General features: G+C 48.6%; 7 protein-coding genes and 1 long non-coding RNA gene across 10 annotated transcripts in view; 5 read left to right on the forward strand and 3 right to left on the reverse strand.

Moving 5' to 3' along the window:
- Positions 1-49579: 49579 nt before the first annotated feature.
- LOC119382376 (uncharacterized) lies at positions 49580-114907 on the forward strand. Its single transcript, XM_037650069.2, has 10 exons — positions 49580-49742; positions 49965-50022; positions 50096-50155; positions 53884-54019; positions 54260-55032; positions 61319-61520; positions 79714-79788; positions 98725-98895; positions 114516-114706; positions 114757-114907. Exons 1-10 carry the CDS (start codon positions 49721-49723, stop codon positions 114896-114898), a joined length of 1830 nt encoding a protein of 609 aa, XP_037505997.1. The 5' UTR covers positions 49580-49720; the 3' UTR covers positions 114899-114907.
- LOC119382377 (dnaJ homolog subfamily C member 30, mitochondrial) lies at positions 114890-115574 on the reverse strand. The gene has a single exon (XM_037650071.2). The coding sequence runs from the start codon at positions 115478-115480 to the stop codon at positions 114911-114913; it is 570 nt and encodes a 189-aa protein (XP_037505999.1). The 5' UTR covers positions 115481-115574; the 3' UTR covers positions 114890-114910.
- Positions 115575-123852: 8278 nt separating this feature from the next.
- Positions 123853-125273, forward strand: LOC119382378 (tRNA-specific adenosine deaminase 2). The gene has a single exon (XM_037650072.2). It carries the CDS (start codon positions 123905-123907, stop codon positions 124598-124600), a length of 696 nt encoding a protein of 231 aa, XP_037506000.1. The 5' UTR covers positions 123853-123904; the 3' UTR covers positions 124601-125273.
- Positions 125274-145859: 20586 nt separating this feature from the next.
- LOC119382380 (methylmalonic aciduria type A protein, mitochondrial) lies at positions 145860-191265 on the reverse strand. 2 transcript variants are annotated; one of them, XM_037650074.2, is made up of 5 exons: positions 190891-191265; positions 190707-190829; positions 184919-185089; positions 146365-146600; positions 145860-146312 (listed from the first exon to the last, which is right to left on the reverse strand). In XM_037650074.2, the coding sequence occupies exons 1-5, from the start codon at positions 191153-191155 to the stop codon at positions 146022-146024; spliced, it is 1086 nt and encodes a 361-aa protein (XP_037506002.1). In that variant the 5' UTR covers positions 191156-191265; the 3' UTR covers positions 145860-146021. The 2 variants fall into 2 exon arrangements, with proteins under 2 accessions (XP_037506002.1, XP_037506003.1); XM_037650075.2 differs by lacking the exon at positions 184919-185089.
- Positions 170275-171188, forward strand: LOC119382382 (uncharacterized). The gene is made up of 3 exons (XR_005181516.2): positions 170275-170324; positions 170548-170771; positions 170985-171188. It is a non-coding gene; the product is annotated as an uncharacterized LOC119382382 (long non-coding RNA).
- An 8893-nt stretch (positions 191266-200158) lies between the features above and the next one.
- Positions 200159-203587, forward strand: LOC125757054 (zinc finger protein 205-like). The gene is made up of 3 exons (XM_049412137.1): positions 200159-200281; positions 202792-203533; positions 203577-203587. The coding sequence occupies exons 1-3, from the start codon at positions 200159-200161 to the stop codon at positions 203585-203587; spliced, it is 876 nt and encodes a 291-aa protein (XP_049268094.1).
- LOC119382379 (TBC domain-containing protein kinase-like protein) lies at positions 203478-273497 on the reverse strand. 2 transcript variants are annotated; one of them, XM_037650073.2, is made up of 24 exons: positions 273220-273494; positions 273091-273157; positions 272917-273031; positions 272795-272868; positions 272633-272735; positions 241936-242005; positions 241819-241874; positions 241473-241534; positions 241301-241419; positions 237743-237872; positions 237502-237601; positions 237406-237452; positions 236002-236089; positions 235806-235940; positions 228070-228132; positions 227833-228010; positions 227689-227772; positions 227551-227636; positions 227460-227496; positions 227229-227390; positions 213228-213340; positions 210314-210444; positions 203927-204047; positions 203478-203864 (listed from the first exon to the last, which is right to left on the reverse strand). In XM_037650073.2, exons 1-24 carry the CDS (start codon positions 273410-273412, stop codon positions 203652-203654), a joined length of 2547 nt encoding a protein of 848 aa, XP_037506001.1. In that variant the 5' UTR covers positions 273413-273494; the 3' UTR covers positions 203478-203651. The 2 variants fall into 2 exon arrangements, with proteins under 2 accessions (XP_037506001.1, XP_049268147.1); XM_049412190.1 differs by lacking the exons at positions 227229-227390; positions 227460-227496; positions 227551-227636; positions 227689-227772 and having other exon boundaries at positions 273220-273497.
- A 9378-nt stretch (positions 273498-282875) lies between these two features.
- The window catches only part of LOC119382383 (sorting nexin-25), a gene marked incomplete at its 3' end in the record, with an annotated part of 51066 nt that continues 45583 nt past the window's right edge, over positions 282876-288358 (forward strand). The window contains 5 exon segments of the mRNA XM_037650076.2: positions 282876-283147; positions 283203-283403; positions 283471-283649; positions 287336-287467; positions 288217-288358. The exon segment at positions 288217-288358 is cut by the window's right edge and continues 28 nt beyond it. Coding sequence (XP_037506004.1) covers positions 283127-283147; positions 283203-283403; positions 283471-283649; positions 287336-287467; positions 288217-288358 — 675 coding nt within the window.

Genomic DNA, 288358 nt, shown 5'->3' on the forward strand with positions numbered 1-288358 from the left:
CTGAAGCCCGTTTCGATTGGCGGCGCCGCCGTATACACCAGAACACGCCTGTCTCGCACCCAGGCTGCTGGCGAGCCGAGCGGATACTCTCGCACCCAGACGACGGGCTGACGGGGCTGCCAAGGCGCGCGCGGGCTGCACCAAGTAAACAGGGCAAGCTGCAGTTCTGAGGCTTTAAAGTGTGAAAAAGTACCCGTTGACGCCGCTTCAGCGTATAAGAGCTCGTCTGGGCACTACTGCGTCGTCTTTGGATGCCAAAAGAAGCAGCGCAACAAGTGGATATTAGCGTTGTCTGCGACGATTACGACGTGCCACGGAAATAGTGCCGGTGCGGTGTTTTCAGCTTCGCCGCGAGTGGATAACTGTGATTCAAGCAAAAAAAACTAGGAGCCGAGTGAAAATGCGCGAGTAAGTACACTAACTGCGTGCATTCTGCAGTGTGATGCCCACCTATTTCATTTTACGAACCTAATTTGCGTGACACGCAGCTGGGTTGAAGGCAGGCGCGAGCTTTGTGTGGGGGTGCACTTCATACCTTTGAGAGTTTCCTTTGACGAAAATCTAGTGCAAGGTAGTGCTTTCAAGCACAAGCAATCAGCATGCTTTGCCACTTTCAAGCGTAGTATTAAGCTTTAGTGCTTTTGATGGCATCCACGCCTTCGAGATTTTCGTCTTCAAAAGGTAATAATGGCACGGTGCTCCTCAACAGCTGGCCAGAATTTCGTGCTTTCATTTCAGTGTTTGATGTCCCCAAATTTATTTGGACACGAAGCATCCAGCTGCACATAATACATATATTGGCACGTAAGTAAACAGTACTCGCGCCAGTGTCCTTTACGTCGCCGGCGTAGCTAACCGGCTTAACTAAGAGTAGCACAGTTTCGCTTGTAAAGCACGTCGTTACAAGAATAAAATCGCTCAGGTAGCTTCCAAAAAGGATCGCTGAACGATACTGCAGGTTATACTCTCTGATAGCACGCTTTTGTGAGCAAGACGCATTATTGTAAGAGCGCTCGTGGAACAAAAATTACGTTCCGCGAAACTACCCGTAAACGCGTACTCTAATTATTACGCGATGCATGCTGAAATGATGACACAAAACTTTGTGCACAACTTGTAATATGGGGCAGCAAAACATCGTTTCACTCTTTCGCGAGCTGCATTGCAATTACGATTCACGCGTACTACAGCGAGAACGTTTTTTTACAAATGTAACAGCGTACGTATCTGACGAGGTTGCTTCCGCAGCCCACTCAGCACGTACTGTATACATTGTGGACTTGCATGAGCAAGATGTTCTTGATGTTCCAATAAAATCAGCGAAAATATCCAGACTAGAAAAGACTCGAACACGCTCTCCGACGGGCTGAGTTTCGGGAGTTTCACGTTTGCTCTGTGTATCGTCTGCTGGCGTGGCAGCCCGCGCATGTTGTTTCGTAGCGTGTGCAATAGATGGCGCGACGCGCGATGCAAATATGGCGATGCGCATGGAATTCGCTGTGTTCTGGTCTATACGCCTTGTGCACCGCCTATAGAGGCGCCACTGATAGCCACCTAGCGGGCGCCGCCGACAGTACGTGCGGGAAGCCGAGCAGACGACAGCGCTTTGCACAGCTTTGCTGTGAGGAGATGAATGAAGTTCGCGGCTGCTATTTCCCCTTCGTGCGGGTGCCAGACAACTAATTCTGCACTGGCAGCTGCAGGAAAGGCGCTGGCCTCTACGAAAGTGGACTTGTGCACGATGTTTGTCACGAACGAGCGCTTAACTAAGCGCACGTCGCCGATTTCGAACGACGGCATGAAAGCCTGGCGCCGACGGTTCGTGCGCGACAGAGCGCGCGCATCGAAAAAACAAGTATAAATAGGCACCGGGAGCGCGCCCGCGCGCCTCTTACCGTCTCCGCAGAAGACGCCACCGACAAAGCCAACGAACGCGAAAGATCGGGATATTCGAGATCAGCAAAGCCGAGCCAGCGGCGCCGTCTGATTCCGCAGACGAATCGGTGAGAGGATCTCGCCCTCTCCCTAGCTTTCGCTGTGCTACGCACAGACGAATCATACGCACCTTCCCGAACCCAGGCACGAGCCGATACAGGCAATGCAAGCGCAGCAAGCGCGCGGGGGCCCAGTCAATCAGTGAGGAGTAGTCGGCGAAGAAGTTATGTCGTTCTAGTGATAGCATCGTTCGCTCGACCGCAGAAGACGTGTTGTTTGATGATCTAGTGCTGTGAGTTAAGTATCAAGAGATGACAGTGACAAGTTTTGAAGAGGGTCGCCGAGCAGACATGTGATGACCGACTGCGGAGGAGAACGAACGTCCGCGTGGAGTGAATCGTCATGCCGGTGAATATCAAAGGTGCGTCGCGCAGACCAGCGTAACAAGATCCAGCTATGAGGTGCAGTTCGTGGTGAACATCCGCTTTCTTTTGTTTACAAAGGTGACGTGTCAATCACTTCTTGTTCTTTCTGAAGTCAACCATTGCTGCATTTCTGTTTCTGTAAATAATAAATATAGAACATAGCTTGTAATAGCGCGGTACATGTACCGCGCTAGTACAAGCTAAGTTCATGGATGACCAACTCGCCCGAACTACAACACTTCTGAAATATAGAACGTTTGAGCGAAGTGCCCTGCACGGCGGTCGAACCGAACCAACGCATGCTCAGGCTGATAACTTTGGTCGTCTACCAGTGTCAACATGATCGAGTTCATCCAGCGAGCACCGATATGACAGAACGAAAGCATTAGAACAAGAAGCGACGTGTTAACCCGCACAATGACGAAGCGGCTCGTCTTTGCCAACGAACAGCGGCGATCCATTGCTTCCGTCGCTCTTGCTCAGGAGGCCTTGCGGTGAGTGAAACCGTGTTCCGGGCGCGTTTTGGTAGGTGTTTGAGCACTCCACTCCACAGCAATTGTTATTCGACATCCCTTGAAGTTGCGGCCACCACACACACGACGAACGTTGCTTATTTCACTACGGAAACGTGAACAACGCGGAAACACACGTACAACGACGTAGGAAACCACGGCGGCCGTCTGCTTGCTTTCCCGAGAGCAATGATTGAGTTCGCCGCCTATGGCGCTTCCGTCGGCGCGCACTAGGCGTTACCAGGCCCCGGAAAGTCTCAAGTTCCAGCGATCGCCGCAGAGGGCGAAAAAATCAACCGCGGCGAGTTCCATCGTTATGCGCGGAGAGTGGAGCTACTGACTCCTCTTTTAGCGGTCGGATAAGTTAGTTCGCATTTTCCGTGTTAGGGGCGCTCAACGCGGCCAAAAAATTTATTTCAGAATGTATCAGAAGATTGTTGAAAGCTTAGTTACCGTGTCATTTTGCATATAGCTAGTAGGGACCAGTTTTTATGTTACTTCTAGAGTTAATACAAGAGCTTGATTGTTTGAGGACAAGTATTGAGATTACATTGACGCTCGAAAAGCAGCAGCCCATTGGTATCGATTGCGCTTCGGCCGGTTATTTCATTCAAATTGTACCGCGGTCGTTTGCTTTGATCGGCGTTACGCAGCTCCGTTTTAAATCAGTTTTGATATAGCAATGCGAGTTTGTGCGCCAAATTTTACATGCCGCTGCCACAAAGCGAACGTGTCTAAAGCCTGTGAATCACGTCAGCTGCGGCGCTTCACCGGCTGCCAGCGTGAAAATTCAATGCCATCACGGAGCTCGGAGACTACCTACGAAAACGGAATAACCATGCACGATGTGGGTGTGCGCACCGGTGAGTGAAAATGCACTGCTTTGCATTTGAACATAGCTTTTTTTTGCATGCGCTGCGGTTTTTGTCATTTCAAAAGGTTTTACGACTCGTCCAGCTGATCGGATGCACCGCTTGTGGATTACAATGACATTTTCTAAGATTATTTACTTCGCTCTCACTTTTGCAGAAAATATCTTTACTGCTAAACTTTGTAACACAGATCGCAGCATAAGTTTTACCTATTTCTGCACAAATTAGTCTTCTGAGATAAATGCTCATAAGTCCAATGCATGGTAGAGCCAAGTGAACTTATAGTATGTATATGCATTTATACATTTTCGTAAGTTTACAATCATACATATTACATTTGCACATACCATGTAGTTTATAGAGTTGGGAAATTAACTAACTTAGTATCCTCTAATTGAGGCTTGGTCAGACACGGTCCACTGAAGGTCGCCACTAAAACAAATTCACAAACAAAGCAATGTTATGTGCACACTATTTTTCTCATGCAGTGCTCTCATATACATTCTTCTCAGACATGAATCGCAATCCACTCACGCTTCTACCATAGTAATCATTATTTTTTCCTCTTCCAACCCAACCACAGCCTCCAAGAAACTGCTCATATCAGCACATGCTCGGATGCTTTATCTCTGAACCTACCTCAAGTCAGCAGAGGATTTTCCACTACTGAAAGTAAATTCGTCGTCCCAAATCCTCACAAGGTATGGTTGTGGACACTTTACTTATTGAACCAATTTTTTTTCTTTCATCATTTCTTTCTTGCTTTCTCTCATGACTCAATTTTTTTTTCTTCTCAGAAAACTGGACAAAAGAGTGATCATTGGTTTCCAAGCTACCCACACCAAGTCGTAAGAAGCTCAAGAGTCGCCCATCCACCACCAAAGTTTACCAGGCGGACAAATGCAAGCCTTATACTCAAAAGCAGTGATAGTGTACGGTATGTTGAAGCAGTACAAAATTGGGTCCACAAATTATTGCTTCTTGCTTCATTAATTATTCAGTTTAGAGGAAATGTGCTGGCTTCAAATTTCTTGGATAGTGCATGTGATGGGGTGCACATACTGTACTCTAATCTACGTGTGAAACTTTGCACAGAGTATCACATGTAACTTGGTAGCAAGTGGGCCAGTAGTAGTGCATATTTAGCAGCACTTGTTTTTCCCAGTGAATATAGTTTGCTGCAATTGTGAAGGCTGTTGCAAAGCAATGGCAGGGAAAGCTACAGTAGTGCTGAAAAGAGTTATGTGTACCGATTGCTTGTAGGGAGGGACATTGTGAAGGTTCTAAAATAGAAAACTGTGTGCAAACACTCGTGCCTTCATTAAACAAGGCATTTCGTGTAGTGGTCACCTGGAGAATAGTTTCCGGGTCGCTACTCTGGAATAAATAACGTTTGATCATGGGAGTAGGAGAATAGAAGCATGTGCATAAGGACATTTTGGGCAGTGTTATGTGAAACAGGCTGTTGAATTTGTAAAGCATTGAACATTTAGTCTTTAGTTTTATTCAGTGAACTTCGCCAATACATTAATGGGATGATATGTAAACAGACACATCCAGAAAGAGGGTACAGCACCGTTGCATTTGTGCAAGCAATTTGTTTTGTATGTGAAGTGGAACCACAGACAAGTAGCAATAATATTTGTTCTAGATAACAGACCTGACACATGACACGGAGTTTTTAAAAGTATGTTTATTTTAACAGAAAAATAAATGAGTGCACTCAATAGATACAATCAGAGTTCAATAGAGTTGGCCAGTGTTTGTGCATGTTAAAGATTTGAATGTGTAATAACTGCTATTTCTTTGATATTGGCGTGAGCTATATATCCAAAAAAGGCTAGTTTTGTGTTCATGCTTGTGATGCGCTGCAGGTAGACACGGACCAGAAAAAATGAGAACAACCCAGGGTGATGCGCAACACCTTGTGCTGTTCTCGTTTTTTCTGGTCCGTGTCTACCTGCAGCGCATCACAAGCATGAAGACGTGCCATCTAGCCCCTATTGCCGCCTTATTAGTTTTGTGTGACACCCGTGTTAAGAGTGAGGCAGACAATTAGGAGGTAGTGAAGAATGAAAATGTAAATTCAGCTTCTGCAATCGTCCATCGTTTAAGCAGTGTCTTTCACGACTATGCACCATTGGCACCAGAAAAAATGGACTAATTTATTTATTTTTCAGTGCGAAACATAGCAATTAAACAAAAAAGCTAATTATATACATTTGACAGAAATGATTACTCACTGCCTATTTTCCCAACATTGCTACTATTACTTCCAGCACCTCCTAGCTGTATAGTATACTACTGTTCCAAATGTCTCTATTGTGCGCGCACACATCATGTGCAGTCTATTGTCGGTGCTGTCCACTGGTACATCATTCTTTTTTATTTATAAATGAGTGCTTTCAGGAACACGCGCAGGCATCCGCTATCACATACGTCAGTTGATAAACAGTGGGCGAGCAAGGGTAGCTCACTTCTCGAAACTTGTCTTCCGTGACAACCTTTACAGGAATGTTCACTTGCTGAAATGTTGGATTCAGGCTAAGGCTTTCCTTATTCGCCAACAGTTACTCAACTGAAGTGTTTGTCACTGCAACCTCTTTTGAAACATGAACCAAGTTTCCTTTTCAACGTGATACCGTAAATGGTGTTTTCCCAGAACACACGAGCTTAGCTGAACTGAAAGTTGAGCTAAATGGTTGGAATTCATCGTAAAAAGATTGCGCGCCAACAGTTACTCAACTGAAGTGTTTGTCACTGCAACCTCTTTTGAAACATGAACCAAGTTTCCTTTTCAACGTGATACCGTAAATGGTGTTTTCCCAGAACACACGAGCTTAGCTGAACTGAAAGTTGAGCTAAATGGTTGGAATTCATCGTAAAAAGATTGGCGCGCAGGCACGAACACAAGGATATTGAGCACAATAACGAGAACACGTTATGTACAGGAATAGCTAGCACAACAGTGTGGTTTCACTTTTTTTTTTCAGCGCCGAGTGGCTCTCGCCAATGTGTTGTCAAAATAGTACGTCGGGCTGAAGCTAATCTTACTGACACTGCATCTTTGGCGAGCTTTGATGCTGTTTGTTTATTACCGCTCAAATCGTCAAACGCGCATGTGTAAGTGAGAAAGAGGATGGGCAGCACTGTACGCAAGTACTGTGCAAGGGTCGCCCATCGTAAATAGTATCGTCTGACGCTTCGTTCTGCGTACTATAAGAGGTATGCTGAACGAGCCAAGAGACATAGAGTTGCTCAGTTTCAGCTGGCAATTTTATTAAGCAGATGGATATTTCTGTTTCTTGCATGTATTGTTCAACTCTGTAACTGACAGTGCTGCTTGTTTACATGTATACTGCTGCATTCACGATTGCCAATAAACAATGTAAGCTTACTTGCTTGGCGTGTTTTCTGCCAGTTGAGGCCGTTCGGTCACCTGGCGACGTAACGAAAATATATGTAGTAACGATAGGCTGCCGCGCGCGCGAATACAACCCCCGGACAGCAGTGAATAAACGCCCAGAACCAGCGGGCGCGCACCGCGACCGCCCGCACCCGCCAGCAATGCGGCAGCCATATTGCCCCGGCGCAATGATGATGATAGTTTTCGCAGCGCCATCTCTTGGTCGGATACTTTAGTTCACAACGCCACCGCTACCCTTATTTCCGTTGCACTGTCAAAGGTACAGTTTCCCTTCTGTAAATGGTAGTATAAGTGTTCTGTGGCGTTGTTCAGGGACTCCGGAACCGGGGGGGGCAGTGGGGGCCATCGCCCCCACAGGTTCAAAACCAGTGGGGGCATGCCCCCACACTCAAAGCTGCTCCTCCCCCCTCTCGCCTTTTTTTCTCCTGGTACCAACCGTGTGGCTAGAGACCCCTTTTGACTAGCTAGTGTGCTCTCTTCCTTCAACAAACGAAACAAAATCTTCTGGAAGCCTGTGAATCTGACACTCTATTTGTCGGTGATTTTTCTACGTAAAAAGCACCGCCTGTTTTCGTCTGGTTCAACGTATCTTCTGTCCTGAAGTGGTTCTCGAGGAGGTAAAGGCCGGTACTCTATTCTGCAGCTCTTGCAGGAGCACGTCTAAGCGCCACGACTCTAGGAATATGCCTCTCGTTCTCTCCGTTTTTCCTTGCTCCTAGCCAAGCCTATTAAAAGCAATCGATGATAAGAGGTCGGTGTAAACCCACGTGAGCACGATTTTAACCATGAACCTATCCAGAAACCTTTTTCTGGGGGCTCTTGCCTCCCTTTATCGCTGTTCTTTCGCGTGTTTGTATGCGCGCGCGTACAATACACATACAAAATGCAATAATTTTGGGGCGGTGGTAGTGGGGGCGGGGAGGGGGGGGGGAGGTTGAATTCCTTTAAACCTCCTTCTGCCTTCGCCATTGAAGTTGTCGCTTGAAATGTTCGTTTTCTTCCTGTTCGGCCCATACCACCTTCGCTCCTCCACACATAATGACCGCAGGGAAAATCAGATAGGCAAAAGCGCGGCCCACGGTCTTGTCACTGAAGGGTGTGTAAGGTCCGGCGTGTCGAGAACGGGGGGGATAGTTGTGTCTTTCCCCAAAAGGCGGCTTCCAAGAAGCCAGCCTCGGAGTCGAGGCTCGAAGCGCAGCGACGCTCGGTTCGAGTGTAGGAAGCCTGGGGACAAAAGAACACTTGCCAGCTGCCCATACCGTTCGAACAAAAAGACGCGCCCTATTGACCTTCGGTTTAACGACCAACGCAGCGGCCCGCAGCCCCGCGGGGGGTCCGCGAAGCGGTGCGAAGGAAGCCAAGACTGTGACACCGTAAATCTCGCATAAGATCCGTGAACGCCTGTCGACAGAGACGAGATGTCGCCGAGTACGGTGCACGTGGCCCAGTAAATCTCGCAAAGTGTCTATTAAAAGCCTGTCAACGGATACGAGAGGTTTCCAAGGAGGGATGGCATGGCTCCGCTAGTTAACCGGCCGCACAGTGTATGAACACGATCAGGGTAGTTGAACGACGCCACCATCGTGTATGTTTTTTTGAGTGCACTTCTGAGAATGTTGTTTGCCGGACGTCTTCCACGTCTCTCTCTCAGGCAGGAGGCTCAAAAGGCTTCAGAGAGAGAGGGTGGAGGCCTCCGGCAGACCAATTTACAGTCGACCCAATAAGCGGTCTGAGTGATTTTGATTTGCCGTGGGGAAAACTGGGAGGAGCAATGATGGTGTTAAAACCTGGCTCCCGGCTCCTCACGAGGGTTCTTGTCGCAGGAGCAGTGCTATGCACTTGTCGGCTCTGCCGAATGATGTTGCGAAAGTTCCGATGTATATAGCTGCCATGTAACCTTGTATATACCCTGTATATAAATATCGTGTTGTTTTGCTGTAAGAAAAGGAGTCGTCTCCGTTCTTGAGAGATAGCGAGCAACTACGACGAGGCTAGGCAGCTACGGCCAACCTTCCACTCCCTTCTGCAACTGACAGCGGCTACGCAGCTGAGAGAGCTCTGCTCTGGAATCAAGAGGGAGTGGGGAGAAGGTGTGGGAATTTACTGGCGCAGTCGAGACAGGATCGAGACAACGACGACCAGGAACGCTCTGCGTACCGAGGAGTTCGTCGTGCTGCGAGGAGACGCAATTGAGGAGGCGGCCAAGGCGTCAAAGCGGCGGCTGGAAACATCGAGCGATCAGGCCACCGAGCCGAAGAGGCAGCGGCCCGGCAGCTGTCGACCCAAGTCAACGGTCCGGCGACTCCCCAAGCGGCATCGGGCGACGGCGAGGGCCTGACGGCGGGCAAGGCGAGGCAGCAGCAAGCAGCAGCGTCTCAAGCGGTGAGTCCTCTAGTGTTCTTACACCTCTGGGGTACCGCTGCCTTTCTTGAGTCGTTGTGAGTGTTATGGACACGAGGTTTGCCCACTTGAACCCGGACAGGCGAGCGCTAGGCATGAGTCGCGAGTCGGGAGACGAGAGCGGCGCGTCAAACCCGGAAGAGGGTAGTGCGCAGGAGAGCCAGAGAGAGGACCGTTTCGGAAATCTTACGCCAGAACGCAGACTGCAGGAGTTGCGGTTTGAGATGGAGAGACTGTCGCAGATGATGAGCGGGAGCTCTCGGGGGAGCGAACCTGCGGTCGGCAGGCGGGATCCGTGTAGCGAACTGAGGCGCTATTCTAAGGTACTCACCGGGGTGTTACCCAAATTTCCGACAGAAGCTGAGGCACCGGTGTGGTTCGAGTCCGTGGAGAGTGCCCTAGAAGCGTACGAGGTACCGGGGGAGTTTTGGGGACGATTGGTTTTTCCGTTGGTAGCGGAGAGGGTCCCATTTTTGTCCACGCGGCTTAGCCCAACAGAGCATAAGGATTACCAGGTAATCAAGCAAACGGTGCTCGACGAACTCAAGCTCTCGGCAGGAGAGTACCTCAAAAGATTTTCGGGGTCAGGAAAGCGTGCGAACGAAGGGTGGAGACCTTTTGCAACACGTCTAGAGAGCTACCTCCACTTTTACCTTGACGCAAGGGGGGTGTCGACGTTCGAGGGCCTGGTGAAACTTTTGGTTGCCGACCAATTAAAGAAGAATTTGTCGGAGGAGGCCGCGCGGTATGTGACGCTCCAAGAAGGGAGAAAGTGGATGAGTGCCCCAGAGATGGCCGCGTTGCTAAGAACGTTCGAAGAGGCGCAGGGGGCGAACAGCGCGGCTAGACAGACGAAGCTAAAGGCGGCGGAATCGCAAAGCGCGAGCAGTGCTAGACCAGATAACGAGAAAACGAAGGGCCGTAGCGCTGGAAAAAGCCTAGGCACGGAAGGAAAGCCCAAGCCCAGGGCTTGCTACAGTTGCGGCAGTACGGGGCACCAAAAGTGGAATTGCCCGCGGCGTCCGAAACAGCCGACCGAAGGGGTCCCAGGCGGTAAAGGTGACAGCTTAGCTGCGCGCGTTTCAATGGAAGGGCCCGTGGCCACGCACAGTGAGTTAATTCCGGTGTCGCTAGGCTGCAGGGACAAACATATAGAAGCGGTGTTGGACACGGGGGCGGAAATTACAGTGGTCCGTGAGAGCGTGATCCCGCCAGATATGGTGCAGCCGCATGGAACGGTCAACCTAACCTCAGCGTTCGGGGAAAAGGTGCAGGCCAAGCTCGCAGTTATACCGCTGACTATGTCGCGCGAGTGCGGGGTTTTTTCCGACGTTAGGGAGCCGGTTCCAGTGCTGTGCGCATTAACTGATCGTCTGACGGCACGAACGGATTGCCTGCTTTCCGAAGAAGCATGGAAGTTGCTGAGCAAGGAGGGCGCCTTTGAAGGGGTAGTGGTAGGTAATTCAGTAGTAGGAGGCGCGCAGCTAGAGCTCGAACACGAACCTCTGAACGCCGTGGTTGTGCAGCAGCAGGACGAGGTGAACACTCGTGCGCAGTCAGTAGAGCGACACGCGACAGAGGAGACGTTGATCAGCGAGGTAGCTGTAACGGGCCTCGATGAGGGGGATCAGCAGGGTAGCACCGCGTCGCCTGACGGAGCCCTAACTGACAGCATGAAGGAGAAGTCCGCGTCCGAAGAATTCCGCGAGAAACAGCGGGGGGACCCAACCTTGCAGGAAGCGTGGGGAAGAGCGGCGACGGGAAAGGGCGGCATGCTGGTAATCGACGGGTTACTTTATCACCGGGATAAGATGTTAGGACAGACGGTAACCCAGCTGGTACTCCCCGAATGCCGCAGAGCGGAGGTTTTGCAGCTAGCGCACGAGTCGTGCTGGGCAGGGCATTTGGGTTGCCGTAAAACAAGCTGTAGGATCAAGTACAGTTTTTATTGGCCGGGCGTAGAAAACGACGTACGGCAGCACTGCAACAGCTGTCACGGTTGCCAGACAAGATCAGACTTGCGTCGCGCGGATGGCATCCCGATAGAGCCTCTGACGAGACCCAGATATCCTTTTCAGCAGGTTAACGTGGACGTTATAGGGCCGCTAGAGCCAGTGTCGGGCCGAGGACACAAGTACTGCTTGTGCGTCATCGACTTGTGCACGCGCTGGCCCGAAGTGGTGTGTTTACGTTCGTTGAGCGCTAGAGCGACCTGCGATGCCTTACTAGAAATATTCAGCAGGACGGGCATACCAGAGGTTATAGCGTCGGACTGCGGCACAAATTTCACGGCGGCACTGACGAGAGAGTTTTTGGCGAAGCTAGGTTGCTCCCCCCGATTTTCCACGCCGGGACACCCAGAAAGCAACGGGGCGGTCGAACGCTGGAACAAGACCTTTAAGAACATGTTATACCACGTAATAGAGAAGGAGGGTAGGAATTGGGATCAGTTTGTGCCCTTCTTGCTTTGGGGGTATAGGGAAGTTCCGCACGACACGACCGGAGTAGCACCCTTCGAGATGCTCTATGGAAGGCAACCGACCGGCCCATTAAGTATACTTAGGAAGGCTTGGACGGGGGAAACTGCAGTGCCGGGGGAGTTAGGAGCGTCGCCAGCAGCGTATATGGAGGAGTTGCGGGGGCGGCTGAGGCGCGCGGCAGAAGTCGCGGAGTTGATCGGCGCGAAATCGCAAAACGCCTACGCCGCGCAATTCAACAAAAGAGCGAAGGCAAAGAAGTTCGAGGTAGGCGAGTTGGTGCTGGTCTTCGACGACCAACGACCAGGAAAAATGTTTCCGAAATGGGAAGGGCCGGGCAGCATAGCCGAGAGACACCGCGAGCATTCATATTTCGTGCAGATGCCGGCAGGTAACCGAAAACTAGTGCACGCGAGTAAGCTGCGCCCGTATCACTCGAGGGTGATGTCGGTAGGAGTGATGTTCGAGGAGGACGGTGCTTTCGGTGAGGTGGAGTGCGCCCCGCGGCCGGCGGCCACGCATGTCGCAGAAGTTTTTCCGTCGCAAGATATGGTCACCCATTTAGGAGAACGGGAGCGCAAGTTAATCTGCGGAGTTTTCAAGAGGCACGGAGGGAGGTTTGGCGGGCGACCGACTGTAGCGTCAGTAAGACCACACGAGATTGTGTTGCAAGACGGGTTCGTCCGCAGGAGTCCGCATCCGTACAGGGTACCCAAGAGCTTACAACCGGAAGTGGGGAGGCAGGTAGACGAGCTTCTCGACTTGGGGTTGATCTTTCCGTGCGAAAGCCCTTACGCCCATCCGCTAGTGTGCGTCCCGAAGAAAGACGGCAGCGTACGACTCTGTGTCGATTTTCGGGCGTTGAATGCGGGGACAGTAGCGGACGCATACCCCATGGCCCTTCAGCAAGAGCTCATTATGAGCGTAGGGAAGGCGAAATACATAACGCTGCTCGATCTGAGGAGGGGTTATTGGCAGGTACCACTTGAGCCTTCTTCGCGTTTACTGACAGCATTTGCATGCCATCGCGGACAGTTCGCCTGGACGGTAATGCCCTTCGGGCTCAAAAACGCTGCCCAAACGTTCCAGAGAGCAATGAACGAGCTGCTAAGGCCGCACAGCGAGTACTGCTGTGCGTACCTGGACGATATAGCCGTTTTTAGCGAGACGCTCGAGGAGCACGTGGAACACCTTGGGCGGGTATTTGAAACCCTAGAGCGGGTTAACCTGAGTGTCAAGATGGACAAGTGCCAGGTAGCTCGTCCGTCGATACGATATTTAGGGCATGTGGTAGGCTCCGGACGTCACGCACCTGACCCCGAGAAGCTGGCGGCGATAGAAGGATTAAAGGCACCGAAGACTAAAACAGAACTTCGTAGTGTACTGGGCCTGTGTGGCTACTACCGAAGCTATGTGAAAGATTACGCGGAGGTAGCGAGGCCCCTCACCGAGCTAACGGGGAAGCGAATTCCGAACCGGATTCCGTGGTCCGCGGAAGCTGATGGGGCGTTTCGGCGGCTTAAGACCGCACTGTGTGAAGCAGCAGCACTGTCGACCCCGGATCCTGGAAAGCCGTATTGGCTGTTTACCGACGCGTCTGCGGTCGCTGCTGGAGCCTGCCTGTCGCAACGCGCGGAAGATGGCACCGAGACACCGATCGCATTTGCGAGCCACAAGTTCTCTCCAACGCAAACCCGTTGGTCGACTATTGAGCGAGAAGCTTTTGCAGTCATCTGGGGTCTGGGAAAGTTTGATTTCTGGCTCTTCGGTGCACAAATTACCGTGGTATCAGACCACAACCCGCTAGCGTTTCTCACGCAAAGCACTCTGCCGGGGGCTAAGCTCACCCGTTGGGCCTTGGCGCTGCAACGGTATCATGTAGTAGTGCAGCACCGGAAGGGCGTCGAGCACGGCAACGCCGACGCACTTTCGAGAGTGCCTAACGAGTGCTGGGAAGTAGGCAGCGGTGCTCGGGGGTTGAGACACCGGAGGACTAGGCACGTGGTGGACACTCGTGTAATGAGTAGTGACGTGCGGGAACACTTGAGACATTTGATGAGCACTATGTGTTGAAGTGTGTGTGTTTCAGTGGAAGTGTATTTTATTTTTATGTTTTTGGTGATTTCCCAAGCATTCGCAAGTTCTTTTGTTTTGATTTGCTTGTGTTTCTTTTGATTTACTTGTGTATTCAGTGACCGGGTTATTTTTGGTTTGTTTGTTTCGTGAGGATGGCGTCCGTTCAGCACTGCTTAGGGGGAGCAGCCGAGGAAATGCTGTGTGTCTCGCGGAAACGCCTCCGGCGTTCAGAGAACCGCGAAGTGCGGCCGCGGGCTCGGGTGACGTGTTAGCGCCGTCCCTTTTTTTTTGTGTTATTCACGTAGCTACATTGGAGCGCGTACGTGAATCTTAGGAAGGGCGTGTAAGGTCCGGCGTGTCGAGAACGGGGGGGATAGTTGTGTCTTTCCCCAAAAGGCGGCTTCCAAGAAGCCAGCCTCGGAGTCGAGGCTCGAAGCGCAGCGACGCTCGGTTCGAGTGTAGGAAGCGCGGGGACAAAAGAACACTTGCCAGCTGCCCATACCGTTCGAACAAAAAGACGCGCCCTATTGACCTTCGGTTTAACGACCAACGCAGCGGCCCGCAGCCCCGCGGGGGGTCCGCGAAGCGGTGCGAAGGAAGCCAAGACTGTGACACCGTAAATCTCGCATAGGATCCGTGATCGCCTGTCGCCACGAGACGAGATGTCGCCGAGTACGGTGCACGTGGCACAGATAAATCTCGCAAAGTGTCTGTTAAAAGCCTGTCAACGGGTGCGAGAGGTTTCCGAGGAGGGATGGCATGGCTCCGCTAGTTAACCGGCCGCACAGTGTATGAACACGGTCAGGGTAGTTGAACGACGCCACCATCGTGTATGTTTTTTTGAGTGCACTTCTGAGAATGTTGTTTGCCGGACGTCTTCCACGTCTCTCTCTCAGGCAGGTGGCTCAAAAGGCTTCAGAGAGAGAGGGTGGAGGCCTCCGGCAGACCAATTTACAGTCGACCCAATAAGCGGTCTGAGTGATTTTGATTTGCCGTGGGGAAAACTGGGAGGAGCGGTGATGGTGTTAAAACCTGGCTCCCGGCTCCTCACGAGGGTTCTTGTCGCAGGAGCAGTGCTATGCACTTGTCGGCTCTGCCGAATGATGTTGCGAAAGTTCCGATGTATATAGCTGCCATGTAACCTTGTATATACCCTGTATATAAATATCGTGTTGTTTTGCTGTAAGAAAAGGAGTCGTCTCCGTTCTTGAGAGATAGCGAGCAACTACGACGAGGCTAGGCAGCTACGGCCAACCTTCCACTCCCTTCTGCAACTGACAGCGGCTACGCAGCTGAGAGAGCTCTGCTCTGGAATCAAGAGGGAGTGGGGAGAAGGTGTGGAAATTTACTGGGTGTGATTGACCACATCGGACCCAAGCCGTGAGCACCACCGCCGCCATCAACCCCTGCAGCGCTCCGGCCATGGAGTGCGAACCACCGCCCCGGACCGGAGTGCAAAAGCAGCCACGCGAGGTGAGATGAGCCTTTATCATTCCCTCGACGTGCGCTTGCTATTTTGTTGTTGTTTCCCCCAGTAGTGCGGAACACTCCGCCTCTGAGGTGTTAACTTGATGTGCTTGCTATCTCTTGTTGCAATTGGCATCTGAGGTGAATAAACACCTTCAGTTGAAAGACTTGTCTCTGTCCCCACTGGTCTGAAACCCGCCGCGGTCGCAACTCACGCGAACCGCGGGATAGCTAGGGGGTCACAGCTCTGACTGTTAGGGCTGCTGCGTAGCACTAGTAGCGAGTAACTACACTCCTCTAGTGCGCGGTGTGATCCAAACGAGGGACAGGTTCGCACGCGCGGCTTGTGTTCATGCTTGTGGCACGTAGGGGCGTAGCCATAAACTTTTTTCTGGGGGTCTGACCTCTCTTTATCTATGTTCTTGCGTGTGTTTGTATGGGTGCGCGTATACAGACACATACAAATTGTAATAATTTCGGGGTGGTGAGGGGTTGAACATCTCAAACCTCCTACTAGCTTTGCCACTGAACTCATCGCTTGAAATGTTCGTTTTCTTCCCGTTCGAACCATCACACCTTGATTCTTCCGCACATAATGACTGCAGGGAAAATCGGAAAAGGCAATCGCGGCCCACCGTTTTGTTGCTGAAAGTTTGCGATCTAGAAGCTCAGGCGTGTCAGCCTCCAAGAACACGGCGGGCTTTAAAGGGCAGATGCCGGGGCAAACTGACGATTTGAAAAAAAATTATAGGCTTTCCTTCTTTCTTGCATTTTTTTTTCTAACCAGTAACTCGTTCACAGACTGCTTTTTTCTATCAAAGTACGTTCCCCCCTCCTCAATTTTCTCTGTGGATCTGTACCCAACGCCGTGTTCCCAGATCAGTGTGAGTAGGATGGGCGATGATTATATGACGTTCCTGAAGCAATTTTTGAAAAGACTTCGAGGCCTGGGGAGGGTCGCTAGTGTGGGCGTCTTCACTGGAAGGTGGAGTTGTCACTTGTGAACTCACTGTTGCTCACCAAATTAACATTTGCGTTTTTAGTTCGCAGACAAAGTTGTCTTCTCGGAAGTGCTTGCTGCAAACACGTGCGCGGGACTTCGGTTCATTGCCCTTTCTAAACTTTATGAGCCATGCGTCGTGATGTTCGTTATCCTTGAGTTAAAACCATAAATGTGAAATTACACTCGGCTCCGTTGCATGCGTGGTGCATTATTTGTGGCGCACAGCACCAGAGCACCATGCCGCCGAAAACATTGGTCACGCTTTCCAAGCTCCTGTTATTTCTAAATGTCAGTGCACATTAACTGGTTGTGAAATGAGGCTGATTGAAGTGGGAAACCTAAAAAAAAAACGCGCTCGGGCCGCCGGCTTCCTGTCATCAGAGCAAGGTTCCGTGAAGCAAGATGGCATCACGTGATCCAACTTAGCACGTCACAACGAATCCAGTACCTGTGTCTCCAGTGGCGGGCCTCGTGTACAATGACACTAAAGACATGCAGAAAGTAGAACTGTAGTGGCAAATTATCTTATTACGATCACATTCATGCCATTCTTACTGTGAACTGAGCTTTAACAAGTGAGAAAATATCGAAAAACTTAAGGATATGTACTAACGCCCCTCCATGTTTCTCGTTGTGATCACAAACGCAGTCCGGTTGGGATTTGACGAGAGCTATTCCTCGTCATATCCTCTTCGTTCGTTTTTATTTTGCTTCTGCCGGTGAGCGCGGTGGTGATAACAGCAGCCAAGGTGTAGATTTTACCGCAGTGATGTTGACGTCGTTTGTACGAGCGAGCTTCGCAGCGATTCTGCGTCGGATTTCACACACGTGTGCGGCCGCTTTCCCGCAGAGAACTATGGTGCCTCGATGGTTTTGATCACATGCAGTGCTGGGCAGTATCGAAGATACATGTATCTTAGATACTATCTTAGATACTCTTAGGGTATCTTGTATGTGTATCGCGATACGTCTCGCAAAACAAGTATCTGCATCTGTATTTCCGATACATTCGATAATGTATCGTGTATCTTAACATACAAGATACTGGTATCGCAACACAACCTTGCGAAACAATAATCGCTGGCCAAACTCCGCTCATCAAGCTGGTACTGGCGCCTCTAAGCCATCTGAATAAAACTAAGGGCAGTGATGAAATATCTTTCCGCCAGTGCCCTCCAGTGAGGGCAGAAGATGAGGTCTGCACGTCCCTCTGGGTGGAGCAGAGTCACGTGGTAGCACTCGCGCAGTCTCGACAGAAACAAGCGCGCGGACGTCTAGCCCAGCCCACGTACCTTTTGTTTTCTCGATTTTTTTTTTAGTTGCGCCAATGCCAGGACACTTGCGCTTTACCACTGTCCTGCGCCGCGTACTACAATGCGTGTGGCGTCTATCGCGCAAATTGTGATGTAGCTATAGTACGGTCTAGGGACCGTAGCTGTAGTGTCGTTATTGAAGGTTCTCTTGCGTCATGCCTCGTAACGAAATTTGAATCGCGCAAGGATGGGGTTGCTTTGCGTCTCGTGGCCTTTACCTATCAGCGATTTGAAGGATCTCGTGTATGTAAGTTTGACTTACATGCAATGGATTAACTTATATGCAAATAAGATTCTAACTACTTTAGCACCACTGATACTAATGCTAGATATAATAGAGCAAGCGTTTACCTAACGGGAGATATCTTGGCCTACAGTACTTTTTCTTCCTGCTAACTTTATTCAAAGAATTTATGAAATCATAATTTGAATGTTAGCACAAGTGCTTTCTTAGCTGTCCTTTTGGATCCCATACATTACCTAGGTCACTGCTGTATTTTACGGTCTGGTCACTGCAGTATGTCTTTTGTGACCGGCTACCAAAATAAGATCTCTGCTTTATTAGCGGCGAAGCACCTTAGGGTCTCGGCGTGTCGGCGTGCATCGTCGTGTCCTGTCATGACGGTCAATTTGCTTGAGAGCAACAGAAGGTGCCACCGCCTCAGCGCTTGCCGTGTGGCGAGAGAGAGCGAACGGCGCACGTTGACTATGAAAATGCTCTTTCTGCGATGAACGCTGAACTACCAGCTCGCAAGGAACGAGAACGCGCCCTCGCCCGCGAGAGACAACGCCGACGAAGGCAGCGTCTGCTAGCGAGTTTGAAAAACCCGACTTCACCCGCTGCACAACCATTCACCGGCCACAGCGTATATATAGCCACTGGATCTTGACCTGCAATGTAGTGCCGGTGGGAGATTTCTCTTGTGCGTAGTTGAACAAGAAAGATTCGAAGCATGCACGTTAACTAAGAGCGTAGTGCGCGTCTCTGTGCCTAATCTCCCTTCTTGTCTCTCATTGCCCAATAGCAGTGATTTTGTTGTGGGAAACACCGACGCACACTGCATGCTTCGCCCCTCCCCAAATTTTTTTCTTTTGACTGTCTTCATTATTTCTACTAATGTTTACACGTTTACACATTGCCAAGGCAATTTTGAAAACAAATATATAATTATGTGGACGCGCCTTGAGTATACACTATATTCTGCTTACCGCTTAGTAAAGCACCGCTTAGGAACTATAAGCGGCAATAGCGCGAATAGCGGCGGTATCCCGCGACGCTTTGTGCAACTATACAATACGTCTGAGACGTTTCTGGGTTGTTCTCTCGTTGAAGGAAAATTGTTAAACGATTGCGCTTTAATGAGTATATCAACAAAGAATCCTTTACGCCAGCAGATAAGTGGAATATGAAAATTCATCGCAGTTTTACGTTCTCTACGCATACACCAGGGATCTCAAACTCACCTTATAGCCAGCGGGCCGCAGTCACCAAATGCACTCCCGCAAGAGCAATAGAGTGAAGAAGGTTGAAGGGGGGGGGGGGGGGGAGAAGAGGCTTGAACATGACAGCTAACGTTGTCATTTGAGAGGAAGCCTTTCCTATATGTCATACATAGGTCATTTCTGAAGGATTGGAGAAACATGGATACCGTTCTACAGAATGACTGAAACCTGGACGCGGATTCTGAAATATTGCGTTTTTGTTTAAAATAATAATATCTGGGGTTTAACGTCCCAAAACCACGATATGACTACGAGGTACGCTGTAGTGGAGGGCTCCGGAAATTTGGACAATCTGGTATTATTTAACGTGCGCTGACATCGCACATTACACGGGCCTCAAGCATTTAGCCTCCATCGAAATGCAACCGCTGCGGCCGGCATCTAACCGAGTTTTTCTTTCACGGTTATGTTTCAAGACATGGTGACCACATGTCCTCCCGAAAAGTATGCTTGAGACCAGTCATGCCAATGTAGATAATCTACATACTTATTAAGAAAATGAAAACAAATGGGACGAAGACGATCATGTGTGCTGGCCGGGCCGCGTGCTTGAGACCCCTGGTATACACGATGCGTAAAAAAAAATCGCTGCCAGCGTTGTTGCTGCTGTACACCTGTCCGGTAATCCGGTATTGCGCAAACGGCCTTTTACAGGCAAGGTAAAAGTCCACATCGGTATTTGCGCCGTTGTGCGAAGGCTTCTTATTGATGTTCTTGTGTTAGACGGCAACTCGTTAGCTGGTCGGCAAGCTGAGCAGCGACTCCCCTCAGTTGCAAAAATTACAAACAAGAAGCGCTGTCAGCGAAGTGTATAAAGAGCTGTCCTGTTAAGAAGAAAAAAGAAACTCCAATAAGTTGTTTCGGACAGAAACTAACGTACTTTGAGCAAGGAGGGCAAAGTTTTGAGATACAGACATTTCATTCATTTTTCTTTTTCTCTTTAATTTTTTTTTAATTTTCTTTTTTCCCCGAACTATTAAGGAATGGAACCTGATACCTTTTCATCATCTGGACTCACCTGAATAAATTGATAATTACATTCTCACTATTTCCTAAACAAGATCTTCATTTTAGAGCTGTTTGTTTGTTTGCCATCTTTCGTTTCAGATTTTCAATTGTGCCTTGTACGTATATTTCTTATGTTGCACCTTGCCCCCCTTGCTTAGGCCGCATGACCTAGAGTATGATGTAAATAAATCAATGAAACAAAAATTTGGTGACAGTTAAGAATTTTTCAAGCAGACATTTTCGTGCATAGGCATTTGTTGCTACATTATGTGGACTTATAAAAACAGATCTGCGAATGTATCGAAGTATCTTAAGATACATTTGCAAAGTATCGTATCGGATACAATTATTGCGGCAGTATCTGTATCTGTATATCTTGTATCGTATCGCGATACATTTTCAAAGTATCTTTGCCCGGCCCTGATCACATGGTACATTTCTCCTCACTGGCACCCTCTCTCCTGCTCTTCGGATGCGTGCCGCATTCCACTGCATGGCTCCTCTCTCCACTGCATGGCGCCTCTGCTCGAGTTCTCCAAGAGGCAATTCGTCATAAATAAAAACGCAAAATGAAATACGCGTGTACACAAGCAGTATTTGGCAATTGGACGCCTCGCATGCCGTCGACGAAAACGAGGCTTCGCTTTCCGTCTGTTGGAGCCAGGCTTCGTACGCAGAAAGAGCTGCCGCCACCGCGACGGAGGATCATTGCAGACTCACTGAAATGCAATCCTGCTTCCACTGCGAGATCTTCCCTGCGATGTTCAAAGTCTGCAACCACATCCATAGCGGCAATCACGAAAGCCGCTGCCATGCAGCGGCCGTTTATTCACGTGGTGACGTATCATTGCGCCTTAACTCGCTGAGAGCAACAAGATTCGTGAAGACATTTATTTCTTCAGCGCCGAGTCTGGGGCGAAAGAAATTGAGTAAAAGATGTTCGGCCTTTGCTTGCAAATATCACCACGAATGAGTCATCTTTTCACACCCAACTGAAACTGCACGCATTTTTCAGTACCCCTGTTCATTCCAGCTGAACTTCATATTTGCCGTTAGTGTTCGTTTTTCCCTAACTGGCTGTGCATATCACACGCCCAAGCAGGTAGAGAATGATCAAGAACATCGACCTCACTGTCGGCTTCAAAAAGGTGGTAAGCTACAACCAGACTTCCTTTTCTGCTTATACAGATCTAGATTTCGCGTTTGATGTTCCGCGTAAACGTGTTATTGTCGCTACATAAGATGGTATCAGCGTCATCTGGTCGATATAGACTTTGGGTGAGGCAAAAAACAAGAAATAGGCTGTGAGCGACCTAGATCGGCAGTGTCTATTCTCCCAGCAGCCGATAAATCTGAAAATATTTCACCTGGCAGTCGCGTCATATTGGTAATCGGAAACCGCGTATATATATATATATATATATATATATATATATATATATATATATATATATATATATATATATATATATATCACACATACACACGATGCAACATTCAACCCACGGACGTCGCCCCCACACGTCATGTATACTTCCGGAGCCCCTGGCGTTGTTGGTTCGACGACGGAGGCGAGGCAACGCGCCACAACGGCGCCGGGGTGGCGTGCCGCCAGCCGCCTCTTCTGTTTTCATTTCTGTCTCCTCGTCTATTGGTATGCGTTGCGTGTTGGTTGCGCGGGTTGTGTGTCTGTTCATGCGCGTCTTCGGTGGTGTTGGTGTTGACGCCGGCTCCGTGCACGCGGTGACGCTTGGAGGAGGGAATATTCCTGGAGCTGCGGACAGGAACAACGGGCGCCAGTTAACGGTGAGTGTACTGCTTTCGTAGGTACTAATTATACAGCTTTAGCTGGGCGTCTGCAGCAGCTCTGCGGAAGTTATCTGCCAGCCATTTCCAACAGCAGCCTGTGTCCGCAGGGCTGTTGCGGATGCCCTGTCAGTTAACGAGTTGCCACCGCCATGCGCGTTGCTGTGCAAGCTCCCTTATAGTGAGCGGTGCAAACAATTATCAAGGGTCATTTTTTGCTGATCGCACATTGTGTCTGCGCTACTGAATGTGCAAGATGACGTTTTGAGATGCACTTTAGTCTACTTCATAATAACATTTCCATCGACCTTGAGTGTGAAACGTGCTTTGGCGCGTGGGAACGTGAAAAAAAAATGCCTGTGTACAGAACGCTCAGACGCACTATATATAATGGTTTTTGTTGGCTTAAAGACGGTAGTCTGAGGTGCAGATATAGTACGGTGCTTCCAGGACGTACGTGGTAGTCATTCAAGTTGGACACGCCTCACGGGTAAAGTGAAAAAGCTCTAGACTTTCGACGGCGCGCGTTGGTGCGGCCGCGGCCGTGCACTCTTCCCTCGTTTCTGTTTGCTGTTTTCGTGATTTGCATACACTGCGATGACGTTGGGCGTTATTACAGAATCGAGTGAGTGTGCGTGATTGTGGGAGCTATGTGCGGTAATTCTAGCATATGACATGTCTGATCTCGACGTCAAAAAACTTGGTTCCTGACCATGCCTGTTTGCATTTGTTGTTTTGTTGTTAGCCTTTATTATGTCTGTGTGAACCACTTATTGTGTAGGTTTTGCAAACCTTTACTGCAATTTCATTTCCTCATCATAATATCACGTTCTTATTTTCAGATGCCGTTTTTCATGGTGCTCACGCTGAACAGGAGCGACAACCTAGCAAGCCACAAGTCTGATGTCTCCAGCCGTCACCACTTCTTGATTTATTGTAAATCATAAAAATAAATATGGAAACATGATGCCAATTTCTGCTGTTTATTTAGTACCATATGACACCGTGCGCATCACAGTCACACATTTTAGTTGGCTATACTCATACAAGCATGTAAATGAGGAATACCTTAACTTCTTAATTGGAAATCACTGACCATCTTTTCGCGCTTTCTATATAACTTTGCTAGAAAATATGTGTTGTTTTGACGAGGTTTATTAAAATAATGCTAAAATTGAACTATTCTTTTTTTTTTGCAGTCGCTGGGCAGAACGGCAAGTATTATTGCACTTGCTTAAAATCAGGGCTGGGCAGAGATACTCAGAAAAGTATTCCGGAATACAGATATCGAAATACATGAATTGGAAGCCTAAAATACAGATACTGAGATACATTTGCATTTAACGTAACGGGATATTTCGGAGATACTTTTGCAATAAGACGAAAAAAGTATTCCGGAATACAGTTACAGCGATACAGATACTGGAATACTTTTTTTTTACTTCAAGGATGCTCATACTACGCAAAGACACTTATTAGTGCAGCATGATGTTGTAATTAAAGTTACAGCACATCGAAACGTTCAGTTAATTTATTTATTTATTACAGTACCCTCAGCGCCATTAAGACATTGCAGGGGAGGGGGCGGGCAAAGTACATAATTAGTAATAATGACGTTATCACAAGTATCAATTTCAATAAAATACACTATTTCACAGCAACAGTAACAACGATTGGACAGCGAAATCGACATACTTGGCGAACAAACTAAGATATACTAGAAATAGCACACTTTAAGCAAATCACTCGAATCACTAATGAATCTCTTCTAGTTCACTAATGAACCTCAGAATTAAGAAAAAGCACACATTTATTTTGAAGATCTGCTTTGCTAAGAAGGTTGCTGTGTAGGCTTCTCAAATAGGCCGTCTTCTAACAGCGTCGGTTCAGCCTTAGCACAAGACTGACGTAAGAAAAAAAGTGTGTCAACCGCTGAAGGCGAGCACACATTCGTGTTATAGTGAATAAATACCGCCTTCATAGCCGGATTGCCTTGCAGCGTGGCGATATCTCTTCTCGGGTCATCTAGATACCGAAACACTTCCGCCCTCACTTGGGTTGTTCTGACTGTTCAGAATCCGAAGTCGGTCCCCATCTTCGGAATCCTCAGCCGTCTGACCCTGTCGGCATCAATGAAGCTGTCACCACCACCGACGCTACCAGCACCCATTTTAGAAAGCCGCAGCAGGTGAAGTCGGCTCCGGCGGTGGGAGAGCCTGCTACCACAAAAGACCGTTTCACACATGTCATCAATTAGGAACGCACCCTGACATTGGAGAGGTGGCTGAAAGCGCGTCAAAGATAGCCATCTTCTAGTCACTTCCGCCGCGACTACGGGAACTGCTTTTGGAAGTGTCGCCGCTTTGAGAAGTGAACGCCCGCGAAGCATTGCAAAGCCTGTTCCAAGGCGGTATCCGCGCGGGAGGTCGCGAAGTAATGGCTTGCCACCCGAAAAAAATTAGGCGTGCTGCACTGACCTTGAGAGACAGCGACGTTCGTCGGCAGAGGCCGACAACACTGCCACCGCGATTCTGCCGTCTGCGGCGTCGCGCGCTTTACCACATGTACCATTCTGTGCTTGAGGGGAAACCATCGCCGCCCTATCTGTCGGCGACCGACGGCGCGCCTTTGCTTGTCTTGGCACAGAAAAGAAAAAAAACGACATTCCCCCATTGCAAACACGCCTAAACTCATTTCCGACACAAAAAAACAATGTAACGAGATACCCGTGTCCTGCATAGTATCGCGATACAGGCGATACATCGTAAATGTATTTCACTACAGAGATACAAATACAATTTTCAAATGTATCTCGATACAGAAATAGATACTCAAAAGTATCTCTGAAATACTATCGCGATACTCTTGTATCGCGATACTGCCCAGCCCTGCTTAAAATGAATACTCCACTATTTTCAACAGTAGTCGCGCAAAGTAGAGCAAGGGTCAAAGGAGTAGCTTAAAATACTTGTGGAGTCGCTCGACGCTTCGGTGTGGCTCACTTGACCCCCGTAGGAGTGTTACCGGCAAGAGTCGTCTGACTCCCTATAAGTGGTAACGTGATCCTTCGGATGAGAGTCTTTCCACTCTTCCTAGAGGGTCAGGGGACTCTCCTAGAGCGAGCCGACCCTGACCCACCAAGAGAGTCACCGTGACTATTTAAAGAGAGTCCTATACGTGGCAAGTCAGAACTCTCCGAAAAGAGTCACGCATACTCCTTTTTTTCTTAGAGTGCAGGACCTCAAATCAGACTGTTCGTGGATGATTGTGTGATCTTTCGTCAAATTACCTGTTCTAATGATCAACAGAATTTGAACTTAAGTCTTAATAACATGGTATGGCACTTAACGCACAAAAAACTGTTTATCTTTGTGTAACACGTTCAAAAACACCTCTTCATTTTACTTATAACCTCGGCTCATCATCACTACAACAGGTTAATAACTACAAATATCTAGGCGTAACAATAACTAATGACCTATCTTGGAACTTACACATAAACAACGTATGTTCTGCTGCCTTCCGTAAGCTGTGTTACCTAAAAAAACTTAGAAATTCTTCTAACATAAAAATACTTAGTCACTTTACGTACATAAGACCAAAACCAGAATACTCTTGTGTTGTATGGGACCCCTTTACTAAATGTAACATTAAAAAAGATGGTTGTTTGATCCCTCCGTCATAGGAATCGGTATAACACGAAAGTGAAACGTGTCGTCACAGAAGTAGTTTATTGTTTATAGTGCATTGGTACATGAGAGCTTGTGCAATGTCGACTGTCGTTTGGCAGATATAGCACCGCTTGATGTGGACGCATCGCACTCGCGTTGACGCCCAGTGGCACATCTCCGTACCGAAGACAAACGCCCACGATCATGATTTAACCCTTGCGGTAGCTGAAGTTCTTAACATATACGTGGACTCCGCATATGGTGAATCCCGCGCAAAGATGGCATCAACAAGCACATAATAAACACTAATGCTCGATATGCACTCCTTCAAAGCGTCGTGAAATGCGAAGAGAAACGCTACGCGCGTCGTGTCTTTCCTCTAGCCTGAGCGTTACTTCTCACAGGGCGAGCAGGGAACGCGGTGCGACAGCCAAGCGAGCGTCGGAGAGCTACTTGTCGATGTGGATGTATGCTATGAGCGAGGCTTGCGCTAAAACCGCCACCTCACGGTGTAATAAAACGTTGAGAATATGAAACTTGTATTGGAAACGCGCCGAATGGGACAGTCGTTGCAACGGCACGTTTTTTTTGTTTGTTTGTTTGTTTTCGAGCATGGTGGCACAGATGTCACCGCCCCGTTCACTGTGAGAGGCAAGTGTGAAAGATAAAAGGCGCGTTCATGTCGCCTCCGTAATGTGTTTGGCGGTAGCTCAGTGGGCTAAACGCCCGCCAGCCATGGTAGCGGACCGAGATGTCATGGGTTCGATTCCCGTCAACGGAACTTTTCTTATAGATTTTTTTCTTTGCCATCTGATGGCATTTATTTTGCTGACGTACTTCCGTGACGGAAATACGTCATGAAAGTCTTGGTGGACCCCGGCATAAAACACTTTCGTGTTAAAAACTGGAAGCAGTACAAAGAAAAGCTGTTAGGTTTGCTTATTCTAAGTTTAAAATTACGGACTCGCCGACTGAACTCATGACTGCTAACATCGAAACACTTGAATTACGGCGAAAAAGGAACCGCCTTAACTTTCTGTAACTTGACCCCAGAAAACCACTGACTAGAATATGAGGCATTGTCCGCAGCCTAAAAACCCCGCCGACCCAACTGCATCCGTTCCGTTCGGTTGCTCTATCCTGTGACAGCAGCGAGTTGGAAATAGCGGAGGCCTTCTGCTCTAAGATCACTGCAGTAGTGGCGCTAGCAAGTACGCCTCGTGCAGCAAAAGAGGCTTCAACGACGCCGACCACCACTGAAGCGGATGAACCTTTTTCGATCGCGGAGCTGCTTGGGGCTTTGGCACTGGTGAACAAGGCGTCATCTCCTGGACCTGACTGCATTAGCTACGTCGAGTTAACGCATTTAGGCGACAAGGCGAAGATGCGCCTTCTTGCCATATTCAATGCCAGCTGGGAGAGTGGGCGTCTTGAACCTTGCTGGAAACGAGCTCGTGTCATCCCTGTTCTCAAGCCTGGCAAGTCTCCAACGGACCTTAACTCCTATCGTCCCATTGCACTTCTCAGTTGCGTGGGAAAGCTGATGGAGAAGATGGTATTGATGCGCTTGGACTGGTTGCTCATGAAGATGAATGCATACCCTCTACAAATGTCAGGTTTTAGAAAGGGACGCAGCAGCATCGACAATGTGATTAGCCTTATCAACTGCGTAAAAGTCAACAAAGCTAGAGGCAGCATCACTATCGGCGTATTCCTCGACATCAAGGGAGCGTTCGATAACGTGACTCACGAGTCTATCCTATACGCCCTGAAGTCTGTTGGAGTCGGCGGTCGTATGTACCGCTGGATCTGTGACTACCTCACCGATCGGTCAGTCTACATGTCCACGAAAGAAGGTGACACAACCCCGCACACAGTGCAACGAGGAGTTCCACAGGGTGGTGTTCTAAGTCCGACCCTATTCAACATCGCCCTCATCGGATTGGAGAAACGCATCCCTGCATCGGTTGAAATCTCTCTATATGCAGATGACATCTGTATATGGAGCAGCGGTCGCAACAGACGTGTCCTACGAGCAAGGTTACAGAAAGCTCTCAATTCAATCGAGAAATTCTTACTCGCACGAGGTCTAACGATGTCACCAGAAAAATGTGCCGCCGTTGCTTTCACTAGGCGTGATGTCTCGCGCTATATGTTAAAGGTAGCAGATTCTCCCATTCGATATGTGCCAAGTCATAAGTTTCTGGGAGTGACAATCGACAGGCTAATGACGTGGACGCCCCACGTTCGAGTATTAAAGGAAAAAATTGGGTCATACGCGAGCATCTTCCGCTTGTTATCAAGCAACGCCGGGGGCTGCTCCGTAAACGCCCTGCTGCGAATGTACACAGCTCTCTGCGAAGGTCTTCTGCGATACAGCCTTCCTGCGCTACATGGAATTTCCCAAACCAACATACAAGCACTCACTGGAGCTCAAGCAAAAGCCCTGAGGGTGTGCCTTGGCCTACCAAAAAATACATCAACTATCGGAACCCTTGCCGAAAGCAGACGCCTATCAGCTCCAGTGCTCCTACAGCAGGAGTTTCTTCGTGTCCACTTGCGCTATGCCACCAGAGTGCCAGGTCATCCGCTTGCTTCAGACAGCGGTCCTGTGGTACGGAGCTTACTCCCGCTGCATTATCAAAGCGCGTCAATGCCTGCGGAGCCATCGTGGAAAATTCCTTCGTGGTCAATAGTCACTTTCGTGCCTGGGTTCAGTAACAAGAGGCGCACACCCGGACCAGCACTAACATATTTCACTCTGCAGCACATGGAAAACAGCTACAAGGCTCACCGTCATATTTACACTGACGGCTCTGTCACGCCTACGTCATCTGCCATTGGGGTATGGATTCCGTCTGCCAATGTTACCATTTGTGCCACTCTCAGTCACCGTACTTCATCTACAGCCACCGAACTGGCCGCACTACGGGCTGCTTTTAATTTCATCGTAGACCAGACAGCCGAGTCTTGGGTCATCTTCACCGACTCAAGATCGGCGCTACAGTCTCTGAAGTCCCCAAGCACGCAGGAGCAGCTCGTAATGGACATAAAACGCCTATGCAATAAAGCCTGCGAATTGAATCACCGCATTGTTCTACAGTGGATACCTGCCCACTGCGGAATACAAGGCAACGTCCAGGCTGATGACGCTGCCAAAGCTGGACATGACGCTTCGAGAGAAATGGTTGAAATACCTTTCTCGAAAAAAGACGCGGCGACACTTGTATCGGCACATGCATGGCGCTTCCAGCGATCCCTCTGGACAGATGCCAGTCACCAGTATGGGCCTCTTTACAAATTGATCCATCGTGTGCCTTCGATATGCCGCGAGACCTCAACAGACAAGAGGAAACATGCTTGCACCGCATCAGACTTAACGTCGCCTACACTCATTACTTCAAGAACAAAATCAAGCTGTCGGACTCACCGTTGTGCGTTCAATGTAACGTCCTAGAAGACCTTAAACACGTTCTCTGCGAATGCAGGCGATACGCAACAGAAAGACTTTCTCTGAAGGCGGCTTTGCACCTTCAACAGGACTCGTGCTTAGAACTGCAGCACATTCTGGGCCCATGGCAAAACAGCACCTGTGCGTTACGCGCAACGAAAGCGCTGCTGACTTTCTTGCGGGCCACAAGCCTGACCGAAACTTTGTAAACAGTGTAGTCTATGTATGTATGCGTGGTTATCAGTGTATATATCATAATCATCACCCTGGAGCACCTGGAGTAGCATGTCAGGCGAATAGCCAGGCAAACATCTCCAGCTTTTCATTAAAACATTTCTCTCTCTCTTGTTAATCATAAGTGAGCCCTTGACCCGCGTGCATATGCATCTACACACCATCATCACGCCCATTCTTTAAACCCGTATTTTGCTAAAACCAACGCGTTTCAGTTTTTCTTTTTTCCGCGTACTGTATCAGAGTGGAACAGTCTAACTGATCTTAGCCAATTTTCTGTTGGTTGCTTAGAGCTATAATATGCACTGTTCATTTGTGTTATGTATCCATTTATAGTAATACAGTAAAACCTCTGTGATACGATCACGGCTCGTACGAAATTCGGGGTTATACGAATTTTTCTGTGGTCCCGGCCAAGGCCCATTGGCCTGCACTGTATTGGAGTACGGTTGTCGCGTACCGATTTGCACCCCGTCACGTTGATACGAACGTATGCTAGCGCACAGGTACGAACAGGCGCTGCCCGCGCTGTCGCTAAAGACGCGGCAGTCACGCGCGGGCGCGGACATGCGCGCTGCGCGACCATCATCGGTGCGTCGTTGCCTCCGAGATAGTGCGCGCGAATCTTGGAGGCCTTTATACGCCTTCGCGTTTATATTACAGATTACATTGATGTCGCGCCTTTTTTTAAAGACGATAGTCTTTCCTGGGGAGACGCGAGGATGGCGCCGTGCAGGTCGGACGCGCTCCGATCGGCTCCCGTGTTTTCTTATTTTCTTGGTGCTTTGTGAGACCGTGCTCAACCGAAACTGTGTAGCGTCGGACTTCTAAGACCATCGGGACTTAGTACACACAGGACTCGCACCAGTGAGTTTTCAAGTTTATAAGTGACTTTCGTGCCGACCACGCCGGGTGTGCAGCTAGACGCCGCCGTCTCCGCGGCGAACAGGCATCGCGTCTCTGAGAGAAAAGAACTTTTTCTCGCCACATTACGAGATGGAATGCGACGGAGCGGAGACCCCGGTGGACGCTGAGGAGATTGACAGGGATTCCGGGTGGATTACGGTGACTAGAAGACGATCGGAAGCGAAAAAAATCACAGCATATCCACGGAGTGAATGATGATGAGTGGGCGAAGCTGCGGAGGTTCATCGGTAAACCGTGAATCTTCCGTGAATTCTGCCCAGTACATCATCACCGACGTGAGATCGGGCGCGTTTATACTAAAGGTTTCATGAGTTATGACGATTTGCAGCTCACTTTAACTTTACATGTACGCTGTGAATTTTCATTGTTTAGAAAACCATTGCTTTAGAAAAATCTGGCGTCTTTCGTTAAGCAGCTGGCGTCTTTTCGTTTTGCTTTAGAAACATCTGGCGTTCTTTCGTTCTGCTTTTACAAAACATCTGGCGTCTTTCGTTGGTTTATTTCATCAATCAACGGCGTTTTGAACAAAATTTTTATTGTTTAATCACGCACAGGAGAAATCTCACCAGGCACCACCTTGGAGGTAAACAATGGCTGCTAATGGGAATGAGAGACAGAAGAAGTCGGCTTTTAGCTAACACTTACACTTCTACTTCTACTAACGTTTCCTACTGGAACATGCCAATGGCTGCTAATGGGGAATGAGAGACAGATGAATTCGGCTTTTAGTTAACGCGCACGCTGCGAATTTTTTATTGTTCAACAACGCACAGGAAAAATCTCCCACCGGCACCACCTTGGAGGTCAAAGCGTAAGACTTGTTACGGACTACGACTACTACTACTACCTACTACTACGACGACGACGACTACGAGGGACGAACGGGTGCCGCCTTAAGGAGCTTCGCCCCTAAAAAGCTGGCGGAGCTTTTGGCGCCAAAACGCCGGTGTCTCAGACCAACGCTGAAGAGCACACGCCCGGCCATCGCGGCTTCGGGAATGTCAAGAAAAATATTATAAGGGGCAGCAAGATGCCACCGCTGCCACGAGAAGAAACTAAGGTCGTTGTGAGGCCGAGAGGCGGTCTATGTATCAGCAAGGTTGGCCCGTCTGTCGTGGCAGAGGCCATATGGGGGGCGGCTGGGCTCGATCCGGACGGGAGAAATATGGACACGATGTGCCCTAATCCACTGCAAAATATCATGGTCGTCAGTACTCCGAGCACTGAGAATGTCAAGCGCTACGTTAACGTTGAAGTGGCCGGTCAGGACCACGAAGTCAGTGCATACGTGGCTGCTCCACATGCCACCTGCAAAGGAGTCATCCGCAGGATCCCGCTTAGCGACGGCCCAGAGGTCATCGACCGCAAGATTGTTAACGCAAAAAATCCGCTGGCCCTCGGAGCGAAGAGAATCAAAAGTACTGGCGTGATCATAGTGCTGTTCGACGGGTACAAGGTTCCCAATTATGTTTCCTACGGCGGTATCCTCCTCAAGTGCACATTATACAGGAAGCAAGTCGACGTCTGCTATGCCTGCGGCCGACTCGGACACCGCTCTGACGTGTGCCCGACGCCAGACGCTTCTGTCTGCAGGGCTTGCAGACAAGCTATCCAGCAAGAAGAGGATCACGTTTGTGAGCCGATATGTAGTTTGTGTGGCGGCAAACACCTCACTGCATCCAGGGAATGCAAACACCGATATCTGACACCATATGTCGTCAGGCGCAGGCGAGCCCTGAGCGCCCGCGCAACTCGGGAGAGCTCCCTATCCTTCGATATGGACGCCTTCCTCGAGCTCAACGACTGTGATCAACAGGACCAGCCCGGATCATCGGCACCTGGAGGCCGATCTAGATCGCGGAGGAGATCCAAAACCAGAGGCGGCAGTGCGAGCCGCTCTACCTCCAGGACGCGTCAAGGGTCCCGTTCGAGATCAGGGGCCCGCTCCATGTCCAAGAGACGGTCTGAATCCCAGGGCGGCACCGGACCACATTCCAGCTCCCGGGCCCGTTCTGAGTCTTCCAAGCCTGCCCAGGGAAGGACTGACGCAGCAGGACCAGGCACGGACCCGTCGCCCAAGGCCGACTACGGGTACACCCAGGGGCTCCAGCTGTCCCGACCAGTCCACGCCAACGAGCACCAGGGCAGGAGAAAGTCAAGCCTAACCTGGGCAGACAAGGAACTCCTACCGACAGAAGACGCCGGGATTACCACCTGGGCAGACAAAGTCAAGGGACAAACAAAGGTGGGAGAGAGCGGGGCAACCGCATTGACTCACGTTTCTGATGGAAGTGACGCCAAGCTAGATTGGTTAATTACAGCCTTTAAGAATTTGCAAGTGGAAGTCACATCGATTAAGAAAAAAAAAGATGACTGGTCTGAACAGATAGAGAAAAAGCAAAATAACGTCGAAGCACCGGTCGCGAAGCCGGTCAGTCAGGAAGACGCGTCGGGAGAGTTAGACAATTCCCCCCCGGCAAAAAAGAGGGCGACTAGTGACCTTAATCAAATGATGTTTGAGGCCATACAACAAATGCAGTTACAAATGCAACAAATGCAAGAGCAAATGCAACAGTTCCAGCAAGCTTTCCAAGAGCAAACGAAAAATAGTTTCAAGGTAGAAAAACTGTGGAAGTGGTGCAGTAACGCCGAGAAAAGATTTAAGAAAATAGAAGGAGCATAAGAGGAAGACAAAGACATTTTAATTTCGGACTCGGAAGAGTCGAGAACGGGGCACGAATCCTCGAGAGGAGCAGTGCTAAAGAGAACGCTAACCGGAGTCAGTAAGGCCAACCCGTTGGACAATCATGGCTAACACACAAAGGTTCGAAGTGTGGCAATGGAATTGTCGCAGCATCGATCCTCAATAAAAAGGATACGCTACAACAATTGTTAAGGACGATCGGGGACAAACCAAAAGTCATTATGCTGCAGGAAACCCTAACGAAGAAAATAAACTTTACCGGGTACAAAACGGTGGGTAAAATAGAAGACAATGGCGGCAGGGGAGTCGTAACCCTCGTAGACAAAAAGCTACCGTTCGTAGAACTCGATTTAAAATTGGGAACAAATAAGATTGAGTACGTTTTGACCGAGATCGTACTCAAGAGACAGAGTGGTAAGGCACATAGCATTTTCTGCCTTAACGTTTACAGCAGTCCAAAAAACAAAAAACAGAGCTTTAGAGCGATTTTCAATAAAACGCTAAAACTAGCGAGCACTTCCCCACTCGTCATCGGTGGGGACTTTAACGCGGCACACCACACGTGGGGATATACGTGGTATATGAAGAAGGGCGAAGACCTGTGGAACCTAGCGGTAGACTTGGGGTTATGCTGATTACAGATCCGGCATACCCCACGCGCTGCGGAACGTCCTCTTGCCGAGACACCACGCCCGATCTGACCTTCGTACACAATGCCACAGAGGCTACGTGGGAACACTCGAGCATGGACCTGGGTAGCGACCATTACATCGTACGGATAGGAATAGGTGCCCCGAGGGAGAAGACGAGAGTCTTCAAGTACACCGATTGGGACCTTTTCAGAAAGATCAGAGCGGAAAGGACGGATCACGACGAGATGGACGCGAGATCTTACAAGAGTTGGATTGACCAACTCGGACAAGATCTCAAGAAAGCCACGAAGGAGATCACAGCGAACGAGGAAATAGAAAGCATGGACAGTAAACTAGCACACATGATAGAAGCCAAGCAATCCATCCTCAAAAGATGGAAAACGCAGAGGCTTAACAGAAGGCTAAGAAAGAAGATAGCGGAACTAAACATACAAATCGAAGAACACTCTAAAGCACTAGCAAGACAGCAGTGGGACGAGGTATGTAACATTGCAGAAGGTAAGATCAAACGCGGAGGTAGCTGGAATCTGTTGAGGCATCTGTTAAAAGATGGCGATACCAAATCCGGCAAACGCACGATGATCAGTAAATTGGTACACCAAGAAAGCAAAGATAAACCGCAGGATGAAATCATGAAACGATTGGCAGAAAAGTATTTGCCACTGGCACAAGACGGTGAAAGAGATGACGAAATAGAATACAAGGGGGAACTGTGCGAGGAAATGGACAAAGAATTTACAAAGGGAGACGTGAGGTCGGCTTTACACGACCTCTACAGTAAGTCAGCAGCAGGGCCAGACGGCATAACAAATAAACTTCTCAAGAACTTGACGAGGAATCCCTTAATTTCCTGACAGATCATTTCAACGAACTGTGGAAGGAAGGGAAATACGCGGACGAGTGGAGGAAGGCCTCCACGGTTCTAATACCCAAACCGGGTAAACCGCTGGGGCTCGACAACCTCCGTCCCATCTCCCTTACCTCGTGTCTAGGCAAAACGATGGAACACATGATTCTCAACAGACTCACGAGGCACTTGGAACAAAGCGACAAGTTGCCTTACAATATGATAGGATTCCGTCCTGGGTTGTCAACCCAGGATGCCATGCTTTTAATCAAGCATCAGGTCCTGCAGGTCAGCCCAAAGCACACGAGAGTGATCTTGGGGCTGGACGTCGAGAAAGCCTTTGATAGGGTGGCGCACAAAGCTATACTCGAAGCCTTGTCAGATATGGGACTCGGAGAAAGGCTCTTTAATGTGGTCAAATCCTTCCTGGGAGACAGAAAAGCCAGCCTCAAGCTGGGAGAACTGAGGTCGAAAGACGAACACCAACCGGGGAACAGAGGCACTCCGCAAGGAGCAGTGCTGTCTCCAGTGCTTTTCAATCTGGCCATGACCAGAGTTGCTAAGGAACTAGAAAGGATTGAGGGGGTGGGTTTCGCGATATACGCGGACGACGTAACCATCTGGAGTGCTCAAGGGAGCATGGGAGAAATCGAGACGAAAATGCAGGAATGCGTTCGAGTGGTCGAGGACACCCTAAGCGGAATGGGCTTGAGGTGTTCGGCTGCGAAGTCGGAGTTACTAATCCTAAAGCGAGGTAGGGGTAGAAGACCCAAAGGGTACGACCCCGATAACGAACCCAAGATAACACTAACATGCCAAGACGGATCCGAAATAAGGCAAGTCGAGGAACTCAAAATACTGGGCTATTACATTGACGACAAGGGTTGTAACTCTACTACCATACGGAAAATCTCGGAGAAAACGGCACAGGTCGTGAGACTTTTAAAGCGAATTACCAACAGACACAGAGGCATAGGAGAGGACAGCGCGCTACGGCTGGTCCATGCCTTCGCCCTTTGCCACTTTAGATATGTGGGAGGTCTAGTAAACTGGACGGTCACGGACCGCAACAAGTTAAACGCTTTACTCAGAAAGCTAACGAAGTCCACCCTCGGGTTGCCCATTTGCACGCCGAACAAGAAACTAGCAGATCTAGGAGTCCATAACACCATGGAGGAGATTGCGGAGGCACAACAGGTAACGCAACTCGCTAGATTAAACAAGACGCGCGCGGGTAGGAAAATACTCGCTGCAATAGGACTAGACCCGAATAGAATGCGTGAGCCGGAGGAGGTCGAGGTGGAGCTTAATTGCGAGCAGAGAGATGCGATCAGAACCACCCCTCTCCCAAGGAACATGCATCCCGTACATAACGTAAACAGGAGAAAGGCGAGGGCGCAAGCCCTTCTTAAAGAAATTGAGAGCGTGGGTACACAGGCGGCGATTGTTGACGCGGCATGGGTCAGAGGTAGAAAAGCATACACGGCAGTAGTCGTAGACGTTAGAGGAGAGGTGCGGGACGCGATAACCGTACTCAGTAAGCAATCGTTTGTCGCAGAACAGGCCGCGATAGCCCTGGCGGTCAGGAGTAACAAATGGACCCACGTATACAGCGACTCAAAAACGGCGGTGAAAAGCTTTGAGAAAGGCCTAGTAGCCAAATGCGTAAGAAAGATCTTAGGAGAAGGAGAAATCCCAGAAACAGCCATCAGATGGTTTCCTGCGCATATGGGACAACTGGACGAAACCCGAGTGAACCTCAACGAGGTCGCCAACGATCGGGCACGAGGACTGACATGCCGTGCCGGTCAAACTCGAGGTGACGTCTATGACCATTCGGGGGACACAAAAGATTCACTGCTGTCGTACAACGAAATTACAAAGCACTACTACATGGAGCGTAGGCATTTTCCGTTGCCACACCTAAAATTAAATAGACCACAGGCGGTCAGTCTGCGGTTACTGCAGACGGGTACCTACCCGACACCGTACAACGTAAATAAAATTTATCCGGAGCTGGAATTAAGGACAGTGTGCGATGCATGTAATGGCGTCATGGCAATCAGACACGTGATGGCGGGATGCCCCGCCTCTCTCGTCGATCCCGACCGCGAATGGGAGAAGTGGATGCGGCTTATCAAGAGCGACGAACTTGACGATCAATTAAGGGCTGTCCAGAAGGCCCACGACGCCGCCACCCGTCTCGGACTAGTCGTGCCGACGTGGATGCGGCCCGCCGCCTCGGCCTAAAAAACCGAGCTTCAGGACTGTTTATAATAAAGTTATTCAATCAATCTTTCCTGGGGAACTTAAACGCAGAAATTTTAGTCTGTCTTTCTGTTTGTCGGCACGTCACTCGATTCAGCCACCCGGCAAAGGTTGAACCACTTGCTTACCGCCCACCCATCTTGAACTGGTGCGGCTGTTCCTACTTGTGAACGTTGTCGATCAAAAAGTAAATATTACGCATATTTGAGGCGCAACATCATTAGGTAAGTATTAGGTGGTGTGTTCCTTTAATAGAAAATACATAAGTACGCAATTTTAAAGACGCTAGTTTCTTAAGCTGCGCTGAAAATGCGACTGCGCTGAAACTTGTCTTCCTCCGTGCCCTCTGCACAAGCTCATGTTGTGTTTCGGTTTCGGTTCAGTATTGCATTGTACGAATGACAGGGGGCGCCGCTCTGGCATTCATTTTTTATCCAGGTGACGTGTATACTCTGTTCCAGAAGTTCCGTGCAGCACTGTGGAAGCTACAGGCCTTCTCAACCAATCAGGAGGGCGAGCACATCTAAGTGTGTCCTTCCGCGCCATGTCGTCTGCTAGCGGCGAGCGCTGCAGCGAAAGCGGCAAGAGCGTCTCGGGACACTGTTCAACTGCGCAGTGAGATGAGCTGTAATTAGGCACTTTTAACTGGGCATTTACGATCCGCTCCGGCCAGACCGGTGAATGCACATGAACGCGTAGAAGGATCTGTAGTGCGCGTGACTCAATTAACACACAAACACGTTGAAAGGACTGCAGTGCTCGTGCGCAGACGATCGTGCGACCGGCGGAACGTAGAACGCATCTTTCGCTCCGCTCGTGAAGCCAACTGACCGGAGCGTGAAGGTGCGTCCACTTGGTTTTGCCGTCATTTTGCAGCCAAGCTCACGACTAGCGCGTCTCGGCAAGACGCGCTAGTCGAAAACACGAAATACATGCAGCACCTTGTACTCTCTCGAGACGCTACATCTGGGAAGGGCTGAGCGTAAGCGACGCTCAGCTAAAAGAGCCTATTGTGAAAGCGGTTAAATATTCTCCTCGGCACCGTAAAAGCGCGCGTCTTCGAGATACTTGCACGATATCGCACAGGTGAACCAGGCGCCGCCATTTTGACTAAGGAGTGACCAAATCTGCCACCGCGGACTAATCACAACCCAAGACTGGGTCCTCCGCGGCGCTGTGGACGCTCGGGCTGTGCGGACTACTCATAAAAGTTTAGACAGTGTCGTACCATTCCTTCGTACTTTATAAGTAAAAACATAACGCATACGAGCCACAACAGTGTTATTTCTCTCGTCATTTGCATGTTATAACACGTACAAGCAAGAACTCTTTCTTCAGTATCATGGAGCCACAAAAATTGTTTTATACAGAAAATGCGACAAAATCGTCATACAAATCACAGCTACAACACGCAGAGAAGCCTTCAAGTAAAAATCCTCCGACGAGACCGCTTGCAAAAGTCATGAGGACAAACAACGGGCTACGTATATGGGGCACTACATCTCGCTTCGCAACAACCTGCGCTCGAGGGTCGTGTAGCCTTGGCTCTGCTGCACGGAACTTCTGGAACAGAGTATAAATAAGAGTTTGTGGAGAGTACTCGTTGAGTGCGGACGTTTCTTCTCCTTCAGCGCATCGCGCCAAACCGCGTGTTCGGGCTGTCCGGCGTCCCCGCCGGTCGCGTTGGTCACCGCCGGTTTTCTTTGCAAACTATCATGCTATACAGTACCGCGTGCGACCCAAACATTGCTGACATGTCGTGGAAGTACGAACACATGGCATGCCAGCAGTGATAATGCGGTAAAATTAAATCTGTTCAAACAAACCCCCACTGCATTATCATGCGAGGACGGAAATGGTTTGACAACAGCATCATGGGTGGCCGCGAATGAGACCAGGACTCATGTATACTCGGCGACAACTTTTCTTGGCACCACTGTGGAAGCTACAGAGCCAAAGTGCCTGCATGCGCGCGCGCCAGGAAATAGTACCTATATTTATTTTCTAATTCGAAAAGTTACCGAATCGAATAAATAAAGATTTCTTCAATATAAAAATAGAACGAGTATGGGAAGCCATTCGTGAAAAAATGTTACTGCAAACTTCAAGTTTGTTTCGGTCTTTATTTTTTGGACAGCACCACGTTTTCCTCACGCCTGCACCACATTTTCCTCACGCCTGCTCTCAGAGTCTCAGGAAACATGGCGTCCGCGATGCCGCCTGAACCGTTGGCCTGAACCGTGTGCGGCCGCATACTCGCCGTTTCGTTCTCCGAAGAAGCTGTACTCTAAATGTGACAGAAAGTGGCTACCAAACCAGACCACGCAAGTTATCTGCAATGTCATCGCTGGAGTAAGGCGCCGTCAGCGTGACTTGTCTGCAAATGCAGTGTGCCGGACTGTCGCCGAGCTCACCGGAGTGAGTGAGCGAACAGTTAAGCGTATCAAGGCTGATGCTCTGCGGGCCCCACTTGCCTCCCCGAAGCGCAAGAAATTCAATTTCTCGGGCCAAATTGAGAAGCGCATCACCGGCAAGACGCGGCTGCTGCGCTATTACACGTTTGCGTTGGCAGCATTGCGGCGCAAAGTGCACAGCTACTTTATGCGCAATGAAATACCTACGGCCGAGAAACTATACGCTCTGTGAAGGTGTGTGACCAGCGAAGCTTGATAAAATAATCTGCGTCAGTCTCTTTTTAATTAAGCGTGAGCTCTCTTTAAATCTAAACCCAATTCAGCGGCATCATGGTACTTGCATTCCGTATTTATTCGAATGCAATGCGAGCTTTTTCTCCAAATTTTTGCTACTAAAGTCGCCCCTCGCGTTACAATCGTGATCGCGTTACAATCGAGCAAACGCCTATTCAGGTTACGGTGTGCGCTTGGTGGCGTTCATCATATTCCCATGTGTCTTATTTTGTTGTCTTCGGGCTTCACCCGCAAAGACTGTTTGGAATGCTCCGCGCAGACCGCGATGCGATGCTCCAGAAGCGCCACGATTGTTTTAGATCTTTCTGTTAAGATTGCGCGCGGTACGCGAATAGTCAGAGATTACGTGGCCACCAGCGATGACACTGGAACATTCGATAGAACATGTATAAAAGCCGACACGCTTTACGACTTGTCAGAATTATTGACGGACGACGCTCTGACTGACTCGTTTCCCGCCCACAAGTTTGGCCAAATAAAGAGTTTAATCTTCGACACACCCACTGCTGCCTTCGTCAACGTAACAACCCTGTGACAATATACAGTACAGTAGGTAGATGCATCTACGTGTTCCGATTCTGCATGTAGACGTGGTGCCAAACGCTCTAGCAATGCGAGCAAGCGAAACCGAAACTGGAACTGAAATCGGCTGCAAGATGCCGAACTACTTGCGTAGTAACACAAATGTGCGGATGCCCCGCCTCCGTAGCCTTCGCTCCAATGCCAAGATAAGTTGTCGCCGAGTATAGTACGGCCGGCCAAAGACTATCGTCTTTCGACGACATTTGCAGCGAAGCACCCCAAGCAACCACGGATATCCGCTCAGTATCCATGCAAGAGCCCAACGTCCAGTGCCAGTGTGGGACATTCATTGGATGTACATTAGAGATACCATAGTGGATATCCATTTTTGGAGTTGTGACGTACAGACAAGTTATAATCGATTATGGATCTTCAAAGGATATTCATGTATGACTTTGTGAAGGAGTCCACAAATGAACGTGTATTCACTACATAAGCTGAAACAGCAGCTTTCTAACACGTGGCAATGAGCATCGTCACAGGTCATAAGCAGAAAATTATTTAGGAACCCCGATTATACGACATTGAAGGGTTCACGCAAAATCGTCGTATAATAAGGGCGTCGTATAATCGAAAAACTAAGAATATAGACAGTGGCAATCAGCCTTGGCCAGAAAAGGGGAACAGACCACCTGAATAAGCCCACGACGACCCTGTGCTTTTCCAAGGAAGGTAGATTAAATTATTTTTGAAAATGGCAGCGAACGGCAGCATTACTTAGTTGAAAGAGGTATGAGCGAATCGTAATCCTCAATTAAAAAAATTGAATCGAGTGCGCATCTTTCTCCCTATAAATCGAGTTCGAAAGTTGCCTGTGCGTGAAAACGAGACCGCGTTGGCAACAGCCTCCCGTCAGGGGATTCAGACACAGTGTCATCGCCATCATATAATGGCGACAGAGCACGGTTAGCACGGTAACGGTTTGCGTGAATCTCCGTGGCGTAGAATGCTTTCGTGCTGGACTGAGCTGTGTGCATCGTATTTGTGCCCCTGTGAAGTGCAACTAGTGATGTCTCGCTGTTACTATGAACGTTCACGTCAAGCGAAAGTTATTTTGCACGGTGAAAATAGCTGCGTCGCGTCCTTCTGCGTGCTCAAGACCTGTGACTGCGAGTGCCGCAAACAAGGGCAGACCAGCTGTACGTCGACCAGGAAAAGTTTCCACGGACCGAAAACGTGAAAATATATCTGGATCTCAATGACCGGTCAGCTGAAGCTACTCAGTGTGGAGAGAGCTTGTCTAGGTAACGACCCTGGATACGCACGCAACCGAGGCGTATCCAGAAGCTATCTTAAAAACCAGCAAAACTGGATTGCAGAAGCGCATGAACTGCCAGGAGAATAAATTTACTGTCTCACTCTCTACTTTTGTAATTGTCAACGTAGGGGAACGAGAGTTCTTATTGTGCACTCGCAAATACTTGGTCAGCGTTCAGATACGAGTAAAAAAGGTGATTTTCTTTCTCGGACGGAATCAGAAAGTCGTCGTAAGATGCGGGATTTTAATACGTTATATCTATGGGGATTTTGCCGGGACCAAACCGATTCGTCGTGAAATGCGGGTCGTCGCAAATCCGGGGGACGCATAATCGAGAATCCACTACTAGGTTTAGAACCCAGAAACATCATTGAGGTACCACGTACAATAAAATATTTTCATGTATACCCCTTACTAATCGAAATATAATATTGACTTGTTCGCTTGATTGTTCTATTATACTGTTACGTGAATGACGACTCGGTAGACTGTAGTCCGTAGACTATTTACACGATATATTTACAGTAGCGGTTGCAACGCTGACCGGTTCAGCTCAGAGCCCGAGCGGTGAGAGATCTTCCTTCTCTTCGTCCGGCGCACACGCGCATGGTTCGAGGGGCTGGCAATATGCATGTAGCAATATGACCTAATTGCCAGTAAACAGTTTAGTTGTGTAACTGCGCAAATGGCAGCCCAAATGACTGAAATAAGAACTAGTATATGCATCTTCTGCTGGCCTTCTACTTCATTTAAAAACCCTGCACAACATTACTGAAGACCTATGAAAATGTCACTGCCTTGCGTTTACGCGCAATGCCTGTGCATTGTTTTGTATTGTATTTGCATTGTTTGTTTTGTATTTTATTTATCTTTAAAATATATATATATAATTTACTTGCATCAATTGCATTCCTTGGTGAGTCGCTCTGGGCCCGCACCCGTAAGGTTGAAATCACGACAGGTTGAAACTGTGCAATTTAAAGCTAAGTTATGCATGCAATTTCATTTCTAGCATCTTCACTTGGTGTCGTATTGGTGTAAATTCAACTTTAACCCTCATATCAGAGGCAATATTACTTTAGGCAGCTGCATTTGTAGCAACATAACGCACCTAACTCGAGCAATTGTGCGTACCAGTCGTTATTCTGACGCAGACACTTGGGCTAGTTGGTGATAACTTGGGCATCTGAAGAAATGTAAAGGAGTGCTCGAGTATGGAACAGACACGTAGACGCCCTTCCTGTGTACGTGTCTCTTCCTTATTTGAGTGTTGTTGTTTCAATCTGTGAGCACTGTACATTCAGGCACAACATACGTATAAGGGCCACGACAGGATCCCGTTCTGGATATCCTGTGAATCTGCAAAAATGTTTTTTTCAACATCTGTCGGACCTCCGACTGAGCTCCAGCGGAGATTTACGGATCTCCACTGGATATCCATTACATCCGAAACGGATATATACTGGATTCCTGAGGGATATCTGTGGTTGCTTGGGACGCAGATACGCGGCCAATTTTTTTTTCTCGACGTGTTGACGCGTGCTCCTGTGCTCGAGGCAGCAGCGTCTTTGCACTGTGTTAACACGTACCTGACACGTCGATGCAAGCCATGTCCCCACAGTCAGACGTTCTATGAAACAAGACAAACTTGGGCTGCGGGTCAGTCATGAAGTCCCATGAAACGTGGACGAAGACCCCAAGAGTCGAAGCGGACGGTCTTGGCGAAGGAGCTTGGCCTCTATCTATCGTGTGCAAAGCGCTTCTTAAGTCACTTTCGCCGCAGTACTCTGGTATCATGCAGAAAAGCGTAGAAAGATTAGGAAGGGGCTACTAGCGGTCACAGGGCACAACACATCTGGTTCATTAATAACACACGCGCGCATGCACCGTATATTTACGAGTACGAGTGTGATCGTTGACGTCTAAAACTTTACTGGGAATTATTCATAGCTGTTCGTGACGTCGCTGCGACCCTGAGAAACACTAAATCAAAACGTATACTAACTTCTTTTGTTGCATACTAATTTTCCATGTTTTCTGGTGATACAAATTTCGAATGATACGAATATTTTTGGTAACCCCGCGAGATTCATATCACCGAGGTTTTACTGTATTTTTGCCATGTTATCTTTTATGCGTTCTGTTAGGAGGTGTTTGATTCCATTTCTCGTGATATATATTCTTATGTTATCACGTGTGTTTTTGTTTATGTCCTGCCTCTTGTACCTGTCCTGCCTGGACCAGTTCTTGGTCTGAATTTATTCAATAAATAAATAAATAAATAAATTTATCAGTCAGGTTACTGCACATAAACACATGATGACTGGGAGCTGGAATCGCCTCTCTAGAAAGCCAGAAAAAGGGAAGACTATCTGGCTCTTTAAATGACAGGGTTTTTTTTGAACGAGACAAGTGTGACGCGGAGAGATTAACGGGAAATCCGGTTTGCTACCCTGCACTGGGGAGGCAGGAAAGCACACAGGGGTGTCACAATCGTTCAACGAGAAACTTGGTTGCTTTCTGGCGTGAATCTTCCCGGCATTCCAAGATTGACTGCTGGTCGTCGAGGCGTGCAAACACTTCTGAGAGGGACTGCCTCTGAGAGCTGCACTGAGGGCACTGACATAAAATATGTTCAGTGGTTTCGTCATTGCCGCAGTGCTCACATGCAGCACTGTCTCTCATTCCGATGCGCCAAGCAAAGACGTTCGTAAAGGACACCCCAAGCCACATGCGGCACAGATGCGAACGAGATGAAAATTCAGAAGCTTCCGTAAAAAAAAAACATGATTCATCTTTCTGTCATAGGAATCGGTATAACACGATAGTAAAACGGGTCCCTACAGAAGTAGTGGAATGCGGTACATTGATATAAGAAAGCTTGCGCAATGTCTATTGGTGTTTGGCAGCTATAGCACCGTTTAAGGTGGATGCACCCACGTTGACTCGCGGTGGCACGTCTCCATCCCGACGGTGTAGTTAACGGTGAGAGCGGAGAAAGCGGTGTGACAGCCAGAAGAGCGTCGCTAATTGGACGCAGAACTTGGGCAAAAGTCGCCATCCCACGGCATGTTAAACAGTCAACAGAATACCACGGCCGGACGAGCGGGAAATGCAACGCGCGTCGTGTCTCCCCTCTAGCCCGGCCGCGATTTTGTAGCGTTGGCTACACTTGCCTAGCCGGAGCCGATTTCGCGTGGAGCGTCATGAGCCGTGCTGCGCATGCGCGAGGATCAGTGATGTCACACAGCTGAGTCACCGGAGCTGGCATCTCACGCGCTCACCGACACCGCCGCGCGCGCCTCGCCGCTGCTGGTCTGCGCGCTCGGGTGGAGTGGCGTCGTAGGCGCGGTAGAGAGGCTGCGCCGGCGCGCGCGCAGACTCCGCCACCGCCGCACGCGGCTCGCCGCTGCTGGTCTGCGCCGTATTCGAGAAGAGTGACGTCGTAGCCATACACACAGTGGCGCCGGCGCGCGTGCAGCTGTTCGCCTTCGCTGTGCAGTCGCCGTCTGACGCTGCGCTGGGGCCGCTTGATAGCGCCTCTGACTGGCGTTTGCAGGTGGGTAACGCCATGGAGAAGGAGAGCGCAAATGCTGCTCGACGGCGCAGAAGAGCCGAGAAGCTTATCTCATCGGATCCCGAAGTATTTGCCTGGCAATTAGCGGTTCAGCGTACGAAGAATGAACAGAAGAAGGCCAATAATCCCAGACAATCTGGAAAGCTAAGAATAATCAGCTGAACCTTTGCGAACGCTACGTATATCCTGGCATAGCCGAGCTAAGCCACGGCAATCTTTTCTCACGCGTATTTACAGCCAGGCGAGGCAGGCGCATCCGGTGCCTGCAAAGGCCGGTCGCGACAGTGTCACGAATTGGCCGAACAGAACAACCGTTTCTTTTAGATGCGAAGCAGCTTTTGCTCGGGGCTGTGTCCGTCCTTCCATTGGCGACCGTCCGCTCGGGAACCATGTGTGCTGGCACGCGCTAGCGCGTTCGGGCCTGTGTAAGGGGCTGGGTAAGACGCTGCTGTGGTCTCTCCCCCTTAGAACCATGTGTTCTGGCACACGCTTGCGCGTTCGGGCCTGTGTAAGGGGCTGGGTAAGACGCTGTAGCCTCTTCCCCTTACACCACGGGCGTAGCCAAGGGGGGGGGGGGGGTTCAACCCCCCCCCCGAAATTTTTCAGTTTTGCTTGCGTATATAGGCACGCACACATACAAACGCACGCACGAACATACATAAAGTATGGTTGAACCCCCCCGAAAAAAATTTCTGGCTACGCCCCTGCCTTACACTTTCTCAGCAATCACGTGATGGCGTCGGGGAACGAGATTCTGCAGACGCGCGATGAACCTGCGTGGCGTGCTCCAACAAGAGTTCGGGACGAGCAACAGCAACTACAGTGAATTCATGGTGTGCTCCACTTGCAAGGACGCGTTAACATCGGGCAAGGTGCCCGTGATGAACGGAACCATGCGCTGCTTCGCATCCCCGCATGGCTCCCTTTAGTGGGAGATGGTGTATTTTTTTTTTTATTTTTAAGCCGTTCTTAGTGTACAGAAAACCACGGCTTATTGTAATTAGCATGAAAGGTAACCCTCGGAATGAACATGTTAGTGAGCACACTTAATTTATTTTTTAATATTGACCAGTTTTCTTGTATTGTGCGAGTGTGAAGCACGGACTCGGAAATAAAGGCGGTCTTCAGGCATATTGTTGTCGCTGATGTGTACTTGAATGACAGCATGTCTGACTTTATGGTCGCTCATTTCTTCGCGAGCGTTGTTACGCATGGCAAAGTTTTGATAAGTAGTCAGCTCAGAGCTGACGGTTCATTATTGCACTTCGTAGATGTACTGATATTACCTTTTATTTTGGCGAGTATATGTGAACAGTCTTGTATGCAAGGCAATAAAGAAAGAAAAAAGACGGTGGCACAGTGGTTAGCCTGCCCGGCATCTTGTCGCGGACCGAGAGGTCGTGGGTTCGACTCCAGCTGACGGAACTTTTTTTTTTTCCTTGCCATATGTGATCATGTACATTTTTTCGACGTCATTTCTGTGATGGAAATACGTCACTGAACTCTCGGTGGAACCGGCATAAAACACTTTCGTGCTAAAAATGGGACATATTTCAAGGTCATTGTGGTACTATGCCACCTTCTGAGACTGCGATAAAACAATTTTTCTCGAGCTTACATAGACTTAGGTAAGATAGCAGCCACTTATCGTTGCAACGCTCATTGCGACAGCTGATGTGGGAGAAAAGTTTTTCTGCAGACGAAAAAGTGAGACGTATGTGTTCCGCACTAAGGGTTAACCGAAAGAATAAAAACCTACATGGTCCTGCATTCACCTAAAGCCATCTGGTGCGACTATTTTATTATCGTCCTCACCTGATGTCACGTGAGCAGCGGCACCGTTTGCCGATTCTGCGGCTGATGACTACGAATTACAGCTCAGCCCTTTGTAATGGGTGCTTTAAATTATCTCGCAATTCACATCATGTGACGCCTAGTGCGCTTCTGCTACGCGCATAAAAGGCACTCACAGACGCTTTTTCTCGACAGCGGTCAATTCCAAAAGCGCGTGGTTATTTTGTGAGCAGAATTTTTCCGTTTGAGAAGCCACTGAAAAAGAAGAGTTGAGCAACGCTGAGAAGCGCTCCTCGCAAACTGTTCATTGCACTCGGCTTTGACAGGGATCAGTGTTAACACTTTCAAATGCTGTTGAATATAAAAAGCTTTCCGAACGCGTCGTGTTCCTTCCTCGCGAGCCCTCGATCCTTTAGTGACAGGTGTGCCAATCTTTCTCGGCCAAACGAGCTCCAAATGGCTCCCACTCCCACTACGTGCGCACGTCCCTGCGTCGTGCCAGTGTTACCCCACCAGTCCAGCAAGCTCTCAAGAAGTATTCATCAATGAGGTCTACGCAAGTTCTGCACACACACCGTATTCTTTAGCTAAATTGCGACGTGCATGCAATCACTGCGGGCCGCGCAGACCACTTACTGTGTTCCGCATTCGATAAAGGGCGAATGGCGGCTTTGTAGTGCACAAATTATCGGGACACGCAGTTATTACTATTCGCGCAATATGCCTGATCAGAGTGGTTTACGGGGTCCGACAGTACCGACCGCCTCAGTACAAGCCTGAATAAGTGCAAACCCTGTGAAATATAGTTTGAATAACGTCCCGCTTAGCCCCACAGAGGAGGCCTCCCTCTCTTGCCATGAAGGACTTTTCATCCATCCATCTCCTCTTGTTCAACTCGTCGGCAGGTGCACGTCACTGCTCTTCCGGAGTAATTGTATTGTATAGTGAATAATCTCTTGTTCTAGTACACTAATGCTGCCTAGAGTGCCACATCGAGGCATACGCCAAGCTTTAAGGCCAAGCGTCTGATGATTTCGGCCCGACGAAGGCCCACTACTGTAGCCATTGAGGACAGTGCTTGTTTCGGCGTGCCCCCAAAGTGTGCGCACGGCTTTGAAGAAGCACACTGCTCATGACGAGGCCAACACGAAGCGCTCCGGCAGAGCGTCATCATATGTGAGAAAATGCAGGATTGACTTTTGAATTTTACTTCTTCGACGAAATATTCTCAAACTTGCTATGTTAAGACCGTGGGTCTTTTAAAACACAATGTAATATTTATTTACCAATAAAAAATTACGTAGGCCCCAAGAGACGCCTCCAACATCTATGACGTCACGGCCGTGTCGCCAGCTGTGTTTTCTTTATGTTCTCGCTTATCACGCGGCAAGAGTCACTAGTACGACAACAATCGTTTTTCTCCTCATTAAGTCACAACACAAGCAGTAAAGAAAATTAACAAAGCCAGTTCGAAATAAGGACAATCAGTTTTGCAGAAGATGGTTGTAGCACAACGCTACAAATATTTGTCTGCTTCCCTAAAAGGGCTCGTCGTCACAACGCAGTTCCTCAGGACCTGAATAAAGTTCTCTGTCCAGGGGCGTAGCCAAGGGCCCCCCCCCCTCCCCGCGCGAAATTTTTCAGTTTTGCTTGTGTGTATATATATATATATATATATATATATATATATATATATATATATATATATATATATATATATATATATATATATACACGCACACATACAAACGCACGCACGAACATACATGAAGTATGGTTGACCCTCCGAAAAAAATTTCTGGCTACGGCCCCTGTCTGTATACGGATTTCTGAGAGTAAAGCTGCTCCGGGCTCTCTCGCAAGAAATCGCTGCGGTGGCGGAATCCGTTCCATTGCCGACCCACAAGTTACCGGTGTACTTACTGGTCAGACTGCAAGTCTAGTGGCGGCGACCTGAAAATTTAGGTTATGTGGACTGAGCAAAAATGCGTCCTCGTGCGGCTTAGCGCCAGTTCACGCGCTATGTGGACAAGTGGCGTTGCCAGGAGATCTGGCGCCCCCCGAAAAACATTTCTGCCCCTGGTGTGGCGTAATTATAAGCCTTGTCGTGGGTCTCTCGGCGGGCTCCCCGGATGAGTACAATGTTCACACCCACCTTTAGAGTGCTGCCGTTGCCAGATACCGCAAACCTGGAGACAGTCGTCTCGTGGTCCATGCCTGTTTGTTTCGACGGGGCGCTGTAGCAGACGTAGACGCTCCTCTCATGGGCAAAATCTGGGTCCAGCACGAAGCTCAACAGTCCGCGCTCGTCCGCTGGCGCATTCGAGGTTGCCACCTGACTCGTTATGTTCAAGAAAACGTGCACGCTCTCTGGAGCCCCGAGTGGCACTTGCAAGATGACGCCCCTGTGCTCCCCGACAAGCACGAACCGGCCGGGCAGGGGGACAATGCCTATGGGATGTCTGAGACCCCGCAATATTCCCTCGACACTGTAGCATGCTTCTGAGCTGCGCACGTCGAGGAGTAGTGCCAGGGCGCACACGAATCGCACTACGTGCCTCATCTCGATCCTTTCGCGGTTGCAAGAAGCGGGCTTTTGCGGAGAGCTCTTCGTCTGCTCGCATTCCCCCGCGAACAACCAGCCAATCGCGGCGTCGGAAGGCGTAGCCAATCAAAGCCTCTCGTCGCCGTGACGCGTTTTAAAACGAGAAAAGGCGGCTGCGCTAGGCCGTGCGTTTGCCGAGCACGCCGAGGGCGCTTGCTTGTATTGTTTGCCGGCTTAGTCCGCTTGCTGATTATTGACCAGCACTTTGTTTGCGGCCATGAAACGAAAAGCTCCACCAGGTGAGTCTCGTCATCAAAGGCATCTCAGCAGCCGCCTCGGCCGGATGCGACGTTGTGTTTCGCGATTACTTGTTATGACCATTCCCGAAGTGACTAAGGATACACGCTTTGATGCGGTATCGTTGTCCTATGAATCCGCATGTAAACAAAACAAAAATTCCGAATGCTTGATGCAACGATAACAGTCAAACATGCACGATGATGGTTCCCTTTCATCTCCAGAATCCTCACACAGACCTCTGTCGGCGTGGGAGCGCCGGCGGGTGTACTCACAACAGCTGTAGGTATCAGCTACTTGCTTGCATAGTTTGTGTACTAGACTATGTTCTATTGACGTAACGTTGTCTTAACAGGCGAGAAAAAACTCTGCTTCGTACTCCGGAACTTTCCCGCGCAAACGGAACCCTTACACGGTAAGCCGGTTGGATCTACCTTCCGCCTCGTGATGTGTCGTCTTCAAATAATCCGATTCTACGATGGCGCTGCAGCACACAACCAGTCGCTACGCCGGGGCGCTCTTGTGGTGGTCTTCGTGAATTAGCGTAGGAGGAAATGAGTGTATGACAAACACGAATATGACGTGAATACATAACGTGGGATATGCCTGTCGCGTACGTCATAAAGTCATTCCCCTCAGTCCCGTGTGGCGCATACCACGGCCCGTTCCTTACATCAACCCTGGAACAGCTAGACGAGATATTGTAAATGTTAACGCGATAGCGTGAAAGAGTCCGTGTCACAGAAAATCCGGCGTTTTCGGCGAACCGGAAATCCCGCTGGACGCAAAGGCATTCTGCGTGGCAGTCAAGTATTCTACCACAGAGCCAAACTAGTGCTTGAAACTGCTTGAGAAAAAGGTCTTGTCATGGCGACATCGTTTATGCTTGCAGTATTAGCTGTACATTTTGTAACGAGGTAATTAACATTACATATGTTCTCCTATGGCTCAACAAGCTCAAGTTAAAAAGTGTTGCTCGACCCAGGAGAATACACCACTACTTATATTATGCACATCATCGCATCGTACAATGGGCTACCCTTTAGGCGCCAGTGTAGCAGACGTGCCTGGTAAGCCCTCGATGCACCCACAACTACTCAATTTACAAAAAGATGTCTATCCTCCTCAAAGCAAGAAAATTGCGGCACAACCAGCTACTCGCTTACTGCTTCACATGAAATCGATTCCTACAATGTCTGAGTATTCTTTCTCATAGATTGCTGAGTGCATTGTCGCATGACACAAACAGACTGCTTTAACTTACATAGAGAAGAAATGTCTAAGCAGTTATCACTTGTGTAATACCACACATGCTGGATTAACAGGTGGCACTGCTTACCTGAGCATGCACAGTTCAATTATGTGTCTACCTTCATTTCCACCGCTTGAGTTGATGGTCGGTCGGCGTTTGTGTTCTCATCTCCTGTGTTTGCATTGCACACAATTATTGCTATGGCTTTGTAGGTTAGGAACAGTGCTACGAGGGCCATGTTAGCAAGCTAGATGAGTGCACACATGTGATTATAAAATGGCCACAGCTGATTGCCCTCAAAATATGAGTACACTTGCTGACCTAGCAGGCTGAAACAATCTTCCTGCGCACCCTGAAGATAAAAGTGGCGAAGCCACTCTTGCAAAAATATTCCTGTATGCTATCATTAAAACATGGCTTGCTTGCTGTTTCCCATAATGAATGAAGTAGGGGTGTGCGAATATTCGACTTTCGAATAGCTAGTATTCAATGTTTTGAATAGTTTGACAGGATGAATATCTAACATGTGACAGAAAGGCCAGTGGTGCAACTTGGCTGCAGTGGGATGGCTAACACTAACGTCGTTACAGTAGGCCTTTCGCTAAAACTTTCACCGACATCCTGGTTCAAAAGCGACCGCATGTTTATTTTAAAGGAGACTACATCATTCCTGCACATAAAAGAAACACGACAAAACTGTCAAGCCCTTCACAACTTCGCTTCCCAAATGGAGGCACGGAATTCTTGCGTAGTTCGGTCACGTATGCCGCAAGCACCGTAAAGGCTCCTGACTTTGGCCCGTGAAACCCTCGGTGATTGGCTTCACATGTGAAAATTTGTTCACGCTGTGCAGTCGCCACTGCCGCACCGCACCACTCATACAGAAATTCTCACCACTCCCATCATTCCGCCGCGCAGTCAAAACGCTCCTGTGGACGGGCGGCCAAAGATTTCTGGGCCTGAAGCACTCACAACAATTTAGCACAGCATTACGATTGTCAAATGAGCCGTATTATGCGACCATCAGGAAAAAAAAAAAACATTACCCCCCCTCTGTTAGCCGTAAGGAGGTTAGGAGTGCCGCTGCTGACTGGAATAGTGTCTATTCTGTCAACATGCCAGCACGCTCATAAAAGCTGAAAAAAAAAAAAAAAAAAACTCTCGAACCAGTGTGGTAATAAAGCAGTCACCATTATCCTATTTACATGTTTCGTGAATAAGATAGTTCCAGGTCCTGCTACCGTTTTCAACTGCAGAAAACATCATGACGAGAGAGCCTGGAGCCAGGTCATGTGGAACAGCTTGTTTCTGCATGACAATTTGTAGTCTCTTGGTAGTAGCAGTCACTCACCGCGTTATGTGCTCAAGGACATGAGCAGATTTCATTTCTTTGTTCTTTCTTTTATTTTCAATAAAGTATTTTGTATTTGAGATTCTATTCAATCTTTTTTACCACTGTTCGGCATTATTCGATTCATATTCAATTTGAGATGAAATTTCATTATTCTCACAGTCCCAGAATTAAGCACTGCTGTGTACACGAGCAGTCATTTGTACAGTCGTCAGCACGCTTAATGTGAACGATCCACAGCCTGGCCTGGACCAGCTTGTACTCACGCTAGCGCCGCAAAGTGTGGGTCGGTATGTTTGCAGCAGCTGCCGATAGCTGGATTTGTCAATAGTCAGTGCACTGTCCCCTCCAATCAGAGACGAGCCGACCAAGTCAAATCGAGCTGCGCTCCAGCCGCCGCAAACATACCGATCAACACTTCGTGGCGCTGGCATGAATACAAGCCGGTCCAGGCCTGGCAGCAGAGTGTTCGTATTAAAGGAATACCGACATGACTTTAACATTTTTTCAGATTGTCGCTCTAAATAAAGACACTGGTGTTGAGAATCCTCAAAAGGAGTATTGTGGTGCCTGGGAATGCATCAGATGTATTTTTATTACCGCCACCTTAAAAAAACACTTCGTTTCGATATCGAGGAGGCGGCTTCTCAGTGACGTGCCATCACAGTGTGATGTCACATGGGGACAGCAACTCGCGACGTACTAGTGACAGATATGGCATCTGCCTGTGGTGTATGTAAACAATGAGTGATTTATCGTCCAGTCACCCCGACAGTGATTTCTGCAATTTAGGCTGCATGCAGCACACAGAGATTGTGAACTCAGTGGAACTGTGTTGACTTGTTGGGATAATGTCCATTGCAGTGGGGCTGGCTTGCTGATTCTCAGCGACAAACTTTAAAGTCAAAGTAAAATATTTTATGGGTTGTCTGACTCCGGTGCATGAAGAATGTTAACACTGCATACCAAGGAAACAAGAAATGTCCGTTTTGCAAGGTCTGAAAATCATGTCAGTATCCTTGACAGCTGTACTTGTACAGTAACCTGTTCCATAGGCGTGCGCACAGGGGGGGGCGGCCGCCCCCCCAATCACCTAAGAGGGGGGGGCGCAAAATCTGCCTCGTACATTGACCCTTCTAGTCACACAAGGGGGGGGGGGTCCACAAACTCTGCCACGTACATTGACTTAGTAGGGTGGGGGGGGCGCTGCGATGAACCTTTGCCCCCCCTGATGGGGAACCCTGCGCATGCCTATGACCTGTTCCCACTGTGTTGTAGAAAGCTGGCTATAGTCACATACAACTTTAGAAGTCTGAGGCATTTCCTCCTGAAAGACACAAGCCTGCATCAATGGGCGCGCACTCCAGACTGACGTCATGAGCCTTAGGAGAACATGCATGAGCGCGACTATTTAGTTAGTCGGTTGCCTGGACTCTCCGAAGTTGTGCCAGACTATAGCTTTATAAGCTTCAACAAGACCATTTTTTAATGTCAGTGTTGGTCTGACTGTTTACTCTAATATTGGCTTTTTTTTTTTCAGTTCGAACAAAAGCAAGCCTCAAAAATCTTGTCACCCTGTGTTAGAAAGAAAATCGCCTAAGGCAGCACATTCTCTCACTGCAAGAAATGGCAGTCAGCGCACCAGTGTGCTGACCTCGTCTGTAATGAAACCAAAGGTGAAAAACAAAGGCTTTCACTTTCTGTGTTTTCAGCTAATGGACTAAGCTGGCTTAAAATTTGTATCACGACTTGCTTAATTAAGCTCGGGCACTATGCATGTTTTACTCGATATTTATGCTGTGAAGAAGTAGTTCAGGACAGCACTTGGATCTCTACTCTTCATTGAGTGATTCAAGTAATAAAAAGTGATCTTCGCAGGAGCATCTAGTGAGCTGTGTGAAATGGTGCTGTTTCAGGTGAAGACGGTGCAAACAAAGCCAGCTTCTGCAGTGCACAAGACACCGCCTAAGAAAGTCAAGGTACTTGCTTCCAAGCCTACAGCAGTCACCAAAATGCTTGGCACAAAGTACGCTGCTGCCAAGTTGCAACCACCGAAAATGAAGCAGGCTATCGGGGTTTCCCAAGCACAACACAAAGTTGAACCGGTCAAAACTGCTCAAACAAAAGTTGCAAAAACATCCCAGGTAGTTGAAGGTCAAAAACTTTCCCGCCCACAAGTGAAGGTTTGCGGACAGTCTTTGAAAAGACCCTGTGTTAAAACACCTCCTGGACCGCCGGAAAGCAGGCTCAAAAAGAGAGCTGCCTGTGGTGAGATGGCCAAAGCTGAAGGCAGGAGTAGTTCAACGCCATGTTCACTGGTGGTCGAGAAGGTTGCTGCTGCAAGTGAACTAGCGGACAGTTCAAGCGGGAGCACGCCTTACCACACTGCCCACAGTATCTGCCTCTCCTCGGACGACAGTGTTTCTCCGATTGGCAAAAGAAAGTGCACACCGCTTCACTCGTCTTCACCGGTGAAGAGTCCCGACCGAACACCTACCACGGAGCTCAATGACACATTCACGCTGGAAAGCCCAAAGAAACGGAGCTGCAAGAAGCCACCTTCGTCCTGCCTTCGCAAAGGGACGAGCACATCTTGTGTCAAGAAGTCTGTGTCCTTCACGATGCCAGCACGACGGAGCGGCACACCAAAAAGGTTACCTAAAACTCCCAGACGCAGCCGCACATTGCAGTAGGTAGTCTTGTTTTTGATGCATGGCTTTGTGTGCATTCATTTCGAGGGCTCCTCAACCACACTTCATATAAAAAGACATTCTGCAAACATCACGGCCAAATTTTGTGGTCATGCACAGCACGTAAAGTTTACAAGCGTGGCACACAGTTTCCACTTTCTCAGGCATCCATACCGTCCTCGTGCTCTTTGGTGGGCTGGTCCAGGCTGGCAGATGGCTGCTAGGATTGCGGGCGACATCATAAAGTGAGAACGGTGTTTGAATCGTTTCTGGCCACCCTGTGGAGCTTCCATTGCACTCATTGGAACAAAGCAGGAGGTTGCAGTGCTAGTACGCGACAGGCTCGGAACATTTTCTTGTCAATCAATACTGAGGTCATTCGATGATCAAAATAGTTCAGGACGCCTTTAATTAAAACCATGCTGTCTTCAAGCATCACTCCTCATATACAAAGAGTCAATAAATAACTAGTTTATACATTGAAAAAGAAAAGGTGTCAGTTGTGCACAAAGCAGATTTAATGCAGCTTTACGAGTGAAGGCAACAAAGTGCTGCCGATCCGAAGCAAGCTTCGGCTTTTTTTTTTTCTTTTTTTCTGTGGTGCTTCAATGCGAAGAAATGCACCATCTGTGGTGCATTGCAAAAAATGCTTTCGTGTCGTCTTTAGATCAAGTCTTTCAACCATTCATTGCACCACCTGACTAAAGAACAAAACTGTTGCATTTTTCAGTCATCAAACGATGACTTGAAATTTGCAACTCCTGGTCACATCCCCCGTTTTATGGCCCAGTTCAGAGAGGGCAGACTAACAGTAGAGAGATTGGAACGCTTCAATAGTAACAGTGTTGCAGTCAGGCCGCAGGCCCGCTTCAATTGTTCGTAGGGTGTGGGGGCCGTATACTTGACGATTTTGTTGACCCATTACTGGCTTCGTCCAAAACCATTTTTTTTCTGCCCCCCTGCAGTGGGAGAGAGTGTGTCCATCCGTCAGAGCAGTTTGGGTGTGCGTAACTCGTTTGTTGAAGGGTTCAAAGACAGGAGGACTATCATTGGGAGCATCCCCCAATGCCAGGAAGTCCCAGCAAGGCTGGATGTTTCCAGCATACTTTTGTGTGCCATTGCAACTACCTCTGGTGTTTTGAAAGCCTTGCTATAGTAAAGCTTTAACACGGTTTTGAAAGTCCTTGAATACTTTTCTAGATGGTCTATACCTGACCAATACCGGTAGTTCCTTGCTACACAACAGAGAAGCCCCATTTGACTAAGTCCTCCATTCTTGAGCTTGGAGGAGAGTAAGTGACATGTAGATAAACACACTGCATTAAACGGCCCCTCACCAGGTTTGACCATTTTGAGCTAACGAGCGCAATGCATACACTGGGCAATCACGATGACATCTGCCAAAATTTGCAACGCTACGTGCCACGAAAATGGGTCAAATTTCAAGGTGAACGCTGCTTGCCCTTCCTCTCACGGGCGCGCGCCCAGAGAATGAGGGGATGACGTACATGAGAAAATGGCCCTACATAGATGGTAGTGCTGCGACGTCGCTCCTCTACGTAGACGACTGCTCTGACGTCGCCAACAGTAGCACGTGATGCTGCGATAATTATTTGACGCGACGTGTGTAGTTTGTGTAATTTGTTGCTTGAATAGATTAATAAAACTTGAGAGAAATAACGAGACACACAAAGGGATGTGTGCGTCTTTTTTTTTTTTTTTCATGAATTGCAGCGAGATGCGGGGCTAATGTGCCTCCGTTTCCCATGCGTTCGTGTCCCCGCGGTCAGTTAATCGAGCAGACGCTAGCCCTGGAAACGAAAGTAATGTTCTGGCGCGTTCGAGCACTCATTGTGCTCATTTTTCTACCGCGTCCAAGTAAACGTTAATGCGGCACTGGTTCATGATACCGCCACTCTCGTGCCCGTACAAATTTTGCAACTTTCATGCCCGTCCCGCAGAAACAGGCAGTACACCACAGAGAACGCCGACATGACGCCCACGGCCGCTACATCGCTACATTAAAAAAAGGTAGCTGCCGTGCAATGCCGCTCGCGTGCTCGGGCTGGCTCGGGCACGTCATGCGCACGTGAACGAAGGCTACACGGGTCGAGTGGCAAGGGTTTGAAACTCGCCTCCTCGCGTCATGGTTTCGTGCCGCTACAAATTATTGTTGGGTGATTCCACGAGAGATCGAACATGCCTGTCCGGTCGCATTTTTTGTTTTGCCTGGGTTTTTTATATGTTGTGCGGGCACATTCAAAGTACACGGAACTGAAAATTTTATTTCCAAGAAACGCTCCCAGCGCGTCAAAAAAATATTTGAAGGTGGCGGCGCGTGCCTCCTGTTTTTGCTCACTGCGATGTTTTCGGATTTCATGGCCGAATTTAGCGCGAACTATAAATGATGAGTCGAAAATTTCTTTTGCTGGTTTTAATACGCATTACTGTGAATTACATCCATGCTTTTTTTATGCCGTCCTCAAAAAGAAGAAAATGTGAAAAAATGGCAAACACGGCCGAAATCAAAAAAGGGTCCTAAGTTTGAGGCGCCTTGGCGCCTTTACTATTTCAAACAGAAACTTGAAAACAGTGTCAACTATAGAAAAGAGCCTTTGCAACATATATACGGAAGATCATTTTCCTACGGGCAGCGCAAAAAAAGAAAAAAATAGTTAAAGAAGCGAGTTTTTTCAAAAAAGTACATTTTCAAAAAATAAAATAAAAAAAACTCCGGTCTCAATTTTGACGGCAATTTTTTATCGAAGAGCGCTTATGTCAATGAACACATGGTTTTAATATCATATGTCCTCATTTGCTTTGTTTACGATATATAGCTGGCCAAAGTGACCCTTGCTGTGGGTACTCACTTCAGTGCGACTGATGGTTGTTAATAGCTCGCATTGTGCGTAAATCGCAGTTTTAATTATCCTGCTGCAGCAAAACCTTGCTCTGGTGGCTTTTCGTCAAGAAAAATGTGTTCTCAGATTTTATTTGTGTCTAGCGTGTGCAAAAGTGGGCTGCTGCCGCCCCGTAAATGGCTAACGTGTAAACAGTTTGCAGCCTATAACCTCGCTTACAATCATCAGAGGAAGGATGGGCGCGCCTGTTCAAGATATCAACCGCTTCTTCTTCCTGAAGGAATGCCTGGTCTACCTCATCGCGGTTAGATGTAGACAGGTTTTCCTTGAGGAGCGTAAAGCAATGCAAGCAGACCTCGCAGGTGTCGCGAAGATCCTCAGCCTATGACAGTAGCTTCTGGAGGTAGGCAACAACAAAAAAGAGCAAAGAAAAAAATTTGCGCAACGAAAACGTTTTCCTCAGCAATCTTCTTTTTGTGAACGCGTAAATAATCGGCACAGAACAATCGGACGTAGCCATGGGCCGCGCGCATCGCGTGTAGTGAACAGCTAGACCTAGAGCAAGTCGAAACGTTTATACTGAACGGCGCCGCACAAATTATCTCACATCTGCGCAGCTGTCATGAATGCCTTTCCAGAACTGCTTACGGTTTAACATTTTATGACTAAGGGTGTCTAAGCGCTTTGGGCTGTAATATTTAATTTGTAGGCCGCACTCATTGTCAAAACTAAGGGTAATGCCCGTCTGGCGCCACCAATGACCTCTGCTGTCCTCGACGTGGGAAAGCCCTTTAGTAAAGTGGCAACAAAACATCATAAATTGGGCAGCTTCGGCCACTCATGGCTTAATCATGCCGCACCGCACGTTTTCTGGCTGCTGAAACGCTGAGGTAAAGGTCGAGATGATACAGGAAGACGTTATCTGCGACACCGAAAACGTGATAGCGGGAAGTGAAATAAACGGCTCGGAAATCATTGAGCTAACTTTTTTACAAATGTTGTTTAGGCACAGTGTGCGTCGAATGGGGAAGATGGTTAGAGCGTACAATGCATGTAATGGAAGGGAAGCAAGCAGGCAGTGAGAAAACAACTGCATAACAGCGCGCCTGCCGATTGTGGCACTTAGTTACAGAATAAGTTGGCCTTCGCTGCATACAGATGATTTATTCTGTGTGCAAGGAGAGTTTTGACAAAGTGACCTAAACCATGTGTTCGTGGTGACTCGCGTGCTTCTTATTAGCGAATACAGGAGGGGTAAGTTGAGGTTGTAAGCTGCAAACTGCGTACGCGTTCGGCCTTTAGAGAGCGGCAGCAGCCCACCCCGACACACGCTAGACGCAATTAAAGTTTGAGAATGCATTTTTCTTGACGACAAGACACCAGAGCAAGGTTTTACTGCTGGAAAATAATTAAAACTAGATTTAAGTGTAATGCAAGCTGATGGCAACTATCAATCGCACTGAAGTGAGCACACACAGCAAGGGTAATTTTGGCCCGTTAAATCTCGTAAACAAAGAAAATGAGGACATACATATTAACACGGTGTTTTCACTGACATAAGCGCTCTTCGACAAAAAAATGTCAAAATTGAGGCCTGAGTTCTTTTATTTTTTTTAAAAAAACTCGCTTCTTTAACTATTTTCTTCTTATTTCGAGTTGCCTGTAGGAAAACGATCTTCGGCATAAATGTTGCAAAGGCTCCTTGAAATACTTGGAAAAAAGCATGGATGTAATTCACAGTAATGCGTATTAAAACCAACAAAAAAATTTTCGACACATCGTTTATAGTTCGCGTTAAATTCGGCCGTGAAATCCCAAAACATTGCAGTGAACAAAAACAGGAGGTCTGCGCCGCCACCTTCAAATACGTTTTTGGCACGCTGGGAGCATTTCTTGGAAATAAAATTTTCAGTTCCGTGCACTTTGAATGTGCCCACGTAACATATAAAAAACCCAGGCAAAACAAAAATATCGACCGGACGGGCATGTTCGATCTCTCGTGGAATCACCTTTTAGAGGGCGGCAGCAGCCCACTTTCGCACACGGTAGAACCAAATAAAATCTGAGAACACATTTTTCTTGACGAAAAACCACCAGAGCAAGGTTTTGCTGCAGCAGAATAATTAAAACTGCGATTTACGCACAATGCAAGCTATTAACAACCATCAGTCGCACTGAAGTGAGTACCCACAGCAAGGGTCACTTTGGCCAGGTATATATCGTAAACAAAGCAAATGAGGACATATGATATTAAAACCGTGTGTTCATTGACATAAGCGCTCTTCGATAAAAAATTGCCGTCAAAATTGAGACCGGAGTTTTTTTTATTTTATTTTTTGAAAATGTACTTTTTTGAAAAAACTCGCTTCTTTAACTACTTTTTTCTTTTTTTTGCGCTGCCCGTAGGAAAATGATCTTCCGTATATATGTTGCAAAGGCTCTTTTCTATAGTTGTCACTGTTTTCAAGTTTCTGTTTGAAATAGTAAAGGCGCCAAGGCGCCTCAAACTTAGGACCCTTTTTTGATTTCGGCCGTGTTTGCCATTTTTTCACATTTTCTTCTTTTTGAGGACGGCATAAAAAAAGCATGGATGTAATTCACAGTAATGCGTATTAAAACCAGCAAAAGAAATTTTCGACTCATCATTTATAGTTCGCGCTAAATTCGGCCATGAAATCCGAAAACATCGCAGTGAGCAAAAACAGGAGGCACGCGCCGCCACCTTCAAATATTTTTTTGACGCGCTGGGAGCGTTTCTTGGAAATAAAATTTTCAGTTCCATGTACTTTGAATGTGCCCGCACAACATATAAAAAACCCAGGCAAAACAAAAAATGCGACCGGACAGGCATGTTCGATCTCTCGTGGAATCACCCTGTTTCTCTCAGCTCGTAATGAACCGATGTGAAAAATTCTTGCGGCACAATGCTCTTCATTTGGCACACCACAACTTCCAGCGTCTAACTAAAATTTGCTATGTGGCCTGGTGAGGGGCCCTTTAAGGAAGGCTGCTCACTTGGCATTATTATTATTATGTGCTTTGCATACACAAATACTGGAGGACACAGAGGAAAGAGGGCTGATAACCTAGAAGGGCCTGCCTACTCTTTCGGGAGCAGAGTAAGAGGAAAAGAAGCTGGGAAAGTAAGTAAAAACACGAGAAGAGAAATGTCTATAAAGGGGTCATAAATGTAAGCAGAGCTCGATGGGCCTGGTCCTGCATAGGGAAGCGCACCCTCGGAAAGAGGTCATGCTCTTAAATCCAAGGAATGTTCAAACAGAATGAATGCTCAGAAAGTTAATCAAAAGTCCACCTTTCATGTGGATCCAAATCTTGCTATCTGTTGTGCATGGCCTGAGACAACCAGAAATGCTCCCAGTATGGGTTGTGCCAGAGAATAAAAGGCCTGATCATTTGCTTTCAGGGAATCGCTGAAGGAATGGCTGAAAACCCGAGGCTACAGCCTGTCAGCTCTGCGGCAGTCCCATGGACACACTGTGCAGCATGAGCAAAGGTTTACGCCAGGCAAAGCCGTTCGAAGAACAGCCCTGAGGTCAGCAGAAAACCAGGCATTGGGAACGTCTCCTGTCCTGCAGAAGCCTTCGAGGCACTCCTTGCAGCAAATGGTGAATGCTTTTGCTTGCGTGAAGGAGCATAACCTTACCTTGGGTCATAGAGTTTTCTAATAATTTGCTAGAGGGACATCTGGCGCTAGTGTCTATGGGAGCTGCAATGCATGGCGCTTCAGCCAGCATGGGAATGACGGGTAGTTCATGGATTTGTCTAAGCTTCGTTCTTTCGGCTCCATGTCGCCTGCAGCCGCTTTGTCACAAGACGAAGTTCAGCAAATGTTTAGCAGTTCCACTTCACCACCTTGACCTTTTCAGGCTCACCAATTCAAATCTGCTCATGAAGTTCACAATAGTCCATTCCTTTTATCAGAAACAAATGCCAAAGCACAACAATAAACAAAGCCGCAAGAACAAAGATTAGGCAAATCTGTGTACTATCTATCATTTCCGTGGTAGCTGAACGATCACAGTGCCCTCTAGTAAATATTGCAGGAAGCTCTATGCCTTGGGTGACAGTATCATAAGATATACATAGTGCAGCTTAGATGAAAAAACACAGTGTGCTAAGAGGTGGGACACTGGTTGCTCATCCGTGGCTACAGACAACTATCTGAAAGCCCAACGTGCTTTGAGTTTGCATGTTAAGAATGCAAACCTTGTGTGGCTTTGTTGCTTACATCATCTAAGCAGCAAGGGTTATTGGACAAGCAACATGTCCTGTGCATGATGCAATTTGAAGCTACACTTGGAATGTGTCCCTGAAGTGGATGGCAGGTTGCATTCCTTCGTATAATCTTCATTGAGGTCTCAGTTTTGTTGGCAATACTGCAGCGCTCACTCTCCGTGATCTCAATCTCGAAAGAAGCCATTGTGGGATGCCGTGAAGAATGGAATTAATTACTAGCAAAACTGATCGAAACTACTAACAAGCTCACTTACTCCAAGAGGAAGTTTCCTTTAGATGCGAAGCAGCTTAAGGGTACTGACAAAAATTTTGGCCTCCCGTTGTTTTGCTGCAATGTGTTGCTGGGGGCCTGTTAGTCACAACACGGCACATCATTTTGCTGCAGCACGCGACAGATAATTAATTACAGGCTCCTCATTACCCACCAGTGTCAGTTTCGGTTTCAAAAACGACAAGCCTCCGGGTGCAACTATCACCACCTAGCGGGTGCAGCGCTCAATCACGTCAGCACACAGAACTGTGACGCACTTCCGCACGGTTCGCGAGCAGCCGCCGAGAAGTAGGCTGCTGGAGCAAACACTGTAAAAAAAAAACATGGTGGCTATGACATCATCATAACTTGCTGCAGCATTGTCACGTGACGGAAGCAGTGGATCCCCAGGGTCCCCTTTGAGAGTGTCAGTAGAGCGAGGATGTCGATCGCTCACGCAAACTTCAAAATTCATTTAAAATACCTTGCAAGCTAGTATATTCACTGTTGATATTTTGCAGATGACATACGCATGTTCACGGGAATCGATCCTGCAGGCTATCTCGGCCGCGAAATTTTGTGTCAGTGCCCCTTTAAGGCGGGGGCTTTGACCATCTACCCCTCCCGCGGTGTCCACACCCCTACTGCGCATGCGCGTCCCCTCCCCCTCTCTCTCTCTCGTATGCTCCCCCCCTCGTGCGCCTCATAGGTGGATAGCAAAAGGACGTCTTCCAGTTCGATGCCTAGCTCTTCGCTGTTTCAAGGTGTGTGCCGTTCAGTGTAATCGGGGAGAAAACGCGTACTTTCTGCGACGCGGTTGTTACCAGTTAACTTGCCTCCTCCCCGATTACACTGAACCGCACACAACTTGAAGCAGCAACGAGCTGTGCCTTGACGGTTCCTAGAACCAGAAGTGCTGTAGCAGACGACGCGCCGTTTTGCTATCCACCTATTCTCTCCTGCGCAAAGCCGCGATGAGTGCCAGCGTCAACGCTGCCGCCAGTGTCAGCGTTAAGGCCGAAACATATACAGCATTTTTGCCGGCGTTTTCTGATGTTGCGTCCCTCGCCGCCATCGCATCAACACCGCCAGAGAGGGCAGCAAACCATATGAGGAGCGTGCCAACGTCCGCTCAGCGTCGCACAGTGTGACCAGAGGGAATGAACCTGACACCTCGTTAAGCAGTGTACAGTTTCCGTCAATGGACCAACAAGATATATTCCTGATTATAGCTTTTATCTGTCATTTGCAGTTTTGTGGTGCAAAAAACGAGTCACAAGTGCCACCGAAAGGCCGCCTTGTAGCGCCAGCTATTGGCATTAAGAGAACCACAATCTTGTAATATATGGCCTCTGAGCTTGAAGTTGTCGCACATCTTTGAGGACACGTATTCGGCCAATACACTCATTCCTACTAAGCCTACCGATGAACTTGAGTACGGCTCTCGGAGAGTTCAAAGATATCACGAGCGCTGTGCTGTTGAAGCTTCTAGGGAACATGCTAAGTCAAATACAAGCATCAGTTGACAACTTAAGGGCCACACAGGGCACGGCAACGACTTACTAGATCCGAGGCTGGCGGCAGCCATTTTGGCAGTAGCGACGACGCCGTTACGTAGCGGAATTCGCTGCCAGCCGCACGTTGATTGGTTCTGCATCCATCGAAACTGCTCCCAGCGCCAACGCTGACGCCGGTGGTGTCTGGACCGTCCTGAGGTGGACGTTTTGGCCATCGTCACCTATAGAGGATTTTCCGCAGCTGGTTTGTTTAATCAAAACTAGATGGCGCTACCGCACTGTTGCCAGATGATGTAGTACTAATGGCCGACAATAAGCAAGATTTGCAGGGATTGATAGCCATTTGTGGTAATGAGGGAGCTAGGTTAAATTTGAAGTTCAGTCAAGGCCTGAACACACGTACTCGTTGCAGCGTGTTAGTGCGAGAACGCGCTGCAACGCGTACGTGTGTTCAGGTCTCACGCTGCAACAAGTACGTGTGTTCAGGCCTTAAGGAAAAAGCAGGCAGTCATGATTTTTAATGATAACCAAGGCAGTGAGCATAGGATGCAGGAGGTCACTGCTGGAAATGGTGGATAAATACAAATATCTTGGCGTATGGATAAGCAACGGGGCTGAGTATCTAAGGGAGCACGAAAGATACGTGGCGACTAAAGGTAACAGAAATGCAGCCGTAATGAAAAATAGGGCACTTTAAATTTACAATAGGTACGATGTTGTGAAAGGGATCTGGAAAGGGGCCACGGTTGTCTGACGTTGGGCAATGCAGTTTTGTGTATGAGATCAGAGGTTCAAGCAAGATTAGAAGTTAAGCAACGTGGCATAGGTAGGCTGGCTTTGGGAGCACACGGGAATACACCAAATCAGGGGGTACAAGGTGACAGGGGATGGACATCATTTGAGGGCAGGGAGGCTAGCAGCAAGATAAAATTTGAGGAGCGATTGAGAGAAATGGGGGAGGAGTGTTGGGCTAGGAAAGTTTTCAGCTACTTGTACATGAGGAATGTCGATACAAAATGGAGGAAGCGGACCAGAAAATTGACAAGTAAATACTTAGAAAACAGCAGGAGTCCGAACCAAAGGGAACTATCGGTTAAGAAGAAGGTGAAAGAAACAGAGAGGGACATGTGGAAAATAGGGATGAGTACAAAATCAGCACTGGAGACCTACCGAACTTTCAAGCAGGAAATTGCCAAGGAAAAGATTTACGATAATTCTCGGGGTAGTTCTCTGCTGTTTGAGGCCAGGACAGGATATTGCGGACCAAGACGTACCGAGCCAAATACAAAGGAATAGGCACGTTATGTAGTGCGTGTGGAGAGGAGGAGGAAACGGTTGAACACTTGATACTGGTCTTGATAGTGGCGTAGTATGTACCAAACAAATGCAAATGTCTCAACGTTATCATCTTTCAGGTGATTACATGTAGAACTATGCTTTGCTGCGCAAGCATGTAACTTGCTTACACCCTGCTGCAACCAGCTCGTGTGGTATGGCCACGCATAGAGTTTCCTAAATTAACTAGAGGGGACTCTGGCGCTGCGATCATTCAGCCACCATGGGAATGATGGGTAGTACACGGATTTGCCTAGTCTTCGTGCTTGCGGGCTTCGAACGCACTTGTGGCTTTGTTTATTGTTGTGGTTTGGTTTTCTTTCGGATAAAAGAATGGATCGTTATGAACTTCGGGACCAGATTTGAATTGGTGAGCCTAAAAGGGTTGAAATGGTGAAGTGGAACTGCTGACTTTTGCTGAACTTCGCTTTGCAACAAAGCGGATGCAGGCGACGCGGGGCCATACGGACCCAAAAGAACAAAGTTTAGACAAATCCGTGTACTACCCATCATTCCCATGCTGGCTGAAGTGCCATGCATTGCAGCTCCCATAGACACTAGCGCCAGAGTTCCCTCTAGTGAGTATTGTAAGCAACTCTATGCGGCCACGGCCGCTTCGCTGGCCCATTGCGTTGGCTGGGGAAAGGCCAGTTACGATCACGTGATCAAATATGTCAGCGCCCGTGCGCTGCTGCGAAAATCGTCTATAGCGTCGACACCGAGGAACGAAATGCCTCCAGAAACGCTGAATATAGTTCGGCCTTTAGCGCCAGCACAAGCGTGCCACGGGAGGCATTCACACCTCCACTGCGCATGTGCGTCCCCTCTCTCTCCTCTCCTACGCTCCCCTCGGCCCCTCTCGCGCGTCTCATTCTCTCCTGTGCAACGCCGCAATGAGTGCCAGCGTCAACGCCGCCACCAGTGTCAGTGTTAGCGCCAGCACAAGCACGCCACGGGAGGCGTCCACACCCCCACTGCGCATGCGCGTCGCCTCTCTCTCCCCTCCTACGCTCCCCCCTTCTCGCGCGCCTCATTCTATCCTGCGCAACGCCGCGATGAGTGTCAGCGTTAGCACAAGCACGCCACGGGAGGCGTCCACACCCCCACTGTGCATGCGCATCCCGTCCCCCTCTCCTATGCTTCCCCGTCTCGCGCGCCTGTCAACCGCGTTCCCCGCTCGCCCTGTGAGAATTAACGGCCAGGCTAGAGGGAAGACACGATGCGCGTAGCATTTCTCTTCGTGTTCCAGGGCGCTTTGAATGGATGGATGCAGCTTACGGTGCAGGACTTCGCCCCAGCTTAAGAACCTGGCGAGCCAGCTCTTAAAAAAAAATTACACCATCTCCCACTCAAGCGAACCATCTCCCCGCTGCTTCGCATCCACAAATGGTTCCCTTTAGCTTAGCGGGAGATGGTGTAATTCTTTTTTTCTTGGCAAAGGCATCCTGCAAGTTTTAAGGAACCCGAATGTAATAAACCTTATTCATCATGTCACCAATTAAAATGTTTTTGTATTAATAATGTTAACCCTACACTCACCATTAATATTAATACAATTAATTGATGACATGAATAATGAGGTTTATTACATTCCTTAAAACTTGCAGGGGGAGAAAGTAAGTGAGCTTGTTAGTTTCGATCACAGAGGAAACCAAAGCGGTACACAAGCAAAACATTAACAAAGTAATTCATGCTTATGGAGGTTCAGAACAACACTTTCTACGAGAGGTTATTCTGAAATATATCTCTCGGGCAAGGCCAGTTATGCACCCGGTATATGCAGGAGTAGTCAGCAATGAGCTGGACAAGGAAATTAGCGAAGCAGAAGTACACATGCCTTGCACATGCTTAATACTAAATCAGCTCCTGGTCCAGATGGATTCACAAATAAGACACTAAGGAGCCTAGATGATGAGTCTATAATGAAATTGACAGAATATATTAATGAATGCTGGAAAGCCGGCCAAGTACCACAGCAATGGAAAACGGCGCACGTCATGTTAATACCTAAGCCAGGCAAACGCTTACAGCTGGAGAATTTGAGACCCATATCTCTCACATCTTGTGTCGGAAAGCTGATGGCGCATGCTGTTTTAGCTAGACTAACCAGCTATCTTGAGGACAGGGAGCTGTTTCCCTTCACGATGCTCGGTTTCAGAAATAATCTTTCCACGTAGGATGCGATGCTCCAGCTTAAGCACCAAGTCATAGACAACCCAGGCAGATTCACTAGAGCCATCCTCGGCCTCAACTTAAAGAAGGCTTTTGACAACGTAACTCATACAAAAATGCTCAGCAGCCTTGAAGAGCTAGGATTAGGAAGGAGAACATGCAATTATACATTCATGACTTCCTAACGGGTAGAAAGGCACAGATCGCCTTGGGAGATCTCATCTTGCAAGAGATTGAGATTGGTAGCGCAGGCACACCACAGGGGTCAGTGACATTGCCGATGCTGTTTAACCTGGTATTAATTGGATTACCAGCCAAACTACAAGAAATTGTCTTAAAGGACCCCTGACACCAAAATTGAAACCTCGAGATGTTTGCGTTGTTTGACTTTCCTGTATATGGGGGCACATCAGACCAATTATTAGTGACGAACGTTGCTTTTAAGATATCTTAATTTGGTTTTAAAGTAAGTGTGAGTGCTCATTTGAGTTGGCTGCACCTCGCGACATCCTGGTGTGACGTAGATAGAGGCCCCGCTCCACGAGTAAAGCAAGTATTGTGGACATCACAGAAGATTTGCGGGTCGCACGTGCGAGGCCTATTGTTCCGCACCCCTCTCGCTTTGTTGTCGGCCTGCTCTCGGGGTACTTTTCGGGTACTTTTCGTGAGGGGAGACGCACTTAACAGGTTTAACACATACCGAGGCACCCACATACTTTTGAAAACCGCGCTTTCAACGTCACCATAGCTTGAGTTAACGTGGTCTTTGATGCTCCCCCGCATGGGGCGCTAGTTTCTTGTGGTTTTTAGGTGGGCGTTTTGAAGTGACACTAAAATGGTCACAATTAACCGCGCTATGATTAGTTATACGATACGCTAGAGCATTTACGATTTAACTTAGGGATTACCAGACACAAAGCTACAAATTATAGTAAAAAAGTCATCAACAAAAATTTTGCTGTCAGGGGTCCTTTAACCACACTTTATATATGCCGATGATGGAAGGCAGTGGTGGGCAAATAGAACAGACACTCCAAAGTGCGATTGAAGCAGTTGAACAATATCTACAGGGAATTGGACTCGGTGGAAAAATCAGAATTATTATTATACAGGCCGACACGCAGGGGCCATAAACCAAACAGCTACAGAGGGAAAGACAATCTCGAAATGGACATACAATTGAAGATCAATAAAATCACACTGTTAATTGAAGCAAAAGGGAACACTGGAGAAACAGTTAGGAAGCTGGAAGGGACAGTGTCTAAAGTTATGAGGTTGATCAAAAAGATAGCCAACATGCACAGTGGGATGAAGCAAGGCAACATGATCAGACTGGTACAGGCGTTCGTTATGAGTAGGATAGTGTATGTAGCACCCTACCTTAGATGGTACGCTGCAGAAAAGATAAAATTAGACTGCCTAATTAGGAAAATTTATAAACAAGACGTAGGACTACCAATCAGCACTAGTACCGACAAGCTCTTAGAATTAGGCCTGCCCAATACACTGGACGAGTTCATAGAGGCTCAGCGAATAGCGCAGTACGAATGCCTTTCTAAGGACCAAGACAGGAAGGCACATACGAGGAAGATTGGGTACCATACTTGACACAGAGCCAAAGTGGACATCCCGAATGATGTCAAGGATACGATAACTGTTCCCCCCTTACCAAAGAACATGCACCCTGTATATCACAAAGAGAGAAGAGAAAGCAGAGCATTAGACATACAAAAGAAATTTGGAAATACAGTAGACTCCCGTTAAGACGAACTCGAAGGGACTGCGGTCATCTGTTCGTCTTATCAGGAGTTCAGCTTATCAGAAGTGCTTCCAAAAAGAGAAATGCAAACATGCCAAGTGCATCCAAATATGTTACTTGAGAACACTGAATTGTGTAGACTTACAATGGGGGCAAAAAGACAAGAAAAAGCATTTATTTGGCTCAGCTTGATAAAAACTATGCCTTCAAGTAGAGTATTTACACGAATCTTATGAGTACCTGATTTCGCAGGTTCAGAACTAAAAATTCTCATGAAGATATTGCTACCACATTTTAATGATAAAACTGCAGCACGCTCCTACAGTGACGATTAAAAAAAAATAGAAAGACAAGCACAATTTTTCTTCAAAGAATGCAAAATTTATTGTCCTGGCAGTTCCTTTTCTTCTGTGAGCCTGTTTTGCTGGCTCTAAAATCACTTCTGGATACGCCTCAGTCGCGTGCTGTTGCCTTGACAAAGTCTGAGTTTAAGAAAGCCTGCAAGGTTTTCTTCGTGGTCCGGATATTTTCCCGTTTTCGACCCATAGTAACTTTTCCTGATCGACATGCAGCTGAAGATATCCCATCGCACTACTCACGGTCACAAGCCTCGCATTCACGAAAAAGACACGACGCAGCTATGTATGTGCAGTGGGCAAAATAGCCTTCCTTTGTCGTGCACTTCCATAATCAAAATGGCTCATCACAATTTGCACTTCACTGGGAACGGATACAACACGCACAGGTCCTACGCGAACCAACGCGAACTGACTGACCACAAAACGTGCTCGGCCGCCAATGTGTGATGGCGATGACAATGCACCTGACCCCTCTGACGGGAGTGCTAGCACCGCAAACGTGGTTTCGGTTTCGTACTCTATTCTAATGCGCAGGCAATATTTGTTCTTGTTGTCGCTATTTTTTTTTTTCACCTAAATAAAGTTTTTTATTTATCCCCTGGCGTTTGGCCCCAAGCTCTTGTGTTCTGTTCTACTTTGTACTCCAGCTGGGAAACCGAAGAACGGGGAGGTAGGGGGGAGGAGATACAAAAGGATGCATGGCCTGGCGGTCCCAGTTGTAAATCTACCTATTCTTTTTGTTGCTTTCTTTGCTGATAAAGCCGGCACCTCCCCCACCCACAGACTGGGGGTGAGGGCGATGCTGGTTTTATCCGCTGACCTTTCTTTTTTGTTTGTTTCGCACCCTCCCCGTAGCAATTTGCTTTGCTTCTTTGCTCCAGGATGCGCTTTTTTGTTTCTTTTTTGCTTTTTCTCAATCACCTGCATGCCCCACCAAGACTGCAATGTTCGTTTTTGCAGAATAGCTAGCGTTGTCGGTCACCGCGAAAGTTCGTCTTAAGCGGATTTCTTTTGCATTGAGTCTATGGGAAACCAAACAAACGGTCCCTTGTTGTTCGGCATAAGCGAGAATTCGTCTTAACCGAGTTCGTCTTAACAGGAATTCACTGCAGTAAAGATGCAATCTTTGTAGGCGCGGCTAGACATAAGCACAGGCACAGCTTTACAGCCGTTGTAATTTATCACGAAAAGAAGTGCATAACATGCATTACGGCAAGCACAGCAAAAATCGAGACTGCAGAGGAGATAACTATTGCGCTGGCCATATCACAGACAGAAGCGGATGTAGTAGTCGGTGACTCTCAGGCAGCCATACGAAATTTCGCACATGGCCAAATCTCCCCCGGAGCACTACGAATCCAGATGACAGGCAACAAAAGGCAAGGAAGAAATGTTTACTCACCCGCTCACAGGAGAAAGCAATAATAATAACACTGTTCACGACGTGGCTCGAGGGTTTATGGACCGAGTCACGGCCGATAGTACATCCGGCACCTCAGTGTCTCCCAAGAATGAGGATGGAGAGGAGATTTAATGACATCACACTACACTACAAATTGCAAAGGTGTGTTTTTCCACCACCTCACCAAAAGTTAAGCAAAAAGCAGTCTTTCGACTGGCGGCGATTACAGACGAGAACCTATTTGAACCCGGTGATCTCACACTACATTTACCCAGACTTATGCAAGACAGATAAATGCAAGAACTGTGGTTCTAGAGCCGCTCTGGAGCACATACTATGGGAATGTCGAGGGATAACGAACAGTGCTGGGGACGCAGCCTCTAGCAATTGCCTCCGCGTGCGCTTGGAGACTGTGTTGCACAGCTCTGCCCATGACTATCAGCTTTGGGCTGTCCAGCGGGCCGAGGGAGCCGCCAGGACTCCAGAACTCCTGGCCATCACCTAGGCGAGACCTTTTACCCATCCCACAAACTCGGGGGACCTTTCATTAAAGTTATTTATATGTATGTAATAATGTTAAAGTAATTATCGGAGCAATACAAGACACTTTTTTGGGTTGCTGTTAGTCCGCCGCGGTGGTATAGAGGTTACGGTGCTCGGCTGCTGACCCGAAGGTCACGGGTTCGATCCTGGCTACGGCAGTCGCATTTCGATGGAGGCGAAATGGTAGAGGCCCATGTACTTAGATTTAGGTGTACGTTAAAGAACACCAGATGGTCGAAATTTCCATAGCCCCCCACTACGGCGTCTCTCATAATCATATCGTGGGTTTGGGACGTAAAACCCCACATATTATATTATATTATTATGGGTTGCTGTTAACAAATTAGTATGGCTTCGAGCTGCATAGAAAAGATGTGCTTTTTTCTTTTTTTTTTCTCTCCCTCTCTCTTTTTTTATCATCTTAGCACCGTGGTGGCTGGACACCCTGTGTAAAACAATTTTATGGCTTCTTACAATATGTTGCTGTATGGTGTTTAGAGGACTAGTGCCTGTAGTGATTTATTAAATTGTCTTGTGATGTGCATCTTTATTACAGTGAAAGGTGACTACAGTAGAACCTCGTTGATACGTTTCCGAAAAAAACGCGGAAAATAATCGTACGATCCGGGAAAACGTACGATCCGAATCCAGTAAAAATTGAGGCTGACAAGCCCATATTGAGGTGCAAGGGCAAAAAACATTTATTTCTCAAAAAACATGGAGGGATTTTCAAACTCCTGGCATCTTGCTGGCCGCCATAGGTGAGCCAGCTAGTTCCGGTCCTGACCGAAAATAACGTCGTGGTCACGTGTATTGAAATCCCGAGACAACCTGGATATTGCAAAATCGAATCCTGGGACAACCAGCGTAAACGTAAAGAAACGCTACCACCGTGTCAGCAGACGAAACTTTGCGCCGCGTGAGCGTCGGTTCTTTCTGCATTGCCGCTTGGAAATATAGGGAAGACCCGCTCAAGTTTGGCCGCCGACGCCAGCGCTTGCCATTCCCCTGCCGGAAAAAGCGTGCATTAGTAGAGTGTTACGACCCTTCCGCTCCCTTTGGCTCCCACGCATTTGCGAAGCGCACGCTGCACATGAAACGCCCCTCATTCCGCGATGTCATCCCGACAGAGGAACTATTGCTGCGTCGTCAACTGTCACAATGGCCATGCAAACACGAAGGAGTCGGCTCCACCGGTGACATTCTACGGATTCCCAAACAGATGGCATGAAAAAAGCAGACGACAGGCATGGATGCGAAGCTCACGCTTGAGTGGGCACGACCTTGACAACTACGAAAAAAAAAAATCATTAGCCGTTGTTGCACGTCCATTGTTTTTTTTTTTTTTTTTTGGCAGATACAGTGAACTAGTTGCTACTGAGTGTGCAGGTACAGCCCGTACAACACGGTGCACTTTCGATAGTGAGCAAGATAAAATTCCTTCTAGAAAGACAGGGCGTGCAAACACCGACACAAGAAAGAAGTCAGGACACCACAAACGCCGTTTGTGGTGTGCTGACTTTTTCTTGTGTCCGTGTTTACACGCCCTGTCTTTTTAGAATGTTTACTTACCAACTAGCTCAGCACTCTGTTATTATAAAATGCCTTGACAGCAATTGGCTCATCCCCCACAGATTGCACACAAAAAAAGTTTTTCTGAAAGCTGGGGGCTCGTCATTTCCTTATTAATAATGCTATGTCACGATAGTACGCACGCTGTTCGTGAACTCGGAGTACCGGCTATGAGAACGGCGATAATGCAAGGAAGGACACGCGAGATAGATGTCAATTTTTGCTGCGGAAAAGAAAGAAGCCCGAAATAGACCATTTATTTTTGGAGTGTTGCGTACCGCACGATAACTCGAATGGTTGCTAGTAAATTAAGGTATCCCAACTAATAGCAGTCACAGCGCCAGGGCCGCTTAACCTAAAGCACGAGAAGCGGCCTTACCCATGCATCGAGTGCGTAGAGAGCATAGAGAGTGCGTAGTACACACAGCAAACCAAATAAAACATAGAGAGTGTGTAGTACACACAGCAAACCAAATAAAACATAGAGACTGCGTAGTACACACAGCAAACCAAATAAAACATAGAGAGTGCGTAGTACACACAGCAAACCAAATAAAACATAGACAGTGCGTAGTACACACAGCAAACCAAATAAAACATAGAGAGTGCGTAGTACACACAGCAAACCAAATAAAACATCGACAGTGCGTAGTACACACAGCAAACCAAATAAAACATAGACAGTGCGTAGTACACACAGCAAACCAAATAAAACATAGAGAGTGCGTAGTACACACAGCAAACCAAATAAAACATAGAGAGTGCGTAGTACACACAGCAAACCAAATAAAACATAGAGAGTGCGTAGTACACACAGCAAACCAAATAAAAAATCGACAGTGCGTAGTACACACAGCAAACCAAATAAAACATAGACAGTGCGTAGTACACACAGCAAACCAAATAAAACATAGAGAGTGCGTAGTACACACAGCAAACCAAATAAAACATAGAGAGTGCGTAGTACACACAGCAAACCAAATAAAACATAGAGAGTGCGTAGTACACACAGCAAACCAAATAAAACAGGTATATAATTATGAACGTACAGAACATTGTGCTAACTTCACGTCGTAAACAGTGTCGTCCTTCACTTGCGAAATGCATTTAGCTCTGACGAGGACGGCGTCGTCTGCTATCACTTGCTCCGCATCTGCTACGTGGTTGAGCAGATGCTCACCTTTCACCAAAATGCTGCCACGCGGACAGAAGCGTGCACATCCTAACCGCGCGCGACGCGAAATTCTCAAAAACACATGTAGAACGCTTTCAGCGTGCGAGCAAAGCAACGCGTTTTCAAGGCAGCTTGAAGGGGACAGCGCAGGGGTCAACACTCGAGTAACCAGTTTTCTCCCCACATTGACTGACAGCGCCAGGCACCGCAGCACCTCCCACGGTGTGGGTCTCCCCTATGGGGCTAGGTTTGCCGAAGGGCAGAAGTGATATTCTCGAGCATACGCATTTGGGATACGATCACGTACATTCGCAAGATCAAGCGTGACTCACCCCGTCCGTGAAGAAAACTGCCGCCCCTCTAAAGGCTTAACAAGCTCAGCTCTTCGCAGCGCACGTAACAATCGCGGTACAACACGATATGCGAAATCTCGCGAAAATAAGCGTCCCCGAAAGGGGCAGCTGCTCTCGGGTATTGCATACTACGTCGCACACTTGTGCTGATCAGTTTGCGTTCTGTCTTAACTTGAGACATGCGCTGGTATGCGCATGTCTCAAGACATGTGCCGCCACTTGTAATCGCACCATCTTGCACGGTGGAACAGGCTTGAAAAGATGACGCCCGGCGTAATGGCAACTAGAGTCACTGGAAAATCAGAGTACCGCAAAGGTAGGCTGCACGCGGGCAACATTGGGTGGCGGCGGCCATGTCCCTTCCAGACCGTCCGGCGCGTTGCTAGCATGTGTTGAGAAGTGACCGATCTTTTAGCCTCAGTGCCGTGTTACGCTCGGCAGAACGGCATTATGCGTGTGTGTGTTTCTTCAAGAGGATATTAGAAGTGATTTCGAGTCATCGACAGGTATGGATCGACTGCGCGGTTAGCGGTGTAACTAATGAAACGTACGGCGAATGTTGCCATGTGCTCGCGAACTCTCTTCATGGCTTCATCGGTCTCGTTTCGTGTCACCCCCGGGCGTGCTCGCTAGGTCCGGATCTGTAAACGTAGTTGGATTAGCGCAGTGACATCGTGCGAGATGCCATTTACTTCGACATTTCGTGAATCGTGACTGTTTTCGCTAGCTTTGCAGTCGGTGTTCAGGTTCACTGCACTCGAGAACGTTATCGAACATCGAGAACATTCAGCATTGTGTCCTTCGACTGATCGCTGACGCATACCTTACTTGCGCACCGTGCTTGCTGTTCAACTGGTTGACATGCGTAATAGAAGTGGTGTGTGTACGGTAACTGGAAGTTGTGCGCGACGTCTTGATTCGGAACGCCAGCAGCCGAACGCACGGGCGAATCGGCGTGCGGTAGGTAAGGTGCATCTTATCTTACGATATGTAGAAAATAGGCCATCAAAAATTATTGACATCACTACTTAATCGTTTCATTTCCTACTTCTTGTCTCCTTAATATTCCCAACGTTGCAATGAATTTGCAAATATTTTGGTGTGTTCTGACAAACAGTTCTTTTTTTTTGGCGTTGCCAGCGCGTAAACAGCTGGGGTTCGATTTCTGCACTGCTGCACTTTTTTTTTTCATAATGAACTCTTATTAAAACTTCCTCAGCACGGTGCTTTATGTTCTTTTGATCAGAAACAGCACATCCCAGAATTTTTAAAGCGCATGCTACTGCAACACAGTATGTATATAGACCTAGGGCTCGCATAAAATCGACTCCCTCAATGCGTGGGATCTGCTTTTTTTTTTTCTTGCTGTGACCATTTCTCCCCAAATATACAGTATTTTAAGGGTATGCTCGGTGCAATGCAGCATTAGCAGCATTTATTTGCAAGAAATGTAAAAATACGCTTGATAACATTGCCTTATACCAAGTTTATCAACAGAGTTCCACGCTTCTGTTTTGTGCAGTGCCAAAGATCATGCCACAATTGCCTTCAAGGTATACCAGTAAACAGTTATTATTTTAATAAATCTTCGATTTCGCTCTCGTGCGTGACACGCTTATAACTCTGATAGCATGCGTAATCTGTTCAACAGATCGAGATATAAACAGCCGAGCAAATAGAAAGGTATGTAGTTTTCAATATCGCTGGCCATAGCAAACCGAAAAGGTGAAGTATCCTGTCGCATAAGATCTTTTCCAGCAAAGTTAGTTCACTGTAGGAAGAAGTGTTATTCGAGGGGGGCGAATTCGTTCAGGGCAACTATGCAGCCACGTAGAACGGCGCTCTTTGACATTAATTTTTCCCACACGGCAAACGAGATTCCCAGAGTAGCGGGCCCGTGCCCCCCCCCTCGAAAAAAAAATGTCTGCTTACGCCCCTGTCTGCATGACGCGTTTAAAAAAGCGACGAAGTACTTCTGGGGACCGTGGTACTGCTAAATGTCCGGCCACGCTGTGCATTGAACGCGCCTGCACCCAAAGCGCTTGGAAGGGATATGGCGGCGAGAGGTCACGTGATGCGAGTAAGCCAATCGCGTTGGCGGCGGCGCGCGGAAAACAGATGCGATACTCTGAAATTTTTCCAGTGACTCTAATGGCAACCGAAGGTGAAGCCCCCAAGCGCCCGCACTGCGATCTGTCGAGTCCTCACAAAGATGGCGGCGAGCGCACATCGTCTCGTTTTGGCGTCTGATAACCAGAAACCTCCCAGATATCTTCCAGAACAAATCTTTTCTGGCAGCTTCTGACGACCCGCTAGTAGGCACAATTGCCCAGCCAGAGAAATACGAACGTCAACTGGAATAGCGCCGTGCGGAGCAACCCAAAAACGAATGCGCTCCGGGAGAAAAGTGTGGAGGAAATTATCGGCCATATTGACTAGGCACAATGGCGGCGTTGCTATGGTTACGGGTTGCGGCGTGTTGTGCAGCGGTGGCGATGCGGCGGCGGCATGTGCGTTTCCGCGGCAAGCCGTTTGAAGATTTTGACAGCCAGCGTCGCCGCCTGCCTTCGGGTCGGTGTGTCGTTAACAGAGAGCGGCGATCGAGCAATTCGTACAAGACGCGGAGGGGACAATTGAGCGAAGCAGAGAAAGCGCAGAGGGGGGAAGGCACTGCGGAGAAGCTGCCGTTGCCACGCGGCGGCTGTCTGCCACTTCGCGCTTCACAAGTACACGAGAGGGCCCTTTTTTGCACACCTGAATGAGAGTTTCTGAGTACAAAACGTATCATACGACCACAGTTTTTCGCGGTGCTGAACATGGCTGCCGAATAATCGTATTTTCTGGGAACGTATTAACCAGAACGTATTACAAACAGCTGTATTGGGCTATTTTTAATTTTCGCAATTTCGAGCGTAGGAGCCGGGAAATCGTACTAAGCGGGAACGTATCAACGAGGTTCTACTGTATTTATAGAACTCTGGTGAACCGAATCATCCCCTATAGGGGTATTCAGACGGGGGAGGAACGCTCGGGGGATACGGGGGGATTGCGTATCACGTGACCGCAACGTCACGGATTAGCGAGTGGGCGTGACCCCCCGCGCCTCCTCGGAGGAGACGGGGACGTTTTCCCCGAATGGACAAACGATCCCCCTGCGGTGGGGGATGTGGCGGAATTTCGGGCTCTTGTTTGGCCACATTGTTGCACTTGCTCCTGCAGAGAGCGGCAGTGGGTGTCCAGTCTGCAGCTGGATGGTCGTCTGCAGCTCGTCAAACGGGTGGTGCAAGCCACCAGAGTAGTCTAGTAACACTGGTCTCCCCCTCCGTTTGCCTCGTCCGTGTGAGTGGGGGGCATTTGTGGAGACTTCTCCTCGCGAGTTGACGTCACTAGGCTCCGCCTTTACCCCCCGAGCATTTCTCCCCCGTCTGAATACCCTTTATACTGAGCGTTTTTTTAGCACGGCAATGTTTTAATGTCATTGTATAGAAAAATTTATGGCTACATTGAACAAGGCTAGCTAGACAGATGGAACAATGAGCGGTGCGATATGCCCCAGGGAGCTTGTCATGGAAGAGGGCTATCCTGCACGCACTTGGGAGAGTGACTGGGGCAATTGGGAGGGCTGAGCAGGCAGAAACTCCAGTGATCCCGTATCGCATGCTCCGCTGCCTTCGCTAACGAAGGAACGTGGCTGTTCTCCGTGTGGCTGGCGATAATCGAACGTGGAGAAAGAAATCCAGACATAGTCGCTGCGTCCCAAGAAGTACGCTGAGTATGATATCAAAAAACAACGGCAGCATTAGGGCGAAAGCAGACTAGAGGCTTCCGGCACCCAGTGAGCACGCACAGGAAATGTTGAGTCACTGTTTACATTGATACTGTATTTTCTCGCCTACAACCCGTATCACGAACTCCGAACCATTGAAAACTAAAAAAAAAAAAACAATATCTGCTTATTGTCATAAGTTGCCTTCCTTGCATTATCATCAACCAGTGCCGCAAAGCCAACTTGCACACCGAAATTCGCATAAAAAATACTGTAAATTGTTTAAAAATTTTGGATTGAATTATGCGATGTATTGAACTTGTTCCCATTTCTTGGCGAATTCAATTTATGTGGGTTCGAATGTACCAATAAGTATACAGTAGAACCCCACTGATACGTTTTTGAAGGGACCATAGGAAATAAACGTAAAAGACTGGAAACGTAAGAGCCGAAAAACAGGAAAAACGACAAAATATTTAGTGGTACAGAATTTTATTTCAATGCTTACGAGCAGCACGAAAATTGGCGCGCTCAGCCACGATCTAGTCGATGGATAGAAATGCGGAGCTGGGGACGGCCTCATCCACAGAAATGTGATCAACGTACGGTATGTGATTTTTTTAACACCAACAGCTGTAGGTATGAAAGAACTAAGCACACGCAATCACGACCAGCGCGGCGAGTCCGACCGCGAACCGCGCGCACGACCATGCGAGCTCCAACCAGCTCAAACTCCTCCCATCCTCCGACAAATAACGATGATGATGAGTCTACGCCAACGTGATGGCAGAAGTGAATGCCAATCTCGAAGGCCTTGCTTTTGCAAGCAATTACGTCATAGACACCATGTTTGTGCAATACAAATCTCAAGGGCTATGCTTTTGTCAATAGTAAATGCCAATCTCGAAGGCCTTGCTTTCGCGAGCAATTACGTCATAGACGCCATCTTTGCAGTGCGAATCTCAAAGGCCATGCTTTTGTTTGCATCAATAGAAAGATCCTGTTGCTTGCGCCTCTCATGCGGCTAATATTACGGTCAAACCAAGGCAAGCTGCGTGAGAATGCATCATGGCCGCTCTCTTCGGTAGTCACTCGGTCGGCTCCGAGCGCACTTCGCGACATATCATGCGGGAACGGTCCGACAGTTACGACGTAACAGCGGGGTTCCCAATACATTGTATCCTATGAGAGCTATGCCGGGACCGGCGGAAAACGACGTAACAGCCGGGAAAACGCAGCAGTGAGGAACGTAACAGCGGGGTTCTACTGTATAAAGATCCAGCCTTAAAGGGGCCTACTTGCCATTGTTGTTTAACAAGTGGATACAGTGCTAACACACAGGACTGCCTTTCTCTTTCAGAGTGAAAGTAACAAGGCATCAAAACACACCAGCATCGCTGATCTTCTGGCAGATCTTCGGCAGTGTTTGAACAAGGTGAAGCAACAATTCTGACTGCAGCCGTTACATTGCGTTAGGCCAGTAAACTTAGGTCGTCTAACTGTGAGTAGAGCAACCACTATCAACTTTGAAATGGGGGGCACAGAAACGAGGACAAAAGAAAGGTACGACACCCCACAGAGCGCCTTCTCACAACTAACTTTATTAGAAAGAACATTCACTATTTAAACCTTCACCAAGTATCACGTGCTCATGCATCATTGATAGCCGAAAAGAGACGAAAACATGTGCTCCTGTAAAGATTAGAAACGGTTACAAAAACGATGATCACATGTACACTTTTTTTTTTACTATGTGATGAACCGATTGAGGAAAAAAATTTCATCGTCATGCAGTGCTATTGAAGGCATGCTTACACATAGACTGCCTTTTTTGTTAATCTTTACAGGAGCACATGTTTCCGTCTTTCGGCTATCAGTGAGGTAAGAGCACGTGATACGTGGTGAAGGTTTAAATAGTGAATGTTCTTTCTAATAAAGTTGGTTGTGAGAAGGCATTCTGTGGTGTGTCGTACCTTTCTTTCGTCCTTGTTTTTGCGCCGCCCGTTTCAAAGATGCATAACCAATTCCAACTTGCCCAGACAGCAATTCTTCTGAACCACTATCAATTCAACATATGTGACAGCGCGCCAAACTGGAAAGGACAAAGACAGAGTGTACAGGGGTGAGACAGCTGCGTATATTGCGCATTTGTGATACAATTCTGTTTTCCTGCGCCAAGCTGCTCCAAAAGCATGAAAATCGCAAAAATTGTGCCGAACTGCTCCAAAATAGCCTCGAAAGCCAGAATTTGGATGCCCACGTCAGCTTCGTTGGGAAAAAAGGCTGAGTTGACAACGTGATTTTCCAAGTTGCGCCTATAGCAGCGCCTGGGATACGAAGAAAACGAGACGTTCGCAGAACACGTAGACGCTCCCAACCGTGCTTCTATGTACACGTGAGCAGCCGGTTTTTGCTCTGCGGGGCGACACCTTGAGGCAGTTTCGGGCTCTGACGTGGTGTGTCGGGAGCATGTGCGACCTAGTAGTCAGAGCCCGAAACTGCCTCTAGGTGTTGCCCCGCAAAGCAAAAACCGGCCGCTCTACACAGACGTAGCCGCTGCTGTACCTTTCTAATGAGGGCATAGGTCGGCAAACTCACTCATGAGTCGACTCACTCAGACTCATATCGAGACGTGAGTCTGAGTCTGAGTGAGTCCGGGTGAGTGAAGCTGTTGTGAGTCTGAGTCCAAGTGAGTTCGGTTGGGAAAAATTTTGGTGAGCCTGAGCCTGGGTGAGTCCGGTTGAGGAAAATTTTGGTGAGTCTGTGTCCGAGTGAGCCATAAGGGCAAAATATCTTGCATGAGTGAGCCTGAGTGAGCTCCACATTTTTTGCCGACTTAGGGTCCTATCTACTCTACTTCAGCATTACTATCAGCCTTATGTCGGCTCATGTTTATACTCACGTGTAGTCCCACATACTTCAACGCGCTACCATTCATATGTCAGCTCAATAATTATTGATCAGAGGCGTGAGTTGAGGAGGGAGAGGGGGAGGAAGTGACTTGACCTCCCCCCGCAAGCTTTTTCACGGGAAGTTACTGATACAAATATCTCGTGTGAGTCATCTCTTTCAATAAAAATGTCCTTACTGAACTGCAAACTCAGATAACTCGTATTTGAAGGTACGGGATCAAAAGACGCTAAGTAGCGCACCGATTATGCGAGATATTAGCGTTAAAGGGCATTGACATTATGGTAGAAAAAGGCTAATTATAGGCGAACGGACTCATGAGTCGACTCACTCAGACTCACTCAGACTCAGATCGAGCCGTGAGTCTGAGTCTGAGTGAGTTCGAGTGAATTATGTTTTGGTGAGTCCGAGTGAGTCCGGTTGAGAAAAATTATAGTGAGTCTGAGTCCGAGTGAGTCCGGATGAGGAAAAGTTTGGTCAATCTGAGTCCGAGTGAGCCCTAAGGGTAAGATATGTTTCGTGAGTGAGTCTGAGTGAGCACCACATTATTTGCCGACCTATGAATGAGGGCTCCCATGATGCCGCCATAACTTCCTCTGGGTTGTCCTAAATATGCGGGTTGCCCCAAAAATGTTCTGCCATGCCCCGAGCGAGCTGCTGCTTCTCGCTAGGCTGTGTCTTCTAGCGCTATCAACTGATATGCGTAGTGGGAATGGCTGTAAGGTTCTTCGTTGTGCGTAGCATGTTCCTCCGGTCGCAATGGTTTTCGCGTCGACGCTGCTGCATGTGGTCACATACGCGCGCGTTTGCTGCGGGAGTGTTTGTACAGTTACGACACATACCGTGTGCGGGAGAGGCATCACCCTTGTTGCATCAACGCGGCGACAACTAGCTTCCTGCATGTGGCGCATCTCCGCGATGCTGTGGTGGTTTTTCATGCCGAAGCCGGCAGTCGACTGATGCGAAGCGCCTTTGTGTCGTTCCCCAATAAAACCATGCAGTACGCTTACAACGGCACTATGCTCGCAGTACCGTACGCGATAGTCAGTGCGAGATAGCTTTATGAGATAGTCAATGCGGCGAGGTATCTTGGCAGCCGTGCCGCGCTCTCGCAGGCGGTCCCGCACGAGGGGGCAGCGAACGGCGGTAGCGCGCCTTTGTTCTCGCCTGTTCAAAGCGTCCAGTGGGTTTGACGCTATGCCAACCATGCGGCCGAGCTGAACACGTTTATTGTGATGTCCTCCTTACAAACACTTACCTACAGGAAGCTCTGCGGAAGCTTGAAAAGCTAAATAAGTAGATCTACAATCAGTTTCACCGCAAGTGAAGCAATGAACGCGATAGCATCAAATTGTAATATTATACGAAGTAAGGCTGGCAGCTAACTAACACTTATGGATCCGACCTCACGTAACTACAAAACGCTGGTGTAAGAAAATATGGCTGCTCATAGGAGAGAAGCGTTGAGATCACAGCACTTAGAAGGGTATACGAGAAGGGATGCCAGCCGAGATAGCGCGCGCGCCAGCGATCCGATCCCGCCCTTAAAGGGACCGACAACTGCCCAGAACGTGAAATGAGATGACTCCACTGATGGAAAGATTGTCCGTCGCATTGACTCAAACCAACCCTGTTTTTTTCGTGCGAGATAGATTTATATTCTTATTTCTTATTAGAAGTCGCGAAAAGTGACCCGTGGCGCCTCGGCGGCAATAGCATGAATGGTTCGATGAACCCGGCCACGCGACCGTTGATTGCTGTTCGCGGTCAACAATATTTTTGTTAGTATTGAAATATTGTTCGTTTCCTTATGTTAAAAGGTATTACACCATAAAAATATACATATAGGCCTGCGTTAGTAGTATGCCTTAAAGTGGCGCTGCCTTCACATGACGTAATGATCCCATGCTCGTCAGTGCGTCTTGAGCAACTTTTCAGCGTGCTCATGCAACCGTGCACGCAGTTTCCAGGTCGCTAAGATTTTGGAGCGACATAGTTTTGCTACCTACACTTCGTCTCAGAAATGACGCGTGCTGCTACTCAGCGTGGCCGCGCATATGCGTATAGTGACGTTTTCGATGACTTGGCTTGGCCCGTGCATCGAGAGAGTAACGATGCCGGGACAAGCCACCCATGTACAGGCGCAGGCGACCGTGGACGCATGCGCACACAACGCGGTACAAATACAGGGAAGGTGTATAATGCCACGTCATCTCATTGTAACAGCTTGTTATTTTCAAAAATACTTGAAAAGCTATAAATAAAGGTGGTTAAGCATAGTTACAGGAACTCCTGCGAAAGCATAACAAGAGCTTTCACAAATCGCGAGAAGGGCTGGTGGCATTGCTATGAATTCTCAGCGTTGCTGGAGGAAAGGTGCGTCCATGTTTAGAGCCTTTCAGATCGAAAAATACTGCTTGTAAAATAAGTACGTGCTTTTGGGATTAACTACTGCAGCTACAAACACTGCGAAGGGCGAGCTTTCTGTCGCGCCGTAAAAAAATGAGTCGAGAAAAGGCAGTTGTCGGTCCCTTTAAAGTCAAAAGTGTACAGTTGCTGCTCGAGCGACCCCCCCCCCTTCCTCGCGTTCCTTCGTGCTCCTTCAAAACTGGCGGCGCGTTTCCTCTGTGCATGAGTAGCAACCAACGGCAGTCCTGGCATGCGGTGTTATGTTATTGCATGCGCCCTCCGTGCAACAGGGATCGGTCGGCTCTCTTCATCTCTGCCTCAGCCGTGTTCGTCCCCTTCGCTCGCGCTCTTTTACCCAGGGTAAAACATATGGTGCGCGGGGGACGTTATCGATTTGGACTTTATACAGAACATGACTGCAATGCCGACGGCAGAGACCTGTTCAGAATGTCCATATAATTGCTATTGCAATAAAAGCCAAAGCAGTGATCTTAAAAAGGCCTACTGCTATGTAACTGTAATTCTTGTGCAATCACATTCTTTTTGTTGTTGCTTTCTTTTTTTCAAATTTTTATCAAGTGAACCTAGTTTGCAAAACTTTTTTTTTTTTCAATTCATGCGTTTCTTACTCGGGCTAGATATGTCACGTAGTATTTAAAGAGGTAGTATAATTCACACCTGGCGATACTTTCTCCAAAGGCTGCTTCAGTGTTACGTCTGTCCTAGGCCAACTTAAATATGTACTTGTCCCCCCCCCCAAGTTGCTACAACTATGTTTTTCAAGCTCCTCAGATGACATAAAAAATTCCGCTAACTGCTCCAAATCAGGGTCCTTCTGCTCCAAAACTGAAATTTTGCTGCTCAAAAAACTGCTCCCTAATCAATTTCAGCCGTCTCACCCCTGAGTGTAAAAAACGCTCTTTACACTCTGTCTTCGTCATTTCCAGTTTTGCAGGCAGCCTGTTACATATGTCGCAATGAACCAACTAGTCCAGCAAGCAACCATTCTTCACTATCAATGGGACCATTGGCTCGAAATAACCGTCTATTGAGTCATTCTGAATAAAGGGGGCTGGACGGGAGTGCAGTAAATGATGGTCACATATGTAAGTACAGTCATCCATTCTGAGGGTGGACACCACTCGATGTGGCCATGCTGTGTAAATGCTTCCTCCAAGCACGCAGCCAACAACATTGGAGATATTGTATCTGCTTGTCCGACTCCTTTTTCATCCCAGTTTTATCGCTTTTTTTTTTTTCAGAAGTATGATACCTGTGGAGCCTATGTAGATGTCGGCTTAGGTATTGTTGTCCTTGTTGACTTAGCGCTTTTAAGACTGCAGATATCTCTACTGAGTCGAATGCCTTTTCATAGTCTATGAAGGCAAAATGAAGGGGTTTGTTGCATTCAGCAGCTTTCTCCATTACAGTAAAAGCTCGTTAATTCGGATTTCTAGGGACCGGAAAAAATGTCCGAATTAACCGAATGTCTGAATTATCGAATGGTCGAAATAAACACAATAAATGCAAGAGTTTTTTCAACATACCTTTACTTTACAAAGTAATCGCGGATGCGTGTCTGTTTTCGAGCAGAAATTCGCGCGGACACAATTTTTCTGAGCCCTTTAAGGTGCTCAGCAGCTCGCATGCTGTCTGCAGTGCCAAAAAATTCTTCAAGGACGACGCGGGCCTCCGCGACTTCCTTCACAGTGCGAGGGGGCCCGTGTGGCTGCTCCTCTTCAGGCTCTTCGTTCTCGGATTCGTTGCCATGCATCACTTCCTTGACGATTTGCTCATCAGTCAGACAGCCGGCAGTGGCAACGCCATCATCAATGCCGATATAATCCTCTAGTGTCACTGCATCAGGCATAACACTTCCGAAATCCTGCCCAACGTCGGCACCGTAGTCCGGCGACACTTCGGCATCGCTGGAGTCGGGTACAACAAAGCCACTGTGCCTGAAACAGTTGGCAATGGCGTGCGCAGGCGTGTTCTGCCACACATACGCAAGAATGCTAACTGCGCTCAGGAGACTCACGTCGTATTGTTCGCCGACGTCATGGCACAGGAGCAACTTCTTGTCGGCAGAGCCTATTTTTCAGGGCACGCAAAATTTCTACTTTGGTGGTGAAGTCCTTCGCCTCGTACTTAGGCCGCTTCGCCGGCGTTGCCATCGGCGGAGAGTGCGTTCACCAGGGTTACCAGATGGTGCGAGCCTCAAACCGCCAAATTGGACTCCGAGGTAGCCCAAACATAGCCCAATGCGAAAATTTGAAGTAGCCCAAAAATAGCCAAAATCAGCAAATGTATGCATGAATCCGTTGTATTGCATATTTTTTTTTATTCAATCCATAATGATTGAGCGATGGCTGCAGAATCTAGAAAAAAGCTTATTGCCACATTCCGGGTTGTCGCAAATTGTTGGGGTACTTGAAGAACGTCATTCCACTCTTGTCATAACACGCGAAATGTCAGACGGGCACCCTCCGATTGAATAAAAACTGTAAATGCACGCGTATTCAACAAAGCATTTCATAAGAAACACGGGTGCGCATTCTACTTAGAGGCACTTCCGCTGCTATCTTGGATTTTGGTCTGGGACTGAGCAAGAGGGCCCCCTCCACATATTTTATTATTTTTCACTGTGTGGTGGGGGGAAGGGGGGGGGGCTGCTTGCTCGGCATTTTACGGTAGTAGGAGCCAAGAAAGTCTAGAGAAAACGTGAGCCCTCAACACGGTTTCAAACTGACGACACGTGAAACCCTTTGTTGGGCTACGTCTCCAGGTGCAGGGATTCAGGGGCGTAACCAGAAAATTTTTTCGGGGAGGGGGGGGGGGGGGTTCAACCATACATTATGTATGTTCGTGCGTGTGTTTGTATGTGTGCATGTATATATATGCAAGGAAAATTGAAAAATTTCGGGGGGGGGGGGGTTTCACCCCCCCCCCCCCCCTGGCTACGCCCTTGCAGGGATTGTTCAACACACTGGAATGTTTTGATGGCATTAGCGGCATGCGCATGTAAGCCTTGGCGTTCTTTGTATAGAGCTTATTAACAGAGAGAACGATCACCACCTTTCTTGGCTTCTGCAGTGGAGTACAAAAGCTGACGTCGCGCCTCGGTACTGCATTTCTGGGGGGTCATGCATGTTAACAACAGCCCAAAGGGCCTTATGGCGGCGGCCAGGGGGCCTTCGATGTCAAGGTGCATTAGAGTTACTAGAGAGTTTTAGTGCTGGGGACCCCCAGACGCTCGCATACGCACGCTCCTGATTTCCTTTGTATTCTGCTGGGGGGTCTCCAGCAGCTGGAGGTACAAATGACCGCAAGAGCGTGTGTGCGTAAGCCATTTGGGGTCCCCGATACTAAAATTATCTACATTTTGTAGCTTTTTGGAATTCTTGCCTAGTCGATAGCAATGTAGCCCAAAAATAGCCACATAGCCAAAGAGAAAAATTCGACGCCAACTCGAACAAAAAGTAGCCCAATTTGGCTATTAATAGCCCAATCTGGTAACCCTGGCGTTCACACGAAAAGTCAGCACAAAAGCACCAGCAACAATCAAGCTAAAGGAGCCGTACTGAATCGTTCCTCGATAAAACGACGTTCAATGATGCAGCACACGAACGGGAACAAAGCACACGCGAAGAAAAGGCGTTCAACCAGTCTGGCAGTCTGAAGTCAAGCCAAGTCGACAATTGATGTCCATGACGATGCTGCGTTTGAGCTTCACTTCTGTTCCGAATTGTTCTTTTTTCGTTTTCGAGCCTCGCCAGCGGCCCGAAAGTCGCCGAATTATCCGATTTGCGGTCAAATCTGTCCGAAATAACGAGCGCCCAGTCTCATAGAGTGATGCGTATATTTACAGGGACCAGATGACGTGTCCGAATTAACCGATTTTCCGAATTAACGAGAGTCGAATTAACGAGCTTTTACTGTACCTGATTTACCACATGGATGTGATCCCTCGTAGAGTAGCCCTTCCTGAACTTGGCTTGTTCTTTAAGTTAGTTGAAGTCAAGTGTTTCTCTTATCCTGTTAGAAATTAACTTTGTAAATATTTTGTATATAATCACCAAAAGTAATCTGACTGGCTTATAGTTCTTAAAGGGACACTAAAGAGAAACAATGAATCGGTTTAGATTGATAAATTGTGCTCCGAGAACTCTAATGTCGTTAATTTCGCCATCATAGGTCTATTAAGGCGGCGGTCTCACTCCGGCGGCACGAACACGTCGTTTTTGTCACTTTTCCAGCCGACGCGGCGGCTGTTCTCCGTGCTTTATATAGTTGACTTGTATATCATTGAAAAGCCTGATCTTTGTACTTTTCAAATATATTTATTAAAAACAAGTCAACCATTAGTATTTGGGGATGGATAACCAAGAATAAGCGCAATTTACACGGTTTTGGCTGACTGTGCCTCAGCAGTGACCATTTTTTGAAAAATCTCCTACAGTTACAGCACTGTTCTTTGCGCAGCACTTTCAAGACATATTTACCTATTTCCTCAACGTAGCAAATTGATGCTGGACTTCTACTTTTTTGTTGCTTCGCTTTTGAAAACAGCCAAATTTAGTAACTTTCGCAGCAAATTGTCCAGTAACTATTCGCTATAGAAAGTTCATTTTCAGGGCGTATGTAGAAGACAAGGTTTTCCGCCTGAATGCTCAATTTCATCGATGTGCACGTGTTATTTTTTAAATTATATTCATCTAAATTGGGCGATATTCTCAATATAGGGACCTACCGTGGCCCATTTTCGTGGAAAGCTACTGAAGTTCCATGGCCGAATTTGCACGTAGAGAAACTAGAGTCCCCGATCTATTTCCTGGACCTAGCGTTTTTCAATAAAGCAAGCAGAAATGCGATACGAAGCTTGTAAACTGTCTTAATTTTTCATGCTGAAAACGTCAACAAAAGTGGAGTAATCTTCAAACTGCGCTGAAATCTCCGCATGCATAGCTTAAAATATAATAGTTACGGTCTCCTTATATAATTATACACACTAATCACACACAAATACTGCAGGAACACTGAGAAATCTGCATTATTCCTATCACTACAACGAAAATCTTCCTCTAGCGCCACCTAGACGGACAACACGAAAGCGCTGCATTGGAAAGCTCCCCGTCTCCCCGACTGTGGCGTTCGAAAACATTTTACTTCAGGGGAGAATGTCAACTTCAAACCATGCCCCAGCATCTGCAACTCTTCTCTTTTGTCTGCCTTTCTGACGGCTGCGCGGGAGAGCGTGAAAGCAAGTGTGAAGCATGGGCGTCAGCAGAATTTTGCCTTGGGGGGTGCAAACCCGTCTTGCATCGCGGCTGGGGGAGGGGGGGGGGGAGAGAGAGAGAGCTGGCATAGCTTGGGTGGGGGCAAGTGCCGGTGTGGCTGGAGGGGGGCAAATGCCGATTTTGCACAGAGAGTATGGGATGAGCGTCGTCAAGTGAAAAAAAAAGCCGTACTCTCGGAACGTCCCCCTCGTGTGCGTGCGTATGTCTGTGGCCCCACTCGGGCGACCACTAAAACCGAGGGGTGTGCAACGACAGACAAAAGAAAGCAGAAAAACGGGCAGTGCGCGTGTGCGATGCGAGGGAACTGAGTAGATCTGCGTGGGCGAAGTATGTTTTGAATAGCACCTCAGCTTTCCTTTTCTTTCCTTTTTTTTTTACAAAAAATGTCGTTTTCCAGAGGTGTGGTTTGCTGGGCTTGTTCATATGAATCCACAGCAATGAACATCATAACTACGAGATAAGGCACACATATATAGGAATGACACGACAACTGTTTTGTACTTGCTGCGTGTTCCTTTCTGCCACTGCTAACAAACTAAACACCGCACAGTTAAACTAACTAAATTAACAATTAAACACAATTAAGATGTATACCTCCGCTTCTACAAAATGTAGGCCACTCGAATTTCTTTGGTACCGGCTTCCTTTCCTTTATGCGTCGCAGCATTTACCCCGGGCAAAAGTGCGTGAGCGCGAAAGTAACCCATCCCGTTCAACTGCGCTTGCTGTGCTCTGTACTTGCTAGATTAGGCTACAAGCGGAAACTTGGCAGGATACGCTCGCTCTGATTCGCCGTGTATCATATACTTTGGCAAGTTATGCATCGGACTGTTTCGCTTCAGGACGTGGGTTCGATTTCCGCCTACGACAGGCGCATTTCCATGGCAACGAAATCCAGGAACACCCGCGTATATATTTCCGTGCACTCTAAGTGTTCAGGAGTGCCCCATAGCGGCGTTCCTCATAATTACATAAGGCTAGCTCCAAGGGGACGCGGGCGTTTGCGAACTCTTCACTCTGAGTCGGAACACCGTGCAACAAGGCGCTCGCGTGGTTACCCTGCCTCCGCCCCCGCTTCTATCACGCGCACCTTTAGACAGCCTGCGGTTACAGCCTAGGAACTGCGAGCTCACTTTACGTATTTCTCTGATTCATTGCTCTTGCTTTGAATGATTGTACTTTGGGGTGTGGAACGCGGTTTCTGTCAGCCCAGTATCGCAAACTTCACACCTAAATTTGTATACCTGTTTGCTCGAATCACAAATAAAGTTTATATAAAAAATTGGCCGCGTATCTGCGTGCTTCGCTGCAAATGTCGTGTAAAGACGATAGAAGAGGCGCTGCGTGAGATATGAACGCCATTTGGCAATACGTCGGGAAACGTGAATGCTGTGTTGCGGGCTGGTAGTCCCGGCGCAGCAGCAGGCAAGACCGGCGGGGACGCCAGCCAGCCCGAACACGCGGTTTGGCGCGAAGCGCCGAAGCAGAAGAAACGTCCGCACTCAACGAGTACTCTCCCCACACTCTTTTATATTCACGTCGCCTGGGTAAAGCAGGAATGCCAGAGCGGAACTGAGCTCGCTCGCTGGATTTCAAGCAAGACGGACGTGCCTGCCGCGATGTCCTGGATTACTCCTCGTACCTCTCGCTGACCGGCGCCCCGTGACGGACTCCTCGCCCGCTATGCCGTGCGCCGCTCATCGACGGGGCCGATGTTGTGCACCGTGCCTCTAGCTGTGTTTCGCGCACCCGTCCCTGCACTCCCGTGACCGTTTCCCTATCTTTCCTGTCCTCTTTTCTCTTCATTGGATGGATGTGCTCCTATCACTTTTCTCTCTATTTTCCCACTATTCTTTTATTCCCTCCTTACCCCCACCCCTACAAGGCACTACGCCGTGTCGCCTATAGGCAGACAGAAATTAGGTGCCTTTTTCCTTTCCTTAATAACCACAGAAGAAGAAGAAGAACTGAAACCGAAACACAACAATGAGCTCGCGCAGAGGGCACGGAGGAAGCCAAGTTTCGGCGCAGTCGCATTTTCAGCGCAGCTTAAGAAACTAGGGTCTCTAGAATTACGTATCTATGTATTTTCTATTAAAGGAACACACCACCTAATACTTACCTAGTGATGTTGCGCCTCAGATATGCGTAATGTTTGCTTTTTGATCAACCATGCAGACAAGTACGAACCTAGTGAGCCGTTCACGATGGCTGGCCCTTGTGCAAGGGGTTCAACTTTGGCCGAGTGGCTGAATCGAGGGACGTGCCGACAAACAGAAAGACAGACAGACAGAAAGACAGACCAAAATTTCTGCGTTGAAGTTCCCCAAGAAAGACTATCGTCTTTAAAAGCCTTAGTGGTAAGCTTCGGCCGTATTTGCGGTCACCCTGTGGCATGTGCGGGCACATATTCATTGGGATTTTCCGAATGGTCTACTCTACATCTCTTCTGGCACTTGGATTTGTATGTTTCGGCCCTAAATAGTAGGCCTCCTAAGTTTTTTTATTTCTTCAGTAAACCTCCTCAGGCAAGGTTTTACAAACGGCAGGTAGCATACATGCGTGATACGCTTGGGGTCCCGGTTCGTTCGCTGCTGTATATCCTTGTGCGCAGACCATATCGGTGACTACGCAGCAATTCTTGCTGTAGCGGGAATTTGCGTCCAATGCTGATGTGGTGAGCTGGAAACCCGAAGTATGACATCGTTCCACGCAACACAGCTTTGCCGTCGGAAGACAGTGGCATCCGATTGATAGCCTCCGGCCGGGAATCTTAGGCGCGTGCCTGTAGGCTTGTGTTGCTGCACTGGCGGCTGAAATCAACAGCTATTCCTCGATATCTGCGCAGTGCATGCTGTTGTGCTCGTGACACGCGATCGAACACCTCCTCTCTGTTTTCTTTGCTCAGCTCGTGCTTTATCTGCCGCCGCTTTCGCCTGAAGGAGAAACGTTAGGAGCTAACAACTCAACGTCTTTGGAAAGTCTGCCGTGCTGAGCACTTGCGATGTCTGAGGATAGCGGGTCGTAAACTCGTAGCGTGAGTCGTAAGGCTGACGAGCCAACGTAGCCGAACTGGGACTTGCGCCTAGTAGCCAGACAAGAAGAGAAGCGTTTTTGAAAACGATAAGTTTATAAAAAGTATAGTTGGTATCGTTGTGCATAAAACACGTTTACATGAAAGCGACAGATGCACATCGCGTTCATGTTAACAATGGCAATTCGCTAGGAAGGCGCCAGACAGGGATGGTTTTGCGAGTCCCGGTCGAATCACAGGCCGTAAATCACGAGGAGAGTAACGGTGGCCTCCCGTCGTGCGAACTCCGGGCGTGCCTCTTTCGCTATAAGGTATTCATATTAGCGCAAAGCAAAAAACAAACACTCGAGAAGGAATTGGGAGGGAGCAGACAGGTCAGGCGCTGAAACCTTTCTGCTTCCTCCCACTTCTCTCTGTAGTCTTTGTTTCTTTGTTCGCGCTAATATGTATCTCTTTGTATAGTGGTTCATGAAGGAGAAAAAGGTGGTAATTTTTGTCTCCCGTGCTTCAGACACGGCTAAGCGCATGTATCCCTCTGACATCAATGAACTCGGCCAGCAACAAGTCTTACTCGCTCGCTATAACCCGACACCACATGGCCGCTGCGGCGAAGAGAAGACGAGGGGTTCTGTAAACGGCGTCGCATCGCCTTTCCGAAACGCACTTGCAAAGCCGATGCGCTACTGTCGCATTCATGTAAACGGGATTATAACCGGCCAGCTGGGGCGACTCCATTCATTCAACAAGACGCCGACACGCCGTCTCCAAAAAATGGTCTCCACGTTGTCTGAGTGTGGCCCAGTTCATCTTCCCACGGTAGGGAAGTGTGCCTGCGTTGACAGTTTGCCGTAAACCGGCACGGCACGCACCTCGTTCACACGAATGCGACAACTGGCGCATCGCATCCATGTAAACGGGTGTAAGCGCTGGGAAGGCGCATTGCACAAATGCGCCAGGCAGGTGTGGATTTCGAGGGGTAAGTCGACTCATGGACCACCTTACACAATTGAAGGGGAACGCCGGCCCCTCCTCGAGTCGGCTTCGAGTGCACCTCTTCGATACTACACGACGGCTGCGGGGGCAGAAAGCGAGGACTTCTCGGGAGGGTTCATGCACTCCATGTAAACGGCGGCGCATTGCTCTAGGAAAGGTGATGTGCTACCGCTGCATTCTGTCGCATTCGTGTAAACGCAGCTGGAACGCGGCACTGTTTCCCACGGTAATGCAGTCTAATTGAGTTAGTGGGGGAGACAAGGGTTTCCCAAAAGTCTGTAGGCTAACCAATCCTTCCCTGGGAAGAAGGGGTGCACTATGCACGAGGCAACACCACCAAGACTGGTGTAGTCTAGACCCCACGAGTACAGGAGATGGGGCATAACATCCACTGTGCTAGCCTGAAGCTGAGAGGCAGCATGGGGGGGGGGGGATTGAGCGAGGATGAGAGCAGGTAATAAAATGTGTGCTGCAGCACGAAAGCCGACAGTCTGTGCTTAGTAACGGGAGATGCTAGAGAACGGAACGCATTTCATTCGCATCCTCTGGTGTCCACTGCTCGCGTAGAGTGCTTCTTTTGAGCTTCTCGAGTGTGCGCTGTGCACTCTTAGAAAAAAAGTTAGTAAATGGTTAGTAAATGCTTGCATTTACTAGTTTCGAGCGTATTTTACTACCATCGCGAAATCTGTTTACTAGCCAGCAGTTAGTAAAGGTCGTAAAGTGCTGCCTTCACTAACCAGAAAGTTTACTTGGTGTTTTTAACTGAGTAACTACTAGCCACCCACATTGCCAGATCTTTCGTAGATGCGCAGTGTACTTTGCCGTAATCGTGATGGTCTTTAGCAAAATTTAAACAATTTTTGTTTTATTGATTACCTTGGAATTAAAGTTTCATGCTACATGATGGCACGCATATAAGCAAATATAAGGGCACACGACAATGTGTAGAAAACATCAATTATTCTTCTAAATTCTATGATTGCCAACCATTACACGGTGTGCTATCCCAAAATAGGAGCATATAGTCTTCAAGCCGCTGCTAGAGTAGATATCAGCTACGTAAAAGTCTTGCTATTCTGTGTGTGCACTTGCGTGTGTTTTCTCATTCGTGATCAATTCATGCCTCTATGTATGTTGCTTTGTGTACCTACCACGGTAATTACACGAAGTAATTAGCGGCCATTCGTTAATGTACGAGGACAATGCCACTTCGTTTTTTAGTCCTTTAGGTACTTTTGTAATGGAATCATCTTTATATGGCAATGCACACGCACATATAAACAAAATAGGCGTAAGCCTCTAATTGAGTTGTTAGCGCGGTTACTAACAACTTAGTAATGGACTAGCCATTCGAGCTAGTACTATTCACTCACTAACTAGGTAGGAAGTTCCACTAGCCTGCATTTTACTACCTTCACTTACTAGAGGCTAGTGTATTTTGTGACAAGTAAACGGTTAGCATTTAGTCAGTGAATATGCCGACCTTTTTTTTCTAAGAGTTGTCGCAATCGGCGAGCCACCCTTTGCCTCGGGCGCCGGGACGGAATAAAGGCACCCGCCTCACTTTGCGGCGATAAGGAAGACGCCGGCTGTTTCTCATGCACCAGGAGGTGCATGGTTGCAATTGCTCGAAACAACACCATTGTCGCTGGTGCCGAAGCGGTAATGCGACACATGGCGCCTTTGTGCCCCAGGAAAGGCCGTGACGCCGAGTTCCCGCCGAAGACGGACCTCGGACGACCGCTCTGTGCGTCTCCGGCTGTTAGGCTGTCTACGCTTCGATCAGCGCCAGCTTGCTGTCAATTACTGACAATTTGGGTGAAACGACCACTCATCATGTTATTGTAACGAACTTTATTGAAAATCAAAATCCTATTGAAATAGCGTACGCGAATAGAGAAGTCGTTCCCCCGACAAGAGAATAACGCACCAGGACCATTCATGCCACGCATATATGTCGCGCAAGACGTAATTGCTTCAGCTCTGTCATAGAAATGGTTTGGCGGTTCGTCTGATGCTTTGCACACGGTAACATGATAAATAAATGCTGCATCAACCAAAAGATGAATTGATACTACTCTGCTGAAGTTTCAATTCAAATGAAATAAATGACGGTACGTATAGCAGGGAAAACTGTGCTGCTTAGGCAGTTGGCACGGGTTTGACACCGTGGGTCAGAGCGGCAGCGTTGTAGCACGCAATTGCCAAACTACCCGTCTTTCGAACATTCGGAAGCTTAGGTTACTCGGAAGCTTATGTTACACGGTGAAGGAAGAACACAGCTAGTCAAATAGAATTTGTCTTCTCCTACAGACGAACGAGAAGTTGTGTCGGGTATAATGAGGGGAGGAGGGGGGTGGAGGTGTTACACACAACCACTGGGCGCGTTTCTTCCATGGGGGAAGGAAGGAGTACATACGAGTTTGCTTACACCCCGTGTTGCAGGTCAGGGTAAAACTGAGCCGTGTTCCCAACAAGGGCCGCAGAAATAGCGTCACGACCCTCTACAGGGTATCACAAACGGCAGGGTTTTGACAACGGGACAGAGTTGAATGCTATCCTGGAGGCAGTCTCGTCTTTATTCTTTCTTTTTCTTCCTGTCAGACCACCATGTCTCACATACTTTTGGCGCAGAAAGATTGCTGTCAATTATACTGCGCATATTATATATATATATATATATGTAACACACGCAGAAACGACGCAGGGTTTCTAGGTTCGGTAAAAAATTCTCAGAAAAGTCAGACACGCGTGCGAAGCAATTTTATTTACGTTCCGCTCGGGGTCCGAGCTTTATCTGATGAAGCTTAGACCTCCAGTGAAACGTAAATAAAATTGCTTCGCACGCGCGTTTTTTTTTTTTCACTTTTCTATATATATGTGTATGTGTGTACGCGAACAGAACTTCCCTGAGCATTTGCAAATAATTCATAAACTGTGAATAGAAGCCCTCATGTCACCACAATTATTTGGAGAATAATTACTGCATAATTATAGCGTTCTCTCTACAAAATATTGCTGTCAATTCTTCTCGAGAGAAATAAAATCTTTAGTACATAGATCGATTGTGTCAGCGTGTGTAACGGCATATAGAGTGGTAGACGTAAGTGGCTGTTTACTTGAGGAAGTACATAGAAATGGAACAAAGAAAAAGGAGAGTTTATTATGATGACCGCTGTCTAGCTCAAGCAGATGACTGAGTAGTGACAATCAGTAAATGAGGTAGGAGTAAACGACAGCGACAGAGGGGATTATTTACATAAGTACACTGTACACGGAAGGATGTGATGTCTCATGGTTCGCTTGTGATGTGACCTCCGCGATAGAGTTTGTCACCCAAACCCGCATTTCGGCACTGTATGTCACGGAGAGCAGCTGGCCAGGCAGCCTACGTGAGCGGTTTGCAGTGCAATTGTTCCTCCCGTGAAAAGAACCGCACCGCTGGGGACAGGGACAAGTGAGCGAGGGTCATCACAGAAGGGGAGATAGAAAGAGGCGTCATTGAAGGGGAGAAAAAAAAAAAAGCAGCCCTTGCGGCAGCGGCGCGTAAATAGTTGTACTACCAGGAGAAAGAGGCACCTCTTTTCTAGACAGTGGCATGGGAGTACGAACGCTCCCTGGGCTGTGCTTTTTTTTTTGGTGGGGGGGGGGGGGGGGCGGGCGGGAGGGAAGTGGGGGCGTCAAGCACATTTGAAACTTTTCAAAAGAGCAGCGGCGCCCCTGAAAAGAATGGATTAGTTGGAGCAGGGACAGGCTCTTCGCTGTCGCGACGGCGGAGCGCGCATTTTCCTCTCTTTTTTTCCAAACGTGACTTGGTGGCGTCTTCTGGCGGCTCAGAATTAAACTACACTGCAGTGGTACCCCCACCTTAATAGAGGAGAAAATCAAGTTCGAAGTTTCATTTTTAACTTTCACGCCGAAATCTCCGCGCGTGACGTCATGGATTTCAAAGTGTATTTATCGCATTTTGGTGCCATTGGCTCAACAAAATTACCCCAAACTTGGTATGTTAAGTCTATGGCCCCCTCAGAGGACAATGTACTTCATTTCTACCGATTACGAACTACGTAGTCCCTAGTAGGCGGCGTCAAAAGATGCGACGTCAGGCGAATGGCGCGGAAACTTCAAGGTGGTGTTGCCACCTACATTTTGTTCTTGCGCGTTTTCTCACTTATTAAGCGTCTTCTCACAGTGAGCGTGGTGTTTTTGGTATCATGAAAGAGTACTTTACTAATATGAGAAAAATTGTTTTGCTCTTTAGTGTCCCCTTTCTAGTGTATTAGTGTAATGCCGGCATTTTTCCAGTTCACCGGAGCCGTTTTGAGGCACTGAGTGTGAAATGTACCTGGTTTCTTCCAAATAATATTGCGCATTACCTCGCGAGTAGTTACGTATGGAGCCTGCTCGTCGCTACTTCTGCAAGAGGGCGGATGATTTATTTATATAGTTGAGCGTAGAACTTCTTCTGTCACCATAGCCATGTCATTGAAGTTGATGATATTTCCATGCTTGTCCTTTAGAGCGTGCATTTTATTCGTTCCTTCCTTGTCTGATTGCTGCTGAAAGAATAATAGAAAGGTTAGTGCGGCAGCTGATGGGGTCATAACAAACTGAGCTTTCAAAACTGGACGATGGAATACCTTATGAAAAAAACAGCTCCACTACTGTGAAACCTGGGGAAGTGCATAGCACCCAGCGATTCCCGTTGTGGTTGTTATTGTTTTGTTGCTATTGCAATGTGGGTATTATGGTATCGTGGTGTTTTAATGTCATGCGCTGTGACGATGAGATGCTGTTATACTGTGGTTGTGTTGTTGTTGCGCACGGGAGAGGTTGTTTGGTTCTGGCGCCATTGATGTTGTGTGGCAGCTGCCTTCTCATGCACCGCAACTGGATTAGTGTGGCGCTTGCTTTACTTTGAGTTCAGGATTGGCTTGACTGCACTGATGAGCCGCAACGGTCTGAACTTTAACAATGCCGGGGTTCTCTCGCTGGGCCTTCGCTTTGGAGAGGCACTGGCTGTAGTTGCTTGGCTTATCGCACTTGTCGAGTGGCGGCTGCTCTTTGAGCCTGCACCTCGGGCCGTCCACACTGTCTTTCCAGGTGCGGTTGCCACATGGCGCACGTTGATTGGGCGCCAGTGGGAGGATCAATCATGCGCTTGACAAGGCACCCTCTCTTACGCGGCACGGGTTTCAGCCACATGTTTCCAAAGCATTTTTAGCAATTTGCAGTTAATTATTGCAATTATTTGTGGGTTATTTCCGTTAATTATGCTCTGATCTTGTTTCTTTTTATAACACGGTTTTGAGCATTGCTAGCCTTGTTTTAGGCCTGTATATTGATGCATATTGATGTTTTGGACGCGCTAGTGTTTTATACATTGTTAGTTTCATGGCTTAAGGAATGCGACTGAAGTTGCATCAGAGGTACCCTAGCATATGGTTAATGACGTAGTTAATTTGATATTTCCAGGTCAAGTCAGACGTTATATGAATCCCCAAGTGTTTGTAGGAAGCAACAGAATCTAGGCAAGTGTTATTTAAAAGGTAAAGTTAGCAGGAGGTGATGTACGTGAAACGCATGAAATTTTACATTTGTTAGTGTTCAGGTCTGGGCTAAATTCTGCACCAGCTAGCAATATTATTAACGTCCATCAGTTTGCAAAGAACTAGCGTCAAGGTTACTTGACTCTAGTTCTTGATTGTGCAACCCCTCTTTTCTGCAGCCAAATCCGCCAGAGGATGTAGAGACATTGCTCAACCAGCTTGAAGAGCATGTGCCCAGTGTGATGGATTACCCAGCCTACTGGATTTGCCGTTGTGTTTGCTACGAGAAAGCTGGGGACTCGGCCGAAGCTATAAAATCACTCTCCCTGGGACTGGACTTTGTTGCTACTGTAAGTTGTGCCATGCTCTTCTTTTATAGCGAAAGCTGTTATCAGATCACAACGGCAGTGGGGTAGTTGTCCACCACCAGTGTCCGTAACCACTATCGTGCAAAATAAGAAAAAATATCCAGGATGGAACGGGTTTCGAACCTGGGCCCTCTGCGCGGCAGCCCAGTATTCTACCACAGAGCCATGCCAGTGCTTGAAACTCCTTTGCAAAAAGAACCTTTACTGGCTTCATGTCGGGAAGGAACCACATTAGCATTAGCATTTCTAATATAGCGTGGTGGAAGAGTAAAATAACAACCAGGCGTCACACACAATAACAACCAAGCGTCACAGGTGTTGCACAATGCGAATTGCGCAACAGGTGGGTTGTTGAATGCTTCCAACCCATTACAAAGGGCTCTGCCATAATTCTTCGTCATCAGGCACAGCATCATCAAAGTGCACATAATGCCTTACAGGTGTTTATCGGGTAGCACGGTTCTCAGCAGAATGGCAAAAAATGGCATAGTGGCTGCTTTCCTACTTCACAGAAATTATGATGATGTATAGCGTAGTGGGTACCTCGCAAGTTACCGTAAAAACCGGAATATAGGTCGAATTTTTTTCAAAAAAACGCGATGAAAAGTCGACCCTTGTCTTATACACCGGTCATTGGCAGAAAAAAATGTGGAAGTCTCGCAACAATGGGTAGCTGAAGTCAGAAGCCTCCATTGCCATCGTGAGCATCAGCAGCGGCGGGCTGGTGGCACCGTTGGGCAACACCATTTTGCTTTTTCTTCTGTCAAGTGTGGCTGCTTCGGTTATCCGCTGTTCTTATTATTCTGTTTCCTTCAGAAATGAGTGGTAGCCGACGGCAGTTTACGATAGGCTTTAAGAAAAAAGTTATTGAGTATGCCGAAGCGCACGGCAACCTGGCGGCTCAACGGGAATTCCGTGCATCAGAGAAAAGCGTCCGATACTGGAGGAGCCAAAAGCACCTCATCACATCCTGCAGCACTGCAGTGCACCCCAAACTGGAAACGTTACTCGCCGAGTTCGTCCGGAAGCTGCATGCAAGGTCGCTACCCGTGACAGCGGAGTGCATCCGCGTGAAAGCTCTCGAGATACCGCGCGACTCTGGGTTCACGAAGGCGCAATTCAAGGGCTCGCCATCGTGCGTGCGCCGATTTATGAAGCGGAAGGGCTTTGCGCTGCGGCGGCGTACTTCCGTATGCCAAAAACTGCCCGAAGATTTCGATCACAAGCTGGTCGAGTATCAGCGCTTCGTCATACAGCTTCGTCGACAGCGTTGCTACATGATGGGACACATGGGCAACGCTGACGAAACTCCGATCTGGTTTGATATGCCCTCGAACACGACTGTGACCGCTAAAGGATCAAAGCAAGTGAAGCTCTTGACAACGGGCAACGAGCATTCGCGATTTACGCTGATGCTCACGTGCACAGCCAATGGAAAGAAGCTGGTCCCTTATATCATTTTCAAGAGAAAAGGGCTACCGAAAGAAGACTTTCCTCGGGATGTAATCGTGAGAGCGAATGAAAAAGGGTTCATGAATGAGTCCCTCATGCTCGAATGGATCCGGCTCGTGTGGAATCGGCGACCCTGTGCGCTTTTTCAGCGACCGAGCATGTTGGTCCTCGACTCATTTCAAGGCCACCTCACGGCCGATGTAAAGGGAGCCCTGTCTGATGGCAAGACGGATCTTGTCGTGATCCCTGGGAGACTAACATCAATCCTCCAGCCACTGGACCTAGTGCTCAACAAACCCTTTAAAGATCGCGTGCGCGAGCTTTACAATGAGTGGATGCTGGGCGACAATCCCAAGACCCCCGCTGGCCGCCTACGACGTCCACCTCTCGCAGCCGTTTGTGGCTGGGTGTCGTCAGCATGGAAATCTCTCCCGGAAGAGATGGTGCGCAAGTCTTTTCGCAAATGCTGCATCAGCAACGCATTGGATGGAACGGAGGACGATGCACTCTGGGACGTTACTAGTGACAAGCAGGCGTCGTCCTGTTCGGATGTGTCTGAGTGACAGCACTTTGTGGCCTTCTGGCGTTTAACTACATAAATAAAAAGAAATGTCACCGCAGTGCAGCTGGTTGTGCCGCGTATTTATCAAGGTAAGGGTGCGCCGCGATACTTTGCGATTTTTAAAAATTTCTTTTTTGGAGATTTTGGGGGGTCGACCTATATTCCGGTTTTTACGGTAGTTGCCAAGGAAACCCATAAGGTCCCCATGATCTATTTCCTCAGGGTCTCACTAACTTTCTTTCTCTCTCTCACGTTAACATATATTATATAGCATCGCAGGAGAGTGAAATAACGACTGGGCGTCACACAATCGGAATTACGTAGCTAGTGGGTCGACCTTCCAACTCATTACAACGGGTCCAGCTATAATTCATCTTCATCAGCCACCGCATCAACAAAGTGTACATAATGCCTTACAGATGTGTAGCGAGTACCTAGCTTCTCGGCAGAATGACGAATAATGGTGTAGTGGGTGCTTCCCAACTTCACAAAAATTATGATTTATGGCGTAGTGGGTACCTTGCAAGTGTACTTGTAGTAGTAGCCTCAAGAGATTTTACAATGGGCTCTAAAAATGCCGCTCTTCCAGCTTTTGCTGTGACTGTGCTGCGTTTTCCGCGCATGCCTGGCATTTTTAAGCACTCACGTTGCCAAACTTGCAAGTGACAGATAAACCATAGAGAGTTCGTATCAGAAGCAATAGTTGTGAGAATTGAAAGGACGGTTGTTTCTGCAAGATGAAAAAGACTACTCTATTCAAGTGCATTATTTTGCCAGGGTAGATACGCTGGCTAAAGCGATGAATTGAGCAGTTCCGTTACAGTGGAGGAATCTAGTGCTAAATGCTGAAAGGCCTAACAAAGGGTCTCCTGTGCACCATATCACAGATGGCACAAGAGATTACAATGTGACTGTGCAAGTGTCTCATAGTCTGCCGCGGTGGATCAGTGGTTACGGTGCTCAGCTGCTGACCCGAAAGTCGCGGGTGCGATCCTGGCCGCGGCTCTCGCATTTTGGTGGAGGCAAAATGGTTGAGGCCCTTGCACTGCGCGATGTCAGCGCACGTTAAAGAACATCGGAAATTTTCGGAGCCCTCCAGTACAGTGTGCCTCATAATTGCATCGTGGTTATTAAGTGTCACATAGGCTCATTAAATAATGTGTAGTTTCTTTTCTAAATCTATTGAAAATTAATATTTCTTTGGCACCTTATTAACAGTTGCAACTAGAATTTTCGTTTTCCCTAGTATGGGTTTCAGAGACTTGTGTACAAAAATAGTAAATGTAAATGTGATTAGACACAGGACTGTTTTGAGTGTGAAATTCATTGCAGCAAACGAAAATGGTGGACATGATTTGCCTTCAGCTAATCATACCTGCAAGATAACAACCATAGAGCAAGGCTCTCTTTTCAGGTAATATAGTTGGCGACAACTTACCTTGACAGTGGAGCGAAGGCTACGCAGGTGGGACTTGCGCACACTCGTGTTGCTCCGCAAGTAGTACGGCAGGCTTGCGTCTGATTTTGGTTTTGCTCGCTCGCATTGTTAACGCGTTTAGAAAGTTATACACACTAATAATGTGAATGGGAGAAACGTTTTGATTGTTCGGTCTACATTTTAGTGACACATTACGAGTATATTTTTCTTGGAGAACTAAACGGCGCGTTTGCGGCCACACACTGACCCACTACATCATGGACGCCATGTTTACTTTGGAAAAGGGGTGTGCTGTCTCAGAAATGGAAAGAAAAGGAAGGCATTCTTGCAAGGTGAACAACAACTGCATTGTACCTACGACTTCCTGCAACTGTCTCATAATAAATAAAGCAGCATGTATTTTAGCAAGGCAAATGAGAGAATTATCAGTAAACTTAAGTACTATTTTTGTGGCACGGTAGCCTCCACAGTGCTGTCAAGAAAAGTTGTCGCTGAGTGCAGTATAGTTCCTGACAGTAGTGGTTCCCCATACTCGAATATGGTGGTTTAATTTAGAGTGGACAAGTGCATAATAGATTTGCCATCTTAGTCACACAAGTACCAGGTCAGCTAGGTTACAGAGACAAGCAACACTTTTACTCTTTTTTTTTTTTTTATTGCGATGAAAGATTGCCCTTAGGCATCATTCTTTACGTGTATTATATATGTGCTGCAAGTCCTGTTGTGTATGAATTGAAACAGTGTCTTGTGGAATCTGTCATTATGTATGCAGCGACCACAGCTGGTCACGACACTGTAGCGAAGGCCAGCTTGCGGTTGAAGATGGGAGCGTTCCGATTGTAACCCTTGACATGTCCATATGAGGTGGTACTCATCTGACTCCATCACTGGGCATGGGCATGTACAGTAGAAGATCATTAATTCAGATTTGGCAGCGATGGCGTAGTGGTAGAGCATCAGCCTCGCATGCAAGAGGTCCGTGGTTCGAATCCCGGTGCCGGACAATTCCCAACCGGATTTTTTTAAAAATCCGCGTGATGATGGAATTGTGTAAAAAGGCCTGGGGTGCAGCCTCACTGGCGACCACAGCCAGCAATGCACTCCCTCACCAGAGCAGGATTGGCCACCCTGGTGTAGTACTTGGCCACTACCTCCCACATGAATACACCAATTAACCCTCGGCCCTCAGTCCCCAGCGGCTGCGAAGCAACTGACCAAGGTGGCGGTCAGACCTGCAAAGCAGCAGAGGGTGCTAAGAATCTCTGGGTCCGGACAGGCCGCCATTGGAATCTGAACTTGGCTACGTATAACGTTAAAGCTTTATCTAGTGAGGCGAGTCTAGCTGTACTATTCGAGGAATTAGAGGGTGTTAAATGGGATGTAATAGCGCTCAGTGAGGTTAGGAGGCCACAGGAGGCTTATACAGTGCTGAAGAACGGACACGTCCTATGCTATCGTGGCTTAGCTGACAGAAGAGAACTGGGGGTGGGGTTCCTTATTCATAAAAATATAGGTGGCAATTTAGAGGAATACTATAGCATTAATGAGAGGGTGATATGTACCGTAATTAGGTTTAATAAGCGATACAAGATGAAGGTGGTACAGGCCTACGCGCCTACATCCAGCCATGATGATCAACAGGTTGAACGCTTCTACGAAGACGTAGAATCAGCAATAAGTTAGGTAAAGACACAGTATACTGTACTGATGGGCGACTTTAATGCAAAGGTAGGCAAGAAGCAGGTTGAAGATGATGCAGTTGGGGAATATGGCATCAGCCCTAGAAACACCAGAGGGGAGTTACTAGTAGAGTTCGCAGAACGAAATAATTTACGGATCTTGAATACGTTCTGCAGAAAACGGGCTGCTCGTAAGTGGACGTGGAGGAGTCCTAATGGCGAAACTATAAATGAAATAGACTTCATAATGTGTGGCCACCCGGGCATTGTACAGGATGTGGAAGTAGTTAACAAGATCCGATGCAGTGACCATAGAATGGTAAGATCTAGAATTCGACTAGACTTGAAGAAGGAACGGCAGAAACTGATATGCAAGAAGCCGATTAATGAACTAGCTCTGAGAGGGAAAGTACAGGAATTCAGAGTTTCACTTCAGAATAGGTACGCGGCTTTAACCGAGGAAACCGACCTTAGCGTTGACGCAGTGAATGATAATCTGACTAGCATCATTAAGGAGTGTGCAGTGGAAGTCGGGGGTACAGTCGTTAGACAGGACACTGGTAAGCTATCCCAAGAGACAAAAAACCTCATTAAGAAACATCAAACCATGAAAGCCTCAAATGCAACAGACAAAATAGAGCTGGCGGAGCTTTCGAAGTTAATCAATAGGCGTAGAGTAGCCGACATAAGAAAGTATAATATAGAGAGAATTGAGCATGCTCTAAAGAACGGAAGAAGCCTCAAAGCTATGAAGACAAAACTGTGCATAGGCAAAAATAAGATGTATGCATTAAGGGACAAGTATGGCAAGGTCACAACCAATATGGATAGAATAGTTGAGGTAGCGGAAGAGTTCTACAGAGATCTGTACAGCAGCCGAGACAGTCAGGATGATAACGTAAGAAGCAGTAATAGCCCAGAGGAATCTGACATCCCACCAGTATTGACAGGAGAAGTAAAGAAAGCCCTAAAGGGAATGCAAAGAGGCAAAGCTGCTGGTGAGGATCAGGTATCATCAGACCTGTTGAAAGACGGTGCAGAGATTATGTTAGAGAAACTGGCCACCCTGTATACGAAGTGTCTCTCGACGGGGAGGATACCAGAATCTTGGAAGAATGCCAACATCATCTTGATCCATAAGAAAGTGGACGTCAAGGACCTGAAAAATTACAGGCCCATCAGCTTACTGTCCGTTGTCTACAAGCTATTCACAAAAGTAATTGCTAACAGAATTAATACGACATTAGAGTTTAATCAACCAAGGGACCAGGCAGGATTTCGTACAGGCTTCTCAACAATAGACCATATTCATACTATCAATCAGGTGATAGAGAAATGCGCGGAATACAACCAACCCCTATATTTGATTCGGTGGAGACATCAGCAGTCATGCAAGCACTGCGAAATCAGGGCATCGACGAAGCCTATATAAACATAATGGAAGAAATCTACAGCGCATCCACAGCCACTACAGTCCTCCATAAAGAAAGCGACAGAATCCCAATAAAGAAGGGCGTATGACAGGGAGACACGATCTCTCCAATGCTACTCACCGCGTGTTTACAGGAGGTTTCCAGGGCCCTAGATTGGGAAGAATTAGGGATAAGAGTTAATGGAGAGTATCTCAGTAACCTGCGATTTGCTGACGACATTGCATTGATGAGTAACGCGGGAGACGAATTACAGCTCATGATTACTGAACTGGATACGGAAAGTAGAAGAGTAGGTCTGAAAATTAATATGCATAAAACTAAAGTAATGTGGAACAATCTTGGCAGAGAACAGCGCTTTGCGATAGATGGCGAGACACTGGAAGTTGTAAAGGAGTACGTCTACTTAGGACAGGTAGTAACTGCGGAGCCGAACCATGAGAGTGAAATAACTAGAAGAATAAGGATGGGATGGGGCTCATTCGGCAAGCATTATGAAATCATGAATGGTAGTCTACCACTATCCCTCAAGAGGAAGGTATATAACAGCTGCATCTTACCGGTACTTACCTACGGAGCAGAAATCTGGAGACTTACAAAGAGGGTTCAACTTAACTTGAGGATGACGCAGCGAGCGATGGAAAGAAAAATGATAGGTGTAACCTTAAGAGACAGGAAGAGAGCAGAGTGGGTCAGGGAACAAACGGGGGTTAAGGATATCATAGTTGAAATCAAGAAGAAGAAATGGATATCGGCCGGGCACGTAGCACGTCGGCAGGATAACCGGTGGTCATTAAGGGTAACTGACTGGATTCCAAGAGATGGCAAACGCGTGAGGGGGAGACAGAAAATTAGGTGGGTAGATGAGATTAAGAAGTTTGCAGGTATAACGTGGCAGCAGAAAGCACAGGACCGGGTTGATTGGCGGAACATGGGAGAGGCCTTTGCCCTGCAGTGGGCGTAGACAGGCTGATGATGATGATGATGACACACAGATTTTGCATGCTGCCGCGGAACCAGTTTTCCACAGATATGCGTTTCCTCATTGGCCTTACCAAAATCTCCATTATTGAATGCCCACCATTTTCTCTATACTCTGGAAACTCATCGCTCTTATTGAGGAACTGCCGGTAATACGTAGAAAAGTGAGTTTTTAACCGAGCCCTTATGCTTATCGTGCACGCGGACAGGGCTGGGCAAAGATCCTTTGAAATTGTATTGCGATACGATACAAGATACTCGGGCAAGAAGTATTTGAGATACAGATACAAGATACTACCGCAATAATTGTATTCGATACGATACTTGCCAATTGTATCTTAAGATACTTTGATACATTCGCAAATTAGTTATTATATATCCATATTATGTAGCAGCAAACGCCAATGCACAAAAATGTCTGCTTGAAATCTATTAGCTGTGACCAATTTTGTTTCATTTGAATGAAATGTCTGTTAGTATCTTAAATGTTTTGGCTTTCTTGCTCAAAGTACATTAGTCCTATTCCGAAACAACTTACCGGGGTTTGTTTAAGCTGCTTAACAGGACATCTCTTTATACACTCCGCTGACAGTGGTTCTTGCTTGTCTTTTTGTAATTGATGGGAATTGCTGCTCAGCTTGCCAACCAGCTAGCGGGTGCCATCTAACCACAAGAACTCGAATAAGAAGCCTTCGCACGATGGTGCAAATACCGGCGTGGAGTTTTACCTTGTCCATAAACCACCACTACACGATACCTGATCACCGCACTGGTGTATAGCAGCAACAAAGCTGGAAGCGACATTTTTTTTACGAATAGTGTATACGTAAGGGACATAAAACTGCAATGGCTGTTCATATTCTGTGTATCTGCTGGTGTGAAGTGTTCGTTATCGATATGCTCACTAACAAGTAATCTTTGAACAATTTTTCTTAAACGAAAGAACATCTGCAACCCTGAAACATCGGGGGGGGCTAGCCCCCCTCCCCCCCAAAAAAATAAATAAAATACCAAAAATAAATAATAAAAATAGGTGTTTTCTCAAAAAGTTCCAAGGTTTTCAGCAAGTATAAATGTGTAAACAGTAGTAGAAATAACGCAGACATTTAAAAGCAACAACAAAGCAGAGAGCTTGTTTTGGCAGCACGTTACAAAAGACGTATTGCAGCGACCACACATCAAAACAATAAAAAGACTTAGGTAATGTATGAAATGCAAAAGAAGGACAGCTAAGAAAGCATTTTTGTTAGCAAGAAAATTATGATTTAAAAAGCTCTTTGAATATATAGACAGCAGAAAAAAAAGAAACGCTACACCGAGATATCTTTTGTTAGGTAAAGGCTTGTTCTATTAGATCGAGTATCGGTACCGGTGAAGCTATAGTTCTTCGAAGCTTATGCATATCAGTCGATGTCATCGCATGTAAGGCAAACTTACATCCACGAGGTCCTTCAAATCACTGGTGAGTGAAAGCCATGAGACGCAGGCAGCTTCGTTCTTGCATGCTTCAGATTTCGTAACGAAGCACCATGCAAGAGAATCTTCAATAATGACATGAAAGTGCCAAAAGAATTTGCGTAATAGACACTGCACTCATTTGGAGTATGCGACACAGGACCATGGCTAAGAGCAAGTGTCATGGAACTGACACAACTAAAAAGACAAAAGAATAATTGAGAAAACAAAATCTACGTGAGCTAGGCGTAGACTTTCGCGTGCTTGTTTGTGTCGAGACAGCGCGAGCACTGCCACGTGACCTTGCTCCACAGATAGGGATGCGCTGACCTCATCGCCTGCCCTCACTATAGAGGACTCTGTCAGTAAGTTAAAATTATGTCACTGCCCTTAGTTTTATTCAGGTGGCTTAGTGGCGCCAGTAATAATAATATCTATGGTTTAACATCCCAAAACCATGATATGATTATGAGAGATGCCGTAGTGGAGGGCTGTGGAAATTTCGACCACCTGGGGTTCTTTAACGTGCACCTTAAGTACACGGGCCTCAAACATTTTCGCCTCCATCGAAAATGCAGCCACCGCAGCCGAGCTTCGATTCCGCGACCTTCGGGTCAGCAGTCGAGCGCCATAACCACTAGACCACCATGGCGGGGCCGCCAGTACTAGCTTGAGAAGCGGACTTCAGCCAGCAATAATTGTTTCGCACGGTGGTGTTGCAATAGCAGTATCTTGAATCTTCAGATACAGGATACATTATTGAATGTATCGGAAATGTAGATAGAGATACTCGTTTTGCGAGGCGTATCGCGATACAGATACAAGATTCCCGAAGAGTATCCAAGATAGTACCTAAGATACATGTATCTTCGATACTGCCCAGCACTGCACGCGGACCATGTGGCTGTAGCGTTTTAGACACCGCGCGCTGTAAACGGGTTCTTCACGCATAATAATTTCTGGCGTTTTACGTGTCAAAACCACGAGGCATATTCCCGCAAATTAAGATTCACACATACAATAGTTAGATATTTCGCAAAATGAAGTGTTCTATGTCAATATCGTTGCATGAATGCACATCGGGCATGAAGGGCACGCTGCCGCTCGCGTGCATCATAGCGCTCTTCGCGCACCTCCATTGTGAAACAAGTCACTCTCAGCTAGCAAAACTCACACAGTGTTTCCCACCTGTGCACATCTTACAAGTCATGCTTGCAAGTGTGCCGAGTGTGGCCTCCCTATGTCCGCTAATCACACAATTCTGCGCAATGATGAATCTGGAGCGCCACTAGCGCGTGAGTTTCTTCATCTTCACAGACTACAGAAGTGTGGATGCGGCTTGCGGTGGCTTCGTCGATGCAAATTTGTTTCTCGAAATAATAAACTGTGTAAATTAGTGGGAAATAATCGGTACATGGTCGAGTCAGTTGGAGAACTCCTGCCAGCGGCAAATCCAAGTTGTGATAAAGGTCGGGGAAGAAGGGGGGTCTCTCCTCTCGGAAACTAGGACGGAATTACGTTTTGACCCCGGTCACTCGTAGAAACCGTATATGCTATGCTTGACTTGTCACTAATGCTTCACAACATCGCACATCTTGTGTGTTGCGGTGAAGCCTTTGTATGACATTATTGCGTGTAAACAGCCTAATTAATGGCTGCTCTCTGGCTGTTGGTCTTGTCTTCTTGTTTACGTTAGAGCTGCATTAATGTGCACTAAATAGTTGCAGACTTACTGCTATAATACTCCAAGTGACCCCAAAGTCCATTCTTTTTCAGCTCCAAAGCTGCTCCTAAACACAGTTACTTCTGCTACAAATCTGCTCCAAATAAGCTTTTTTCCTGCTCCAAAAATTGCTCCAAATGAGAAACTAGCTGGACGACCACTGATCGTGCTTGGCGCCTCCAAGGATCATCTGAATTAACCGGGTTGCAGCCAGATATGACAGAATTAACGAGTTTGACGCCATTAAACAACACATATGCTTGCTGGGACCAGAAAACATGTCCGAATATCCGATTTTCCAAATTAATGGGGGTCGAATTAACGAGCTTTTACTGCAGCACCCAATTCCCAGTTCCACATTGACATGACAACTGTTGTAAAAGCACGTTCACACCGAACGTGGAGCACGCAAGCGGGCAAGCAGATTTTCAAAGCGGAGAAGCAGCGAGGCCGCGCGGCTCTTCAGACCAACCACGTTGCCTTCTGCCCGCTCCGCCGCAGGAGCGGAGCAATCCACCAATCCACGGCGGACGTGTCGCCGTCTTGCGGCACTACACAATACTGCGCGGCGCTTCTCGGGCCCTGATTAGCTGCAGCCAAAGCGGCCAACTTTTCTGCGCAGAGAAAATCGGTCTGGGAGCGATCCGGGCAAGTGGCAGCGAGTTTTCCGCTTTTGCGGATAATCCGCGTCCGCTTTCCGCCTCTCCGCGTGCCGGATCCGCGCTCAGTGTGAACGTGCCTTAAGGATCCTGAAGCCTCCTAATATTTCAAATGACAAAAACGCAAGAATGACATGTCTGCACGTGTCATGAGACTGAGCTATTGCACTACTGTGTAACTTGGTGCACTGTAGCGCACAGCATCGGCATGTTGTGGCAGCGGTGGCTATGCAGTACCAGATGTGCTCGATTGCACGAATGTCTGACCGTGCTATGCAAGTACTTTCAAGTTTCATTCCCTTGTCCTGGTCCTGCAGCCGGATGTTGCAACTGCAGATTGCACCGCACTTGCATGCTCCCACAAGGACTGGGTGCCAGCAAGTTGCCCATGGCACTTGGTATGCCACTAAGAGTCCTTCAAAACTGTTGTGAGCTACAAGTGAGGTACTTTTACCTCCAGAAGTTGGGACTGAAGATAACACAATCTGCAGTCACTAAAAAACAAACTACTATGAACGACTTCTCTCAAGCCAACCTGAGCAATTTCTCGTAGATGTGTTCAAACACACACTGATGCTATTGAATTATGAAGTGGTCTATAGTCAGGCTCCTCAGCATTTTTAGAATTTTGGTTACAAGAGACATGTTGCCCGGTGTCACGAATTTCGGGTGGCCCGGTGCGGTAGACTCAGCAAGACTCGGGGTATAGCACTGCAAACTTTTATGAAACAAACAAAAAAAAAGGAAAACTTGGCACTCTAAAATATACAAATGTACAAAATACAGTCGCTACGAACTTCAGCCTCTCAACTCGGTACATAACTAAATCGTCCTACCCCTAGCCTGCTCCAGTCTTATAACAACTAACACGTCGGACCGGCCTTACTTGTCATTTCTGATGACTTGGTGCAAAGCCAAAGTCCCGTCTGGTGTCTACGTCGTCCGGTCATTTAACTTGACATGGTCCACGCCGTAGCACAATGCGCCAACCGTCGCTGCCTGTTCACAAGCAGGCACTCCGCTCTCCTGACGGCTAGGCTCGCTAGGCCTAACGTCGTTGTCGGCTCCTTCGCCAAGCATGGCGTTCCACCGCTGACGTGGCCCTTCGTTGATTGCCTTCGGTGGCTTGCTTCGGAAGAGGTCTTGCGCCGGGAACGTCCGTACTTGCGGGGCGCGGCCACTGCATCGCCGAGGTGCCTTGCTCGAACGTCGTCGATCTCGCCGGCCTCACCTCGGGATGCCCGTGTCACCGTCCGCAGACCCGAACGCCCGTCGCTGCCGTCGCCAGTGCGTCTGCTGGCGATGCGACCTTCCTCTGCCGAGCCCACGAAGACAATGCCAGCTCATTGCTCTTCGTCCTCCTCCATGGCTCGGTTCGCGTGCCTCGAGCTCTGTGGAATGTTCCAAGCACCTGCTCGTGCCGCTTCGAATGTCTTGAGGACTTCGTCGTCATCTTTTTGCCTCCGAGGGGCTCTTACTCATGACACCCGGACACCTTGAGTGTCTCTTGTAAGGTTTTACTATCAGCTTTATTTTGATAATTATCTTGCATCAGTTGCTGCTTCTTTGCCAACTATGGCATGACAAAAGTTTGGCAGTAGGAACTGTGCATGCACGACAGGCAAGGTGAGTACCCTCTTGAACCAGAAGAAAGTGGCATACAAGAAACTGCAAGGACACTGTCCCGAATATGTCGCAAGTAACGATGTTGCAGCTATGGTGTTGCAATGCAGTGTCTGTTCCATGCAACTTTTTCGGCATTAGCATCCGAGAGGTGGTACAAAAACCAACTGTAGTTATAGCTGAAACTCAGCATGCACTGACGAGATCGGGTATTTTGTAGACTTGGCTGTTTGTTGTGCTGTGGGACAATACACACATGGTAGTCAAAGCTACTGCAGCTAGTGCGCTCCCACCAGCAAACTGCAGAGGCCTTGGTTACGTGTATGCCCATTAGCAGTTCTGACCACAAGCTCTGGACCAAGCGCTTGCTTGTGGTTGCAAGTATGAATGGTGATCAAAAGTGCCACTGTGGCTGCTATTGTGTGTTTCATACTTAAGGTTTGTCCCTTGTCCTTCATGATGCGATTTGTAAAAATAAACTGCTTTTGATTTTATCAGTAGCATGCAAGTTGCTCTTGTGTAGTCAAATACAGAGGATAAAAAACAAAAGAGAAACATGTTTTGGGGGAAAGGCGAGTAGTGTACAAAAGGATTGAAGATTGGTTGTGTATTGGGCATACTATGCCATGGTCCCTCACTAGTCAAACTGGCTGAGGATCCAGATGTGTGCTTTACTACAGTATTTAATGTTGTTAAAAATGAAATGATTGCCATTATGTGCATAGAAGTTTGATTTGAATGTTCTTTAGCTATACTTATGGTGTTGCAATACCTCTGTTCGCTGGTGACCATATAAAACACGCAGGCAAACAAGGCAATGTGCAAGTTATTCCAGTAAACTGTAGAATCGATTACAAGATTAATGTGCATAAACACACTTAATAACATAAATTAAGGAGCTGTGTATGGCAGTTGCATTCCAGAATTCTTGAGGCCCACATACTACATGATGTCCGCGCACATTAAAAAACCCCAGGTGGTCAGCATTCAGCGAAGCCCTCCCCTATGGCGCTTTCATAGTCAGAGTCGCTTTGGGACGTTAAAGGGATACTGAATAAAATTTTCGCCGCCGAGATAAATGGCCCAATTGAAAGATTGGGTGCTGAAATTTGTTGAAACAACCTTCATTTCAGCCAGAGACTAGCAGAAAATAATGAATTTCATGCATTTTTCGCAAATAGACGCCGCGAACTAGAGAGGAAGTGACGCGAAACTCAGTGGATACTGACTCGCCACCGTGCTCGCTGCAGAATCGCTTACCAATCGACATCGCAAGCCGCCACCCGCTGTCGCACGTCTCTCTCAAAACATGTTTTCGCGGTCGGGAAGGTGTTCTCCGTGCGTGTGCTGAACCAGGAGCCAGGGGCGTAGCCAGAAATTTTTTTCCGGGGGGGGTTCAACCATACTTTATGTATGTTCGTGCGTGCGTTTGTATGTGCGCATGTATATATACGCAAGCAAAACTGAAAAATTTCGGGGGGGGGGGGGGGTCCCCCAACCCCCCCTGGCTACGCCCCTGCCAGCAGCCAACGACGCCGTTGCCGCGCTATCGGCCGTATATTTGTTTTCGCAAGCGGAGCTTGCGTCCGCGTCTACGAATTTGCCGTTTGTGTTGTGTGCTGCTAAGTAATGTGAATGGTGAAGCACCTGACACAACGCACAATGCCTCAACGCTGTTCTGCGTTAGTGTGTGCGAGAAGTAGCGTCGGGAGCGACAAGCCCTGTCATACCTTTCAGACAGAGCCGAAGCTTCGAAGGATATGGATTCGCCCTGCGCGCCCATCGCAGCCAACATGGGTGCCTTCAAAGCGCGACTTTTTGTGCTCCGAACACTTCGAGGATAGTGACTGTATAAATTGCTGGTCCCGGCTGCCGACCCACGTTGGGCTATGGCGGCTCATCTGGCTCGTCGTCCTCGCTGTCGCTTGACAAAGCAGAAGGGTCACATACATATGGTTGTATTTGGCGCATCCGTTTCGGAGGCCTGTCGAACTCGGGGTCGCAATCACCGCTCGCGGAACTACTGTCACTCACACCTTGCATCTTTGCGCACTCGCGACACGCTCGGTAGTTGTAGTGGATTTTGAGGAAGAAGCGTTATTTTGTCTCCCATGTGGGGAAAGGACAAGGCTAGCGCCACACCAGCCTCCCCGAGCCACCCTCGGTCCGTGAGAGGTGGAGAAAGGGAAGTGGCAGGGCAGGAGAGAGCGTGCCGGTTGCCCCCTCTTGCTGGAGCATTGACGTCACGGCCGTCGACAAGCGCACTGGCGTGCAGCCGCCGCGCTCTCACAATCCACTAAAGATACGGCCAACTGCTCGAAATTACGTGAAATAAATGCTGTTTATAGGAACAGTCGTGTCGTCCGAGTCGAATGTAAGTGCTTTCGTAGGTTTTTAGCTAAAACCTAACTGAAATTAAGGGAGCATATTCGGCCAAGCGGGCGACTGCCACATGGGAGGCTGCGACTCAATGAGGCCGTTTCTTACAGTGGAAGCCCAGGGGACATTACTTGTAGTGCACACAAAAGGAATTTCCGCTTTTGATTGCGTCTATATTCCAATTCGTTCTTGGCTGATCACTGTGTTGTTCATACCAACAGGGACGCAGTGAATTGACTGACGCCTTGGACAGCCTAATGAAGAAGTCGCCTGGAGCAACTCGCAGCTCGCCCGCAAGAAAGCACGAACACAAGCAGAACAGGAAGCCGAATCTCGAGCATGTGTCAACAGAAAACGTGTTTGCATCAACAATTATTGACTACAAGGTGTACGAGAAACCTGGCCTCAATCAGTAAGTAGCCAGTTCTTGTGCCGTAGTTGTGCTCACCGGACCCTTTGCAGGATCCACGGCAGACAGCGTACGAGTGTTGCAGTGATGACTCCCGTGAGAAGGTCGTCTCGACATTCCAAGCGCCGTTCCAGTCTCGTATCACCACCGCGCACCCTACTGTACAAACCAAACTCTGCACTTGGAGATGTGTAAGAAATAAAATGTTTATTTCCTCTCTTGAGGTGGCGAAGAAGGCGTGTCGTGCATTTTCTCCCACACGTGTACGCCGAACAGGGCAAGGGCGACAACGGCAAACAGTGCCACGGCCACACCCGCGTCTCCTTTCCCTCGCCTGATCTGCATCTCCTCCTCTCGCAACACGTCCTCGTACTTCTGCTTGCGCCACTGGTACGACTTCACGGCATCCCCGTAGTGCTGCCGGTAGAATTCGTCGAAGTTGTATATCTGCGAGCGGCCGCCCATTGGCGCGCGCCTCGTCGGCTTCCTCGCGTGAAGGCCCTGCAGCGGGGAAGAGGAGCCTCCCATAATCTTATCGTCGTAGTGCGCCCGCAGGGATTCGTTAGAGAGCGTGTCGTACGCAGTGGTGATCTCCTGGAAGCGCTCGCCACTACTGCCCTTGTTTTTGTCGGGGTGGTACCTCATCGAGAGCCTGTAATAGGCCGCCTTGATTTCGTTCGGCTTTGCGCTCGGACTAACCTCCAGCACGTCGTAATATGTCCTCTTTGCACTTGAAGAAGCGTAGCGCCTGCAGAGCACGGACGTTGCTGCCCGCATTCGGCCCTGCGCTAATTAAACTTCTAGAACACTAGCAGAGACTGTAGCGCTAATGTACGCAGGTCGAAAGCGTCCATTGATAAAGGCTATGACATGGCTACTGGCTGTATGGGGCCGTTTGAAGCTGTTTCATCTTGACCGGGTCGAAATAAGAAAACCATAGAGTAACGACTAGAGGAACAGCTGGGCCGGTAAAGCGATAACCACTAAAGCGCTGATATGCTGATATCTTGGCATAGAGTTGATATACTGACTCTAAAAAAATAGGCAGCGTTTGTGTAATGATGGTGATAGTACTTGCAGCGCTATTAGCGCTATCACGCTTCTCAGGGCGCTCTCGGCGCGCGACCGAGAGTTTGACAATATCCGTCAGTCATCCGCTGCGACGTTTGTAGCAGAAGTAGCAGAAGCATGGCAGAAGCTCTGTGCGAGCGCCGTCCGTGTTCTGCAATGTTCTGCAGTACGCTGCTTCACAACCTCAAGGACGCACGCTATGCACGAAGCATGCCGAAGAAATGGTACGCGAAGGCTTTAGCCATGCCATCGTTGCATCTTTCTGTCATAGAAGCCGACGACGACGGTAGCAGGGGTAGCAGCAGCAGCAGCTCCGACGACATCCGTAGCGTTTGCGAAGACAAGTTTGATGAACTGTTCGGCCACCCGAAAAGGATATCTATAAAGTCATTATGTTGGAAGCGCAGTCCCGACATTACCGAGAAGGAGGTAAGTAATGAAATGAAATAAATACCACGAAATGTAATGTTTTTTTTTTTTTTTTTTGCACTTTAGTTCCGCAGGAATTACCGCATAGAGTTTCCTACAATACTTACTAGAGGGAACTCTGGCGCTAGTGTCTATGGGAGCTGCAACGCATGACGCTTCAGCCAGCATGGGAATGATGGGTAGTACACAAATTTGTCTAAACTTCGTACTTTCGGCTCCGTTTGGCTCCGCGTCGGCTGCATCCGCTTTGTCGAAAAACAAAGTTCAGCAAAAGTCAGCAGTTTCACTTCGCCACTTTAACTTCTTTAGGCTCAGCAATTCAAATCTGGTCACGAAGTTCACAACGGTCTATTCTTTTATCCGAAACGAACGCCAAAACACAGCAATAAACAAAGCCACAAGTACGTTTGAAGCCGCAAGCACGAAGACTAGGCAAATTTGTGTACTACCCATCATTATAGTGCCTAGAATATACTTACTAGTGTGCCGACCGCCGAGGGTTTCCAATGGGAGACGCTGGCACCGACGGTGATGCCTTCCACTGGACGCCACCAGACGGCGACACTCTTAGGGACCATGCTAACGGGTCGCCCTTTTCGGAGGTGGGTCTCCCTTTCCGGAGGTGCATTGAGGTACGGGGGCGGAGTCACTTTTCTTTTTGTTGTTGTTCGTTTCCTGACGTCACTTCCGTTTTTTTCTTTTTTTGCGTGGAGCGGCTGTATGTGTTCTGAAGTCATCTTTTTTTTTTTTTTTTGCGCGGGTAGGAGGGACAGCACTGCAGAGCATGGACCCGACTAACCCGACAGCGCCGACAGGCTGACACGATGTTCTCTGCTGGCACGGGCACATTTGATCGCTGCATCAAGGTCGGCTGCATGGTTTAATCGCGATTTGGCTAACCTCAGAGCCAAACTCGATCCGTGTCGGCCCTGATTGCGATCAAGTGTCCGTACGACACCAGTATATGACACGGTGTGAAAGCAAGCTTGACGGCTCGCAGAAGTTCGAGCCATCGTGGTGACCGCTGTTATGACGGTGGATACGCAGGTCGTTGAAGGCGCACGTAATATTTCCAAGGTTATTGTCGTGATCGACTTGAACATAAGCCTCCTGTGTTCCCGAAGAATCTGACCTGGAAACTGGACTCGCTTGAGCGCTGGCCAGACGTCAGCTGAGTTCAATACCGAACTGTCACCGCATCCTGGATACGTTGGCTGTCGATCGCGATGAAAAGTGTCCGTGCGACACCGGTATTATGGCACGGTGTGAAAGCAAGCTCGACGGCACGCAGAAGTTCGAGCCATCGTGTGTCGGCTGTTTGACGGTGGCAGTGATACCTTTCTCTATGGTGATACAATGATACACGGTTTGTTGCTTTTGTTCCTGCAACATTGCTCGATTTATTATTCGTGCGCCTGCGACGCGCGAGTAAAGATTGGATACGACATACGGCCAGCCCACGGGCCACCAAGTAGCTGTTTGGTACTGGAACGACGGCCAACGTAATAATCCAGGATGCGGTCGACATTGGACGCGTCCTCATTAAAGTATTAACATATTTAGCGCGCATTAACTAATGCTCCACTCACCCAGCCAACTCGTTCAGCCGTTTTAATTCCAGAGTTCGTTACTGAACTCAGCCGACGTCTGGCCAGCGCTCAAGCGAGTCCAGTTTCCAGGTCAGATTCTTCGGGAACACAGGAGGCTTACGTTCAAGTCGATCACGACAATAACCTTGGAAATATTACGTGCGCCTTCAACGACCTGCGTATCCACCGTCATAACAGCGGTCACCACGATGGCTCGAACTTCTGCGAGCCGTCAAGCTTGCTTTCATATACCGGTGTCGTACGAACACTTTTGATCGCGATCAGGGCCGACACGGATCGAGTTTGGCTCTGAGGTTAGCCAAATCGCGATTAAAGGTCTCTGCACAGCGTTGTTCCTACCCGCGCAAAAAGAAAAAAAGACTTTTGAAAACATGCAGCCGCTCCTGGCCGCTCTACGCGAAAAAGAAAAAAAAAGAAACGGAAGTGACGTCAGGAAACGAACAACAACAAAAAGAAAAGTGACTCCGCCCCCGTACCTCAGTGCACCTCCGAAAAGGGAGACCCTCAGGCCGCCGTTTATTTCTGCGTGGTGTGGTGGGTGTTGGCAGAGACGGCACTACTGGTGTTGGTTTTGAGCGTGAACTGTGTGCGCGAGAACCGCCTCTGGCCGTGGTGTAACCGTGGGGACGTGGTCGCGTTGTGTAGAGTGTCGTAGAAAGTGATTCGTGTGCAAGTCGTTGCCGCTTTTGTTTCTGCGATGTCCCCGTGTTCAGTGGACCGCCGCCAAATCTATAAGCAACGATAACGAGCGTGAGATAAAGGCCATGTGTATGCGATTTGTGAATGTCTGTAATAGTAGTGGTTCTTGATGGAAAGGAAGAACGGAGTGTCTAGCGCGTTACGTCTAGACGTAACTATAGGAGCCGTTGCAGTTACGTCTGGACGTAAGAATAACAAATCTTAAAGTTACGTCCAGCGTGAGATCAGACGCACCGAACCGATCGGCTCTAGTGGCGCAGCGGGCTAGTACGTGTCGTGCTCGGATCTGCGAGGACGTTGGTTCGAACCTCGCTGTTGTCCTTCTCTCTCTTTTTTTATTAAGTGCTCCACGGGCGCCGTAATATTTTTTGTTTAAGGAAATCGCCTTGGTGGCAGCGGTGGACGCCCCAGCCCACGTCGCGCTCCGTCTCTTGCTGTAGTGACACCAGCCACTCGAGCAAAATAGTGGAGCGACGACGGCGCACCGCGAAGCGACAGCGTCCCAGTGACATGAGCCAACCACTGAGACTGGCAAGATAATTATTAAACTTAAGTGCGCATTGCGAATCACACGGTGGACGTAACTTTAGCAGCTGATTATGGCTCCCTGCGTCGTCTGCTAGCCACACCGTGTTCGCTAGTGTGCGAACGTCCTGCGCGCGTCCTCAGAGGGCAGCCTATTCCGTTGTGTTAGCACAGCATCAAATGCTTGTACGTATGTCTGCACGATATAAACAAGCATTTCAATTTCCAAGGCTTGTATGCAGACTAATAAGTGAGCAAGACACGCAAATTGGGCGAGTTGGTGAGGTTCCATGGTAAAAATATAAAGCAGCGCTTTTTTAAACACAAGACGAAGGAATGGAGGGACACATACGTCTCTTCTTTCCTTCGTCTTGTGTTTAAAAAAGCGCTGTTTTATATTTTTAATAAGTGAGTGCATGCACGTGTCGGTATGGAGGTGTGAATGCAGAATTTTTGAGACACAATTATTATATTATTTTATTTATTTAATACCCATAGCGCCCATACAGGCATTACGTACAGTGGGGGGGGGGGGGGGGTACAGAAGAAGAACAAGCATGAAAGTTGCAGGTGCAAATGAAAATGTAGATTATTCTACGCCGACACAAACGTACACAGCTGCGTCGAACACAGCTACATCAAAAATGTCGTATACATTCGGAAAACAATCTAAAATAAACAGAAAGCACAGTGATAATAGTTAATGGCAATGCGAACAGTAATTACAACAAAGCGCGGCAGTGGTAAATATATAGTACAGCACAAGATGCAAAGGAAGCACTAAAAGAAAACAACACAGTTTACAAATGGGATACAGTATAGATCATGGTGATTACCAGGCGTACGCATGATTTCTTTTAAGGCTCAGTGGTCAAAAGATTCAATCATTTTTGTTGCAGAAAAGAATGCGTCATTAGACGAAATTCCTACGATTGGGGAAGGAAGTCGATTCCACTGACTGATAGTTCTGGGAAAAAAAGAGTTGCTGAAGGACGATGTATTGCATTTATATTCTCTTATCTTAATTGTGTTCGTGATCTTTGCGTGCTGATGTGTAGTGAGGCCGGTTAATGTATACGTATACGTCACGGGGAATTCGGGTATGAAAATGATATATGCTGTGTAATAGCTTCAGTCGAAATGACGCTCTTCGCATGCTGCAGAGACTTCCATTTTAATATCGCCTTAGATTCCGTTGAACTAAACTGTCTGTCATACATGGGTATATTAAGCACATATCTTGCCGCCATGGACTGAACTTTTTCTAATCTTTCTTTGTTTGATGCTGTTGAAGGGTCCCACACGCAGCACGCGTATTCGAGCACTGATCTTACGTATGTTTTATATAATAACTACCGGGTTTGCTGTGGAAATGCACGTGTATTTCGTCGCAAAAATCCCAAACTCCGACAAGCTTTACCTACGGTATAATCCACATGCCGACTCCATGATAAAGAGGGGCAAAAGTAAACGCCTAGGTATTTGTATTCGCACACCATTTTTACCGGTGAGCAGTTTATTGTGTATTCGAATTAACCTGGACTTTTTTTTTTTCTGGTGAACCTCATGCACACCGTTTTCTTAAGCTTCAGTTTCATTTCCCATCGCTCACACCATGCGTGTATCGCACATAAGTCGTTTTGGATCACAGATCAGTCAGTTTCAGAGGTAATTTTGCGGTATAATATGCAGTCATCTGCGAATAGCCTAATATGATATTGTACGTTTTCGTTAATCTCATTGATATAAAGTAAGAAAAGAAGGGGTCCCAGTACTGATCCCTGAGGCACCCCTGACGTAACATCAGTTATTGCAGACTGTTCACCGTTTACAACTGCGCATTGTCGCCTCTCACGTAAATATTCAGCAACCCATGCAATAACTTGGGGATTAATGTCAAAGCTGGACAGTTTTTGCAGTAATAAGTAGTGCGAAACGGTGTCGAACGCCTTCTGAAAGTCGAGGAAAATACAATCAACCGAAGAGTTATCGTCCAGTGCTGCTGCTAAAACATGTGTGAACTCTACCAGTTGTGTGACGCACGATAGTTCATGTCTAAATCCGTGCTGGTTTGAGTTCAATAAAGAATTACTATCTATATGCTTAACAATGGCGGTATATAAAACGTGTTCAAGAATTTTGCAGCACACAGAAGTGAGTGAAATGGGGCGGTAGTTATTGATAACGTTGCGCGGGCCAGATTGAGCAACCGATGCCATTTTCCAGTCAGTCGGGAGAGAACTGTGTTTTAAGGACTTTTCGTAAATGACTGTTCGCAATCTCGTGAAGTGTTGGCGATTTAGAAATCCTTGTGATACCAAGCATGAACTATAGTCTGCAAAGGCCGGTTAGCAGTAAAAAAGACCTCAAGTCACGCACTTCTAGAGAGGTACACGGAATCATGCAAACAGAAAAGCAGAGTGCACAGAGTTCCACTTCGACTATAATTACACAGAAATACAGGTGTTTTTTTTTTTTTTTTGTAGCCGCTACAGCAAGAAGTATATTGGTTCAGTCGCACAACACCATTTATATTGTAGTATGGGCAGAACACAACCTAAGCACGTACAAATAAAGCAAGAAAAAAAAAAAACATCGAGCACAGTGGAAAACACGACTGTCGCCGAAGGCCAGTACCCCATTGATTGGCGGATTGCACTTCTCACACACGTAATAGGAACGTTAGGACGGCTTCGTGCATTGATGTGACAATGGAGGGCGTATATACCACCATTGGGCTGTAGTCAACGCGCTTTCTTGGATATGTGCAACACTTAATTGGATATGTGCCGCCGACCGCCCATCCATACTACACTGCTAACGCCGCGACGGTGAGCCCAATCTCGCAACAATGTGTTGCGAGTAGGCCAAGTAGGCTGCACCAACATAACAGGACGGAAGGAGGCTTTCTAAAGACGACATTTATGTGTACACACGCGGGGCAGCTGTACCGATTGTTATTGTATGGACGTAACCCTAGTGGACGTGTGATACATCAACACGGGCACGCAAACCGTACTTACATCAAGTTCGATGGAGACCTGCAGTTATTTCACTTTTATTTCACTAACCGTGATTGCCCCAAACTGAGGTTGACCGCCTCAACGAAGCTAAGGAAAAGGCAGCACCCGAGACGATGGCTGAAGGCAGCGTGGCTCCGGCGGAGGCCGAAATTAACGTCTTCCTAAAGTGCGTCAGCTGGTCTGTCTCGACAACAGAGCTGCTGATACGCGAAACAGTCCGGCAAAACAAACCACGCACGTCTCAATACATAAGTGATGCTGGTAAATCGGTGATACGACAGTGATACTGAATGTATGGCCGCTTAATTCAGCGAGCGGCCGTGCTGAACGTTACAGTTACAGTGGATAGGTGTAAACGTCTAACCTTTCACACCGACCGCAAGGTGACCACCCCTAACTTACGTCAAATATTCTCAGGGACAGTAGATTAAAAACAGCAAGGAGTTGTTTTAGTCTGCGCATAGGACGCGTAACCACGGAGGCAGAATTGCACCGTGGACCCCGTGGACAGTTACGTCTGGGCGTAACGATAGCGACGGCTACATTTACGTCTGGACGTAACCCTAGACGCACCGTTAAATAAAAGTGATGGTTCAAGTACACTTCGCCCAGATGACTTTCCAACTGTAAGCGATCGATCCACGCAAAGCACGCACTTACCACACATACATGTCCGCCACAGTACAAGCTGTGCGTCAGACAGACATTCACAAATCACGTAACTCATGGCCTTTATCTCATACTCGTACAGCTCGTTATCATATCTGATAGATTTGGCAATGGTCCACTGAACAGGGGGACATCGCAGGAACGAAAGCGGCAACGACTTGCTACGACTTCTACAACATACACAACGCGATCACGTCCCTACGGTCAGAGGTGGTTCTCGTTAATGCGCACAGTTCACGCTCAATATCAACACCAGTACAGTAGTGCGTAGTGCCGTGCCTCCCCTGCCAGCACCCACCACGCAAGCCACACAAACGGGCCACGCAGAGCACGCACTTACCACACATACACGTACGCCACAGTACAAGCTGTGCGTCAGACAGACACATTTCACAAATCACGTAACACATGGCCTTTATCTCATGCTCGAACCAGGGGCGTAGCCACGTTAGGGCACACCGGGCCCGTGCCCCCCCCGAAATTTTTTTTTGCAATAGCATACAGAGCAGAAAATGACACTCGACCACATCTGCCTGCTCTTCCCCACTACAGATCAAGAAGGTGCCCCCACCGAAAAAAATTTCTGCCTACGCCCCTGGCTCGAACAGCTCGTTATCATTGCTTATAGATTTAGCAGTGGTCCACTGAACCGGAGGACATCGCAACAAAAGCGGCAACGATTTGCTACGACTTCTACAACACACACAGTTCTCGTTAATGCACACAGTTCACGCTCAATATCAACATCAGTACAGTAGTGTGCCTCCTCTGCCAACACTCACCACGCAAGCGGCAAGCCACACAAACGGGCCTGAACGCTACTCTGCCGCCACCTACTTATACACTTCAAGCCAAGTCAAGCCGGTTTTAAGCGGCTATATGGGTGAACCGAACGCTTTGCCCACCTAACGTCTCCTTCCACCCGGTGGAAGGAGACACTGCCGTTAATTTTAGGAAACTCTATGAATTACCGACTGCCACGGGAGACCTGCTTTTACGTCTCGAATTACGTACTTCCGCTTTCGGTTTCTGCTCCAGGCTGTACGTTCGGCTCGGACAAGCTTTCTCCGTTTCCGATCTCGAGTGTCGTCGTAGAGTCAGACGTGGCCGTGGCGGCGCTGGCGGCGCCCAGTCGAATTACGGTAGTCGAATGTACTAAATGTCATATACTAAAAATGTTTAAATGTTACGCCGTAGCCGCCAACGTTGGTAGCCGCTACTACACTACCGCTAGATACAGTCTGCTGCTACAGTCCATAAAGAAACTCTCCAAAGGACACGGTGGTCAAAGGTACAGTTTCCGAATAATTACACTTGTGGCGCAATGGAACGCGTCTGACATCTGCGGTAATCGGCACAAAGTCGGTCCCATGGCTGCCACGAGCTTCGATCGCAGTGTGATGAGCGAGTGTTTCCGCCTGGCTGAAGAAGCACTGTCGTCGGGTGAAGTCCCTGTCGGCTGTGTTATGGTCTACGACGGCGAAGCCATCATTGCCCGTGACAGGAACCGCGTGAACGAGTCGAGAAACGCGTGTCGGCACGCCGAGATGGGCTGCATCGAGCAAGTGCTGGCCTGGTGCGCCGATCGTCGGCTGCACTGGAAACACGTGTTCCCTGCCACCTGTGTGTACGTCACGGTAGAGCCGTGCATCATGTGCGCTTCGGCCCTGAGCGTACTGGGTGTCTCGGGGATCGTGTTTGGCTGCGCCAACGAACGCTTCGGCGGAATGGGATCTGTCCTGAACTGCATCGACGGCACCACCACTCGTGTCGTGTCCGGTGTGTGGGCCGAGCGAGCTGTCGACTTGCTGAAAACTTTCTATGCAGGCGAAAACCCGAACGCTCCAAAAGTGCATGGAAAGAGTGTCTGACCTTTTTGATGGAGATCCGTTTGAAGGAAGCTCGAGATTTGTGCACTCACATGGTTCCCGTCGCCTGCGCGTTAAGAAGGCAGGTCTGTACCTGCCTGCCGGTCAAGTTGACATAGTCATTGACGCAAACACCCTTTTGTGAAAATGCCAATCAAACGCTCTTTAATGTGTGGGGGTGCTATATCACCCATGTAGGGGCGACTGCCGTAGCTTGGGCGCGGCCGCTGTGTTTGGAACGCACGTGCTTGGCGTAAGCGGAGACGTTCGTCCAAGGTCGGGGATGCGCTGGCTGTAACCAGAGTTTAGCGCGGTGGCGCCGGCATCGCCGCCGCGGAGAAACGGCATGTGGGTCTGGTGGGTCTTTTTTTGGGTGTGGCTGCGCGCGCGGATGGACGTCTCCTCGCGGTGGGTCCGGGGGACGGTACCGCGGCTCGCTTCCCTCGGGCCCTCGTGGTGAGTCGTGCATCTGCGGCGCCGCATTTGTACTGCATTATGTCGTCTTATGTTATGGTGTATTGTATGTCTTTTATTGTGCCTAAGTTTAGCATGTTACGTGTTACAAATTCGGCCCGCGAGCTCGCCATATATCCGTTTTTGTTGCCCGACCGCGTGAACTGTCTCCGTGTGTTCCGAGGGCGGGGGCGAGTTTTATCGCTCAGACCCCACAAATGTAAATTCATTTTTCTATTCATCAGCTGCATCAATGAACAAGGGCGTCCGCAGAATTTTTTTCCAGGGGGGGTGCCTCCATGGGGGGGGGGGGGGGGGGGGAGGAGTTCGCTACCGTGACTTGACCGGCAATGTCAGTCAATAATATGTAATAGCAAAGTTGGCTGGCGATCCTGAAGGCCGTTTCACACCGATATGCGGACCTTTTGTGTGCTAACGAACGTGTACAGCTTATTGCTACTGCATAGAAAGATATTATCCGAAATTCCAGGGGGGGGGGCAGCCGCCCCCCCTTGCACCCCCCTCCGGACGCCCATGTCAATGAACCAGTGCTGGTCCAACTGTGCCAATTTGCTATAATCCCATATCCCTGCACCTTGTTGCGCACATTCGAGTACAGCTTACTTTCTGTGGCAATGAAGGGAAAGCTACGGGGGCGGAGCGTCTGCACATGTACTGCTACGCGAAGTAGTCCGGTTTGGCGCGCGTCTCGTAACGCCGTGGAAAGTGATGGCTAGCGTTGCATTTCGACGCAAACGCTGCGTAGCGTCTAAGGTACGGGTAAAAGGCGCGACTTATCACCTTGTCGGTCGTCGCTCCATCCGGCGTGCCCCGCCGTCGCGTCTCCCGTATCATTCAATAGATGGCGCTGTCCCATAGAGATGCATGCAAACTGCAGTTGGGTGACGATATACTAGATGGCGCTGTCCTATAGAGATAAAAAAAATTTAAAAAAAGATAGAGAAGATCAGAAAAGGAAGAATAATCAAAGCGGCGTATCGCTTTTGTTTACTGCTGGGCGAAACCACTGAACATTTCACGATGTAACCATGATTGCTTCAGGAGCTTCGCCCAAGCTCTTCATCATTCACCCGTGGATATGCTGTAATTTTTTTCAAGCACGCAAAAGCGCAAAGTGACACGGTGTAAAGTAAAAGAAATACAAATATCTCGGTTGTGTGCGCTGCGTTCCGTCTCAAAAAAGCTACATGTAGAAAATGAAGGAGCGACGCAATTGTGGGACTACACTCATTAGCGGTAGGATACGTGCATTGTGGCTCTGTAGCTTTCCCTTCATTGCCGCAGAAAGTTGTCCCCGAGTATAGTCCACCTGTTTACACGGCATCGAACCGTTTATGGCCCAAAATATTCTTGGTTGCAACAAACACCACTAGATCTTTTCCATAATGCCGTCGACCCTCCACTCGCTCTATTCCAGTGATGCGTGTTTTGTCATTATATTCAGCCCAACCAACGTCTGCGCCGCCGCGTGTGTCTCCGTTGTTGAAAGTCAGAGTTTCATCAGAGAACTTTAGAGAACGGAAACTGTACCTTTGGCTGTAGTACGGAAATAAGGGTAGCGGCGGCCACGGCCACCTTGGATCGGGCCCCGATCCAGGTGGCCGTGCGGCAGCATACTGAACTGCAATAAAGCGAGGCGAGATGGCGCTGCAAGTACTATCGTCAGTAGTACGACCGTGAAGTACGACCGTGCGACCGTGCGACCGTCAGTAGTACGACCGTGAAGTACGACCGTGAATTTACATTTTTTGGTATAATAACATAGATTTAATCAATGTAGATAAGGCATTAGGACAACATGAAACAAGGAAGTTTTTTTTCTTCTTTCTTTTTTTTTCGCCTTCGAGCCTGGTGGCAGACATGTCACCGCCCCGTTTTAAAGGGGACGCTCATAGCATCCATCCATCCATCCATCATTAGACAAACGCATTTTTCCGGCTGGTTCGCCGCGCCCTGGTCGCACTACTGCACTTTTTGCTCCCTGTGGTATTTTGTTCTTTGTCGTTGCGAAATCGCAGTGCTTATTCCGTGGACCAGACCACAGGGTAAACTGCAGCTTTGTTCTGTGGACCAGAGCACAAAATAAAGTTTTATTTTATGGACCACACCCCACAGCAAATAGATGTGCTATGGACCGTGCGCACCAGACTTGGCTGTAGCCCAAACAGCCCACATCTCTTGACGACGGTTTTCTGTCACAAATTGCGGGGGTTTATTCTGTGGTCTGGTCCACGAATAGGCACTTCTCCCTCCTCCCTTGGCGGCAGCTTCTCTCGCGAATAGCAATATTTTCTCTTTGTTTTGTGGATCGATAATGAAGATTCCAATGTTTTGACATACGCGAGCGTCGATATCAGCCGCAGATAAAGTTGTTATTGTGAACGGAAGGAGCAAAACGAAGGCGTATAATGATAACAAATGACAGCGGTTCTAAAATTTCGTGGACCTAATCTGACGCGTGCGGAACACTGAAGTCACTTTCACCACAGTACGCTTGTGTCATGTGAAAAAGCGCACTAACATTTGCAGGGGACACTCGAATTTTGAGCAATCCTTCCAAATGGGCGCGGCCATAAATCACCCGAAAAAGAACGCTAACGCCACCGTGAAAAGAAAACAATAATAACAAATGACAGTGTGTATAACATTTTCTGGCCTTGATCCATCGAGTACGCAACGCTTAAGCCACTTTCGCCGCAGTACACCTGTGTCAAGCAAAAAAAAAAAAAAATGCGCTATAAGATTGGAGAGAACCTACTATAGGCCTAGTGCGCTGCAGCTTTGAACCGAACAGGCAGCGCCACCTGACGCCCGCGGCTGAAAAGTTAGGATTGTCGTTTGTTGCTCCCGGGCGCGCAGTCACAGTAGAAACGCAGGGCTCCTCGCCGAAAGGACGTAAAAACGTCGCAGTAGTCCGGTACTTTTTCGTACTTCTGCGTGCATGGCTGGCACAAGAGCTGTAGGAACACCGTTCGGAAGCAACTAGCTTTTAAATTCTGCGGGTTACCTCAGAAGTCGGACGAAAATGAAAGACAACCCTACCGCAGCTGTGCGGGGCTGCGTAAGCAACGCCTCGAATTCCGTACATAAGTGTCCCCATTTTCGTGCGTTTTTTTTTCGCCTTTTATTATTTATTTTAAATGTATACACAAGCTTACAAGGTCACAAAGAAATAGGTAGATAGCAGGCTGACAACGGCCACCTAGAGGGTCAATGGGCCTGTCTGCGTCTCCTGCTCTCACGCGTGATTTCTTGCCAGCCAGAGCGGCGAGCAGGGGTAGCCGGTGCGGAATCAGACACAAATTTGCCGCGTCCTCTTCGCTGAGAACGAAAACAGTTCGGTATGGCTCAGCAGACGTAGAGCACTGAAAAATCAAAAGCTCACCTCCACTCGTTCGGCGTAGTCCTCGGTTTTCGATTGCACTCTGCATTTCCCAATAATGTCGGAAGATTCCATCGCGCACATCAATACTTCTTTCAGACCACACACTGACCACTCGCGTGCAACTTCGTACCAAGCGACCAAGAACTCCTTTTGAAACACACGTTATTACAATTTCAATCCTACGGAAACCGCAGAACAACAGACGATCGTCGCGTCTTGTCCTCACGTTCACGCGCGGGCTGGCGGCCGTGGCTGGCGATGCGCTTTCCTAGCAGACGACAACCAGACGAACTGATGGGCGCTCGCTTGCAGTCTCACTGTGAAGTGTGTGCGCTCGCTCGCTTGTGTGTGTGCGTGCGTTGTGAGCGTGTTTGTGTGTGTGTGTGTGTGTGTGTGTGTGTGTGTGTGTGTGTGTGTGTGTGTGTGTGTGTGTGTGTGTGTGTGTGTGTGTGTGTGTGTGTGTGTGTGTGTGTGTGTGTGTGTGTGTGTGTGTGTGTGTGTGTGTGTGTGTGTGTGTGTGTGTGTGGGGGGGGGGGGGGGGGGGGGGGGGGGGCGTGGGGAGGTCTACTGTTCCCAAGAGACGGAAAAGAACTTGTTTCCGGCGCAAACAGCTGTCTTTTGTCGGCTTTTTCTTTTTTTTTTTGTTGGTAGGGCTCGCAGTTCGGTTTTCAGCGAAAAGAATGACTGAGAGGGGCCTGTCTTCATCGAATGGCTTGAGGCGAATAGGGGACGAAGTTTTTTTGAATGCTTACGTTAACAAGAGTCGCTGCATGCTGGTTTTTCGGCAGCTTTAAACGGCTGTAGTTTGAGAGGTTTTTCAGACAGGAAGAAAAACATAAATAAAGATAAGTTAGCACAGCGTATTTACACACGCAGACAGAAAAAAAAAAAGAACTACGGCGGCCGTTCTTGGAGAACAGCAGCCGCCGCAACCGCAGCCGCCGCCTTGAAACATGCAGTCGGGCCCGTAGGCGACAATCCTAACAGTGCGCCGCTAGCCCGATAGAGGGCGAGAGCAGTAGCGCCACCATACCAGCTCACGAGGCCTATACTCGCCGACAACTTTTCTTGGCACTGAAGGGAAAGCTACGGGGGCGGAGCGTCTGCACATGTACTGCTACGCGAAGTAGTCCGGTTTGGCGCGCGTCTCGTAACGCCGTGGAGTGTGATGGCTAGCGTTGCACTTCGACGCAAACGCTGCTTAGCGTCTAATGTACGGGTAAAAGGCGCGACTTTTTCACGCACGCAAAAACGCAAAGTGACAACGTGTAAAGTAAAAGAAATGCAGATATCTCGCTTGTGTGCGCTGCGTTCCGTCACAAAAAGCTACATGTAGAAAATGAAGGAGCATTTTATATATCTCACGCAGAAAATACGGACGCAATTGTGGGACTACATTCATTAGCGGTAGGATACGTGCATTGTGGCTCTGTAGCCTTCGCTTCAATGCCAAGAAAAGTTGTCGGCGAGTATAGTTATCACTGGACACAGCACACTTTGTCACTTAATTAGATGCACTTGCACGCGCCGTATAATTACGAGTACTTCTATAATCGTCAACGTCTGAAAACTTTACACAAACAGCTAAAGTAGCTCCTTGCCAATCTAAATGCACTTTTTTTTTTTGCACGACACTAACGCACTGCAGTGAAAGTGACTAAAGTGTGTCCTGACGCGATAGATCAGAGCCAGAATATTTCCGTAGCGTCGCCCTTTGTCGTGACGATTCCCTTCTCGCGGTGGCGTTGACGCTGTTCTTCGGGTGATCCGTGGCCGTGTTCGCACAATCGGAAGGATCACTCAAAATTTGAGTCTCCCATGCAGATCTTAGTGCACATTTTCTTTTTGCATGACACAGATGTACTGTGGTGAAAGCGACTTAAGTGTTCCGCACTCGATAGATCAGGTCCAGAAATTTTTAGAACCGCTCTCATTTGTTATTATACGCCTTCTTTTTGCTGCTTCAATTCACGACAAGTTTACCTGCTTTGGCATGTCAGACCAGCAAGCATGCCAAAGGTGGGCTTCGCCTTCGCATTTCGAACCTTTCACGCATAAGCGTCTTCCATCTCGCGTACTATGCCCGGAAATGACCCCATTGGTCCGGACTTATTCACAAATCTGTGAGCGAATATTACGATTCGCGAGAGAAGCTGTCGTCAAGAGAGGAGGGCGCAGTACTTATTCCGTGAACCAGACAACATAATAAATCCTCGCAATTTGTGAGAGAAACCCGTCGTCAAGAGAGGTGGGCTGTTTGGGCTACAGCAATGTCTGGTGCGCACGGTCCACAGCACAAGTCTTTTTGGTGTGGTCCAAAAAATAAAGCTGCACTTTATTTTGTGATCTAGTCCGCAGAACAAAGCTGCAGTTTATCCTGTGGTCTGGTCCACAGAAAAGAAACAGTCGTCAAGAGACTGTAGGGTTGCCACCTGCCCGGTTTTAGACCGGCCAGGCCGGTTTTTCAGATGGTGGGCCGGTTGCTGGTCCCGCCATTCGATTATTTATTTTTTGGGTGTTTTATAACGGTCAGTTCAACAACTACGACGGTAAATATTTATCGTCAATCACCAAAACTCTTACGCTATTCGCCGCGAGATCGCGCTACAGGTGGCAGCACCGTCGCCGCGCTAGTGTGGATAGGCGGTTGTCGGCGCGTATACAAACGCGCACAACAGCGCTTCGTTGTGAGCGATTTGACCCGATTTCCGGCAAACAAAATGCGTTCACGGTAGCTTTCTGGTAATATGTGCGCTCTTCATTCCTGAATTAATGCTCGCGAAGCGCGCCGAACGTTACTATTACTTGCGAGAGAAGCGCATCCTGACAACGAACGGGTTGCTTGCCTTCGGCAACAGTCGGCGTTTTCGCAATAGGGGACGTTTTCTTGTTGCTTTATTTTTACGTTTAGCTTGTGTTCCACCTACTACGCACTGTTGTAGCGCGACTGAATTAAGTATTTACTTTTCTTGTTCATCTGGATACCCGACAAAAAGAAAGCCCGTATTCCTGCACGATGAGTTCAAATAGTACTTAGTGCCCGGCGTATTAAAATATTCAACCGCATTCCTTATTCACTTCTCCATGGATTGTAGGACAGTTGATAGGTTTACTGAGGAAAGCTACGTGGCTGACCGCGCTTTAGCACTACGGGACGTTTAACATGCACACGCTTGTTTTTATTCCAGTAGCAATACACAAAGGTAACTGTACAGCTCGGAACTTTCTTTGATTTATTACTTGCACTACAGTAATGGAACAAAGCCCCGTTATTTCATGGGACCAAAGTACGTTTTTTCATGCGAATAATATCCGGTGCCTTCCGTCAATCTATAACAACACAACACAAACGCTCAAGATAATGTAAAGAAAAAAAGATGTGGCTTCGCGTGAAATTACGACGACAGAAATGTAAAGTACGCCGTTTGGATTAATTTTCACCATCAGGGCTCTTTAACGCGTACCTTAATCTAAGTACACGGGTGTTTTTGTATAAATTTCACCACAAGGTAAAATTGCGCAAGGCAACTCAGTTTTGCGATTTCCGTGTCATTCAATTTTCTGTTCTTTTTAGGGGACAATTTAAGTACCGAAGTGTCAGACGTGACTTGACAGAAATATTTATCTGTAGTGGGACGAGGACCTAACGCAACTAAAGCTCGTCGTGTAACCTATAAACGACAGTCCCGAAGTTATACACCTAACCACAACGCGCAACTGCATGAGAGCCTTTTTTTACCACTGAGCCACTAAAAGGCTATATTCACACGAGATTTAATACTTCTCATCTTTAGGACAACGCCAAGTGCCCTCTGCAATGCGCTTGAACCACAGAGCGGCACCTACACTGATATGACTCTCGTGAACGGAGGGTACGACGACCACACACAGCACATCTCGACAAGCGCACTCACTGATCTTATTACAGTGCATATACAACTGATCAAGGCCAAATGCTTCTTTACATCGTGTTAGGCATACGTACGAGCGATTAAAGTTGCACTAACGCAACGGAACAAACCGCCTTTTGAGGACCTGCATGACGTACGCGCACATGCAAACACAATGTGGCTAGCAGACGACGCATGGCGCAATCCACACTAGGCGCAGTTCAGCCAGAAGCCTAGGCGGCGACTCCACTAGATCACGTGGCGAATCAGTCAACCACTTTCGGGGATCCCTTCAAGTCTAGCGATAATTGGAATAGAGCATATTATTGTGCGTGTATGGTACATGAATATCCAACATTTTTGTGGCATATGCACATTTTAACGTTCCTTTGCGTCTATAATGCCACTGGCCTGTTGGATTCAGACGCAAAGAAGAGCTTTTTTTGTGGACGAAGCATTGTGGTTCCTTTTCAGTGCAGCACATTCAGAGTAATAATAAGCAAAGCGTCATTCCAATCACGGGTACTTTTATGTCAGCAATTAGGCTAGTTGGTTAGCTGAGTGTGCTGCTTTTGTTTGTGCATTGGGTTTATTTGGCTCAATGAAAGCAATGTTACATTAAATGGCACTGCATGCCGAAGAATTGACATAGCGTCTATTGTTCAACAATATTTTAATCTCCTTCAAGGTTTATTCAAGGCAAGATTGTTACGATTTGCCTTGGGGGACACGACTAAAGGCTGAGTAATCGCCTGACTAGGTCGTGCCACCCTGGCAGCAAAGCAGAAGACACACACCAACAAGCATTATTAGCACAGCTTGACCCACTGTGCCACAGGCTGCTTGCTTTCATGGACCACGTGCCGCTTATTTTGGTAGGGCTTCACTTTCTGTTGACTGGCACGCAGTGCATGTTGAAGGAGAGAGCTAAACATTGATTGTGCAGTTTCATGTGGGGCGATGAAAGAAACGCAGACAGTACGGCAGCCTGGTGTTTCACATTTCTTTTCAAGTGGTTGTAGCCATTAAAAGCTACTGGAGTCATCTGTGATGCAATCAAAGTCCACTCTAGGATCTCTTTATAGCCATCAAGCTCAGAGCGAGATAAAACAGCGTGTCGTGCAGATAGCGCTTCTTTGCATCGCCCCTGTACGTGTGTACCCGTGCTTTTCATTTTCTGCTGATACATGCACCTGCTGTTTGGGCCAACGTTGGTTTGGGCCTTGTCTGATAGCTTTAGCACAGCCAGAGCACTTAGCTCTAGTATTCCACGATATTCACCGAATAAGTATTGCTTGTTTTAAGTGCGCAGGGGCGGCACCAGGATATTTTTATGAGGGGGGGGGGACACCCACAAAAAAAGTGAGTTTGCTTTGAATATGTTTGCTGTTGGGGGTGGGGGTGGGGTGGGGGGGCAGGCAGAAATAATAGGGGGGCAGCTGCCCCACTGACGCCGCCCAATGAAGTGCAGTTGCTGATGTGTCACTTTTACTATGATTGCTCATGTCAAAGGAAAGTTACTTTTCACGCTGAAGATAGCTCACTGTGTCCATTCTGCATGCTTCAGGCCTGTAACCATGAGCAGCGTAAACAAAGGGAGATCTTCAGCTGTATGTTGACTACAAAGTTTCCACAGGCCGAGAAAGGGAGAATATCCAGACCTCAAAGACAAGCTTGCCGACTCGCTCAAGTGACTCCGTGCGCATCAAGCTGGTTAGGTAATGGCCCTGGAATTATGGACGCAATCAAGGTGTATTGGAAGCGATCTTAAAGCCGAGAAAACTGGATCACAGAAGAAAATCAACTACCAAAAGAACAACTTTTTCATTTTATGAAGGAAAATTGTACTTGTTTCTTTCTAATCATTAAGATAGGGGCATGTCAGTTTTATATTAAAAAGCTGGTATTATATATAGGCACATTTTTGTTTATTTTAAGCCTGCGAAAATTGAGCGCCCATTGGATTCGAGTAAATAAGTTCTTTCTTTCTTTTTTTTTTTCTCTGACAGTACCACATAGGTGTACAATGTGGCGTTGCTGTTAAATTGCAGCGTATAATCGAGGTTTCTAATGCATCATTTCTTTAAGAGTTTTGCCGGAACCAAAGTGATTCATCATAAAATGTGGGTCGTCGCATGACTGGGAGTATTCTTCAACAAAGTTCTTGGTGCAGTTGTCACGTATGCAGCCATTACATGAGTATATACGGTACTAACAGTGTACTTACAAGAGCACCACAGGGAGAGGTCAAGATGAACACAGGCTCATGCACGGATGCCCTTCTTTACACTCCTTTGCACTGGTCTCTTGCTTGGCCAGCGTGTTGAATTTCTTTTATATCTTAACACCGACCCTGGTGGTGAAAGCATATTCCATAGGTGGCGCTATGCACTATAGCATAGGAGGCTTCAGTGATGTTGCAAGTGCTATCACAAGTTTCTCACAAAGACCAGCTCAACAGGAGAGAGACAAAAGCAGTGCAAGGGCACCCAGAGAAAAGAACACGTCGTGGTGACTGAGGGTGTAGTTGCACCTCTGGTCCGGCTGTGCTGTGAGGCTGACAGATGAGCGTGTGCAAGTTGTTGAGTGTGGTCAGCACACGCAGGGGACATATTCACTTGTCGAGTCGTGATTAAAGTGTGATGCACCAGAACGACGTGTGCCATTGCAAATGTTGTAGTGCAGTAACACAATCAGAAAACCAATAAATGCAGAAAGATTTTGCTGCTTGCCATCATAAAAATAAATGCTTCAGCTTTTATTTTTATGATGACAATATCTTCAATAATAAATGCAGTAGCAAAATAAATGTGACCTTTCCTTGCTGTTTCAAGGCAGTGCCAGAAAAGTATTTCAATGCCATACTACACTTAAAAAAATTTCAGTAATGTATGGAAGTACACATGTACTAAAACAAATATTCTTAAAAGCAAATATTGAAATCCATGCAACAGAAAGACTTTTGTACCATATATGCTGCACTGCTTAAGCAGGTGCTAAAATATACAAATTTGTAATGAGTGCAGATTAACACAGCAAGCTTTGCACAGACGAAAACATGCATGACACTAGTCTAGATTGGACGAAAGAGGAGGAATTTAAGGGCTTGTTTCTCTGTTAGGCAGAACATTAATGAAAACCATTCATAGTGAGGGTCTCCTTGTGGAAGGCTTGATGCGGTCAGGTAGTATGCGAGGGATTATTGGACAGCATGACGCCAGCAGGCAAAAGAAGAGTGTTCCATACTGGCCGTCACAGCTATAAGTGGCGCTCCCAGGCTTAAGTGTGCTGCAGATATACCCGATAAGTAGCTATTTGGGCGAGTTGGTGCATCATAAAACAGCGCAAACACACAAGAAGGAAGAACTGACGACACGAGCGCTTCAGTCCTTCCTTTTTGTGTGTGTGCGCTGTTTTATGATGATACCTGATAAAGTGTACAGGAAGACAATCCTCGCTGTGGCTCAACTGGTAGAGCATCGGACGAGTCACTCGAAAGTTGCAGGTTCAGTTGTATTTTCATCCACTTTAATTTTTTCACATTTATATCATAATTACTACAAATGATGTCCCGTATACTTTCCTTGGCTGGATTGTCTGTTGGTTTTCATTACTCTAGATTGGATAGTTTAAGCTGGCACAGAAGACCATAGAACATGTTTAAGGGTCTGTGCTGTATTTTCAATGTTAAATGCATTTACTTTATGTTTGACATCACAGCAATGTAGATGAAAAGTGCCCTAAAAATTGAAAATAATGGCAAGTCCAGTAACCAGTGCCATGCCTTCTTTAAACAGGCATGCACCCTATTAGATACATTACAGCATGCCTCTGTAACAAGTACATGTAAAACATGGTGATGGTGGTCTAGTTGGTGTAGCATAGTCTGACAAAAATGAGAGCACACACAACATGGACAAAGTGACAACAACACCATGAGCACTGACTCACAATGCTTCTCTTTATTGCACCGTGGCCATATAGAGAAACACAAACAGCCTGCTCCACATGTGTGAGACCACACTGTCAAATCTTAACGAAGACTATGAAACATTATAATGGTATGCATCTTGGCTAGTTGGCGATCTTGCATGTTGGGTGGTTGCCGCAAACATTACATGCACGGAAAGAAAGAAACAAAGAAAGAATCTCAAGACAGGCTCATGAAGTGCCTCCTAAGAACAAGATGTCCAGAGATAAACACCATGCTGACACATGAAGTGCCCTTTTCGTGAATTGTGTGTACTTTCCGGTCAATTGTGAATTGACTGGAAAACTTACATAGGTGAGACCCTTCGATGCTTCAACACGAGAACAATCTTCGCTGGAAGCGGGGAGTAATTCTGCTCTTCATTATTGAAACTGTGGCTGCTCACCAGACTTTCGCGCATGTAGGATTCTGGGCAGACACCATTGACGTGCAGTTGACAGTGGAAGCACATGCAATTCATAGAAAGTGCACTTCATGTGGCAGCGTGGCTTTGATATCTCAAGGCAAAGAGAAAATCTTGTTCCTAGAAGGCGCTTCTTAGGCCTGCATTGAGTTCAAAAAAAGTTTTTCATTGCGAGTGGAAAAGATGCCTTCATAATATTAATTTTGTTATTATTTGACTGTGTGGTCTCGCACATGCAGGGCAGGCTGTTCTTGTTTCTGTATATTATCACGGTACAATAATAAAATAAGAACGTTGTCAGTCAGCGCTCATGGTGTCGTTCTGAATTCATGGTTTTGTACTGCCCTCACTTCATTAACGCAGCAGAGGCGAAATGGTTGGGCGTCAGCTTCCAATGCAGGAGGTACCGGGTTCGATCGCTAGTGCCGGCCGGGTACCCACCGTTTATTCCAAAGGGTACAAGCGGGCTTCGGGATGGTGTTTCAATTATAAGTTGACCGCGTCGCTTAGGAAGCTTAAATCGCTCGGGACTTCCAAACTGCTCACATGGGAATAACGAGCACCCACTTCACACTTGTGTTTGCATTGCAAGATGACCGATTCGCTTCACTGCAGTGCAGCTGTGTTACGCGGCATAGCTTATACACACTGTATTTGCGTACAACGTATTTATGTCGAAGCGAAGCGCGAGGAAAAGCAGGACACAGTAAAGAACACACAGGACAGGCGCTACACAGGACAGGTGCTGTGTGTTCTTTACTGTGTCCTGTTTTTCCTCGCACTTCGCTTCGACATGACAATACACCAACTCACCCAGTACTCTACGTAACAATGTATTTATACACAATGTTTGTTGCACAGCGAATCCCATAAGCAATGGGCACTAAGCATGGTTCGCAATTGTGCGTTCCCCCATTATAAAACAAGCGCATGTGCTGTCTCCAGTCACAGTACGAGCACCGAAATGTCTAATAGCAGCCCTTAAGATCAAACATTGCTCCACTTATAAAATTTAGAAGAAGTTAAAAAACGCCAGGCCTGCGCGGAAAGCGCAGGACAATCACAGCGAAAGCTTGAAGAGCGGCATGTCTAGAGCACGTTATAAACTCTCTTGTGGGTACTAATACAAGTACACTAGCAACGTACCCACTACGCCACAAATCATAATGTTTGTGAAGTTGGGAAGCACCCACCACGACATTATTCGTCATTCTGCGGAGAAGCGAGGTACCATCTGTAAGGAATTATGTGCAGTTTCTTGATGCGACGGCTGATGACGATGAAGAATTATGGCTGAGCCCTTTGTAATGGGTTGGAAGCTGTGAATAACTTCCTAGTTACGTAATTGTGTAACGCCTGGTCATTATTTCACTCTCCCACCATGCTATATAACATACGTTAACGTGAGAAAGAGAGAGAGAGAGCGGGAAAGAACTTTATTGAGACTCTGAGGAAATGGATCATGGGAGCCTTACGGGCTTCCTTGGTAACCAACAGAAGTGCACTTGCAAGGAACCCACTACGCTATAAATCATAATTTTTGTGAAGTAGGGAAGCAGCTACTATGCAATTTTTCGTCATTTTGCGGAGAACCGTGGTACCTGCTAAACACCTGTAAGGCATTATGTGCACTTTGTTGATGCTGTAGCTGATGACGATGAATAATTATGGCAGAGCCCTTTGTAATGGGCTGGAAGCATTGAACAACCCACTCGTTGCGCAATTCACATTGTGTGACGCCTGGTTACAGAATTCGCGTTGTGTGACGTTCGGTTGTTATTTTACTCTTCTACCACGCTACATTACATATGTTAATGTGGTTCCATCCCGACATGAAGCCTGTATACAGTCTTTTTGCAAAACAGTTTCAAGCACTGGCATGGCTCTGAGGTAGAATACTTGGCTCCCACGCAGAGGGCCCAGGTTCGAACCTCATTCCACCCTGGAAATTTTTTCTTATTTCATTTATTTTTTTCTATTTCGAGCGATAGTGGTTACGGACAGCGGCGGCAGCGGCGGACAACTACGGCGCCAAAAACGGCCCTTGTTGTGATCTCATAACGGCTTTTACTGTAATAACCGTTCATAAACGCGCTAGCAGCTTTTGCAGGTCGCTTTATTTATTCGACCTGCCGCGCAAATGCTAGCAAAAGCTCATTTGATTAGAGGACGGGGACGGCCACTTTCTGGAATAATAATGTGATGGGGACAACTTATACGAACAAAGATTAAAACACAGCACAGAATTAAGTGGCCTGAAGGTTGAACGCACTGTGAACATGCAACACGACTATGAGTTGCTTCGGAAGTGTGCTTTGAGCTCCAGCTCACTGCTAAATTTCGGGTAAAAAAAAAAAAAAGAACACACACGCACATACAGTGGACTATCCAGCACTTACGACAGTTAACCGCTAATGGGCAACACCATTAATCCAAGTCTGTGACCATAGAAGGTAGGCTGCTGATCCATCAACACTCATGAGGTAACACAACATACACACAAAATAAACACAACGGATGTTATCGAGTGTGATCGGTGTGATACGACCTCCTCGGGTTTTGTCCTTTTGTCGACTTGACTAGGGAATTTTTGGGTACACAAGGCGCACAGGGTAGCCATCATGAATGGTTCTCATACCGCTAACATTGGGCGATGTTTTGGTGGCTTTTTAGTCTCGCGCCTTCACGAGTCCCCACCGTCGACATCTTGGCGATGGCGATGGCACTTGTAGCTTTGTAGCAAGCAGCCGATGCTTTGACGTGAAAAGCAAGAAAAAGCGCAGCCTCCGAGACGTGTGTTTTATAACCGAAAATGCCAAAAATACGTCATGACGTCGCGGATCTCGAAGGCCATGCTTTTCGGGCCCGCATGCCATCGTGCGCGAACAAACAGGGAAGAGAATGCGAGCATTGCAATGAGGCTGCCGAGTATCTCCACATTCATCTCATTTTGGTGCCTTCGGCAATCGACCCCTTTGAAACACTATGCACACGCGTTACAACCTACAGATCGTGCATCAAACGAGCCGTTCCACTCGCAAGTGCTGCGCAACCAACCAGATCAACGTAATGCAACGACACCGCCTTTTCGTCACCTGCGCGCGAAAAGTGATCTAAACTTGACAGAAAGCGGCCGAAAACGACCAACAATTGTTAGAAAAAATGCACTCCCTAGAGTTTGGCGCGGCCCAGTGTTCGATATATTGGAGGCTTGTTTCGCTGTGCGGGAGTTCGATATACGTGTGCACCAGCCCTATACTTTTGCATGGGAAATTCAAGGGGATTTCTCAACTGTTCGATATAGCCAATAATTCGATACATCCGAGCTTGATATATCCGGGATCAACTGTAATTCATTTAGTAACCACCAGCTTAGTAACCTTTCTTTAAGTTACATTTTTTTCACTTTTCAGCCTGTCGTCTGGCTTGCCTTGCTTCTTTTGTGAGCTGTCGTGAAACTGTGTACGCAAAGTATCGTCGATTGTGGTCCACTTCTTTCAGCATATTGGCTGTGCTTTGGCTAGGCTTCAATCCTAGTGATTTCCAAATGTTCGCATGTGCAATGCTGTCACCAATGAAAGAACAGCATTCAATGTCACAATCCTTAGACTTGTTCAGTACACTGTGTAGACAGTGCAGTACAGTGCAACCTAAACAGCCTGACATCACCACTTTTATGCAGATATGTGTGGCTTCTTCGAGTAATACGAATTTGTGACACGCTGTATGTGAGATCCTACATTGCACAAACAAATCAAGCTGATTTTAGGCAACATTGGTAGGTATTTGGAAACCACAAAGCAGTGTGGTGCCAACTCAGGACCTAAGAAATGCACCCTAAACACTGCACTCACCATTTTCATTGTGGTAAGAAAGATTACTTTTTAGAAACCAAACACAAGAACATATATTTCAGCTCCTTCTCATCCATATAATGGATTCATTTAGAAAAAGAAAATGGTGTTATGATGGCACACAACATTTTGGCACCAACAGGCTCACAAGTGTAGCGTGTATTAGCGCGGCACATCTATAAGAAAGAAGCACGACCTGGAGAAGGGTAGGCGCACCGCAAAGGCTGTGGATGCTCCACTCATCTGTATTGGCCTGGTATGCGACCGATGGCGGCGCTGCGAACGGCGCCTGTATGACGTCAGAGCGGGGATTCGTGCGCTTTCGTCTGCTACGTAGGCCCAGCGCTGTGTTGAAACCACCGTTGTGGTAAATCTCAACAAGAAAAAAAAGCAGTTCAATTGGTTATCTTGCGTATGGGGCTACTGACGCTGTTCGAACAATCGTGGGACTGCTTTTAACATTCATTTAGAAGTACAGCTCTTTTTCTTGGAACTGCGGCCGTTTGTCTCCGCGGCGAGCGCTGCGCAATGGTGAAGTACTGCTTTGTGCCTCAGGGTACTTCGTCCGCTCGTGAAAAAGGCGTGAGCTTTCACAACTACCCTAAGGACCCGAAGCTGAAGAAGGAGTGGATCATCAAGCTCAGAATGGGAATGCGCCCCACGCCTTCATCGACTGTGTGCAGCAAGCACTTGGTGGACAGTGACTTCTGCTACCCACCGTACGCGCCACTCTTAGGTAAGCTTATGACCGTGTTTAAGTGCGTCGCCAATACTTAAGCCGTTTATTGCACGCAGGCTATAAGCATAGGCGGCTTACACCAGGTGCGGTGCCGTCCCGCAACCTCACGCGAAGGCCCCTAGACAAGGAGCCGACGACGCGGCCTCCGAATAGCCTCGCACGTAAGCGCGCCTTGTCAGCTCAGCTGAGTGGCGCAGGATATCTGAGACTACGGCTGCATTTGGATGGTGTACATACGTATTTTGCTTGTGAAGGCAAGCGCGCGCCTAGCGGACTGCTTATCATAAAGTCATCTGCGAAACCTGTTGCCGCTGTTTAATGCAAATTCTCTAAAAGTTTTCACCTGAGGCAGTGCAGAAACTTCTTTAAAAGCGGAGCTCTTTAAGCTTTTCGTTAGGCAGCTGCGTGGCGTGAAACTCGACCCAGGTTGCCCTTGCCACGTTAATCTCTGTGGCCCTGTGCGTGGTATAATCAGCGATTAACTATTTGTTATATTCTAATAAGAAAGTATAATATGGAGAGAATTGAGCATGCTCTAAAGAACGGAAGAAGCCTCAAAGCTACGAAGACAAAACTGTGCATAGGCAAAAATAAGATGTATGCATTAAGGGAGAAGTATGGCAAGGTCACAACCAATATGGATAGAATAGTTGAGGTAGCGGAAGAGTTCTACAGAGATCTGTACAGCAGCCGAGGCATTCAGGATGATAACGTAAGAAGCAGTGATATCCCAGAGGAATCTGACATCCCACCAGTATTGACAGGAGAAGTAAAGAAAGCCCTAAAGGGAATGCAAAGAGGCAAAGTCGCTGGTGAGGATCAGGTAACATCAGACCTGTTGAAAGACGGTGGAGAGATTATTGTAGAAAAACTGGCCACCCTGTATACGAAGTGTCTCTCGACGGGGAGGATAACAGAATCTTGGAAGAATGCCAACATCATCTTGATTCATAAGAAAGTGGACGCCAAGGACCTGAAAAATTACAGGCCCATCAGCTTACTGTCCGTTGTCTACAAGCTATTCACAAAAGTAATTGCTAACAGAATTAATACATTAGAGTTCAATCAACCAAGGGACCAGGCAGGATTTCGTACAGGCTTCTCAACAATAGACCATATTCATACTATCAATCAGGTGATAGAGAAATGCGCGGAATACAACCAACCCCTATATTTGATTCGGTGGAGACATCAGCAGTCATGCAAGCACTGCGAAATCAGGGCATCGACGAAGCCTATATAAACATAATGGAAGAAATCTACAGCGCATCCACAGCCACTATAGTCCTCCATAAAGAAAGCGACAGAATCCCAATAAAGAAGGGCGTATGACAGGGAGACACGATCTCTTTAATGCTATTCACCGCGTGTTTACAGGAGGTTTTCAGGGGCCTAGACTGGGAAGAATTAGGGATAAGAGTTAATGAAGAGTATCTCAGTAACCTGCGATTCGCTGATGACATTGCATTGATGAGTAACGCGGGAGACGAATTACAGCTCATGATTACTGAACTGGATACGGAAAGTAGAAGAGTAGGTCTGAAAATTAATATGCATAAAACTAAAGTAATGTGGAACAATCTTGGCAGAGAACAGCGCTTTGCGATAGATGGCGAGACACTGGAAGTTGTAAAGGAGTCTACTTAGGACAGGTAGTAACCGCGGAGCCGAACCATGAGAGTGAAATAACTAGAAGAATAAGGATGGGATGGGGCTCATTCGGCAAGCATTATGAAATCGTGAATGGTAGTCTACCACTATCCCTCAAGAGGAAGGTATATAACAGCTGCATCTTACCGGTACTTACCTACGGAGCAGAAATCTGGAGACTTACAAAGAGGGTTCAACTTAACTTGAGGACGACGCAGCGAGCGATGGAAAGAAAAATGATAGGTGTAACCTTAAGAGACAGGAAGAGAGCAGAGTGGGTCAGGGAACAAACGGGGGTTAAGGATATCATAGTTGAAATCAAGAAGAAGAAATGGATATCGGCCGGGCACGTAGCACGTAGGCAGGATAACCGGTGGTCATTAAGGGTAACTGACTGGATTCCAAGAGATGGCAAGCGCGTGAGGGGGAGACAGAAAATTAGGTGGGTAGATGAGATTAAGAAGTTTGTAGGTATAACGTGGCAACAGAAAGCACAGGACCGGGTTGATTGGCGGAACATGGGAGAGGCCTTTGCCCTGCAGTGGGCGTAGACAGGCTGATGATGATAATGATATTCTAATACCCATGCGACGGCCCTGTGCGGTATTAACATCAACTACGACGTAATATCAACTTCTCACTGAACCAACATTACGGGACAAACTGCGATCATGAGCATCGGCAGGAGGGTGTCCAACATGGTGGCACTTGCACACTTGTTCGCAGGACGAGAGCTGCAACGGGGATGCGATCTCTGTTGACGTCCGCGCATCGACCGCGCATTCAACAACATGGCCTGCGTCGTACACCGCCTCGCCCTCAATGAGGCACCGCGACCTTTCACAAGCTTTATGTACATATTTGCATATGCTGGAGAACGGCACGCTTACTGAAATATCTAAAGAAACACCCAAACTAATTGGTATCGGACGGCGGAAACAAGATAACGAGCGAGAACACTCACACATAGTTTCCCCTTCTTACCAGCAATGCGGTCGGTGGCATCAGCGCGCTCGTCGGCCATCCGGGGGATTTTTGGCCCTGTCGATTGGGCCGCAACTAAAACAAGTTCAAGATTACACACGAAAACATTCGTTGGAGGCGTTAGTGGACCGTCGCGAGGCTGTTCGTTCGACAAAGTTCCCGCCTGTAGCAGACGATCCGCTTACAGGAGCAGCGGCTGCTGCAGCGCGGTTGAGAGCGGAGTCCCCGCTCTGACGTCACACGCGAGAGGGCGCCACTCCAAGATCTTGAGGCCAATAGCTGTGTCATAATCGGCCAGTTTAGGAATCACGGGAACTAAAAGCTATAGCAGAATTGAGAAACTTGTGTGTGAGCTCGCCATCAATGTCTTTGTCGGAATGACGTTTCTTGGATTAAGAACACGTGCAAGACAAGTTATGTTTATAAGATGGGTATGAAGGGCGTGAAATAAACAGTTTAGCGCCTACCTTTCTCTACGCCTGTTTCTTTCTTAGATGTACTGTGGTTCTAACACACATTAAATTTATAGATGACCAACTCGCCCGAGCAGCAACCCTTCTGAAGTGATTGTTGCTATGTGAATTCTTCGCTATCTTAATTTGTTATGCCACATCAGCAATATGTCACCTTTTATTAGCATATATTAAACATATTTGTGTTAGTGAAAGACAATGCAGGGCAACAAATACCAATTCTTGAAGAATTTTTGAGAATATGCATTGTCACATACCAGAACTTGCCACATACCAGAACTGTGAGTGACATACCGTATTTTCTCGCATATAACAAAAAAACAAAAAAATGTGCCAAAAAAATTCACCGACAATTACGATACTGCCTAATGCGAATTCTGAGCGCAGCTTCGCGTTGGGGCAACCCCAACTGTGTTTGAAGTTTTGGCTATTTGCAGTTGTAGCAATGTAACATTCGTTACATATTGCCAGACACTGCCAGCGCTTGAGTGCTTCGCACACCACTCTGTGCATTGCAGGCATTGCAAACCAATTGAAATGTTGACAGCCCCTTTACGACAAGGAAAACCAGCTGCAGCGCATATCTCAGCCCTGCATGCACACGAGCTCCGACCAAGGGGCCAGTGCACATGATGGAGAAAGAAAGAGAGGTTAGAGGCCAGTGGTTGGTGATATCGACAGACATTTGCTCTCTTTCGTCCTCGTTCTCTCTACTCGCTCAAAGCAGGAATGGGCGCTCTAAAAGCGGGGGTGCAGGTTATATACAGGGGTTATATGCATGTCTTCTTTTTTTTCTTTTCGTAGAGTTAAAGTTTTCATGTTTTTCTGCAAGAAGGCTGTCGACTCACTGACATGGTTGTGGTTATTGCTACACTCGCCCTGGAAGAAAAATAAAGTTTGCTCCGACCGATGGTCAGAATAAGCCACCTGTAGAATCATATTGGCTAGTGAGTGCTTTCTTCTGCTTCCAAAAAAATTTGACAAGGGTATAAACGTGTTTGTAGCCTGCTTTCCTGCAACAAAGGCACACACGTTTACACTGTTGCAGCAAATGGTCTGTCTTCCACATTCCCAGAACACCATCAAAGAGTAGAAGCAAGATTGAATTCTGTTTCTTCATATAAGAAATTCAGGTCATGAGAGGTTAAACATGCTGCACACTGTATGACTCGTGCAATGATGTGTTAATTATGGTACTCATGACATGGAGCACCATCATTATTTGATGAGTAACATTTGCCAGCTTCTGGCATGTGTACCCAAGGCAACTTGTACAAGGTAGCCAGCTGTTCGTTACACACCTGCCTTTTTACACAGCATGAAGTGAATATTTCCGATGAGTAATTGTGAATGTATGACAATACGTGAGTGGCTAAATTATTTAGTTTCATAGCAGGTGAAAGCTGTTCCATTACAGCATTGTTGCACAACGATGTATCATTTAATTAGGATGTGGACACAGCATTCTGCTACTCTGCGTTGTATGAGGAGTGACTGCAGTTGCAGGAAACGAGTGCACAGCTGTAGTCGGCTCAATTTTTCCACTGGCACTAGTGTAGTAAAATAATGTTTGCAGCATCTTTAGCTGTTTCCTTTGAAAAAACGTGACATTAGCTCATCACAGGCATGACCAGGTGTGATGGTTTCTTCAATGACTGCACTTTCCAGTTCAGCTGTACAAGCGGCAATGCCTGGATGACTACGTAGCCGGCGCTCTAGCTCGGAGCCCACATAAGTCCACAGCCAGCGCACTCGTTGTTGTTGGCGACGGTGGCCCAGCTCCCCATTGGGCTCCAGGGCATTCCTGTAGTCTTGCGCAACAGCCCACAATTCAGAGATGCCCACGTTGGCCTTTGCAGACACCTGAAGAACCTGCGCAACATTTATGCTGCACAAGCAACCTAAAAGGTACAAGAGAACCCACCTTGGGTCTCCACAGCTGGCTTCGAGGCTTCATGAACTTGAGGGCACTGATGTACTCGGCAGCCATGCGCCTGCACTCAGGAATGTGGTCACCATCGGCCTTTGTCACAGCTATAAGGTCGGCCATTTCTACAATGCCCCTTTTAACACCCTGCAGTTCATCGCCACCTCCGGGTGGTATGAGCAAAAGGAACAAGTCCACCATGTCAGCCACCATGTACTCGCTCTGGCCTACACCTGCACACATGGCACGAGACAATTGCAGTGTGAAGAACAGTGCGATAGAATTTTCGTAATGCAGCACCTTAGCCTTCGATCATCAGGGTCCGTGACACAAACATACACCAAACAGGCTTTCCAGCAGCTTGTCTGGACAGGGCCAAAGCCTTGCAACACCCTCTAAGTTTACCATAGACATCAATGACGTTACTTTTGAGCTCTGTTGCTTCACAAATATCCTGCCGAAATAATTTTTCATAGCTGTCAAACATAAGCAAACTTGTCACGTGAGCTTCTTCCTTTTGTTGCCAAGGTCATGGGCAAGAAGGCAAGGGGACAAGGCACCTTCCAAGATTTACATCGTAGAACACACACAAAAAAAAAATCTTAAGGGAAGCCATACCTTCCACAGTGCAGCAAAAAAATAAAAGCAGCAGTGGCATTGCATGATGATGATGCTACATAAAATATATCTCACTGCTAAAATTATCATCATCATCAGTCACTCTCTGGTTTTGATCAATTAGTTAGAGCTGTCTAAGGACCGTATTCACGCGTACAGTACTGCAACACGAGTACAAACATTTTTACTATGTCAGCAGGCGACTGAGAGGCCTCAACTGAGAAGAAAATTTGTGGGGCCGCAACATTCATATGGGGATTGATTACCAGCAAAGCTCCCTGTCCAATCGTTTCTCCAATGCGCAGACAATGGTCCGCTTTTGCACGGTCCCACTTTCACTGTGTGTATTCACATTGCTTTTTTTTTCGTTATATGCAACACTAGTGCGTTATATACTATATACCATAGTGAGTTATATACGTTATATACTACACTAGTGTACAGTATATACCACAATAGTGTCCACTTGGCAGTGCTAGCAGTTTTGCTTTGCACTGCTGCTGTTGACACCTCCGGTTTATAAGCTCTTTTTTTCCTCCAGTCTGAACTCACTGCACTGTCTTGCCCTCACAGTGCTCTACATCGCACACACTGCTGCATCAGCACACTCCACCATCCTTATCACTATTATTTTTTGTCTACATACAGATGTGAGCCAGCCAGAATACCCCCTGTGGAACACACAGTCTACAGGCAAACACCTTCACTGTAAAACATGCCAAAACAGTATGTTCACACCGTTTACTGGAAACAGCGAGTGCAGCATCTAAGCAAGCAATGCCGTCAGCTAGAGTTCACAAAATACAAGAAGCACAAATGGCCATTTATGTCACAAAATCACACCCTGAAGTAGAACAAAATTCTGGCAGATGCCACCCATCGTGGAATCGATTTCGTGCGAGGCAGTCGATAAGAAGCTGCCTATGGCACACCTTCACACTTTTTACCAAGTCTAACGACATGAATCGACATCCTTGGTGACAAATGTAGTTGTGTGTTTATTAAGGGCTTACAATCTGTACCGCGTGGTTGCTGGCTGGTGGTCGTTGTAGCACATTTGTCAGCGTTTGTCTGCTACATTATAACACCATCTACTATAACAAGCAACATGAGTTTCTCTTGTTTAACAGACACAAGGTGTGTTATAAATTTAACCGCCATGTTAGCTTACTGCATAAGGTATCGCTCCACTAAGCTCGAGGGTTTGATTCCTGGCTACTGCGGTTGCATTTCAAGGGGGGCAAAATATAAAGAACACCTGGGAGCTCAAATGGTGGTCCAAATCACTCCGTAGCCCCCCACAATAGCCTGCCACATTATCATATCGCCACACACGCTCCTTCCTATGTTTTCTGTTACCAGCCCATTGCACGTGTAGCTGCTGCCTTGTGCAAACCGTGCCAGAATGTCTGGGAACATTCGAGATTATCTTAGGATCATCTGTTAGGCTTGAGAGCGTAAATGCGAACAGTTGGGTTTGTTCTCGAACTAACGCAGCCACCAGCGATAAGGCTGGAATGTTGGATGCTGCATGTATAAATGCCAACGCGCCTTGCCACGGTTCAGTTTTATCGACAGCCGACACTCTGTTCACCACTATCAGTGTACAGTGTGTATTGCTGTAGTTTGACTTTCCGTTTCCCAGCCACAAGTTCGGCCAAATAGTTTCATCTTCGACATGCCAACTGCTGCCTTCGTCGACGTCACGACCCTGTGATGAGTGGAGTGCGCGTTTGAATTGTGCACCTTTGAAAAGTGAGAGCCATAAAGAGAAAGACGACAAGGCGTGCGCGTGCGGAGATGAGCACATGGCCGAAAGGAAGACGACGACGAAAACCTTCACGAGGGCGCGAGGCACAAGGGTTCGACGGACAAGTGGCCCAATAAGAAGACAGCACGGAGCATGTCAGGAGCCAATCACCTGTCAACGCGGCGATCGAGCAGTGTCCAATGAAGAGTAGACAGGTGGACCGGAGAGCGAGAAAAGCCTTGTGCACGGAGTTCCAAGTGGGAGTTCGACGGGAACGAGGCAAGGAGAAGGTTGTCGCCGGACCGGGCGCTGAAGATGGCCGTCGGGTTTCGGACCCGAGCCTCCAGGACTTCAACCGGCCGGGGCTTCCTGCCATCGGGTTCCCGTGAGAGGCCATAGACATGGTGCGTGAACTCCACCCCAAGGCCTGCGGACTCTGGTTCCGGCAGGCAAGCGGCAGCAGTTGTGCTGCGGGTCCGAGTTGTGCTTCCAGCTGCCTGGCCAGGTTGCCCTGGCATCTCAGTGCGTCGGCCAGCAGCCACCGTTTCCTCTTCGTCACCAGCCAGCCCGCGTCAACTCTACAAGCTTGAGCCACCGCGTTCCCGCCGCGTGTGAGTCACCCAGCCCGAAGCCATTTGGTGAGAATGAACTCATCTTCTTCTCCGCTCCGCTGCTCAGCTGCGTCAGAACTAGACTGTCCAGTTTAGGTCTTTGAACTCGCATTTTGTTTGTTATTAAGAGTATGTTACCGCGTGCAGTAACCTTTTTGTTAAGCGTTTGCCTATGTATAGTTATTTCTCCTTCAGTGTATAATTAAATGTTGTGTGTGTTGTTTGTTAAACCAACGGCTTTGTCCTCAATAAAGCTCTCCTAAGCTCGGTCTTAGGGAGCTGTCGTAAACAGAAAAAGAACCTGCATCACAAATTGGCGTCCGCAGCGACAGGACAAAGCCGTTTGTTATCAACTTGATGTTTTAATTGTTGAGACCATGGCGAGCACGTGGGAATTATTGTAATTGGCGGAACGTATGGGTCTCAAGGGAGCAGAGTTTAAAGCGTGGTATGACGAGCGGATGGCTCGAGCATGCGAGGAACGGGCTGCGGAACGAAGAGCTGGAAAGGAACAGCTCGAAGTGGAGAGGCGAGAACTTGAGTGGCGACTCGAACTTGCGATGGCTAAAGGGACGCAACTGGAGATACAGATACGTGAGCAAGCGGTCGATGCTTGCTCAGATAGCAGTTTTCCATGGAGTAAGTCGGATTTCTGCAGGGTTAGCCTTGAACCTCGCCATAGCCTTTCGTCAGAGCCAGGAGCTCAGATAGAGGATGGCAGAGAGGTAGGCGGCCAAGAAAGCAAGATTCTTGCAGAGCTTGATGAAGCGGAGGATAGCTTCGCAAGCGTGGAACAAGGTAGTTCCATTGAGAGTGAGTGGTGCTTTGGAACCTCTGGGAGGCCAGGCACGTATCAGGAAGAGGTAGGATTGCCTCTCAACAGCTCCACTGAAGGAGCACAAAAAGGTCGGCTAGGTGATGACGGCGAGTGCCGTGAAAAAAGTTTGGACGCCGATCCTTGTGTACCACAGGAGATGGTAACAGGCGCTACGTACATGGTTGAAGACCATGTGAATGACTCTGTTCTAAAGAGAGAGAGCCAGCCTTATCGGGTTTATACAGATGCGGTCTCTCCGAAAGAGCATGGAGAGAGTGCAGTAGCACTTGTCCAAGCGAACAGTTTAGCATCGGAGGTGTTTTCCCCAGCATATATCGATGTGGCCGAGCCGGATAATCAATATGGAAAGGTCAATAGCGTGGAACCCAGCGCTAAGTCGGTTGAAGGCGAACTAGAAGTTGGCCTATTGCAAGGACATTACTCTAGGATCACCGACGTGCCTCCTGATGCGCTTCCCGTGGCGTCTCGGGGCGCAGAATGTCTTTTCTCTAAGGTTTTGGGTTCGTTAAAAGTTCGCGAGTCAGAGGAAGACACTCCCGTAAGCGAAGACGTCGTTCAGACGCTCATGTCTCGGCTCGTCTGGAGGCAACGCCTCGTGTTTGGGTTCAATCCTTGCTGTGTTGTGACTAGGAATTCCGTTGCGCACCCTGTTCTCATGCAAGGGTATAGACGCGCGTTTTAGTGAACAAGCTTCAGAGCGTCTTTGCCACAGTTTTCTCAACGCGAAAAAAGGGCCACTCGTCTCATGTGAGACGCTATTACTTGAGCATCGAGTTCAATACCCGATTGCTTTCTGGATTTTCCCTTTTGACAACGGATACAGATATTCTTGTAGATAGCCGAGTTTGTTGTGAACTTTCTTTTAAGTTTGAATGTGATGTGATGTACAGATATTGATGTCGGATGTAAGGTGAAGTACCTAGCTTATGTGGCAGCTCTTTGAGTGGAAAGCGATCAAGAAATTTCGTATGGTTCTTTGTCCTTGCATTGAACAGTTGGGGCTACCGGAACTTTATGTTCAATGGAAGTGTAAGGGTGCAAAAGTGCATTGGCTTGGGCTATGCTAGTAAAGTGCAGTGACTAGTAACTGACAGACTTTGCTGTTACCCGTGCAGCATCATGCGATCGCATTGCAACACTTGTTGAATTGTATATTTACTTGTCGTAAATGATATACCTTGTGTGCGCATTGACTGTATCCGAAACGGGTCAGTAGACAAGAGGTGTGGTGTTTAGAGTCTGTCGGTGAGTGTTACGCGCACTGAGCGGCAGTTTTTCGAAGCGAAAAACTCTTCGGAAAAGGGGCCTATGTGATGAGTGGAGTGCGCGTTTGAATTGTGCGCCTTTGAAAAGTGAGAGCCATAAAGAGAAAGACGACAAGGCGTGCGCGTGCGGAGATGAGCACATGGCCGAAAGGAAGACGCCGACGACGAAAACCTTCACGAGGGCGCGAGGCACAAGGGTTCGACGGACAAGTGGCCCAATGAGAAGATAGCACGGAGCATGTCAGGAGCCAATCACCTGTCAACGCGGCGATTGAGCAGTGTCCAATGAAGAGTAGACAGGTGGACCGGAGAGCAAGAAAAGCCGTGTGCACGGAGTTCCAAGGGGGAGTTCGAAGGGAGCGAGGCAAGGAGAAGGTTGTCGCCGGACCGGGCGCTGAAGATGGCCATCGGGTTTCGGACCCGAGCCTCCAGGACTTCAACCGGCCGGGGCTTCCTGCCATCGGGTTCCCGTGAGAGGCCATAGACATGGTGCGTGAACTCCACCACAAGGCCTGCGGACTCTGGTTCCAGCAGGCAAGCGGCAGCAGTTGGGCTGCGGGCCCGAGCTGTGCTTCCAGCTGCCTGGCCAGGTTGCCCTGGCATCTCAGTGCATCGGCCAGCAGCCATTGTTTCCTCTTCGTCACCAGCCAGCCCGCGTCAACTCTACAAGCCTGAGCCACCGCGTTCCCATCGCGTGTGAGTCACCCAGCCCGAAGCCATTTGGTGAGAATGAACTAGTCTTCTTCACCGCTCCGCTGCTCAGCCGCGTCAGAACTAGACTGTCTAGTTTAGGTCTTTGAACTCGCATTTTGTTTGTTATTAAGAGTATGTTACCGCGTGCAGTGACCTTTTTGTTAAGCGTTTGCCTATGTGTAGTTATTTCTCCTTCAGTGTATAATTAAATGTTGTGTGTGTTGTTTGTTAAACCAACGGCTTTGTCCTCAATAAAGCTCTCCTAAGCTCGGTCTTAGAGAGCTGTCGTAAACAGAAAAAGAACCTGCATCACAGACCCCCGAGACAATATCGTAGTTTTGGCACGTAAAACCCCAGCAATTTCCATTATTATTGTCTTATGAAACTACCAACATCTATTTTTGCTATTCTTGGGTTTTACCTGTAGCTCGTATGCCAAGGGCCGTGGTATGCATATGCGCCATACATGACTGGGTTTCATGACAGGTATGTCATGTTATCCATGTCGTGACCTGCCAGTAATGTTCCTCATACATTCACTGTCTCCTAAGCCAATTTTGGTTAGAATAACAGAGATCTGAGCTAGTTGGTAAGTATTCATTCTAAAAAGACAGGGCGTGCAAATACCTTTCAGCTACGGCCGCTTCTACGTAGGACAGACGGGCCGATGCATTAACCAGAGATTGTTGGAACATAAGAGACCGCTAACAGGAGGCTCACCTTCTAATCTATCTTTACATTGTCGAGATTGTAAGTGCACGCCAAAATTCGATGAATGCGCGGCATAGAAATGAAGAAACGCGTCTGATGATTGAAGCATGGCATATCGAGAATAGTAGTAGCGCATGTGTGAGCCAACCGTCGATTAACTTGTATAAAGATGAAATCAAATGCCTTAACAGTTATCTTCCACATAGACCGCCACGCGTGCCGGATTGATAGGTTCGCCAGTTGCATGGGCATGCGCAGATAAGTTTTTGTGCCTTCTTTCTTTTCAGCCGTTGTGCGTCTCTTTAGTTGTTAGTCGGCGTTTGTGGTGTCCTGCCTTCTTTCTTGTGTCCGTGTTTGCACGCCCTGTCTTTTTAGAACCAATTTTGGTATCTGCCAAGTTAAGGAGTTGACCAGGAGAGCACCGAGACGTAGGCGGCTATCTAGCTAGCTATTTATATCTATCTATCAATCTATCTAGACAGAGGGATAGTCCGGTGAGTGTCGTGGCACAGCTAGTTTGGAACGAATGTGTGTTATTGTGCATGGCATAGCTTTTGATATTGCAGGATGTTGAGCAGTGGTGAGTGCATAGAGAAATATGAGGCATAACGAGAGACAGTCAACGTCTCAAGCCGCCTGGTGTGGTCAATTGCACCAACAGTTCTTCACGTCGACAGTGATCAGCGCAAAGGGTGACAGCTAACAAGACATAGCCTGTAGACATCTTCCAACGAGGCCAGTGACCAACGGTGTCGTCTTGTCCTGGCTGCGTCCTTACTAGGAATCACAGCTGAATGAAACGCAACAAGTCCTTAATTAGGATGTAGATGCGGTCACTGACCAAGTCAAGGTGAAGAACACAGAGACGTTTCGGTACCCGTACGGGTTCCTTGTTCACACTAAGCAGGCAAGAGCCGTGTGTCGCTTTTTTATGCTAAAATGTGACGTAATGAACAAGTGTAACTGGCAGATAGATTCCCATCTGTCCTGTTGATAGTGTCCTCAGTCGTCTGGATAAAAACAGATTCCAAAAGTAGTCTCGTCGTCGAATTCTTTTCCTTGGCTATTTAGCGGCATTGTCCCAATCGATGAAGTGACCGTGATTATCGGCGTGCTCAGCAAGGGCGTCTGACACTTTCTTGCTGTTGCTGACATCTCTTTGATGTTCCTTTAATCTCCTGGTGAAGTTGCCAGTTTCGCCAATGTAACTGCAGCTGCAGCCTGCGCATGGCACCTTATAGACAACACTGGGGTATCGCTTGCTGTCTAAACGATCCTTCATGTTCACAAGCTTATTCCTAAGCTTGTTGGACGGCATGCGCGCAACGCGAAGGTCATATCTTGAAAAGATACGGCTTAGGGCTTCGCTGACCCCAGGAACATAAGGGACGCCGGCCCGTCTTTGAAACGACCTGCCCTGGGATGGCTTGGGATCTACACCGCATCTACATCCTCATCATGATACCTGACCAGACGAACTTTCGTCGAACTCTTGACTAAGTCCTTAATTGCTGCTGAACTAATAATGTGGCCAGCGCAGCGTTCCTCCACTTGACTTGCACAATACACATGTTGCCCAGACTGTCAGTGAGGAGGATGGGACCACAAATGAGAAAGGGAGTTCTTACTGCTGTCCTCGCACAGCTGGTGCTGAATAGCAGTGGTTTCCTTCTGGAACCCACTAAGGAGTGGGGGCAGGCAATGGAAGGCCTGGAATGCACCGGCACTGCCAGTGCATTTCAGGCCACAGCAGGCAATGAAAGCTTTGCTCTAAAAGGAGCTCATTTGCAAAACAGCTCTCTTTGCATGCTTAATTATTGCACAAGACCTCAACTGTGGCATGAGTTCCACTGGTAAGAGTGGTTTCAGTGTTGAGCTACGTCAGTTGCTTCCAGCTAGTGCAGCGGCAAAAATTAAATTTCACTGCAATAGTACTCAATATCACTCAATAATGCTCAATATCACTGAATAATACTCAATAATGTCACTGAATAATACTCAATTAAATATCACTGCAATTGAGACCCTATAATTTTGCCACCTGCTTAGCATTGTAGAGATGCCCACATTCCCCGATAGTGTTTTTTTACTGTATGGCGTTGCCAGTGGGGCAAGCAGAGATGGCGCTGTGTTCCCACAGTGGTGTCATCTGGTGGCGAGGATATGCGGGGCCACAAGGAACAGCACTTTTTCTCTTGGACCTGGGAGCACACTGTCAACACAATGAGGGGCTCTTTGCAGGACCATGGCCGCTGGATAAAAAGCGCACGGGTACGGCCTGCCGCGTGCTCCGAAACCGGCGTGACGGGCCTAGTTTCCCGGACCACCGCCGCAGCGCCACCGGGGGGGGGGTGGGGGGGGGGACTGGTTTCACGGTGTGGGAGAGCACGCGCGCCCATTTTAAGGCTGGCGCGATCGCGAACTGGTGGTGGTGGTAGTGGTTCGAAAGGAGAAGGAAAAAGGCACCTAAGTTCTGCAGCCCAATAGGGAGCACGGCGCAGTGCCTTAAGGGGTAGGGGGTAGTGGGAGAAAAAGAAGAGAAGAAAGAAAAAGAGGAAAGGGGTCAAAGCGCAGCAGGCGTGGGCGCGGCAAGGTTGGCGTGGAGCTGAGGCTGTAGCGGTTGAATGCCGCAGCCGAGGTTGTAGTCCGCCGCAGCAGACGGTGCCGGGCTTCCTCAGGAGGATGTCCCGACGTGTAGGGGCGAGTCTACTCGCTCCCGGGGGCACCGGACCGCGTGCCGATCGCCCGGAGGCAGGTGGCTCGCAGCGGATGCTCCTCAGGAAGGAATTGCATCACAGCCTGCAGGGTGGTCAGCAGGTTTGTGATGAGGGTGTCCCGCGGGTCCTCTGCAGGCGCAGCGGGTGGGGCAGCAGGCAGGCTCGACCTGGGGGAGCTCGCCGTTGGCAGGAGGGATCGGCGCGGCGCAGGAGATGGGCGCTGCAGGCCGGGATCCATGGTGTTGCCCTCGAGAGGTTTGTTCTTAACCGCAGCAGCGTAGGAGCGCACCTCACGGGACTCCTCGCGTACTGCGGCCTTGACCGCCCTTCTCGAGAGCGGCGTTGGAGTGACGGCCATGAGCGTGGCCACTCTCCTTTCCTCCTGCCAGCGAGGACAGGTGGAGGTGTCAGCACTGCGCCGTGTCGCCTATAGGCAGACAGAAATTAGGTGCCTTTTTCCTTTCCTGAATAACCACTGAAGAAATGGGCCCCGCCGTAGTTGACGCAGCGGGGCTTGCAGCTCTCCGCCTCCATGTGTTGGGGGCCGCAGCGGATGCACGCTCCCTTGCGCTGACATGCCTCGGCAACGTGGCCGAAGCGGCCGCACTGCTGGCACTGGCGTGGTCGCGGTCTCACATGCCGCACACTCAACTGCAGGCCAAGCAGCAGGACTCGTTCAGGCGGGAGCGGTGCGGCGAATCGTAGTCTCACCGAGGGCCGCTCCCTCGTTGCCGAGAGCACGGGAACCGCCACGTGATGCCCGCGAGCAGCTCCGCGTTCGTCAGGTCACCGTCCACGCCGTAGACGAAGCCGGTGCTGGAGCGACGATCCGCGGGCTCCCTGGCAGTGACCGGAACGCCGCCGAGCTCCCTGATTGCGAGGAGTTCCGACAAACACGTCGGCGTCGACGCGTCCGCGGCCACGATGTTTAGGCGGTGGTTGACACGCACCGCCAACACACCGGGCCGCTTAGCGAGCGCCGCCGCGAGTGTCAGGCGCGGCGATCCGCTGAAAGAACCGCCAGGGGCTGAGGGACGGAACAGGGCTGTCCCTACCACGGCAGGATCGATCGCAACAGCCGCGGCCTCGAGTGCCCTGGCTCTCCGCTGTGCTGCCTTGGTGACGACGGTGACTAAGTCGTCCTCGGCTGGCAGGGGGCCTGGACACGGGCCCGGAACGGCGACCGTGGTGTTGAGTGGCCTCGGAGCTGTCGGGGCCTCTGCTGCGGATGTCTCGTACTCGCGCGCCGGGAGCCGGCGCTTGGGGCGAGCTTTCCGCTTGTTTTTCTTCCTCTTTCCTGCGGGAGCCGCAGGGGGCGCAGCCACGATGCCGGCGGAGGCCGCCTGCGAGAGGAGGAGGACTGCAGGAGTTGCTGTCAGGCTCGCCGCGTCGTGCCGCATGGAGGGGGAGGCGGCAGGTGCTGCTGCAGCTGTTGTTGTTGTTGCCGCTGTTGCGTGTGTGCTCGCTTGCTTCCGCGGGCCTTCCACCATAGCTGCGTCTTCCTCGCGTCCCCACTTACGCGAGGTCGCCGTGGCGTCCATGGCTTCGTCTTCCGACGTCGCGGCATGAGAACGAGACGGGGCGTCGTCTGTGTTGACTGGCGTAGTAGCTGCTGGTTCGGGAAGGTCGGCGGCAACCGGTGCTGCCTCCTTGGCCTTGTTGAGCAGCCAATCTCCAATGGTTGTCACCGCCTGCTGCTCCAACTGGTTGGGGCTCGCAGTCGGTGCTTGTGCCGAGCTCGTGCTTGTGTTTGCATGTGCCGCGTGGGCTGCAGCACGCTGTGTGGCACGCTTTTGAGCTAGCCAGGCTTCGAAGTTCTGGTACTCTTCGTCGTCCTGTTTTTTCCGTTGGGCTGCGATGCATCGCGTCCGTGGATCACTGGAAGGCCCGAAGGGTCCCACTCACCAATGACAGAAACGGTCAGTGGCCGGTCACCAATGACAGAAACGGTCTGGCGCTCGGGAATCTCCTCCTGTTGTTGGAGGGATCTCTGATCCTTGCCGGCCTTCTTCATGATCTTTCCAGAGGGCTTCCGAGGCATGGCCTCGCTCGTCCACTCAGGAATCGTGGGGCCGCGCGGCCGCTGAGGGAAGCGTCGAGATCGCGTTCAAAGTCGCGGAGCGCGAAGGAGATAACCTTTCACTTCAGCGGCCCAAACGCAACTCGAACTGACGGCGGGAGCCGAGGGACCACTAGGAGAGGAGCACCGTCGCCCTTGCCGGACAACCCCTTCTTTCCCGCCATTCCTCGCGCCAATCCTCGCATCCCGGCTCGCGGGAAAGGGAACTCGCCCTGCGAGGGTAACAACCCTCGCGGTGGGGAGGGTCACGGGAGGTGAATAAAACAACCGAGCAGATAGGCAGACGGCACAGACGGTCTCTCGTGCCCTGCTCCTCACCGCCCCGAGACCCGCCAGCCGATCATCGACCGAAGGTGTAAGCGTTACCCTTTGTTTTCTACGAGAGCGGACTATCCCTCTACGCGACATTTACGCGTTATTGCTAGCGTAGCAATAAAGTGTTGTTTGTTGTTCTGGCCTGTTGCCTTATTCGCCCGAACCCGTCGTAGCTGCGATGACGCGCGCTACGGGAAGGGAACGTTGACACGGTACGACTATTTGCGGCTGGGACCGGAGCTAGGCTTCTGCACCAGCCGTGCATAGAGCGGACCCCCTCATCTGGCTCCCAACGTTAACGAATTTGGCAACGCGGCTAGTTTTGTAGATGCGAGCGACTACCGACGCTCCGTCAACGTAGGACAACGGGCATGTCTGAATTCCAGGATTTGTTCATGTCTGATGTCGCGTCGCAGAATGTCGATCCTATGGCTAACGCGGGGGCATTGTTTGGACTTTCCGACAGCGTAAATTTTGGTTGTTTCACGCGGGACAACCAAGGTGTTGCAGCGACCACGTTAGGAGGGTCTAGGCCTACGACGGAGAGCGCCACGCCGGGCGCCCCGTCACCTCGCGACGCGAACAGCGAGATGCCGCCACATGTTGCTTCGGCACAAGCCGCAGATGTGGTCGCGTCTTCGGGCAATAGTGTGCCCTCGAGCGAGGTACTCTTGCAGAATGCGCTGTCAGTTATTCAGAGCTTAGCCAGCGCATTGCAAAACACAGCGCAGCCTCCTTCGCAAAGTGCGGGACCACGTGTCAAGGTAGACATGCCTACCTACAGTGGCTACCACGACTGCAGGAGCGCAAATGAGTATCTCGACCGATTGCTCTACTATCAGCAGGCAATGGGGCTTCCCGACGCCGAACTTCTCGCGCGTGTGGTCCTGGTGTCGCTGACAGAGCAAGCGGCCCGATGGTTCCGACTGACCGGACATCGCGCCCGCACGGTAGAAGAGTTCCGCGAGAGCTTCCGCGACGATTTCCTTCCGGCGAATGATGAGTGGCGTTTGAGGAGGGAGTTGGAGCTACGCACCCAGCATCCGGATGAATCCTTGCTGGAGTACGTACGGGCGATGGACGAACTTTATCGCCTCGCTAACCCTCTCGCCACCAACGCGGAGAAAGTCGAGCGCGTTACACGGCAAGCGCACCCGACTTTTGCGGCGCACTTCAGGGAATGCAAGTTCGCAGACCTAGAAGAGCTCGCCGCCGAAGCGAAGCGCATACAAGGGGACATCCTCGCGGCGCGAGCGTACCGCCCGCCTCCACCGCAGCGCAGTCACTCGAGCCTCGCTGCGCGTGGAACGGTGGCGCGGTCAGTTCAGAGGCGTTTAGGGGTAGCGTCAGCATCGTTCGCTGATGAGCACGTACCGCGCGGTTGGGAACTGTCAGACCGCGCTTTGGACCCCTACGCTTACGCGCTTCGTACGGCCCGTGCTGCGCCTGCACATGACGTTCCGCGGCAGGAGCACGTGGTCGAGACGAGCCCAGACGAGCGGCGCAACGCGGAGCGAGGCCCGCCGGATCGCGGCGACGAGCGCCCGGGCCGGCGTGGTTTCCGCGGTCCTTGCTACCGGTGCGGCGCACCGGGGCACATCGCCCGCGAATGCGACCGCACGCCGGTTCAGGAGCGAACACGCGGTTCGGGAAACGGACGACGCCGCCGGTGAACCACGTCGGGCACCGCGCGGCGATCAGTAGTCCTACCGATGCGCTCGGATCACTAGCACCTACAGTCTGTCGCGCAGGTGATGCCGTAGACTCGCCCGCACCGTTAATCGAGTTAACAATAGCTCGAAAGAAATTTGTAGCATTTTTGGATACTGGGGCAAGCGCTTCATTATTTGGGGACGAGGTGTTGCACCATCTCTGCGAGAACAATATCCGCTTGAGACAAAGCAACACCACGTTCCGCCTTGCTTCGGGCACAGCGCAATCGAGCGGTGCGGCTAGACTTATCCGCTGGGAAAGACGCGTGAGGCGACAACGCTTCGTCCATCTTCCCGGTTTGTCAATGCCTCTAATCCTGGGTCGAGACTTTCTCGCCAAGTCAGGTATTGTCATTGACATTGCAAGAGAGGTTACCGAGAGCGCGACGGAGACGCGCTAAAGCTTTTCTCGAAAGCACCCGCATTGACAACGGCATGCCAATCGCAGGGAGCAGCGCGAGTGAGAGAGGAGGAAAGCGCGCGGAGTAAGCGAGTAACCCCGCCAGAACAATGTGCCGCGGTACAGGGAATATCAGTGCACCCACTTTTGGCAGAGGCACAAAGCATGCCAGAAAGGGAAAGGGTGCAGCTGTCGTCGCTGTTGTACGAGTACGACGCGATTTTCACTGACCGCCCGGGCCGCACTACGCTGGTCAAGTACACAATTGACACGGGTGACACGGGTGACGAGCTTTGGACACGTTCGCCGAACCACCAGAAATATTTTTGAGGTATGTGGATGACGTCTTTTGCGTGATCAAGGAGTCTAACATCGACGGTTTCCTGGCACACCTAAATTCGGTGGAACCGGCGATTCAATTCACCGTGGAACATGAAAAGAACAACGTGCTTCCTTTTCTGGATGTGCTAGTGAAACGGCAAAAAAAAAAACGGGGCTGAAAGGACGTTTGAGCTTCTCGGTGTACCGAAAACCTACACACACCGGACGATACCTGCAGTTCAGCTCTAACCACCCGACCGCCCACAAAACATCAGTGGTCAACACTCCTGAATCGCGCAGAGGCCGTCTGCAGCTCCAAAGAAATGCGGAGAAAAGAAGAAAAAGCGATCACCACCGACCTCCTGGACAATGGATACCCGAAGAGCTTTATTCGCAGAGTGCGCCAGCGACGCCGGGAAAGCGTCCCCCATCCGCATTCTTCTGCAATGGGTGACACTAACAATGAGGCTTCCCCCAAACGTTCCTAGCGCATCTCGGTCCCATACGTTCCGGGAATCAGCGAGCAACTGTCCAGGGTGCTGGGAAGAGAAGGCATCCAGGTAGCGCACAAGCCCGTGTCAACAATCGGGCGTCTCCTGCCACGGCCAAAAGACCGATTGCCAAAAGAAAGATGCGCCGGGTTGGTCTACGAGATTCCATGCACGGACTGTGACGCCACTTACATCGGTGAAACAAAAAACTTCCCCGAAAGGATACGGCAACATCGAAACGACGTGCGTAGCTTCAACGCTGCGCGAAACGCCCTCGCTGAACACAGCGAAAAGATGGACCACCGCATCAATTTTGACGACGCCCGGGTCATCGACACGGAAGGCAACCACACAAAAAGGCAGTTCTTGGAATCCTGGCATATCCAAACAACACCGGGAAATGTCAACCGCTCAACTGGAACCTTGCCGAGTGTGTACGTGCACGGTCTATGGAACCAGTGGAAGAAACACCGCGGCAACAAGAACGAGGGGGACACCACCAAAGAAACTCGCTAGCTTCGGAGCCGGCCGAACAGTCACCCATGAGGAAGGGACCGAATCGGTCCCGAAACATCGGGTCAGTTTTATAGCTTCTAAAGTTTAACTTTAGAAGCTATAAATTTTTCACCCAGCCAGACAGATCTCTGTCGAATATGTTCACATTTAGACCTTGGAAATGCAATCCCCGACCAATTAGCTTGGCCAAGCGGAAAGCACTTGACGCCGCCTTGGACGAACTCATCGACACAGGCGTGGTCGAAAGGTCAAACAGCCCATGGGGTTTCCCGGTGGTTCTAGTTCCAAAGAAGGATGATACTTATCGCCTTTGTGTAGACTACCGCAGGCTGAATGAGGTTACGAAGAAGGACGCATACCCTCTTCCATCCATTTCATCGTTAGTATTCAACCTAGGCGGGGCGAAGTACTTTACGACGCTCGATGCTAGTCGTGGATATTTTCAGGTCGAAATGGACGAGCGGGACAGAGAGAAGTCAGCTTTCACATGCCACAGGGGACTTTTCCAATTCAGGAGAATGTCTTTTGGCTTGGTGGGGGCTCCCGCTACTTATCAGAGGCTAATGGGCCAAGTTCTGGGAGATGCAGAGTGGCAGCACGCCCTCGCATATCCAAACGACATAGTGGTTAACTCGAAAAAGTTCGATGAGCACTTGCGCCACTAAAGAGACGTTCTAGAAAGGCTGAGGTCTGCGGGCATGTCTGAACCCGAACAAAGCTCATATAGCGGCGACCCCAATAACATTGTTGGGATTCACGCTTGACGATGGTCGCATTTTGCCGAATAAGGGTAAGCGTGAAGCGATAGTCAGCTATCCGTCGCCGAAAGACATCGGCGAGCTGAGGCGCTTTCTGGGGATGGCGAACTTCTATCGCCAATTCATTCCAGACTGCGCGGCAGTGCAGGCGCCTTTGACAAAGCTCTTGCGGAACGGCGAGCGTTGGGCTTGGGGTCAAGAGCAGGAGGCCGCACTGCGTCGCCTCACTAAGTTGCTGGCTAACACGGCTGAACTGCAGCTACCCGATTTGAACAGGGAGTTTGTGATTCAAACAGACGCAAGCGACCTGGGGTTAGGAGCAATTTTGCTTCAGGAGCATGGAGGTGTCCTCCGACCGATTGCGTTCGCGAGCCGTTCGTTGACGCCGGCGGAGAGGAACTACTCGGTAACAGAGAAAGTGTCTCGCGATAGTTTTCGCTCTCCGTAAGTTTGACTATTACATCGACGGAGTGGCGTTTGTTATTGAGACGGACCACATGGCGCTCACGTGGTTGAGGCGCTTGAACGAACCAAGTGGCCGCCTGGCTCGTTGGGCATTGCTTCTGCAGCGTTACGACTTCACCGTACGCTACCGCAAGGGCAAGAACAATGCCGCGGCCGACGCACTATCGAGTGCTCCAGTCCGTCACGAGAATGACCCGGAACGGACTGTGAGCGAGACACTCGAGGTAGCGCTAACGGAAACAGTAGAACAAACGTCAGTTCAAGGCACAAGTGTGAACCACGTAGAGGCTGTCGTTAGCGCGGGGATTGTTTTCAGCAGAAGGGAGCTGTTCGAAGCTCAGCAGAGAGATCCTTTTTGTCGAAAGGTATTCGACGGGCTCCGGGAGCCGGGTGGAGAGGCCACCGCGCACATGGGGGCAGCTGGTATTGCTGTCGGAGCGGAGCGCTCGGCAACAGCTGGTAATGCTGTGAGCGCGCTGGATTCTTATCTGATGGATTCTGATGGCGTCCTGCTGAGGCACATCCCATCCGACGATGACACAAGTGAGTCATTCAAGGTCGTGATACCGCGCAAGTTGAGAGGAGCACTGCTTCGCTACTTTCATGACTCGTGCATTGCTGGGCATGCGAGCGGCCCTAAGACTTATGCTAAGTTGTGTCGCCTCGCTACCTGGCCAGGCATGAAGCGGGATGTGATTCGTTACGCCCGTTCATGCCACGTGTGCCAAAGCGTCAAGCCCCGAGGCGGACGACCGCCCGGCCTCATGCAGCCGATCAACAGCCAGACTCCCTGGCAAATCGCGGCATGTGACGTAATGGGACCGTACCCCACAACTCCTAGCAGAAACAAATTCTTGCGGGTGATCACGGATCACTTCACTAAGTGGGTAGAACTTTTCCCCCTTAGAAAGCTGACGGCTCGAGTGATCTTGGATAAGTTGATGGAGGTTTTCATCAGGTTTGGTTTCCCTGAGCAGTTGATAACAGACAACGCGTCTTATTTTACTGCGAAGGTGTTTGTTGACACGTGCGCCGCGCTTGGCATTAAGCACAAGAAAACAACCACCTACCATGCTCAGTCGAACCCCACGGAACGAGTCAATCGCAACATCAAGCACATGATTGTCGCGTTCTCTGAAAGGCACAAGGACTGGGATACCTACCTTCCAGAGATCGGGTTTGCGTTGCGATCGACTGTGAACCGCTCGACCGGGTATGCGCCTTCTTTTCTAAACCTGGGGAGAGAACTGCCGAATCCGATGGAGACTGTACTCGCGGATCGCAGTGGAGTGCCAGTGGCGTCATCAGCACGAGCTGAATACGCAGCGCAGTTGCGCGAGAAGCTAGCGGAAGTTTTACGTAAAGCACGCAGTAATCTCGGCACTGCTAGGGCACAACAGAAGGCGCAGTACGACCGCTCGCATCGGAACGTACACTACGAAGTGGGCGATCTGGTGCTGCGACGCCATCATGTTCTTAGCGACGCTAGCAAACAGTTTGCAGCCTCGCTGGCACCGAAATGGTCCGGGCCATACAGAGCGCGAGAGAAGGTTTCCTCGCTTGTTTATCGGCTCGCGAACATGAAAGGCAAACCGAGCGGTGGACCAGTGCACGTATGCGACTTGAAACGCTACGTGTCACGGGAGGAGCATGGGGACGACTATCAGTCCCCCTCCGAGCCGCAGGCGGCGGCTGAGAACGCTCGAAACCGAGTGAAGAGCCCCGAGCCGCGGTACTTCTTGCGAAACAGGCGGAGACAACTCTGCATGTTGGATAAGCAAAAGGGAAATAGGTGCCGCCGGGACGGCTCGGAGAGGAGACCGCCTCCTCACGGCGAGCCCACACCCACATTCCATCGTCGTTGTCGCAGCCCCAGCACCACCGGCAAGCATCGGCATGGACGCCTGACTGGAGGTCGACCGGTACATCACGCCGCCGCTTCCACGCTACCCCATCGCCTCACCGCCCGGCCTCCACGCAAGAGGCCCGAAGACCAATGCCAACCCAACTGGGAGAGCCAGCTGCCTCGGGGCCGCAGCCGCCGGGACGTGCCAGGGTTGCCTGGACACCCCGATGAGCTATGCTCCCTCAAGGCCACGGCGCAGCACGCCGAAAACCCCGAGCCCCGCCAGACCGGAGGAGCCCGAACCATGCTGGAGAGGCCGCCTGGAACGAAACACTTCGTTAACTCGCTCCTCTCAATCACCACCGACGACCAGAGAGGCGGGGCTCAAGGAGGCGCGGTCCGGACCATGGGGTTGCAGGAGCAGGACAGACCTACCGCAGCAGTGACGGCGGAAGCGACCACTGGGGAAGCCATGACGCAAGTGGGCACGGCAGCGAAGACTGCAACGAGGCCGGTGGTGGCTACTTCGGAGGCAGCGGCGACGCCAGTGGGGGCACCGGCGACACCCACGGCAGAGGGCCGACCGCAGGAGGGCACGGACCTGGACCGATCCGTCCTAGCCTTCCTCGATGAGGAATAACAAAATATTACGTCATGGTGCAGTCTCTGTCGTCCGAGGGCTTTCTTAAGGGGAGGAGGATGTGGGAGAGCACGCGCGCCCATTTCCTTTCCTTAAGGCTGGCGCGATCGCGAACTGACGGCGGGAGCCGAGGGACCACTAGGAGAGGAGCACTGTCGCCCTTTCCGGACAACCCTTTCTTTCCCGCCATTCCTCACGCCAATCCTCGCATCCCGGCTCGCGGGAAAGGGAACTCGCCCTGCGAGGGAAACAACCCTCGCGGTGGGGAGGGACACGGGAGGTGAATAAAACAACCGAGCAGACAGGCAGACGGTCTCTCGTGCCCTGCTGACCTGCGAGGTAACACCTCTAGTAGCACAAATTGTTGTGGCAATGTTTATGCAACATTTGCTATGTTGCGCAACGTTGCACAACTTTAGACAATATTGCGGCAATATGCGTGGATGTTATATGAAATCGTAAAGCATTTTCAAATGTTGAAGCAACATTGTGAGACAATGTTGGGGCGCGAATGTTGCCGCGATAATGCACCGATGTTCGCACTTCTTTTTTAGTTGTTTCTAGGATGACCCTTTTTAATAGGCCGGAATTTAAAAAAAGCTGCTATACTTTTTTTTGCAGCGTCACAACCAACGGCTTTGCGAGGTCATTTCCAGACGCACCTGGGGATAGGGTTCCCCATCTGGGGAAGGAGGCTAAGGTTCAGCACAGCGTCCCCCTACAAGTCAAAGTATGGCGCAGATAACGCGGTGCACGCGGTGAGTAATGCCCCATGCCCCCGATCCCGTGTTCTCTCCCATTTTCTCTATTTTTCCATTCCTCTGCGCGCTCAAGTGCAGCTTTACTTTGATGAAACGTTTGGAATAAACCGAATAAGGCCTCCGAGACTTGGTGCGTGAAGCGTACCAAAGCGTACGTCGTACTTCGACTGTCTCAGAGGCCATCTGTAAATTATAAACTCGATATAACAACGTGTAGTTTACGTAAAATATTTATATTACTTAAATTAAACATATATATGCAATTTCTTGAAAGAATAATTTTTTGAGTGTTAGAAAGAAAAGGTAATATTTTGGTGGGAGGAAACCAAGGAAACTCCATCGTTGTCGTCATTAGCTACGGAGCGGACGGGCTGTCTTGGCGGGCTTTCCGTGTTGCGCCGCTTCGCATGTGCTGGCTATAGTATCGTATTCACCATTCTGTGTAGATACGGGTCGCTTCGGCGTTGGAATTCTCGAACCACCGGCAATTATGATAGCGGCTTCCTTGAAAGACGGCGTCGGGAATGTCACTGGCGGTCAGTGCACTTGCATTATTTTCTGTATGTCTTCATGAATTCCTTGTGTGATATTGTCGTGCACATTTCTTTGCATGATGAAGAGAGTGAAGTGCGCTCTCGGTAGCGTTAGCTGAAAGTTGCCATTCAGGCTGTGAATCAAGCAACGAAGGTGCTTTCTCGAGTGACGTCGAGCCTGATAGAGCATCTCCGATTTCTGTACTGGTCCCTGATGATGAAAGTAGTTCGTCCTTAGTGGCACCTCTGTCAGTATTGAACAATCATTCCCCATTACTTGACCATCATAGTGACTCGGCGAGCAGCGGTGATTTTTCTGATAGTTCAGTTGGTATAGAAAGTACTTGTGAAGTTGAACACATGCGTTTAGATGGCAACGATGAGACGAACGCGGCTACGCATACGTCCCTTGTAAACAACACAACGTTGTGTCTTCAGGATGATCTGAAAGAATGGGCTTTGAGTACCCAAGTGCCTGCATCACACTTCACTTCTCTGCTCAAGATCTTGAAAGTTTACCATCCCGAGCTACCCGCAGATGCAAGGACGTTGTTGAACACACAGAGAGATGTTGAGCTGCGGACTATTGGTGGAGGGCTGTACTATTATTTTGGAATGACGTCCCAACTGACCACCCACGCTTCAGATTATCTCACCGAGGGATGCGGCACTTTGTCTTTGATAGTCAACATTGATGGCCTGCCCATCTCCAAGAGCTCACGGAGGCAGTTTTGGCCCGTGCTCGTAATGGTGAAGGAAAGCAGAGTCCGTTCACCTTTCATAGTCGCCCTTTATGAAGGGGAGCATAAACCACAGGATTTGGGTTCATACTTGAAAGATTTTGTCCAGGAGATGAGTATGCTGGTAGGAGAGGGTCTCACACACCATGGAAAAGTGTTCTCTGTGAGACTTCATGCATTAGTTTGTGACGCTCCAGCGAGAGCGTACATTAAGTGCATAAAAGGCCACATGGCGTACTTTGGATGCGAAAAGTGCTCTCAGAAAGGAACCTACTCGGAGGTTGACCAGAAGGTGATCTTCCCCGATTGTAATAGCCCACTTCGAACTGACGAGAGTTTCCGAAATCAAGTGCAGAAAGAACATCACCATGGGGAATCTCCTCTCCTGTGCTTGAATGTCGGACTCGTCACCCAGTTCCCACTGGACTATATGCATTTGGTATGTCTGGGAGTCATGAAGAAGTTCCTTGTACAGTACTGGGTCAATGGAAAGCCCTGCAGTTCAAGGATGCCTGTTGCTGCAAAGCTTCGTGTGTCTGCAAAGCTTGCGACTTTTAGAGAGTCAGCTCCAAGCGACATGAAGCGGAGGCCTCGTGGGCTGCAGTATTTAGAGCACTGGAAAGCAGTAGAGCTCAGAAATTTCTTGCTGTATTATGGACCAGTTGCTTTAAAAGGAAACCTAGAAGACAGGTTCTTCAAGCATTTTTTAAAACTGAGCGCTGCTGTGACCATTCTTATCTGTCCTAATTTCACCACCCGCCACATGGACATGGCTGAGCGCATCCTTCAGGAATTTGTTAGTGAAGCTGGTTCGCTTCATGGCAAAGGCATCTACGTGTATAACATGCATTCTCTGCTGCATCTTGCTGGTGATGCTAGAAATTTCGGTCTACTCGATGAGTTTTCAGCGTTTCCTTTCGAGAACTTTTTGTATCAAATCAAGAAGCTAATCAAATCGCATTCTCGAGCTCTTCAGCAAGTTGTCAGGCGCCTGAGTGAAAGTGGTCTCACTGGAAATGGTGTGTCGCCTTCGCAGAATCATCGCCCAATGGAACTTTCTGGGCCTCACAATAATGGACCAGTGCCACCTGATTTTCATGGTGACCAGTACTCCACACTTGCAATGGAAGGCACTGTGCTGAAACTGAATAAGCTTGATAACTGCGTGAAGCTCAAGAATGGACATGTTGTGTTAATTACGAACTTTTTGTGCTCGCCATCAGGAATTTTCATCTGTGGTCATTATTTTTCGACGTTGAATAATTTGTATGTTTGCCCTCTGCCATCTTCAGAATTGATGATTTTTTCTGCTCGAGGACTATCTGAGGAATTCTCAGTTTGGCGTGTCGAGAATGTTCAGCACAAGTGTGTGTGTCTACCAGATGGACCACAGAGCTATGCAATATTTCCCCTTCTTCATACTTGCAGTGATGCCTGTTAATGTTGCTAGTTGGCCATCTTTTACATTTGCTCTAAATCAAAAACAAAACACTGCACACTGACTGAAGTACAGCTGCATCACTCCTTCTTTTACAAGACGTTAACTTGCAAGTTTGTTACTTGAATTGTGCTTTTTGTGTGTACAAATTTCAGGTACAAGAAAGCTGTTCAGCGTTGTACATTTTGATGAGGGTGACGATGTGTCTGTAGTGCCTTCGAGTTGGGTTATCGGAAACAAAGAAGTCAAATGGCCACCATACAAAGGTGCTCATAAAGTGACGGCTGCCATAAAACATCTCGAGAGGCCATCGTATGACTGGGAAATCTACAAGTGCCGCGTGTTAGGGACGTGTGGTAAGCAGCTGTTGCAGCATTTTAATTCTTTAGCTTATTGAATGTCTACACAAAAATGCACTGCTGCAGAAACAAAATGTTAATTTGTTTTTTATTGTTTTATTCGGCTGTGCGTTCAAAAGCTCACCAAAAAAATTGTGGCAGCTTCACACTAGTGGTGCCAAGCCTGAAGGAAGAGTGGAGCTGGTCAGCCTTGCTTGTTTCTCTTTCTATTGTATCTCTTTTTTTTTGTATCTGTTTCTTCCTATTTCTTTCTTTTTTTATCTATTTATCGCTTCCTTTTTCATACAACGAGGACAGAGATGAAGGGTGTTCGTGTCCCTTCCCTTTCATTGTTTCCCTCTATTCCTCCTCTCTGTTTTTTCTTTCTCGTTTTTGTGTCTGTTTCTTTCTTTTTCTTTCACTGTCTATGTCTTTCTATCATTTTCTTTCAATCGCTTTCTTTCTCACTCTCTGTTCATTTTCACTTAACGCTCACACCTGCTGTACTCAGTAGTGGTGCTTACCCAATTCCTGTGGCGCATAGCCACTCGACGTGTTTTGTTTGCGTAGGACAGATTATGGCCAGCTTGAACAGCTGTACTGTTAAACAAGGAAATTCTTTGTTTTCTCTTTTAGTTATTCATGGTGATGCATTAAGTGCAAGTCCACAATTCATCTAGAGGACTATTCTGATATTTATATTTATAGACTATACTCTTGAATTTCTTACTGCTGCATTCTGAAGGCATACAAAGCTGGCAGAAAAAACTTGCTCAGCTATGAATTGTTCTTTCTCCATTGTTACAGCTCTTGCCTTGAATTTTGTGAGCTATAATTTGTTTCTCTCTCTCTTTTTTTTTTCTCTTTCCTCGTCTTCCCCTTCCCCGACCCCCCAGTGTAGGGTAGCCAACCGGAAGTGCTTCTGGTTAATCTCCCTGCCTTCTCCTTTTTCTGTTTTCTTCCTCCATAATTTGTTTCTTTGGGCACTGCTTAACAACTCATACTTTTTGACATTCTGATTTGTGACTCGTGTTCATTTTATCTGCTCTTAGACAGCTACAAAGCAGCCCGAGAAAAAGAAAAGCAGGCGACGGTGACCTCCGACTTGGCGTCTGGGGCTGATGAAGAAGCACCAAAAAGGAAGAGAAGGCGGCCGCAGCGTCTCCAATCCTCGGATGAAAGTGCGGAGGACTCGCTTGACAAGGCAGTAAATGAGCGCCCTTCTGTGCCACGCAGTCTGCAATATGTGTCAAGCCCACCCCCTCACAAGTTGCCCAAGAATGCTTCAGTTTTACTGCCTGCACCAGCGGCCACACATGCACCAAGCACCACATCCACTCCAGTCCTTCCAGAGGACTCCAGATCAGCAATTCAGAGAGGGGGCAGGACCCATGTAGCTTGTAAGTTAACCTTCGATGATCTTGGATAATATATATGTCACACTGACATGGAGTTCGCGCTTTTTCACACATCCTACTATGTATGGCGTGATGTATGCCTCGGCCAGCATGCTGCCACCCCCTATTCACAATTTAACTCGGCGCATGACTTCCGTTGAAAAGTGAATTTTTTCTTGTGTCCATTTGAACGAGCTGTACTAGTTTATTCTTTGCATTTTTTCAGCAATGCTTGAAAAGGTTTTGAAAGCCCTGAAAGAGATCAAAGCTGAGCTGGGCGCTCAAAGTAAAGGTATCCAGCGCCTTGAAAGTGCCATAGACCTTCAGCAAAGACCATCTGCAGGGCCCAGCTTGGACTCCTCCGTGCTGGATTTGCTTCCCCTTACAACACAGTCAAGTCTGGAGGAGCTTGAGCGCCTACTCCAAGATGACGCTAACAGAGCAGGACTGGTGGGTGCTGAAGGAGATAAACGTTGATCCTTTTCATATTTGCTGAAGAAGGAGTGTTCATTTTCTTGCTTGCAGTTTTTAATTTCGAGCAAGACATGTATGTCATTGCTGGAGATAATAAAATCTAAGGCATTGGTCAGAGCCCTTTTTAAGTTAATATGTGGTTAAGGAGCAGGTTGATATGTAGCTAAGCAGCGCATGCTTCTGTTTCAGATTTCCCATCTCTCGCACATCGGGGGAGCCTCTCTGCCAGATGCTGTGCGCCACATCCTAAAACGATGCATGAATGACATCCTTGCCCAAGATTTCTCGTTGACAGGGCGAAAGGGAAAGCGGCCGTTAATAGGCCTGCGACTGACGCGAGTAATAAAAGGTGAGGAACTTAATAATTCTTATTTAGTGCTGTCTTCACGGTGCGTTATTGTTAATCTTTGGCTCTGAATACGAGAAAGCAAAAAAAAGTGCTCTGGTAAAAATGAAAACGATGATCATATTGTTGCTTGGACTACAAGGTGCTATTTTCTGCACATCGAGTCTGTACTAGTTATACATAGCTTGACACGATCAGGAATATAGCAGCTTAAGGAGTAGTGTATGTTAAGCTTACATGGAAACCATCTAAACAAAGCAACAGCTCGATGAGGTGGGAAATGTATGGCACTGCATTGTAATTGTAAAGAGCCAAATGCTTAAAATTATGAACAGCTTATTTCTTATAAAAGTGGCAAGTACTTCATTATATGGTGAGCATTATGTTTGCACTTTATTGTTTTCATCAGTCATTACGAGTTTAACAAAAAAAAAAAAAGCATGCCTATGGAGTTATCTGGTTCAGGTCACTAATAGCCCAAATAGTGATGTCTAGCATTTTGTGATGTCATGGACACTACCTGTACCCATTGCAGGTAATTATTATTTGTTTCCGAAGCTTTTAAGCATTATTTCAAAAGTTAATGGTTCACTGGCTAAAAGCTGTCATGGCTTTTGTGAATTTTTGTCCTTCACCTTTTGCTACATTTGGAATCCTTTTGAATGTAAGTTTTGTAGAAATTCAGTCGGACCGTTTGTTCTGCATGCTTTTCAAAACTAGCAACAGCCTGCCAAAAGAAAGAGTGTTCAAGATTTGTGCTTTGAGCAAATAGTTGATGTGAAAATTCTCTTTTTTTCAGAGGCTCTGCGACCTTTGTTTCCAACAGCAACAGAGTGCCTGGTGAACGCCCGTATTGCAGACTGGCTGCGCTATGCTCCATCCAGGCAGCAAAAACGGTATGGAGCATTAATTTCAAGCTCTTGTTGTTGCGTAAAACTTGTTGCTGAGCGCCCAACCTTTCTGCTCTCTCGTACTTCTTCTCATGCCTTTCTTTCATAGATTGCGCTAAAATGTACCCCTTGTTGCCTCGCTGCTATTTAGAAGCAAAGAAAATGTAATTTCTTTGCATGAGGAGGCATTAAAATTTTTTAGATGCCTTGCCAGCCAAACTGGATAGGTAATACATGAGTGACCGAAATATGGAAGAGGTGCAGTATTTACCATTTACAGGCGAGAAGTACCTGGGACTGATGTTTCCACTTGAAGACTTGCTTTATATGAATGAATGTCATGTCATGCAAATGGTGCATGTTCATTGTAAAAAAATTATTACTATGTGCTATTTCTTGCTTTATATAGAAATATTATGACTTTTCCTGCCATTGTTTTATCACTGCGCAGTCCTTGGCCACCCTGTAACACTTGAATTCAAGGTCTTTTTTTTTTAGAGAAATTGCAGAATGCACCTTGCCATAAAAAGGTGTCACTACGCAAACCTCTCTCCAGCAGCAAAAATTTTAAATTGAGTCCACTAGAAGTGAATTTATCAACCGTACTTGCTTTTACATGCCTTTTCTGCCTTTCCTTTTTCATAATTATCTTAAGCACACTGAAGGCCGCAATATCTGGCCAGTACACAACCACTGAGATAGTGTGGCGTGTTGAGGCAATGCCTTACGATCTCGGAGCCCAAGTGCTATAGGTGTTTGCACGAGTCGGCCACTTTTTCTTGCCGTGGTATCATCACAAAAGGCACAAGAAACATGTTCCTTGATCAGCTGTGCATGATTGTAGGCTCCCTGCTGCATGTAGTGCAACAATATTTCATTGGCATGTTCCAAGCTGCACAGTACAAGCTTGTTAATTTGACTCCCGTTAATTCGTAAAATCTGATAATCCAGACGTGTTCTCTGTCCCCGGCAAGCATGTGTATTGTTTAATAGCATCACTCTTTTTGTTAATTCGGTCACATTTGACCGCAACCCGTTTGATTCGGACGATCCTTGGAGTGGGCCGAGCTCGAAGTGCCGCAAGCGTGTGATGCAAAGGAGCGAAAACAGCGGACGTAGGCCACACGGGTGCCTTCAGAACTGCGCGGACGCTATGATTGTGTCTATAGCAACCACGGTTTCGTCCACAGCAAATGCGGCACCCAGTAGCTTCGTTTTGACTTTGGGCAATGCATGCGCAATATGACAAAAGTCAAACATGGGGAAAGTTGTTGAAGATGAAGATCTTCAGCCGTGACCTGCATGCTGGCATAAAACTCGCTTGCTACATTGTGATGGACGAACTGTCAGCCATTTTCCTGGCGAAAATAATTATCGCCACGTGCGCGTGGTGATGTTGATGGTGGCTATACGTAATTGGGGATGAGTTCAGAGCACGTTTCGGCTTAGGGGGTCCTGAGCCACGGTCAAATTGTGAAAGATGTTGTGAATGACAAAAATTTCGGCTTTTATCCTGCTTTTATACAAAATGAGTACTGGATTCACATATTCATCAAGAAAATGAAAATATATTAATATAATAGACAGTTGTTTATTGTTTTCTTTATACTTTCAATAGTTCGGTTAATCTGGAAATTTTTTTTCGGTCCTGTGAAATCCGAATTCACGAGCTTTTACTGTATTATCTAGAGATCTGGGGCACTTTCTTACCATATTGAATGTGCAGGCACTGCAAAATTGATGCTTTTAATGCAGCTATCATCGGCAATGAAATAGAAAAATTGGCTCAATTCATCTCATGCACCTTAAGAAATTCTCATCTTTTTCTACTCTTGCTTTTTTTTTTGTTTACATTTTGCAGAGAAGCAGCCACTCTTATCAAGGCAACCGAAGCCAGCCTCGCAGATGCTGAGGATGTGATGTGATGTGGAATGCTGAGGACGGATCTGATGTCTTGTCTTAGGCAGCATCACTTTTGTTTATAATGCAAATGTGAACAGCACTTTTCTACTTTTTTTTCTGTATACATGATGCCATCATGCTGCATTCACCGCCACATTTTCATGGCTCTTGAAAGAAGTGTTCCATTCTTTATGTTCTTTTTCCACTCATGACTTCTAGTACCTCTAAGGGTACCAGTGGGAATCCAGGTTGATTCAGTTCCAATGGTTGCTGCTATATACTGTAGGTGTTTTCATGATGTGCAATTTAGAATGGCTGCTGTGATAGCTGCTCAAGTGTTCCTTTGTTTAATTACTTTATGATTACTTGGGACTGTATAGACTGGAAAGTGGCCATATTCACGGCAATCATTTGTGATACCATGGCGATGCCTATGCATGGGTCACAATGCAGTGGCCTAGAAATGTCACTGTTTCGTCATACACCATCATTTATTTTGTATGTATAGGCAATTCTAGCTCATGATATACTTTAAAGATTTTATATAACTATGCACTTCCAATGCATGAGGGATAATGTAGTCGCCAAGTGGTCATTTAATTATGAAACTACCACTCCTCTGCCTTAGGTAAAAACAACTTTGTTTATTGGTCACGTAATGACAATGATACAGCACGTTGTTTTTTTTTGTGTAACAGGTCTAATGGCAATTAAAATCTTACTGTCATCTGTGGTGATTGCATAGTGTAGTCAAGGCTGATTTTCAACCTATGAAGGCATTTGCAAGTGGCCAAAAATTCTTTGTCTTCTTGAAAGTTGTAAGTTAGAATGATATTCATGTCACGCTCTTTCCTTATAGTCCATTGAATTGCTCTAAAGACTCCTTCGGTTGCATTTGTAACCATCTCATGTTTTGAATAGGTACGTTGCTCACGGAGTGAAACGTGGCAGTTGTGGTGTGCAGCTGCTGGCGCCTTCATTGCCGTCCTTCGCCCAGGCAAGCAGAAGTATACCATGAGGTAAAAGCAATCTGTACATACATGTTGCAGATCACAGCACATCACAGTGCAGCAGTTATCCTGCACATGTGTTTACTGACAATTCCATAAGTACCATTGGTTATTTGCAACAAATGTCCCGTTTCAGTCCATGAGCAGTGTAGTTGGGCATTTACAGAGAAGGCAAATGGCAGTTTTGGGGCACACTCTGTTTTTATGAAAGTGTTCTCATTTTTCAAGAAGTTATTGGAAAGTTTTTATTGCTTCACGGTGTTTTTGAAAGTGCTCTTTTTTGTCAATTGCATATCAGTGTTGCATTAATGAGATTTTCTTGTTTAATGCTTGAAGACAAAGCTTGTTCTACAATGTCGGAAAATGGTTTCGGCTGCTTTATTCTCTTAGCCTGCCCATATTTGACCAATACTCTCGTATCTACCTCATCTAAACGTTGGTTTAAAAAGGACAACTCTTGCTTTAAAGTTGTATAAGCATCTCCAAAAGCTGCTGCTAAGCGCTTCATGCTGTTTTCATTCCTGTGATTGTTTCTTGTCACAAAGCAAAGTACTGTAAGTAACTTAAAATGCTACTGTCATTGTGTTCAGGAATAAATATTTTTACACCTTTTCTCCTTTCCTTTGTTAAGTGTGGCAGGATGGCTGCACTTTCATTGTAGTGCTCTAGACTAAATTGGATGTCTATATGAGTGTAGTCTGTGTGGTCAATATAATACTCCTCAGACTTCTAACATGTACACATGTATGATAGTCATTCTAACAGGGTAAAGAAATCTCTTTACTTGACATAACTTGTGTTTTAAGACAAAATGTAGTTGTGGTTTGCTGATATTATGAATCTTGTTCAGTTATATGATATTAACCTGCCACAGTGGCTCAGTTGGCTAAGGCGATCTCCTGTGGAGCACGACATAGGGAGGTGTGATGCTCCTGGCTGCGGCAGCTGCCTTTTGATGAAGGCGAAATGCAGAAATGCCTGTGTGCTTGCTAAAGAATGCCAGGTTGTCAAAATTAACCTGGAGCCCTCCACAATTGCGCACATTATAACCATATGGTGGTTCTCGCCCGCAAAACTTTAGAATTTAATTATTTTATGCTATTATGCAGTCGCATTAATGAATTCATATCACATACGGATGTGTTGCCAATTGTTGCGTGAATGTTGAGTGAATATGTAGCACATGTTGTTACCATGTAGATTAAAAGTTGCAGCAATGTTTCAGAAATGATGCAGCAATGTTGCACATGTGTGTGTTGAGGAAACGTTCCAAAAGTAGGACACTAGCCACGTTGAGGCAACCTCAAAAGGTAATGTTGACTCAATGTTAAGGCAACAATTTGTGCTACTAGGGTACGTACCTCACCGCCCCGAGACCCGCCAGCCGATCATCGACCGAAGGTGTAAGCGTTACCCTTTGTTTTCTACGAGAGCGGACTATCCCTCTACGCGACATTTACGCGTTATTGCTAGCGTAGCAATAAAGTGTTGTTTGTTGTTCTGGCCTGTTGCCTTATTCGCCCGAACCCGTCGTAGCTGCGATGACGCGCGCTACGGGAAGGGGCCGTTGACACGGTACGACTATTTGCGGCTGGGACCAGAGCTATATAGGCTTCTGCACCAGCCGTGCATAGAGCGGACCCCCTCAACGGACGCCCGCGGGATCACATGCGCGGCGCGCTTGCGGCAGTTATGCTTGAGCGCCTGCGTCTTCATGTGACGCCCGAAATCTTCTAAAATTTATCTAGCGTGTACACATCAGTTAATTACCGATATTTCTTGTACATTCTTGCAGCGCTTGGGAATTTTTTTTCTTGCCTTGCCAAAGATGCAACTTCGCGCACCGATCATTTTTGGCGGAAGTAATCGCGTGGGCATATTTTTCTGGTATCCTAGAAGACCGTAACTAACCAACTTGGAGGCGCTGCACCTTTCCTAATGCATCGAAATTCTTTATTTTGGCTCTGTGTATGTTGCTTCAGATTTAATCATATCATTTCAAAAAAGTGATTTCAGAAACTGCAGCGGCCACTGTTTATTTGACACAAAATAAGATAAACTTCTTCCTTCCTCCAAACATGTTTATAGTACACATACGGTACGGTATCGCATGTAAGTGCCGTGAAATAATGCTTATCATATGTGCGACCATCTCATAGAAGGAGATTCGAGTCACTTTGAAATTTCAGTGACACTACATCTTCAATACTGACAATTGGGCGAGCTAATACGGATTAAATAATATGAAAACGGTCAGACGGAAAGAGTGATGAAAAGACTGAAAAACACACGAACACAACTGCTTGCATTCCTGCGCTTTTCAGTAGTTCTGTTTCTTCCCGTTACGCCGTGTAACGAATTCAACAGTGAACATAAAATCTGGACAAAATGTGAGACGTTATTTTATTGATTATGAATTCAGGGCTCATCCCTGCCAGCTGCAAACGGCGGCTTTGCAAACGTCGTTGAAATCCAGCGGCCGTGACACCACCTTCCCGTTTTCTCTTATCTCTCGTTTTTTTTTTTTAGTTCTCACCTTTCAGCCCGCGGCACCTTTGTCATCGGTTCCGGTTGTTTCCGAACGCTGTCGCGTTGCGGTGGCGTGCGTTGCCCCGCAATGCCATGTGGTACTGATGTTGGTTGCCGTGAAAAGCGCGTGTATCCCTTTTATTCAGACAGTTGGGTTGTCTGTGGTCATTAGCGTTACGGGGCACAGACTCAAACTTACCTCAGCAAAACATGCGGAGACAAAGTGCAGAAAAGCGGCTGGTGGGCGACGACAAAATTTCATTTCAAACAAATATACGTGGCAGCCAACACACACATTGCGAGCGACTCACAGGGACAAAGTTAGGGTGGGTCGCTTTTGACAGCTATACGGTAAACAACAAAAAAAAGGGGGGGGGGGGGTAAACACTTCTTTTATGCTCGTCTCTGTTTTCTTATTTTTTATTATTGTTTTGTTATGCCTCCAACTTGTGAGCCCAAATTTTGGCTTCCCTGTCTACTTCCAGTCTGTGCAGACCATAAAACTTTTCGTTTCCGTCCTTTGATGTTAGCCGCTGTACAGGCACTGGCGAATCTTCGTTGCACACCGTGATTGTCTTCTGGCAGTCTCCGTCATGTGGTTCTGTCATCTATTACTGTTTATTTTTTCTATTATTTATTTTCTACAAAGGCACCCATGCTCGCTCCAACAAAGGTACGTACTTGACTGTCCTACAGCAGCTGTGGATCTGCGTGCTACTATAGTATACTGGTGTAAATATAAAAACGTGGTTGTCACTTGACCCGGCCGCCTCGAAAAAAAACCGGGTAAGTGATTGTCACGCATGAATATATATATATATTATGAAGGCCTTTATTGACGGCACTAGTCGACGAAGCACAACGGCGACAGTCAAGACAGAGCGCGGACTCTGAGCGCGAGGAGCGTGCTGTCAGAGAAGAGCGGAAAAGGACGACTCACTAGTAAGCACCCGAGAGGGCGACTCATTACAGGCTTCCAACGCTTCGCTACAATTACCCCGGGTATGAAAAAGGAGCCGCCTGGCGACCTAACTGCTTGTCACTATGAGCGGGTCATGGTAGGGCTTCAGGCGCTCCACGTTGACAATGTCGCGCCCTCGACGGCGCATGTCCGAAGATGGTTCAATGGGTTCGATCAGGTAGTTGACCAGAGACGTGCGTTCGACGACACGGTAGGGGCCGTCGTATTTCGGCAGTAGTTTTGCAGAGAGACCAGTTGCAGTGGTAGGGATCGAGAGCCATACGAGCGCTCCAGGGAGGAACGTGGGCGCAGAAGTGGTGGTGTCACCGCGAAGGCTCTTCTGCCGCTCTTGATCATGCGTAGTAAATGTCTTGGCAAGCTCCCGACACTCCTCAGCAAGTCTTGCTGTCGCAGAAATAGGCGCACACTCAGACGGATCCGGCTTGTATGGAAGGATTGTGTCGATTGTGTGCGACGGGCGCCTGCCGTACAATAAGAAAAAGGGCGAGAAACCAGTAGTGCTCTGAGGGGCGGTATTATAGGCGTAGGTGACGAAAGGCAGAATGACATCCCAATTTGTGTGATCGGCGGCGACGTACATCGAGAGCATGTCGCCGAGCGAGCGGTTAAAGCGTTCGGTGAGGCCATTCATCTGCAGGTGGTAAGCAGTAGTTTTCCGGTGAACAACGTTGCACTCTTTGAGAATGGCTTCGACGACTTCAGACAAGAAGACACGACCTCGATCGCTGAGCAGCTCCTGGGGTGGACCGTGGCACAGCATGAATCGGTGCAGCAGGAAGGAGGCAACATCGCGCGCTGCAGCCACAGGGAGAGCGGCAGTTTAGGCGTATCGCGTAAGGTGGTCAATAGCGACGATGGCCCAGCAGTTACCAGCCGACGTTAGAGGAAGTGGTCCATACAAATCGATGCCGACGCGACCAAATGGCTGGTCAGGGCAAGGTAGAGGTTGCAGACCTGCTGGCGACAGGTGCGTTGAAGTTTTGCGGCACTGACAATCGATGCAGGAGCGAACGAACTTCTGCATGTAGCGGTACATCCCTCGCCAAAAGTACCGTTGGCGAATGCGGTGGTAGGTTTTCGATACCCCAGAGTGTGCACACTGCGGATCAGAGTGGAACGACTCGCATATGTCGGAACGCAGACTGCGGGGTATTACGAGTAGCCACTGGTGGCCGTCGCCGTAATTGCGTCGGTGTAGGAGGTCGTCGCGAACGGCGAAATGGTGGGCTTGACGACGCAACGCGCAAGTGGATGGTTGCCCATGGATCAGTCAGCAAGGCAATCCAGTGATCCTTGCGCTGTTCAGTAGCGATGGTGTGAATGTCGATAGACGAAACGGCATTGTGAGACACTGAGCTGGAAGTATTGTCGTCAGGCAAGGGGGAGCGCGAGAGTGCGTCGGCGTCAGCATGCTGGCGTCCGTTGCGGTACAGCACGCGGATATCGTAGACCTGTAGGCGAAGTGCCCAGCGGGCGAGGCGGCCTGAGGGATCCTTCAATGACGACAACCAGCATAGTGCATGATGGTCGGTGATGACATCAAATGGGCGGCCATATAAATAGGGTCGGAACTTTGTAAGGGCCCATATGATCGCCAGGCATTCCTTTTCGGTGACGGTGTAATTGGTCTCGGCTTTAGTAAGCGTACGACTTGCATATGCCACGACATATTCAGGGAACCCTGGTTTGCGCTGCGCAAGGACAGCGCCAAGGCCAACACCGCTAGCATCTGTGTGTACCTCTGTAGGCGCCGTAGGGTCGTAGTGGCGTAGTATGGGAGGCGACATCAACAAACGACGCAGCTTTGCGAAAGCGTTGTCGCACTCTAAAGACCACGAATGAAGGGGCCCGTTACTTCCGAGGAGCTTCGTCAGTGGCGATAAGATAGTCGCGAAACTTCTAATGAAGCGCCGAAAGTAGGAACACAGTCCTACGAAACTGCGCAGTTCTTTGACAGACGTACGTTTGGGGAACTCGGTCACGGCCCGAAGCTTGGCTGGATCGGGAAGAATTCCGTCCTTGGACACGACGTAGCCGAGGATTGTCAGCTGCCGTGCTGCAAATCGGCACTTCTTTAGATTCAGTTGCAGACCGGTGTCGCTCAAACGCGTCAAAACATGCTGCAAGCGTTGAAGATGCGTGGAGAAGTCCGGAGCAAACACGACGACGTCGTCGAGGTAGCACAAGCAAGTGTGCCATTTCAGGTTGCGCAGAACAGTATCCATCAGGCGCTCAAAGGTGGCGGGCGCATTACACAACCCAAACGACATGACGCTGAATTCGTACAGGCCGTCGGGCGTAACAAAGGCAGTCTTCGGTCGAGCGTCATCAGCCATAGGTACTTGCCAGTACCCTGAGCGCAAATCGAGAGATGAAAAGAATTCGGCTCCTTGCAGGCTGTCAATCGCGTCGTCTATTCGCGGCAGTGGATACACGTCCTTACGAGTGATCTTGTTGAGTCACCTGTAGTCCACACAGAACCGCACAGAACTGTCCTTCTTAGCAACAAGAACGACAGGAGATGCCCAGGGGCTGTTAGAGGGTTGAATGACATCGCGTCGAAGCATGTCGTCAACTTGCTCGGTGATTACACGTCGTTCTGTGGGAGATACGCGATATGGACATTGCCGTAGTGGCAGGTGGTTGCCAGTGTCGATGCCATGCGTAACGGCCGACGTGCGGCCGAGAGAAGTTTGAGCGACATCGAAAGAAGGGCGAAATTCTTCCAACAGGTCCAGAAGCTGGGAACGCTGGACCTGCGTAAGGTTTTCAGCTATGGAGGAACCAAATACGTCAGCGGGTGATGAACCAGAGGTCGAAACAGCATTGAGCGTACTGGAACTGCGGCCGTGCGTGTCGTCGGGTTCGTCCATAACTTGTGCAGCTTCGAGGGGTTCCACGCTGCCGAGACATTCCCTTCGCACCAACGTAACACTGTACGGGGAGGGGTTGATTACAAAAATAGAGGTGCTGCCCTGAGCGACTTGAACGGTCGCGAAAGGCACCAGCAAGCCTTTCCTCGTGCAAACACGGTCATATGGCTAGAGGAGTGCAACGGTGTCGGATAGACTGGCGCAGTAGACCGACACCGCCGTTGACGAGTTTGCAGGCACTTTAATGTCGACTTTGACGAGCACCTTGCTCGCAGCCGATGGGCTGTCTGCCGGCGTCAAATTAGAGAGTGGTGAGAGCTCTATTTCGGCGGGTGTGCAATGAATTACTGCGTCGTGGCGGGAGAGAAAATCCCATCAGAGGATGACGTCGTGACAGCATGTAGGAATTATGATCAATTCGACCACTGTAGGTTGAATACTGTGGGCGCTGGCTGTACGGAGGGATAGCCCGGAAAGTGGCGTCGTCACTTTTCGGAGGATTCGGCTAAGCTTTGCGTCCATAACGGATACGGCGGCTCCAGTGTCGATAAGGGCAGATGCACGAACACCATCCACAAACACGTCTATCAGGTTCTAAGGGCTTCACTGAGGGCTTTCGCAGTTGGACAGCATCGCAGCCCTTGCCTCGTGGACTGCGACGACTAGTTTTCCTGGTCACGTGGGACCAGACGTGGCTGCATCGGGGACAGTGAGCGGCGTCGTGGTCACGGTGAACGGTGGGTAGAGGGAGCTGGGCAAGAAGGCAGTGACATAGGTGGCGGTGAATCGTAATACAGGCGGCTTGCCTGGCTTGGGATAGTTGAGGCGACTGGAGGCGACTGCACGCAATTGCAATAACGGGCGACGTGACCGGCGCAACCGCACACAAAGCAGATGGGGCGGTTGTCGGAAGTGCGCCATCGGTTCGCCGGGGTAGGTCCCATCCATGGCCCAAGACGCGGTGGACGGGGCGGCGGCTGATAGGACTGCATGGTGGGCTGCAGTCATGGCCTAGGAATGACGTCGGCGTACCCAGCCGGCACACTCGCCTCGAAGGCCTGTGGTCTGGCGATGACTTCAGCATAAGTATGGGGGGCAGAGACAGAGATTGCTTGGGGTGGCCTGGCTACGACTTGCGCGTAACTGAGCGGCGCAGGCGCTGGAGGTGGCTGGTGGTATTCCGGCATGACCTCCGCGATTTCCTGTTGAATAGCGCGATGTAAAGGAGGCAGCAGTGTGGTCGACGGCTGTTTAACATGCTGCGACGGAGGGAAGGCCAGGAGAGAAAACTGGCGGGCAATTTCCTCGCGCACAAATGACTTGATCTCGGCGAGCAAGGCCGAGTGATCAGAAATGGCCGACAAGCTAGCGAGATCGGTGTCGCGTGATGGAGGTCGACGGGTCAGCAACCGCTGCCGGCGCAGCTTCTCGTAGCTTTGGCAGAGCGTGATCACCTCTGTCACAGTACGAGGGTTCTTGGCAAGCATCATGGTGAAAGCATCGTCGTCGATGCCTTTCATAACATTGCGGATCTTGTCAGACTCAGACATGCTTACGTCGGCCTTCTTGCACAAGTCGAGGACGTCTTCGATGCAGCTAGTAAAAGACTCACCAGTCTGCTGAGCGCGTTCACGTAAACGCTGTTCGGCTTGCAGTTTACGAACGGCGGGGCGGCCAAACACGTTGATGATGGCGGTCTTGAAACTAGACCACGTGAGGAAATCGTTTGTGTGGTTATTGTACCAGAGGCTTGCCACAACCGCGAGGTAGAAAACCAGGTTGCTCAGTTTGCTCAGTTGTAGCTTGATTCTTCGAGATATTACTCACTCCAGTGATCGGCCTTATATATACATCAATTGGATGACATTGCCCTGCTAAGAACTGTCAAAAATATTTGCAAGCCACTTCTAATGAATATATAATTCCGCAGCCTTTTCAACAAAGTTACGAGGATTGCGTCACTATATTTGTAGAATCCGCTAGTATCAAGCATTCGAAGCTGAATTACTTTTCGCCACAGTATCATGTATCAGACATCATGAAAAAGATTCAACGTATGTTTTTACATGCACTTCCTGTGTATAAAGAACATGAACGTGTATTGTCAGATGTTTCAAATAAATACTTGTCAAGCATTTTCAGAAAGGTGCTGAAGAAATGTCACGGAAATCAATATGTTAAAATAACAAACGATGCATTCATTACACGCACATAAATATAACAACCACTTTTTCACACATTCAGCGTCATATAATGTTGCTACGCGCATTGTGGAATATTCTTTCAGACACAAAGCAAAAAGTTAGTCCTGGAAAAAAAAGTGCCAGGAACTCGGCACGTACACGGAAATTTAAGTGGCTATTTAACCAGATTACGCGAACGGACTCAACTGAATGCATGATATCTTATGACTGAGATAGACGAGATAGAAAAAAACCGCTTAAAACAGCTGAGGGAGATCGCTGTTGTGACCACCACCAACTAATTTGCTGCGGCTGCTGCCCCAACTGCAACTAGGGCCAACATGCGCTCTCCCATAGAAAGCCGCCCGACGCGGCAGGCCGTACCGTGCACTTTTAAAGACTATAGTCTTTCTTGGGATACTTAATCGGAGAAATTTTGGTCTGTCTGTCTTTCTGTTTGTCGGCACGTCACTCGATTCAGCCACTCGGCCAAAGTTGAACCACTTGCCCAAGGGCCAGCCATCTTGAACGGCTGACTAGGTTCATACTTGTGTACACTGTCGATCAAAAAGCAAACATTACGCATATCTGAGGTGCAACATCACTAGGTAAGTATTAGGTGGTGTGTTACTTTAATAGAAAATGCATACATACGTAATTCTAAAGACCCTAGTTTCTTAAGCTGCGCTGAAACTTGCCTTCCTCCATGCCCTCTGCACGAGCTCATTGTTGTGTTTCGGTTTCGGTTCTGTATTGCACTGTACGAATGCCATGGGTTGCCGCTCTGGCATTCCTGTTTTACCCAGGCGACGTGTAAATAAAAGAGTGTGTGGAGAGTACTCGTTGAGTGCGGACGTTTCTTCTGCTTCAGCGCTTCGCGCCAAACCGCGTGTTCGGGCTGGCTGGCGTCCCCGCCGGTCGCGTTGGTCACCGCCAGTCTTCGCCTGCTGCTGCGCCGGGACTGCCAGCCCGCAACACAGCACTCATGTTTCCCGACGTATTGCCAGATGGCGTCCATATCTCACGCAGCGCCTCTTCTATCGTCTTTAGACAACATATGCAGCGAAGCACGCAGATACGCGGCCAATTTTCATCCAGCGGCCGTGGCAGGACGATCCCTCCTTCCCAATCTTCTGGATGCACCTCTGTTCGTGAGACCTGATTTGCAAGCGACATTGGCTTCAGTTTCTGGCAGGGGCAAACTTTACTCGCCCGTTATTCTGGCGTGATGAGTCGAACATAGTCGGTACCGCAGTGTGTTGCATTGACATGCTATCGGTTGAATAGTTCTGCTAGTGGAATAACAATGTAAAAGACTCAAATAAAAATGCACTCGTTGTGTTCCTTGAGCCTGCGCGATCCCACAGCATCTGCCGCAGTCAAAGAACTCCATCTTTGCAGAACTCACCAACTGTTTCGACCAGGACGACATTGTAGCCTGCGCATTCACAGAGCTGTATGGCATCACATGTAGTGCGGGTTACACCGCCACCATGTCCTCGAGTCGGTGATGGCCGAATGTAGGCATTTGGGTCCCTGGTCAGCTGGATCATACGAGTCTTGTCTCCAAGCAGAGATCCTGAAGGATATGAAACCGCAAACTGAACTTTATTCTAAAGTAAAGGAACACAGCCGCAGTTCACTAGAAGCTCAGGGGAAGATACTTGTACAGTGCCATTCACCCCAAGACAGGGAGGACACCTTAGCAGTGCATCTGTGCACACATCGCTCATTCTCCTCAAAAGGGGAGAAGAGCAAGGTTGCGGGAATACTGGCACGGCACATGGCAGATTGTTGTTCTACAGCAAGGCAGGCTGAATGCTCCTTGAAAGGGGAGGGAAAATGGTGCCACTGTATTTTTCCAGACTCTGACAGCTTAGAGTTTCCATGGCAAGCACAATTAACAAATCTCTTAGAGAAAGGGCTTAAATGTGGATGGTCGCAGTTGTGTACCTACTGTATTGAATAGAGAACTTCCTTTGAAATGTTTACACCCATCAGCTGGAAAATCGGGTGGAAAGACTGCATGAAGCAGGGTATCCTAATTCGGTTATTTCTACGAGTTGCGATAAGTTGCTTTGAGAAATTAAGAGGCAGCCTTCACGAAAGAGTAATAATGAAGAAGATTTTAGCCATTTCATCTGTGCCCATATGTTTATTCTTTTTCAGATAGATTAATGAAAGTCGCATCTAAGTTCAAGATAAAAGTTGGGTTTTCAAGTAGGGCCAAGCTATAGGGAATTTGCCAGGCCATAAATAGGTGTATAGATGGCAAAGGGAGTAGAACCAATCAGCACTGCAGTATGAAACATGCCCTGAAGTTTGTTCCTTACACTGAGAAAGGGGTATATTCGATCCCTTTTTCATGCAGTCGTCAGGTGTTTTTCATGATCAGAATTGTGTATTCACACTCGTTTTTGCATTGTCCCAATTGGGAGTGTAACAGACTTTTTGATAAAGCATACATGCTCTTTAGGCACCCTGTAAAGTTTATGGAGGCATTTATTGTAAATAAGAAAGCATCAATGTGTCAGCCAGCCATCCATTGACTTAATGGATAATGAAGTTTCCTTGTTAGGATAAGGATCTCCAGCTATCCTGTGCCTTTTGCAGTCTTCTGCAATGACCATGTCTAGCTGTAAAGAATAGTTTGAGTTAATTGGGCCATGGCCGGGTTGCTCACGAGGTGCTCGGTTCGTCTTTTGATGTCCTCGTTTTCTTCAATAAAACTTCATTTGAAAGTCAGTGCTGTGCCGTGTGTCAATTTTGTGTTGAAACATGTTAAGGCTGCTCCGAGAGGTGATATCATCAGGAAGGTATGCCTTGGTGTAGGCTTTGTTGAGAGCATCGCGTGAGTAATTTCTTTCTCACATACTTGTCAACCTGGGGACCTCGAAATTGGGGACTGGCATGCATTCTTCATATGTCTCAAGGCAATGTCACGGACAGCTCAGAGTGATTGCCAGTAAAGTCCTTCGACGCCACTAATCACACTGGCCCCTGCGATTAAGCAGCTTGTGCACGTGTGCTGCATCCTACGACAGATCTTAGGCGCACTCTTCAGCATGACACCTATACACTGTGCAAGCCATGGTCTCTGTTTTTACCAAAGCTTGCCTATGTTTCATTTTTCTATATATATCAACCCCTCTATTTATTTAAGTGACTGCAGTCAGATGTGGAGCACTTTTAAACAACCCTAACGCAGCGTGCCTGCACATTGATCCCATGCTGCTCGGTGCCTTTTTCTGGCAAGTATCTATTTCTCTGATTATGTTCACACTTTGCTTTCTTCAATTCAATATTATAAACATTGGTGAAGACAACTGCAAGGTCAATTCTTTATTTTGATACGCTTATAAAGCAAGAAATTTATTTTTGAAATGTGTACAGGTTTTTCTTGCACATTTATGCAATAAACTTAGGATTTATTTTTGACTGAAAGGATAAGCTATTTAGTTACACTGGAAGAAGAGTTGGTTCTTTTGTTTTCAGTACAATGGGCTTGAAAAATGCACTCGGATCACTCCACCATTAGGTTTCTGATGCAATGGCCAGTAATTTTGGATGTACTAGGTGATCTGTGTAAGAATTTACGTGTATAAGTTTCAACGATGCACATTCAGTATGGATAACTGCCACGATTAAACTTAAGAATATTAAAAAATATGGAGAAAATAAAAATAAACTTAGGAAGTGCTTTACAACCTTCGTGGTGGACAAACATTTCATTTTAAAAACAGCGCAGCAAAACGAAGACAGTATGGAAAGAAACAACGGTACGGGTTGTTTCTTTCTATACTGTCTTCGTTTTGCTGCGCTGTTTTTAAAATGAATGCAAACCAACTTGCCCAAATTTCCGTTCCCTTAGACAAACATTTCGTTAGTATGAGAGATAAATCCAATTTTTATACCGTGCAGTAAAACAGGCTCGACGCATTGCTATGAGAGCCAGAAAAAGTTTTCTTATAAAAGTTGGCAGGAGTGCCTGAGCATAAAACTAAGGCCACTTAGTGCGAAACAACAAATAAAGGCGGCAACATGAGCAATAGTTAAAAGAGCAGTGCCATGCAGCTGGATTCTTGGCAGAAGCAAAGCTACAGCCACACGAGGAATCTCTTTCTGTTCAGAGTCAGCACTTACAATGGAATGTCATGCAAGTGCAATAAAACACAGTGACTATTCTGTGGTCCAGACCACAGAATAGAGTGCAGCTTTATTCTGTGGACCACACAATAAACTTGTGCGCTGTGCAGAAATGTTCTGAAGCCCACCTCTCTTGATGGTTTTCTGTCACAAATTGCGAGGGTTCATTCTGTGGTCTGGCCCACAGAACAGGCACTGTTAATGCCCTCAGAAGGAACTGAACCCACCCCATGAAGACTTCAATTTGCCAAAGCTCGAGCTCCCTTGACGACAGCTTCTCTCGCGAATCTCAATATGTGCTCGCCGTTTTGTGAATCGCTATTGAAGACGCGTATGCGTGAAAGATTCCAATGTTCTGACATATGCCAGTATCGATATCAGCTGCAGATAAACTTGTTATTGTGAACGGAAGTAGCAAAACGAAGGCGTATAATGATAACAAATGACAACGGTTCTAAAATTTCGTGAAACTGATCTATCGCGTGCGGAACACTAAAGTCACTTTCACCACAGTACGTTTGTGTCGTGAAAAAGTGCCCTAACATTTGCACGGGAGACTCGAATATTGAGCAATCCTTCTGAATGGGCGCGGCCATAAATCACCCAAAAAAGAACGCTAACACCACCACAAAAAGAAAACAATGACAAATGACAGTGTGTATAAAATTTTCTGGCCTTGATCCATCGAGTACGCAACGCTTAAGCCACTTTCGCCGCAGTACACCTGTGTCAAGCAAAAAAAAAAAAAAAAATGCGCAATAAGATTGGAGAGAACCTACCAGTTGTCACTGGACACAGCACACTTTGTCACTTAATTAGATACACTTGCACGCGCCGTATAATTACGAGTACTTGTATGATCGTCAACGTCTGAAAACTTTACAGAAACAGCTAAAGTAGCCCCTTGCCAATCTCAGTGCACTTTTTTTTGCACGACATTAATGCACTGCGGTGAAAGTGACTGAAGTGTGTCCTGACGCGAGAAATCAGAGCCAGAATATTTCCGTAGCGTCGCCCTTTGTCGTGACGATTCCCTTCTCGCGGTGGCGTTGACGCTGTTCTTCGGGTGATCCGTGGCCGTGTTCGCACAATCGGAAGGATCACTCAAAATTTGAGTCTCCCATGCAGATCTTAGTGCACATTTTCTTTTTGCATGACACAGATGTACTGTGGTGAAAGCGACTTAAGTGTTCCGCACTCGATAGATCAGGTCCAGAAATTTTTAGAACCGCTCTCATTTGTTATTATACGCCTTCTTTTTGCTGCTTCAATTCACGACAAGTTTACCTGCTTTGGCATGTCAGACCAGCAAGCATGCCAAAGGTGGGCTTCGCCTTCGCATTTCGAACCTTTCACGCATAAGCGTCTTCCATCTCGCGTACTATGCCCGGAAATGACCCCATTGGTCCGGACTTATTCACAAATCTGTGAGCGAATATTACGATTCACGAGAGAAGCTGTCGTCAAGAGAGGAGGGCGCAGTACTTATTCTGTGAATTAGACTACAGAATAAACCCTACCAATTTGTGAGAGAAACCCGTCATCAAGAGAGGTGGGCTGTTTAAGCAACAGCGATGTCTGGTGCGCACGGTCCACAGCACAAGTCTCTTTTGTGTGGTCCACAAAATAAAGGTGCAACAAGCATCGAAAGTTGGGCGAGTTGGTAAGGTTTCATCCTCTAGTAGCAAACTGCGCGGCAGACGGGACACAAAGAAGAACAAAAAAGACAGACCACAAAATAAAGCTTCACTTTATTTTGTGGTCTAGTTCACAGAACAAAGCTACAGTTTACCCAGTGGTCTGGTCCACAGAATAGATTGGGACTCTTTTCTGTGGTCTGGTGCGCAGAAACCATCGTCAAGAGAGGTAGGCTGCTTGGGCTACAGAACACTTCTGCACAGCCCACAACGCGCAAGTTTATTGTGTGGTCCACAGAATAAAGCTGCACTCTATTCTGTGGTCTGGACCACAGGATAGTCACTGCGGCAATAAAACAAGTGCTCTTTCTCTTGTTGCTAAGTGGTCAGCACCATTTCACCATGTCTGAACAACCTTTTTGGACAACGTCTATTAGCCTTTGTGTGACATTATCTGCTTTTCCAGTAAAAAGCAGAAGAGCATTTCGCGCCATTATTGGCACCACATAACTTTCTCTAGCAACAAAACTCTCTGCAAGCCCCTGCGATCAAAAAGGAGTTTGTATGCTATGCCACAACAAACTTGGCAAACACTCAGATCAGCCTGGTTGGCTTCAGAAAATACATGACACCACGAAAGAACAACACAAAACAAGCGCGACTCTCAGCTGAGATTTTTAATGTGAGGCACCGCCAAACATTGCATACACGTGGGCCCCCGAAGAAAATGAACGGCAGATAAAAAAAAAACAAAAAAAAGACATACCATTGCCACTCGCATGTAGCAAAGAGCTTTAGAATCTGCACATGGCACAGTTTTATCATTTATCCACACATGTTGATGCTATCAACCTGTGTCAATTTTTTGTTCTTTTTGCTGAAGAAACTTAGCCAAGAAGGTCACGCTTCCCTGGCGTCTCTTTCTGTTCTTCTTTAGTTCTGTTTCTGCCGTTCCTTACGTACAGGGGTTTATACTGAAAGTAGCGCTTGTCCTGTGTTCTTTGGTCTCGTACTTGGCGCTTTCAGAAGCCATGTCAAAACTTCCCTCTCCCCTGCACCGGGAACAAAGCTTCTCTTGCTAGTGTCTCCTCCTTCTTGGCTTCTTCGCCCCTTCTTTTTGCGCTGTTCCGCAATGAACCATTACCAAGTGGCCCAGCTTACCAGGCTTCTGTGAAAACCCCACCAGTACCGTCATCACGCCCGGGGTATCACCAAAACACAAGTCTGTCGCGACCGAGGCGCCGCTGCTTTTGTGCAAGCTTGATCAGGCGTAATCATAAAATTTCCAAGTTTCAACCTAAAGCGCAAGAGAGAGCCAGACAGAGCTTGCAACAAATTTATTTTAGAATATGCACTGCTAAGTCATGGGAGGGTGGTGGCACGCTTCACCAACAAGAGTGGAGAAAAGCTTACCCCCTGTCACAGCTGAGGAAGGGTCCACAGTGAGCACCGCCACTTTGTAGCCAGAACCGGTGAGGAATTTGCCGAAGGTTTCGATAAACGTCGACTTGCCCGTTCCAGGCGGCCCCGTGAGGCCTTCGTGAAAGAGAAAGCACGAGTCAGTAGGATCTGTACTACACGTCGTCGTGTGTACTACCTATGCGAAAGGAACCCAGCTGGCCCCTTCTGCGCGCCTTGTTCTCTTGAAGGACAAGCTGTAGCAAGTGCTGCGCCTCGTCGTGGTCCTGCCGAGCCGTGGACTCGACGAGGGTGATGCACTGCGCTAACGCAGCTCGTTCGCCGGCGGCCAGTCCGTCGAAGAGCCTTCGAACACGCGCCGATTCCATGGCCGCTTCGGCCGACGGCTTCGTATGGACGCGGCGGCACAGCGACCGCAAAGTTCTCCAACTCACGAGAAGCATGCCTCTTCGGAGTGTTCAGTGATCACGTACAGCATTCGGAGCAAACTCTAGCAGCTACAACTAGCAGCTAAGCTAGAGCTAAGCAAAAGCTGGCTAAACCGACCATACACTTGCACGGTGATGTCGCTGTCGATTAAAAACCGGAAGTACATACGGGTACATATTCTTACTATCACATTTTTCAAATTATAATATAACTAGCACGAACGTGTTTAGAACTGTCTAGAAACATGAATAATTACGTAAAACGTAAGATTGCAGAGTGCTTTAATTATTTCATTCAAAGTTCATCTTTTTAAACGGAATGACGCACAAACAAGGCGATTACTCCAGATAATTTTTAGCCCTACGCTAAACGAATATTTTAATGGAAATCCGCGAAAATCTAATTTATAAAAAAATTTGTAAGCCTAGTTAGTCCTCGCAATGCGCCATTCCACCGCGCTGCGGACCTTTTCCCTCGAAGAAGGCTTAAGGAACATGGCGTTGTGAATCGAAGCGTGCGTTGCGTCGAATGAATTGAAATCCGCGATTAATTAAAAACTACTGGCTTCCCGGGCTAATTTACGAATGAAGGACTAAGGGACACTGCTTACGACGTCGAAACCTTCATCGACCAAAACACAGGTGAGTGTTGTAGGCCTAAATTTAGGCCAAAGCATGTATAAGCCTAAAAGTTGTGTTAGCGAACGTCTTTGTACAGTCGCCATTTTGCTCGTTGACGAGCAGGCCGCTCATTGCTTGCGCCCAGGCTGTGGTCGCGACGCCTTTGAGGAGGGGCTCTCAATCGTTAGAGCTGCTGCGCGAGTTCTTTTAAAGGACGCGAAGTTAGTTGGAAGCATCCGCCGGTGCCTGCTCGAGTGTCGTTCTGCGAGCTTCCCTTGCACTAGCTGATACGCTCAGCAGCGACGAAAAGTAAACAAAAAAAAAAAAAAAAACAATAAAAACGGCAATACATTGGAGGGAGCGCGCGTTTGGTCGATGAGCGCATGTATCTGTTGAGAAAAGCGCGTGGAAAAAGAATGGGCGAGTTGAGGCAGCCTGCGTTGCGTAAGCTCGCGCTTCACAGCGGCCGGCTTCGCGTCGCGTGCGTTTCGCAGTGCGCTCTCTCTCGGGCGAGAGAGCCAAGCGCTGTCGTGACCGGCGCGCACTGCTCTCGGCGTGGGCCATTTAAGGGAATATTTTTCGTTAAATATGAGTGTAAAATAAACCTCTGCGAGGAGTTACCGTGATACAACGGTATAAAGTTTCATTGAATCGCCGGCTTTCATGTTGCGATAACTTCATGGTGACCACGACCTCCTCTGTAAATGATGGTGACGAGCGGTCTGTTCGGGCGGATTGCATTCCCCGCTATCTCAAGCCACCAACACTGCAAAGCGAGTTGCAGCACGACTCGGCATTTTGCTTAGCCGAGCCAGAGATGCACATGTTAACTTTCTTTTTGTATTGTTGCACGCCAAGTGCCTGGTTATTAGTTCATATACACACATCCAGACAAAACGCGACCAACACGGATTCACTGTGGAGGAGTTGCTAATAACGTATTTTCCTTTTTCCCCCTCTCTGATTGTTGTGGAAGAGTGTTGCTGACCGTAGGAATGATTTGTTGTGTAAAACTGTTCTGTGGTATTTCATTTACGTGTTCACTCCCAGCCCCATAGTAATTGGAAATAAATAAATGTTCCGTTCCAATAACCCAGTGGTGCATGGGAGCCTGACTGCAGAGAGGCAAGATGATGGAGGCAGCGACCCACTTTGTGGAAGTGGTGCCCGAGGACATGCAGACCCTCGGCACTGAAGAGGAGATGCTGCCTCCAGTGTCGGCGTCGGTCGTCTCCTCCTCCTCCATTATCAACATGAACACCCTCATTTACTCTCAGGTGACTACTGCAACGTACTTGCATGCTCCATGTGACATTTCAGTTTGGCTGTTGTACAACCGACCACAAATGATGGCGCTGACATGTTGCACAATAGTTATGCTTTCCACACAAACAGCCTTGAGCACAGACTAGCATTTTCGGTGCAGTCCCTTCCTCTCTATCTGTGCATCGGGGGGCTCCTCACAATAAGGCGTGACATTCCTGCAGCAATTTTTGAAAAGCCCTTGTGGTGCTGGTGCACCTTTGCTGGAATGTGGAGGGGTGAATGCCCTTAGAGCTAGAAAAGTGGACAAGACTTTTCGTGTGGAAAAAACTCTCAATTGATAAAGGGCTTCTCATACCTTGTACACAGCCATGTTTGCTTTCTCGGTGGACAGCTTGAAAAGCTTATTTGTAGCAGCAAAAACCCATGGTAACCTTTTCAAGGTTGCTTGGCGCCGTGTCCACAAATGTCGTTCATGCTCAACTTTCTCGTAGCTGGCTATAGACCTACTCCATGTTTGTAAACAGCGGTAGGTGCCGTCGATATATCTAGGGCCCTTGTAGTGACGTCACGGCGCGTAGACTCCACCCGGCGGCCCAGCTCGAAGCTCGCTATCGCCCTCTATGATCACGCGATGACTGGCACAGTAGGTGCAGAAGTTGCCTCCGAGCACCGCGCGTCGGGGTGCCTCCAGCATCTTTACAAGTTGCAGTGTCTGTAAGAGGGACTCACAAATGAACATATAAAAGCCATGTTGACGTGTAGCTCTAGCTCTGAGAACCTCATGAGGTATCTTAACGGCGAGAATGTGGCTTATTTGCAAAATGTCATCGACGTTGCGGTAGCTTAGGTCACACATGTATGTCTTAACTTGTCAACTACTGTAAGAACAACCGACCCCGCTCACAAAGAGGCTCTTGGGTATGAGATGCAAATGTGCGGAGTAAAAAATACATAGTTACGAATCGTTATGGTAAATCCTCGCATAAATAAAATGTGCTGAGGAAGTTATGATGCCATACCTGCCAAGTCTCCCGGATTACCCGGGAGACTCCCGGATTTTGAACGTTTCTCCCGGTTGTACATGTCATAGGAAAATCTCCCGGAAATCCAGTTTTGCCCCGCGTGTCCAGTGCTTTGTCTGGCCACATGAGCAAAGTTGTCTGGCCACACCCTAAATGTGCTATAGGTTATATCAGCCATTAATATTTCGTAGATGATGCGTTTGTGTACACAAAATCTATCCCACAAGTTATCTCGCCTTCAAAATTTTGTGTCACTACTGCTTTAAGTGGAGAGCCCAGCAGGTAAAAGAGTAGCCGTTACCGATGTCTGTCGAGATAGCGTGTTTGCCAGCGCTCGTGACCGTCCCCGTCTCAACGGCACCCCTTATGGTCCCTTGCCCGATGAAATAACTGGTAAGCAAGCGACGACAGGCCTCGCATGCGGAGCGATGTTATCGCATGTGCCCTTCGCGCGACGGTGACGGCCGGGTCGTTTCATCTCTGCTTCAACCGTGTTCGTCCCTAGCGCTAGCACGCTTTTACTCGCACGTGAAACAGACGATGCGTAAGTGATGTTATCGGTTTGGACTCTGTACAGATCAGCGGCGACCGCAAAATCCCCCCCGACAGTGTCCATATAATTGCTATCGCAGTAGCCCCCCCCCTTCCCCTGTTGAGTAGATCTCCCGGATTCCGTTTCTCCAAACTTGGCAGGTATGTGATGCGAACGACAAGGGTGATCTCGGCGACACTTTCATCCGTGATATGTTTGCGATAATGTTACAACTACATGCTGTGGACAAGGCGGTTACTTACCTCAGGTCCACCAACTGCGGGCTATGGCTCTCTGTACGCTCTAGTTGAGACCGTGAAATGCATACAGTCCATAAACAGACTCTGCAAGTTTCATGAGTGTCGTCCTTCTGTGAATTCTGACAGGCATGGAAATCTAAAGCACACCACAGCCACAACAGCCCTGTCCGGTACACTTGTGTCAGGTGTGTCATTGCAGCCTCATACAATCTGGAAAAGCATATAGTCGAAGCCATTCTTTTGTTTGCTGCTGCGTTAATGAACCATGCCAATTCAGAAAGAAGCACATGCTCCATGACCGAGGCGCACCTTTAGTTCACGCAAGTACAGCCTTTAGACTCCTGCAGTTAAATCAACAATGGAAACTGTGAAGAATTCTCCCCACGTGACAATGCTATCCACAACGTTAAAGGGGCCCTCCAACACTTTTTTTTTTAAGCGCCTACATCGCTTCCGACCGCATAAACACATAGTGGTGCTCGCCAGAACTATTGCAGACTGAAATGATGAAGATGAGCGCGGGCCTATGATTGGATAAATGTAACGTTAGAGGTAATCACGGCATTGCATCACAAAAGGGGTTATTATTGGGTTTAGTTTTTCTTTAGCATGCTTTTTTTCACTGAACACCAACTAGACGAACGATCTTAGACTTTTTCAGCTTTAAAACTGCAGCGCCCGGAAAAGAATGCACCGAATGCCACGGCGCTGGAGTAAACACACTGGGGACGCTCCAGGCACCGTTCTTTGAAGAAACTGAAGGGAAAAAAATGTAAGAGCATTGATGTAGATGCCGTTGCGACAAGAAAGATGACTAAAACTACAAAACATGATAGAGGTGTTCACGATCTGCCTCGTTTCGCACGTGCAGTTCACTCTTCATGCACCGCATTGTTTGTTACTATCGCAACGGCTTCATCATTATGTTGGAAAGAATGGGCAACATTCTATGCAAGCTTCCCGTACATCGAATCTTTCAGTTCATTTCATTGAGTCGCCATCAAATGTGACATGGCGAGTGAAATGTGGTCAGGTGACCTCGCGAAAATCAAGTTGAGGGTCCATTTTATTGTATTTTGAGTGTTCTAGGCTGAATAACTTGGGACTGCGTGCCCCTATCACTGCCGTTCTTGTAATCTCTTCAGGCTTCAGTCTACGCAACCTGCAAGTAAAAGATGTAAAACAGTGAGGTCTGGAAAAGTGTTAGAGGGTCCCTTTAACATGCACTGAGGTAAACGCAATGCCTCCACACAGGGCTTATGCCGAAAAATGCAGTGCAGCACATTACAATGACAAACACTTGACAAAGCTAATAATTTCTGTTGGGTAAAATTAGCCGCTCCAGAACATAACCGATGAGGCGGCGGCTAAATTCTTGCGATGGCCTTTGTAAACAAAAAACTGAACTTATTCCAGCTTTCTTGTGCCTTCCTGCGCAAATAACCATGACACAGCTCGTCGGGACACCCATTTTTTTCTTCGACGACAGACAGTGCACACACCAGTGAAAACACAGCGGTAACTGCGGTAGGCACAGCGGCTTTTGCCTACGCCCGACGACAGCGCCACCGCATCCTTGTGACGTGGGGGCAGTGGAATACATCTGCAGCCTTCACAGCAGGCAAAGAGGAGCCAATTAAAGGTCTGCTTGGCCAGTGAAAGCTAGACGGAAACCAGATTCTCAGCAAAGTGTAGCCATTTTCACGACCTGGAGTGCTTGGAGTCATAGGGTGGCAGTTACTGCAGTGCAGGTCACCGATAGGTGAGCTCTGCTTGTTTGGAATATCTCAGAGGCACACCGTTTTGCTTTTACCATGGTGTTCACTTGTGCGTGTATCAAATTGTGGTCAGATAAAGGGGAAATGAGCTCTTTGCAAAGTCATTCCGGTGGAAGTAAGGTCACCTAATGTCATGTCATGGCACTATAGGCTCGCCCAACCTGCCAGGACCATCTTAATAACATAGTCTGGAATAGATGTGAGTGCAAAAGGACGACCGAACGAGTGCTCGTCTTATTGCGTGTCATCCTCGCATCTATTCCAGCCGCCACCACCTGCCCATGGGGCCACTTTTTCGTCGAGAGAGCTTCCTCGATAAGCCTAGAAAGTGAAGGCACTGTGCACAAATGCAGCTTTTGGGCCTTTGCATGGTTTCCTAGAAGGCTAGACTATCGGCCTTGTTGGTAAAGCACGGTAAAAAAATGTTAAGCGCTAGCGAAGAATAGGGTTGCCACCTGTCAGATTTTTGACCGGCCTGGCCGGTTTTTTAGATAGCGGGCCGGTTGCCAGTCCGCACCTAAGACTGGCCGCCATTAGCCGTTTTTTTTTTCCATAATAATGCAATTATTTATTTTCTGAGGTGTTTTATAACTGTCAGTTCAACAACTACGACGGTATATGTTAATCGTCAATAACCAAAACTCATGCTATTAGTGAACCACTTTTTAAGATACTTTCAAGTGTAGAGATCATTTGCTGGTGTATGTATATTTGAATATCCGACATATTTGTGGCATATGCGCGGTACACATTTGAACATTCGTTTGTGTCTATAATGTCACTGGCCTTGTAGTTACAGATGCGAAGAAGAGGTTTTTATGGATGAAGTATGTGCGGTTCCTTTTCAGTGCAGCACGTTCAGAGGGATAACCAAAAGCTTACTTACTTTTAGTACAAGCATCATTCCTATGATTGGCATTTTTATGCCGACAATTAGACTACTTAGTTAGCTGAGTGTTCTGTTTTTGTGTACATATACATTAGGTACATTTTGCTCAAGGAAAGCAACGTTACATTAAATGGCACTGCATGTCAAAGACTCGATGTGTCATCTATTGTTTAACATTAATTTAATCTCCTGTTAACCCATTCCACCCTAGCAAACAATTTAAAAGACAGCCTTAACGTGGCCCCTCGTGTTGTGCCATTCTTCGTCACCCTTTCGGACACCTGTCACGTTTCCTTAGCCTGCTTTGTACCGCAGTTGGCCTTTCCAGATATTTTCATGTGTACACATGATGTGAAAAGGTGAAATCACAAATGCTGGTGTCGTAATCCAATGCCAATGAATGAGCAAAAGCAGATAAAAGCTTCCTCAAAGAATGCATAGTTGACTGCAAGTGGGCCATTTTTGTTATGCCCCACTTGCTTGACAATTAGTGTCATAACATTTTTGTTGGGCAGTGGGACTGTGAAGTAAGGAGCAACACCAATGAAAAAAAAAATGCAGGGCCAAGTGGGCACGCAGCTCTCGTTTGAGAAACTGTTCTGCAATCCAACGATTTAGTTTCACTTGGCTACATTGTTTGATCAAGTTTATGTTGGTCATTCTTGTATGCACACACAGTTATCCTAGGCAATTAGACAAGTAGCAGGCGCCAAAAGTGACTGGTGAGTGTGAATATGTGGCTGCGGTCTCAGTGTTTTTTTCTTTTAAAAAGATGTGAGACAAGTTTGTCTCAGGCTTCGCGTGTACCAATCAAGGAAAGATAGTGTTTGGACAGTATAAATAGCCTGGAAAGAAAAGGGTGGAGACGTTATAGTGGAGGGGAAAAACAAACCTACTCTTTCTACAGTTGCTGTGAGTCACAAAATTTATGCAAACTAACACAAGTTAACATTATACCTTGAGATGTACTCATCCCCCTAAATTCCACCAAAATCCTTCAAATTTTTCCGAAATCGTGCCCTGACAAATCTGCAAGTGTGTATAGAAAGTTGGTGCTATTCATAGCTTGCCGTGACTCTCTCTCTGGCGCCTTGTCGGTTGTGAAAATTTGCCCCACCAAGTTGCTGTAAGTGCTCATCATATTGACTGAGCAAGCGTTGAAAGGTGGGCTAGTTTATACATGTCTCCAAGAAGGGACGAAGTAAACGAGAAAACGCCTTTCCTCATGTTTCTTCGTCCTGTGCTGTTAATCCCTTGTCGGTGCAGAGCGATGCGCTTAGCTGCCATGGTCACCAATGCTGGTTCCCATGCTCCCAACGAGGAGGCGCTTGCAGCTGGGCAGGGTTAGCTATGCAGTTAGCTTCTCGAGTATGGTGGCAAACACAACCACTCTGGCAACAGTGTACAAAACAAGGACCACGCAATTCGAAGGTCCTGATCCCTCTTATTTGATCCCTCTCGATTTAGGTCAAAATCGTTACACTGTTTGTTGGTTCCATTAGTTGTGGTAACAGTGTGTTTGATAGGTAACACATTGAGCACTGCATTGTCAGTGAGGAAAGGTAGTTACACACTCTGTAATCTCAGGTGCTGCAACTGAGTAGAACACATGGAAAGAGTATTTGTAGGCCTCAAAGGTTTGTTTGCTGACACCAATTTTCACACATTGGCAAAGAGAGTCTCTCACCCCTTAGTGGTTATGCACAGGGTGCCCCATCAATGTAGTCTCCAAGGGTCATGTAAGCTGGGACCTGCACTGCCAGAAACCATTACTGCCCTTTAGTTGCGCTCACACTAAATTGGTGCACAGAGCTATAATCGGTATGCGCCTGAACAATGCACTTATGAAAACGTGCAAGCACTCTATGGACAGTGGTTTCAATGCACAAGTGTGTTGCCTCAGGTCGGCAGATCCCCCCCGAGAATGTAATCGTGGCTGCGGCCGACACCATTCAGATGAAGCAGGAGAAGGCTGCGATTGGAGCACGTGATGGAAACAATCGGGGGCCAACCAACCTCCCCTACATGCATGGCATCATGCACGATATTGAGAAGATTGCTGGTAAAGTCGGTGTCAAAGCCGTCGTGTCTGCGCCCGGGAAATTGTCCAGGCTCTGCGTCTCTGTGTGTGTGGTTGCACGAGAAAAGATGAAATGCGGCACTGGCCAGGCGGATAGGAGCAGCCAACTTGTGGGCTAGCAAAATGGTAACGTTTTCTACTACTACTGCACAAAGGGAATCGTATGTAGGTTGCCACTTTAGCCTTACGTTGGGCAAACCATCGACAGTGCTAACAGTGTGGAAACTGGGCTATTCGTTGCCACGAGTGTGGTTGCAAACCATTGTTTGAGCAGCACGATGTACAGCTGCCATGCGCTCACAACCCTCCAGCCAACTGTTGAAAAATATGTGAACTCGGAATATTTGTCTCTGTCTGGTGTTAACGGACTCATCAGTGCATGCATGCTGCTGTAGGAAGTCTTTCATATGCAGTGCACTTGTCACCTTATTGTGGATATTTTTACACTTAACAATGATCAACTTACTGTTGTCATCATAGCATTTCACAGCTGCCTCAGTAGTGGTGTGTGTTGTACCAGATTCCCTACAAGTTGATTACATTGCGTTCTAGGGTCCTGACGGAATCATCATGGAGGGTGATGAAATGGGACCCGATATTGTGGGTGAGATTGTGACCGACGACAGTCCCGACATGAAAGTACTGCCCACCAACCAAGTGATTCACATGGACTTGGCCCGAGAAAAGCACCAGGTGAGCATTGTTTCAGTCAATGAGGCAGGACACCATTTAAGCTCCCGATTCTCCCTGAGTCGTTCAAGCAGTGCCCATGCAGAGCAGTTGCTGCCTTGTCCATGACTGCTGTGACCCAACCATCCATCATGTCATTCAAAATCCAACACAAATTTACTATTCTTGGCAACCAGGGAAGCTATTCTCGATGTGTCCACCTTGTGGACATGTTCACTTCGATGGGTGCATTCAGTTAGTACTTGAAGAAGTGGCGGGCCGTGACGTCATGCCACTCTTGACCACGTCGACGCACCGAACCCGCCAGCACATTCTTAGCATAAAAAGAAAGTAAAAAGAATGTACAGTAACTTAACCTAACTTGACAAGTCTGAACTTGCATATGAACGTGTTCAGATGTTTGAGAACGATGCAGGGAATGCGTATCTACCTTCTAGGTGTGTTAGGTGGGCAACCGCATTAAACCTAATTTGAGGGCTAACGTTATCAGAGTTCATGCATGGCCTCCGAGATGTGCGTCTGGAAGCGGATCTCTGGGGGCTGCATTTGTTGCGGTGAAGCGCATTCTGTCCTTCTCATTTGTGCCAAGTGTTATGAAAGCTTCGTGACATCAAAATGACGTTTCCAAAAAAGAACCGGAAACAAACCGGGGATGCGCTGCTCGCCGAGCTCCAGCCAATCAGTGGCGGCTGAAGTGGACAGTCCACAAGGTGGACACATCGAGACAACTCCCCAGATGTCAAAATTTCTCGCGTTTTGTTGGAGGCTGAGATATTGGTGATAAGCAATAAATACTTGCATGGGTGCTAGTCATAACAACAGGCAGGGTCGTCCACTCTTCGTTTGAACATGGCTTAGCATGGCCGCACTCAGCAGTGCCAGTGCTGGGCCCCTAAGAGTGCAAAGCAGATGAGGACGAAGCCTGTGTCTACTTTGCAGCACTGCTTCGATGCACATCACGTCAAAGCACGAGTGGACAAGCCTGTACAAAGAAATGCTGTCGCACAATTCACCTGCCTGTGACAGGCTGAGCTGTACCGGGGAGAGGAACTAGGCAATCCCCTGAGTATGTCCAAGTGCTTTCCTTAGCGCTGGCTAAAGGGCAAGCAGATGGTCGGCCCCACTTCCAATGGTGGTGCATTCATGGTGGTCACACACCATGGCACTTTCTTTGCTTATGTGGGTGTGGTTTCTTTTTAAATTATAAACAAACATGCGCTACTGCAACTAGCATGTGAGGATCAGCAATTAGTGGAGCGATGAATGCAGTGATCTACTCAATGAAGAGCCGCTACCTGGGCTCCATCACTCTTGTAGCCCTTCCCCAATCAGGGACATGGGTTCTTTCTTTCTTTCTTTATAGGTTCTTTCATGCTCTTTCCAGCATGTAGAACAATATCTTTTTTTGTTTTGCTTTTACTTTCGTTCCACCGTTTTTTTTTTTTTCGGAACGAAAAAAAAAAAATGTTCCAACGCGGTTCATATGGGTTTTTATTTGCACACAAAAATGTGAAATTAAACTAACGATAGAAATATAGTATTTATCTCTCTCAAAAGTTTATTATGAATTCTTTGCGTCAAGGGAGTGAGCATGATCTCAAAAGCAGCACGTCACCAAGTGTAGTCTCTGATATGCAAGACCAATGTTCTGATAAAACAACCTTCAGCGCTGAGAATGCCCTCTCCACGCTGACCTGTTTGACTGGCACACGAAGGTCCACATGTGTTAATATAAACAGTTCCAGTTGCCGCTGTTGTCAATTTTTGCAAGATTTCAACACCTGTTTATTTTGGAATCCCTGCCTGTCCCATGAGATACGCATTAATGCTCACATTGCATAACCTTGGTTCTTCCAGATTGCCAGCGTTTCCCTTAAAGGGGCCCTGCAACAATCTTTCAGCATGGTCAGAAAATGCTGCCAATCGGTAGCAGCCCAGACGGTACTATCTTCATTTCCATCAAGTTGATTAGAAATATGGAACATTTCTTAAACAAGCAATCCTAACTTTGATTTGAGGTGGTTACGATGACACGTGCTGCCTGCTATTTTGTTGTGACAGCCGTGGGACGTGGCTGGGCTCACCTGCCTCTTAAGAATTCGCCAATATCAAGCCACCTTGCTGCTTCACATTAACTCTGCAACAACATGGGAACTAAAATAATCCCCGTGTTGCTGCACAGTTAACAAGAATCTGCATCAACTTGCGCAGTTGTCAGCACTGCCATCAAAATGGCTTCCTGTTCGGAGTGGGCACTGCGCAACACGTAGCCATTCATCCAGAAAGAACAGGCCAACGCATATTCCTGGTCAGAATTGCTAATTAAACCACTAGCACACCTGCTTGGACAAGTGAACACATTTTCTCTAGCAATCTTTGGATGCATATGTTGCCAACATGTATTGCAACACTGCTGAAACTGGAGGCTTGCGTTCAAGTTTAATTTATTTTGCAACACAATGAGCATTTGGAGACTGAGAAGCTCGTGATGATCTCTTTGTGGTTGATTGCAGGAGACGCTCAGTGGACTGGAGAGCAGCCTGGAAGGCCAGGGTTTCATGAAGGGCCACGCGCTGCACTCGCCCGTGAGTCAGATGCTTCTGCAGGAAGGGGAGGCCAATGGGGAGATAATCCTGGTGCCCAACTCGATGATCAAGCAGGAGGACATCATCGAAGGGGGCGAGGTGGTGGTGGGGCCCTCGCCTGACATGGCCGTCGAGGAGGCCCTGTTCGAGCCCACCCTGGAGGAAGACTGTCGCGCGCTGGCCCCAATCGAAGAGGTCGGCTACGAGTGCCAGGACTGTGGTGCGGTGCTCAAGAGTCGCAGCGCATTCAAAAAGCACGCCCGCATGCACCATGGCGTGTCGCGCAAGGCGGCTCGCAACGCCAGCTACGCCAGCTCCGAGGAGAGCTCGCTCTGTCCGCTCTACTCGTGCCCGTCGTGCCCGTACATGTCTCCGCGACGTGACAAGCTGGACAAGCACATAATGAAGCACGTGCTGCAGGAGGGCTTCCACCCTTGCGGCAAGAAGCGCCACAAGCCCGAGGCCCCCCCGCAGAGGCACCGGCACAACGCGGAGGAGTACCGCTGCCCCTTCTGCCCGTACACGTGCACCGTGTACAAGGCGTACCGCAAGCACCAGAAGGCCCACATGCTGGGTGCCGCCAAGCTGGCACCCGTCAAGTTGAGCTGCAAGATCTGTGGCAAGGACCGCTCCACCGAGGCCGACATGCAGAAGCACATGAAAAAGCACCGCAGTGGAGAGAACTTTGTGTGCGACGTGTGTGGTTTTGCCAGCATCCAGCTGAAAAAGATAATCCAGCACCGGCGCATGCACACGGGCGAGAAGCCGCACCTGTGCCCGCACTGCAGCTACCGGTCGGCCCGCAGGGACAACCTCCGCTCGCACGTGCGCCGCATGCACAAAAAGGAGAACATGTACATCGACACGTTCAACCCCAACGAGGAGGTGGTGTACGAGTGAACGCTGTTTATTGGCAGCTCGAGCACAGTGCGCAGGGCCTCGATGCCGCCGTGCAGGAGGCACACCCGGGGCTGACCGCTGCGCACCAGTCCATTGGCCGCCTGCAGGGAGCAGGCCTCGCTTGCATGCCGCCTTCTTCAAATAAATGGGTAGTAGGACTTACACTCACAGCTGCAGCGTGTTCTTTCTGGCTGCCTGCCACCACGACCACCCCTGCTGCTGTGCGGCTGCTGCTGCTGGCTGGGACCACATTCAAGGCACCTGGAATGGTGCCACGCTGATACCTGCCTTCTGTTCAGGAACAACTACCTGCTCTTGGGTTAACCTATTCGTTGTGAGGCTTGACTTCTTGGACAAAGTGCATTTAAACCAACACGCGATTGAATTGTTTGCACTAAGTCTCTTTCCTAGAGGGAACACTGGCTCTCCAGTAGTTTTACTGGAATTTATCTAAAAAAGTTCACTGTTACCGTTCTCTGCATAATTACTGTATTTACCACAACATTTTGCTGAACGTGACCAGTTCACAATGAATGCCGTTTGAAGGACAAAAGTTTAGGCACTCTCATGCTCTCCGTGGCAGCTTGTATAGAGACTACCATAACTTTTGGAGATACTGTAAAAACAAAATTAGAAGACTGGTACTGATAGCAGAAAAATTAGAACAGCTGCCCACTGCAAATACTGGCTGTACAAAAAGCATACCACAAGAGTGAGTTTCACACAGTACATTCTCTCGCCAACTTCACAAGATCTGACACGTTGGCAGTATCTAAAGCATTTTCTACTTTCAGTTTGTCTGGGACCATCAAGGCAATTAGTGGTATTTATTTGAACTTAAAGGGACACTAAAGGCAAATATTAAGTCGACATTGATTGTTGAAATAGCAGTCCAGAAACCTCGTAGTGCTACTTTTGTGCCAAGGAAGTGGTTATTTCGAAATAAAATCACGTTTTAGTGGTTTGCATCGCATTAGTGCACTTCAAATCACCCGCCTGAAATCCGACTTCCATACGTCACTGCTGCCATGCCCAACGTTGCCCGCCTTCACTGCGCGGCTGCCGACACTATACGCAGCAGAGCGAAAGTAGCGGGACCCACAGCAGCAACAATGGCCATCGAAGCTTGCCGCAATTGCCGCAATGAATGTGGACGGAGAACTTGACGAGACACTGGCTCGCGACGCTGGGCTCCAATTCAGCGACTTGAGCCCCGATGAACGCAGTATGCGGCTGAGGGCTCATAGTGCCGGCGTCGTTGCATGCGGCATTTTGTCGAACTTTCTGTCAGAGCGACTTTCACGAGCGCGCAAAACACACGCGGCAGTACGCGATCCCAAAACTACCACTGAGACGCGATCGCGTGAGCGAAGCAGGGCGCCGGGCGAAGCGCAGTTCGACGAAAACGGAACTTTTGAACCACGCGCACCGTTCCCCATGGCAACGCCACAGAGGTTCTTTTTTCCATGAATCAAACAGAAACGAACAAACAGCATTTTATTACGTCTTTTGATGCATGGAAGGTTCTTTTTTTATTGCTGCTAGTTTGATTACTAGTGATTTATTGTAGGCGGACTCTCATATGTCATCAGGATCACTTCGAAAATGTCCCACTCATGGCGCTCATCATGTGATACATTTAGCTTGATTTCTCGGTAGGTGGGGCACTGCTGTTGATAATATTGCCGTTTTAGAAGTTGTCATACATTGAGCGTTCACTGTGACATAATTGTTATTTGCCTTTAGTGTCCCTTTAATGCAGCCTGGAGAGATGGATACGTCTCTAAAGCTCGAAGGACCACTGGCAGCTACGTTTTTTTTTGTCAATTTAAGGGGGGGATGTGGCAATGGGAATGGTAAATTTGTTTGATTTTTTAACTTAATCTTTTTTTTGCAATCCTGTGACATGTTTTATGTTATAGATTGTTGATGTACGAAACTGCATTCTGCGTGGAAGCTGACTTCAGGAACTAATTAAATTATCAAATGCTCAGCTTTTGGTACCTTCACTGGTGCTACAGTTATGATCAAGTCCCATAAAACAACCCCTGAAGGCCAAATCCAGCATTTTTCCAAGGGCAGTGGATCTCAATGAAATTCACCGGGCACTTCCCTTCACACACTTCCGCCATGTATGCAAAATTGCAGGCTCGAGATATGTGCAGATTGCTTACCAATGAATTTTATTTGATCAGCTCGAGCTGCCCACTGGGCTTCCCGCAATTGTTGGCCACACTGTGAAGTCAGCCTGGCTATAGTGACCAAAGTACCGATACAAGTGTTCGGGGATGCAGTGCCAAGAAGGCAGCGATTGTGTGTTTGGCCAGCGCCTTGCTGGTGTCCTCAACATTAAAAAGTTCTAAAGCTTATCTCTCCACCGTCACATGGCGCCACCTGTCCAAGCCACTCAAGTTTGCGACAACGGTAAGCGGGTAAAACGCTAAGAAGTTTGTGGACTCTTGTGTTGCTATGAAAAGAATGCACAAGTTTGTGGACAGCAGAGTTTAATGTCATGATGATAGGATCGATGAAATTTAGTGCGAGTACAAGCCACCTTTCGCATGATGCGCAACTTACCGTATGCGGATAGACTCTTTATTCGTACGTTAAGCCAGCACTGCTAAAAGATGCTCTTCAACCAGAAACGGGGCAAATGGCGTGGTCATGTTCCTACTGTGCTTTCGTCCTCCGCACTGATACGCCTTGCACGATTTTGGTATGTGCCCCTTAACGCATTACTGCATGGTTGGGGTTCGGCTTTGATTTTGCACCTTTCTCCGTATTTATATTTCTTTAATTTGCTGGGAATTTCTACCGTCATCAGTTCCTGATAACAGGTGCGTATTGGGAGAATGGCCATTTAATGAGGATGTCTTTCTCTGATAATGAAATTGTAAATGCTCTAATGTAACATCTAATTAATGATAGTGTCGTTAATTGTATATAAATTTTTGGTGTCGCTTCAATATTCCCATCCAAAACTGTTAAAGGGGCCCCTGCAACACTTTTCCGTCTGCATTGTGCAGCACTGGAATGCGTGTAGTGCACAATACTGAGAGCAACGCAAAAAGGATCACCGAAATCCCAGCAGTTCCCTTTTGCATTTCACTCTCCCACTGATGCGCCTCTCGCGGAGACATACCGGACGACTCGTGGCCAAAGTCCTAGTGCCATTTGGCAATTGTTTTCAAATTTTCATATTTAAAAACTAATCATTTTGTATCTGAGGAAGTACAAAGAGTGCCGTTATAATTAAAGCCCACAATAGTCTGGCCTATCTGAGACCATATGAATATTACGTGCGTCAAACCAATCAAAATGCCCGGCCAACGTTGTCACTCCCACGTGATGAAGCGTCACTTCCGATCCCAAAAATAGCCGTTGTGCGTTGCTCCAGTCCGAAAACAATGTGGTTTCTATAACAGCTTTGTTTTTGGTGTGGCCACTCGCACAACGATTTCGGTGAATTCCACAGTTGGAGAAGAAGCGAGAATTAGATGCTTAATCTGTGTCGCAAGGCCCCTTTAAGTGGCACCCCACCGCAGATGCCACAAGATCACGTGTGCAAATTTTGGCGCCGTTGGGAGTGTGCCTTTTGAATCTGAGCATCACGTGTGGGAACAACATGGCTGGCATGCGACACCTTTGCAAATTTCCACCTCCCATAACCAGCACTTGACGCTTTTGAAAAGAACAAATGCAAACGTCAGAGGAGAGACACTGGTGTCGCAAGGTTGTTCCAGGCTACATTCACCGCTCATTTTTCTCGGTCCAAGCAGAAGAATGGAACATTTCAAGTTTCATATTGTGGTGTCCTATTTCTAGGATTGCAAATAAAGGTACTGCCGGACTGCAAAGGTATTGTGGAGAAAAACAACTATTTCAAATGTGCTGCTGCAAAAGAAAAGCTCTTTAATGACTGGCTCTAACACTGCAGCAATGCATCCACTTATAGAGTATTGTTCCATAAGTGCATATTAGGATGGGACACGGCGCAAACGCCAAACCTCAACTGAACATTACTACACAACTAGGAGATGTAAAAACATGGTAAGCTTATTCTTTGTTGGCTACCTTGTGTAATTGTTTTCTGCAGAAATGTCCAGGATGGTGTCCACACCGTGTCCCAATGGAGTCAAACTATTACAAGATGGCAACGGTGTCTCTAAGCAAAGATGAAAATTTTAATATCTGCACTGATGCTGCACTTGGCATCTGGCACTGCTCCTCATCACACTTTCTGAGATGCTGCCGCTTTGAATGGTTCAGGGAAAATTGCCAATATATCTTTATGCTGCTCACATACAAAAATATCCTAACGTTGATTTTAACGTAAAGGACAAAGACGGGGCAAGAAAACCTAACTGCTTGTGTCACTCCAGCCCTGTGCAAACACAGCGCAGCTTAAAACTCGAGGGGTGGCCTTCTAATCTGTCAACTATTCGAGCACTTGCAGTGAGTAGCCGTTTAATGTGGTCATCCAAGTACGATCAGGTGTGCTTTGTGGTCCAAAAAATAGGTTGCACACTTTGAATAATTAGTTTTTTTATAAATCCAGAGTGCACGTATCACCATGGCAAAATTATGGCAAACAAGGCTCAGCCCAACTCACTGCATCATATTTTGGATGGGATGCAAAAAATAGTTGTACCCTTTTTTCTTTTTTTTGCAATAAAAGGCGTTGCTTGGCTGTGTACAAGAAAAATAGTTTTCTGCTCTAATGTTTGTCTTTGCTGTCGGTGCTGCTTTTTATAAAGCAATGCGTTTTGGCCCCACAACGCATTCTTTTTAGACTGCGTGCCTTCATGTTCCAAATAATTTTGAGATGTACACCCTTTTTTTGGACGTAAATAATGAGTGACGCTAATCACCCTCATCCCTGCACACACAACATACAGCAGCAAGACATCACTGCATGCCAAGCACTCGTGTTACGAGTCAAGATGAAAAGGAAGATTTTTGTCACTCAGAAAATCTTACAAAAGCACATGGCAAAACTCTAAATTTGGATACGTATACAACCCAAAGGGACAAATAAATGATGAAGGAATAAAAAATGATAGAACAAATTGAAAGCAGCGAGAACAAACGCATTTCAGGATGTGCAGATGAAAACTGAGCCATTTTGCCTTCACATTCCTTCATGATTCCCTGAATACACTTAAAGGACACTAATGGCAAATATTAAGTCGTCGTTGATTGTTGAAATAGCGGTTCAGAAACCTTGTAGTGCTACTTTTATGCCAAGGAAGTGCTTATTTTGAAATAAAATCACGTTTTTAGTGGTCCGCATCGCGTTAGCGCACTTCAAATCTCCCGCCTGAAAATACGACTTTCATACGTCACTGCTGCCGTGCCCAACGTTGCCCGCTTTTACTGCGCGGCCGCCGACACTAGTAGCAGCAGAGCGGAAGTAGCGGGACCCACAGTAGCAACAACGGCCATCGAAGCCATCGAAGCTTGCCGCAGTCCCGCAGCGAGCACACACGCAGAGGTTTTGACTGTTCAGCACACTGGCGCAATGGCATGACACTAAGCCACATCGAGCGTAAGGGTTCATTCCGCGGCACATAGTGAAAAGACACACAGGTTTCCGTGCTGCAGCACTGGCGTTGTGCACCATTCGGGCATCCGGCAATATCACATGCATGCGGCATTTTGTCGAACTTTCGGTCAGAGCGACTTTCACGAGCGCGCAAAACACACGCGGCAGTATGCGATCCCGAAACTATCACTGAGACGCGACCGCGTGAGCGAAGCAGGGCGCTGGGCGAGGCGCAGCTCGGTGAAAACGGAACCTTTGAACCACACGCGCCGTTCCCCATATGGCAACGCCACGGAGGTTCTTTTTTCCATGAATCAAGCGGAAACGAACAAACAGCATTTTATTACGTCTTTTGATGCTCGGAAGGTTCTTTTTTTACTGCTGCTAGTTTGATTACTAGTGATTTATTGTAGGCCGACTTCCATACGTCATCGGGATCACTTCGAAAATGTCCCACCCGTGGCGCTCATCATGTGATACATTTAGCTTAATTTCTCGGTAAGTAGGGCACTGCTGTTGATAATATTGCTGTTTTAGAAGTTGTCATACATTGGGCTTTCACTCTGACATAAATTGTTATTTGCCTTTAGTGTCCCTTTAAGTCCAAACATACTCGGCCAATGACTGCAGCACAATACATCTGCAGCCAGTTTAGCAATGTTAAGTTTTACAGCAATCTTTCTTGTAACTAACAAGCAGATTTAGTGGAACTATTTTGTTGCACGACATCAAAAAAAGTTGCGAATGTGACAGCACTTTTTGCAAAGCTAGACTTGTCCCTGCATCTGCATCTCAAGTACTACAAAAGTAATTGAGCATGGCTATCCAGAGGGGGGATTGAGCCAGAAAGAAAACAACCTTCGTAATGGATGCCGAAATGACAACTCGCAAAGGGCTGCCTTTTGTAGTACTACATCCCTAGCCTCCATTATCGCCAGTGACGGGACCGAGTCAGACATTGCGCCCTTTGCATACTAGAGACAGTCGCTTTCCACGAAAGGATACTCCTCGGAGGGACGCACATCGATGACCAGAAGAGGCATTTGAGAGCTGTGAAGCAGAGCTAGCAGATCCCGAGGGGAAATTCGTGGGCAGAGCTCCGCCTTCAGCTCCTCCAAGGGCACCGGGCTCATGCCCTGCAACAGGGTTCATCTTCTATGAGCATAACGTAAAACACTGAGAAGGTGTCTATTCGGTCCACACGTTACGTTCATCCATTCTGCTCCACGTTACACCTATCACACCATCAGTGATTTGTTTTCTAGCGTTTCCTCGTTATCCTCCACGTTCCAGCCTCATATGTTAGAACAATGGCAAATTGCCTGTCACGATTTATGCACTCCCGACCATCATTGTTCAGCTCAGCCATACATATTCTCGTACAGATTCCAACTATATTTTTTTCTTTTGCCAGGCTATTATCTTCGGCATCTTTATTTTTAGCCCTACTTTCTCAATTTAAGCCTTCAATAATTTTGTGCATGTTGTTGCCATCGTTGCTGAAGAGTACTATGCCATCTGCAAATTCTCTATACCAGTTTCTTCTCCCCAGCATGCAGTGAACAGCAGTCCTCAATTACGACTGTATTGCTGGTCTTGTGAAGAAGCAGGGTAGCTTGTTGGCTAAGCTGTTTCAAGTACTCCCTAGTGATGTAATATTTTCAAGACTGATGATGATACTATCTCTACTGTGCCTTCTTGTGGTCCATGAAAGCCATGTCTAACTCAGCAGGTTTCTTGATTGGCTGGTCGATGACACGGCTGTGCTCTCCAGGTTGGATCAACTCTAGTGGTTCAACTCTAGTGTTTCCTGTTTTAAATTACCTTCATAAATATTTTTTTATAATACTGAATGTAGGCTGATGGGTCAAGTCTTTTATGTCTCCCTCCTTATGTGTTACTACAATGTTGACATTTTTCCAGCAGAATGTGCTTGAGATGTTTACAGGCATTCAGTGTAGAGTTCCTGCAATACCACACTTTCTACGGCCACCTTTCTATGGCACAAATATTTCTAACCTCATTGGTTGCTACACACGAAACTCAACTCCATATGGATGGAGAGAGGGAAAGGCCGGACATCTGGTTAGCACTAGGGGAGGAGAAGAAGCCTGTCGGCCACTGCTCTGTAAAATGTTGAATAAAGCCTTGGGCCACTTTCACTATGTCATCGAAACTGCCAACAACATTGCAACGCTTATCTTGAACAGCCATCTCATGATCTGAACATATATAACAAAAAGATGCGTGCTTCGACTACAGGAGCGTGAGGCACTACCTTGCTGCTTATCTCCAAAAATGTTGGTACAGTCAAACCTGACTACATCGAATTATTTTTTGTATCAGACTAGTTTTGAACATAACAATGCTTTAATGTGAATTCATAGAAAAATCTATGGCTACATTGAACAAAAACAGCCGGAGCACTTCATATATCGAACATCGGGTAGTCCAAAAATTTGGCTCTCTCTCACAAGAAGTTTCTCGCAAAATGGGGCATTCCCGCATGTATTTGGGAGTGCAAGCTTTGGCATTAGGACGACACTGGGCGCCGCGAGTAGAAACTACTGCATGCCATCACGTGATTCCTCAACGTCGCGCCCATTGACCCGTCGTGCAAGGTCACCATTCACTTCCACAGAATTCTCTGCTCCCTTTGTTAATGCGATAGCTGCCATTCAAACTAAGAACCTGCTGTTCTCTGCGGAGGTGGCAATGTTCAACGCAGTCGAGCCTCGACAAATGAAGTCTCACGTCGCCGCTGCGTACAGCATCCCAAAATGTATGATAGTGAAGAACAAGGCCTACATCGGGGCTGACCAGCTATATATGAAGATATCTACATCTACACCGTCACGTGTAACCCGCCCGCCCTGCATATAACTAAAAAAAAAAAGCACCGTTGATCAATGCCATTCAACTGCCTTTTAAACTGCTTTTTTTCTATATCCAGAAGTGTGGTGAATGACTCTGCCGCTTTCCAAAGCCCAGGGTATGTCCTTCAGCTACCCTCCCGCATAGAACAGCAGGCGCTTTCTCTTGTGTGGCACCTTCCATGGGGTTCACCCATATGGACTCGCAGGCAACTTTAAACAACCCAGCACACATCAAGATATTGAACTTTGCTTCCTCTAAGTGCGGACCATTCTAGGGGCCCGGCTTGTCTGTCCAGCCATGCATCTCGTGTGGTGTGCTCACGCTTACAGTAAAGCACTCAATACAGGTCATAACAAGGCTATCGGTGCTCAAAACCGGGTTAAAATGAACGAACAAGCTGTAAAATAATATAATTAACAGAAATAACCAAGAAGTAATTGCTATAATTAACAGAAATAACGAAGAAGTAATTGCAATAATTAAATAAAAACTGCTAAAAACGTTTTGGAAAGCTCCGAGCGAGTGCCCCTCCCCCTACACTGTCGCTACATCTGATGGGGGGAACAACCTGACGGAGCTCGCTGCAGACGACGCATATCTTGACTGCTGTAAGAAGCAGGAAGTCGATAAAGCGCAGCAGCGCGCAAGTCTCACACCGAGTCTGCGAATCTCCTTAACAAGATTCTACTCATGCTGGGGAAACGCTACATGCTTACCTCAAACGTTTGTGTCATTGACGCTTTGGTAAACGGAGCAGTGCGAACTCTACGAACGGGAGTCGCTGGGTGCCCGTGCTTCCCCAGGTTTGGCAGTAGCAGTGCTGCCAAACGTTTCTTGTAGTGGACTATCCCTCTAGTCTTTGCCCCTTTGTCTTACTGAATCCCCCCAAAACAATCTTTCGATAAGTCTGGTGGTGCCAAGAAACAGAGCACAGACCATGCTGGTTACATCGAGGCGCTGTACACATGGCAACAGAGAGTCCTCAAGTGGATGTGCATCTCCTCCATCTAAACTGTACAAAAGAGTAATTGAAGCTGCTTACGAGTGGATCTTGGGGCTGGCTGCCAGGACTTGCGTGAGCTCTGAATGTGGAGCTCTGTGGTGTAGTGCAGAAGATACGAATGGAATCCTGGACACACCGCTGTATATCTATCTCTGGGGGACACAAAACAAATCGTGGGATGAGTGCCGTGATAGGAGGTGCATAACAATACTGTCACGAGGTCGTGACATCGACGAAGACAACAGTCAGCACGTCCGAGATAAAACTGTTTATTTGGCCGAACTTGTGGCCAAGAAACTGAAAGTCAAACTACAGCAATACACTGATAGCGGCAAACAGAGCGTCGACCGTCGATCAACTGACAAGCAGTCAAGCGCGTCGGCTTTTATACAGGCGCTATCGAACTTTCCAGCAATATCGCTGGTGGCGGCGTTATCTCTAGACAACGCTAGAACACTTGCGTGCGGGGCGCAATCTTAACAAAACGATCTACTACAATCACGAAGCTTCTCGAACACTGCTTCGCGGACAGCGTCGGGCGTTGATAACCATCTCTGCCGGTCAAACACGAATACATCAAAACAAGACAAGAAGTGGGCATGGCATTGCCCCACTCTGAAAAAAAAGCATCGTCCCGATGCTTGTGAAAGAACACAGAAGAGAAAAAAACAAGTGCATACACAAATAAATTACAATAACAAAGGAAAAAATAGAGTCCCCAGGTTCGTTAACGCGCAAAAAATGGCTTAAGGCGCACGACATGGACGGCTTCAGGTTGTGCGCGGCGTCACTGGGAGTTCGTAATGCCGTCCAGAATGACCTCGTAGTCAAGAGCACCGAGGCGTCGAAGAACCTTGTATGGCCCGAAGTATCGACGAAGGAGTTTTTCGCTAAGCCCACGTCGGCGTATCGGCGTCCAGACCCAAACACGGTCGCCGGGCTGGTATTCCACAAAGCGTCGTCGAAGGTTGTAGCGACGGCTGTCAGTGTGCTGCTGGGTCTTGATGCGCAGGTTGGTGAGCTGTCGAGCTTCTTCGGCACATTGTAAGTAAGCGGTGGCATCGAGATTTTCTTCGTCGGTGACGTTGGGTAGCATGGTGTCGAGCGTCGTCGCCGGGCTCCTTCCGCAGACCAACTTGTACGGCGTCATCTGCGTTGTTTATTGGACGGCCGTGTTGTATGCAAAGGTCACATACGGAAGGATGGCATCCCACCTCTTGTGTTCGACGTCGACAAACATGGCCAACATGTCGGTGATGGTCTTGTTTAGCCGCTCGGTGAGGCCATTTGTCTGTGGGTGATACGCTGTGGTCCGGCGGTGGCTTGTTTGGCTGTATCTCAGTATTGCCTGAGTTAGGTCAGCAGTAAATGCCGTACCTCTGTCGGTGATGAGGACCTCTGGGGCGCCATGACGCAGGACGATGTTCTCAACGAAGAACTTCGCTACCTCGGCGGCACTGCCTCTGGGCAGGGCCCTTGTCTCGGAGTAGCGGGTGAGGTAGTCAGTAGCTATGACGATCCATTTGTTTTCGGTAGTGGACGTCGGGAACGGCCCCAGTAAGTCCATCCCGATTTGCTGGAACGGCTGTCGAGGTGGCTCGATAGGCTGCACAGTCCGGCTGGCCTAGTGGGCGGTGTCTTGCGTCGCTCACAGTCCCAGCAGGTCTTTACGTAACGAGTGACGTCGGCGGAAAGGCGCGGCCAGTAGTACTTCTCCTGTATTCTTGCTAGCGTGCGAGAAACACCCAGGTGTCCAGACGTCGGGCCGTCGTGCAGAGCCTGGAGGACCTCTGGCCGCAATGTCGAGGGTACCACGAGAAGGCAAATTGGCTCAAAGCGGTGAGAAGTTCTTCTTTAGGAGAACACCGATGCGCAAGAAAAACGACGTCAGTCCCCACATGAATACCTTTGGAACAACGGTGGTCCTGCCCTCGAGGTATTCCACAAGGCCCCTGAGTTCTGGATCCGCTCGCTGTCGTTCGGCGAAGTTGTCGGCACTTATGGTTCCCAAGAAGGAGTCGTCCTCCTTGTCGTCCTGTGGCGGTGGTCGACGGGGGCGCGAGACAGGCAGTTAGCGTCGGAGTGTTTTCTTCCGGACTTGTAAACGAAGGTAATGTCGAATTCTTGAAGTCGTAGGCTCCCCCGTGCGAGGCGACCTGAAGGGTCCTTCAAGTTAGCTAGCCAACACAATGCGTGATGGTCGCTCACAACTTTGAAGGGCCTGCCGTAGAGGTAGGGGCGAAACTTGGATGCAGCCCAGATGATCGCTAGGCACTCCTTTTCTGTTGTGGAATAGTTCGTTTCTGCCTTTGATAGCGACCGGCTAGCATAACTGATGACCCTCTCCAGCCCGTCAGTCTTCTGCACAAGGACGGCGCCAAGTCCTACGCTGCTTGCGTCGGTGTGGATTTCCGTATCAGCGTATTCGTCGAAATGCGCTGGTATCGGAGGCATCTGAAGGCGTCGTTTCAGTTCTTCAAATGCTTCGATTTGCGCCGTTTCCCACTTGAATGGCACGTTGGTCTTCGTGAGGTGAGTTAGCGGTTCGGCAATTCGTGAAAATTCCTTGACGAAGCGCCTGTAGTAGGCACACAAGCCGAGAAAACGGCGCACGGCTTTCATGTCGGTGGGAGCGGGAAGGCAGCGATGGCAGCTGTTTTCCGCAGGTCTGGGCGAACACCACCCTTGCTGATCACGTGACCCAAAAACAGTAGCTCCTCGTATGCAAAGCGGCACTTTTCAGGCCTCAAGGTGAGGCCAGAGGTCTTGATTGCTTGTAGTATAGCGTCAAGGCGCCGGAGGTGTTCGTCGAAGCTTGAGGCAAACACAATGACGTCGTCCAAGTACACAAGGCAAGTCTGCCACTTCAATCCAGCCAGCATGGTGTCCATAATGCGCTGGAACGTCGCAGGTGCCGAGCAAAGACCAAAGGGCATAACCTTGAACTCAAAGAGGCCGTCTGGTGTTATAAAGGCAGTCTTCTCTCAGTCTCTCTCGTCGACTTCGATTTGCCAATAGCCGGTCTTGAGGTCCATTGACGAAAAGTACCTCGCATTTTAGAGTCGATCCAGGGTGTCGTCTATCCGTGGGAGAGGGTAGACGTCCTTCTTCGTGATTTTGTTCAGGCGGCGATAATCGACGCAGAAGCGTAGGGTCCTGTCCATCTTCTTCACTAACACCACGGGTGACGCCCATGGACTCTTCGACGGCTGGATGATGTCGTCGTGTAGCATTTCGTCAACTTGTTTCTTTATGGATTCGCGTTCTCGCGTCGAAACTCTGTACGGGCTCTGCCGGAGTGGCCTGGCATTTTCCTCTGTTATGATGCGATGTTTTGCGACTGGGGTCTGGCGGATTCAGCAGTCCCTGTATTTCAAGAGCAGGGTTTTGAGCTGTTCTTGTTTATGCTTCGGAAGGCTAGGATTGATGTCGAAAGCTGGTTGAGGAGCTTGGTTCGTCGGTGTGGGCTCGGAAGAATTGGCGATAGCGAAAGCATTGGTGGCGGCCACAATTTCTTCGATGTAGGCGACTGTCGTGCCTTTGTTTACGTGCTTATACTTGTTGCTAAAATTTGTGAGCATCACTGGTGCTTTGCCTCCCCGCAACTCTGCTATTCCTCTTGCGACGCAAATCTCACGGTTAATCAACTGGTGCTGGTCGGCTTCAATGACGCCTTCCAGGCCTGCTACTTTCTGAGTGCTGACGGAAATGATGACGCTGGAGCGAGGGGGGATGGTGACCTGGTCTTCCAGCACATTCAAGGCATGCTTCCCTGGCGGCGTGTACCGCGGTAATGCTTTTCTGTGCATAGTGTTTTCGATTCGGATCTCAGGTCGATGACTGCACCATGAAGACCTGAGAAGTCCATACCAAGGATGACATCTCTGGAGCAAAGCTGTAGCACAACAAAGCTCGCGGGATAAATCCGGTTGTTAATGGTGACTCTCGCTGTGCGGATTCCCGCCGGCATCACCAGGTGTCCTCCTGCGGTCCGAATTTCGGGGCCTTCCCAAGCAGTCCTAACCCTCGTCAACTCCGCAGCGAACGGCCCACTGATGACGGAACAGTCGGCTCCAGTATGTACAAGCGCAGTGACGTGGCCGTCGATGAGAACATCGAGGTCGCTAGTTCAAGGCCTTAATTTGCATTGCGGTTAGGTCATGGCGTCGGATCACAGCTACGTCGGTTTGTCCTGATGCTTCGACGTTGTGTTGTCAGGTCTTCTTCGAGCCGCGAAGTTGCGACGTCAGGGCTCCGCTTGCCTTGCAGCGTGTTCTTTAGATTTCGTCGCGGCTGCGTCGGCGGCGGCGGAGGATCTTCGGTATTTCGTCGTACAGCAACCGCACCTCCATCGGTTGCTGCCCTTAGTTTTCCGGATATGGGCTGGGTGACTGCCCTCGCGTTGGGCCAGTGTATGGTCGGTGTTGGGGGGAGACGTAGCGGCCTGGCGACGGCGAACGGGAAGGTTGTCGGGGCGTCCATTGCGTTCCCGTGAGGTAGTCAGCGATGTTGCGTGGCCTTTCCCCTCGCTGTGGATCGATCGCGAACCCACGCAGTCCCATCTGTCTGTACTGGCAGCGGCGGTAAGTGTGGCCAGCTTCCCCGCAATGGTAGCAGAGTGGGCGGTGGTCGGGGGCGCGCCAAACGTCAGTCTTCCTCGGCGTGTATAGGTGGCCGGCTGGCGGGCGGTATGACGTTGGTGGCGGCGGCGGTGGTGCCTGGCGGCGGAACTGCTGGGGCTGCGTGGCGTCTTGACGTGGGCGAGGAGGGGGGGCGTTGCATCGGGTTGCAGCAGCATAGCTCACTGCTTGCAGCTGCGACTGCGCTGACTCGGGGGTGCCCAGAGACTGCTGGATTTCCTCTCAGATGATGTCAGCGATCGAGGCAACTTCAGGCTGTGGTAAGGGTAACAGCTTGCGCAGTTCTTCCCGCACGATTGCTCGGATCGTTTCACGCAGGTCGTCGGAACCGACGGGATGAACAGCTGGGCTGTCTTGAATCGATCGGCGATTATACTGGCGGTTGCGCATTTCCAGCGTCTTCTCAATCGTTGTCGCCTCTGAGATGAATTCTTGGACTGTCGAGGGTGGGTTCCGCATCAGCCCAGCGAAGAGCTCTTGCTTTACCCCTCGCATGAGCAACCTGACTTTCTTGTCCTCAGGCATGGCTGGGTCAGCGCGGCGGAACAGTCTGGTCATTTCCTCTCCAAAGATGGCAACGCTTTCATTTGGAAGTTAGACCCGTGTCTCTGGCAAAGCTGCGGCCCTTTCTTTTCTGACGACGCTTGCAAACGTCTGCAGGAAAGCGCTGCTAAAGGCGTCCCAAGTTCGAAGAGTGGACTCCCGATTCTCGAACCAGGCCCTTGCTGTGTCTTCAAGGTAAAAGTAAACGTGGCGCAGCTTGTCCTCGGAGTCCGAGAGCTCGGGCTCGGGCTTGGGTCAGTGCTTCGCAGGGGCGTCCGGATCACGGAAGAAGCAGCATCTCCACCAAATGTCACGTGGTCGTGACGTCGACGAAGACAACAGTAAGCACGTCCGAGATGAAACTGTTTATTTGGCCGAACTTGTGGCCAAGAAACTGAAAGTCAAACTACAGCAATACAATGATAGCGGCGAACAGAGCGTCGACCGTCGATCAACTGACAAGCAGTCAAGCGCGTCGGCTTTTATACAGGCGCTATCGAACTTTCCAGTAATATCGCTGGTGGCGGCGTTATCTCTAGACAAAGCAGGAACATTCGCTTGCAGGGCGCAATCTTAACAAAACGATCTACTACAATCACGAAGCTTCTCGAACACTGCTTCGCGGACAGCGTCGGGTGTTGATAACCGTCCCTGCCGGTCAAACACAAATACATCAAAACAAGACAAGAAGTGGGCGTGGCAATACACAGAAATGCACTGAACAGCAAAGCTAAAAGGAAAACTAAGGTAGCTGGAATGCTCATCTCCTTTCCAGATGCAAGTACTGGCGCCACAGGTCACATGCCAAGAATGACAAGGTGCCTTTGACCTATGGTGTTTCCATTTGTTGGCTCCCTCCTCTACTTTGGATGGTCTTGCTTTCAAGAATTTTCTTTTATTGCGATAGCAATGGACAGTCTCGGCTGAATTTTGCCATCGCCGTCGCCGTCATGCACCGTATATGTATAAGTATGTATATATATATATATATAAAAGCCCCAAAGAAAAATAATTCAGAAAAATGCTTCCGAAGCGCGGAATCGAACCAGGGACCTCTTGCTCCGCAGCGAGTGGCGCTAACCGCTATGCCATGAAACGCAGATCCTCCACGTAGCTAACGGCGAGCGTTATATAGGGGGTATGCACCTGACGTCATCCGCAAGGAGCGCTAGCGTCGTTCCAGGATGCCGCCATTTTGGCGGTCTCGGTGGTTCGATGCGCTCACGGTGGCACCGTGGAACTATCTGTTTTTTAGCTTTTCTTGGTGCACCTGTGGACTGCAATGGATTTAAGCGCATACGCACGTGGGTTAGATAAACCTGCGCGATTGCGCTAACTGGATAAAGGTCGTCTGTGCGGCGGCGTAGACCCACTCGAACTCGAAGACGCTGAACTTCAACCCGATGTTGCACTGCTGCCGCGGGTCGACTTCACCGACATAAAGGACCACCTTGTTCACGCGACAAGTTTTGTGTCGTGTGAGCAACTGAAAGCTTGTAAATCCATGCACGGTCACAACTATCTCACGAGCGGATGGGTGCAGCAGCCGGGCGTCAAGGTTCTCCCAGACAGCACGATAGTTGTAGTTGGAAAGGTAAACAGACTTCCCTCGTCCACTTGTAATCGCGTTTATTGTGCCGTGCGAGCGCTCTGCCGATACTGTAAACCCAGTAACGAGATGTAATGGCAGGAAAGAGATCACAGCAATTGCTGCTGTGGCTGTTTTCAAATGGTTTTTGCTTCTCAACAACCGCTGCGTGCCGTGCTAATGTGCAGCCGATATATCGCAGCTTTTTAGTGCAGGCGTCGAAGTTCTGCCGTACAGCACAATCGCTGTTGTCAGAAATGTAAGCCGACTTCCCCGTTTATTTGTAATCGCGTATTTTCTGTCGTGCTAGTGCCGTTTGAAACCCGTAAACACGGTAACGGGATGTCAGGGCAGGAAGGAATTACAGCACTTGCCAGTGGCTGTTTCTAAATGGTTTTCGCATTTCAACAACCGCTGATTGCCTTGCTCATGTGTAGCTGAGTTATCGCAAGCGTTAAGCGACAGTTCTAGCTAGGGCGACGCGCAGCTTCCTGAAGGATTAAGTGTGATCTAACTCCATTCCGCGTTAAACGCGGTCGCCAGAATTTAATACGTGGTGCGTCGATCACTTACGTCGTGCAAATCAGCGTTGACGTTGCTTTATTCAGAAATTTCTTAGTGTTCCAACTTTGCAGCTACGATAGCTTTCTAATTTATTTCAAATGTTTAGGTCACATCACTGAGGTTGTCTGTTTGTACTCCCAGGTTCGTCATTCACAGTCATTTAATGAAAAGCCCCTTACGCCGTGGCTTCTCATCAAAGACGGTGAGGTACAAGCTGCTCACTGCACCTGCAAAGCTGGCCTTTGGTATGAAAAAGAAACCAACCGAGGCAGCATTCTGATCCACAGGCTTCTTTTTCGTGTGGTTGTTACAAGCAAACACGGCGCAGTTCACCATTGTCGCAGCTGGCTGACGTGCAACCACGGCACGTACCGTCTCTCCGCACACGCAAATAAATTCGTTCAAAGATTTTCACGTAATAAATACGCACCGCGCACGAGACACTGCTGTGCGTGGGCTAAGCAGAACGCATACAGAATGTCGCCCGATACTGCCGGTACTGCTACCTGCTACTGCGCTCACGAACGGCCGGACCGCCAAAATGGCGTCGCTGCCCGGCGATGCTATCGCCACCTCGCGGATCAAGATACAGTGCATACCCCCTATACACACCCTTTACCGCTAGACGGACTCAGAGACGGCCGGTGCTTATAAGCGTTTCTTCATTACCAGCGAGATGGAGCTTGGAGCACGACAGGCGCATTTAAAAATCGTCGGCGAGCTCGCTCGCTTCTTCTTCTTATTGCGCAGGGAGAACCTTGCCCTTCCGCTGTCTGCTCGCGCGGTTTTCTGGTGGTGAGGGGAAGAGAGTTGTTTCAAGCTTTCACCGTGGTATCCGCGCTCATGTTACGGAGCGTACGAAAGCCACTCGATCTCAAGGGACCCCGCTAAACAAACAAACAGACGATGAGCGCGAACTATCAAGTGTCACAGCTCGACACTTGAAGCACGCTAGTTTCCTTCGCTGCTTCGGCCGCCTTTGCAACAGGAGCGCTGTTCAAACTGAGAGTATCCATTGGCGAGCCTCACTTCGTAAAGCATTAGTTTCTAGCTATCGCATTCATTGCTTCGCCCTTGCGGCGAAACTGTGACTTTTTTTTTCCTCAAACCATCAGCTCCCCTACGGTGCCATTCAAGTTGTGAACTTTTCGTAGCTGAGCCACGCTCATGTAACGTGTACAAACTAGGCTTGTGCCTCTAAATGTGTGTTATCAAGGCTTTCTATGTCTGTATGTTTTGCAAATCTTGACCATATATCATGACAGGCATATTTTTGTGCAGTATACCCACTGAGTGAGCATAATGGCATTTTTCACTGGGAGATCCGGAGCAGGTTTTTTTGCTCCGTGGTGACGAATCTGAATTTCACTGGTAGATTCGAAGCGGGTCCGCGCGTTTCACTGGTAGTTTCAGGGCGACTCGCTCCGAGGCGGATTGCTCTCACTTGCTCCACCGCCAAGTCGCGGATTCGGGCGGAAACACGACGGGCAGCATACAGTAGACTCGCGATAATTCAAACTCTGATAATTCGTACTTTCGGTTAATTCATACAAAATTCAAAATTTTGGTTGGCCCGCTATGCTTTCAATGCATTTAAAAGCCGCTTAATTCAAACTTCGTCATTCGGTTAATTCGTACTTTCTGCCTGTCCATACCGGAAAATTTCTGCTGATTTGCCGGCAATATTTGGAAATTTGCGTGCTTATGATTATCATAATAGTCTAAAATTGAAAAATAAGCGCCTTAAAGCTACAAGGGAAAAGGTTTTGCCGCACAATCGTTTCTCAGCATACCGCGCCGCGGTGGGGAAAAAAAAATGGCAGCGTCTCGTGCGCCGCGCGGTGCAGGAGCCGATCCCACACAGAACTGGCTCCTGCACCGCACGGAAGTGACGTCACCTCGTTAAAGTAAACTTAAAACAACTCAAATGGCCAGATTATTACTTTGTAATGTGTTAAACCTACAAAAATATTAAACAAAACGTGTTTGACGACTTATTTAATGTACATTTGTTAATGACATATCGCAACCACCTTAAATCCAGAGGGCGCTGCGAAAGGTAACAGCAGGCAAGCAGCCGCGAGAAAATCGATGTGCGGCAGAGTTTGATGATGTGCGGATTGTTGCGTTGCTGTTGGAAGTACTGCATTTTCTAGTTTGCGATGTAAAAACGTGGTGTTGTCGAGGGTGAAATTGTCCTTGCAACCGAGTACCTCATTTTGCTTGTCGCGAAGGGTAAGGTTGACGATGAAATAAATGTTGGTGCACAGTTCGTGTGAACGTCCAGGCGCACAAGAAATCCCAGTGCGGCTGCGAAGTGTTTTTACTAAGCCTGTGATCTCCGATGGCCAATGCTCCTGCACTGTAGGTTTTTCGCAAAGTGCGAACACGTAGCGGCCGTTCATCTGTTGCTAGGTAAATCATGCTGTGCTGTCACCGGCCGTGTATTCAGCAAGGCAGACAAACTGTGCGGCACTGTTTTGTAGGTAGGTGGGCTAACGCAGTCAGCTGTTGCCATTGGGCATCGTTTATCAAGTGCTGATCGCCTAGAATACAGTGTAGCCTAGAGCATCACGGCGACACTTCAGTATTTTGAAGCGACTTAGTCTGCCAATTACTTCGTGAGGCGGTGACGGTACCAACGGTAAACTGAGCGACATAAGATTTCGTGTTGCATATTCGGCGTGGCTACAAGAGGCGAAGAGAAACAGTGACTGCTAGCTGCTAAAAAAAAAAAAAAGAATGATGGCAGGAAACTTGTCCATCATTATTTGTTATGGTTATCATCTACCAGTCATGTCTTGTACTCGGGACACACACGCAATGCGATAGCGCCAGCCGGAGCAATATTCTAGCGCTACAGTGACGCCGGCCGAAAGCACAGATTCGCCCAGCGATATTCAAAGCATGCTGAAGTTCGACTGTGCCGAAAGCCACGCTTTACGCAGTTCGCGTTTCTTTCCATCGCGATATAGTACGTCACCACGAGCCGTTCGCGAAATCTAGGCGCCCAGTGACTCAGTTTTGAGACCACGTCCTGTCATCCGAGCCTTGATAAGTCGTGCACATTCCTGACGCGGATGCCGGCGAAACCTATGCAGCCAGCTGCGTCTGATCATCAAACATCCAATATCAAAGGGCCTGTAGACAGGACCACCAGCAGCGCAGCAGCAGCAAGTCCGGCTGACGGGAGGCCGATGGGGAGGCATACTCGCTTGCCGACTCGGCGAATTCACGGCATATTCAAACGGCGCGCCTAACCGGAAAACGCATGACGTCACTTCCGTGCGGTGCAGGAGTCGTTTCTGTGTGGGAGCGGCTCGTGCACCGCGCGGCGCAGCAGTCTCTGCCAAAAAAAATATAAAAAAACCCGGCCTGGTGGGTACGAAGCTGGCTCGCGGCTTGTCTCTGCTTTTCCGGCGTGCCGGTGGCGCTGGCCCGCTGGCCGACTCCGAAGCACGTGACCTGCCAGCCTGTCTTTCTTATGTGCTGCGTATTTTTCGATCGACCATGTCGCCGCGAGGAAAGTACCGGACACTACCCCTAAAGGAGAAATTGGCCGCTATCCAAGAAGTCGACGCTGTTGTGAAGAAGACTGAAGTGGCACTGAAGTATGGAATTACCAAGAGCACTCTCACAACCATTCTGAAAGCCAAAGACAAGCTGCAGAATAACGCGAGCCGCTTCGCTCCCGATCGGAAAAGGCTTAGGGAAGCTGCGTACCCGGATCTCGAAAACGCCGTGCTTCTTTGGCTCAAGCGCGCACGGAGCTCCAATCTACCGATAAATGGGCCAATCTTACGAGAGAAAGCTGAAGAACTTTCTTTGCGCTTCGGAATTGAAAATTTCAAGTGCAGCGATGGCTGGATTTCGCGGTTCAAGGAACGCCACGGTCTCTCCTTCAAAACGGTGAGCGGTGAAGCGGCAGTAGTCGATGAAACTGTTTCTTCTGACTGGCGGCAGACTAAACTTCAAAGCCTGCTGCTTGAATACTCCCCGGCTGACATATATAATGCCGACGAAATGGGGCTGTTTTTTAAGTGCCTGCCCGATCAAACCTTGTGTCGCAAGGGAGAGCGTTGTACTGGCGGAAAGCTCAGCAAAGAACGGTTAACCGTCATGGTTTGCGCCAATATGGACGGAAGTCACAAGCCAGAACTCTTCGTTGTGGGCAAGTCAAAGCGTCCCAGGTGCTTTAAAGGCGTCCGAACGCTCCCAGTTGCATATGACGGAAACACGCGAGCCTGGATGACGCAAGCTTTGTTCGAGGGTTGGCTCCGCAAACTGGATGGGCAAATCAAGCGAGCCAAAAGAAAAATTTTGCTGATTGTTGATAACTGCCCTGCACATGGCGACGTGGAGGGGCTGGAAGCAATTCGCCTCGAATTTCTGCCTCCTAACACTACAGCTGTCCTCCAGCCCCTGGATCAAGGGGTAATCAAATGCCTGAAGCTTAATTACCGGAAAACACTGCTGAAGAGAATGCTGATATGTATGGACAATGGCATGCCTTACAGTGTCACACTCCTCTCGTCGTTGGGGATGCTCGCCGACGCATGGAATGCAGTGACATCAGCAACAATAAGGAACTGCTTCCAGCATGCATTCCGCGTACCTGGCTGCAGCATTGCCGCTTCACCTGATTGCCTGCAGACTGAGGAGGACGACGAAAGCCAAGTGCTGTCTGCTCTAAAAGCGCACAACATAGCTGCCAACCTCGACAATTATGCAGCTACTGATGATAACCTGTGTGTGTGCAGGGAGGACACACTCGATGACTTGGTGGCAGAGGTGCTGCCAGCACAACACAGCAGTGAGAGTGAAGAAGAACCAGAAGTGGAAAATCCAGAAGTGGAAAATGTGACAACTGTGCAGGCCTTCCACTACATTGCTAAAGTGAGAAAATTTCTGACAGGAACAGAAAACTCTCAGAATCAACTGGCTGCACTTACTGGCATCGAGAGCTTTGTGCTAAATGTGCATGTGGCAAATAAGCAGTTGACCATCCATGATTTCTTTAAAAGGTCTGGTCAGCAGTAGATAGTCAATAAACTTGTTGACCTTACACGCACTGCTTTCTGTTTTTTTGTAGTTAAGCTCTAGAAATGCTTAAAAGTGTGAATATAGATGTCTAATCATAATTTGTGCTGTCACCTTACCCAGAGTCGCATATATGAGAACTTCCGATAATTCAAACAGCCTGATAATTCAAACAAAATCCAGGGGTCCCTTCGAGTTTGAATTAATGAGAGTCGACTGTACGTCACATCTGTCATTGTGCGTTCGCTGAGCGGCTGAGCTTCGCAAAATGGCTGCGTTTGCTGCTGTGGTGGAACTTCTATCTAGCGACGAGAGCAGTTCAAGCAGCAGCTCGTCCAGCTCAGACGAAGAAGACTGCGAAGAGACGCAGGTGCTGTACGAAGGCTTCTTTCGGGAAGCTTTCTCGGAGCCTCTCGGAGAAGATATGCTTGGTGAGCGTTGAGAAAATTCCGACGCGCCTGTGATATTCTAAAGCAGTAGGACTTCTAAGGCGGCAGGTACGTAACCTCTCAGATGGAAAAAAAATCCTGCTCAGACCGTGCCGCATTTTTGCGAGCGCCGATTGCGGCCGTTGCCACGTGCACCTACATACCGTACGACTATGTGACCAGCCTTCACGCGGAGCTGTCAAGAGTTATCATTACGGGGAGAATTTATTATCAGTGTGAAGTACGTAGCACTTACCATTGAGATCGTTCCCGCCGTTCCTAGGCACGCCCAGCAACAGGCAACGCACAGGCGGAGTGAGTTCCACGTGCTCGTCCATGCTCGCAACACAACTGTTGTATTTGTAGAATATTGGGAAGCAGCCCCCCACTTCGGAGCAGCTTTTTAATTGGAAGACCCCGTGGCGAAAAGGAGGAAGAAGGGCAACCCGGGGGGACGCGTTTTCGGGGCTGCGACCGCAGCGGCCCGCAATTTGGAGGCGACTACGAGTACGGGAAGAGCGGAGAACGTCCTTGACATCGTCGTTTTACGACCTACACGCCCACCCCGTGAAAGAACACTGAAAGCCACAGGGACCGTCACCCAACACAGGGAAAGCATTTTCTCCCTCTGTTCTCTAAGTCTGCTGCACGTGCGGGGTGCAGAGAAAACTCTTTTGACTGTGCTTGTGTTTCTGTATTTCTATTTTCCTTTTTTTCCCTCTCTACGAGAGCACTGTAAATGCGTTCAAACCGAGTGGACGTGTTGATTCTCTGTCGTTGTCCAACCTACTAAAGAAAGTTTTGCCTACCCGCTATTCTGCCACAATAACAACAAAATTGTCCCCCTGCTGTTCGTGACTGCGTGATCGAAATGCGCGCCTTGCAGTGGCGGCTAAAGTTGCCATAGAAACCTAGAGAGCGGAAAAAGGAATTGTTTCCGGAACCGGTTCACATGACTTCTGGGGCGTTCCACAGCGGAGCATTCCCGTGTTCCACTGGCAGATTTGGCTTCATGAAATCCCGAGTGCTCGCTCCGGGATTTCAGCGGCCGCTCTGGATCTCCCAGTGAAAAACGCCATTAGTAAAACTGTGCGCTTGTTTTGGTGCCAAGCCCTGCAAGCACAACAGTCGCAGAGACAGTGGAATCTTTGGTGTGTGCTCAAGTAGCACTGGCTGCTGGGACATCCTGTGAGGAGGCATCTGCTGTGTACATGCCACGAAAGGGAGAGTGGCTTACCAGGCATGTCTGAGAAGAGCAAGATACACTCGTTGAAGCCAAATGAGAGCAGATCTGCACGAAGCTGCTGCAGAATGGCCACACCAACACAGAGGGGGAAGCTGTCTCGGCCAAGCAGCAGTGTGTCCCACAAGTGAAATATCTTGTGCAAGGGAAACACATCTGTTCAGAGATGAGCCCCATTAGCAGGTCACTTGGCTTGCTGCTCAAAGAACAACGACAGGAGCTTACGTGTGTACATTGTCAAAAACCACGGGATGGAGTAGAGCTGCAAGAGATAGAAAACTGTCAACACTGTCGCAGAGGCTGACAAGGGGCCCACCTCTGGGAGAAATCCAATACTGTCCAAATGGTTGGTCAGCTCCGGGTCATGAAAGGCAACCAAATGAGAGAATACAGCCAGGTACTCTGCAAAAGTCTGCTATGAAGGGCCACTGAAGAAAAGTCGACAATTTCTTGCCTTTGATAACTTGGGAGTTGTCCTGAAGGAAGAAGTCATAGAGGTATCTCGAGATGAATGTGGACAAGCATGCATACGCAGAAGCTGCAACAAACAAGACGCATTGAGCCACACGTGGGCCCATGTCCGAGCATAATCAATCACCTTCGTCATTGAAGTGCAGGTGTAGAAAGGGTGCGCACAAGGAGTCCAAGCCCTGCCAGTAAACATACTGAGGATGGCTCACAACCCAAGCTTTCAGAAGGCGCTTGAACTTGGCATGAGCAGTAGGCGATGACAAGAGCTCGTCGTACTGATGGCATCTAGGAATGTCCACTTCTATCTGCAAAAATCACCACAGAAGGATTACATTTTCATTCACCTGAGCAGGCATAGTCACACCTGTCTGTCAGTTGGGGTGGGCGTTTCTTTGTCGATGGCTTCATACTCTCGTATTAGGTCACCCTGCACAGAGTGGAAACGAATGCCAGTGAGCAAGCAGTCAGACTTTTTAGGCAAGGACATGCACAGCTCTAGAAAATTAACGAGGCTGAATTCATCTCGCTTATTTAGCAAACAACTAGCGCACAAACTTCGCATGGCAGCAGTGGCTTCAAGTACGTCCTGAACCCAGGACTCTGTCGACACCCTCAGGTCCACCCTACTTGGGTCCCACAATGAGTGCTGCAACCACCATGTACAGTAGAACCTCATTCATATTGAGACCACAGGAAGGCACACGGACAGAAGTGCTTCTAGCAGCTGCTTTTTATTGAACATCCGCCCGCTATTTAGGTAGGCCACGTGACAACTTCTACGCACTGATCAATTTAGGAAGAGCAATTTTTTTTCTGATACCATTTCACCCCTTCGTTTACTATGGTCTTAGTTTCTATGATTTCCCAAACGCTTTCTCGAAGGGGCAGAACGTATCAGCACACCATCGACTGTGTTATCAGAAGAAGATGTCTTCTTAAATTCGTCGGTGCGTTGAAGTTGTCACGCGGCTGAAAAGCGATGCATAAATGTAGGGCGGATTTCCAATGAAAACCAGTGGCTAGAAGTGCTTCCGTCTGTGTGACCGTGTGTCTTCCTTTAGTCAGTGTTCACAAGCGCTACCCTTTCCAGAATGCGTTTACAACTCGTCCAAGAAACGGCACTCATTCAGATGTATTTGACAAAGACGTGGGCAAAAGTATACATGGCTGACCACTAGGCAACAAAAGTACACAAACAGCAATGGTCCGCATACTTTCGCTTGATAACGACATTGTGAATGTCGTCACCATGAATTCGTACACAGTGGAAACATATCAACAAGGTGCTCCATGGACGCAATCCCTGGCTCTAAATTCTCAGCAGCCCACCCGAAAGCCTTGTCGCACATCAAGTCGACTGCGTTGCCTCGTTTCAACTCTCGACTGCAGCCTTACCATTGTGAATCCGTATAGGCACGCCCCACAAATCTTTCAAGCTGGCACAAAGGTCAATGGAGTGCCACACTGCTTGTAATTGGCTTCCATGCACAGACTCCATAGGCTTATGGAGACTGCAGAAGACCATGAAGCAGAGCTCTCAAGGTTTGTGCTGTCCCATGTGCCACTGTTACAATGCGTTTAGATTGCTTGTATAGCCAATGAGAGATTTATCAGACAGTTTTTGGACCAATGCCTATGAGGCACCACAACATAACTCATAGGGCCTATGCACAAGGAGTACGTCTCGAGACTTCGGCCTTCACTTTCAGAAACATATTGTCACGACTGCAGCTGTGAAATAGCAGAATCTGTTGGGTGACTAAGATTATATATTGTCGCGGTGCAACGCGAACAAACAAGAAGGACAACTTGCGACAGAGAAGCAGCGTGTTCAAATCAGCTGAACAGAAAAACGTCTTCCTTGTCTTTCACACCGAAAGCTACTGTCCCACTAGCCGGAGTCTGTGAAACCTCGCCATCGTCATCGTCGTTTATGTTTATGCACGTGTCACTTGCCTCTCCTTAACAGAGCATCGCCCCGATGCTAAACCAGAACCACCGTTTTATGGAAGTGCACAGTCAGTCGGTGACATACGGTTTCATGCGTACGACATGCACAAGTTCAGGCCGGTGCTGGCGACGCCTTGTGCAATAGGGACTGTCGGGGACGACCTCGTAGGTTACGTCACTCAGCTGTCGCGATACACGATATGGCCCGAAGTATCGCCTTAACAGTTTCTCTGACAGTCCACGTTTCCGTATGGGCGTCCAAACCCACACTCGGTCGCCGGTTGCGTAGGTTACTATTCTTCGGTTGGCATTACCTGCATCGTAGTCTTGTTGCTGGCGGATCCGTAATCGTGCGAGCTGCCTAGCTTCTTCCGCCCGTTGAGTAAACACGTCGGCGTCCGTGTCAATGTCGTCCCATTCGTGTAGTAACATCGCATCCAACATCGTCCGTACCTCCCTTCCGTGAACGAGGCTGAATGGAGTCATGCGAGTCGTTTCTTGTTTAGCTGTATTGTACGTGAACGTGATAAAGGGTAAGATTTCGTCCCAATTTTTATGTTGGGCATCCACGTACATCGAAAGCATGTCTTCAATAGTCTTGTTTAAGCGCTCTGTTAATCCGTTCGTTTGCGGGTGGTAGGCAGTTGTCTTACGATGAGTCGTGCCACTTAACATCAAGACATGGTCTAACAGAGCTGCCGTAAATGCGGTTCCGCGGTCTGTAATCACGACGGCTGGGGCACCATGTCGCAGTACAACATTCTCTATGAAAAATCTCGCGACTTCTGCCGCTGTGCTTCTTTGGATTGCCTTTGTTTCGGCGTACCGGTCAGATAATCCGTTGCGACGATAACCCAGCGGTTCCCTGCAGTAGAAGTAGGAAGTGGACCCAAAATATCCATTCCGATCTGGGCAAATGGTGTTCGTGGGACTTGGACAAGTTGCAGCAGGCCGGCTGGTTTCGTCGGAGGCGACTTGCGTCACTGGCAGTCGAGGCAAGTACGAATGCGTTGCTTCACGGCTGTGGTAAGCCTTGGCCAGTAGTATCCTTGCCGAACTCTTGCCAATGTGCGCGTGTAGCCTAAGTGACCAGAAGTCACCTCGTTGTGACATGCTTGAAGCACTTCAGTACGAAGGGTTGCAGGAATGACGAGCAAATAGGGAGGTCCAATCGACGAGAAGTTTCTTTTGTAAAGGACGCTGTTCCGTAAACAAAACGACGGCAATACTCGTGCAAAAACTCTGGGTGCACTCTGAGATTGTCCCTCTAAGTAATTAATTAAGCCAAGCAACTCAGGGTCGTCACGTTGTTGTTGGGCGATCGTCGACGTGTCGAGGACACCAAGGAATGCAGTTTCATCCTCATCGGGTAGAGAAGCCAACTGTATTGGTGATTGAGACAGGCAGTCGGCGTCCGTATGTCGCTTCCCCGACTTGTGTACGACCGTCATATCAAATTCTTGCAGCCTCAGACTCCAACGCGCTAATCGGCCGGTGGGATCTTTAAGATTAGTCAACCAACAAAGGGAATGATGGTCGCTAATAACTTTGAAGGGGCGGCCATACAAATACGGGCAAAATTTCATGACTGCCCATACCACGGCGAGGCATTCTTTCTCTGTTGTTGAATAATTAGCCTCTGCGCGTGTTAGCGTTCTGCTTGCGTAGGCGATGACTCTTTCCGTGTCCTCTTGCCGCTGCACTAGCACAGCTCCCAGACCCACATTGCTAGCGTCAGTGTGAAGCATCGTGGGGGCTTCCTCGTCGAAGTGGGCAAGCACTGGGGGTGTTTGAAGACGTTGGCGCAGATCATTAAACGCAGCTACCTGTTTGTCATTCCACTGAAAGGCGACGTCGTCCCTCATGAGCCGAGTTAAAGGTGACACAATGCGTGCGAAGTCTGCAATAAACCGTCGATAATAGGCACAAAGGCCCAGAAAGCGTCTGACAGCTTTCTTATCGGACGGTACCGGGAACTGTGCAACGGCGGCAATTTTTTCGGGATCGGGCCGAACGCCTGCGTGGCTGACGACATGACCAAGAAATTGTAGCTCTTCAAAACAGAAGTGACATTTCTCTGGCTTCAACGTGAGACCCGCGGACCTTATGGCTCGTAAAACAACTTCCAGCCTTTTAAGGTGCTCGTCAAAAGTTGCGGAAAAGACTATGACGTCGTCAAGATAAACCAAGCAGGTTTTCCACTTCAACCCCGAAAGGACGGTATCCATGAGCCTTTGAAAAGTAGCGGGCGCTGAACACAAACCGAAGGGCAAGACTTTAAATTCGTATAAACCATCTGGTGTAACAAAAGCGGTTTTCTCCCGGTCTCTTGGATCTACCTCGATTTGCCAATATCCGCTCGTCAAGTCCATTGAAGAAAAGTAGCGAGCGTGTCGAAGTCTGTCAAGCGAGTCATCGATACGTGGAAGCGGGTACACATCTTTCTTGGTCACCTGATTCAGCTTCCTGTAGTCCACGCAAAATCGCAGGGTGCCGTCCTTTTTCTTGACTAGGACTACAGGTGATGCCCAGGGGCTCTGTGATGGCTGAATCACGTCATCTTCAAGCATTTTCGCTACTTGTTGCTGTATCACTTCGCGTTCCTTGAGAGCCACACGATAGGAATTCTGGTGAATAGGTCTCGCCGTGTCTTCGGTAATTATTCGATGCATGGTTAGCGGCGTACGACCAACTCGTGATGTCGATGAAAAGCAGTCCTGGAATTCGGCTAGCAACTCAAGAAGTCTCTTTCGTTCGTCCTTTGGCAGGGTAGTACCAACGTCAAGAACGGGTGCTGATTCTTGTTTAGGCGCTTCGTCCAGTATCGATAAACAGCCTTGGACTTCTACAATATTGTCAAAGTAAGCGACGGCTGTGCCCTTTGGAAGGTGCCGGCGCTCAGCACTAAAGTTGGTGAGGAGCAAGTTTGTGCGTCCAGCAGTGACAATGACAATACTTCGTGCAACTGAAATGCCATGGCTAAAGAGCAGCGAGCTGATTTGGTCGGCAATGCCTTCGCCGTCGAACGGTGCGTCCCCTGCCACCGAAACAAGAGTGCATGACCGTGGCGGGACGACCACATCATCATCAGTTAGACGCAGAGGTTTATGTGTCGCCCCAGAACAATCGACTAAACCAGGGCTATTGCGGAACGTTATTAAACTGTCCGGGATGTTGATGACGGCGCCATATTCTCTCAAGAAATCCATCCCAATAATTGGGTCTTTGCAACATGAGGCGAGAACAACGAACGTCGCCACAAAAGAGGAACCACCGATGTTGATTCTCGCTGTACACCTTCCGATAGGCATCAGTAACTGGCCTCCTGCGGTCCTTAGGTGAGGTCCCGTCCACGGCGTCTTTACTTTCTTGAGGCGTACGGCGAGGTCTTCACTTATTATAGAAAAGTCGGCACCGGTATCAACTAAGGCGGTCACTTGTTGTCCGTCCACGAGAACGGCAGTCTGCGGTCACAGTTTCGTCGGTGTTACGTCGTGTCGGCTTTACGGCGTCCTGTGGTGAGAGTAATGGGGGCTTTTTTTCGTCGTCTTGACGGCCTGCAACCTTACCCCCGGAGGTCGCCGCCTTCAGTTTCCCCGGCGTGGGCTGGGTGACCTCCTTCCTCGGACGTCAGCAAAAGTGCGGCGGTGCGATGAAGGCGAGTGGGCAGGAGACGGAGAGCGTGGTCGATGTCCCAAACCCGGCTGGTAACCAGGCATGCTGTCGTCGTCGTTGGTACGGCGGTCGTCAAAATGGGGTCGAGGCGCTGGAGGTCCTTGAGAACCAGTGTTGTCGCGGCGCGATACGTAGTCGTCGTTGGCACGTCGACTGTCAGACCAAGGCCTAAGAGGGCGAAACGAATCGACGCGATGCCAGCAATGACGGGAAATATGGCCCACTCCTCTGCAGTTAAAACAAAGTGGACGCCTATGTACGGTGCGCCAGGCGTCTGTTTTGCGAAGCTGTGGACGTCGCAACGGCTCCTCTTGTGGCGAAGGCCATGGCATGCCAGCAGATGGCTGGTCGTATGGCGGCAGATGGCTGGCGGTACGACGGTGGAACGGGTGGTGGGCGTCGAAGGGCGGCGGCGTGTCAATATGAAAAATGTGACAATGGATCGGTGGCATTTCTTAAAGTGCAAAAGAAGAAGCCAACATCAATCCTTTTCCATGTTAACCCTTTGGCTACCGTAAAAATAAGATGAAAACTGTAGCAAAATTACTGAAACTTCTTTTTTGCTCAATTTGTAGAGCTTTTTATGCTGAATAAAACTGCACCATTCTTTCAATTCAATGGGGTTCCTTTATTTCACTAACTGCATTGAAAAAGGATAACTTGAAGGTGGCTTTGCCGCATGACAATAATATGAAAGCTCGTTAATTCGGATTTCCCGGGACCGGAAAAAATGTCCGAATTATTGAATAAACAAATGTCTATTACATCAACACACTTTCATTTTTTTTATGACTATGTAAATGCTGTACTTAATTTGTATAAGAGTAGTGCAAAAACCGTAATTTTCACCATCCTGCAACTTCTTTCACAATGCTACCATGGCGCAAGAAGCCCATGTCTTAAAGAGACACTAAAGGCAAATATTAAGTCGACGTTGATTGTTGCAATAGCGTTGCAGAAACCTCATAGTGCTTGTTTCGTGCCAAGGAAATGCTTATTTTGAAAGAAAATCACGTTTTAGTGGTCCGCACGGCGTTGGTGCACTTCAAATCACCCGCTTGATGGACCTTCTGACGAAGCAGTTTCCGTGCCCAACGCTGCCCACCTGTACTGCCCGGCCGCCGAAGCTACTGTTTCTTGCGCAACAGCGGCCGTCAACCTTGCCAAGACGCAGCCACGGGCCACTCCAAAACTGTATAGTTCACTGTAACAGAGCTTAGCTTGGCCAGCAGAAGCAGAGTATAGACAGGCCGAAAATAGCGAGAGCCAAGCACACGCAGCAGTATGCGATACCGAAACAACCACTGAGACGCGCAGCTCAGTGAAAACGGAACTTTTGAACCACTCGCGTCGTTCGCCATGGTAGCGCCAAGAGGTTATTTTTTCCATGAATCAAACATAAACGAACAAGCAGCATTTCATTACTTCTTGTGATGCACGGAAGGTTCTTTTTTTTTATTGCGTACTAAGTTTGATTAGTAGTGGTCAATTGTACTCGGGACTCTTCGACGTCATCGGGATCATTTCCAAAATGTCCCACTCGTGGCGCACATCGTGTCCTACATTTACCTTAATTTCTCGATTACTAGAGCACTGCTGTTGGTACTATTGACGTTTTAGACGTTCTCACACATTGACCTTTCACTATGACATAAACTGTTACTTGCCTTTAGTGTCCCTTTAATTAGCCCAAAACGTGCTCTGACCTTATTACATACCACCACGACCACTGCCGCCATGCGCACGTGAGGTAAACAAAACACATTTGCCTCATCCGCTGAAGCATTGGTCGCCAAGAATGCGATTGTGGGTGGCGACAACCGCGCTTTTTTGAACTCCTGCGGCCAACGAGGTGCCACACACGTGATGGTAAATGCAAATAGGCATGAAGCGTTCTGGCTTTTCTGTTGTCACCGTTTGGTTTGCAATGATGACGATGGCAATGTGGACTACGCCGCCTCGTTTCGGTTGGCTGCGAATGCCGTTTTCGCTCTTTTGCGCCGCACATATGCGGTACTTTGCGCTCGGTGCACTCCCAGGATCGTCCGAATTAAATGGGTTGCGGCCAGATATGACCGAATTAACGAGAGTTTGCAGCCATTAAACAATGCATATGATGGCTGGGACCAGAGAACACGTCCGAATTATACAATTTTCCGAATTAACAAGTGTCGTATTAATGAGCTTTCGCTGTACAATGAAAGATGACAATAAAATGCAAGCCGGGACACAAACAGCACAACACGGACGAGTGTGGCCATCTAGCGTCGAGAAACACAACTATGAAGAGTATAGTCTCCACTGGTTTGTTGATGACCAGTATAGTCGTCATCGGTCACTTTGTTACAAAATCTCATGACGACTATACTCGTCAACGCAACACTATAAAAGCTGTGACATATCAATGGTTTCATACTACGAATAGGAGCTGGTCTTGCTTACATGCACTGAGATGTGAAAAGCCAGGAGGCTCACCTGTACATCGAGCAACGCCGACCAGATGTGGGCCCTGCACAGCGGTGGGATATCCAGCTTGGCTTCCTGGATGATCCGCTGCTTCTGATAAGGGTATGCCTCCAGGAGCCGATTGTAAAGGATGATTCGCTGAAGCTACGTTGGCAAGAAAGTGCCCCATCAGCTCAGCTGGGGAAAAAAAAGTCAAGTCACTTGCCTGGTATTCAATGTCCTTTTCACGAATGACAACCGGCAATGCAGCCGTGTCACTACTGAAGCTGGGACTGGAAGGTACATCCTCTCTTCTGAAAGGAAACTCAATTTAGAAAATCAGTTCTTTGGGGTGCCGCACAAACTGACAACCACCCATTTCTGCAAGGAAATCCACACACATTTCTCAGAAAGAAAGCTAACTAGCTGACGAGAAATTTGAGCCAGTCTGGGGATCAAATCCTTTCCGAGGAGGCTGCACAAGGGCAAATTAGTCGACAACTTGAAGCACACAGGCGGCACAAGTGTGTATGTGTTTCGAGTTTCAACAAGAAACAGACTAGTTACCATGACAACCTATAGACAATCTGACCGCTTACGGTGGTCACAACTGGCATGCAGTCTTCTGCATCTGCTTGTGAAAAGCTTAGAGAGTATTAAGTGGGTGCACTGCTTTTGACATGCCTCAATGACCTTGGCTGGTCTTAATGTGTTCATGACAGCCTCCCTAGTCGCTGTGATATGGCAGGAAGGTAGTAGAGAAAGACTGATCCAGCACTACTGAAACTTTTCATGTCTTGACTATTCGATACCTCGAGTGCTATCGCGGAGCAATGGCTTTATTCTATGCTAGTCTCCACCACTCGCAGCCGGCTGATCGTGCTGGCATGGACCGTCTCTCGGACCAGTGGCCAAGCATGGTAAGGGGGGATCAGGGTCTCGAAATTTTTTTTTTTTATTTACTATCCTATCTTAATGAAAACTGGCATGCATGTGTATCATTGAATGGAGATCTCAAATCTGCAAACATATTTCAAATATTTCATTTAGAAAGGAAGTTATGGCAAATTTCCTAATAGTAATTAGGTAATTCCTTACGGGTCGTTATGGTAACTTAGAATACAAAAAGTTACTTTTCCGGACTAGGTGGTTCTTCTAAAAGGTCCACCTCACAGGCTAAAGCAAATTATATGTCAAAACAGCTGTTTCTTTGATCAGAAATAATTTTCAAACTTGGGAGGTAAAAGTTAGCTTCCAGTAATTAGCTGGTACTTATCAAATAATTAGAATTGCATCAATGTTCAGAAAAAAAGAAAAGCTTTAGCCTGTAGTTCAGGTGCTGCTGCAAAAAATGATACCAAGTTTGGTTCAATATGTTCATAGAAACCTCCTCAAAACTTCCGTAAGGCAGATTCACTTCACAAAAATAACAAAGCTGAGAAAATCGCGTTTCAAGATTTAAAAACATTTTAAATTTAATCTTTTGAGCATGTAAAAAAAAGAAAGGCCATTTTGCCATAACACAGTATTTTTTCAGAGCATAATTTGGACTACAAATACTTGAAATAGTGATTTACAAAAGTTTTACGATTTTTTGCTATTTTAAGAGCCTCGCTCGAAGATGACTTACTCTTCAATCAGAGGGTAGTAGAGATTTGGATCCATCCCTCTCAGCCTCTGCAAGGGGCATGCATAAGCACAGGTGCGCACACTGAAATGAAATCACCTGGCAAAGCTGCTCTGTGGGTAGAAGCACAACTGTGTCGTCATAGAAGAAAACTGTGTCCTTCTTCTGCCCAAGCTCTTCTCCCTCTAGAAGTACAATGCTAAAAGTAGAAAAAGAGAAAGGTTTCTCGACACACACTAGTGCTGTCACAGCCTTCTTTGTTGAAAAGCCCTGCAAGTAATATTCTAGCCACATGGTGTGGCTGTAGCAATGTCCCTGCAAAGGATTCATCTGAACTCACCATGGCAATGTACAAATGGGCGCCTTGGCACGCAGGCAACCTTGCCTGCCAAGCTCTGCTTCAGCGTCACCACCAGCTAGGCACCACAAAGAGTACAACTCTTGAAGAGGGCGCTCCTCCAAGGGACTTCCTGAACACAAATATGGCTGCATTGCTGCTCCACAACACTTTCATTATGCTGGCCTTGCACAGCTGCACACAAGTCTCCATTTCTGGCATGCAGAAAAATACGAGCAGGTGACAGAAATAAAGTATGAGAAAAAAAGATTTTTTAAATTGTACAAAACGAGAAGCAAAACTAGCACAATACCGAACAGATGCCGAGGAACTCTCCTCGTCATGCTTTTTCATGCAGGAAAAATGGCTTGTTCCTAAGGACGAGAGAGTTCTGCCCACAAAGTTTGCACAAGTGTCTAATTATATCAAAAGTCGCATCTTGCTCGTGTTTTGTGCTGCTCAGTTAGGCTCAAGTTTGGCAATGTATCAACTCCTGTGAGGTCGTTTTTGCCTCGCAATGCCAGCGTGTTGGAGTTAGCTTCACCACCGAGTGAGAGATGGCGCTGCCTGACGGGGAGCAAGGTTATGCGGGTGCAAGAGGAACAGCTCTTGCCACCTTTCTTGTGGCTTGGCGTGGATGGCGACGGTCGGCTCTTGGGGAGGTCCGTGGGTACGATACCGCGGCTCAATCTCACGGGCTCTCGTGGCGAGTCGAACGACATTCGTGGTACATTGTATGTGTTACGTTGTTTGTGTGCGCTATGTTCTCTGTACGTGACATTGGCATTATATTCGATTATTTGACGTTACCACAGTTATTCCTTAGATCCAGCTGGCGAGCTTGCCGTTATGTAAAATGTTAATAAATATTCGTGTGTTGACTTGCACGATGGCGTGCACTGTGCGTTCTGAGAGCAGCTCTCTTTTACATCCCACAGCATTTGTGCCTGGTTCACGAAATTAAAGAAATGAGATGTACCTGCACTCATTCACACAAGTAGTGTGCCATTCACAATGCTCTAATTACGTTATGCAGTCTATGTTACACAAAAATCAACTTTTTTTACTGTCCTAAAAAGGGTTCTAGAGCTTGCAATCATAAGTTATCCATAAAGCGTGCACAAAGTGGTACACAGCACCAGGACTGTTACAACTCATGTGCTTGCCACGCCAGGCCTTCCCCTAAGCATGCCGACAGTTGTGTAATGTGCTCCCCTTTTTCTATAAGAAACTGCTGTGGTTAACATTTATGTTTGAACAAACAGCGCAATGAAAAAACGAAGGTGTGGCATAGCCTTGCACGAAATGCACTAAATGAAATGATGGACAGCAAATAAACGCACCGCATTCATGCTGCTTTTCAAGAGTCCTAACTGTGCATGGCCTTCCCGAATGGCTGTTGCAAAACAATTTATATCAGTCGCAGGGTAGGTGCTTCACGCGAGAAAAACATTTTGCGTTTCACATCATGCATTTTTCATGAGTTGGTAAACATGCGTGAGGAAATAAAGCATGGAAGGAAACAATCACACGGACATCCCGTCTTATTCGTTCCTTCCTGTTTTCCTTTCTCCTTAATGCACATTTCTCACAAGTAGCATCGGCCATGTGAAAAACATGGCGAACGCTATATGCATTGTGTTGTTCAAATGCACTTATTATCTATCACACTGTTTTCATACTTGTTTTAAGATTTTCTTTATTGAAGCGAATAATTCCAATACAGTCGAACCCACTTATAATGATCCCACGTATAACGATCTATCGGTTATAACGACCATATTTGGGTGCACATACGATTTTCCAATGCGAAACATTGAAGCTGCGTCCACATATAGTGAACATTTTTCAAAGCCTCCTACTTTTACAACGAACACTTCAGACACGGACGCGGTAAAAATATGGCGCATACAAAGCGGAAAAAAGTTAAAACAGGCCTTCTAAAGCGTGAGAGGGGTGCACGCTCGCGTCTGCCCCACTCCAATTTACTCGCGACTAAGATATCTCTGATCGGCAAGCATCGCACGCAGATTTCGGACGCTGCGAGCGAGGCCACTCACTTTCGAGCCTTTTCTTCAGTGGCAGAATAGCAGTGAGGACAAAAAAAAAAAGCGGCAGCATGAAGCCTTGCGGTCAGCTTTCGCACGGTAACCTTTCCTGACGCCGTTCTCTGCAGCTATGACCGCCTACGATGAACCAAACAATGCCTTGGAACGCAAGAAGGCATAAATGCAAGAAGTGATAACCGCGATAACTTTTATCGCATAAAGGTTCACTGCGTCCCTAAACTCGTCGACGCCACAATGTGCCGCAAAAGGTCATCCGTCTTTTCGGCAACGGCAGAGACCGGTCGATCGGTGTTAACGATTTCCGCGCGATTGCGGCAATGCCTTCGCGGAGAAGCACCAGAAAAGAGCGAAGGCGAGGTGGCGGCCATCGATGAACGTGCAGTTATGACTTATAGCCGACAACCTTATATCACAGTCATCTGTAGATATCTGCTCGGCTGCGCCTGTGGCGTACGCCGTACATTGTGCAGATTGACGGCGGTACGAACGCGCCATGCTGCTATTCGCAAGTTCGCCGCCACGTCGTGCGAGACCGCTTTAAAGTGCACATCGCTTTGTAGAAACGACAGTAGCTCGCTGTTGTTGAGCGGCGCGGGCACCAAGAAACGCAGATGTACTGGCAGCGAGCATATACTGCGTGTTTCACTAGGTGAGAATTCAAGTGCGCCATGCATCGTCGTGCAAGGCCGCGAGAGCATCGCGGAGACGTAGAGTGCGCGTTGCTTTGCAAAATGCTTGTTTTCGCCGCGTTGAACGAACAGGCTACTCGCTGCACCCGTGCACAGTCCGGAGTGAAGCAGGCACGAAGAACGTACAAACGCACGTATACGGCATACAGCAACCAGCCCGGCAGTGACTCTGCGAGCCGAGTAGGGGACGCGCTGCACGCAACTAGCCAGGGATGATCGGCTCCACGTGGCAGTACCGCGCCTCAGTGAAACGGTGTCAGTTCACAGCAAAGGCGCGTCGTGAAGCGACGCGAAAAGGCTTAGCTTGTCACCAGAGGGGTTGGGTGCACTTTAATAAAAGTGCACAGAAAAAAACAAACGACTTGGCCGCTAAGCGCACGTTTTTAAAGGCGGGTCCATATGCAACAAACTACTGATATAGCGGCCACTTTTTGCGACACTTTCGAGTTCGTTATAAGCGGGTTCGACTGTAATACCGCTGATGAGTGACATTGAGGACATGGTAACGCACATCTTCGTGTTTCTAATTTTAGCATGAATACAAATGTCATGGCAGATTTCCGTAGAGGAACTAAGCAATGGTTAACACTTTCATCAAGAATTTGCAACATTTACTTTGTAATAAGCTGAGCGTTTAAGAGAACTCAGCGAAATTATGCAGTCTTGTTTGCGTAAAATTTATGGAGATAGGCACTTGAATTTGTGGATTGGCTTTCTGTCAATGTGCACAGACAAATCCTTGGATCATGCAGACCAATGAAAATGCCTGGCTCAAAACACCTCCAGCCGAGTGGGCTGCTCACCGAAGCCAGGCGTGTATTTCAGAGGAGCCAATGACGCGCAGCGTAGAGGCTCCAAAGGCACAGGCTCTTCTGGGGCGAGCGCAATGAATGGGTGCTGTAGCAGATCTTGGGCCGATGGCCTGCAAGTGAGCACAGCAAGTGATCCTCACCTACTGAGATCCACTCATGTCACCTTTCTCTGGGCAGCAGTTTCAAACACGATGAGATGAAGGACTTGAGAAGAGGGTCCAGCTCCTGTCATTGCCAAAGGAGTCTTTGTGAGGTGCATCCAAGTGAGTAGGAAAGCTTTGTTGTACTTTACCATAAACTGTCAAGATGGAATAACCGTTTACATGTTAAAAACTCTTCACAGGCATTCTTTTCATTGCGTTCAGCCTGTCTCACAATATGTGCACAAGGTGCAAAAAAGAAAGAAAAATGTTTGAAAAAGTGCCGACTTGAACACCCTGGGAACGAGTCATCAATAAAATTTCATGTTTATGCAGTACACTAATTTTACACTTTTATTGGTGACATACCTCGAGTTTGCTGCTGAGTGGGTCAGATTCTGCCACAAGAAGCACTATGTCTCCATCTGGTAAGAACAATAGTGTGTCATTACATAACAGCCTATCCTAGTGACACAAACTATTTACCTTCTTTGATGCAGGTCAGCAGCTGTGTGAAAATCTGCTCAAGGCTTGCTCCTTTCCATACCTCTTTGCCCTAAGAAGTTAAAGAAAAAAGGCTAGTCCTAACATGACAGGAAGTCAACAAGTTAGTTGGGTGTGGATTCGGTGTTAAAGCAGATTCTTCAGAAAAAATCAATGCGTATGTCAAATGTCTGACCATAAATGATACATGGTGAAACTTGTGACGTAAAAAAAGAGACTAAGAAAGTGACAACAGGATGATGCGTTGTCATCGCTTTCCTTGTGTGTGCCACATGTTTCGCCATGCAACACCATCAACAAGCCCATTCTTACATCCTTTCATATATGATATGTAAAGCACTTAGCTAAGCACAGAGTGAGCAAACGCAGATCACTTTGCATTTGCATGTTTCTTCGGCCCACTTGAGTTTCACTGTTGTAGCTCATGAGAGCAACAATATTGTTACAGTGGGTATAATCTATAGCGAAGGAGTAGCAGTAACAACAACAACGGAGCCTCAAAGCTGCGACATTCAACACCCTATCACCCTCAGACCAACGGCTTGAATGAGTGCACAAATAGAACTCTCATGAACATGATATCCCTGTACGTCAGCTCGGGCCACAAGAACTGGGATGGAGTGCTGCTGTTCGTCACATACGAACAGCAGTCCTTGGCGTTATTGTCTGTTAGTTCTCATTAATATTGCACATATAATACCGTGCAGCATAAGACCAATGGAAACAGCCCATTTTCCCTTTACGCTCGTCCTGAGGTGCACTTTAGACACCATCTTTGCCATCTGTGGTCCCAACAACGCTTGTGTCGCGGAATCCCTCTGGCGGGCAGAGGAGGCTCGGCGCCTTACTCGATTGCGTACTTGGGCTTCACAAGAGCACTAGTATGACAGTCGACACCGTCAGGTCACCTACAATCCTGGTGACCTAGTGTGGTTATGGAATCTGGTATGGAAATGTGGACTGTGTCTAAAACTGCTCACTGACTATGTTGGACCGTTTGTTGCAATAGAGCATCTCAGTGAGCTGAATTATAGGATTGCACGCCTAACTGCCAGTGGAAGATGGTCCTCCAAGACCGAAGTCACGCATTATAGCACGCCTGAAGCCCTTTACTCAGCGACCCTCCAGCTGACTGCTCGCCCGGAGGGCTTCATCTGCAAGAGGAGCAATGTTACAGTGAGTCTAGTCCAGAGTGAAAGAGTAGCAGCAACAGCAACAATGGAGCAGAAAAGAAGAGAAGAACGATGTGCAGTACTGGCTTACACTTGCCGTCCAGCTCCTACGATTAAACCGCTCTTACAAACCCTGTAACAACATTAGCCTCACCAAAATATAACAATGAGCATTGGTATTTCTTATGTGACGTTCCCGAAAACGCGGGCTGGGCGCCAGGCCTCTCCAGATGTACGATGTGGGGTTGCACATGCAACCCATTGTCCTCAACGCGGCGGCACCTCGGCTTCGCGCTACTTTTGTACGCGCAGTGGCGAGGGGGGTTGCATGGGAGAGGGCACGTGCCGCTCCCGCAGCCCTTCGCGCCCTGCTCCCTGGCCGAAGTCGAGATGCCCCGTTTTCCCTCCTTGCCCTTTTCTGGAGAGACTCCTCTCCAGACCTCAAGAGACGCGCGCGGCTTTCTTGGGGACCGCCTTGTCTTTCGACTCGAGCAGCGGTGACGACCACAGCTTGATCGAGTCGGGAGCCACCCAGACGCCATCACCCCCTGCGCAACGCCCGGTCTATTGTGAGGTAACTTACTGCCTCAGGGCCGGACTGCGAAGCCACGAGAGGCGAGTTGAACCTTATCGCTCTCAATCTCGTGTGCTTCCCATTTTGTTGTTGTTTTGACGTTGTCGTGCGGAACTTCTCCGCCGCTTCGTTCTTACCTTGTATTTTGTTGCGTTGGTGGCGCTTTTGGCACAATAAACTGTGTCAGGCAAAGAACTCGTCTCTGTTACCACTGGCCTGAAACCCGCCGCGGTCGCAACTTACGCGAACCGCGGGATAGGGGGTCACAGCTCTGACTGTTAGGGCTGCTGCGTAGCACTAGTAGCGAGTAACTGCACTCCTCTAGTGCGCTGTGTGATCCAAAGACGGGGCAGTTTCGCACGCGCGGATCTGTTCGTTACAAAGTAACCCCTATATTTGGCGCCCAACGTGGGGCCAGTGGTTAAACAGTACGAGTAGTTTGTGTGAGTGACTGCCACTACACGAACAACCATGGCAGCAGACGAGGCTGACTTACAGCCGCTGTTCACGCTGTCAAGGGTGGCTGCCAACAGGCAACAATTCGAAGCGGCGGTAACTGCTGCCGCACAGTCGGACCCTGCGGCGAACATTAGCCAAGGGGATCTGATTTGCTTCGATGAGGGTGGCGCTACACATGAGGCCCTCCCTCCGTTAGATTGTCCGCTCGAAGGCGCGAGGCACATTACGCCGAGCCCTTTGTCCGAGCGCGCGGAGAGCAGGGAGCCACAGCGGCATACCGGCTCAACGCAATCAGCTCCTGTGCCAGACCTTACTGGCCAGAGCGAGTCTCCGCAGGTGTTAAGGGATGCCTTGCGCCTGATTGAGGCTTTGACGGGTGTCGTGCAGAACACTCTGCTGAGGCCCAGCACAGCTGCGCGACCAAGCGTAAAGGTGGACTTACCCACCTACAGCGGGTATCATGACACGGTCAGCGCCAATGATTACCTCGACCGCATGCTGACTTACCAGCAGGCAACGGGGTTGTCCGATGGCGAGATGCTAGAACGCGTCGTTCCAGTATCACTGACTGAGCAGGCTGCCCGGTGGTTCCGACTTACCGGCCACCGGTCAAGCACGCTGAACGAATTCCGAGCGAGGTTTCGCGACAAATTCTTACCCGCTGATTACCAGCGTCGCATGCTGCGCAAGTTAGAGCGGCGTACTCAGCATCCGGACGAATCCTTGCTCGAGTACGTGAGGGCGATGGACGAGCTCTATCGTATTGCTGACCCCTCTGCTCTAAATTGCGAGAAGGTGGAGCGAGTCCCGCGACAAGCGCACCCCACTTTCGCAGCATATTTGAGAGGCGGCAAGTTCAGGGATTTGGACGAGCTGGCCTCGGAGGCAAAACGCATACAGGCGGACATACTCGCCTCACGTGCGTCCCGACCACCACCCCCAGCGTCGCAGGCACTTGAGCCGCGATGCGCGTGGAACGGAGACAATGTTCGCATCCGTCCACAGGGAAATGGTGCAGTTGCCTTCAGTGACGGGCACTCGAGTAGCGGTTGGGACATATCTGACCGGGCTCTTGACCCGTACACGTACGCCATGCGAGCAGCACACGCTGCCGGTGGCCAAGGTGCGCAGAATCGGAGTCGACATACCGACCCGAGGACGCTACGGCGGAGCGTGCCCGGAAGGGAGCATCCGATAGAGAGGACGGTGGCCAAACGGCGCAAGGCACAGCACGCCAAGCCCGAGCGCGGCCGACCACCCTCTGCTATCGCTGCAACCAGCCGGGGCATTTCGCCCGAGATGGTTGGCAACCCGCAAGCCGAGAGCACGCGCTTTCGGGAAACGAGCGGGGCCGCCGGTGAGCAACACTGCATGGCCGGCGGCAAACAAAGCGGTGCTGAGTGAGACACATGAACTCCTAGCCCCGCTGGCTTGTCGTACTGGACCACCCAACGACACACCAGTGCCACTTATTGAGCTAACAGTCGCCCGGTGCAGGTTTTTTGCGCTGTTAGACACGGGAGCAAGCACTTCACTCTTTGGCGACGAAGTGTACGATCATCTCTGTCGGAACGCTATCCGGCTTAGATCGAGTAATGTGACTTTCCGGCTCGCCAGCGGCTCAGTGCAAGCAAGCGCTGCCGCTCGGCTAGTGGTGCGGTGGGAGAAACGGGTCAGGCGGCAACGCCTAGCTTACCTCCCCGGCCTGTCGGTTCCTATCATTCTTGGTAGAGACTTCCTCGCCAAGACGGGCATTGTTATTGACGTCTGCAACGGAGGATATAGGGAGCGAGCATGTGGCACCCTGAAACCTTTCGTTTCCTTTTAAAAAGCATCAGAGACAATTACGTTCGATGATGCTTCGCGCGCAGACCGTCCCAACAATTGCCCGAAAAAGTCACTCGTACATGTTTCTGCCGGGTCGACAAACCGACCCGCGGAGAAAGAACGCGCCGGAGGGAACGGCTCCCCTCGCGCGCGTCCCCCAGCCCCCTCTGCGGAGGCACTGTGCACTGCAGAGCGGGGTGAAAGGGACCACCCGCTGCTCAATAGCTCAAGCAGTTTGACGGTGGAAGAGAAAGCTCGCCTCTCATCGCTTCTGAATGAATATGACGCCATATTCACAGACCAGCCTGGCTGCACTGTGCTAGTTAGGCACAAAATTGAGACAGGCGATGCTTCTCCTTGGAAATGCAATCCTCGGCCGGTGAGTTTGGCTAAGAGGAAAGCATTAGACAGCGCTCTGGACGAACTGCTCGATACAGGCGTTGTCGAAAGGTCAGAGAGCCCGTGGGGTTTTCCCGTGGTGCTGGTACCTAAAAAGGATGGGACGACCCGCCTTTGTGTTGACTACCGTCGCCTGAACGAGGTAACACGCAAGGATGCATATCCGCTTCCGAGCATTACCTCGATTGTGTCCAATGTTGGCGGAGCGAAGTACTTCACTACGCTCGATGCTAGCAGAGGATACTTTCAGGTGGAGGTAGATCCCCGTGACCGAGAGAAGACTGCCTTCACTTGTCACAGGGGCCTTTTCCAGTTTACCCGTATGCCATTCGGTCTTGTCGGTGCGCCTGCGACTTACCAGCGCCTGATGGACCGCGTCTTAGGTGATGCAAGGTGGCACTACGCTCTTGCTTACCTGGACGATGTCGTGGTATACTCACGAACCTTTGATGAGCACTTACGCCATCTCAGGGACGTGCTGGAGCGTCTGAGGTCGGCGGGAATAACGCTAAACCCGGCCAAGACTCAGATTGCCGAGACCCGAGTAACGCTACTGGGTTTCACGTTGGATAACGGTCGCCTTCTGCCGTGTGATGACAAGGTTCAGGCATTATTGAACTATCCATCACCGACAGACATAGGTGGACTGAGACGCTTTCTGGGGCTGGTGAACTTTTATCGTCAGTTTATCCCAGATTGCGCTGCACTGCAAGCCCCCTTGACACTTCTGTTGAGGAAAGGTGAGCGGTGGAGATGGGGTTCCGAGCAAGAGGAGGCACTGCGCAACCTCATTAAAGCGCTCGCGGAAACCACTGAATTAAGGCTAGCGGATCTCAGCAAAGATTTTGTGATCCAAACGGACGCCAGCGACCTCGGCCTAGGAGCGGTTTTGCTCCAACAGCACGCAGGTGGCTTGCGGCCGGTAGCTTTTGCTAGCCGCTCTTTGACTCCCGCAGAGAAAAATTATTCAGTGACGGAAAAGGAATGTTTGGCAATCATTTTTGCCCTCAAAAAGTTCAATTACTATATTGACGGAGTTCAATTTGTTATCGAGACTGATCACATGGCACTAACTTGGCTTAGACGCCTAGGGGAGCCAAGCGGCAGGCTTGCACGATGGGCACTTTTCCTGCAGCGATACGACTTTACCGTTCGCTACAGGAAAGGAAAGAGCAACGTTGTGGCGGACGCACTTTCGCGCGCGCCCGTTGACTGTGAGAAGAGTAACATTACTACTCAACTCACCTCGCCCGAAGTCGTGCCCGAGAGCGACGTAACTGTTGCGACGCTCGATGTTGTCACGAGGGGTAACATTAATACCCATCCTGACACCTTTGAAACTCAGCCTAAGAGCAGAGTAACTGCTACACTGCTCGACGGCGAGAGTCCTCATGGAAGGGCGGACAACCCACCTTCATTTGAGGAGAGCGTTAACCACTTGGACTGCGTCAGTTCAGTGGGGAACGTGTTCAGCAGGAAGGAGCTATTAGAGGCTCAGCGGGAGGATCCATTTTGCAAAAAGGTGTTTGAGGGGCTCCGGGAGCCCGGCGGCGCGGCCGCGGCGCATGTTGATGCAGCTGGTATTGCTGTTAATGCGCGGCGCTCTGAAACAGCTGGTAATGCTGTAAGCGCGTTGGATTCCTACCTGCTTGACTCTGACGGCACTTTGCTGAGATACATTCCTGCGGAGAAGGATACACATGAGTCCTTCAAAGCGGTGATCCCACGCACGTTGAGAGGAGCACTGTTACGCTACTTTCACGATACGTGCATCGCTGAGCATGCAAGTGGCCCTAAGACTTACCTTAAGTTGTGCCGCTTTGCTACCTGGCCAGGCATGAAACGGGATGTAACGCGCTACGCCCGCTCATGCAATGTGTGCCAACGCGTGAAGCCGCGTGGTGGACGCCCACCCGGGCTCATGCAGCCGATTCAAAGCCAAACACCATGGCAAATAGTGGCTTGTGACGTCATGGGACCTTACCCAAGAACACCGAGAGGAAACCAATTCCTTCTTGTCGTCACAGATCACTTCACTAAGTGGGTGGAACTGTTCCCCCTACGAAGGCTGACGGCACGCATTATCATGGAAAAGCTCATCGAAGTGTTCACGAGATTCGGCTATCCAAAGCAGTTGATTACGGACAATGCGTCCTATTTCACCGCCAAAATTTTTGTGGACTCTTGTGCAGCCCTGGGCATTAAGCACAAGAGAACAACCACGTACCACGCCCAGGCAAATCCAACCGAACGTGTAAACCGCAACATCAAGCACATGCTTGTTGCTTTTGCGGGGACGCACAAGGATTGGGACAATTGCGTCCCTGAAACCGGATTTGCTCTGAGGACGACCGTGAACCGCTCGACTCGCTTTACCCCCGCCACTCTCAATTTCGGGAGAGAGCTGCTGAATCCAGTAGAACATACTCTACAGGAACGCAGCACGGAACTGGCTGATTCATCGGCACGCGCCGATTATGCAGCTGGGCTGCGCGCGAAGGTGACGGAGGCTTTGGGCAAAGCACGACGGAACCTGAGCACTGCTCGTGGGGAGCAGAAAGCGCAGTATGACCGCTCTCATCGGGATGTTCAGTACAAAGTGGGCGACCTGGTGTTGAAGCGCAATCATGTCCTAAGCGATGCCAGTAAGAAATTCTCAGCTTCTCTGGCACCGAAGTGGATAGGACCGTACCGTGTAGGAGAGACTGTCTCTTCTCTCGTGTACAAGCTGACGGACTTAACGCTAAGACCGATCGGCGGACCGGTGCATGTCTGTGATCTCAAACCCTACTATGACAGAGGGAACGAGTGGCCCGAGGGAAACACTTCCCCGCGCCCGCAGGCAGTGGCATCCGAAGGCACGGCTCGACGTACGAGCTCAGTGCGACGCTACAACTTGCGATCTCGGCAGAACTAACTCTGTCCGGTTCGTAGGGGCTTTATTGTGCATGATATCGGATGGGACGCTCCTCTGATATCTAGCATTCAGCCTTCGAGAGCGAGCATGCGCTTGCTTTTTGGGAGAGTAAGAGAGGGGCTAACTTATTGTTCGAGTCGCAGATCACCCATCGGCAGCACTTCAACAACAGCCAAGCCGAAACGACCGTTTTCGCTGGCAGTTGCCCCAAAGGCCGGTACTTTCAACGCACGCATTCCAGAGCAGGGAGCGGCGACACCAAAGCTTGCAGCAGCAGCCAGAGTCAAGGCGAAAGAAAAACAGCAAAACAGCTTCCGGTCCCGAATGGCCTCGGTGGACCCAGAGAAGAATTTGCGGAACCACTGCACAGCCCGGCGAAGAGCTGCAGACCCGGCGACCGAACTACGGAGTGCGCCCGCGGTACGAGCGTGGTATCCCGCTGCGCAGAACGGGGGTTGCAGCCGGCCAGCCGCAAGCGTCGGGGGAATTTCGACTCCAAACGCCTTAGAAGAAAAGAGTGAGAACAAAGAGTGGGAGGAGCAGCAAAGACTATAGGAGAAACAAGAAAAGGAGGGGAACGATTCTACCCCACCAGAGGGCAACTACTGATGAGCGCCCAAGCCAACTCTCCTGCGTCGACATGACGCTCTCCTGGCGATGCGACAGATGCAGATCAAGGTGGCCTGCGGTCTGGCGCTGACATCCATCCAGCCGTGTGCCCCTTTCAACACCATGGGCCGCGAAACCCGAGCGAGCGAGCGACGCCAAAAGCAAGCCGAGCTGACTCCGACCGAGCTGCCTGGGTCCCTTACAACTGTCAAGTTCCTGACGACTGTTCCTGACGACTGTCCCGACGGCTGTCCTGACGGCGGGCTTCAACTGTCAAGCTGGCCTGCATTATCACTCACCGGCACCTTTTTCCGGCTCGCCAGGTGACTGCCCTTCAGCGATAACGGTGATCTGCGTCTCCGCGCGGCTCCCTCATCGACACGGACTTCGCCGTGTTCCTGGTGGAGCCGCTAGCCCCCTCTTAAGCCCCAGGTGATGGCGATCCTCTTTTTGGCTAAAGGATTCAATTAAGGAGGGGGGGATGTGGGGTTGCACACGCAACCCATTGTCTTCAACGCGGCGGTACCTCGGCTTCGCGCTACGTTTGTACGCGCAGTGGCGAGGGGGTTGCATGGGAGAGGGCACGTGCCGCTCCCGCAGCCCTTCGCGCCCTGCTCCCTGGCCGAAGTCGAGATGCCCCGTTTTCCCTCCTTGCCCTTTTCTGGAGAGACTCCTCTCCAGAACCCAAGAGACGCGCCCCAGAACCCAAGAGACCCTTGGGGACCGCCTTGTCTTTTGACTCGAGCAGCGGTGACGACCACAGCTTGATCGAGTTGGGAGCCACCCAGACGCCATCACCCCCTGCGCAACGCCCGGTCTATTGTGAGGTGACTTACTGCCTCAGGGCCGGACTGCGAAGCCACGAGAGGTGAGTTGAACCTTATCGCTCTCAATCTCGTGTGCTTCCCATTTTGTTGTTGTTTTGACGTTGTCGTGTGGAACTTCTCCGCCGCTTCGTTCTTACCTTGTATTTTGTTGCGTTGGTGGCGCTTTTGGCACAATAAACTGTGTCAGGCAAAGAACTCGTCTCTGTTACCACTGGCCTGAAACCCGCCGCGGTCGCAACTTACGCGAACCGCGGGATAGGGGGTCACAGCTCTGACTGTTAGGGCTGCTGCGTAGCACTAGTAGCGAGTAACTGCACTCCTCTAGTGCGCTGTGTGATCCAAAGACGGGGCAGTTTCGCACGCGCGGATCTGTTCGTTACAAAGTAACCCCTATAACATCCATTTCCCCAAGACAAGCTTCGGCAAAAAGAAGCCCCCTGCGGTGACGAACACGCATTTCGGAGCGGGGTTCTTGGAAGAATTCTGTTGACTGTCTTCGCAGGCCCAGCGCTCAAACACCAGGATCGGGTGACACCTTCTATTGTATACAGCCACTGCAGCGACAAGACGCCAGGCGCGCCCTTCAGTTTTATGGCATGGTGGGGCAGCGAACGCCTTTCATCGGTTCCATTCATGCGGCCCTGCCGTAGTCCCTGAGCCGGGCCGGGCGCCACATCTGTCAGCCTCCGCGACTCCCGGGCGTTCTCCGTAGATGACCGCCGCCGGCATTCCAGGAAGAAGAAGCGGTGACTTCGGAGAATTGCGCGGAAGACACCGGGTTGGAGGCGTCGAAACCCAAAGTGGACATCTGGTCGTCAAACACTGGAAACTGTAGCGACGCGGGGGGGGGCGGCCAGAGGCCTTTCAATGCGGCGCTCGAGAACACTGCGCGTCGTCCATTAGAGACGGCACGTGTTGTCCGAGCGTAGAGATTCCTGGTCGCCCATAATTCACGCGTCGTCGGACAGCTCGCCCGTTTCACTCTCTCAATTTGGCGCTTCTGCATTTTTGCTTCCTCTACTTTGCTGGAGAGGGTGTTTTCCACTGGTGTAGACTGCGGGGGCAGTCGTCGAGACTGACACGCACAGATCGACAGGAAAATGTGCGTAATCAACGGTGGCAATTGGTTAAATACCACGGAGGGGCAGTCGTCAGGCCGAGACAAGCTGACCGACAGTGAAGAATGGTGTGTAAATAGTGACAATTGGTTGGGCGTCACGGAGAGGCGGAGTCGGGGCCTATGAAAAGCGACCGCGGGACCATGGTCGGGAGAGATCAGGAGGCTCACGAGCAGCGAGAATTGGTCAGCGACCCCAGAAACAAACCCCGAGTCCCGACTCAACAGCCAGCCCTGATCAACGGACCTTTCGTGAGACGAACTTCATCACCTTTATTTAAACAAGCTTTGCGGGAAGGGAGGCAGCGTGTTGAGACATTGCGCGGTTTTATTCACTAGTAACTTCGTTTTGTGTGTCCTCGTGTGTTACCCTTACTGAGTCCTGTTTCTGCGCTATGTTTTCTTTAACTCTATGACCTTGATTGTTCACGCTGTTGCACTGTAGCAGCTATTTAGATTATGTATCCTGTGTCACGCATCCCGAGTGTTTTATTCATGTATTATAATTTTGTGTAGATGTTGTATGCGGGCAGCATGTGTGTACTCCATTTGCAATTACTATTCAATTAAATGTGTCAGTAATTAGGAACAAGTCGTAGCGTCTCTCACTTCCCGGCCCCAGCACGAGTCCCTGTGTGTAGAGTTATTGAGACGTGTAGCCAAGAGGGAAACTAGGAAAGGAATTGAGTGGTCTTCCCTCTCTTTGGCGGTCGGTAACCGAGGGGGACGTCTCAAGTGGTGGCAGCGGTGGGATATCTGCTGGGGCAACAGTGTGAGCCTTCACCCTCGTCTAGAGAAGGAGAGACGGCACGATGAACAAACAGGCTACGCAGGTGACCCACGGGGGAGCGCTAGGAACGAGCGCTTTAATGTTAGGAGACATGGTCCCTTCGTTCATGGGAGACGCTGCAGGTCCAAACATTCGGGACTTCTTACAAATCTTAGAGCAGGTCGGTCGAATGGGGGGATGGCAGGACAGTCAATTGATCGGCATTGCACGATGCAAGATGCTGGGCGCCGCGCACGATTTCGCGTAGAGAGATGATAACGTCGCTGCGGCTGCAACTTTTCCCGAATTCAGAGCTTTGGCGCTCGAGCGGTTCGACACAGAACCACTTAGCAGCAAAGTAGAAAGGTTTAGGAACGCGAGACAGACCGCGGGGGAGGAGGCGCGCTCGTTCGCAAACCGCGTGCGATTGCTGGGTAGTGCCACACTGGCGGGCTCCAGCGGCGAGGATTCGGCGAAGGCTCAGTTGCGCCGCGAAATTCTGGCCGAACAAATGCTGTCGCAATTCCTGACCGGCCTGAGGGATCCGGTCAGGAGATTTGTTCTCTCCCGCGACCCCAGAACTTTTGACAAGGCCATCGACGTAGCGGCCAAGGAAGAGCTTAACGAGAAGCTGTCGCGGAACCACGCACTCCCCGTCCGACACGTCAAAGAGAACGCAGATGCGCTTGAAATGCGTAACCGCCTCGACCGCCTCGAGAAGCTGTTAGAAGAGAGTTTGAAATTACGTGATCCCGCGAGAGAGGATGGGCAGGGAGGCGCAATGCGACCCCCTTACCCCGGTCGATGCTATAACTGCGGCGGCTTTGGCCATTACTGGCGGAATTGCAACCGGTACCGACGACAGCGACCGTGAAACGCGGGTGGTGATCGCCGCATGCAGGGAGACCGTAGTGGTGAGGAAACGGTGCCAAAACCGGCGGCTCAGGAAAACTAGACGTGACCTCCTCTGGCGGCCACGACAGGCAGAGGTCAATGGCAGTGGTAAACCTTTGCGGGGAAACGAACCCGGTCGTTGAGTGTCGTAGGAAAGGGTACATTGAGGCTGTTGGTGGATACGGGATCTAGAGTGAGCCTTGTGAAGAGCCGCGCACTGGGAGGAATAGATGAGAAGTGGCAAGGGCAATTACAGAAAGAAGATAGTGAAATGTCCCTTGTCGGCATAACCGGTGACCCTATACAAACGTTCGGCCGCTTTAAAGTACCCGTAAGAATGAATCAGGCCACGTTTGAGGCCAAGTTTTTTGTTTGTGGGGATGAGCTATCATTGCAGGCAGATGGTATAATTGGCCAGGACATTCTAGTGGAGCAAGATGCCGACCTCCTACTGAGCGAGGGGCGCCTGAGAATAGGCTGCGAGCGTGTCCCATTCACTAACTGGGTTGGGAGGCAGAGGCCGGCAGAGGACACGAGCTCTGACCAAATGAACGGCGGTATACGGAGGGCAAATAAAGTTAACGTTGTTTCCCTGATCGAGGAGGTTATTCTTCCGCCGCTAAGTGAGTGCGTGTTGGCAGGTAGGGCTTGCGTGCCTGTACCCCCAGGTGAGACAAAGAGCGTCGAGTTCGGTAGCTTGAAGACAGACAGGTTGGCTGCAGTTCCTACCTTGAAGGTTCCCCAGGACGATGAGGCATTACCAGTCGCAGTGGCAGATTTGATGTTAAAGGAGGTCCAGTTTTCTGAGGACGAAGTGGTCGGTGCGTTGGTGGACATGGAAGTATGCCAAACGATGGCGAGGGTAGATGAGACTGAAGAATGCCAAGATTACGAAGGGGTGGTTTTTGTGGAACCAAGGAGTAACTGCAGCACACTCGACAAACACCGCACCGAGCTCACGCAGAGGCAACAGCGGCCTCATAAAGTAGCTGCGCCCACGCTCCGTTCCGAAGCTGAGTTAGCTGAGTGGGAGTTTGGGCCCTACAACGAAGACCCAAAACTCAGAGTCGGGGAGAAGGTCTACATCAGGGTAGACGCAGAGCGCTCGGGAATTGGCTAGAACCACGGCGACGCCGCGGGCCGGTGCCTAACCAGCCTTAGGTTGATAAATAGCGGTAGCCCAACCGGACGGCAGGCGCGCAGGTAATTAGGAGACGAGTTACGACGAGAAGCGCTGGTCCGCGGGTTACCTGCTATGTCGGGGTTATGAGTGTCCATAGTGTTGGTTTTCATTTTGTATTCTATGACTTTTCCTCATATATTGCTTTCATTACTTTTGTGTAGACATCGTGCCGAAGTTTTCGCCTCTCGCAGATTTTGTTTTACTTTGACTTGCAGACTTGTTTTTTTAGAAGGTGTTTTGAAATGAGGCAGGTAGTTTACTTGATTATTGTGGTTTTGCGTTGCACGCGGTATCTGAAGTTGGCGACTGAGTGAGTTGTACCGCCCGGGCTCGGTTGACGCCTAATGATGGTGGAGGAGCGTGGCGTCAGTGCATGTGAGGCTGCCGAGATATCACCGCCTGTCGGAGAGGAGGTGGAAAGGGGACTATTCTGGGAAACGGGAAGGTTTAGAGAGACAAGGTACGTGACTGGCGGATGTGGCCCAAGATATATAAGGTGATGTGATGTGGTCGGTCGAGATACGCCGATGGGCGCTGCGGAACAGGTGATGTGACAAAAGGAGTAGAGATAGTTGGCGGACTACGGCGTTTTCCCTACACAACACTGTCGTGCCTCATTAGGAGGCGAAGAGCCGCCGCATTGGGAAGGATGTAGCAGCCCTGGTATCGACGAGAAGCGATGAAAGATTGGGTAAAGTGGGGTCAAGACGTTTCCCCACACGAAACGTGTCGCGCCTCGTTAGGAGGCAGGGAGCGTCGTGATCGGTTTTGGGGTACAGCGGCCAGTGTCACAGTTGCATCAAATAGCAGGCATGCGCAAGTCTCGGTTCATTCAATCGCGCGATTAATGATGAAGGTCCCTTTCCCTCACAGACAGGTGCGGCAGAGGTCGGGCGGGAGACCATGGACAAGTGTAGTTCAGTGTTGTTACCCACATGACCTATGTTCCTGCGCCATCCTGCCTTTCGTTTAGATTGAGAGGATCAAAAAGATTGTATTTCTTTAAGTGCATGGGTAGTGTGAAAATGTATTGAGATGATTTGTGTGTCTATGCCGATCGAAGCGATCGTATTTCTTTAAGTGCATGCGTAGTATTATGTATTGAGATAGTTTGTGTGTGTTAATCCGAAGTTCGATTGTGCTGAAGGTGGACATTGCGGGTCAAGTGTGTGATATGCTTGCGTGGTGGTAAACTATCTGCCGACATGACAGAACGTTGCGTTCAATATCATACGGCGGATGTGCGATTGTGACTAGTGCGCGGTTTCTCTACGCATCATCCACGAGCTTCTCCGGCAACACTCGGCACTTCAAGTCTGTTGTGCGCGGCCGATATGCGACATCGAACTGCTTCTTGGTGAACTTGATGTGCGAGTAAATCGCAAATGGGTTCTTTTCGGCGACGCGCTACCACTGGGACTGAATCGCGAGTGTTCGGGTATGCGCATGTCTTATTCATATAACTGCCGCAATGTCTCAATTTCGCTGCGTCGCCCGAAAGCGTTACGCGCCCGCGTTGCTCGTGTATGAATTTCCCCACTGGGAAAATTCTTCTGTAAGAGGAAGGGATTGTGACGTTCCCAAAAACGCGGGCTGGGCGCCAGTCCTCTCCAGATGTACATCCATTTCCCCAAGACAAGCTTCGGCAAAAAGAAGCCCCCTGCGGTGACGAATGCGCGTTTCGTAGCAGGGTTCTTGGAAGAATTCTGTTGACGGTCTTCGCAGGCCCAGCGCTCAAACACCAGGATCGGGTGACACCTTCTATTGTATACAGCCACTGCAGCGACGAGACGCCGGGCGCGCCCTTCAGTTTTATGGCATGGTGGGGCAGCGAACGCCTTTCATCGGTTCCATTCATGCGGCTCTGCCGTAGTCCCCGAGCCGGGCCGGGCGCGACATCCGTCAGCCTCCGCGACTCCCGGGCTCATTATCGCGTTCTCCGTAGATGACCGCCGCCGGCGTTCCAGGAAGAAGAAGCGGCAACTTCTGAGAATTGCGCGGAAGACACCGGGTTGGAGGCGTCGAAACCCAAAGTGGACATCTGGTCGTCAAAAACTGGAAACTGTAGCAACGCAGGGGGGGGGGCGGCCAGAGGCCTTTCAATGCGGCGCTCGAGAACACTGCGCGTCGTCCATTAGAGACGGCACGTGTTGTCCGAGCGTCGAGATTCCTGGTCGCCCATAATTCACGCGTCATCGGACAGCTCGCCCATTCACTCTCTCAATTTGGCGCTTCTGCATTTTTGCTTCCTCTACTTTGCTGGAGAGGGTGTTTTCCACTGGTGTAGACTGCGGGGGCAGTCGTCGAGACTGACACGCACTGATCGACAGGAAAATATGTCTCATCAATGGTGGCAATTGGTTAAATACCACGGAGGGGCAGTCGTCAGGCCGAGACAAGCTGACCGACAGTGAAGAATGGTGTGTAAATAGAGACAATTGGTTGGGTGTCACGGAGAGGCGGAGTCGGGGCCTATGAAAAGCGACCGCGGTACCATGGTCGGAAGAGATCAGGAGGCTCACGAGCAGCGAGAAGAATTGGTCAGCGACCCCAACAACAAACCCCGAGTCCCGACTCAACAGCCAGCCCCGATGCCTCCATCAACGGACCTTTCGTGAGACGAACTTCATCATCTTTATTTAAACGAACTTTGCGGGAAGGGAGGCGGCGTGTAGAGACATTGCGTGGTTTTATTCACTAGTAACTTCGTTTTGTGTGTCCTCGTGTGTTACCTTTACTGAGTCCTGTTTCTGCGCTATGTTTTCTTTAACTCTATGACCTTGATTGTTCGCGCTGTTGCATTGTAGCAGCTATTTAGATTATGTATCCTGTGTCGCGCATCCCGAGTGTTTTATTCATGTATTATAATTTTGTGTAGATGTTGTATGCGGGTAGCATGTGTGTACTCCATTTGCAATTACTATTCAATTAAATGTGTCAGTAATTAGGAACAAGTCGTAGCGTCTCTCACTTCCCAGCCCCAGCACGAGTCCCTGTGTGTAGAGTTATTGAGACGTGTAGCCAAGAGGGAAACTAGGAAAGGGATTGAGTGGTCTTCCCTCTCTTTGGCGGTCGGTAACCGAGGGGGACGTCTCACTTAAATAGTGAAATAAACCACATTTTACAATGTTCCTGTGCCATATTACTGGTTATAACAATACAAACTGGCTCCCAGGTCTTGCCATGGAAGAAAAAAAAGGAAAACCTTATATGCAACGGTAAAAAAAAAAAAGTCACAGTTTCGCCGCAAGGGCGAAGCAATGAATGCGATAGCAAGAAACTAATGCTATATGAAGTGAGGCTCGCCAATGGATACTCTCAGTTTGAACAGCGCTCCTGTTGCAAAGGCAGCCGAAGCAGCGAAGGAAACTAGCGTGCTTCAAGTGTCGAGCTGTGACACTTGATAGTTCGCGCTCATCTTCTGTTTGTTCGTTTAGCGGCGTCCCTTGAGCTTGAGTGACTTTCGTATGCTCCGTAACATGAGCGCGGACATCACGGTGAAAGCGTGAAACATCCCTCTTCCCCTCAGCACGAGAAAACCGCGCGAGCAGACAGCGGAAAGGCAAGGCTCTCCCTGCGCAAACATAAGAAGAAGCGAGCGACCTCGCCGACGCGCTCCTCGCGCCATCTCGCTGGTAATGAAGAAACGCTTATAAGCGCCTGCCGTCTCCGAGTCCGTCCAGGGCTAAAGGGTGTGTATATAACGCTCGCCGTTAGCTACGTGGAGGATCTGCGTTTCGTGGCGTAGTGGCTAGCGCCACTCGCTGCGGAGCAAGAGGTCCCTGGTTCGATTCCGCGCTTTGGAAGCATTTTTCTGAATTATTTTTCTTTGGGGCTTTTATATATATATATACATACTTATACATATACGGTGCATGACGGCGGCGACGGCGATGGCAAAATTCAGCCGAGACTGTCCATATAATTGCTATCGCAATAAAAGAAAAACAAACAAAAAGAAAGAACAGACTTTTGGGCTAGTTGGTTTGTTACGTTCATTGAAGCCATAGCACTGAAAAGACAAAAACCGAGGAAGAGGACAGGACGTGCACTACTCACAACTGTATTTTTATTTCTGAAAAATGTTGTACTTATACTACAGTTACAATTAGCATTCCCTATACCTCAAAAAAAAAATAGAGACTTAGTGTAGAAGCATGGGCATGTCGGTAAAACATTGAAGGGAACACAGCACAAAAGAAGACAGGTACAACAAAGAGCGATGCACAGCACTGTGTTTGCATCGCCCTTTCTTGTACCCGCCTTCTTTTTCGCTGTGTTCCCTAAAAAAAAAAAAAGAGCCCTCAAAATTCTCTTCCTTTTTCTATCCCTATCGTATTTAGTCTAACATACCCTCAAAGGGCACTGGTAGAAAGACAACGTAGTCATTTCTGTATAAACAGAAAACTAGAAACAGAGCTAGAAGGCAGAAATGTAAAGAAGGCATTTAGATATGTGGACGACTACGCTGTCTTTCTTGAATCAAATTTAGGCTAATTTTGTAATAATCCTTCAAACGTACTTGATCTTTTCACGAGTTTCCTGCAACCGCTCACAGTCACGCATGAAATGCCGCAAAACAATGCCTTGCGTTTTCTTGACATCAGAATGTTCTTCGAGTGAGACCAGATTTGGTCGTACGAGCCTAGGGCGAATAAGCCGCTTCTGCCATTTTCTTTGGGCCTCTCCAAGTTAGTTAAAAGGGGCATTGCAAAATTAAAAATTAACCCTAATGAATGCGCTTTGCCACTCATGTCCACACAAGTGTCCTCGTAATTTGCTGGCACAAGCTGACCGCCTGAAAAAGGCAGGGTTTGCTCAGTATGTTCTCACATCTGAGGCAGAAGGTCTTCTCAAGACTGTCAAACATGCTTGCGAGGGTGAGCAGCATGCTTCACCTGAAATGGAGCCGGTCAAGCAGAAATGTGCCGTCACACCATACCTTCACAATGTCTCACATAGGCTGAAAAAGATAGGGAATAATGCCAACGTAAGAGTCATCCTTTCAGCGCCAAACAAGCTTTATAATCTGTGCAAGGCCTCCTATTGTGGTTCTGAGAAACCCAGGTGCCAGAAAAAGCCCAAAGAAAGCTTTTTTTAAATGTGAGAACAACATCATTTATGAGTTACCGTTGTCCTGTGGCAAGAAATACATAGGGCAGACGGGACGGTGTGCTAATGACAGGCTGCGTGAGCACGCAAATAACGTGCGAACTAGAGGAGTGAGACATTTGGCTTTCCAGCGGTGTGGCGCGAGGAAGTGAAAGGGGATGTGTAAATTCGAGAGTTGGTGGGGAGAGAAATTTGTCCCTCAAATTTCGAAAAGAAAAAACTGTTTCAACGAAAAAGCAAAGCTGTGAATGCAATGGCAACGTGTCGTAATGTTATACGAACTATCGCTAACTTTTTGATCCGATCTCGCGTAACCCAACAAAACGCTAGTTTATTGGAAAATGGCTGTTCCTGGGAGACAAGGGGTTTCCGCGCAGTTTGTCATATCAGCGGTCACAGCACGAAGCGGTCAGATCACAGCGTGTAGAAGGGTATACAATCCTTTTACTGATGTCTACGGAGATAGCTCGTGCACCAGTGCTCCTGACCGCGCCCTTATAGTGAATGTTCACAGTAGCTATTCGAGCCACGCCCCCTCCCCCCCCCCTCCCACGGCCTTCCCTTCATGCTCTTTCGCCCATCGAAAGACAAGCGGGGCATTTCCTTTCTGGGTGAGGAGCAATCGACGGCAGGCCTCGCACGCGGGCTGATGTAATCACATGTGCCCTCTATTAGAGTACTGCACGGCCCGATTTTTCCGGCCCGGGCCCGGCCCGGCCCGGCCCGAAAACACCATGCTCCGGCCCACCCGAGCCCGGCCCGGTGTTCTTAAATGTGGCCCGTACCCGGCCCGGGCCCGAAAGGTTTGGGCCCGGCCCTGCCCGGCCCGGCCCGGCCAGGTCCGTTTCGGCTAGTTATGCCTTCAGCATAAAGGAGGCACTGTCCAACCTTCGGTTATTGTGAAGATACCTGCCGCACACAAGATATTTTCTAGAGATTGTTTTAGGAACTTCTTTCAGTGTCACGACTTTCACTGGTACTGTGTATACTTTCGGTGAATTACGCGCGTAACACTCTTGCGAAATGATTGCAGGGCAATATAAAATATAATTGGAGTCATAGCTGGCTCTTTCATGTACGCACGCCGTGCTAACCACGCAATCTCATTTTTGCATTTAAAAGAACAACTACAAAATATAATACCTGCATAAAGTGGAGAAAAAAAAAAGCATGACATACATTTTTAGGTTGAGTCTACATCAACTGCATACGAGCTAGGGCTGTTGAGTAAAGGTATCAAGTCTCCTGCAAACTTCATCTATTGCACAATGTAATGGGCAAAAAAAACGTGCTCTAGCTGCTTCTGGGAGGAATATACCAGGCTGGGTAGTGTTACATAAATTAAAGCTGTCGTGTTGACTCCTCGACAGGCAATTGCACCCAACCTACACTACGTTTTCGTGTTCAAAACAACAAGGTTCTTTGTCCCACCCTTCTTCCCCGAGTCACCGCCACCGCAGTGCCATAGATCTGTCAAAGCGAGGCACACCCGTTAACAAGCGAGCCACCGTCCTCGTGTCAGACGTGTGTACAGTAACGGTGTGTTGAATAAAGGGTGGTTTAAATAAAACTAATCAGTCTGTGTGTTGGGTATTCCTAGAATCCCGGATCTCTTCTCTAGCCTCATCACTCCAGTTGTGAGCCACACTCGGGGAAACGAGTGTCTCTATGGTCTGGTGCCTCACCACTAGTAATGAGAAAATCAACAACGGCGTTCGCCCTGTGATAAGAGTCGCTCTGCATCTTGCACTTAAAATGCACGAAAAACAGCTCCTGAGATATTAATGACTCACAAGTCGCGTTGGCCAGTCTACGGGCATGTGAGCGTAGCTGCATACTCGAAATATTTCCCTAGATACAAACGCGCACATCTTATACACACTAATCTAGGCAGTTTACCGTTGCTTTCCTTACACGGTACCCAAGAACGTCTTTCACTCACTATAATGGCGGAAACAAATATTAGGAGTGTCTTGAAATCCCGTGTAGCATACCGTTGGAGCAAAATTGTAGACGTCTTGTACTATGCAATTTCTGTGCACGCCAATGCATTCCAGGTGGTTAAATTACCCGGAGCCCTCAACGACGGCGTCTCATATAGCCTGGGTCGCTTCGGGAAGTTAAACCCCACAAAACAACAAAAACCACACAACGTACACACGCAATTATACATATACGTATGAGACCCGGGCCTAATACGGGCCTGGCTCAGGCCCGAGCCCGACCCGAGCCCGAAGATCACGGGCCCGAGCCCGGCCCGGGCCCGATCCAACAACCCCTTACCCGGCCCGGCCCGGGCCCGTGCAGTGCTCTACCCTCTATGCGACGGAGATGGCCAGCTTGTTTCATCTCTGCTAATTCATACGTGTTCCTCGCCAGCGCTCGCCAGCTTTTACTCGCGCGTAGAACATACGATGCACGGAGCGATGTTATCGATTTGGACTTTCTACGGAACATGGTGGCAACGGCGAAAACCTGTCCGAGTGTCCATATAATTGCTATCGCAATGAAGAAAATATAGAAAAACCGTGGATGCGGGCTCGCCATTTTTCTGGAGAGCTGCATTGTACCACTGTAAAGAGTTCGGCCGTTGGAAGAATCAAATAATCCGGCGCCTTTTCCATTGGTCTCGTTCTCACCTTTACTACTCTTCTCACAGGCCAGTTATTCGCCTCGTCGCCACTTATTTCTTTATAAAGCACGCGTACAATGTCAGCACTAAGCTTTGAACCATCAGGATTTCGCGCTTGTCGGCCACACCCTGTTATCTCTGTTTACGCAGTCGCAAATGCACGAAATGGAGCGAAATTAGTTGATTGCGCATGATGGTCGTGCGAGACAATGAAGAACAGGTGGGCGACTGCATGGCAAAGCGGGGTGGGAGACAATTCACGTGATATTTCCCGTATATGGACCAATTGAGAGTATGTACCCCAACGGTGTCACGTGAATCACCATTCTGGCGTCACTAAGTGCATTAAAAAGACGAGAAAAGCACGCTGCCATAACATAGCATAGCCTTGTATAGTATAGTGTAGCAAAGGGGTGGGAAAGGGAAGTCAGCATAAGGAGCAGAGATGTGATGGCGAGGAGGAGGGAAAGGAGGAGTAGGGGAGACAGAGCACAGAATGAATGAGAGAAATAGAGTGAAATAAATGCAGAACAAAAAAGAGAGAGAAAACATCAACTAGAGAGAGAGAGAGAAAAAGATAGGAAGAAAGAGGAACCAAGCATCATGTCGTCTGTCCAAGAATCGTGTTGTCGGAACCAAGCATCGCATCATCGCGTCGTACTTCCCGTTGACCGACACTGACTAGTACAAGCGGCGACGGGCCCGTGCTTCGCTGTGCTAAGCTTTGTGCGATTAGTGCAAACAGCCCGCATTTCTTGCATTTTCAGAGGCGGTTTTGGGGCCCTTTAAGAAGACAGGGTGTGCAAACACAAGAGTGTAGTCAAGACACTACAAGCACCGCTAACAACTGAAAAATCGTACAGTGGCGAAAAAGGTAGACACAGATACTTATCTGTGCATTGCCAGACAGGAGGCGATACTTATCAATCAGGTGCGCGTGGCGGTCCACGTGAGAAATAACCTTTCATTCTCTTGACTTCTATCTTGTGTCCGTGTTTGCACGCTTTCTCTTTTCTTGTGATATCAATTATATAGACACTGTCGACGGGATTTTCCATCGCCGGTGCCGTCGCTGTCATGCTCCGTAAAGTCCCAATTGATCCCATCCCCCCCACGCATTGTATGTTCTACCCGTGGGTAAAAGCGCGCGAGCACGGGCAACAAACGCGGCTGAAGCATAAATCAAACTAGCCGGCCCATCTCTGTCGCTCGGAGAATGCATGCGATAACATCCCCCTGCGTGTTAGACCTGATGTCTAATGCTGCTCAAGCAGAGAGGAAACGGGCGCCGGTCTTGAACAAGCATGAAGGAATGCGAGGGTGGGTGTCACTCGAGCAGCAACTGTGAACTTTGTTTTCACGGGCACCGTTGCGATCGCTGACGCGCGCGCTATCTCGGCAGGCATCAGTGGACAGCTCGTATACCCTTCTACGTGCTGCGCTCTCAACACGAAGAGACTGTGCAAAAAGCACAGCTCTCCCTGGAGCAGCCACATTCTCTTACACCAGCGTTATGTAGAGTTACGCGTGACCGGATCCAAAAGAGTTAGCTGCCAGCCTTACTTGGTATAACATTACAATTTGTTGCTATTGCTTTCTTTGCTTCGCACTTGCAGTGAAACTGTGATTTTTTTAACGATAATACCTAACAACTAGCTCAGTTATCTGTTTCTTTTTCATAGTTGATGCGCATTTTGTCCCTCTCATTTGTGTCGAGAGTTGTGAAAGCTTCGTGAGGTCAAAATGATGTTGCAGAAGAAAACGTGAAACAGAGGGTGCGCTGCTCGCCGAGCTCCGACCAATCAGCGGCGGCTGAAATGGACAGTCCATTACATAGACACATCAAGAAGAGGTCCCCCAATGAAGTGATGTACTTTATGTCCTGATCGCCCATTCCGGTTAAAAGAAAAGGCTAACAGCGGCATCCCGCAATTATTGCACGGCGGCGGCGTGACCACACTCGGTACTTCGGCGGCGGCGCAAAGAAAAACAGGCGGTGGCGTGACACGACGGCGCTCAGGTCTACTCGATGGCAGTGACATTCTGGAATGACCTCTTGATCTCGTAAGGAAAAAATCTGGTATCTGTTTGTTTGACTGCTTATCTTAACTTCCATACATGCACACATCTTTGTCGTTTTACATGTAGTCTTCCTGAACAATGTGCTTGCGTGCGTTGCTTTCTGTTGTATATTGCCACATGCGTTTCTTATTATCACTTTTGCTGTATTCGGTTTTCACCCACAAAGACTGTCAGCAACGCTCAGCGCAAACCACGCCTCATTGTTCGAGAAGCTTCCCAATTATTGTAGATCGTTTTGTTAAGATTTGTGGGGATTCAGGCGTCCGCAACCAGTTGCTCGACGCCATCTTCCCTTGGAGAATTCTCGTGTCTCTCTCCTCTCAACCGGACGGGTGGCAGCTGGTCATACATCGCCGTCACTGTGCTGCCACCCCGCCCGCAAAGGTTAAACACGGTGTCCCATTGGCCCAATTTTGGCGGGATTCGGACCTGGCTCGCGCTCGCCCTAGGAGCGGGGGTGCGCGACAAGGTTCGGGGAGACCACTTGGGGACCTCGGAGGGTGCGTATGTGTGTTGGCATCTCCGGCCGGCGGCGATCCTTTGTTCTTTGTTCTTCGTCGCCAGCCGGCGGTTACGTCGTCTTGTCGGGGCTCAGTCCTCGGTGGGCGCGCGCTCCCCTCCGCGGTCTCGAAGTCCTGAGGCAGCGCCTCGCGATCGTGCACTGTATATGTTCCTTTTAAGTGTTCCTATGTCTGTTCTGTTTCTTCTGCTCTGGGGTGCGAGATCGCGGGAGCGCTGGCCGAAGGGTAGGTAGGCTCTCCAAACTTGCTTCTTTGTTTGTTCGTTTTGTGGGTGTGCCATTCGCGGCCACATTTTGGTAACTTGTATTAGCTAATTGGTGTCCTGTGTAATTATGTTACGTACGATTGGCTGTGTCGAATTATTGATCTCTTTGTAATCCCAGTAATAAATCCCTAATTTGGAGAGTGTTGCCTAGGGTCTCCCTCGCTGCGCGCGACGGCTCACCGTCCCTTCACAGTGACGGGCCGAGTTCTCGCGCGCGGCAGTTCGAACAGTACACGGCGCGAGGCGAATGTGGATGCGGTGCCCTGCATGAAGCTGCCAGTGCTCGAACCAGCGGTGGTGTTCGGTAAAGGCAACGTGAACATTAAGCAATGACCAATCGATTGACAACACCGCAGATTGCGCGCAAGACACGAACACTCGAGCTTATCCTAGAGTTTGCACGGCAACCAGCGATAACGCCGGAATATACGACATCACATGTATAAATACCGACGCACTTCACCGCTTGTCAGTTTTATCGACGACTGACGCCCAGTTCGCCGATATCAGTGTACAGCGTGTATTGCTGTAGTTCGCCGACTACCTTGCAGGAGTGCAGTGGACACCCCAAGGACCTTCCCGATCGCCGTCACCAGGCCGCCACGTCTCTCCCCAACGCCGGCCATACACTGGCCCAACCTGGGCCCGGTCACCTAGCCCATATCCGGAAAACTAAGGGCAGCAACCGATGGAGGTGCGGTTGCTGTACGACGAAATACCGAAGATCCTCCGCCGCCGCCGACGCAGCCGCGACGAAATCTAAAGAACACGCTGCAAGGCAAGCGGAGCCCTGACGTCGCAACTTCGCGGCTCGAAGAAGACCTGACAACACAACGTCGAAGCATCAGGACAAACCGACGTAGCTGTGATCCGACGCCATGACCTAACCGCAATGCAAATTAAGGCCTTGAACTAGCGACCTCGATGTTCTCATCGACGGCCACGTCACTGCGCTTGTACATACTGGAGCCGACTGTTCCGTCATCAGTGGGCCGTTCGCTGCGGAGTTGACGAGGGTTAGGACTGCTTGGGAAGGCCCCGAAATTCGGACCGCAGGAGGACACCTGGTGATGCCGGCGGGAATCCGCACAGCGAGAGTCACCATTAACAACCGGATTTATCCCGCGAGCTTTGTTGTGCTACAGCTTTGCTCCAGAGATGTCATCCTTGGTATGGACTTCTCAGGTCTTCATGGTGCAGTCATCGACCTGAGATCCGAATCGATAACACTATGCACAGAAAAAGCATTACCACCACACACACCTCCAGGAAAGCACGGCTTGAATGTGCTGGAAGACGATGTCACCCTTTCCCCTCGCACCAGTGGTGGTGCTCATGAATTTCAGCAACGAGTACAAGCACGTGAACAAAGGCACGACGGTCGCCTACATCGAAGAAATTGTGGAAACCACCAATACGTTTGCCCTCACCGATTCTTCCAAGCCTACTCCGACGAACCAAACTCCCCAGCCAGCTTTCAACATCAATCTGAGCCTTCCGAAGCATAAGCAAGAACAGCTCAAAACCCTGCTTCTGCAATACCGGGACTGCTTTTCGTCATCATCAAGAATTCGGCAGACTCCAGTCGCAAAACACTGCATCATAACAGAGGAAAGTGACAGGCCACTCCGCCAGAGCCTGTACAGAGTTTTGACGTGAGAATGCGAGGCCATAAAGAAACAAGTCGACTAAATGCTACACGACGACATCATCCAGCCTTCCAAGAGTCCGTGGGCACTACCAGTGGTGTTGGTGAAGAAGAAGGATGAGACCCTACGCTTCTGCGTCGATTATCGCCGCCTGAACAAGATCACGAAAAAGGACATGTACCCTCTTCCACGGATAGACGACACCCTGGATCGACTCCACAATGCCCGGTACTTTTCGTCGATGGACCTCAAGACCGGCTACTGGCAAATCGAAGTTGTGGAGATAGGTTTGCGAAACGCTTACCCTACGAGGCGACCGGCAAGGGACGCGACGTTCTCCACTGCCGCAGCGAACAAAGACGCTACGGCCGGGTTCGTCGACTCTCCAGCACGGTGCAGAGAAGGCACTCGAGGCAGGATGTCAACAAACAACACGGGTTTATTAACCCAAGATGCAGCACAGTACGACAGTCACGGGCTTGCAGGCCGTAAGGGGAACTCCGCAAGACCGATCGAGTACGCTTGCCAGCGGCGCTACGACTATCACACAAAGGGCAGCAGTCGAGCACACAAATGAGAAGCCACCTACTAGAGCAGCGCGTCAACCTCTCGTGCAGGCCTGAGAGCATCTGATGCGGGCAAGCCCGCGCCAGACAGAAGCGAGCTCAAGGGGGAAAGGGTTTGTCACTGGCAGCCAATGAGGACAGGCGTTGCGCAGTGACGTAAGCTAGCTTGGTGGCGTGAGCATGTGAGCATGTCCAGGCATGCCCGGACGCGTGCCCGCGCGCCGACGCATGGCTCACACCAGACAAAGAGGCCTGGCGCTGCCGCCGTGGTCGCCATACCCCCGATTAACGGCGGTCCCCAGCACTCGAGCCGCGCGGGGCCAACACCCGCGCTAGCTGGAGAACGAGGCGCCAAAGGGGAGGGCGCGCTTGATTCCCACATTCCCCCCTCCTAAAGACCGAGGCCGGCCTGTGAAAGAGGCTGTCTGAGGCCAAGCGGCAAGGTCAGCTCAGGCACAAGGGGGCTGGCCAACAGGGCAAAGTCCAAAAGGGGTGGTGTCGTCTTCCAGAAGATACAAGTCCATAAGTCGGCCATGGTAGCATGAAACGTCCCACCAAAAGTTCCACCGCAAGTTCCACTGCTGGGGAGAGCCCACTGCCGGGAGAAGGTCCACAGCCCAGGAGGAACGGGGGCAAGACTGCACAAGGGCGGGCAGCCAGCCCGCTTGAAGTTCACCGGTCTGGAGAGGTTGGCAGCCGGGAACATACGAGGCGTGGCTGCAAGTTGCGTGCGGCGGCCCACCGCCGAAAGTCGCTGGGACGGGGGCCACACAGGAACGACCGGCCGGAACAGCAGGCAGCCAGGAACGGAGGCCGGAGCGACCACGCTCGGGCCTGGGCCAAAGCTTGAGTGGGCGGACCAGCCACCGAGGGCGGCTGCCGAAGCTGCCAGGTGGGTAAGGCAGGGTGGTGGTGGCTGCAGGCCACAAGGCAGGAACCAGGCCTTCACAGGAAGGACCAGAGAACAGCAGGCCACAGGTTCAGCAACAGGTTGGCGGCACGGTTGAGCCAGGCGCAGGGGGACGACCGGGCGACGCAGGAGTGGACAAAAATGCCCCCGGCATAGCCAGCTTACCAAAAAGGGTGCCTGCCTGACAGTGCTACCCAACGAAAGGGGGCGCTTGCCAGGTTATGGCTTAGACAACACGCAGAGGGTATTTTCGGCCAAGAGGGCCTTCTACCACTTCCAGACGTGTGCCGCCGCACCTTAGCGGTTATTCTCCATTCACTGTCATGGTATGGAATAAAGTCCAGCTACCTGTCAGTAGGAGAAAGGTTGCTTAGGTGCGTTTGCGCAGGTTGTACCGATGGCGTGGCTTGGAGCCAGCCTTCCCACGGTTTTCCTGCGGCTCCCCCCCTCCCAAGTCGTTGCTGCGGGCAACGAAAGGTTTGAGGTCGGAGACGTTAACTGGACCGCCGCCTTGCCTCCCGTGGGAGTCAGCCAGCTTGTACACCAGAGGCGACACTTTGGTCTGCACTCGGTATGGGCCCAACCACTTGGCCGACAGGGAGGCGGAGATGCCTTTGGCGGCGTCACTCAAGACGTGATTACGCCAAGACGTGATTATGCCTGATTACGCAAGACGTGATAACTTACATTTGAGGCCACTGAAAGCATCGCGTGTTGGGCGGCAGTCAAGTGGTATTTTTTGAAAATTCGCACATTTTATAGAAAGGCTGGAAAAAAATTAAGCAGGGGAATTATCTTGTCATAGAATTAAAATTCCGATGTTTCTGAACAAGCGCTATAACTTCTGTACCGAAGGTTTTTCACTAGTTACTATTTTAAAAGTTAATTAAGCAATCTTCGCTAATTACCGAGCTTGGCGGACCGGAAAAAATATCCAGACGTGCTCTACGTGGCTCAGAAAATTACTGCGTCAATTCCAGACGCGTAGTGCCAATGCTTGTTTTTTTAATATTTGGTGCTTTTTAGCTGTAACACCCTGTATATATGTACCACTGTAGGATATAAAGCACATGTTGGAAGTCAGCGCTGTGTGCGCGTCGCTTTTCGTCCTCGTTCATTTGCGCGCTCAAAAAGTGAAACATGAATCACAAACATGCCCAAGCATATGCGCTTCTCAGAAGCAATGGTGCAAATCCAGAAAAGGGGGGACACACGTTGCCTTGGTGGCCATTTTGGTTTTATCCCCTTCAGGCGTGATTTATGGTGCACCGTCTATGAATGTGTCAAATTCACACAGCATAATTCCAAGGCACTCGCTATTACATTCCAAGAAAGAAAATGAAGCAATGTGTTGTTTTGTGCGAGTTTCAGTCATGAATTGTAATTAAATATTTAATTATTCTGTCATGTTCCATTTTAACATAAAAAGCATGAAATCACAGGCTACAAATGTGTGCACAATTAGTCTTTGGTTGTATTCACTTTGAGAAACAAAGAAGTAATGATGTTGGTGCTGGAATGTGGCACGCTGAACATCGTAGTGCCTCCACCAAAGTGAATGATAACAGTCGTACGCAGCACATTGAGGACATACTGACTGTAGAGAAGGTTCAATTCATCCGATGAGCACTTTATCTTGCTAAATTTTGACCACAAGTTGACACAAGTTGCGTACACAAACGTAGCCACCGCCACTGAAGGGGTTATAAATATAGGTCTTATTTTTAATTATGTAAAAATTACAATCATGCTTTGAAATAAAATTAAGAAAAAAAATGACCATGGGCCTGGGTGCCAAATGAGGGAGCTTAATCTACCAGCCCTGCAGAAACATACGTAGGTGAAGTTAGTTTCTGAGTGCAACTCGAAAGGCTCTAGCATACTTCTAGTTCATATGTTATTGAAGTTTAACCATCAAACGAAAATACTAGCACATTCTTGTTATGATGCATAAAGGTACAGCTTTTTCTTAAACTCTATTCCCCAACGTAGCCTCTCACAATTTACCCCTGGAAACTTTCTTGTAAAGCAGCGGGTATTTTTAAAATACAACACAAAATACAACATGCCAACAGGCAGAAAAAAAGAGTGTTCATGGCTACGGGCGGCGCTGACTGACACTCCCAATTTAAAAATGTAGATATATACCCCATAAAGTGGACGGGGGGATGGCCGCCGCAGTAGCTCAGTTGGTAGAGCATCGGACGCGTTATTCGAAGGTCGCAGGTTCGGTCCCTGCCCGCAGCAAGTTATCGTTTCGTCCACTTTTCTTTCTTAAATGTTTACCTTAGATTTACTACTAATAACGTCCCCTATACTTTCCTTGGCATTATTGTCTGTTAGTGCTCATTATAATATTGTGTATAACAGAATCATAGTCATACTCGATTGTCAATGGCTTCCACCACACTGTCAACATAGCGGTCGATGATCAGGGATTCTTTATGAAATTTTCATTTTAAAGCCAGGCATATCAAAACAGCTTGGAAAGCAGCTACTTTCACTCGTGTGCTTTGTCCCTGCTTTAAGCCGAGCGAGTTGGTTGGTGTGGTAGGACAAAAGAAGCACAGTGCCTGTCTCGGGTGCTTCTTTCGTGCACCAAGTTCATCATGAATTTGTTGCTGCTCTTCAGAAGGGGGGGACCCTGCATGATTAATGTTACGGCATAAGACCTATTTTGGAATATGCTCGTGCTCTGTGGGAACAGTCTCGGAAATGTCGGATGAATAAACTTGAAAAAATACAAAACAGAACAGCCAGGCTCATCCTGGGTATGGAAGCATGTAGAGCTGAACAGCAGTGAAAAAAAAAAGAAGAGCGAAATTGCGAATGACTGCCATTTGATCAAAATAAAAAAGTTGTGGTTGAAGGGACTGCCAACTGCCCAGAACATGAAATGAGATGACTCCACTGATGGAAAGATTGTCCATCGCACTGACTCGAACCAACCCTGTTTTTTTCGTGAGAGATGGATTTATATTTTTATTTCTTCATTGAAAGTCGCGAAAAATGACTTGTGGAGCCTCTGGCGGCAAAACCACGAACGACCCGATGAACCCAGCCACGTGATCGTTAATTGCTGTACGCGGTCGACTATTTGTTTGTTAATATTGAAATATTGTTCGTTTCTTTATATTAAAAAGTATTACTCCATAAAAATGTACATATAGGCCTGCGTTAGTAGTATGCATTAAAGTGGCGCTGCCTTTGCGTGATGTAATGATCCCATGCTCGTCAGCGCGTCTTGAGGAACTTTTCAGCGTGCTCATTCAACCGTGCACGTAGTTTCAATGTCACTAAGATTTTGGAGCCGACATAGTTTTGCTACCTAGACTTCGTCTCAGAAATGACGCGTGCTGCTACTCAGCGTGGCCGCGCATATACGTAGTGACATTTTCAATGACTTGGTTTGGCTCGTGCATCGAGAAAGTAACGACGTCAGGACAAGCCACCCATGTACAGGCGCAGGCAACCTTGGACGCATGCACACACAACGCGGTACAGATACAGGGAAGGCGTATAATACCACATCATCTCACTGTAACAGTTTATTTTCAAAAATAGTTGAAAAGCTCTAAATAAAGATGGTTAAGCATAGTTACAGGAACTCCTGCGAAAGCAGAACAATGATATAGCTTTGACAAATCGCGAGAAGGGCTGGCGGCATCGCTATCATTTCTCAGCATTGCTGGAGGAAAGGTACGTCTGTGTTTAGAGCCTTTCATATCGAAAAATACTGTTTGTTTAATAACTACGTGCTTTTGGGATTAACTACTGCAGCTACAAAAAGTGCGAAGGGTGAACTTTCTGTCGCACCGTAAAAACATTGGGTCGAGAAAAATCAGCTGTCGATCCCTTTAAAGCTTTTGCATGAAATGTATTTTATAGTAAAACTGGAGTTGATAGCAGAAGGTACTTAAAACCACCAAATCACACATCTGGCCGGACTAACCACCTGTCCAAAATTAGAGATAACTGGGCCAGGTAGAACCTCTATGCAAAATTTGTCAAATTTTGTCAGTGGAATCGACTCTCATATGTGAGCTGCAGCAACTGTGCAGTTTCAATGAAGTTTTTCTGTTTTTTTTTTTTCAGGATTGCAGCCCCTCTGCTGTAAATTAATTATTTCGGGCTATGATGGGAAATGTCGAGAATGAAGGGGCAACATAAAAAAGGAAAAAGAAAGGAATCATACCAGTGCCAACTCCAAGGTGACGACACCCAGCGACCAAATGTCGGCTTTCGGTCCCGACGGCCTCTCTTGAGCCAAGACTTCAGGAGCGAGGTATTTAGGTGTCCTGAATATCACGAATGCACGTGGTAACCGAAACATGAAAGTAAAACATGCCATGCTCACCCCAGCGGAAAAGGCACAGTTCGGCCATTTTCAGTCATGTGGCACAGTCCGTAGTTGGCGAGCTTGACTTGTAGCTGAAAAGGATGCCAATCGAGAGCACATTCTGTGAATTAAAATCATACCTTGTCATCGAGCAGGACGGAGCACGGCGACAGAGCCCGGTGCGTGATGCCTCTTGAGTGCAGGTAGTCCAGTGCCTCCAGAACTTCTCGGCATATTCTGCTGATGGTGTCCACTCTGAAAACACGTACCACATTGTCAACAGCTCCAACAGCGGCGAGAATCGCTACACTTACGGCAACTTGTTTGGAATTTCGTCTTGCAAGGACTTTCTGAAGTGCTCAATGACGACCACGAGTCTCTCTGGTGATAAAAAAAGATACGTAACATTCATACCCGGAGATCGCGCTAATAATAATGTGTACCGTGTTTGCTGCGGAATGCATCGAGGTATGCGCAGAGGTTCTTGTGAGACAGGCATTTGAGACGCTGAAAAAGTCCGAGCACTCTGATCGAGTTGGGAGTGAGCGGTAAGCCGTTCATGCCACAGGTGTCCCTCGCATGACACGAAGCGAAAAACGTCCGGGCGCCGAACGTGGTCTTCTTCAACGACGGCATGATCGTGAATGCCGGGGTAATGGTGACAAAAGACGATAGTCGAAAGTGCTCAACTGGGAAACGAAACCAACAAGACGCCCCCCGTTGTGGACAAATAAAAAATATATGTTTTTTCTTTCTTTTTTTCCTTTCCGCGCTTCAAACGAAAGCATTTGAGATTTGACTTGGAAACGAAAGTCATGGCGAAATACTTTACGCTCTAGCAAAATTTCGTTTTTTCACTGTTTATTCTGTGGATCCGACAAATTAGGGCAGAGACTGCTGCGCCGCGCTACAGTGTACTGTAGCCGCGCGGACGAGCGCTTTTACAATCCCGACCAACTCCAGCCGGCGACTGCAACGCCGCGGCGCGTCACGGCACGAACTATTATGAGCAGCGCAGAGCTAGGGGCGTTTTTGACGACCGCGCGTGGCCTAGGCACTAAAATGCGCAAACGTCCCTAGCCATTTTAGTCCCTAGCAGTGGCTGGAGCGGCGAGCGATTGTAAACGCCATGGTTGCGCTGTGTGTGCTGTGCGCCAGTTTGTATTTTTGTAATATTGGCGCCTCCTGCGAATGTGATGATACGTCAGTGTTGGCTGTTTCGTGCAAGTGGTAGTGTTGAATGCGCACTGGCGACGGGTACTTGCTGCTGTGTGGTCGCTCTTAAGTGCGATCAGGACTGATTGCAGTATGGTTGCAATTTGAGTGGCGGTATTTGTTACGGATTACTTTGGACCGTGCAGCAGGGACAGGTGTCACACGAGCACTTTTGAATCGCTGGCGGCGTGAGGAGCGCTTGGGTACAGCAGTGTTGTGTGTGTACGCCGGTGAGCTTTGCACTAGGAGTGGAAGCTTGCGCCGTTCATGAAATAGCAAAACGTGAGGATATCCTGCGCCCATGGTTGTATGTGCGCACCGTACTTCTTCAGCACATCTTGTTTGCATACTCTGACAGTACATCTTGTCGGGTGTGAAATCTCAGCTAAGGCTTCTTGCGTTGTCGCAGTTAACCATTGCAGTTTTTTTTTTTTTTTTTTTCTCAAAGGTTGCATTAGCAGTGGTGGTCCAACTGCGCCAATTGCGCCGTTTTGCTACAATCCCATATCCCTGCGCCTTGCTGCGCACATTCGTGTACAGCTTGCGCCAACTGCGCCAAAGTTCGCAAGTCCACCTGTTTGCACGACATCGGACCGTTTATGGCCCAAAATATTCTTGGTCTGGCATCGAACACAGCTGGAGCTTTTCCATAACGATGCTGGTGCCCTCTACTCGCTCCATCCCAGCGATGCGCTTTTTGTCACTTTATTTGGCCTAACCACAGTCTGTGCCGCCCCGTGAGCCTCTTCGATTATTCGCTCGGGCTGCCAGACGGCAGCCAGCGGGCTGCCCGACAGCCTGCCAGACGTTCGTTTTTCTCGGACAGCTCTCGGGCAGCGCCGAAGCTCCGCCCACCTGCCCGACGGCTGCCGTAAACGCGTTCGTTTTTCCCTCTCCGGCAGCCAGCGGGCTGCCCGCGGACTCGCTCTCCTGCCGGAACGATTTTGCGCTGGCAGCACGCTGGCAGCAAGCAGACGACGCGCTCTTCTGCGTGTTTTTTTTTTTTTTTTCGTCGCGTCGTCTGCTCGCGAATTCTTTGTGCAGAAGTTCGCCGCTCCGTTTGACGAGTCTTTTTCGGGTCGCTGCTTTCACGGTGGTTGAACGTGCATTTCATTTGTAGCCTGCGTCTGTCCTAACGCCACGAAATATTATTTTAAGCGAGGTGCAGACAGAAGTGCGCCCTCTCTAGAAGAACGGATGCGTTGGGCTGCACGGTGGTAATCTCGTGTATGTGATCAAAGGTAAGACGTTTCAGTGTCATGCGAATAATCTTCGTGTTGTTTACGTTTAATTCGTGTCCTCGGGCAGCGCCGAAGTTTCTTTCGGTTTTAGTAGCTCCCCTCCGATTCTGATGGTCGCGATATGCGAATGTGATAGCCGTCAAGGGCCCCGATGACGTCTGGAAGGCCGGCTTCTACCCCTTGGCGTTGATACAGCGCACAAAATGCACGCTTGCTTCGTGCGATGTCGTTGCTGTCCGGCCACTTGATCTCTCTCGCACTGATAGCATTTAGGAAGTCAAGAACACGCCGAATTTGCCGTGCACGCTCGACCCACTCACGTCGAATTTGTCCGCAACTACATACATTGTAGTTTACGTGCCGATCGAGATAGCTTAGCCTGATCAGCACGGTCTTCTCAGCTGACAGCTTCGTTCTTCCGACTCTAGCCCTGCGGATAAAATGCGGACCTCTCAAATTCTTTTACAAGAGCCGCAGCTGTGCTTCTGGACAGTCGAAACATTTTTCTGAACTCCAGGTCCACATACGCTGGCACAACCATCTCGATGTATAACGGAATACGGTGCCGATCCTACCTCATTCGCCGGGCCAACAACAGGCTGATGGTGCGATGCTCCACGTCACCGCTTTCCTCTTCAATCGCATCGTAAGCGTGTAGCAGTTCTGCGATTGCTTGTAGCAGCACAACGAACTCGTCTGCCGAAGCCGCTGTGTCTACAGGGCGAAGATGTAGCAGACGACACAGAGCTCGCTGCGCTAGCGTGACGATGATGATGATGCTGTGGCGGCAGCCCTCGGGCTGCCCGACGCTTGCCCGAAAATTTTGACCATCGTCACTGTGACGCATAATGACGTCATTTCCTGTCAGAAAGGAGTCCTCGGGCTGCCGTCTGGCTGCCCGAACAGGGAAAATCGACGTGTCTCTCTTGTTGAAAGTTTAGTATGCCGTCGATAGTCTATCTTATTTATAGGGAACTGGCGATAACAAGTAGAAAAGTGATTTTTTTCCGTTCGTGAGTCGTTCCGTGTACCGTACGTATGTAGCCACTGCGGCCAAGCGGCAACAGCTATCGGCACTGCGTGCTGTAAACGGCGTCTTCACGCAAATGAAGATTCGGCCAAGGATTGTTTGATATTTTGTAAAGAAAGTAGATGCCTCTTAATCGCGCTGCGCAACGTTCTTCGGTATGTGCATCGTAAAGCTAAGCTTAAATGCTCACATAGAGTACGTCTGCCACTATGTGGGGCAGCTGCTGCTCGCGCGCGCCCTAGCGCTCGTTGCGCATCTTGATTGCGAAACCGACGTAACGCGGTGGCAAGCCAGCGCACGTAGAAACTGAGCCGCGCAGTCAGCCACAAATAAAGAACAAGTGCTCTCACGTACGCGACCTAAAGGCCGTTGGAACAACCAATGTTGTCGTCAATCGACAATAAAAGTCAAAGAAGTCGCCAAAAAAACCTTGCAAATCCTTCCAACTGATTCCCTCGCGAAAACTACGCTTGCGTGCGTGCTCAGCGCAGTCACCGTTTGTTCGCAAATCGCACATTGATGAACATTGAGCGGCGCTGCTGCGGGGATCTCTCGCAGTTCACGAACTACCCAACTGCGCCGTGCGAAGTCCAAAGTGCAATGCAAAACTGTAAATTAATGGGAAACAAACCGGATGTAGTTGCATTAGTCTTGCTGAGCCCTAAAAAGACCTTCAGGCTTCATGCACCCAGTTTTAGGACCCCTGTCAGCGGCTGATCCAAGGGGCGGTGATTGTGGTGCAGGGGCCCCGGGTTCGGCCGTTCACCCCGACCCCCCCCCCCCAATTAAAAAAAAACTGTCACGTGGCCTGTTTGCGGGACGCCATATTTATTCCGCAACAGTGTAAGTAGCACGTGGGGATTCATACCCGCCAATCGCACCTTGACAGAATATTAAGGTGAAAAATTTGTGAAAGTGGGGTGTCGCTAAAGCCAACGTTTCGACAAGCGGAACTGTCTTCATCAAAGCTGCCTGGAAGGAGAGGATGGCTGGATTGATCACTGACCCCGCCGAATTCGTACCAATTCATTTTGTACCAGTTTATTTTTTAGAATACTTTTTGGTGAATATTTGAAAAACCGGGAGTAAGTGCTCATACCGAAGTGCTTGAAAGTGAAAGAAGAACGCCTCTAATAATTACTGAGCACGATGGAGCATCAGCCATAGCGATTTGTGGCAATTATTGAATGAACTATCTACGCAGGCAATTTCAAACAGTATGTTCTCATTTGCAACGAGTTTTCGCCGCCTTCTTTCTGGTTTTGTGGTTAGGATTTTTTTTCTTTTTGGAATGATCTTGTCACACCTGTCATTCGCAGAAACCATATGTTCCATTCTTGCCTTAAGTCACTGATGTTTCACTTCAACACACATACTGTGATTAAGAAACGACGCAACGAAAGGACACGCAACACTGACGATGAAGAAGACGCGAAGACAAGTGCCGGCTCGCTTCTTGAACCCTTACCAACTCGCCCAACTATCAGTGCTACATATATTGTGCTTTGCAGTGAAGCCAGAGGATGACACTCTTTCGTGCTAAGAACTTGATTAATGGCTGCTGTCTGGATGTTGGCCTTGTCTCCTTGTTTAGATTGCAGCAGCATTTCCTGTATGCACACTAATAAGAATACTCACAGAAAATTTAGACATGTCCTGCTCCGATAGTGATCCTAAATTCCGTTTTGTCTGCTCCAAACCTGCTCCAAAACATAGTTCCTCCTGCTCCAAAACAGACTTTTTCCTGCTCCAAAAGTTGCTCCAAATCCTAAACTGGCTGGATCACCACTGCATTAGTAAAAGGACCGAGGCAGTTGCGCGGCCTTGGCACTTCTATCTTCTTGCTCTAAAATATTGCAACTTTGACCAGCAACATTAATGCTTGCCTAAAAGCCCTAAATTATTGCGGCGCAGTACTAGTACTTCGTTTACGGTGCTTCAAAGCAAGTTATTTACAAATAGATAATTTTATTGAAATGTGCTGGTGTTCTCTTTTACCGTGTGCTGGAGCCTTCCGTAGTGGTTATAACTCATCTAAGTGCAATATTTACAATATTTAGCATCGATGCTCTACTTCGTTACACATACACCCAGACTAACCATATCTATCCATTTTTGTGTGTCTGGGCATTCTGTTGGTTTAACCACTGTGGAGCATGTTGGTTTAACCACTGTGGTCGTCTGAATAAGGAGGTGCCATTGGAGCATCTAGTGCAGGTTGCAATACAAACACTGAGCAAGACTGTGGCAATCGTGTTATTTTAGTCTGTGTTGTGTCCTGTGCTAGATTCTGAAGCATTAATAGGTCATGCTCCCAAATGCAATGTTTGTGAACTGTTGCTGAAGACAGAATGACCCGCATTAGGATTGGCCAGTCCAACATTTTTGCATTTTTTACTTGATAATGGGATACAATGCCAATGGTCACATTTGCACATTTTTCTCCAGGGTCTTTCGGGCTATTGGATGAGAGATTAGCTGCTTTTTAAGCACTCCTCTCGCAGACGCACAGGAAAGTGCATGCCAGGTGGCCATGTAATATAATACACAGGAAAAGCTTTTGGGAATGCCATAGTGCACCATATTTCATCTAATGTCACTTCCTGTATCAAATATGTTTGTTTGCAACAGCCATTATTTAGACTGGCTGCATTTTCTTTATCAAGTAGCCATATTCTGAGATGTGTACTTCAGTATGCCAGCTATACTGCATTGAATTTGCTTTCAGACTGTGAGAAAATCATTTCCTAGGTGGCTTAATTGTCATATTTCACTGGACTCCCCCTTTTTCCCTAACCATTAAATAAGCTAAGCCACGAGAGTTTTGCATTGTGGCACTGCCTGGTGCTGTATGCGGGCGTATTGTTGATGCACTTTTATATCGCAACTGCATGACTCATGCTCAAGTGACAGGGTAAATTTGCATGTAGTGGGTGAGGTGCCAAATTTCAATGAATGCTACGTTCTGGTGTGGTAATAATTCGCTCTGTGAGACTTGATAACATTCCACAAGGCATGTGGCAAAATGGTCTGCAATGCACTTACTTTGCGGGCAACTGAACTTGTCCATTTGTTGATATACTAGTTGTAGGAACACCGACTCTATGCATAGGCATGTAACCATTGAAACACACAATGGTGTCCAAGTGTGCGCAAACATTCACTTCTCAATGCTAGTACTGAACACAGGCTTGAATAAATGGCACACAGTGCAGCAGCTCCTGGAAGTACATACAGACATACACAGAAAGCATATTTATTTACCAAAGTAATTCATGAAGCAAGAGTGCATATAGGACTACTATTCTGTTTGTATAACTTTATCTGCCTCCAAGAGATTCCTGTGACAATGGACAACATTCTGTTAGAATCACTATACTAACACATGGTTTAAAATTTCAGGCACACTGCATTTAGATAAAAAAAAATCAAACAAATCTTATTTATCTATCGCTCATTCAAAACAATTGTTTCTTTACAACACCTGTCTTACAGAGTGGTGCTACATGGAAACTGTACATGCAATTACGTAGTGGGTAGCAACTGCAGAGCAACTCTCTCAGATGAGTTGGTGCTCTGTACTCGTGCAGCAACTACCAACTTCACCTACCCTTGTACAGTAGGTGAAGTTTCATCTGTTTTTAGCTCACAAGTACTTGGGTTGCATTTTACCCATGAACTTCGAGAACGTTCAGTTTTACGTTTTTTAGACCTTAAGATATTCTGCAAAGGACACGCTTGCTGGGGCTACTACGCGAGGGCTAAGAAGGGATTGCTTCCCTTTGATTCAGCACATGTTAAGACAAATAAGAGAGCTACAGCTTTGATGTGCCTGAAATCTGCTCTAAAAAAATAGTGCCCACATCAAATGGTGCCCAATTTTGAGAACCACATATGCAGTCTTTCGGCTGCAGGGTTCCCCAACTCAGTCTTGACTGCTCTTCCTGAAACCCTCCGCTAAAAATTGAAACGTGGAACAGGATGCGCAACTGCGAAGGATCACCGGAAGACCCTTAGGCCAGAGGTTGTACAATACGTTCATATAGTTTCCCACTATATTAAGATGGGAAGTAGGCACGGTGTCACAATTTGTTTGTCTACTCCCAATAAGGTGGGAAAGCTGTGGCCATGCATTTGCAACACCAGTAAATGTGGATGCTGGAAGAACCACAAAACGCTGTTGGTCAGGTGTTCCACAGGAGTGGCGTATTGCATTCCCATGTCATGTGAGATGTTCTACGTTGGCGGAACTGGGCGCTTTGTCAATCACCATTTGGGGGAACACGCATAAAAATTGCAAAAGGTAGATTACAAGTACGCACATTTAGTTGCTCATGCCAGCAAAATGTGTGGCCCGGTTTAAAGGGACGATGGTTTGCGACAGGAGTGAAGGCAGCACTGCACGTATCAGTTTAGAAGCCTATCATATTAAGACATTTTATAAGTGCACTAGCCCCATCTCTTGCCCTCTTTAATGCTGCGTTTCATCTTCTGGATGCGGCTGTTACATCTTGGATCTCAAAGGAAAATAAAAATAATGTTTTTGTGTGTTAAACCTTGTATTGCATCCCTCTTTTTTTTTCCCATGCTTCACTCTGGCATATATAAGGTGTGTCATTCTGCCATCAAAGGGGCCCTGCGACACAAATTAAGCGTGTAGTTTTCATTGCTTCTTCTCGAACTATGGAATGCACTGATTTCGATCATTCTTTTCTCATTCACCTCAGTATTCAGCATTACACACACTATAGCGCTGCAGTTTATAGTTGAAAAGGCGTTCCAGGGCCCCGTTAATCCAGTTGTAGGTCAGCGCTAGTGTGTCCGTGTCGTCTCTAGTGCAGTGGTTCTCAGCCATGGATGATCGGGGAACCCCTTGCAGTGAGACAAAGGCTCAGAGTAATAAATTAACACATGCAGCTGAAACAGGTGGCTTTTATTTCTCCCTGGCAAAGCATGGTCAGAGTAATGTGCCACGCCGATTCGATATCAACAGCTTGTTAACAAGCTGTGCTGTCTGCAGCCACCTTCAACCTCTTTTTTAACAATGTTTGTTCTTCAAATATTGAAAGCTAGAGAAAGTGTGCTCGCGCACATAGGCCGAAGACAACTGCAACAGAAGCTTTGAAGCCATCTGATAGAGAAGTGGAAATATAGGTTAGCTTTGCCGCAGTGCAGAAGTTTTACGCGGCGAAGCATACCACAAATTAAAAGGGGCCGCTGTCGCAGGGAATAGTCAGCCTCCAAAAAGTTTTTTTTGGTGAGTGTCGCGGACCCGTTGGGGTCCGTGGACATCCAGTTCAGAACCACTGCCCTAGTGGGTGTGTTCGCGCGGTTACTCGTCAACAATGAACCAGCCTGCCCAAAAGGAAGTATTGACGATATCTCGTTCTGTCTTGGCGATCTGAACATTGCGCGCGTTCTTGCTGCTAAATGAAAGAGAAAACGATGAAAACAAGAATCTACACGGTGATCAAGGCACAGAGCAGTTTGCTTTTAATGACGGGGGTTCAACAAAACAGCGCACAATGCATTCGCACTGGCTTTCCAGGCGAAATTAACCGACCAAGCACAAATGATTGGAAGCAGCGACGCAATAACCCGTCTGCGGCTACAGCCTGTTGCCACACTACAGCCTGCTGAACGGCAAGGAAACGATTGCGGATCGTGTTTGCCGCAGAACACTCTAACATAATTTACTTACATAATTGGCATGTATGTACAGTACGTACTCGTCCGTAAACAACTGGAAGCTGCCGATGCAGTCGCTTGCCGTTTGCAGTCTTTTACACGTTGCGAAAAGAAGCCTCAATACAGGGCATAACGACACCGGCTGGTTATCTCATAGCAATGAGAGTTCACAAAACAAGAAGCACACATCGCGTTCATACCGGCTTTGCCATCGAAATGACCGCATGCTCGTGTGCATGGCAGATGGACGCGTAACAAATGGCAAACACCTCCTCACACGCAACAACATCGAATGATGACGGGCCCGACAGCGACCGAGCTCTTTTCCGACGTTCGTATGTTCCACGGAGAAAGGAATGTTGATATCCGAGGCTTTCTCTTCCACACAACACGGGACAACACGTATACCGCGTGCTTTCGGTTTTCGCCCTGACTTGTCTCGCCTTCAAACACGCTTCAGATGGAAAAACAAAAACAGAAAAAAAAGCTGCCGTGACGTGTTAGTGACGTCAACGCAAAAGTCACGTGACCAGAAGAGGCACTTTAGGGACTAAAACGGCTAGGGACGTTCGCGCATTTTGGTGCCTAGGCCGCGCGCGGTCGTCAGAAAAAGCACCTAGCTTCTCGCGCTCGTAATAGTTCACGCCGTGACCGCGCCGCGGCGCTGTAGTCGCCGGCTGGAGTTGGTCGGGATTGTAAAAGCGCCGCGGGCGAGCGTCTCTTTTCTCATAGAGTTTCCTACAATACTTACTAGAGGGAACTCTGGCGCTAGTGTCTACCATGTGTCTACGTTCTACTACAGGGACCGTAGTTCTACACAAGTTTATTGTGTGGTCCACAAAATAACACTGTATTTTATTTTGTCGTCTAGTCCACAGAATAAAGTTGGAGTTTATCCTGTGGTCTGGACCACAGAATAGGCACTGCGCTTGGTCATATTACAGTACGACAGTACTACTACCAACGCCTCCTCAAGTTGTGCTACATACAGTCAATACGGTGGTGTTCTCTGACTCTGGCTTGGGAACGAAAGGTGTGCGTACTACTCGACAGATATGTGTGCGAGCTGCTCTTCATGGTGCTCTGGAAGGACGTCCCGGTTCGTGGCAAACGGGCATACCAACGCTTTCGTTGCAGATGACTAGCGGAAAAAATTGTGCTCAACAGGAGTAAGCGATGGGAACGTATCTGGTCAAGGTAATGCAAACATGCGCGACGTGCTCCTTCCTGCTGACCGTTTCCATTTTTGCAGGGAAGCTTCGTAGTATGCATTGCTGCTGCGTTGACTCATTACTACGGCCACTTGGAGACGGCAGGAGTGGCACTCATGTACGTCGGCATGGTGTCGCTCGGCGTGGTCCTAGGCTGCCGAAGTGTGCTTTGTGCCGACGACCAGTATCCCGTTGTGTTAAGAGAACACGAGGGAAACCATTTGTTGAAGCAGGTGCTACAGGTGATGCATGAAAATGCTTTTGAGTGAGAACAGACCTCTCATCACTGGTGCTTCGATCTGCACGCAGGAAAAAATGAAGGAATACAGCCGCAGTGCGGATGGCTCCGAGAAGAGCAAGCACGTCGTCTTCTCTCGTACCGTGGACGCGAGGATAAACGACATGCTCGATCTCGTCTTCAGAGATTTCATACTTCCCTGGTACAGGCACCTGGTGCCTGACCACCGTTGCTTCTGCATGCTTCTCAGGTGATAATTCCCCTGCCACATAATTTATTGCTTAGAGCAAAATGGAGCATCTTTGAAGGCGTTTTAAATGCGAAGCATTTCTTAGCGAACCAAAGGCACTTTCTATCTGTCTGGCCGCCTCTGTGCCGGTTGCCTCCTTCCTTAATATATACCAAGATTAGCACAGAAGTGAGTGCGTGATGAACACGATTCACATGTCTGTCTCATATTTCATGAAACCCTTTACATAGCCGCATAGCATGGCCCCCCTTACAAAAATGGGTTTAGACAGTCTATAGACTGTCTACATACATTTTTGTACGGGCCGTGGGCGATGAGTAGTCTATACAAACCCAAAAACTGCGAGAATAGACTTTGGAAAGCAATAGCGGTGTGTGTTGCAAAAAATCCAGTGTCCATGAAAGCAAAGAATAAAAATGTTGGCTCAAGCCAGAATCAAAGCTAGGCATGGCATTCCACCCTTAGCCCCAAGAACGAACACTGGCGGCGCGGCAGTCACGGTAACGTGACGTGACGGCAAGGACTCGCTTGCTCCACAGCCAAGGATCGCCTTTTTCTGTGCCCGCTGCGTACCCGCTTTTTTGCAATATGGTGGTGATTACTGCTCATTCTTGCAATGCAAATCTCCCAAGGTAGAAGGTGGAAGTTTACACTACTAGCAAAAGTTAAGTACGCTGTAGAAAGTTTGGATAATATAGCTTATAATGGGCGAATTCCCGTCCGAACGGAAGATTCACTGTGAAAATGGTGATGCAGGACAGCAAGACATTCGTTTTCACTGTGTACTCCAAGACATCGGTGCTATAAAAAATTACGCTAATGGTTTAACTTCATTACAACTTGGCGCAGACTCCACGGTTAGAACATGCGCCCGAAGAATTACAAATGAAATTAGGACGCTTTCAATTCACTAACTACATTGTGGTTTATCGTACAAGCTATGTCTGCCTTTGCAGATTATCTGGGTGATTTGACAGAATAGCACTTCCTGCTACAGGAGCCCTTAGATGAATCTGTCTATCATAAAGAATCACTTAATACATCCGGAACATTAAACAAAATAATACTGCCACACACACAATGGTTTCAGAAATGCTTAGATGTTAGTATACTTGGTTTATGTAAACATTTCTTCTCAACACTCGTCTGGGATTATGTAGCCGTATACCCCGATTTGCATGAACTGCCAGTCCGATCAACCGCCTGGTCACAAGCAGTAATGTTAAATTCACATGGGAGCACTGTTGACAGCAATCGTCTGCAAAACAAATGCCTGAAAGTCGAAATGAGCGTTCTGAACTGTTTTGATGGCGCTCTTAGCGGCATGACCCATGTATTAAACGTCCTTCGCCTCCATGAGTCAACGAATGGTCTGGCACTTCATGTCCGCATAAAGGTTGATGTTGCTTAGGGGTGAATCAAATACAAGGAAAATTAATTTATGAGCTGGCTATCTAAACTACCATTTATACAAGTGTAACAGCGCCGTTGCTGCGATGCTGCATGAAGACACAATCTGACAGCAATAAGAAGTTTCTACAATTAACCTCAACTTGTTTTTGTAGTGAAATCAAGCCCCAAAATTATTGCGAGGAAAACGTGAAAGTAAACAACATGATGACAGTGAGTACACAAGAAAAACAAACACAGCAACTGCAGCAGTATTCTCAGGCGGGCGCTTTCGAGATATTTTGTGAAACTCGGTACTGCATGCGTTTTTGTAATCGTGCACAGGGCTTGGCACATCGGCAAAAATGCTGTCCGCAGATCGCGGATGCGTCCGATGCAAATAACACTTGTGAAGGCAAAGCCATCATATTTTTAAAGGAATCGCCCGTGAACAATGCAACCTAATAATGTGAATAAGGTGTCTTGTGTGCCAAGACCATGACATGATTGTGAGGCACATTGCTCATTAATTTTAACCGCCTCGAATTCTTTAACGTGCTCTTGTATCTAAGCAGAGGGATGTTGCTTTTCACACCCACCGGAATGCGGCTGCTGTGGTCGGAATCATGCTCGACGTTAGCAGTGCGACACAACAAACCTGATCACCCCTTTCAAAGTGTGCACGACGGAGCGTGGGCACTGTTGGCGACTGTAAAGAAAAAATGTATAGCTTTTTGTCGTTTTACTAGGAACATTATCGATGCTGTTTTCGTCATTCTTCTGAAGCTTGACACAGGCAAAAAGCAAGCGCAAACAGCCGAACAGCGTATTTGAAGTAAGCGCATGATATGCCAATGCGTCATGGCGGCCGTCGAAGAGCCCGTGCCGTGCCGTCATCCAAGCCTCCCGCCAAGCGGCGCCACCCAAACTTCTCGGGGCTGATAGAGCTATGCCAGCGCCTCAAACTGCTTAGGAGAAAGATAAGCATCACGTCGGGCCAATAGTGGTTGCAGTGTTGGCCTGTATAACAAACATTCAAGGGGTCATGAACCACTTTTCCAACTAATGCTCTAATGACCTCACTATCGGAGTTTACTGCCTCTCGAATCGATTGCCGCAAAAATTTCTCGCATCCGTCAAGAATGAGCGGAGTTACGGGGGCATGGCGCACGCTCCCAGCGCTTTCTCTCTTTTCTCGTGCCGACGAGCACACTGGAAGCTAGACAGGGAGGGATGGCATGGGGGGAAGAAGTTACGTCAGCGCGCGTCATGAAACGCGATCGCTCTCCCACTGTGATTCGCGTGCGCGAGTGCGGCTACCGTGTACTGAGGAGTGCGGCGCCGGCAAGTGGCGGCACCCCGTGGCAAGAAGCGCATCTGATCCGAACGCCGCTCTCGATTGATGTCATCTATCGGCCACTAAGCATGCTATGTCTCTTGCGACGTAAACAGGCAGATCCGCGACGTCAACGGGCAGACGCCCCTCCCTCCGACGAGAGTGAGAACCGGCCTCTGTTTGAAAAGAGGGCGCCTGAAGAAACGGCAACTACGCGCTCCGCTTGTGGCCTTTACGCGGCGCGCACGATTGTAATATTTGGCAGAGCAGTTCATAGCTGTGTCAGCTTTCCCCAGAATGTGTTTTTTCAACAAGCCCAAGGGGTGCTTCATGACCCCTTTCACTCCGCAAGCTATAGTCAAGCATTGCTCGAATCTGCCTGTTACTTATGATATGTACATCATGGATAAAACTGAAATCTCATTAACTTGAGTGCCGACCATGACCACTCTTGGCAGGCTAGTGTAGTTGACGTGCTCGGCAAGCTCATGATATGCACACCAGTACTCCACCTCGTTATGCTTGACTCAAAGCTAGAAATCTGAATAATCCATAGGCTGCTACTCACCGACTGCTTCGCACTAAATAGATTCCCACAACGCCTGGGATCTGCCAGATTTTCTGTGAGTAGGATTTTCAGCTCTGGTGTGAGATTTTCATTGCTGCAGGCATTTACAGCGGAACCTCATTCATTTTTCGGAAAAAAAAACGCGGGAAGAAACATTATTTGGGAAAACATACTGTCTGATTTCACTGAAACAGTGCAGTTTCGCTTGATAACGACATCACCAGTGTTAACGAGGACGTTTTACTTTACGTTGTATTTGAGCTTCTTTACCAGAATATGAGCAGCTCTTGCACAAGTATCAAACAACTTCATTCTTTTATAACCCACAATGTTGTTTGCAGTTTTGGAATTTTCTTATAATTGTACTCCATGCGTTTCCAAATATCTTTTTAGGGGGGAAGTGTGGCGCGTTCTTCGGAACCTCAAGGATCGTTGCCACAGGATTGACGATGTCAAGCTGCTGACCGACCAGATGGTTCGCAAGGTTCAGAAGCACTTTCATGCTGCTCGAATGGCTACTGGGGGGTGAGGCCAACATACAAGCTTTGCTCAACGTTTTCATTAAGTGGATCTGTACATACATAATAATAATTGTTGGGGTTTTACGTCCCATATGGTATCTGCGCATACATAAACGCAGTAATTTTCCAATGTTGCCTACAACCACTCTTTTTTCTCCTCCATCTCATTTTCTTGCCAGTTCATTTTTTTTTTTCAACAAACTCAAACTGCTGCTTTCTTGTGGTCTGGGTTAAATAGTTATTGATTTTGTTAAGCTGTTTATTGGACGGCACTCAGTGACGATGCACAATGGCGACAGTCAAGCCAAAAGCACGGACTCTGGGCGCTCGCGTTCAGAAGAGGACGACCCACTAGAAGCCGCTAGAGAGTGCAACAGCTAAACAGTACCAAGGCTTCGCCACAATCGAAAAATTTGTTGTTGTCATCACTATAATGTGTTCTTGGGCTCGACCATCTTGGGCAAGGTTGTTGTCATCTGATATAAGCCTAAAGAAAATATTGGAGAACTTGCGGCCTTACTCTTTTTGTGATTGCTGTTAATGGTCTGTAGTGCTCTTGCTTGCTTCCATCTGAAGAAATGTTTGAATAGAAAGTCCAAGTTTGTTGTTAGTTTACTCGCAGACGTGATGATACAACGGGAGCTGCAATGCGTATGCACCACAGGCATTGTGGCATCGTAGCGACTGCCTCCGGTTCTTGATGCATGTTTGCAGACTCGCTCGGCGAAGTAACCTTGTCGTGGCTACATGCAGGAATGGGGATAGGCGGCCGTTCCCGCTCAGCCCCTTCTTGGAAAGTGGCCAGCTCGAACTGGACCATCTGCGACAGGTGGCCGACTTTGTGCTAGCTTTGCTGCTGCCATCTGAGTATGCCCTCTGCATTTCTGTGCGCCAT

The sequence above is a fragment of the Rhipicephalus sanguineus genome, chromosome 2, assembly GCF_013339695.2.
Source record: "Rhipicephalus sanguineus isolate Rsan-2018 chromosome 2, BIME_Rsan_1.4, whole genome shotgun sequence".
NCBI lineage: Eukaryota > Metazoa > Arthropoda > Arachnida > Ixodida > Ixodidae > Rhipicephalus > Rhipicephalus sanguineus.

Bases quoted from the DNA above. Each gene is read 5' to 3' on its own strand.
- LOC119382377 (XM_037650071.2), bottom strand. From the start codon at position 115,480: ATGCGGGCAGCAACGTCCGTGCTCTGCAGGCGCTACGCTTCTTCAAGT.
- LOC119382378 (XM_037650072.2), top strand. From the start codon at position 123,905: ATGTTTAAATGTTACGCCGTAGCCGCCAACGTTGGTAGCCGCTACTAC.
- LOC125757054 (XM_049412137.1), top strand. From the start codon at position 200,159: ATGGAGGGTGATGAAATGGGACCCGATATTGTGGGTGAGATTGTGACC. The intron at 200,282-202,791 runs GTGAGCATTGTT...GGTTGATTGCAG, and splicing joins TGGCCCGAGAAAAGCACCAG to GAGACGCTCAGTGGACTGGA.
- LOC119382376 (XM_037650069.2), top strand. From the start codon at position 49,721: ATGAAACGAAAAGCTCCACCAG. The intron at 49,743-49,964 runs GTGAGTCTCGTC...TTTCATCTCCAG, and splicing joins GAAACGAAAAGCTCCACCAG to AATCCTCACACAGACCTCTG. The intron at 114,707-114,756 runs GTAAGTAGCCAG...GACCCTTTGCAG, and splicing joins GAGAAACCTGGCCTCAATCA to GATCCACGGCAGACAGCGTA.
- LOC119382380 (XM_037650074.2), bottom strand. From the start codon at position 191,155: ATGCTTCTCGTGAGTTGGAGAACTTTGCGGTCGCTGTGCCGCCGCGTC. The intron at 185,090-190,706 runs GTAAGCTTTTCT...CATATCCTTCAG, and splicing joins TTCCTCAGCTGTGACAGGGG to GATCTCTGCTTGGAGACAAG. The intron at 146,601-184,918 runs GTGAGTTCTGCA...CCATGTGTGCAG, and splicing joins CGTCCTGGTCGAAACAGTTG to GTGTAGGCCAGAGCGAGTAC.
- LOC119382379 (XM_037650073.2), bottom strand. From the start codon at position 273,412: ATGCCGTCGTTGAAGAAGACCACGTTCGGCGCCCGGACGTTTTTCGCT. The intron at 241,875-241,935 runs GTAAATAGTTTG...TGTTCTTACCAG, and splicing joins GCTGACCTGCATCAAAGAAG to ATGGAGACATAGTGCTTCTT. The intron at 237,453-237,501 runs GTGATTTCATTT...TGCCCCTTGCAG, and splicing joins CCACAGAGCAGCTTTGCCAG to AGGCTGAGAGGGATGGATCC.